The 288,358-nt window shown below is 40.7% G+C and overlaps 5 protein-coding genes across 8 annotated transcripts; 4 read left to right on the forward strand and 1 right to left on the reverse strand.

Annotated features, from left to right (window-relative positions):
• The first annotated feature begins 17,129 nt into the window (after positions 1 to 17,129).
• TTC39C (tetratricopeptide repeat domain 39C) lies at positions 17,130 to 54,310 on the forward strand. The gene is made up of 14 exons (XM_030971357.1): positions 17,130 to 17,462; positions 28,212 to 28,260; positions 29,757 to 29,885; positions 30,835 to 30,949; positions 34,428 to 34,782; positions 36,188 to 36,356; positions 42,814 to 42,907; positions 43,749 to 43,856; positions 44,361 to 44,470; positions 45,142 to 45,265; positions 48,254 to 48,351; positions 49,244 to 49,348; positions 51,069 to 51,107; positions 51,737 to 54,310. Exons 1-14 carry the CDS (start codon positions 17,329 to 17,331, stop codon positions 51,824 to 51,826), a joined length of 1,719 nt encoding a protein of 572 aa, XP_030827217.1. The 5' UTR covers positions 17,130 to 17,328; the 3' UTR covers positions 51,827 to 54,310.
• A 7,586-nt stretch (positions 54,311 to 61,896) lies between these two features.
• Positions 61,897 to 139,159, reverse strand: OSBPL1A (oxysterol binding protein like 1A). 4 transcript variants are annotated; one of them, XM_030970451.1, is made up of 29 exons: positions 138,839 to 139,159; positions 138,560 to 138,716; positions 133,171 to 133,293; positions 128,364 to 128,449; positions 126,407 to 126,481; positions 125,526 to 125,637; positions 124,354 to 124,439; positions 121,009 to 121,153; positions 120,208 to 120,275; positions 120,083 to 120,127; positions 118,672 to 118,745; positions 118,532 to 118,595; positions 117,516 to 117,617; positions 115,950 to 116,072; positions 114,089 to 114,170; positions 111,381 to 111,487; positions 91,553 to 91,715; positions 84,607 to 84,763; positions 79,452 to 79,527; positions 77,719 to 77,853; positions 74,814 to 74,911; positions 73,945 to 74,127; positions 73,352 to 73,459; positions 73,171 to 73,260; positions 72,796 to 72,922; positions 69,435 to 69,551; positions 68,531 to 68,654; positions 66,745 to 66,835; positions 61,897 to 63,058 (listed from the first exon to the last, which is right to left on the reverse strand). In XM_030970451.1, exons 3-29 carry the CDS (start codon positions 133,289 to 133,291, stop codon positions 62,956 to 62,958), a joined length of 2,862 nt encoding a protein of 953 aa, XP_030826311.1. In that variant the 5' UTR covers positions 133,292 to 133,293; positions 138,560 to 138,716; positions 138,839 to 139,159; the 3' UTR covers positions 61,897 to 62,955. The 4 variants fall into 4 exon arrangements, with proteins under 4 accessions (XP_030826311.1, XP_030826292.1, XP_030826302.1 ...); XM_030970432.1 differs by having other exon boundaries at positions 138,537 to 138,716; XM_030970442.1 differs by lacking the exon at positions 138,839 to 139,159 and having other exon boundaries at positions 138,537 to 138,814.
• Positions 139,160 to 145,578: 6,419 nt separating this feature from the next.
• Positions 145,579 to 158,666, forward strand: IMPACT (impact RWD domain protein). Its single transcript, XM_030971674.1, has 11 exons — positions 145,579 to 145,693; positions 146,514 to 146,642; positions 147,378 to 147,430; positions 147,716 to 147,778; positions 149,840 to 149,925; positions 151,540 to 151,668; positions 151,959 to 152,053; positions 154,296 to 154,369; positions 155,911 to 156,001; positions 158,081 to 158,215; positions 158,462 to 158,666. Exons 1-11 carry the CDS (start codon positions 145,658 to 145,660, stop codon positions 158,531 to 158,533), a joined length of 963 nt encoding a protein of 320 aa, XP_030827534.1. The 5' UTR covers positions 145,579 to 145,657; the 3' UTR covers positions 158,534 to 158,666.
• Positions 158,667 to 161,867: 3,201 nt separating this feature from the next.
• LOC115917658 (histamine H3 receptor-like) lies at positions 161,868 to 168,239 on the forward strand. Its single transcript, XM_030971868.1, has 3 exons — positions 161,868 to 162,147; positions 164,693 to 164,859; positions 167,445 to 168,239. Exons 1-3 carry the CDS (start codon positions 161,901 to 161,903, stop codon positions 168,237 to 168,239), a joined length of 1,209 nt encoding a protein of 402 aa, XP_030827728.1. The 5' UTR covers positions 161,868 to 161,900.
• Positions 168,240 to 173,345: 5,106 nt separating this feature from the next.
• Positions 173,346 to 178,907, forward strand: LOC115917681 (histamine H3 receptor-like). The gene is made up of 3 exons (XM_030971909.1): positions 173,346 to 173,592; positions 176,227 to 176,393; positions 178,122 to 178,907. The coding sequence occupies exons 1-3, from the start codon at positions 173,346 to 173,348 to the stop codon at positions 178,905 to 178,907; spliced, it is 1,200 nt and encodes a 399-aa protein (XP_030827769.1).
• Positions 178,908 to 288,358: the final 109,451 nt, after the last annotated feature.

Here is a 288,358-nt window from a genome sequence, read left to right on the forward strand (position 1 = left end):
ATACTCAGTTGACCAGAACTGTGAAAATACTCAATTCATTTACTGGCTTAATTGACACTAAAAGTTTCCAGAAGGAGGAAGGAGGAACAATTAAATTTTATCATGCAATTCTCTAGTAACCTTCCCTATCTCATGCTCATCAGACGGCTCTGTGAGGTAGATTTTCCCAAACCACAAAAAAAGGCCTTTTCATTCTTCTCTTACTGCCCTCAGTAAAATAAAGACAAAAACCATGGCAAAGATTTTTGCATCACAACCTGGAACCAGTCCTGGATTTCAATTCCCCTCCATTTGAATTGATTTTATCAGAAGTAGTTTTAATGCTGACAAAAAGAAATTAAAAATATATAAAGACTTGAGTAAATATAAGATAGATCGATCAGGAAGTATTAATTCCAATACAATACTACTTTTGCACAACAAAAAAAAAAATAGGAAAGTCTCTTTGGTTTTAAGGTTCTTTGTGGTTGTTTGGTTTTTTCCCCACCCACAATTTTTTTCAGTTGTATTGCTTCCACAGAGTCAGGCTGTCATACATTGTTGGGACAGTGAATAAAAGCCAACTAGAGTTTCAGGTTCTGTACTTTCAGAGGTAAATCTATATCAAGCTGAGGAATATTTAGTAAAAAGCTTTTTCACAGAATATTTTGAGTTGGAAGGAACCCTCAAGGATCATCAAGTCCAGTGGATGATCTTAACATGAGGAAAGAAGTTGTTCTGTTTCAATCAATGAAGAATTTTTATTATTGAAAAAATATGTTATGGGGTTTTTTAATTGTTAGAAGTAGTAGTTCCAAGACTTTCATCATCAGTGTTGCCATTTGACAATAACTTGAATGAATTATTTGCCTGTTTTGGCTGTAGCATTTCAGGTGTGCCCCCAAAACTAGCAATTCCCATGTTAGAATAGAATACACAGCAGAGGCTTTCCCTATAACATTTTATTCTGTAGTCATTTTGCTAATCAAATACCATGTTCAGTACACTGAGAGCACATGGCTAAAACATACACACTCTTTAACAATGTGTTTGAGTTCTTCTGAATCCCAAATCAATTACAGAAGGAGAGCAGATTTCCACTCTACACTAAACCACATTGGTATTGTTAGCATCAAATCCCTCTCTTGTCCATATAAGTATCAAGGGCAAAGGGTTCTCATCCAGTTAATTTGGATTAGATTTAATAGGATCATGTTATCTGAGGTGGATGACACCCAGGTCTGTGAGTTTCCATTTATTATAACTACAAACCGCAGCTAGATTATTGGCAGCTGAAAGACAGAAAGCCTAACACTGAGAACTGAGAGCAAATAAAATGAAATAGATCACAGGGCACTGTAGAAGGAAATACACATTCATTGTAGAAAAAAAAAGCAGATATATATATAAAAAAAGAAAACATACTGCCTTTTCACTCCTTGTAAATGACTGTAACTTTTCTAATAGCAAAAGCTTTCAACTAGGACTTTTAGCATTCTTTCTGTACCTGAGCTAAGGTTTTGTGCTTTTGTTTCTGTGGAGCTTTCATTTAAAACACAGAGCCATTGACCTTTCACACTGTCACCAGCAACATGAATTGTGCAAGCTAGCTTTCTATGGTTTTGTAACCACTTCTTTGAGTCACTTGTGAGCCAATTCATTTTAGCTTTCCATCCTCTTTGCCTCTTCATAAGTCCTCCATGGATATTTTTCATATAAGGGGTTTTTTTATTATTATTTGGGATATTTTCTCCCTTCTCCTTCCTTTCTGCCCTTCATAAAATAGCCTTGGAAATGCAGTCATAGTGAAAACACTATAAATGTGTTATGGTTTTGTAATGGACTCTTCCCATGCTTTTTGCCTATTACCATTCTCTTTGTGGTTTCCTCATTTAAAAAAACCAAAAACCTCCTGCATCTTTCTCTAATGATGTAAGGAAGTTTAGGACACAACCTTCTGTAAATCTGTCTGCATTTTCTAAAAATACATTAAATGGACATCGCTGGCAAAAGGGATGTTAAAGGGGATGGTGCTATAATACAATATTATAGCTTCACTGGAGACATTATGGCTGCAAGGCAGAAACATAAACATCCTTTGTGCAGCTGGCCCAGACATCTTAAAATTGCAAGAGGCTGGCCATTGCCTGAGCTGCAATGAAGCACCCTCTGAGTATAAAGAATTGCAAGCAAAATAACCAATGATTTTTTATGTTCTGTCAGTTTAGGGGATCCTCTGTAGCAGTAAAACCAAACTGTGACCTGTTGGTCATATTGTACTGTGTATCCTGCTTTGCAGCTGATAGCAGAAGATCTTTTTTAAACACACTCCTACCCTTACTTTACACCTCAGCCAGTTACTATGTTTCCTGCAGGTTGTTCCAAATGTGAAGCACATGTGAAATGTTCTGTGAGAAACAGTTTCTTTGTTAAGGTGTCACTCACTCGTTGAGGAAGATGGAACACTGCTGCATTGTCACACACAATAAAAAGAAAGGTAGTTGGCATCGTGGCCTTTTGTCTCTGTTCAGTTATATTTAAATTGGGAGCAACAACAGATTTCTCCATTGTGTGGGAGCCTGTGTCTACGAGTTCTGTCACAGGAGGATTATGCACTGGTAAGAATGAATATATGCATTCATATTTGTGTCAGTAATTTATAAAATAATATGTATCATGGTTTAGGAAAGGTGCTTCACAGTTCAGTGCACCCACTGAGACTCTCCCAAGCCACATTGATGCTTGCCCCTTCCTGGTCCAGCAGAGGAAATTGAGAATTAGGGCACAAAAGGTGAAGATCAAAGGTTGAGAAAAGAACAATTTACTGGAAACAGCAATGAGATAAGAAAATGAACAGTAATAGCAACAATATGAATAATGGCAGTATTATTCAAATAATACAAAGAGAGGGTGATTCATGTGCAGAGATGCTCACCAGGGACCCCCAAGACAATGAACCATGTTTTTTTTTTTTAACCAGAAGCCCTGTCCTCTCCCACAGAAGCCAGTCCCTTACCGCTGCTCCTGGCAATGACCTGAGGTGGTATGGAATATATGGAATAACTTCCTGCCATGCCCCTTGAGCCATGCTCCCTCAGTTACTGCAAAAAATTAATTCTGTCCTGGCCAACACTAAGGCAATATAGAAAACAACTATTAGAATTTCAATCCGGAAAGAATTGTTCAGATCGTTTTTTGATGCCTGAAGACATAACAAAGAAAAACATTTTAAAGGATAGAGAAATAAATGGTTTTGTGGCCAGCCAGCTCTTGCTGACACAGTTTTAATTAGCGAGGTTAATTATTAGTATAATAAACCAAAATCTATCAGCATGAGATATTACTTAATAGAGGAGTTGTACAGTTGGGTAACAGCACCTACCATAAATCTTAATTCTAGATCCTGATTACTTTCTGATCAGAATTGCTGTCCTAATACTACAAACCTAGAGAACCAGTAATATGCCCAGGCACTGACTCCTGCGGTGAGGTCAAGGGCTTCAGCTAATAAAATTTACCTGAGGACAAGGTGTCAGATCAGTAGTAAAGTCCTAACTTTCCCTTTTCTGTGCTCATTTAAATCAAAGGTAATGACATGTCCCCAGGGCCATTAACCTAAGCAGTAAAGAAGCTAAAAACACTCTGAGCAATTCTCCAGGGAAACACATAGGCATAATCCAAAGTTCAGGGGCTTAGTGGAAAGATTGAACCAGTTCACAGGACTTTGGTTCATACACCTTATTAAAACATGCAGTAAATCTTACCTACTGGTTATAAAAAAATGTATTCTAAAATATTGCCAAGGTTTATAGAGAATTGTTACTGCAGATTAAATCTGTTTGTTATGTAATAAAGGGCAGGACACAGTCTCCATAAAACCTAAGATAATCCATCTAATGCAAATATACATAAATGGAAACTTTACACAAACACAAAGGGTATTTTCATCAGCAAGAAGAGTGGAAGCAAGGACACCAGGCAGATAAACCGTGCTCCCTGAGGAGTGTCACTGGTGAAGGCAGTGCTAGGAGGAGGTCTCAGAATGCCTGCTGTGAGCCATTCAACCTGGATGCCAAAGACCCCACTGTGGCTCAGCTGTTTCCTATGCTGCTCAAAATCAAAAGTAGCTGCAGTCATCCCACTATGCCTTTACCAGGGCAAAAGGAAAGAAAACTCCTCCAGCAATTTCATTATTCCTGCGTGCAGAAGAGTAGTACCAAATTTTGGACTGATCATTGTATTCAGTCAGATTCTTGTAACTTGATATTGGCATGGTAGAGGAAGGTAATGTTTCCAAATCAGAGAAACTTAAGAGGACATTTGATCCCTGAATCTATGTATATTGCATTTATCATAAAAGATGAAACTAATCAACATGACATGTATGCTCAGCACAAATTTAATTTGAAACAGACACCACAAAACCACTACTGGTCATTTCCATTATTTAATTAAAATGGAATGAAAAGGTTAAATATTTCAAAGAGACACCGCATGCCATCAAACAGAATAAAGGCCAGGTGCCTGATCAGAATAAATCAACATTGCTCTATTGTTCCTTGATTTAGGCAGATAGGAGAAGAGGATCTAGTTGTGTTTGTGTAGTTTTGTGTGTTTTAAATGTTAAGGACACAACTGAGAGACCCTATAAAAACGACTTTGCTGCAAAGAGTTAAAACTAGGAATACTACAGTTCACTTTCTGTGAAAAAATATAAGGGTTGGTTTTATCGGTGCAAAAAAATGCTTAAAAATGAGATACAAGCCTAGAGGATGGATAGAAAGATCTTATAGTTGAAGAAGAAAAGTAATGCAGGAAAAAGCAAGCCTTGGTACTGCTTAGAGAGTACTCACCCCTGCCAAGGGAAGTGCTACAGCAGAGAAGCTGTTAGAAACTGTTGTTAATTTGACTGGACAATTTTATTGTGGTTTAGTGTGGACAATTTATGTGGTTACAACAAGGAACACAGGCCCTGACCCCTTGAACCCCAGACTCAGTACTGCCCTCCTGGGCTGCTGCTGTGTGGCATCCAGGATGTCCCAACCTCTTCTCAGCCCAGGGGAGGGCTGTGGGGCTGAGTGGCTGCCTGCACCCCTTCCCCAGTGCTGAGGGGAAAGGTTTTTCTCGGGCTTCCCTCTTTCCTGACCAGATATAAGTCTGTGAGTTTACAAATCTCTCTCTTTGATGGGGAGTTCAGGAAAATGGTCAGCCAGGCTGAGTATATGCCAAGAGGGAAAACATCACGAAGCTGCCACTCCTGGCCCTTTTTATTTTGCTCTCTGACCCTTTTTCTTTTGTTTGTTGTACTCAGTATAATGGAAGGGAACATCTGGACGCTAGTGACAGCAACCAAATTTGCATGCATATAGCAGATAATTAAGCACGTGTCTATCTGCAGCTGCAAACAGCAATTAGTCTTAAGATAGCTTTGCACACCCCTTCCTGCCTATTCTTCTGTTCCCTCAGAGGGCCCTCTCACGTGTGCATCTCTGAGAGGCACTGAGTGCTGGCCTCCTTTTTATTTGTGAAGACAGTCATGCAGCTGAGCTTAAACCCTTCAGTGTAACTTTGAATAGGATGAACTTCCTCTGATCTATCAATTTCCAGCAGAAACGGCTTTCTGCATAAGACATGATGCGGTGACCCAAATCAAAACATCCGTGCTTACATCCCAGCATTGCTGAGACTATAAGCAGATTTCATTCCTAGTTCCTCCTCTTAGATCTGAGGAAACTGAGCTCTAGAGGGTCACTTCTGATGTTTTGTGTGGCTGACTCTTGCCTCTCTACACTTTCCCAAGGCAAATACTGCCTTCCCTGCTTCCTGCAGCTAGGAAATTTACATTTGCTCTATAGCTTCCACCCCAGGGCCATGAAGGGCATTTTATAACATCTCATCCTACCAAATAAATACATTTATCCTATGCCTGTCTTTTCAGTTATAGAGTCCCCTGGCAATGCGACCATAGATAGCATTTTGTTGCCTAGAACAGTTGTCCTCATTTCTCCTGTGATAGAGTCAAATTTCCTAGACATGTACAATAGAAGCTGCTCAGTGCTGCAACTAAGAGACACAGTTTAGAGTAATTTACAAAGCAGAGAAATTTTCTAGTTTTTTGAAAACCAAAGACTGCATTGCAAATTCCCAAATGTCAGGCTCTGGCATCATATATTTTAATTTATCTGTATGCTAAAATGGAGTGTAGTGATAGGGTGGGCTTCAGCTGGGGCAGGCTCAATTTGGAGAAGAAACGGCTGGAGTGTGATCAAAGAGACCCCTGTGCCTCAAGCAGGGATTAGATTCAATGGAATGGCTTCACAATCTGGACAACAGTGGTTATTCCATGTGTCTCTTTGCTCATTGTATGACCCAGCTGCCTGATCAAGGCTTTTGTTGAGGTAAGAGTCTATGTCATTTTCTCTGCTGGGGAGTTCCTGTGCATGTTTGAATTCTTGGGTATAATGTGCCATGTTTCCACTGGATTTACTTCTGTGTAAATAAAATGTAGGCATTCCCAGCTATAACAAATTCACAAAAATTGCAGGAAGTGTTTGCATCAAGTAGTAATTTGAAAACAAAACTGCAGTTTCAGAAACGTATTAAGGCATAGAGATCAGTTGGAAAACAAAATTTTGCTTCTATAAGGAGAACATGAATCTCCTGTGTTTCAGTGGGCAACACCAATGAGGTTTTTTGTGAATGCCCTGTAACAGCAATGAACAAAACAATCCTGGTTTGCACCAACAAGCACTGTAACATTGTCACATGCATCTGCATTTCATGCATAGCTGTGCTTACAGGAGCACATTCCACCACCAAATCCAGACAAAAATGTTAAGGCTTTTCCTATTAGGATAGGTGAACTCATTATTTTTCATTTGGGAACCCACAGAAAGTTACAAAATACGTGGACCTATTTGATTTTAAGCAAATGGAATGGCTAGACAGACTTGGGTGCATATGAAATCAGCCAGTAGCAATGGTAACACCCACTTGACTCGAGTAAGACCCATAGTATTTGTGGAGCAGTGTGGTTACTCATCTCATAACTTCAGGTAGACAAAAATCGGTTGTCTACTCTAGGCTATCTTTCTGTAATCAGTGGAGGAGGGTTAGTTATCCTCAAACAAAAACACACCCAGACACCATCTCAAACATGTATTGTAGGGGCACATGGCAGCAGCCAACCTAGCTCTGGGCTCCAAGCAAGAAACCCCTGAAGATGGATACAGCACTTTATTATACTTTAGTCCTCAGGAATACTCAGCCCACCTTATGACCCAACTATAAAAATATCATTGTGTGGTATTGTCAGCAGGCCACAGAGAAGAAAAGAACAAGCCACAGGAAATTATCTACTGCTTCCAGTTACAGGGAAGATTTGACATTATAAATGCTTTTGTCACTCATCCTTTTCAATACTGAGTCACCCAGACATAGCATGGTTAGCTTCTGGCATCTCCATATGATGAACTACTTTTTTTCTGTGCTTTGTATGATTTGGAGCTTGAGAATCTAAGAAGAAAACGTAGGTTGAACCCAAATGAAAGGCACATAAAGAGATGTGAGATAGAAGGCGTATTTATGTGTGCTTGTATACGTACAACCCCTCTAAAAATAGGTGAGTGCAAGAGCTATCAAAATGAAAGGAATGGAAAGGAAAGCAGAGGAATGCTTGCTGGATGAATTGCAGTAGAAAATAGCATTTGAGAAGAAATGCTAATGAACTGAAAAATGGGGAAGTGTACTGAAAAAATAGAAGACTGTTTCTCCTTTTGCTGTGCCTGGTAAATGAGCTCTGAAGAAATGGCCTGCAGTAAAAGCACAGCTTTTCACACTGTATTATCCTGGTTATTGCCATGCATTACTCATTATGGCAAAAATTCTGCAACTCAGTTTAAGGTACTTGCCTTGTACGTAGCTCTCAGCCTCACAAAACATGTTTGTAGAACAATTAACTATGAGTCAGTACAGGATAAGTCACCCAATGTATGGTTTTAAAAGGCACTGTATTTTCAGAAAGGCAGGAGTGCTTTCAGAATCCAAATACACTTTTAAAAAGAGGAGGGTTATTAAATTTGATATTAAGCTGTTACTTCAATAAAAATGTTGTTGCAAGTTAAGATTTGTAAGTTACTCCTGTGATTACCATTATATACACTCAGAATCTTGACTTTGATGTCTCCCTTTATCTGAAATGCAGTGTTTTGCTTGCAGAGCTGCCACTTCCTGTAGTGGGAACTGATTCTGGTTGTCACTACTTTGAGGAATCTATAATTGTCAAGAATGTTTTCCAGCTCACATACCTTTATTAACAAGTGCCCAAATAGGAACATATTATAAATTAATTTGTAAAGAATATGTATACCAAATAAATGGCCCAAGTTTCCAGAAGTGGAAGAATGGAAAACCTAATGGTAAGCAATAAGAGAAAAGTAACTCAGCTGCATGCTGCTTATTTCCTTAAGTACCAGGAGGTAATACATACATTCCTGGGTTGCTCATTTCATTACAGCACAAAGTCTAGTTGGTCAACAGCTCCTAGTCTCTTAAATTCTCTTTAAATGTTGGCTACAGAAAATAATCTCACCAAATGACAAGAGTATACTTTTTATGTCTGCTTTACAGTTTTACACATCAAAATGTGAAGAATAGTCCATTCATATCAACTGGCATCCCATTCACTTAAATTAATGTCCATGACTATAGAACAGCAAATTAAGGCAAAGACTAGAATGAAGATTATTTAAGCATGTGGCTTTATTTAGCTGTTGTCTCCAGATAATTCTGGAACCTGAGTGTATCTAAATAAACATACTGCCTGAGTACACCCTTAAAAGAAGATGAACCCTTCACTTCAGGTTTATACAAATAGACACAATGGCTTTTCTTGCAAATTAAATTCTCTAAAGTAAATTGTACAGCTAGTTATTTTCTTGAGTGAGCAGCAAAAGTTGTCAGACCAAAACACATTTCACAGATGAAAAGCTAGTATCCAGAAATAAAAACTTTGATATCTGAGGTAGCATCTGTCTCTCAATATGGTTTCTAGGTTTTTTTTGACTTTTGATATATGCTGCAGATCATACTGTTTCTTTTAAAAGCCATTTGCCACCTCTATGTGTGCAAGCCTCAGAGAAGAGTTTTGTAAAGAACAGAGCACTGTGCTCCAGAAGACATGATTAAACTCCCAAAACATAAGGAAGTGAAATAATTTGGGACAAAGGTATCAGTAGCTAAGTTGGTGTAAATGCAAAGGAAGGAGCTCACCATCTTTGTAGGTATGGTTTGTATGTACACTGCTGACAGAGCTGCTCCAATGAACACGTCCTGTTTGGTCTATTCCAGTGACAGAAAGTCAAAATGCTTTGGTGTAAGGCAGTTATAGGTCACCAGACATCTTCATGTAGCACAGCCACTAATGTTAATGCACAAAATTATTGGGTATTACAATCCCATCAACAGATATGAGAACCAATACATGGACAATTTAAGCAGCTTGCTGGAAGGCACTCGTGAAGCAAATTCCTTCATATGTGACTGACATATGGCTGTCAGGAGACAGTGGTTTTTTAGACCATTAAGTAGTTCTCCCATCTAAAAGTATACAGAAAATGTGAAAACAGGCCAAAAGGGAAATCTGCACAGGAGTTCATTGTTTACAGTTTTACTAATGCCACTGGGAGATTCACAACTCTGCTGTGGATTCTTCATAACCTCCTGCTGAGTTCTCATCTGCCCTCATGGGTTGTACCCAACCATCAGCCCACCAGGCCTTTATTTCTCATGCCCTCCTTTGTGTTTACCTCAACTACTGGGCATTGCAGTTGTGATAATTTTTCAAAGCAAGGAGTGTAAAGCTAGGTTTTAGTCTCCTCTAAATGATTACCTGGACATTCTGGCTACATAAACTCTTGTTTCATGTCAGGAAAAAAAACCTGTCACCAGTGGGGTCTGCTGATATTTTTGTCACTAGAATTTTAAACAAAACACTCCCCACTCTAAGTCTAGGAACAAAAAGAGGGGCAAGAAATGTAAATTTCAAAACTGAAACACAAACGTGATGCCTAACAGCCAAAATAAAGCTGCTGCAGCTCAATTCTGCTGAATGACCTTTCCATTTCTGTAGCAAAGGACTACAGAAAGGAAAAAAGTGAAAATTGTTGAAATGCTACCTATAGAACACATATAATGCCAAAAGTCCCAAATGGAAGTAGAAAAGTACAAAATGTTGCTGACAAGCGTTCTTTAAATAGTCTCACTTCAAATCACATTATGTATCAAGCTGCTTGACACCTGTGGGAAAATATTTACCGCTAAAATAGTGAAAGAAAAATATGCCTTAGAAACATATTATCTTTATTACGTCCCAAACAATTCAAAATATGTTTTACAAGGGGTTTTGATTAGTATAAGTCCTTGTAAGTGACAAGGACAAGGGAGAGCAGTAACACAAAGGGTGTTTATTGAGGCTGATATGTTTGCCACAGGTTATCTATGGCCTTGCTGATTCTCATCACAAGCTCGAAAGTACAAAGGCACTTCATCACTATCTGGGCAAATGATTTGCTGACAAATGCTGTACATATAGTTAGATACATGTGCATGTATATAGAGGAACATAGAAAAAAAATCCTTCACAAATGCAATTGGTCTGTAAAGTGGCTTCATGCAGAAATGAACAATGCAGGAAAACTGGAGGGTCCCTCCAAAGCAGATCAGCAAAAATGATTAGAGGTTTAAAATCTATGACCTGTGAAAGGTCAAAGTTGCTATTTGTTGTAAAAATTGAAAGACTAACAGGGCCTCAATCAAGAGCCCATAATGTAGAAACAAGGGACAAATAATGTTCATATGCTCCAGTTTAGGCAAGACATCCTACCTCACCTTCCATACACAAAACCATTAAGTTCACCCATTTTAATTTGCCACTAACCCCCTGCTTCTATAAGAAAGGTGCATATAATTGTTTTCCTTGTACACTGGAGCAAGAATATGAGGGAAATAATCTACAGGCTCTCCATACTCAAAGTATTTCAAGGACATTCAGAAAAAGATTTTTTTTTTACCATGTAGATGAATTTGTTCTGACTCTGCAGAAAGGATTAGGCTAGAACTGGTGGGTTTCTGGTGATCCCTTCGGCCTTCGAATTTCCTGCTGTGTGGCAATATAGAGAGTACGTATTTTTATAACCAAATATAGATCTGAACTCTGTAGGAAGTCATTCCTCTGAAAGTAAAACATTTTGAATTGGCTCTTAAAAATTCAAGTGGCATGATTATTTTGAGTGGAAGTCTTTCCAATTAATTTTTATAAAATAGGACAGCATGTGTCTGCTGCCTGAACAGAGCAGCTGTTAGTATTTAATTCTTGTGTATTCCTTTGTTTTCTCCGGAACTGTGTGCATATGTTTGGCCATTAGCACATTCTGAGAAAAAAAATTCCAACACTAAAAAGCTCTGTTATTTAGCATTCTTTATATAGCAAAAATTACACACCTTTATATGCTTCAGTAAAAATAACTCTGTGTGACTGAACATCAGTTTATCCCAACATATGACTGATTATACATTGGGTCCAGAACAACAATGTGTGGATAAAAATAAACATTATCCAATACAAACAAATATGAAAAAAAAATTGCCCTTACTTGCTCTGTCTCATCTTTCATTCTCCTTTTTGAACTTCCGAGAACTTTACCTGCTCTGACCCAGCCATCTCTGTCATTGCTCTGTGTAGAAGTGACACAGCACAGTCTGTGTTACAGACTAAATGAGAGCAGTCACAAATCATTGCTCAAGAGACCAGGACTAAAGGATCAGTCACCTTCTATCTGATAGCTCACCCTATACAAAAGGCTTCCTGAAAAAAAAAAAAAGGTAGAGACAACAGAAAGCTTGTGAGAGAAGGAGTAGTTGATTCTGAAGAAAGGTTCACTGCAGAGAAATAGTGGTTATTCTTATTGTTATTACAGTAACTCTCTTTAATTAAAAGAAAGGGTCAAAGGACTAATTTTCAGTACCCCTGGAGTACTTTGGATGAAGAGACTCATTGAGCCTGTTCTGTTTCAGCAGGGTATGTATGCATATTCCTTGTCTATTGACAGAACAGACAAATCGTTTCATGTGTGTGTCCTCAGGCAGGGTTTAGCCCTCAGAAGGACAATGCATATTAATCAGGAAATGTCAAGAGCCAGCTCTGAAGATTAGCTTGGCTTTGTAGTATTGCTTAGTTGCTGTGCTGTATGGAAAATGCATGATGATAACCGATGCAGAGCTCACCACTCATAAATATTTAAGTGACTAGACACAATAGACAGGCATCTTTATTGTTCAAGATCAGAGGTACAGTGTGAGGCACAAAGCACAAGAGTAAGTGACTTTAGCCACTTTAAAAGTACACTTCCTTAGAAATGTACTTGTGAACTTAATTTTTTTTCCTTCCCATATTCAAAAAAGGAAGATCCCCCCATTTATATATTCACTAGCCATTACTGGCAGTCACTGACACAGATAAGCCCCCTCTGATGGTTTGGAGAAGATGGCTGTACTCTGGATTGTGACACCCCTTCATAGCCACCAATGGGACTGCATCTGATATTGCACTAGAATAGCAAATCCTCAAAAAGGAGTTCAGAATTACAGAAGCAGATTCTGCAGTTTTGTGTCTGAGATTCAAAAAGTGTGGGAGATGTCTTTATGATTTTAATAATTATTTCCAGCATGTTACATTCATACACAGTCACATTTTCTGGAAAAAAAAAAAAAAGTTAATTCCATTGTGAAGGACTTTACTGAAATGAGCAGTGATTCAAACTTAAATGCTTATTGTCAATATTCTAAATGAACTGCTGAAATTTCATCGCCATCTTAATAACTGCAAATTGTACCAGGCTTACTGAGGTATTCCAGGACAGAGATAGAGTTTTGGAACAATATAGGGAAAGGGAAACCCAGCAAAATCAGATTTAGGGCACTCTGAGACAGAAACAAGGGGTTAGGTTGCTGCATCCAGACACAGTGGAGAAGAGCCCTGAGACAAGTGGGACCTAAATTACAGACTAGGAAAAAGATATTAAAGAAAATACAAATATAGGCCTGCCCTTGGTTTTAACTCTTTTCTCTCTGATGCTTTAGATAAATCAATATGTTTTTCTGTAATAATTTTTTCCTGCTACTTTAACTTCTGCTATTCTCTGTTGTTTATGAGTAGGGCTAAATGCCAGTTAGACTGTGGAGGAAAAACATCAATATTTTTTACTCAGGGACCAGTGTGTGATGACTAACCGGACTTCTCCCAGTCAGAAGCTCAAAGACAGGGCAGAAACTTGGAAAGGTTGTCAAAGGGAAGAGCAGTTGAGTATTCAAAGGTACAGGCTATCTTGAACTACAACAGCAGTGTTGTGCAAAGTGGCTGTAACCCCACCACAGTTCTGCATTCTGTAGGGGTTGTGAGTATTGTAACCACTTCCACTAACAGCTTCTGGGAAGCTAGAGTAAAGGTCTTGGAAATTTCAGGCCAGTTAATTTATTGAAAGTACAATTCTTGCTCATCAGTAACTTCACTGTCCTTGAATATTTACAAATCAGTTGCCTCAACCTTTTTTCATGAGAGGTACCAGGCCACAGCAGCACAGGTTATTCAACAATGCCCTGCAGGGAGCTGTGAGGTGAGGGGAAAGCTAGCCACCCACTGACCCCTCTGCTGAAACTGTTGGCTGATGACTGCCTGTTTTGCTGATGGTAGCATGCTACCAGGAATTTAAAAAACAAACAAACACAAAAAACCTCAAGAAATATGCTTAGAGTGTTGTTAGACTACAAAGTCAATGCAAGCTTTGATTGGCACATACAAATCATCCACGTAGTCCTGTTCTCTGTGGTTTTCTTGCTCCCTTGGCCATTTTTAGCAGGATGAATCAGTCGTATCACATCCTCCATGTGAATCAAACTAATTGTAACCCATCACAAGACCTCGTCTGCTGTTACACGGCAGGGAGACCTACATCTCTGCTGACTTCCAATCCAAGTCGGCAGGAAAATAAAGTTACAGTGCAGATCACAACAACATGGGCACTATAAAACTGCTGCTGCTCAGCTGATGAAGTCAAACTGCATGTGTCAACTTCATTAAGGACGGTGTGTTCAACGTGTTACTTGTCTACTTGAACAGCTAAAGGGCGGTTTCATTCTGCCATTTTTTTTCTGTACACTTATAACTGTGTTTCTGTAGAGTTGATTCAGCTATTCACATCTTGAGTTTGAAAATTAATAGCTAGCCACTGGGTAGTTATAAAAGCATTTGTTACGGATGAGAAATTATCAGTGCCAGCCCTCATCAAGGTCTGGAGCAACTGGGTACTAGAAAGAAGATCTCAGAAGGATCCTAGCTTCTTGTGCATGGGACCCAAACCTGCAGGAAGCACACAGTCTGCTACACTCTTACTCAAACACAGAGGCAAGGAAATAGGAGTGCAGCATTGGAGAAATGGAGTAGGTGTTGCACAAATGACTTGGCTCTCTGCTGCTCCTCAGAAAGAGTACTTGGAGGTAGGAGATAGCCTATGACACGCTTTCAGGGAATCCACAAGAAGATTCATTGCCTCTTGATTGATTACATCTGACAAAGGGAAAGGATATAATAAAGTGCTTCACCATGAATCCTGCCTGGCAGATATTGCAGGAGTAATTGTTTTCATTTGGAATGCAGTGTCTTTTAACACTGCAACCTGTGAGAATAAGGAATAAGGGCAGTGCAACTGCAACCTGAAATTTCCTTTTAGTGAGGCTGCTTGCATTTCTGGAGTCCAAATTTCACAAATAACCTGCAAACACACTGGAGAGCACGCTGATTCCCTAGTCGTGGTGTGCTGACTTTCTAGAAGCCCTTTAGGATTTCTAGGCTGTGTAGATCATGCTGTTTTGGAGATGTGCACTCTAACTAAAGATGTGTCCTCTTTAAACACCCCCTGAATGTCCAGCCCTGCTGGACAGAGAGGAGTGTTTAACAGAGAGGCTGGCAATCAGCCAAAGGATGCGATTCACACCTGACAGATTGCAGAAGCCTCCTGGCATTAGGCAATCCACACCTTCCAAGAACTGTTATTTCAAGAAGTTATTGGTACAAAGTATTTCCTGAGGGGGTGGCAGCAATTCCCACAAGGCATGTATGGAAATATGGCAACTTGATTCACAGGAAGACAGACGTTTTGCTTGACAGGGAAAAGGGATTGCTAAAAGTAGTGTTTGGTCCCATTCTTTTGTGTGCTACCAAGAGGAGGTGGGGGAAGGCTAAGTCCTAAATTTTTCTCAAGAGCAGCTGTAGCACTCTTCTAGCCATCAGGAAACAAGACCAGGTTGTTGGTATTAGCCTTCTATGCACCTAAATTTAAGCACAGCAAAGAAAGCCTCTTCTTGTAAAGAAGGATGGAAACAACGTCCAGGTACTTGGCCATTTTGGGTTGGAATGGATACATTTACACAAGTGTACTTTCTCACCCATACTGTGCATGGAAATGCCTGCCAGACTAGCTTGTATCTGAACCAAACTTGCAAATACTGATTTTTGCTGTCAGCATCACAGGTAAGTTCACATTGCTAATCATGAAGGTATGTGTCAAGAGACAGGGAGCAAATTCCTTGAAACCCTTGTTCCCTAGACTTGCACTGGGGAGGTCACAAAGTCACAATTCTATGAAAGAGGAACTTTTCCTCTCTGTTCTAGTGACTGCAGTCACTGAATAAAACCACTAATAAAAGAAAAAAGAAAAATCAATTCTCTGGAAATGGAAAGCCACGTTATTTGTCAGAAGAGGACTCTGGACTTCTCTTCTTCACACTCTAGGGTTGGCTGCAGCCCCAGCTGCTACAATCCATCTATTAAAAACCACAGTGGATTTTGCAAGAAGCCACAGGATTGTGGAGGGCAGGAGGATGGGGGGCAGCCACTGTTGCCTGTGTGGTGCCTGACAGCAAAGCAAGGTGAGGTGTGAGGATGGGGAGGGAAGGGTGGCACATGGAGGCAGGGGCATCTCCCCACATGGGCACACCTAAGCCAGGCATGGTGCGTGCCTCTCTCCCGCTGGTGCTCACTGCGCTGTCCCCAGAGCTGGGGGTACAGCAGCCACAGGCAGAATCAGCAGTGCCCTGGCAGCCAGGAGGGCCAGCCGTGTCCTGGGGGCATTGGGCACAGCATTGCCAGCCGGGCAAGGGAGGGGATTGTCCTGCTCTGCTCGGCTCTGCACTGGGACAGCCTCACCTCAAGTGCTGGGGGCAGTTTTGGGTGCCACAATGTAAGAAAGACATTAAGCTCTTAGAGAGTGTTGGAAGGAGGGCAGTGAAGATGGTGAAGGGTCTGAAGGAGAAGCCATATGAGGAGCAGCTGAAGTCACTTCTCTTGTCCAGCCTGGAGGAGACTGAGGGGTGGCCTCATTGCAGTCTTCAACATCCTTGTGAAGGGAAGCAGAGGGGCAAATACTGATATTGATCTCTTCTCTGTGGTGACCAGTGACAGGACTCGAAGGAATGAACCTGTGTGAGGGGAGGTTTAGGTTGGATATTATAATAAAAAATTCTTCACTGAAAGAGTGATTGGGCACTGGAACCCTCTGCCCAGGGAAGTGGTGGAGTCACCACCGTCCTTGGATTTGTTTGAAAAAAGACTGGACACAGTGCTATGGTTTAGTTCATGAGGAGGTGTTGGGTCATAGGTTGGACTTGATGATCTTAAAGGTCTTTTCCAACCTAGCTCATTCTGTGATTTTGTGAAAAGGCTCTTCACCCAGAGGGTGTTTGAGTATTGGAACAGGTTCTCCAGGGAAGCGGTCACAGCACCAAGCCTGCCAGAGTTCAAGAAGCCTTTGGACAATGCCCTCAAGCGCAAAGTGAGATTTCTGGGGTGTCTATGCAGGGACGGGAGTCGAGCTCGAAGACCCCGTGGATCCCTTCCAAACCAAGACAGGCTGTGATTCCGCGAAATGCGGCTGAAGGCTCAGCGGGCAGGGCCGCCAGCTCAGCCCCGCCACAGGACGAGCCGCCAGCGGCCGCGCCGCCCCCAGCCCCTCACCCGGCGCCGGTCCCGCGCCTGCGCGGTCTCGTGGCGGCGCCTGCGCGCTGGGGCGCGGGGCGGGCGCCCCTGCTTTCGGCGCGGTTGCGGGTGCGGAGCGGCTGCGGCACCGCCGAGTTCGCGCCTCCGCGAGCACCGGGCGCTCCCGGCTCGTCCCGCAGGCACGCCGAGGCGGCACCGGGCTGCCCGGGAACGGGTGGGCGGGTAGGCGCTTGGGTGCGTAGGTAGGTACGTAGGTAGTCAGGTAGAGGAGAGTCGGCTGGTCCCACTGCCTCCTCATCGTCATGGCCGGCTCGGAGCAGCGGGAGGACGGGGAAGCGCCGTTGCCCATCGAGGATTCGGAGCTGGCGCTGGCCGGCATCAACATGCTGCTGAACAACGGCTTCCGCGAGTCCGACCAGCTCTTCAAGAAATACAGGTCAGTCCCGGCCGCCCCTCGGCCGCCCGTTCCCCGGGCCCCTTGCCGCGGCGCGGCCCCTCCGCCCCCGCGGGCGGGCGGCGAGCGGGCGGTGGGGCCGAGGGGCGCGCAGGGGGCGCGGGCAGCCTCGCCCTGCCCGGCCCCTCAGAGAGGGAAGGGTCGGTGCTGCCGGTCACTGCCTCGGGATGGGACACGCGTGTTTCACAGAATCACAGGGTGGGTCAGGTTGGAAGGGGCCGCAGTGGGTCCAACCACCCAGCTCAAGTAGGGTTATCCTAGAGCACATGGCACAAGATTGTCCCCACACCGTTGTTGAATATCTCCAATGAGGGAGACTCTACAAGCTCTCTGAGCAGTCTGTTCCCATGCAGGGTCACCCACCCACGCAGTAAAGAAGCTTCTCTTCATGTTATGATGGAACTTTTTGTGCATCAGTTTCTGCCCATTGCCTCATGTCCTACTGCTTAGGGCCACCGAGGAGAGCCTGGCTCCATCCTCTTTGACACCCTCCCTTTGGATATTTATACACATTGACGAGGTCCTCTCTCAGTCATCTCAAGGCTGAAGAGGCGCAGCTCCCTCAGCCTTTGCTCGTAAGGGAGGTGTTCCAGTCCTCAGTCTTCCTCGTTGCCTTCTGTTGGACCCCCTTTAGGAGCTCCATAGCTCCTTTGTACTCAGGGAGCTAGAACAGGGCACTTCAGATATGCCCCGACTTCACCAGGGCTGAGTAGAGGGGCAGGATCACATCCCTCAACCTCTGGCACTGCTCTCCCTAATGCATCCCAGGATTCTTGGCCACAAGGGCTTGGGGGTGATGTGTGGTGTGCTGTGGTGGGGGGTGTCTGGCGCCTTGTTGGAGGGATGGAGAAGGGCTGAGCAGGGGTCCCTCGGTAGCGCTGTCTGCATGTGGCTGTCGTGTATGTGTAAACACACACATCGTGTGGCTGGAGATGTGTCCTGGGGGGTTTTTGCTCTGGTGCTCGTGTGTGGTCTGACGCGGTCTTCAGCGTGCAACATAGATAGCAACAAAAGGTCTGTGAGTGCTGCTGTGATTATCTTTGGGCTGTAAGATTACATTCATAATCCCCACATACATCATGTCTATGTTTCTGCGTTAAGTAGGCATCTGGCAGGAGCTGCATTAGTGCAGCTGTGTAAGTCAGGCTTAAAGAAAAGGTTGCCCCTACCTGTCCTTGCTTCTTTTCTTAGGAGTAATGTCTTCCACTTGAGCTTGAGCTGCTGTAATTGCACATACATTCTAAATAATTGATGTGCACTATTGTGCTGTTGTCTGTATGATTAAAAAAGACTTTGGTTGACTTAAAATAGAACTTCATAGTGATGATGTACTTATGTATTTAAATCTTGTTTACAGAAAGGATGGTTGGAAGTGGAGTGCAGGGATTGAGACACATTAAGAACATTTTGCTTAATAAGAGCAGCAAAGGAATAACGCTTTGTGTACCTGCAACAGGTTAATATTAAATGTGTCATTTTTGTCTCTCATACCAGTATACACAAAATGTGTCATTTTGTATATACTGGTATGTTACACAAAATACTGTTGTGTAGAACTAACTGGAATATTGCAGGTGACAAGCAAGGTCCAATTCTACATTCCTCATAAGCATGAAGTCCGCCTCTTAGCCCAGCACTGCCAAGACCACCACTAAACCCTGTCTGTAATTGCCATGTCTACGTCATGTGAAGTTGCACCCTATGAGTTACTTCTTAACTATTTCTTTCTTTTGAAGCCCTCAGTTGTTCTGTGTGTCTAAGGAACCTGTTGGTTTTGGTTGCGTGCTTTTGTGTTGTGTAATTTTTTTAAGGTGCCAGTTAAGGAATACTCAGTGTGGTTTCCTCTCCTCCACTTTCGCTTGTGCTCTGCCATTGCTTTCTCTCACTAGTGTGAATCTGGAAGTAGTCTAGGAATTCTAAATACGTGATGCTTCTTACATTTTAAAGTAGTACTAGGGAGTAAAATTGTTAAGATTCCTGTTCTCAAAATGCAGTTTAATCCTCTCTTGAAAGGGTGAATAATGATTTCTTCTGCAAATTTATCTTGGTTATCTGGAATATTTTATTACTAAAGATATCTTAAATGCAGAAACTTGCCAATCTTTTTTGCCAGGTGCAGGCTTTTCTTTGTTTGATTTTATCAAGAAATGCCTCTTGAGTTCAGTGTACTTTCTGATTGTGGCTTTTAAAAACCCCCTGCAAGGAGTAGGTAGGAATCCCTTCATAAGAGTAATAGTTCATGATTCATAAATTGATAATTGCTCTCTTGGGCGTGAGATTTTCAGAGTAATTTAAAAACCTTGTCCTTCATCCCAAAATTTGTAGCAGGTTTCCTCTTGCTTTGAACTAATAAACCCCTACTGAATTGGAGAGAGGATGCAGCAAATTAAGCTCAACTTCTATAAACCTGAATTCTGGAGACATTTGCAGCGAGGGCCACTTGTTTTTCCCAAGAGTTTTTGGTTCTGTGCTTGTCTTGAATGTGTTCTTTTTGCAAGGACTTCAGCTATTGTATGTTTGCTTGCATGCAGTCTTAATGATTGTGTTTTTGTAGGTGTGTGCTTGAAATTATGCAGTAGGATGGGTTTATCCTAAATGGGGCTGATAAGCCAAACAAGGAGCATTTAGAAGCTCTCCATAATGTAGTATCAGTGTTTGTAATTAATGGTACTAGATGTCAAAGATGTCTGATGGCATGCAGCTTTTTTAACTTGACATGAGTGTGTGTTGTCTGTATTTCAGGTGACCTTTCTCGTAGAAAGTGTTAATTTTAAACTCCTGCCTATGCAGGTAGTTTAGCTCTGTTTCAGAAGCTTAGCAGTTATTAATGAATTGTAGAAGTGAAGAATGGAGATACTCAGCAGAACTTCCATTTCAGTAGCCACATCACTTAAACTACCTAAGACCATTTCTTAGAAACTGGTGGTTTTGATTCTGTTCTTTGTTACTTCAGTTTTAAATTCATTTGCCACCTGAAAGTTCTTGTGAAGAATTCAAATTAATGCTTCTGTCTTTATGGGACAACAGGCAACCTTGTCTCTAAAACACGCAGTATGTGTTTTTCTTTGCTCTTCTGCATTTTTGCATCTTCCAGAAAGTATTGAATGTTGAACCACAGTGTTCCTTTTCCTCTTGTAGCTTTGAGGATTTCTAAGCATATAAGAAAGAAACTGTCAAAAGAAAGCTGACTGCTGAGCCTAAAGTCAATTACATTTGAAAGCTGGTCGTAATGCAGTCCTTGAGGAAACCAGGTTTGAAATTGCAGCTATGCTTCATACACATATCCACACCAGTACAATCTTGCCTATTAAGAGTTACGGTACTTTGAAGTTATGTGCCACGGAATCATGATTTCTGTATTGGACATAGGAGAGTGGTGTTTTGTCCTCTGGTGGTTACAGCTCATATACACATCTATAGAGGGTCTGAAGAAGATGAATATTCAGTTATGTGCCAGATACAACATGTAGTTGGAATTTCATTGACTATCACACTAAAGCACTTAATGGTTCATCAGGTATTGTTTGGGAGTATTGTTGTTTTAAACTATGCTTGAGGGAAGATAGTAAGGTTTGAAAAATCATCTACATGTAGCATGTATATGCATATGCTTTTTCATGAGTTTATTTTTTTTTCTAAGTCCAGATCCTTTACCTGCTGGTGGTGATGACATTCTGATCATGAATCACATACCAGTGGATGTGGTATTTTTGTAGATCTTTACTAGACAGCACCACTGTCCTTAGTGCTTGTAGCCATGCTGGGTTCCTTCCGTGCTAACTCATATTTGAAACTGTCAGATATCAATCTTTGTATTCAGCTTGAACAGTGCTGACTCTGTCCTAGTTCTCATCAGTTTAAACTTTTGAGTGTCTATGGAAGCTGCAAGAGGTATGGAGGTTAACCAAGGACATAGTGAAGATGGAGCCATCAAGCATCAGGATGGTACTGGTTTGGTGAGCCACCCTGACACTAGAAGGAATGCTGAACTGGAATATTCTTTTTCCTGTTGTAGCTTTGTGGATTTCTAGACATATAAGAAGGAAAGAAACTGTCAAAATAACTTATTTTTTGCTGATTCTTCGTTTCTTAAGAGCATTTGCAATTCAAAAATCGCAATTTAAAAACTTCCTCCAGCTAAGAGAAGACTGTGTTAAATAAAGCCAGGAGTTTTTCACTGAATGTTGACTCACAACATACAACAACGTAACAACATGTAACAAATGTAACCATTTACATTTTGATAATGTAAATTGTCAAATTAGAGTATCCTGAGTTAGAAGGGGCTCATTATGATCAATTTATTGAACACCTGGCCCTGCACAGGACAACTCCAAGAGTTACCCTATATGCCTGTGACCATTGTCTAAAACACTTTTTGAGCTCTGTCAGGCTTGATGCTATGACCACTTCCCTGAGGAGCCTGTTCCAGAGCTCAAGCACCCTCTGGGTGAAAAACCTTTTCCTATACCTAACCTAAACCTCCCCTGATGCACCTTCATGCCATTCCCTTGAATCCTGTCGCTGGTCTTGAGTGAGAAGAGATCAGTGTCTGCCTCTCCTCTTCCCCTCAAGTTGTAGGCTGCAGTGAGAACTCCTCTCTGTCTCCTCCAGTCTGCAGAAGCCAAGTGACCTCAGCTGCTCTTCATACAACTTCCCCTCAACGCCCTTCACCACCACCTTTGTGGCCCTCCTTTGGATGCTGTTTGATGGCCTTGTGTCTTTCTTACATTGTGGCATCTAAAACACAAGCCGAGGCTGCCCCAGTGCAGAGCAGACAATTGCATCCTTTGACTGGATGACAACTCTGTGCCTGATGCACCCCAGAACACATGGTTGGCCCTCTTGGCTGCCAGGGCATAATCATAAGATCAGGGCTATTATCTCACAAGAAATCCAGCAATCTTCTGTCTCCTACCCAAGAGACATTTGACTCTGCGTGAATGATTTTAACATTGAGAAGGCTGGAAAAATTTCCAACTTCCATCTTAATGGAAAGATAAATGGTACAAAATGACAAGTAAAATGTATACAGTAAGGTCATATCCACAGAAGAAATTGAAGATTATATAGAGAAATGTGATTATAAGACAAAATGTGTAAAGGTTTAAAGAATGGGGCTAGCATAGAAAAACATGATGCTCAGCCTGCCAGGGTAAAGCAGAATGTGGAGAACTGGAAACTGGTGCAAATGGGAAAAAGCTTACTATGGTTGCTTAAAAACCCTGAAATTAATTTAAAGGTAACATGCTACATCATGTGTTTTAACAGTCACACAAAGTTAGTGATGGACCAGAAGTCCATTATGAATAGGCATTTGAACCTCATATTACCAACTTAAAAAGCTCTGTGGCCCAAAATACTTTTGATCCAAATGCAAGTTGAGGCAAGGTGACATTAAGCCAGCATTGATCAATAGGTGGATTATGACCTATGTATGGGCTGTCTAACCACTGCTGAAATTCTTGCTTATATACCTCAGCAAAGGAACCTTAAGAGCAAAACAAGTGATTTAGTAGATGCTGCAGCATCTACTAAATCAAGATAAGGCCAGCAGAGCGGAAGCTGATGTCAGTTGGTTGGGCACAGGATGATAGCATCTGGATTGGCAGCGTGAGAATAAATTGTGAGTGCCCTGCTAGCAACCCGGTGTGCTTTTGTTTGTTGCAGCCATGGGCAGAGGAGCAGCTGCTAGATGGATGTATAGAAAAGGGAGTTATTTGTAAGGGAAGTGATTTTTTTAGTAGCAGTATTCTAAATGTGTACTCCAGTGAGGTGAGATTTCATTGCTCAGTGCCAGGCAGAGTAGTAGTAATAACGATGCACATCAAACCAGCATCAGTTTTCTGGCTATTTGGATAGATTAGAAATAATTTAAGCATTCTGCAGTTTAAATCTTCCAGGAGCTGGGTATGCAGAGATGATCACTTTTGTGGTCTTCTTGACAGAGACAGAGGGGATGTTGCCAGAGGAAGTGGTAGAAAGAGTAGTGGGAGGCTGAGAGATCTGTTTGTCATATGGAGCAGTAGCTGATGGCTAGAAGTCCAAGAGAAGATGACAGAAAACTAAACTAAAATCTGGGTTTATAACTCAGAGGTTAGAAGTCAGGTTTGGAGATGGCAGAAGAGGTGTGATAATAAGCAGATCTTACTAATTAATTCTGTGAAAGATGCAAATGCTTTAAAGACCTTTTACTCACGTTAGTGCACCCACTCATTGATCTGCTGCTTCTAGTAAAATATTTCAGGCTGTTGTAATAGGATAGATACGTTTGTGTTTTAATCTACGTCAGGATTTTTGAGGTATTAAAGAAGTTACATGATGTCATTTAAGCTGCTGTAGTTGGTCGTGGAAAGTGATTTTGGTCAGATTGGAAAAAAAAGGTTTTGCTTAAGTCCCCAATTCTGACAGATTTAGAGAGTGCTAGTGGAGAGTTAGTACAAATCTGCTGATATAACTAGCTTGTCTCTCACCTTTGTAACTAGTTTTCAAATTAAACATACAATTGAAAATTCTTCTCCTAATCTCCAGTGTTTTGATGTTGTGTGTCTAAAGTTCACAGCCTGAAGTTAGAGCAAAACAATCTCCTGTTAATTTGCAGGAGGACAAAAGATATTGGATAAAAACAGTATAGAGCAGGGCCATAGAATTATTTTTATGTTCCTGAATTTCTCTTCTGGTTGTGTGTTCCTAGTAAAAATATAAATGTATGCTGAGGGTTCATTTAACAAAACAAATTTGGGCTGATTATGAAATGTAAACTAAACCTAGATCTGATATTTGCAGTTCTCAATGTGACATAATGCTGTAGTGCTTCCATGACACTTTTATTACCATGGGTTTTAATTTACCAGTATTGGATGAGAGGTGTACATACATGACTCTGTCATGTTTGTAGTCTCACAAACAATTTCTAGAACACATTTTAAAATAATCTGTGATGGAATAATGACCAAAGGATTTGTATGTTGTTGCAGTAAATTCCTTACCTTTCTATTTACATATTTTATGCCTTGTTTTAAAATATTCAGTTCCTGCTTCTATATTTATCTGTGAACTTAGATGAATTATGCCATTTTGCTTTATTCTTTCACTTTGTGGACAGAATTAATTAGTTTTGTTTCAACCTGAGCATCACTCTCAGCATGATGGCTGGAATTCTTGATGGACTGTGGTTGAAGTAGCAATGACTAGAAAAACACTGATGAAGTGTTGGCAAGTTAATTACATTACTCTAAATTTAAACCTGAGCTACAATGTAGTAGCTTTAGAAGCTGATGTGAAGAAGTGAAATACTGTCTTGGAAATAGCTGTAGAAAAAAAAAGAAGAAAATATTGAGAAGTAATTGATTTTTTGTTTGTTTGTTTTTATGTGCTTCAGTTCTGATGTATTTTTTAATTGTGAAACTGGGCCGTATTATCTCAGCATTATTAAACCAAAGCTTAAACCCCCTGAATGTTATCATCATGTGTGAAAATGGGGCATAATGGACACCTTTCTTCTGAAAGTGAGTTAATACCTTAAATATATGCTATGAAATGAGGCAAATCAATCAGGGTTTTTTGGGAGAAGCAATGTCTTGTGTAATGCTAGTTTATATGTCTGGAAGAAAGTTCTACTTCAGTGCTCTTAAGTTTTTGACTTAAGTTTAGTTACAGATGCCAACTTTATTGATATGTAGGACCTTTTACTGTGGTATCTTGCAGTAATGGTGTTAATAACATAGTTTCTTATTAAAAAAAATACCTTATGAGTCCTAGTTTCCCAGGTGAAGTGCAAACTGTGTTTTACAAAATATGTCTGGAGACTGATTCTTTTAATCCCCTTTCATCTTTGAGCTAATTATAAGTCTTGAGATTTTTCTCTACCTAATGGAGGTTTTTGCTTTCAAAGTCATGAGGACAACTTGGGTAGTGCAGTGTCCCAGTGTTAATTTGTATGCGGTTCCATAGCTCCTGTCAGCATTGATGCAGCCCTTGGTTTGCTGTTAATATCTTCTCAAGTGCTGCCTCATTTTTTTGTTTCTTAACAACTTTAGAGTTGTCTGTCAAATAGGATGAAACTTCATGTCTGAAGGTCACTTACAAGGAGCTTGAGCTTTCTGTGGGATTGTGTTTTTCCCAGAAACCTACTGTCATCATTAGTCACACCTCAGTTTTTACTGGGACAGTACTGTGCCATTTGAAACTTTCCTAGCTCTCAAGGAAAAGATGACTTTAAACTGTTGAAGAGTTTATCAGTCAACATAATACTCACAAAGACTGAGCACATAACATGGTTGTTGTTTAAAATTGTATTTTAAATACTGAAATTACCTCACTAAATGATCTTCCATAAAGCTGCAATTATTGTTTCTACCCAGTGACTATGTAGGAATGTGCTAGAAGTGTTCCTTATTTTCCTTAGTGATGACACAAACTCTGTGTGGGGGACTCCTACAGTAAAGTTTTGATGTTTTGATTGCCAAACTCCATGGTCTCAACAGAACCATCTCCCAGACACAGGATAATATTATGCATCGTGTTTCCTTGCTTCAGGGTCCTTTTGTGCTGCAGCCCATATGTGCTGTAATGGCAATGCTTTTTATAGATTGAGTGAGTGAAAGTTAAAAAGAACTGATCTGTGGCATTTACCTCATGTATTATAGCTACTGATAATTTCAGAATGGAATAATAAGGTGACTCTTGATTTTTTTGTTGTTTCATCTTTGATCATGGGGGATGAATTGGGAACAGAAGTAGCAGTGAGTGTCAAGAGTGCCAGTGTGGAAGCAGTTTTGAAAGGTCAGATGAAAAAGCTAAGTATGTACTTGGGGGAAAAACTCAACTGTACTCAGACAAATATACATTGGAATACTTGGGCAAATTTTCATTGCTTCAGTCTGTTTTGTACTCTTTAAAGAACAGTTGGCTCTCCACTGTAGTTAACTGTCTCAGTTTTTAACATTAATGTTTTTTAACCCCCCAGAACTGTTTATCTTCTGTGTAAGTGGGTCTGAGGAAACACAAAAACAAAACATTTGCTTTATTTCTGAGCTTCTTTGAAATGTGATGTAAATGCAGCTTCGTGCTTACAGACATAAAAACGATCTGTGGTGTTGTGCTGATCTGTTCTGCAGTTTTAGATCAGTTGGGTGTTGACAATGCAGGTGTGACCTTGGAATGTGTGGTGAAGGTTGTGCTGGGAGTATGGTGGTAGGACTGGCTGCTGGGTGGTCCCACATACCTCGTGAGTTGAGAAAGGGATTGCTCCATGTGCCCTTTGGAGCAGGGGTTCATGCTGGAAGTGCCAGCTGCAGCAAGTGCAGTTTGTGTGGCTGATTGCTGCTGCCCTGTGGAACACAGCTGCTGGGAGAACACAGTCCAGGTACTGAGAAGCAGAGACATTTGCTGGCAGCTGTTCTCTGTTGCCTGCTATCAAAGGGGGAGGTACTCAACCTATTTTTCCTTTGGAAAAAATAATGGGAAAATGTGACAAGTTGTATTGATCTTACATTTAGGTGTATATACAGAATTGAGCAGTGTGTATAAAAAGGGAAGGTTTTTCCTGTTGCACCATACTTTGTTTGTCTTCCCTGTTTTTCTTTCTCATTATTCTTGTTCATGGTCTTGCTTTTAGATATTTATGCTAAATCAAAAGTGAGAAAAGATGTGTGTGGGGGAAACATTGCTGACTGCTTCTTTAAAAAATGCAAAACACCAAACAGCCAAACTACTCTTGTATTGTATAATATGGGTTCACTACAGGAAATTTGTGTTTTAGCAATATACTTCTTTGTGTTTTTCAAGTACCTCTGCTATTTTAAAACTCTGCTTTAATATAATGCTTGTAAAATAAAGTTGAAAACAAATTGGGTGCTTTACTGTAGCAATATATGTTTCTGTAGCCCAAATTACGCTTCTTAAATCCTGGAAGTCTGTGTTTTTATATAACCTGGCATGGCAGCCCACCACTGAACAATGTGAATCACTGGTACCACTGAGGTCCTGATGTTTTTTTGTGTTTTTTTTTTAAAGTGCCTTCTGTGTAGCATTACTGTAGCCTCATGAAACCTGTCTGATATATCACCAGGGTTTTGGTTGCCTGAATTTTTTGATCTAGCTGTGATTTCACCCTTGGAAATAGGCCTGTGAACAGAATAGATTGAAGCATCTTAAAGCTGATCCACGCAGGGTAGAAAGATAAGGATTCTGAGCTTGAAACAAAACAGCTGCAAAACTATAAGCCTTTTAAGAACCTTGTATTACAACAACTTCATTATGTAGTAGATGCAATTTTTTAATGGGTAGGTTAACTTAAATTCATAGAAACAGTTGGAAATGGGACTCTCTTGATAGAACCAGTTAACATTTGTCTTGTAGGACAAAATCGTAGTGGTGAATTACAAGAGGAGAGTAGGATTGGCAGATTTTTAATGTTTTGTAGCTTTTTCTTTTGACCTGAACTGAATGTATTTTGATGGCAGTGGCTTCTCTTAAAATATGTAATTAAAATATGCTGCATTGTAATACCGAAAAGTTACTTTTGTAAGATATATTCAGTATAGTAAAATATATGGAGCTTTTGGTTTTCTGTTTCCATTATGTTTTACAGATATCTTTGTAACTTGATACAAAACACCCACCAAGACTTATTTGCAAACATACAAGCTAAACTCAAGGAATTCAATATGGATCCTTCTTACAGGAAATAGGTACAAATATAGTAACTATTTTTTGTTTTCTTTACAGAAACCATAGCCCATTAATGAGTTTTGGAGCCAGTTTTGTCAGTTTTTTGGTGAGTAGATAAGAGCAGAGAGTATACATCTCTTGGGGTTCATGGCTGTATGGGCATATATGTGTTCATAATACTCTTAATTTTTTTCCCTTTTTCTGTGACTATTTTTTTCAAAGTTTATAGATTAAACATAGCTGGAGAATGAGGCATTATGCTATGTAAAGCTTGTTTACCCATATGGTTTAAATAGAAAGTAAAGGTTCTGCTATTCAGCTTAAATGTATTAAATATTTATGTGTTCCATTAACAGAGCCATAATAAAAAGTTCTCTTAAGTGAACAGTGGAGTTATTTATTTATTTGATTAAAATAGAACTCATGAATGCCTGTTTTTCTGGTAATTTTTGCTATTGAAGATTTCTCTATCCATACTTCTGGGTGAAAGTTGTTAATTCAGTCCATTCACATTGCGTCCATTTTGGATAGATGAGAACTGAGAAGATGGATTTACTAAAAAGTCATAGTGAACAAATTAGGTTTGTTAAATGCTTTTTTTTATATAACATATTAGGAATTATAATGCCATGTATAAAAACTGAGCAGGTGTATTAGAAAGTGTTTGGATCTTGTTTTTTAGACTGTCTTTATTCTGACTTTGCTGCTTCATCTTAGATCTCATGAGAAATTACCTATGGTAATATTCTTGTGAAAGACAGAATTTACTATAATATGCCAGAAATACATGATGTGTGAATGAAATAAATATGAATTCTCTCTAGTATGCAATATGGAAAAATACACTGGTTAGCAAACCTCCTGGGGCATATGCTTCCTTTTAAGTCTGTGTAGAAGAGAAAGGAAAGAGAGAATCTCTCAGGCTTGCTTATCTGAATTGATGTGCTGAACCAGTGCAGCATCAGAGGATCTTGAAAGTATCTTGCTTAGCTGCTGTTCTAAATATAGCAGCAGCACTTGGTGTGCCTGTGTCATTCAGAGTTTTTGTTTAATAAGCTCCAAGAAAAGAAGTTACTTGTCCTGAATTTTTTTTCAGTTGGTTCAGCAGTAGTCGGAGTCAGATGTGGTTTCTTTTTCTTCTTGCCTGTGGAGGGACTGTGGCTATTATTTTGAAGAATTTAATAGCTGCTTGTTGTTACTGACTTTGAAGGCCTGTTATTTATATAAATGAATAAAAATGGATACCTGCACAGATGCAAATCATGCCTTACATAACAAAAATTTAAAATGAATGTATAGGAATTTTTCTTCGGCTTAAAGTAACCTGATGGTCCATTCAGTTCAACTGTATATTAAGATCTAAGATGGAGGTTTGCCCTTAGTGTGTTCTGAGTTGATTGTCTTGAAATCTTGGTAAAGATCTCAATCTTCTAGTTTGGTGTTTCTGTGTTAGAAGTATTTGCACTGGTGTATGCATATTACTACTTCAGGTTAAAAAGTTTTATTGTCTGGTTTTTATGAAAATTTTTTCTATCCTACAGCTTTTGTTGAAATAAAAATATTTGTGGTTTTTCTCATTCAAATGTGCTTGGTTTTTAATAGAATGCCATGATGACATTTGAAGAAGAGAAAATGCAACTGGCATGTGATGACTTAAAGGCTACAGAGAAACTTTGTGAAAGCGAAGAAGCTGGAGTTATAGAAACAATCAAGAATAAAATTAAAAAGAATGTAAGAACATAATTTATGTATTGAGTAAATTTTTTTGGAAACTTCCTTTCTGTCCTCTTTGTATCTTGAAAAGGTGATTTTTGGTATGTGAAGAGCCATTGAGATTAATAATAAATTTGGAAATTCAGTCAAATATTTTACTTGTATTTTCTAATTGTTCTAAAATACTTAGTCTCAGGTGAGTGAAGTGTCTTCTATAGTGTCAGGTTTTGTTGATGTTAGTAATTGCTTCCTGAACATGCAAATTTATGACCTACTAAAATTATTTCAGGAAGCTGGTAGCCTGTCTAATTCAGGCTAACTTTAATTCATCCATGCTCTAGTAATGTTCAAAAGTTGTGATGTTGAGGCTGCAGATTGCTGTGAGCGAGGCATATTCCTAGGGAATTTTCCTTCCCTTTTTAGATTTATCATTCTAAATAATAAAGGAAGAATAAAGCATGGAGATTCAGAACAAGTTAAAGTAGTTGTATAGAAGCATCCAGTGAGCAGCCTGCCAAGTGTGACACATCAGAAAGCCATTTCTCTTCAGTGTTTAGTTTGCTAGGTGAAAAATGTTGAACCTGTCATACTTTACTCTCTGCTCATAAGAGGCACTGTATTTACCCTGCCACTTGTGTGCTCTTCCTGTCTAATATCTCTTAATTGCATGTCTTATGCATTTTAGTAATAAGTAAATAAAATTTAAATCTGTTCTGACAATTTGTAGAACCTTGGGGAAAATAGCTGGTAGTGTATGTGTAACACTTCTCTATTAAGTAGGATTTTGCTTGATAATCTGTCTGAGAAATTTTAGTGTAGTTTTGAACTTCAAAATGCTGAGTTATTTTATACCAATACTACCACTTGCAGTTAATTTTGGATTTTTTAATTTCTCAGATTTAAACAAATCTTGTGTATTATCTTCATTAATATTTTACTGTGCTTTGTGTTTGTATATTCCAAACAGGTTGATGGACGAAAATCTACTCTATCCATGATAGATCGTCTACAGAGACAAATAATTGTAGCAGACTGTCAAGTCTACTTGGCTGTGCTCTCGTTTGTAAAACAAGAGTTATCAGGTGTGCTGTGGCTTTCATGTTTAAATATATTTTAGCATGTCTTTTTTATAAAACTTGATCATAAAATAAGCATATGACTTGCAGTAAAAGTAATTGTTTTGTAAGCACAGTTCCATTTGAAATATTCCAAGGCTGGTACACCTACAGATGTATTCCGCCTTTGTGCAGGTAGTGGTGAAAAATGAGATGGATTGCTGCAAATTAGGGCTTTTTTTCTTTTTTCATACCATTAATTATATTCAATTGGTTCTCCTTAGACAAGTTTACTTGTTATCATAAAGGTGTTGGAGAAGTTGGGATGGAGATGGCTACATCTCTGTGCTTTGTGGCCTGCAAGATAAAAGAGGCTGTTAAATCCAGGCCACTGGGAAAATCCTGATGTTCCATATGTATTCTGTTCATGACAATTCAGGGACGTGACAAAGTGCCAATGAAAGCAATTTTAAATGAATGTGCTGAACATGGAACTGCTGAATCAGTTCTTACTCTCTGGTCACCAGAGTGTGTCCTTGCATGCCAAAGAGGGTAGTCCTGTCATGTTGGATACAAACCCTTCCTTTCAACTGCAGAGCTGTTTCTGATGTTTTCTTACATTCCTGCATCTCTTGCACAATCTTAAAACATGCTTTTATCTGTAAGTTTATAGAAACTGTGGTCAAGGTCATATAGGAAGTGGAAGCGTATCTCAGGTTTTTGCCAAATTAATGAAGACCAAGAGATGGCAGACATACCAAACTCTGCTGATCAGCTGCAAGGAAATGGGGAAATAACATTCAGATCATTTAAATAACACTTAAAATTTTCAGTCAAGGATATAATGCATTCTGTGATGTGCAGACTTGTTTTATTCCAAGCTATGGCATCAAGAATATGTTTGGTTCTTGTCAGCAGAAATTCAGGAGATATTTCTGTCCACTTTATGTGTTGTGCTGCAGAAGAGTTTTCTTGCTATTTTTGATGCAGTTCTGGGTTTTTGTTTGTGGTGGTTATTTTTTCCCTCCCTCTTGAAGCTTTTTTCCCTTGTTTCAGTATGTATTCTGCAGCTGCATAACTGGGTTGGATGCTGTAACTGGAGGTGGTGTCTGTTCCCTTTCTCTCCTGCCTGCAGCTCAGAGAACTGAAGTGGGTAGTAGAGAATTGCAGAACATGCTGTATATTTGGGTTATTCTGCTGAGCAAAAAATACACCTGAAGTCTTTAGTTAAAATTCCAAGCAGCTAAATACTACCTCAGTGACTGCTAGTTACTGGCATTACTGAGCTATTGGATCCATTATTTTGTGTTTTAAAGTATATTATCTTTCTGTTTATGTATATACATTCTTTGTTTGTGTCGTATTTCTGCACAGAAATAGCAACCAGATTATTGAAATGAGTGTAATTTCACAAAAAAACAACCCAGGAGACAAATATTTCTGATCAGTGGATGAGAGAAAAATTCCTTGTGTTTTTCTTCCTGGAACAGTTTGACAAGAAGCATATGATGCCACGCAAGTTGGTTTCTCACATGCTTCACACATTTTTTATTTTCTTTTCCACCCTCATGGATGTATTAGAAATAGTTTCATCATAAAGTTGTTGGCAGACCAAATGACATTAGCTTCTCCTGGCAATACTGAACTACCTTCTCTTAGTATATTTACCACAGCTGTCATGGGTCTGACTACTTTCATGTTGATAAATCAACTCAGTGATTGGCTGGATTTAACTTTTATATCTAAAACGTCAGAAATTTCTTGTTTTAATTTGTTAGATTATTTTATATTGGTATATCAATATCATATAAATTATAGTTATGCTGTGTTAGGGAACTGTTAATGACAGCACACCAATGGATGCAAAGTGTAAAACTGTACTTTTTTTTCCACCATACCACATCTTTTCCATTTCATGCTTGCATTGGAACACAGTGGTTAGCTCTGGGCAGAATCATTATCTGTAGGATAGGTAAAATGTGGGTTTTTCTTATTACCTGTGTGCTACACTGCTGTGCATAGTTGTGTGAGCATTCATCTTGTGGTGAACCACATAACTTTTAAGGTACTCTGTGCAGCCAAATAGTGACCCAATTGCTTAAAATTGGAGTCGTGTTTGTCTTGTAATGCAACTGAATCAAGGTTGGGGGGTTTATTTTTATTCTAATGCTTTAATACTCATCTCAAGAGAGAGGATTAATTGTTTTTTTTTAATACTTCCAAGTTCATGTTGAGAGAACCCTTCTGTCATAACTGAGAATTCAAATTTTACAGTTTTTTTCAGTACAGTTTTTTAAGACTATCAAATTAGCTTCATGCCCTCTTTGTATAACAAGAATCCAAAAAGAGGCAGTCTAGTCTGTGATGTTACTTTCTCTAGAAATGTTGGGCTTTTTTTGTGATTTGGGAGGGGTTTTGTCAAAGGCATCAAAGGCTTTTATAGAGTTGTTTGGTATTAATAGCATCTTGCTTTTCTTTGACACACCCCACCTGTTATGGTCTAATTCTGGCATTAGTTCTAGCACTGATCTTTGCAAATCTGGCTATATTTGTTTAGAACACTGCAGCTTAAAACATGTTTTTCTTATATTTTTAGTTAGTCTTTGTCACTGCAGTTCCTCACTCTCAGGGCCCTGTCACAGCCAAAATGCTGGTGTCTGTTTTTACAGCTGATGTGTGCAAGGATATTCCCCATTTGTTTCATGTTTAACACTTAGCATTATTAGAGGGTGTGCTTATAACAAAGATGATTGCTGTGTAAATACACAAATTGAACATCTTCCTCTTTTGATGTCAGGCCTTTCTTTACCCTACTGTAAAGATCACAGGCTGAGAATGCTGTCATTCTCAAACAAGAGTGCTCAAGACCAGATTTCTAGGGAAATTCAAGTACCCACATTCCTTTTGAAATTGAGGAAGTTAGGCAACTGAAAAATAATTGAAAACTATGTAATTTTTGTGTGGGTTTTCTTTTCCTTAATTGTAGGACACTGTGTTCATGTGAAGGGCAGGGAAGTGACAATATTGAAAATCTTACTGTCTAACCCAAAGGAAAAGGCTTTTCTTTGTATTTTCCCATCAACTGTGTTTTAACACAATTTGGGCTTAAGAGAGGAGGTGTAATCTCTTATGAGTTGTGCTTCTCTCTGTTTGCTAGGCAGCTGTTTCATCTGCACCCTGTAGTGGAGCAAAATCTAGCACGAAGTTCTTTGATTGCTTTCTTTCTCTCTGACAGCTGTATTGCCACGTCACTGACTGGAGCTGCCTCTGTGTTGTGTGCTGCTGTAAAGTCTGTGGTTGTACACACTGAAATTCATAGTGGCCCACTGTGCAAGACCTCTCTGAGGGAGCAGTAGCTATTACAAAATCCTTTATACACTAAGTTGTTGCAAATAGAGAGAGCATCTTGGACTTGGAAAATAGCATTTACTACTTAGGATGTTCTGCTTCTGAAATATGTCCTTGAAGTATTTCTTTCTTTCTTTCTTCCTTGATTTTTTTTTAGCATACATAAAAGGTGGGTGGATACTCCGAAAAGCCTGGAAAATTTACAATAAGTGCTATACGGACATTAATACACTTCAGGAAATATATCAGAAGAAAACAACTCAGGAATCCTTGACTTCTGATGCTGCAAATGATAATCATATTGCTGCAGAAGGTGTAACGGAGGATTCGCTAAACAGACTGAAAGGTGCTGTTAGCTTTGGATATGGACTTTTTCATCTTTGCATATCCATGGTGCCCCCAAACCTGCTCAAAATCATCAACCTGCTGGGTTTTCCTGGAGACCGCCTACAGGGGCTTTCCTCACTGATGTATGCAAGTGAAAGTAAGGACATGAAGGCCCCTTTAGCTACGTGAGTAGCTATATTGAAATGCTTTGGTAGATAATTTAGTACTAAAAGTAAGTAACTGGGAAAAAGTCAAAACCAAAAAGTCATGTTGCTTTAAAGGAAACAACAGCAGGTAAAATAAACTCGTAGTTCGTTGTTTAACATAGCATGGTTTAGTAAATTCACCACTCACTAATGTATGAGATCTCTGCTGTTTATTATTTACATGTATTTGGGGTTTGGGTCAGTATTGTGCTGTATTCTTCAGTACCTGCAGTTCTAATGTCCTGTAATTTAAATGCCAGCCGGGTAAACAAAAGCTCCCCCTGAAGGCTGTGTGAATTTACCTGAGTTACATTCTCTGCTGTGGAGAGCATACTACTTAGTATGAGTTACTGGTCTCATTTAGCCATTTTTTCTTACTACTAACACTAAACATTTTCATTTGTTTTAAATTTTTTTTGTTTGTTTTAGCATCTCAGTAAAATGAGATGTTCATTATAGTATTTTTAAGGGAGTATTTTTTGTGTACTCTTTTTTTCCTGAGACTTCATACTGTGCTCAGGTCTTTTCAAGAGCTGAAGGATTGGCCAGACCTAATTTAAACTGCCCTCATAAATGGCTTTATTATTCCATGATCTAAAAATTAATGCTTTTATTACTGGACCTACGGCAGGTACCATCAGGTGTCAATTTTGAAACATGACAGTAGAGCTGAAATCTCTTCTGCTTGAGGAGAAGAACTGGATTCTGTTTATTTCAGAAAGCTTAGGATTAAATATTCCTGTTGATCTTTCTCCTTTCTGGGGGAGAAAAATGGTATATTTGGGGGATGTTTCCTCCTTCGGATAGTCTTGGAAATCTTTGTGCTCTGCCTTTGTTTCCAGGAGTGATGTGTTTCCAGGAGTGATGTAGGTCAGGTAAATATCTACCCTTCTGAACACAGGATGTATTTCTTTTCACATTGATTTCAGGAGTATCTGCTGGTGTTTGTTCAGGGTTTTTTGTTGATTACTTTCAGGCCTTTTTATTGTTGTTTGGTTTTGGGGTTTTTGTTTGCTTTGGGGTTTTTTTGTTTGCCTTTTTTTGTTTCCCTCTCTAGTAAAGAGTTAGTTTTCAAAGTATTAATGTGGGTTTTTCTTTTCTAAAATCTACTGAGATCTAAAGGCTCAGCTGCTTTCATGCTATGAGCTCAATTGTTTCTTTGCCTTTGTATAGTGTGCTCTGAATTGTATGTTCAGGTGCAGTTTAGGAGTACGTTGATGTATGGCAGTAGTATTGTGTTTAAAGTATAAAGCCAGATTGTATAATACAAGATTCACATCTATCTTTGTCTTCCAGAATAATTTAAAAGTTTGTCTGTGTAGAATGTTATCCTTAAATTTCTGTTTACTGGCTGTAATCCTTTTTACTCTTACATTTGTTTTAGATTAGCTCTGTTGTGGTACCACACAGTTGTTCGTCCCTTTTTTGCCCTTGATGGCAGCGACAACAAGGCAGGATTGAAGGAGGCAAAAGAAATTCTTGCCAAAAAAGAATCTGCATATCCAAATTCTTCTCTGTTCATGTTCTTCAAGGGAAGGATACAGCGATTAGAGGTACTGCACATTTTCATCCTTTAGACTGATTTTTCCTCCTGATTGATCCTTACGTTTTTCTGATGTGAATGAACTGTGCAAGCTTCAGCAGATTGTGTCTAAAGATGCAGGTACATGGAAAGATAAGAAAGATTGGATTAAGTCCTTCCTAGTTTCAAGTTTGCAGGCAGACCTTGCTCTTCCACTGCATCTGTCTAAATTAATGAAATTTTGAAATTATTTTTCAGCTACTTGATACTTCTGCAACTCTGTGCTAAAGGAAGTGCATTTGGCCACTCAGATTTCTTGAGCTATTTCAGTTTTGCTTGTCATGCTAAAATTGAGTATTATCTGCTGAGTACATAGTATTTATCTTCCTCTCTGTTTTATGCATTGTTCCTATACAGCTAATTCTCTGCAGTAGTTTCCCTTAAATAACTATTTTGCTTTTCAGAGGTCACAACAGGATGTTTTCTGTTACTAAGGGTGAGCTCTGACCTGAGCAGAAATGTATTCACTGAAAATGTGTTTGTGAATAATGAAAGCATTATTCAAACACTGCAGCAGCCTTGTGGATTTTGGCTGAATTATTCTCTAAGAATCTGTTTGAAGTGCTACTCAACTCCTAGCTGCTGCTTTTATCAGACCAGAATATTTTCTGACCAACTACATGAACCAGAAAGCCTAACACAAAAGCAGAAGCCCAGAATGTTCAAACCCTTCATGTCAACATTATAATTACAAGAGCTAATTGAGATGTTGATATTGGTGGTTGTTCCTTGCTAGATTTGCAGCTAAGTCTTTCAGATGTAGCTCAGTATTTTCAGAGAGGTAGTAACAGAGCAGAGGAACAGGCTTCAGTGCCCTTTCAGAGTTGCAGGCATATTCCTATATGGGATTTGAATGTTTTTTTTTTTGTTGTTTTTTTTTTTTTTTTTTTTTTTTTTTTCTGTCTTTTGAAAGCAGTGGTGCATTTTGGGAATTATATTCTCACAGGCAAGTTGTTGCTCTTGGGAAAGTATTGCTGTTGCCTGAGAGACCTTAGTGGGTTTTATTCATTTATGTGCCTATTCCATTCTTATGGTAAAAATCAAATTTTTTGGGAATAACTACACTGTGAATGCAGCATATAACTTGGTATTTTAATGTAATGAGGAATAAAATTCAGACGATTCTTCTGATTTTCAGGGCAAATTACAGCAAAAGTTTAAACATAAGTTGTTAATAAATTGAATGTATGTGTAAAGATAGAGGATATGTTTGGGATAAGTGTTCGTTTTGTGTGGTCAGTCCCTTTCTGGAGAACTGCAATATTTTAAGTTGAGAGTTGTTTAAATGTAATCTTACTGCATTGTTTAATGCACGGTTACTGTATGGAGATAGTGAAGTTTAGCTCCAATGAATGGAGACAGTGTGACCATGTTAACTAAGTTAGTTAACTCAGGCAGGCAGAATGCTGTGCATTATGCTATGTAGCCATGCCCTTAGTCAGCAAAAAGCCTTTTGGTTGCTGACAGGAATTAAAATGTCCCTTTGCTATTCATGTGTGTGTTTTCATGAGAGCTTTTCCATTCAGCAGCCTCTTCCCCCTTCCCCCATCATTTCTTTGCTCCAAGTGGTGCTCAGTCACAGAGGTTTTGTGATGTCTGAATGTTCCAGTTTAAGTGTCTTGGGCTCTTCTGGATTTTGGTCGGCCTTTTCCAGCTTAATTTGCTTAAGTGCTGTTGGCATAATAGTGAAGGAAGGAATGTGACTGATGGCTATGTCATGGGGAGCTGCACTGGGTTTCTGCACAACACACTTGTGGTTACATGTGTCCTGAATCTGGGCATTGGTCTTACAGCATTCATTGCATATTAGTGTGTCCAGCAGGGCCAGTGACTGTGTCCCCTGTGAGGGGGCACTGGTGAGCCCTCACCTCAAGTACTGTCCAGTCCTGGACCCCTCAATTCAAGGCAGACATTGAGGTTGTTGGTGTGTACAAAGATGGGCAACACAACTGGTGAAGGTCTAGAGCATGAGTATTTGGGGAGCAGCTGAGGGAGCTGGGATTGTTTAGTCTGGAGTAGGGGAGGCTCAGGGGTGACCTTATCACTCTACAACTAGGCAGTTGGAGGCTGTAGCCAGCTGGGGATCAATTCCTTCTCCCAGGCAGTGAGTGATAGGACAAAGGACACATGGCCTCAAGCTGAGCTAGGGAAGTTTCAAGTGGGAGATCAGGAGTAATTTATTCACAGAAGGGGTTGTTAAGCTTTGGAACAAAATGTGCAGGGATGTGGTGGGATCACTGTCCCTGAAGGTATTCAAGAAATGACTGGATGTGGTCCTTAGTGCTGTGGTTTAGTTGACAAGGTGGTGATTGGTCAGAGGTTGGACTGGTCTGGGAGGTCTCTTTCAACCTAAACAGTTCTGTGATTCTGAACCAGAATGCACAGACAGTCTCACGTTACAGGCTAATATGCTGAGTTGTAATTTCCTCATTTCTAAGGTGGGTGAGGAGAGCTCCTGCAAAGCCTAGGAAGTGCTAATTTGGCCTTCCTTGAAACTTCCTTAGTGCACGGTTAGGTTTTAAAATTTTTCCAGCAGGCATGGGATATTATTCTTGGTGGCTTACCAGAATTGTATTTTAACCTATAGACACTTAAAAGTATACCTTGAGCTGAAGCTTATATACTTTATCGAGTCCTTCTTTTACATCTTTTAACAGTTCTGTGACACAATATTATAGTACAGATGGATAAAAGGCACCTTAGATGTTACTCAGAAGACCTTGTGTGTTCCATTTGTGGTTGTAGGCTTTGTATTAGGGCCTGCTAGCACTCAGTCCATTGAATTTTTTTCTTGTGATCCTGCATACGTTTTTGTAGCCTTCAGCTGATGGTATATTCAGCTTCCATTAGGAAGCCTTCATACTGTATGTATGTGTCTTTTCTTTTCTATGGAGAGAAAAACCAGTAAGGAGCACAGTTCAGCCCACGGACCCTTGGAGACAGGGAAACTGTTCAAAAGGCAGGAGCAGTAATTCAGGACTGGACAGTGAGACACAAATCTGACAAAGGAGAAAATTGCCAAGGAAGGCAGTCAAGGAGAAAGCACTGTCTCTGTGAAACCTTCCTGTCTATAAAAGACAAATGAACAGCGTGGGACTGAATAATGCTTTGTGCCCCAAAAAGCATGAATGGATATTAGTCAGTAAAACCCATAGCAGACTTCAGTTTTTGAAGAAGTAGCCTTACAGGTGTGATAAATATGGAGCAGATTATCTATCAGCTTTTTTTCCCAGATTCACATTTTAAAGAGAAAAGTCTGAAAGCATTTGGAGATTTTGAATTAGGCAAGTTAAGGGAAAGGGAGGGAAGATCCTGGAAAGACTGGAATGAAAGTGCACCAGAAAGTTAAAGGTTGCATTCCTAGGTTGATCAAATGCCTTTTTTCTTTCCAAAGAGTAGGTTAAGAGACTGTGTATTAAAAATAACATTTTTACTGACTTTTGCATAATTCACTAAGGCTGCTTTTATGGACTTTTCTGTGCTTGATTTGTGATTATATGGTACATATTCCAGCCTCAAAATATATATTATATATAAACAACAGGAAATCTCTGGCTGCAAAACTGCAAGAAAACCCCTCAGGTTCTGAGGCTTGACTCATATTTTCCATTGGTGTAGGTGCATGTAAATAGTCTCAAGGAAGAAGTACCAAATACTCCAGCTGACAGGCAGAGCACCAGTGGTACTTTCAGGTGTGCTAAAGTTTGGTTGATGAGCAGGCTGCAGAAAATGTGCAGAGGTAACATGTGCTTAAATGTAATGCCTACAAACACCTCTTGTTTTTTAGTTACCTTTTGGAGATGTTATGGTATCAACACCATCATTCTTATTTAGGGGTGAGAGGGTATGGTACAGAAAAGCAGTCTGAGGACAAGAGTAATAACAAGTATTGAGAAGTCTTAAATGAATTTTCTGGAAGAAAATCACAGTAGTGTCTAAAATAAAAAAAATGGCAAAGCATGCGTAATACCAAGGTTTATTTTCAGAATTGTGCTGACTTTTCTAGTTACTTATTCCTATAAAGTACAAATATCCTAGTTTTATTCTAGTTTGATTTTATGACTTGTCTAAGGAAAAAATAGGTTTAAATGTGTTAAGGGATAGAAAATACAGGCTTTGAAACATCCATATAATGTCCTCTGGTGTAAATTGTTAGCTTTTGGAAGTTGATTTTTGGTTTTTCCTTATTTCTGAGCATGACTTCTTAAAAACTTCATGAATTCAGAGTGGTGATTGAGAATAGAGAAAGAAAGTGTCCTGAGATTTCAGAACAGCTCTGGGAAATGCATGCTGTCTTGGTAAGCTCTGTAGATGCTTAGTAGTTGGGTTGAGGTGCTTTTAGTTTTAATCTGAAGTCCAGAAATGTAAGACTAGGCTTCTTCTCACATTAGATTTATTAATCCTCTTTATGGTCTTGTAGTTCTGTATACTATGTATTTTATGGGTTGGTCTTTTTTTGTCTTTGTATTCTGTCCAAAAGAGATGTCAGTGATACCTACTGAAGGAATTACAAGTGTGTGTATATATACTTATAAATCTCAAGAGCATCAAATTCAGGTGCAGCCAGGATGTTACACTTGCAGACTCTTAGGATGTTGTAATTATTTTTGTTTGTTCTTTTAAGCAGTAAACAGAAAGTAATTAATTTAAGAATTAACACCAAGAGTAGTAATTCATATTCCAGGATGTTGCTGCAATCCCTGGAGATGATTGAAACTTTAATTATTAATGAATGTCTCTGAAAAATACTTAAATGAGCTTGATGCTGAAGGAGAACTTAGGCAGATGTCAAAACACGTGAGAGGTCTAGAGAGCTAGAGAGGTGGGTTATAGAAGATTTGAATATTCAACAAACTGGAGTTGTATATTGAAAGGTGGTTGGTATTTCCTGTGCTGCCCTAGGCAGGGGTACAGCATTGCCAGTACTCATTGTATGGAATAAGTGATTTCCATTTCAGAATGGTTAGGGGTTTAGAAGGCAGTGTATCTTTGAAGAGAACTAAATATTTAGATTTTTTTTTCCTTTTTTGTCATTTTCCTCAGAAGTGTTGAAGACATAGATTCAAAAGCAGAGCTTTTGAATTCCTAGCACAGAAATAAAGTTCTAAACTGATGTTCTTTTACTTTATATTTTCTCTAAGACTGGGCCCATAGCAGTTACTTTCTGGCAAGGTGTGTTGGGGCGATGCAGTGTCAGCGGAGTCATGTGTAGTGGAGAGAATGTGCTGGTACAGGAGCGAACAAAGTGCACCTGGCTCAGGCTCCCTAACAATTCTGAGGGCACATATAACTCACCTGTCTTTCTGTGTTGTATATTCTTCTGCCTTGTTGTATATTCTTCTGCCAACAAGCACCTTATTTCAATCGCTGTTGTACTTTCCAATTGTACAGTGTTTATATTGATGCAGGCTCCCTGTGCAGGCAGTTGTGTTGTCTTGATGCAATGTGTATTATTTACAGTTAAATCATTCCTTAGCAACTAAACCAATTTTCCCTGATGAAATAAAGGAGAAAACCTAATACAATAATTTCAGAACTCTGTGTATGCCTGGACTTAAACTACAATGCTGCAGATTTTTGTAGGAGTTTTTGAATTCAGTTATGTTGGCATAGATGGTGAGTTTGCATTTTCAAGGGTTTCTTTTGCTCACTTGCTTAGTCAGCAGAGAGGGGCTTAAAAATTCTTCTATTGTATAAATTATAATAAATGTATGTGATAAATATAGGAACACTATTAAAGCTGGTATAGGCTGTATTGGAATATATAGTATGTTTAATTAAATAGTGATTTTCATTCCCCCCCCATAATGATTGATAGGGAGAAGTCCCATCCCAGACTAGGAAAATCAGGTAGTCAAAAGAACTATCATACTAGTTCTTAGAAAAATGTCCGTTCTTTTTGCTAAGCTGTTGTTAGACAATGATTTTATCAAAATGCTTTTTCTCTCATATGCTTTTTTACCTTCTTAGGTGTCATGCAGCATTTATGAATTCTCTATTAATTGTTGCTTGAAGGGGTTTCTGAAGCATATGGGAAGAGGTGAAAAGTTCAAAATAAATTAAATCAAACACTAAAGGTATCTTCTTGTGCAGAAAGCTAAACTTTATTAGCAAATGTTAAAAATATGATTTTTAAAGGTGGAATGACTAGTAAAAGTAGAAGTGAGATAACTTAAAAACTTACTGCACAAACCCAATGAATTTTGGACTTAATAGCACATAGGAGGAATATAGTCACTGATTTTTAAGGTTGAATGTGGAGACATGATCTGACCTGGCTGCCATTACACTATTAAACTTCTCTACTCTAGTTTTTATTAGCTACCTATTAAAAGAAATACAAATTTTTTCTTTATCAATATTAAATTATCCAACAAATTTTAAATCTCAGGTGTCTGAATTTTTTCTTTTTCTTTCACCTTTGTTAGTGTCAAATTAATAGTGCCTTGACCTCATTTCATACTGCTTTGGAACTTGCAACAGACCAAAGGGAGATTCAACATGTCTGCTTATATGAAATAGGTATGTTGGATGTGCTTACACCATAAATAGCTTACTTTCAAGTTTAGACTGGCAGCTTCAGTAAACAAACTGGAGATTTCTTACTAGGATTTTAAAAAAGGTTTTAGATTACTGGCCCTTGTCTTGGGTAAATTATGGTAATAATCTTCTTGTTTGGACAAGTAGCATTCAGCACTTTTTCATAATAAAATTATCTCCAAGTACAAGGTGATGCAAAATCCGAGAGTAGATTGTGGAATCAAGGGCAAACTGTTAGCCTACTGAGTACGATTTAAAATTAGAAATAAATTCATCTGACTTGTCTATGGATTCATAATTTCTGTGCCAAAAACTAATCCTTTTTGAGGCTTCAGAGTTCACAGTGTCTGTATTTCTTGTTCATTTCCTTCTGTCAATAGCAGGATATGATATATGGTCTTAATTTGCATAAAAGTCTTTATAGTAGAGAAGATAGGTTTCTTCAAGCTTTAAATGGGATCTTGTCACAGTAAAAAATAATAATGGAAAATGCAGTAGCTGTCTAAGTTTCAACATTCTACAAAATGTAGTATTTAAATTTTAAAAATGAGAGCTTTTGGTATATATTTTTGTTCTTGCTCTAAAATGTGGATTCATTATTTCCTATGGAATCTTCTAATTCAAAATGTCCCAGTAAGTTTAAACCAGACTTTAAATGTATGTCATTTGTTTTGTTTTTAATTTTCCAGTTACTTTTATAGTTGTTAAACATGCTCCAGCTCTCATAACAAAACAGACACAACAGAACTGTGTGTTTCAATCATGTTGACACCGAGTTTGAATTACTGTACTTGCCCTGAAGTTAAATCAGTGTTGCTTTTAGGTTGGTGCAGCATGATAGAGATGAACTTCAAAGACGCCTTTGAATCCTTCGAAAGGCTTAAAAATGAATCCAGGTGGTCCCAGTGCTACTATGCTTATTTAACAGCAGGTGAGTAAATCCAGGCTGTTGAGGAAATGGTAAGTCAGTGATGTGGTAAGGTTTTGGCACTGTTTTCTCTTGGGAAATTTGCTGGTGCATGTAGTGCCTTCCACACTGCCTGCTGCACATGCAGCTTTGTGCCAGGCTTGACTTGGACAATTGTGTTTGTTTCCATAATGAACACTTGTGTGCTCATACGTGTACCTGCATGTCTGTACACCCCTCTCCATGTAGGTAGAGTTATTAACACTTCACAAGCTTGGTGGTATTACTTCCTTTAATGGATGTAAAAAGTAGTACTGAATTTTAATGAGCACAGAGGGTACCTGGGGGAGTTGAGATTACCATGTTGGTCAAATCTTCAGTCTAGATAACTTTCTGGAAGTGAGTGTGTGGACATTTTTCTCTGTGACCATATGATATCTCATCTTAATTTTTCCTGTTTCATATCCTGGTACTGTAAATGTATTTTTGTTTCTGTTAATGTATTTTTGTTTCTGACACTCCTTGCAGTATGTCAAGGAGCCACTGGTGATGTCAATGGTGCTCAGAATGTGTTCAAGGAAGTTCAGAAGCTTTTCAAGAGAAAAAACAATCAGATTGAACAATTTTCAGTGAAAAAGGTTAGTTTTTGCATAGGCTGACTTGTTTTGATACACTGATGACAGTTCAGTTTTTAGTTCAGTATTTTCTTTAGCAGGATGTATCTCTTTTCTGCTGTCCTGCTTCTGTAGAATTTGTGGGAAGGAATAGAGTGGAAAAATAATAGTGTCATATGAAGGACCTAACAAAGGAAATGTGAATTAGCTATTCACTCTACAACCAAAGTAATTATTAAAGATAAAAATACATTATACTGTAGTTGCTTTGGTAATTTTCCTTCTAGCTTTGCCTTCCTTACTCCTTTTTATCTTGTCTTGTTTGTGAAAGCCTTAGTTGTTTTTGAGAGCTAGGAGTTGTCTAGGAAATAGCTCTCAGCTGGTGATCTTGCAGATGGTACTGTCTCAGCGTCCAGTCAGTTTGTATTGGGACTGTGCAATACAGTGAAACCCAGTCAGGCTGCATACAGGGAGGTTTTAATTTTAATCAATATGTAACCTCTTAAATTAGTTGCAAGATTTTGATTTTTATTCATAAAATCTTTAGGCAAAATTACCACTGACTTTATTTTTGTAAAATTGTTGGGTATAAAACGGTTAAAATTAGTGTTTGTGATACATTGTTTGTAAATATCATGTTCCCTCTGAAGGAAAAAAATTACATATCTCACTTCCTTCTTTCTTGCACTTTGCAGGCAGATAGATTTAGGAAACAAATACCAACCAAAGAGCTCTGTGTCCTGGCATCCATTGAAGTGTTATACTTATGGAAAGCCCTTCCAAACTGTTCCCTCTCGAACTTACAGCATATGAGTCAAGGTATATATGGCTCCTTGATTTATTTATTTACATTTTAAAATGAGATGTATGATTTTATGCTGTTGTGTGGAGTAGCTAATTGGAGTAGCATGAACATTTTAACCAATTGTGCATGTGTCATAGCAAAATACAGGTGAGTAACAAAAGAACAGTGACCCATTATGATTCAGCCTAATGCTTCATTTTTACAAGTTTTTGGGAGAAGTTGTAACTGCCTGCTGCATATAGCTGTTTGTTAATCATTGTTTAAAATGAAACAGTAGCATGATAGTTACTGTTCCAAGTCACTAAGCAAAATGTAACTCATTTAAACCTAGCAACAAAATAGAAAAAAAATTAAAACAGTGTATTCATTCCTGCATGTCAGTTTTCTTCTAAGAGGAAATAGTTAGCTTGTGAGGTTATCTATGACATGATAGGTGTTCTGTTTGTCCTGGGACCTTCTTAGAGGTGAGTGGTTGCCTCTGCCTTAGTCTCCAGCTGACTTTGGGTGTCTGCCATGTGAAGCTTATTGTAGCAGTGTGTATCATGAAGTGTTCAGTGCTTCTTACTCCATCCAGCCATCATTCTTGTTTGCATTCTGCAAACAGTTTCAAGCTGTTTGAGGAGAAGCTCAACATGACCTGAATTGGCAGCCCATTGGCTGCATCCTGGGCTGCATCAAAAGGAGTGTGGCTAGCGGGTCCAGGAAGGTGATTCTGCTCCTCTGCTCTGCTGAGATCCCACCTGGAGTGCTGTGTCCAGGTCTGGGGTGCTCAGCACCAGAAAGACATGGACTTGTTGGAGTGGGTCCAGAGGAGGGACACACAGTTTATCAGAGGGCTGGAGTACCTCTCCTATGAGGTCAGGCTGAGAGGATTTGGGATGTTCAGCCTGGAGAAGAGAAGCCTTCAGGCAGTCCTTAGAGAACCTTTCAGTTCTTAAAGGAGATTTGCAAGAGCTGGGGAGGGACTTTTTGCAAGGGCAGGGGGTGACAGGACATGAGGGAATGGATTTAAACAGAAAGAATGCAGATTTAGATTAGATATTAAGAAGAAATTACTGTGAGGGTGGTGAGGCACTGGAGCAGATTGTCCAGGGAAGCTGTGGATGTCCCATCCCTGTGAGTGTTCCAGGCTGGACAAGGCTCTGTGTAACCTGGTCCAGTGAAAGGTGTCCCTGCCTGTGGCAGGGGGCTGGAACTAGATGGTCTTTAAGTTACCTTCCCATCCAAACTGTTCTAAAATCCTCTGATTATTACTTGCTCATTTAGAAAATAAAACAAAAATTGTCTGCCACGGTGGTTGCTTTTTTTTTTGTAATTGTGGAATTTTGGAGAGTGTACACAATTTTCATGTTATGCTAGAAAACTCCAGTCTTGAAGTCAAGAGTCAGGACTAGTTGTGGTGTTCTTTCCAGTTTTAATTTGAGATAACTTGTCCATTAAATACTGAGATTCCTAGTTTTCTAGTCACAAAGGTGATTGTAGACTTTAAAATCAGATTTACTTATATCAAAATAAATTTGAGTATATTTTTTAGCTGTCATTTGCCTTCAGAATGGTCAGCTTTAGAGGGTGTAAGGAGTTTGTATTCTCTCCTGCACACTCAGAGGCAGTGTAGGTCTCCCTTGTGTAAGCTTCCAGTCAGTGGTTCACATTTTAATGTGAAATAGCAGTATGGCTTCAAATTCAGCTTGTGAGTTTGACACTGACAAATATGTCTGCATCAGCCATGCCTGGTTGAAAGTTTTCTGTACAATGAGTGTTATTTCTGCACCTTATATGTATTTCAAAAACATGAATAATAGGTTTTTTCCCCACATTTGTTTCCTCTTGTCATGAACAATTGAATTGTAATTTGTTGGGGTGGATTTCCATCCAGGCTTTTCCTCAGGGCTAGAACTCAACTTAAATGGATTAATTTGTATCCACTTGTATCTCTGTAAGTAAAATGCCAAATAACTTTAGACTGGTAATCCACACAAGAACTGACAATGCAGATACTTCATGAAGCCACCTTATAGTTATCCATAGGTGGCTTCTTTGGGTTGTGGATTGTCTGTGTTGTGAATGCAGAGCTGGTTAAGATCTGGCAGGGTTTATGCTGTGAGGCAAAATGTTTAAGGAGCTGCACTGCTCCAGACACAGCAGTTACGAGATGAAAAGCCCTGTACTCTCTCCTTCCTGGAGGTGCTGGTGTGGGCAAGTGCAAATAGCTCCTCATGGAACTTGCCTTGATTTAGCAGAGCTGGCACTGATAAGCTTGACCAAAATGGAGTCTGATTCGTTTAGATTGGGTTCCATGCATTGTGATTCAGTTTTTCCTGGAAACAGAGCACTAGTCAGCTGAGGCACAGTCTGTCCCCAGATTGTGGACCAGCTAAGGTCTGGCAAATTAACCTTATCCTCCCATCATCACTGAGATTTGTGATGCCAAAACACTCTAGACTGGGTTATTGAGTCCAGTACAAATTTTTGTGCATCTGTCACTTGGCTTCAGTTTAGAAAAACTCAGGTTTGTTTGAATTGCTTGCCCTGTGCTCCTTCTAACTTGAACTGTGTATTTTTCTTTCAATATGTGGGACTAAACAGTGTCCTGTAACACCAGAATGAGATGATTGTTTTTTAAGTTTACTTTTTAGTGGATATTTCAAGGACCAGTAGAGATCCGTCCTCCTCTTGAGAAGAACACACCAACTGCCTTTGACTTCAGCCCATTCATTCCTGTTAGGAGCTGCTCTCATGAGTGACAGATTTCTTGATGAGGTTCATACAGAATGGGTTGTATTTAAAAGAAAACAACTTAGTTTTCTTTCTATTAGAAAGAAATATTCTTTCTTATTTCTTTCTGTTGTCTATTGGACAACTTAGTTGTCTTTCTATTAATGTTACTAGCATCTGCTTTTTCTGGCAAAATTTAAATATCAGACTAAAAGGCAATGTAAATCACAGTTATTGTCTAAGAAAGTATTTCGATTCACCTTGTTTACTGGAATCTTTTCATTAAGCTTGTCATGATGTGGATGATTCATCAGCTGCTGGTTTGAGGAATTTGCTTCTTGGTGCCATACACAAATGTTTAGGAAATTCTGAAGATGCTGTTCAGGTAAGTAGTTAAATGATAATTTCCTCCGTTATTCCTATAATTTATAAACTATCCTCTTAAAAACAGTGAATACTTTTGAGTAAGAGCGTTAAGCAAGTCATTAGTTTTTCAGTGCCTTTGATCATTCTGGTTTGTGAATTCTAACAGAGTTTCTTTTAAAATCTTCTGATTAACATGTCTTCATTATATTCTGTGCTGTGAAAGTAATTGCCTTTGGTGAAAGAACATGGCAGTAAAGTGGTTTGTAGTAACAAGAGTTAAGGGAAAGCTAGGAAGAATTAAAGTTTTTGCTCTGCTAGATGTACTTTGTCCATCAAAGAAAATGATTTTTTTTTAAAGTATCTTGGGGATTGACCTTTTGAAGGCACAGGTTTGCTGCTTCTTCTCTGGACATGTTAGAGAGAGGAGTTTGATTATTAGCACATACCAAAGAATAATTTTGCCACCACTCCATGTTTTGATCTGTAGGTACAAGTCTCCTTTTTGCTTCCCAATATAGAATGCTATTCATATAAGCAGCAAGATGCTGGCTTTAAACCCTTCTTCCCCCTGCCCCATTTCTCTCTCACATACCTTAAATAATATGGGTACTTCATCTTTGATGTCACAGTTTCTTGTTAGAGCTAGGATTTTTTTCACTATGAAATTGGAGAACTCTTGAATCAGTCACTATAATACTTGATAAAAATCCAAACTAATAATTTTGTCTTGATACAGTAGTGCTGTAAGAATCTAAACCATTGTACATTTTAAATATATTCTCATTTTATCTTTGGCTAATTTCTACAGATTAAAGTTGAATGGTGGTACTGCATTGTTTAAAAGTAACAACCAGTCAATTTTAATGTACCTCTGCAGTCTTTGGTTTCTTTTTTTCCTTTCATTTTTACAGTACTTTCAGCGAGCTGCTAAAGATGAACTCTGCCGTCAAAGCAACTTGTATGTCCAGCCATATGCTTGCTATGAACTTGGCTGTATCCTGTTGGACAATCCAGAGGTAATAGCATGACCTATTTTTACACTTAGAAAAGCAGTGGAAGGAGTCAACATATCAGTATGCAAAGAATGAAATAAAGTTTGTAGGTGACTGTGCATATGATGTTTTAAAAATTTGTTTTATACCTACCGTAAAGAAACCTACAACTTTGTGGAGGATGGGGATTCAATCCAAGAAATGGAATGTGTTTTAGGTCACAATGTCTTAGTTTTTTAATATTGAGAATGTTCCTGGTGCTGGTGGCAACAAAGGCCTCACCAGAAGGCCTTGGGTAGGCAGGGATTTCTTGTCTGCAGGTGGTATTTAGTGTGGTAGATGCCTAGGGTCCTTTTCTTGCCTATTTAATATCCTGTGGGATGCCATTCAAAGTTCACCTGTACTTATCCTCTCCAAATAGAATTCGATACCTCCCTAAAATAGCAAGTGGTTTTTTAAGTCATTTAAATTCCATTAAAGCTGTTTGTGTGGGCATTTTGACTTCCACCCTGAGTGGTGAGGGTTTTGTTCTTCAGGATGTGGAAGAAAATAATCCACCTGGCTTTCAGATTGCCCAAATGGCTTGGCTGACAGTACATTTAATTGTTCAGGTCTTTACACATACCCTACCTCAAAGAATCTTGAACCAGAGCAGCTTGTGCAGCACTCTTGGTGCCATTTCTCTCTTTAAGTGTGTGACACCAGTCCTTGGAGTTTATGCCACCTTGTGTTGTTAATCAGATGGCAGGTTAGTGGGGAGGTGGTCACAGAGTAATCACTTGAACCCCCCCTTCACTGTATGTGGTGTATGAAGTAGTGAGCTGATAGTATCTCATATTCTTCAGATTCTGTTTTCAGTTGGTTTTGCTGTTGTCACATTTAGTTAGAGTTGAGCCTTCCCCTTAAAGGGGGAAGGAGAGGAAAATCTTTCAACAAAGACAATTATCATAACAAAGGACAGAACTAGAAACTAGAAAATGCTTTTAAAACTAATTTTCTTTTTGAAAACCATGCTGCCCTAAGACTTAGAGCTGGGCTTCAAAGCCTGGAAGGAAGGTCTGAGTCCCAGTTCCTGCTGGCTTTCTTTCCACGTTCATGTTTAAATTTGATATCATGTCAAGTGTCTGTAAAAAAAACCCTAAAAAATGTGGGTAGTGAAGGCATGTTAAGATTTGAAGAACAGGAGAGCAGTCCTTCCTTCCTCCTGCTTTACGCACAGTGTGTGCACACAGTAGCTGAATGTGCCCCATGCAGGGTGTTTGAGGGCTGAACCAGCCTCAGCTGGAGGAGCTGCGGTAGCATTTAGTGTATGAAGGATGTGGAGGAGACTCCCTCTCGTGGCACTCAGAAAATGAGGAAGTAAATGATGCTTGACTTCAACAAAATGGGATGGGGTAAGGGAAAGCAAGAGTTAGAACTAGAGGTGAGTGGTTCCTGTTTATACAAAATTTGATTTAGTAGCTGGGGTGTTGTGCTAGAGCTCCATAATGGTTAAGAAAGAGAAGGGAATAGGATTTTGTAATTTCTGTAATTTCACCTTTTCTGTAGAAGACTAGAAATACATAATAGTGGTTCTCCTGGGTATCTCATTAGTATTTCCAGTTTCCTAATTTGAAAGGGTTTTGTCTGCTCCGTACCTTTTTCAAAAGTAAAGATGCTACTCCAGTCTCACCAGCTCATTTACTCAAAGTATTTTCTGTAACATTTGTGATGTGTTTCCAATACAATGTTTGTCTTTTTGTAGACTGTGCCAAGAGGCAAAACCTTACTGCTCCAAGCCAAGGTAAAAACTAAGGCATTTTCTGGTTTAATTGTCTAAAATGAAAGGGCATTCGGGAGGTTGTGTTTTCAGGGGTTTGGGGAAGGGGGAGTGGGTGTTAAGTGGTGGTGTCCCTCACCTGTAATCGACTCCTGTCATGTAGATGTGCATTAACGTGCATGATACACATTTATGTGTGCTCCATAGGTATGTGCTGCCAGGTCAGCCATCACACAGAGCCCACATCACTGACAGCTCCTGCAAGTGTTAATCTTGATCAGTTTTTCAAGCAACATTTGGCTACAAAAGTTTTAAAAATGACAATTCTCCATTCCTTGTCTCTTCCACCTGGTTCCTGCTATGGGCCTGCTGGGATTTTCTGGAGCTTTTTGATTAGTAGAACCCCTCAGGTGCTCTTCAACTATATGGGCTTCAATCTGCCATCTTTACCAACTTGGAATTTCTGTAATAATTCCTTTGCTGTGGGTAATATGGGGGTATTGCAACATGCAGTAGCCAGTTCACCTCTTTTCTTTGGACTCTTTTGTAACATGATTTTTTAAGCATTAATGGAAAATTATCTGCATATCCTCAAGTGAAGGAGGCTAATAGGTATATGTTTGGGATTTTTTCCTTGTTTTTTTTTCCCTCAGGAGGAATTTACTGGCTATGACTTTGAGAACAGATTGCACGTCCGCATACACGCAGCCTTAGCCTCTCTAAGGGAAGTGGTTCCACAGTGACCATCAGGAAGGCTTGCTATCCTTTCCCACAGTTCCTGCACTTTAGGATGAAGCAGAAGAAAGAGCTGTTGGGAAGTCCAGCTTTTCTTCTGAAAACCACTTGTGCCAGAGACACTTTCCTAGTATGGCTGAGTAAAAACATTACAATTTTAACTAAACATAAATCAACCAGGAAGAAGGTTAAGTGACCTTGTGTTTTTAACTTTTCATTTTTTATTTTGTTCAAACCAAGCTGAACACAATTACTTGTAACTCTGTGGGTGAGCCTAATAAGCACATTATTTACTTCAACAACATTGGCAAGGTTGATTTTTACCTTTAAAAACAGGTCTACACCTAAAATTTGCCAGGAGGAACACTTTTGGTTTGATTAAAATAATGCAATATAAGTAATTGGTTTAAATGTTGAAGTTGGAAGTGGTCAGAATACTCCTTTTTCTCCATGTATTAGCCAGCACACAGGAGGAGGAGAAAAACTGTTCAGCCACAAAAATCAGATATATTAAATTTTTGTGGCTTTTGCCAGTTACCTCATGATGGCTAATGGTAAATTTTAAATCTCTCACCCCTCTTTGTTCTTTATCCCTTTCCTCCCAACCTAGCTCATATGTATGATATCAGTGATGTCAATATTTAAGTTCTTTGCTTCTGGTGCATTCCAGACAAATCCTTTGACATGCAGCTACTGCTTGGGCAGTTCTTATTTTGGCTCTTACATTCTGAATACCATATTAAGATTTTGCATGTTTTTCATTTGAGCTGCTGGATCCTTACAGCAATGACCTTTAAAGGTATTTTAAAAACCCACAACCAAAAAACTGACAACCCACAAAACTGCTTTGGTAGTTACACCAATATTACAATATCTTCAGTCTCTGTATAGTATTTCAAGCCTGTGATGTCAAGTTATTGAAATACCTCAGAGAGCCTAAAACTTTTGTCATGACCATATAATTTTTAATACTTGGCCATCAGTGTGCTTATCTGTAGCTTTTTTTTTTACTTTTGTCCTTAATGTGTAGTATTTCCTTATGTTTTATATTCAGCTAATATTATATTCTAGGAAGGTAAATATTTTTTAAAGAAGCTTATGAATGGAAATCTGACCATAAAGTTAGTTGAATTGTGTTGCTTTGCAAAGCTAAGAAAACTGGATATCCTTGGAAATAGTTATCCAAAAGCCTTATTTTTACTTTGGTCAGGTTGCCTTAAACAGTTCCTTAGCTTAAGCTTTTTTTGTTTCTTCTTACCTTTTTGTAGAGCATGTTGCCAAAGTTCTAGATTTTGCCCGCACCTAACCTTCATTGATTTGCTTTTGAGGTTACATCTAAAGCAAGACTGATATGGAGGAGAGAAGTAATGTCCTGTTTGGTAGGCAAAATGAAATGGTTGAGACACTTTTATTTCTCTCTAGAAAGACACAGTTCTGCTATGAAAGGCATTCCTAGAGCAGTTTAACACTTCTGTTGCAGTTCCTGAAGGAGAGGAGGAACTCTTTATAAAGCAGTTTTATTTTTGTATAATCTAGGTGTGTTACAGGTAGTACACTGGGATTTTTTTATTCCACTTTGACAGTAATACTGAGTCATAAATGGGTGTTCAACCTTATTTGGTCAATCCAAATAAATATTGACTAGAAAATGATATATTGTATATGTATATAGTGACTGCTTAGAGTTCAAATAATTATTTTAAAAATGGGCTTTAATGTACTTGAAATCTTATTTTGTCCTATCTGACTTTTAATGTTTTTCAATCAGACAGTCTGTTCTGGGTAAATAACTGGGAATGGTGCAGCTACTGGCAAAATTCTTTTTAAATACACTCCTTAAATATGATATGAGACTTGGCTGTTCAGGACACAAAGCACCTGCATGCAATTTGTGTTGGGATATTTAGAGTCTGCATACTTGGAGGTAGTTAGAAAATTGTAATAAATTTACTAAAAGACCTGTTCTCACCAGGCCAGGAGTGGGTACAGAAAGACATTATATGTTCATGTAACAGTTCAATAACTCTGTGCAAAGTGCAGCTTTCCTGTGGGCTTAGCAAATCATCACAACTGTATGTTTCTGTATTAGTTACTTTTTCCCTCCCCCCTCTCTGTAGGAGACCCTCCTACACTGTATATGGCAAAATTATTTTTTATGTTAGATTGTGCCTGTGATGAGAAAAAAAAAAATCAATGGTCTTTTGTGTAAACTAGTAAGTTTTTATACTGTGGAACTCGGAGGCATGGTCTAATAGCAATAATGGAATATGCATCTTGCTAAGTAATATATTAAGGCCATCTTTACTGGGACAGGTATTTTTTGTTGATGTTGATGCAGTTTTTATCTCAGTACAACTCATTTCAGATAAATAACTAGAATTTTTAGATGTCACCAGGTGGCATATTTATTGTGATGTACTGTAAATGTTGTTAATTTACAGAACTTGCACTTTTATATTTCTGAGTAAAATTAAAAGAAATGTGGACATGAATTTTGTTCCTTTGCTTCTTGAGTTTGACTTCTAATTAGTGGCCTCCTGAACAAGGTGATACCAAGTACTGGGAAAACTTTTGGGATGTTAAGTGACTCTGTAACAAAGTTTTCTAGTTAGCAATTGCCTCCAGCCTTTTTTTCTTCCAGTATAATTACAGTCTCCTAGATTAGCAAGTGAGTTACTTCGTGTTGAGCTCAACCATAGAGTGAATGAGCTTTAAGGTACATTTTTAAGATCTCAAATTCACTTGTTCATCACTGAAGAAAAAGAACCACATACAATTGTATTTGTTGCATTCCTACATCTTTGAAAAGTGCTTCTAATTTACTCTAAACCAAGCACTTTAATTTCTTCTCTGACTTTGAATGCTTGTTTCACACTCTAGTTATGCTTTTATTCCTAAATAATCCCCAAATCCTGTACTGAATTGCTTTTCAGTTCGCAACAATGTGATTGCCTTTCTAACAATTGATTGCGCTTGTGTTTAAGAACTGCTCTGTACCTGCTGAAGTCTGAGCAGGTGTTAGGTTGATGTAGGCCTGATCAAACCTTGCAGTGGGGTGGAAACAGAGTAGCCTGTACAGCACTCAACTTCCCTTTCCAGCAGTCATTATGAAACACCAACAGTGGTAGGAAGCACTTTCATTAGAATTTATGCAACCCCAAACAAATATTGTTAAGCTAATCTTAAGTAAATTTATGCTTATATTTTATTTTAAGGCAATTGAGAAGCCAGTGGCATCTGTCAGAAACTTTTCAGGCAGCCTAGAGCACAAAGAAAAAGTGAAATTTAGGAGTAATAGACTTGTTCAAATCACAAAAGTGTGCCATTGTTAGGAGATGGTGAAAAGTGTTCCTGCTCACCTGGCCTCTTCCCCACCCATATCCTACCACACAGAAATTCAAATTGAGGCAGCCTTTCCAGAATTAAATGCTGAATTTTTTCTATATCTGATTACTTTTTTGATGTGTGTTTGGACCTCACAGCTGGACTCGCCACAGGTTATCAGGGTAGGTGCATATTAGTTGCACCTACTGTAATTCTTCCCTGCCTCTGTCCAGAACCCCTTTGCACAATAGCCCAAGATCTTGACAATCTACTGAACCCCCTGTGTGTTAACCACCAGTGAGAGTCAGCTGTGGGGACTTCATGTGCAGCTGTCTTACTGCTAGCCCTAATTTTTCCATTGCTGGTTTTTCCAAAATGCTGCTTGTCTTTTGATGTGACCTATTCCATGATGGTGTTCCAGTCAAGTAATCTGTTAAGCTCAGCAGGACTGGCTGTTGGTCAGTGTTCTTCAGGCATTTCTGGCAAGCTGTGCTTACCTAGAGGAGAAACCCAGGTGGGAGAGGGGAAGAGATTAAAAGGTGAAAAATTACTTGTTTGACTTGAGGATTTGAGAAGGAAGGGAGAAAGAGATTGTCAGAATTTGCTTAGCAAAATAATTTTTGTAATAACGACCTCCCAGTCGTTCACTAAAAGCAGTATGTTTATTATATTGAGAAAAGATAGTTGTACTGCTGGGACATAGACTTCTTCCCAGTTAATGAATGACCTGATCCCTTTCCTGGTAGAAAAATAAAGCTTATCTGGGACCTTGATTTGCTGAACTTCTGCCCAGGCTCTTAGATTTCAACATTGTCTGGAAGCTGTTAATTTTGCAAAGGGGCAAAATGTACAAGGCAATGACCTCAGTTGGGCAGACTGCTCATGGGCTGACAGGCCCTTCCCTATGAGGCCAAAGGGTGATGTGTGTTAGTAAAGTACCTGGTAGGTTGCTCTTGGTGGCTTCCAAAACCAGCATTTAAGTCCCAGCACAGTGAATTAGTTTCCAGACATATTTTTTCCTATAGCTGCTCTTTCGTTTCAGACACACACAATTTTATGTTAGGTCCTGCAGCCTTTTCAAATATTTTTGGAGGTTTATGTTTCAGTTCTGTCACCTCTGGTAATAAATTTTTCTGTGGTTTAAGACATCTGTACTTAAGCATCTTTGAAGCTTTTGCTGTGCAGAGCTTTGCAGACCTAGAGTTCTGAAAGTTTTCCAGAGAAGCAAATGTGCAAATTCTCCTCTGCTCGGTATTCACTGGGGATGATTTCGAAGTAATCATGGCTACCTTTGCATTCAGGTATGTGTAATACCTTTATCAAGGCATGTTGTTTCCATGTGCTCTCAGTACAGAAATCTAGACTTTGGATTGCTCTCCCTACTCCAAAAATTATGCATATTCTACTTCTCATACATAAATTCTTGAAAGATTCTTTCTATAGGAAGCTCTTCTTCCTAGTTTCACAAGTCATAAAATACGAATATTTAACATTTTAAATATTCTCATCTGTGTTGTCACTCTCCAGGACTGAAAAGATAATGTGAGAAGTTTTCTTGAGAAATTACTAAGGATTCAAGAAGCATTTTGTGGTGAGTATACATTAGCATACTTTCCTGTGAATGAACTGGAAAATCATTCAAAATTAGCAGAGAGTTCTGCTGCAAGTATGTTACTTTTAAAAAGAAGCTGTTAAAGATTTTCTAAATGCTTTAGCCCCAGTGAGTTTTAAATCTTCAGTACTGCTGGAGGTCCCCTCCAGTTTGTGTAGAGATGCAGACATCCAAGAATGCAAGAGCAGGTAGGTAGATGATGGTTTTCCACCTATAATGAAGGCTGATCTAAAGCAATGTTTGTGGTTAAAGTTTTTATCCCTCAGCAAACTCCTGATCATGCCTTGCCCCTGTGATCTTTCTGTCTTCACGATCCTCCAAAACACAGTGGTAACCTTGAAAATACAGCACTACATGGTAACCTTTTTTGTGCTTGTTGTATTGGAACAGAAAATGATCTTTTGTGTACCTACTAATAATGTGTGCTGGGACGCAAATGTCACCTGCCCTGATCACCTGGTACAAACAAAGCCTTTATGAAGGAATAACCTGGTTCCTCTTGGGGTGTGGCTGAAGAAGTTACAGTCTCCAGCTGTGTCCTCTGAGCCCCTGCCAGAGGCCACCAAGGCCACCAACATTGCTTCTCAGGTGCTGTATTTTGTAGTTTGTTCAAATCCCTTGGGTTTTGTATGTCACCTGTGTTAAAAGACCAGGCAGGAAGCAGGGGGTGGTCTGTGCACCACAGGGGTGGGATGTGGCTGCAGCCTTTCTGCTTTCCACAAGTTGCAGCATTTGATTGTGTGATGGCATCATAGCCTGAGGCTGAGGGGACGAATTGCCCTGGAAGAAATGTCTAGTAAGGAAAACAGGTTTTGGCAAAGGCACTTGCTTAGAAGGGTGCTGCCTGTGCTGGGCATTAGGCAGGTCAGTGGCAGAAAGCAGGAGCAGGTTTCATGGTACTGTGGGGAGGGGGAAAAGGCAGCAGCTCATGGGAATGTGTGAATGCTGTGGGCAGATTCAAGATCCTGCACTTGGCCTTGGTTGAACTTCCTGAAGCTTGTTTGGGCCCAGTCCTCAAGCCTGTCCATCCCTTTGGATGGCATCTCTTCCCTTTGGTAAATCAACTGCACCACACTCAGCTTGGTGTCATGTGCAAAAGTGCTGAGGGCACACTTGATCCTGCTGTCATTGAAGAGACAGTAACAAGTCTGCTACAGCCTTGCTACCAATAGTTTTTGTCCCAGTACAGACCCTTGAGGGTCCACTTAGTGCTGGTTTGTTTCCACCCTTCTAGCCACTTCCTTATCCATCAGACCCATGTATCTCCAATTTAGCAGCCAGAATGTTGGGAGGGGCTGTTAAAGGCCTTCCAGAAGTCCAGGTAGATGACAGCTGTAGCTCATCCCTTGTCCACTAATGCAGTCACTCCATCATCCAAGGCCACTAGATTAGTCTGGTACTGTTTGCCCTTGGAGAAGCTGCAGCTTGTGTTGGCTGTCCATAACCACCTCTCCATCTTCCATATGTTTTGATGTATCTTCTGGGATGATCTGTACCACGGCCTTACCAGGCACAGAGGTAAGGCTGGCTGGCTGGTTGGTGGCTCCTACAGTCCTCATCACCTTTTTTTAAAAACAGATGTGATACTCCATTTTCTCCAGTCACTGGGGGCTTTGCCTGACTGCTGTGACTTTTCAAAGATGATGAGAGAGTGGCTGCATAATTGAGAATTGTCACCTGAATGCCTGTGTTAAGGAAACATCCCTGTCCAACCATCCAGGAGGCACCCAGGCAGTGACACTCACAGCACCTGGGCTGGGAGCAAGATTTCCTCTGGAGTCTCCCACCCACAGTGCCAGTATAGGATCTGGGACTCGTGCACCAGTAGGGAGCTAACTGGATTGCACAGCTGCAAGGCAGCCATTCCTTTCTCTGGCATTGCCCAACAGTGACAGGTTATAAATGGGCCTGACTTGGCTTGGGCTGGCAGGGAGAATAATGTTTTTTCAGAGAGCATTTAGCTCTAATGCTTTGAATAATGTCTCATAATTTCTGATGTCATTCAGAAAGCAGCTCAGGGCTGAGCTGTGATGATGAATTGAAAGACTTGCCTTCTCCTCTGCTACTGTGCTGTTTTTACAGAGAATGATCTCCTTTCACCTCCACCATCACCTGCTCCTAAGGATCCATTACAGGTTGTACCTTTCTGCAGAGAAACCAAGGTTACCTCAACCGGTGAGGTTGTAGCATTGTGTTGGGATGATGATTATGGATGCAGAGGTTCCATCTTTTATAGAGCAGGTTTCAGAGTAATTCCCTTTAGTAGACCAAACAAATTATCTGTTGAAGCAGCCATTAAATGCAGGCCAGGCCTCAAGTACTACAACCATAGGTCCATCTGATGATGATTTATTTGGCGGCCTGAGAGAGCAGAATCTACAGCACAACTGAAATCAAACTGAGCAAGTTTGTCTTGTCAGGTAAGAAAGTTTGGGCATTCATGTCATCTTCCCATTTCCAGCTCCCAGCTCCAAAGCTTAGTGGTAAATAAATGGAAGATCAGCTCTTGTCAGTGCAATGCAGGGTTAGAGGTGACTTCTAAGAAACTACTGAACCAACACTGTCTGCCTGGCCCCAATACTTGTGTTATATTTCACTGCTATTTGGTCCATGAAATGTGGCTCTGCCCGGGACTCTGTACTCCTGAGGGCAAAGAGGCAGGTAAGAGTGATGGCAAAGTGCCCATTGATGCAAAATAATCTTGCTGAAAACCTGTATTTTTTGAAGCAGGTGTTAGGGACCTAAGATGTAATCCATGTGCCCTGTGGCTAAGGAGAGGAGCTAGTGACTAGTTGGAGCCTTAGTTTTGATTTTCCTTGACTGAAAGATCATTTATTCCAGCAGTGACCTAAGTTTTTTCACTTAGAAAAAAATGGTGGTGGTTGCCTGTGGTGGCTGGACTTGGTGAGTTTCTGCAGCCATCCTTCCAAAAGAGCAGGAGAGCTGGTGCCCATCTTTCTAGGTGAGGCCTTCACCAGCATCTCTTCCCTGTGGTGGCATATACCCAGCTCAGCCCTTGCCCAGCTGGAGAAATCCTCCAGCCTGCAGCTGTCCTTCCTCCCCTCTCCCTGGAACAACAGAGCCTTTTGTAAAGGAGAGTTGAGCTTAGGTAGATTTCTAGTTTAACAGTGGCTTTTCGTAAAAAAACTCAAACTTTTAGGCAACTTTGTCAAACTTCAGTTTCAGAAATACTGGACAAAATAGCCTCTGCTGTGACAACATTTTATTTTTTCATTTTTACTTTCTGGGCTGCAAGTGTTTGTCACCTACATAACAAATGGTGTTTGCTGTCCCAGATCCCTTCTGTATCATGCTTGCTTTCCCTAGGTCTAGGTGTGTTTGTTTAAGACGTAAAGATTTACAATATGACTGAAACTAACTGCTCCTGATTCCCACAATTGTGTCTTTTTTGCCTCAGGTGACTGGGATATCCACCACACTCTAATGTATGGACCTTCTGTTGTCTAACTTAGTTGAGACAAGGTAAAAGTTACCGTGAAGCCTTTGTCCTGCTGGAGGTGGGGGTCCTTATTCCTGGGCAATGCTCAGCTTTTCCAGGGGAAAAGATTAACAACATGGTCAGCTGTCACAAATACCTGCTCCAAATTATGTGATGCCAGAAAAATTAAGTCAGTAAATTCTCCACTTTTTGTTCTAGTGGGCTCTGATGTTCCAAACACACAGGACTGGAAACCTGTTTTTACCGATGCCATGTTTGGAACAGCCAGTTGCTGGTTCAAAGAGGAGGAGATCTACTACATTGCCTGATGAGAAATCAGCAAGCCCTGGTTCTGATTCTGCAGCTGGAAGCGCAGCTAAGCCATGCACAGCCAGTGTTTTCCCAGTGGCCATCCCTCTGGCTGATGGGATGTCTGCAAAGACCAGCTGGTAGTAGTACACACTACGTGCTCCTGCAGAAAGTTACAGTACTGCAAGGACAGGCTACCATTAATTACATCAGACCCCATACTCAGAGCAGGGTACTGAAGAACAATGCTTGCTTCCCACATAGGAACATGCTACTGTTCGGATTTTACTACTAGAAACTTAATTTATGCCTTTTCAAAATAAAATAGAGATGATTGGTTAAACTAGTTGTCCTATATAACACACTCACATTGCTTTTCTCTGCTTGTTATTGTTTGCAAGTCCTGCTCTGATTTTAGTCTGAAAGAACTGCATTTTTAACCTCACATTTATACATGTCTTTTTGCCTGTAGCCTGAACTTTTAGTGTTTGTGTAATATTCAGAGTGGGGCAGAATATCCTCCCCTTGGAGTGCATTTAGGTAGCACCTAAAGAAATTCTTCCACACTTAACTACTGAGTTCATGTTAATTTTTAAACAGGTAGAGAAGAGAGGCCATTTGCACTTCAGGAAGTGGTCAGGATGGATGGAGTTTACATTGCAATAAATCAAATAATGTTAAGCAAATGTACAAAAAAAAGCACGAGCAATTAGAACTGCATTCCCATGTTGAACGTCCCCAATGTTAGCTTTGTGTGAACTATGCCCACTGCCACATCTGCTGGAATTGTTCCAGTGAGGAGCCACCCAGCCTCTCAGTGTGTTGACATGGTATAGTCATGGGGAGCAGGCAGGAACTAAATGCTTTCCTTTCCTTGGCACTCAGCGTTCAGTGCTGTGTGACCTGCACTGGCCCAACAGCCAGGCTGCTTCTGCAGATCTCTGACTCACAACTGGAAGCTGCATAGCAGTCCAGACAGATTTCAAGAAGCTCTGGCCAGAGTAGAGGCTTCTGCAGATAGAACAGGTACTAAAATCCTGCATCTACAGGTCACTGTGAGAGCTGGCCCCTCACAGGAAAAGCTGCCAAGGAAAAAGCTTTCCCTTATCTATGCAAATATGTCTCAGCATCAGGACCTGGGTAATGTGAGAAGTGCCTAGAATAAAAATAGAAAGCATCTCATTGCCTTATTAACAGTTTCAGTAGTCCACTCAAAGCTCAGTTCCCCAGCCCTCCTCAGCCCCTAGAAAGAGACTGTTCCTTGTTTATGGAGAAGAGAGGTCCATGGAGCACAGGGAAACACAGTACCTGTCCTCACTGCAGCAGGTTTTGGATGAGGCTTGCTCAGAAGGGGTCAGCACTGTTGAACACCACTCACTTTAGACTAGATGCAAGAAGTTTTGAAGCCTTTATTTAGTAGCAATTAAATTATTCAATTAACACTAACCTCCGGACAGCAGTTAAAATACTGTACAAAGAGCAGCTTGCCCTCTAGAAGCTCTGTACACAGTTCAGTATAAACAGACTAAGATTGAATGCACCCCACTGAAAAGGGGTAAAGCAGCTGTGCACAGGAGGCCTCACTGAGGTGCTGTACTACCTTTGAAATGCACAAGACTTCCTTGCAGGGAGTTTGCACAGTACAGACACAGTCCTGTCCCCCTGCCATGTTCCACCAGGTCATTCCTGGACTGATTAGGTTCTTGCAGTGGTGCTGGGCACCGGAACTTCTAGTGCATGAAACAGATTCTTTTAAAACCTGTTACTAGTGTGCAGTTCAAATCAAATCTGTAGATATTTAAATGGCTCTTAATTCCTTAAATCATAAGGTTGGTAGCAAAACAGGAGAGCAAAATTCAAAACACACTGCACAAAACATTGAATAAATAACCTCTGAGTAATGTTAACAGCTTAAACAACTGCATTACTGCTCCAGAGATGGGAACACTTCTGGAATCCCCTGAGCAGAGCTCAGGCTTCAAGGGAATTACTTTAGTAAAAGAAAAGTCACTTTATGAAAAATTACATCTTTACAGAAGTGACACCCTTTTCTTCATTTAAGAATAGAATATTGCAATTACTTTGTGTGCTTTTTAAACATTCCCATGTCACAATAAATAAAACCAGTTTTACTTGTGCCAATGTTATCTACAAAATAAAGTATTCACAGAACAGCTGAAGGTGTTCTATTCCTCAGACACCACAACCTAATATAGGTGTACTCAGGGCAGCTTGAAAGCACAGCAACTTTGTCCATGCAGGACCCACCATCAGCCAGAAAAGTTATTCCCCTACCGTTAGGACTGCAGATCATGTACCACCAGATTTATTGCAGAGATGCTTAATATTCTGTTTGATAACATGTCAGTATTTTCAGGAGATAAGTAGAACAAGGGAAAACATTAAAACAGATGAAGACTTATTTGTATCAGTCAGAGGCTCCTTACTGCATTTTAATAAATATCAGGCAAATTAAAGTAGTTTCTGTCCCAGTAGTTGCCAGAGTAAAGCCAGTCCTGTGTACCAGTGTGGGGATTGGGGCCTTGGTGGAACCATCTGCAAGGAAACACACAGCATGTTAGTGAAGCTATTAAGACTCACTTGTACAGGTTTAGAACTGCTTTGCTGCATCTTCAGCAGATGGTATAAAATACACAGCACAAAATAATTGTTGCAGGAGTCCTCTTGGTTTTACATTTGTGAGTTTAAAGTCATCTTCAGTGATTACATTTCCCCATTTGCAACACTGCTTAAACATCTCTGAGATGGAATTACTGACACCAGTGTTTTGCCATTTGAAGCTGCCAAGATTACTGCATAAAAAAAGGACAGATACAGCTTTATTTCAAAGCAGTTTTGAAAAACCATTCTGGCATGCACAAGCAGTAACAGTTTTTGCAAGACATGTAAACACCACAAGCACTGCAGTCCTGAAAACAAATATATCCCTGGATCTAAATTACCCCTTGTTTTTTTAAAGCCTTGTTTTGCAATGCACTTCATCATAGAATTGTAGAGTGACCTGGGCTGGAAAGCACCTTAAAAACCATCCCCTTCTTTGACCTTTCTTTTCTGGTTAACATATGTGTAGAAGCCCTTTGTGTTATTTTTTTTTCATGCTTTGCCAAGTTCCAGCTTCGCCTTGGCCTTCCTTGCCCCATCCCTGTATAACTCATCTCTCTGTTCTTCACAGGTGACTCGTCCTTGTTCCCACTGCCTGTGCATTAGCTTCCTTCCCTTTGGTTTGAGCAGCAGGAAACTCGGAACAAGTGTGCCAGCTACCCTCAGTGAGGATGCAACATCACCCACAGGCTGCAGGAGGAGTTCTGGATTATTACAAGTTAATTCTGTTGTGTTACACTGTTGGCAGCAGGAGACTCAATGTGAATGCCCAGAAAACTGATTCCATCTGCACAGAACTACTTGCAAGCTTTTACTAAGCTTGTTATTAATAGAAACACTGATGTTGAGCACCTGCTTTCTTTCCTTTCTTCTCTCTTCCTGCTTAATCTGGAGGCACCATGTAGCACACAGTGAATGCCACCTTCTGTTTGGCCCAGTTACTCAATCTTGTGCCTCAACAGTGCACAGTACCAGACCTCAAGCATTTTAACTTCCTTCTGTATTTTGCCAAGCCACATTTATGGCACGAGCCAGCTTGGTAGAAGCTGTTTCTGTGGTAATGTGCTCCACAGCTTCCTTTCACTTCTCACTGACCGCAGAAGCCAGTTGTCTCTTTCTGTGACTCGCTGTAGTGACCACTGTCACTTAAGTAAATGATCTGTGTGCAAGGCAGCCTGCTTAACTCTGCTCTTCCCTTCTCCAGCACCATAATGTTTCAGAAAAAGCACATTTGAACCAAATCTGACTTGATCTCTTTAAAAGGCAAAACCCAAAGGCCGCCAGTACTGCAGGGTTGTGTTACAAAGCAGGGTAGCTAACAGGCAAGTCTTGCTTGGCTCAAAGGAATTAAAGCTGTGCTGGAAGAAATGCCTTGTGCTGCCTTTCTGGGAGTTACTGACCAGGTGAACACTCCAGTGGTTCTCCTGCTGCCCTGGTTAGGTTAACTGAAGTCAACAGAAGTCATTCACCCCTAGTACTGTACACAGCTCACTCCTGCTTCTCCTCCCACAGGAGGAGTCAGCTATTCCCAAATAAGAGGTGTCTGGATTGGCTTAGGTGTCCAGTTCACTGGTGACAGCAGCTCATTCCAGAGCTAAAGCCAAACACTTGCTGTGAGACAGGGCTATAAGCAGTGACCTCACCTCTCAGATTAAGAAATTCTACCACCCCACTGCTCATTAGTGTGTCCTCAACACTTGTACAGGTCAGGACAGAGTGCCCCTCCTCCAGTGTCCACCTTCTCCAATAGGAAGGGGAAAGGCAGTGAGAAGTACTGAGAGACATGTAAGACCTAAACCAGTCAGTGATGTGGGGAAGATGGGACAGACTTCATCAAAATCAACAGACCACTGCTGTATTTCAGAACTGAATTAAATATTTTTATCCAAGACTTAAGATTACTGGTCAGCATCTAAAATAGTAAGTGTTCAACATTAATCACCTCTTGAGAAACACCAAGACCTCACTTGTAAAGTGGACTCAGAATAATAAAATTATATATATTAAAAAAAAAATCACTGGACACTTTGGAGAATTGTCTTAGGAAGGAGGAATTCTACCAGACAAAGCAAGAAACCTGTTTTTCTGTGGCAAAGAAATGGCAGCAGTTTAGATCTGAGCTCATAATGCACTGCAGAATAAGACCTACAGATGACCTGGAATGGGTAGGACAGTTCTTCACACCATGCACTTTTTCCCCCAGAGCACAACTCTCCTTAAACTTAACGTTCATCCTTTATAGGCAGCCACACCTGGCATTCCTACTAAAGAGATCAGACACCAGGAATTTTCTGCCAAAGCTTTAGAAACATCCTGGAAAGCAAAGAGTTCTTAAAGGATATCCCAGATTCGTGCTGAACAGTTTTACACAATCTGCACAACAGCAGTTGCAGAACCTTGTGAATGGCATCTGTGCTAATTATATAACCCAAAAACCACAGCTCCATGGGAATTCCCCAATTTCCAGCCTCAGGTGCTTTGAGCTATATTTAAGCTACTTCAGGCACCTGGAAGAATACTGTGTAACTATCCCAGGTTTGAAAACACCTGGTGAGAGCTAAAAGCACTCTGAATTCAGGAAAGGAAATGAAAGGTGCAAGGCTGTCCAGCACTTAGAAGATTTACAAAGATGTTATTCTCCATCAGTCTCTATGCAAACAAACCCAAACACTTCAGGAGAGCAGGCATAGGAAAAAGACAAAGGCAGACATGTCCAAACCTGGGATTTTGGGATGATGGGTGACTTCATTTAAAAAAAAAAAGGAAAAAAGAAAAACGTGATTTATTTTTACAAACACTTTAAAGATATTTAATCCAGAGTGTCTGGCTGTATTAATTAATAATACAGAAGAGAGGAACCTTGCTTACTTAAAGTTTAGCACTATTGTTGTTTCTTCTGAGAAGATAATGCCAACTCACTACTATGCTTTTAAACAGACTTTGTCTGGTCAAACTTGATTCATCTGGTCAGGTTTTCACAGTTTCTTAGCTTGTGTGTAAGAGCTCCCAGCTGACTCCTCATAGTTTAAAGAAAACCCCCCAAAAATCCCTAAAACATCCTGGCAGGTCCCTTGTATGCTAACTTCTCCCTTAGCTCCTCTTTTGTAGTTAGGGGCCCGCTCCATAAGAAGGCAGGGTCTTGGATAACTGGGTGATAAACTTTGAGAACATTGTCAGCACAGAGCCACAGGGCTGAGAAGTCATGGGCAAGCTCACAAGGAGGGAGCATCTCCTCTTCTCTTTGGCCAGGCATGCAAATTTGAGGCAATTATAAAGTAACCAGCAACAACAGTCCTTACCAGCAGCTGTCAGAGGTAACATCTTTGTCGTGTCAGAAGCGAGAAGTGCTCAGAGAAGGCAACAGTTTGTGTTTGCATATGGATGTGCAAGCAGTGAGAGAAGGAACCAGAGCAAGCCTGGCACTTCCCTCTGGAAGCGCTACATCCCGCTGGGACCAAGTCTGCAAACACAACGGCAGCACTGCAGACCTGATGCTGTCTCTCTGCTCTTCATGCTGACACAACATTCACTGCATGTCACCAGTGGAGACTGTCACCTAGCTTGAATGTTCAAAGCCTTTATGTAACTACACACACACACACAGAGGCAAGGGCACCAACCTCGTCTTCCAGTCTTCCTCTGACTTGGAACGATTTTTGCGGGCGGTCCTCTGTTTTTCTTCTAGCCTCTTCTTTTCTTCACTAGCCAGATCTTGAAGGAATACAAATACACAAAAATACATAATATATAAGACAGGGACATTACTTCATCTGACCCAGAAAATAAATAAGGGCAGTAGTAGAAAATGTCCATTTAAAAAGCCTTCTATGGAACACTGAAGGTTACTGGTTTAGTCTAAGAGCAAAGCCAGGCCAGCTGTGGCACAGGATCAGTCAGTGGCATCCTAGTCTTTAAGACTGCTAAATATATATTTATCCATGGCCTGAGGACTCTGGAAATATATCTACATGATAGCAAATGTGAGCTAAGGGAGGTGGCATATGTAGAATTTATTTCACTAGGAAAACTGAAGATATGATCAATTTATTTCAGAAATCTGGCCACCTGCTTCTTGTTGAGTTTTGAGTTAAGTTGCTACTAGCGTCTAGTTCCTCATCACCAGAGGTTTGGAATGCTTATTTCCAGATTACAAAGAATTGTCTCTGCAGCATCCCTTCATTTTTTTTGTAATGCACTAATGCTGCATCCCAAACAAGCAGAGCAGTTGCTTCTCTTTGCCAAGAAAGGATGATCGGAAGGTCTGAGGAGTAAGTCAGACTCAGAAGCAGATTAGATGAAAGTCAATCTCACTTTTCCTGAATCCTCTAAAAGCATTTCATACACAAGTTTTCCAATAATGATTTTTTAAACTATTTCTATCAGCCATTCCCTGTCAGCTACTAAACCACTGAGTATTACTAGCTGCTATACAAACTTCACACTGCTAGTGTATCATGAAGGAATATGGTCCGTTGCTAACAGCATAGTTATTTGCTCTTTAAATTTACACAGACAAATTACTGGGGATGCTCTGAACCAAATATATCCATCATTCTGGCCACAAAACAGTTGTACAGGCAGGAGAGAGTGGTTGTGGGAATTCACTGATCTGTTTTAAAAGCCTCAAAGAAATGGTTATCAGCTTCTGAGTAAAAAGAAATGAAACTGCACAACTGCACTGTGTTACACCACAACACTGATTTTTATTGCTAGATCTCAGACTACTTACCAGAAGTCTCATAGTTTTTGCCCTGTTATACAGCTGAAACCAAATCAGGGTTTCATGACTTACCCGAATCAGTTAGCAAGCCAGAGAAAACAAGAGCCCCCATACTGTTGGTCTACAAAGCTTGCCATCCTGCTTTAATGTTAGTCTAAAAGCACACTACTCTATTCACTGGAAGTCTCCTCATGTATCTAATTCACTATTCTAGGACAGCAGAAGTGTTCAACTCCCAGTGAAGTATAATTTTGCATCAAGTGTATTTTTTGACATGGCAGTTTCACTTTAATAGTTTTAACTGCATTTCTCAGAACTGGCACAACAAAACACTTCCTCTGCATCAGGCTGATGGAAACAGACAAACTGAAAAGTTCATGAGTATTTCCTTAACACTATGCAGATATTGTTTATCAACACTGCTTTGGTCACCAGTCTAAACCACAGCAGCAGATATGGGTGACTATGAAGAAGATCACCTCCATCCCAACCATCCTCTGTACAGATGGGTGACACCAGAAGCTCAACACAGCCTGCAGAAGGTTGTGTTAAAGACTTACTGCCTGGCATCATGGAGGAATGCATGGGGAGCTACTTCCTCTAGCTATTCATCTAACAATGTTTTTCCCAGTCCCTCATTTTTAAGAAAAAACAAAACCCCCTTAGCCCATAACTGAAGTTGTTACCTATTTCTCCATTTTCCATAGCTCTGATATCTGGTCGTAGCCGGCAGTCAGTTTTGGGAATGACACTCTCCATTTCTTTGTCCAACTCATTCAAAGCCATAGCAAAGCTTGTAAAATTATACATCTGAAATTCAGAGACAAAGATGAAAGGTGACTTTACAACACCTCTAGCTACTGTGTTAATACAAAAGGAAACTGCTGCCTAAAAACAAACATCCAAGTGCTTTTGTATTACTTAATCAGTCAATATACGGTTGCTCAAGATACCAGCAAAACTGCACTGTCAGGCAGTGTAGGTGATCCTTGCTGTTTCTGCTTAAGGAGGCCAGCATCCAATTACTCAGTGCACTATTTCTCCCTTATCTTCTTTTTCCAGTCCTACTGGTATTTTCTCTATCTCTGTGGAGAGATTTCCCCCTTGATTAATGCAGTGGGGGCATCTTTTCTGTACCAATTCTTTGTCTTCTTAGTTGCACATAATACTCTTGTATTCTGCCTAGTGGTTCTCCAGCTTCACAGCCCTTCCCACACCAACTTGTGCCATGCAGGTCTGTCCTTGGAAATGTCTGGCCTCTAATAAAGCCTGTCAGTGTGATTTCTTATAAGGCTGGTGCCTCAGTGGGGGAAGCAGGGTGGAGAGAAGAGGTGGGGAAAGGCCCCATGCCCCTATCTACATGAAGCATCCCATTTTCCAGAGAAATTCCACGAATCCTAGATTGATCCCTGTGGCAGTTATCCTTCCAACCCCAAATTAGAGAGTTACAGTTGTGGTGGGGAGGCTTGTTGCAATACACAGGCAAACCCAGACTTGCTAATGACAAAGACAATAAATGGATGTGCTTTGTGTAAACCATACAGAGTAACAAGATAGCACACACTTTCAATAAGGAGAAGCATAGCTGACCTGTGCTGAATTTGGGGGTCTTGGAGTTATCTTCCATAGCAAAACACTTCCAGGAATAACATACACACTCTCAGAGTCAGGCAATGGCATCTCATCTGATTCCTCGGTATTGCCCACCTAAAGGCAGCACACAAAGAAAAGAGCAGTTCTTTGAAATCATGAACCATTTACACCCAATCATTCCAATATTGGAACTTACAGAAAATTATTTCCTTGACTGAAGGTGAGTAATGTCAGCAAAGAAACTTTTCTTGCCAAGGATTGAGGCATTTACATAGCACACATACTCCCAATTCCCTCCCAGTGGAACTCTACCAACAGTTTCTTGCATCAACATCTTTGTAGATGTAAGCTGGATGTTCAAGCACTAAGAAATGTCAATTTTTCCACCTCAGAGATGTCCTCTTTTCTCAAGTACAAGCATTTTCATGCATGATACTTAACTTCACTACTGCTTCATTAAAGGTGAAGAATGGAAGCCACATTCCTCATCCTTCCACCACAAAGAAACGCCAGCACATAATGCAGATGCTGCCCAGTTTGTACACAACAAAAAGCCCTTCCTACTGCTCTGTGCCCAGAGGAACCTTTCTTTGCATTAACCACTGCACCACTGAAATGGCAAACTGCAAATGTGAAATTAATATCCTAAATTAGCTACAGCTTCTGGAAAGGGGATGAAGGGTGACATATACAACCTTGAGGCTGCTGTAGCCACAGCACTTTTCTCAGAAAGTAAAAAACCCCACAGAGGGTTACTGGGGCAGGAGAGTAACTGGTGATCACAGTGCAGGTATGACCTCAGCTAAATCTAAACCATTTCCCATTTTACACACAGCTTTAAAGCAGCTGGGCTCTGATGCTGCTGACATTAATTCCACCACAAAAGTGGATGCTGGAAGATCAAACTAAAGCCATGCCGGACAATGAGTAAGGCTCTCCCAGGAAAACCTGGTGTCACAATCACAGCTAAAAACAGCAGCATGTTTCAGAGATCACCAGAGATTAACACCAAACTTAAAGGCAACTAATGCTTTAAATACTTTGGCTACAGGCCAACAGCTTTAATCCTTCTGCTAATAAGCTTTGCTCTGCCATGGTTGCATCAGATAATACTGAAAACATCCAGTACTCAACATGCACTCCAGTTGTCCTCTGAGATTATTCATGTGTTGCACTTCCAAGAAAATCAGAAGTAGTAGAAAGGATTCTGCTTCACTGAGAAGCCCTTCACCGTGCTTCTTATAATAAGTCAGCAGAACAATGTGCAGACCAGGTTCAGCCCCTCAGCTCTTAGGAAGACAAACAGGGCTTTTAGTTGACTATATCTGAACTGGCAACCCATCATTCTGTTCTTTAAATGATGCTGATCGATCCTTCAGAAATTGAGAATTTGAGGCAGAACCCATCTGAAAATTATCCTTGTATCAAAACAAAGACAATTCAATATCAGACTGTCAAACTCCAAGGCTTTTATAGAAAAGGTACAATACACAATGCAATTTCTGCCTTGTTGGAGAAGACTTTAAAATAGCATAAGAATTACAGAGAAATAGGTAATGTGGATTTTCATGTGCTTTTGACACAATGATCCACATTTTATGCTCAATGCTACTCAAGTATTCAGTATATTGCTGTGAGGATAGTTAACACACCTGCCAAAGCAAGACCTCTATAAATGAGGTGTCTCTAAATGTGGCACATGTGACGGCAATTGCTATTGCCTACATTATTCTCTTCCATATATTTGCATTGAAAATTCTGCACAAAATGCTTCATCTTGATTAAAAAAAAAGACTCCAGTTCATTCAGAGCAGAACCATCCTGGTCTAACTGTAGGTCTACTATAACTCTTCTGATGTTAGTAAAATATCACCTTTGCATACATGAAGGCTTGTCTAGTTCCCTGAAAAAATTATTTTCCCCTAAGTTTTATTCCTATAAAAATGAAAGGGATTCAGGGGAAAATCTGGGGTAAGTTGCAAAAGGACTCTCATCTGAGCAGGTTCCCTTAAGGAAGGCAGAAGCATTTCTTCATTGGTAGCAGTGTAGCACTAAGTAGTAGAAGTAATATCTGGAAAACAACTACATAAACCTGGAAATTCTAATGAGAAGTTTAAAAAGCCATGTACTTTCATGCCTGAATGAATCCTTCCCTACCATGAAGGGACAAACCACATCCACACATGAGACTTGGCTCACCTAAATGCCCCAAAACCATAGAATATACCAGCTCCTCAGACACAAGGGGCAGTGGGAGTATATACTCAGCACAGACTACCTGGTTCATACCTAGCCTAGTTCATACAAAGCCTTCAATTTTCTACATAGAAAGAGTTCTGCTAATTAAGTAGGAAAAGCATTTTCCTAGAGCCAGAGCAGCACTGCAGCTTGAGCTTTATGCAACAGGATGCTGCATTTCAAAGTGAAAAGTAACGATCATCTTGAACATTGTTGGAAAATGCAAACAGGCAGCTGAACAAAGACACAGGGTGTGTTTTCCTTTATTCCTTCTCCCTAGAGTTCTCCAGACCAGACTCCCAGAGAAGCAGCAATCCCCAGTGCTTTACCACTCTCCTGATGACAAGCACTGGAGCAAGCTCAGATACAGCAACAACCTGAACCTGCAGAGGCACAAGTGCTGTCGGAGTTCTCCATCTCTTTTCTTCATAAGTTTTTTCAAAAACTATCAACACCCAAACAAACAAACAAAAAAAACCCTGGTTGCAGCCACCAAAGGGGAACAATCCCTGTTTAAACTACTGTCCAAGTGACTGCTCTTCACCAAGTTGTGTGTTGTCACCATCACCGTTCATCCTAAACAAAAAGCTTACTGTTAACCAGAAGTTTGGAAGAATTATGAATGAGGTTTTTTCCCAAGAGAAAAAAAAAATCAATTGTGAAGAAAAATAAAAAATTTCCAGCATTTCTACAGTTGTGAAAATTTAATAGAAAGCAATTAAAAAATCCTTGTAAAAGCTGGAAAATATGATCTTCTATGAAGTTAAGAAACGAATCTGTCCTGCTTCTAAGAATCAAAATCCTCCCACTAGAATATGTTATTATACATGATCAGAAATGGCCCAACTAATGCATGTTATTTCCTCCATGTAACTTTGGAGGAAGAAGCAGGTAAAGAACTAGACAGTATTTCAATCACACCAAGTTTTGGCAAGTTTGAATACGAATTCAGGAGAAAAAAAGTATTTTATCCCTTAATATGGGTACTCATCCAATCTATTTTGTACCCTGCCAGGAAAGAGAAGATTAGTGAAGGAAATCGTAATGCTCTTAAATACTACTAGAATATTTAGCTGTCTCATCATGGTTTTGAGATCCCAACTCTTTACATGATTAATACCTGTTTACTGCTTTTCTTCTCTTCTGTATTTTTCTTGTCGTTTTTCTTGTAAGCTTCGAATGTAGCTGGGTCAACACTGTACAAACACTCAGTCCACTTCCCATACAATGCACAGAGTTTCTTTTTGCTGTCAAAAAAAGCAGACTAAGTTTACAAAAGGAGCTTAAAGACATTTATTTCCCATTTCAGACAAGAATATGCGAAAGAAGAACTTTTGAGGGCAACTTTAAAACTCCATTACTGGTACTGCAGAATTCATAACCCTGCTGCTGCAGGTTCTTGCCTTTGACAGACTCTGTTAAAGGCAATCAGGTCTACAGCTCCCCTCAGAACCAAGGGCAGTCATTTGTTTCCCATTTGGAATTAAGCTGTTACCTTTTGTCCTGAATGTAGCCTTCAACTTTGTGCAGCTCCTTCCCAAAGAGGCCACAGGGCTTGAAGCTTAGTACACATTTCTCCCCAGTTCTAAAGGCAGAACAAGAGAGCACTAGTTACTTCCAAATGCTTTTCCTTTTCAAACCCTCAGGAAGTGAAAGTGCTCACACTCTTAACTTACTTATGGTTAGTTATTTCCACATTTCCATACTGCTCAATCCAAAGTTTGCCCACAATAATATTATGCACACAGCATGTAGGGTTTGTCCACGTGTAGGCTTCGTTGTGCCTAAGGGAAGGGAATAAAAATTAAAATACTGTATCTGTGTATAGGATGTCTGTCCTTCAATATGCCATCATCATTCCAAGTCTTGAAATGGGCATGGCAATAAGTCAGTAAACCCAAGAAGTTTATTAACCCATTGCTACTGATTTTATCAGTTCCTTTAAACAGTCATTTTGATGCAGTCACTGTTAGCATGGAAAGGTATGAGGAAAGCCAACAGGACTCTGGCATGCTGGCTTTAGCAGAACTGATGTCCAGGCACTTGGAGAACATCCAGGCCCAGGTCCCCACTGGTGCTATTAGCAGCACGCATGGGGAAATGATGGTAGTTCTTTTCATCTTCCCATCCCCTCCTCCCCACAAAGTGATCTGCCTTCAGGCTTTGGGATGTGGGTAATGGATACCTCCATTCCTAAGCCTAAGACTAATTCACTCTAATCATCAAGGATGAGGCACTGTACCCCTTCTATTATTACCAATCCACTTACTCAAGAAGCTCCAAAGTCATTGTGCCTTTTGGTTCTGCTTCCACACTCTTGCCCCAGAATTTGAGTTTAGGATAAATTGATCCATGAAACACAAAATCATTATTTAAGCCTTCAGCATAGAAAGCACTGATTGGTGGATGATGGCTGACTTGCTCTGAGAGAAGTCTAAATCCAAGATCATCTCTGCAAAATAAAGATAACCAAACTCTGTACCTACGTATCAAGTGTAGTGAAGTTGCAGTTGTTTTTCCTGAGGTGAAAGGGACAGTTGGACCCATGCATAGTTGCTGTACTCAGTGCAAGACATAATTAAAAGCCTAGGCTAAACTGAAAAGATCAACTAAAACATAGAACATCCTCATCCTAAATAACTAAGGACTTAAGATAAAAAAGGAACAAGAACTACCAGATCTGATGGGTCAATATAGTTACTTTTGATACTGATCTCTTTCTTAAATCCTCACCTAAACGTGGGTCAAAATATTAACTGAAAGAAAAATCTGCCTTAGGTAAAACTACACAAATAGACTCACACTGCTTATTAGGTACTCTGAACACTCCTGTACACTCTCCTTATGTACCATTCACATTTTTCATTCATAAGGTTTCAGGGCGAAAAAATTGTACCTAAAACTTGCTTTTGAACCTGGAAAATTTCATTTTCCTGCTCTGAATTGAAAAGTTAAGTACTTTCTCTTCACTGAAAGGTGAACTGGTGAACATCAACACACAGTGCATGTACCTGCAGCATCTGCTGGGAGAATGGCTGGAAGCTCATGAGCTGAAGTGCAGTCTGCAAGCCAGCTAACAAATCTAATGATACATCTCTGCCATGGAATACCACCCTGCAGTGCACCTCTGTTCATTACCTGATCAGTTCATAGGTCTCTCCAAGCAATGGGTTGAATGGCTTCCCAGTACGTTCCCACTGCGAGGCTACAGCCGACACAGCAAATGCAGCCACACACTGCTCAGAAGAGTAAGGTCACACAGTTAACCAACAGCAGCCACGGTGTTACAGAATATCAAAATACTCTCCTAGACAGGTGTCCTGGTTTCTGCTGGGATAGAGCTGATTTTTTCCCTAGTAGCTGTTTTGGATTTAGAATGAGAATAATGCTGATAACTCACTGATGTTTTAGTTGTTGCTAAGCAATGTCTAGCAACAAAGTCAAGGACTTTTCAACTTATTATACCACCCCACCAAGCTGGGGGGAACAAGAAATTGTGAGGGGACACAGCTGGGAGAGCTGACACATTGACCAAGGGGATACTCCATGCCATATGACATCATGTTTGGTGTATAAATAACCTAGAGGGGAAAGAAACCTGGTCAGTGGGCAGTGCATGACAGCACCCTGCATCACTTGTTTTGTATATTCAAATTATTATTTCTTCTCCTCCCGCTCCTTCCCAGTTCTATCCCCCATCCCATGGAGGAGGTGGGGGGAATTAGGGTGAGCGAATGGCTGTCTGGTATTGAAGCTGCCTGCTGGCTTAAACTGTGACAGTTCTGGTTCTGTACAAACTTCCACCACATGGGTCCCATGCACCTGACTTACTGTGCACCTCTGGATAGCTGCTTCTTGTCCAGGTCATCATAAATCACCTCCAGCAGGGCTACTTCCCTCAGGTACTGATACCTTTCTCCAAGGTGCTCCTCTTGTCTGGGTGACGTATAACATCACCCTCTAAGGAATATCTTTCCTTCACACTGGACATGAGTCACTTCCACAGTGACTTGCGTCACTTTTCCAATCCCTCTGTCACTGCCTCAGTTCCTAAAAAGGGATCCTACCCGATTGGCTTCCTTATCCTCCAATTCCAGACTACTGGCTCTGTCATTACCCCAACACCGGACCAGGCTGGTGACAATGTGTTCACCTGGACAACAGCGGAAATCTTTTTTTGTATCTCACAGCTCACTCAGGGACAGGGATTGGGTGGGTACAGCCTCATGAATGGATTCTTCACCTTCCTCCTTCTCAGTCAGCAGCTACCTCTCCTCTTTCTCCTGTTCTCTCATGACAGCCCTGCTTCAAAGTAGCCTGTCTAGTCTACATCTTTCTCCTGCTCCCTCTTGGAAGAAACTCCTTCATCCCTTACTAAATGAGCTGATTTTTGCTTCCAACACTTCCTCTTATTTATAGGGGTGACTGACACCAGCACAGGTTGGTTCTTAGGTTCAGCAGTGGTGCCAGACACAGGAGTTGGAGGAGCTCCAGTGCCTCTTGTTTTATTGTCAGATCTGGAGGCCTTCTCTTCCCCTTGAGGGAACTGAACAGTGTTGAACGAAGCTCATTAGGCCTGGGCCAGGCCCCAGCACCTGGCACTGAGTTCTGTCATTCTAGAATTACCAGGGTGACAGCATACTTTTTCCAAACATTTTATTCATTTCTCAGGATTCTGCACTTGCTTAGGAGTGGAATTTCAAGATGCTGGAGATGCTCACTATCCTAGTGCTTGCCCAGACTATCCCACACACCCTGCCACTCACAGCTTTCCAGCCCTGAGGCAGATCTCTGGGTGGTATCCCCAGATAGTTGTTTTACTGTAAACAAGACCAGAAACACATTCATGAGATCCAGCAAAGGAACAAGTGGATTTGATGTCCTGATGATATTCAAAATTCTCAAGAGCTAATTAGCCTGGAGGAGAAGGGAATAATGGAAGAAGCTATCTCCTACATGGATTGGCTCTCTGATGAGAAAAGGCAAAAGGTGTAACTATGAATGGTTTCCTACAGATGGCTCCCAAGGTGTGGAAATGCTGGCAGTACTGAGTACATGTACCAGCTCAGACACACCACCAGGAATCACAAGACTGTTACGAAGTACAACAAAACGTTAACCTTAACCCAGCCCCCAGAGGTGATAAACAGCACAGCAGGGAACACATACACCAAGTCAGATGTTGCATAACCCAGATTCAAGAACAGTCACAGCAGCAAATAAATCAACATTGCAACCAGAGACTATCAAACTAACATCATAAATGCTTATAATGAATTTGCTTTATTGTGCTCTGATCAGATTCATTGTTATCTCAACACTTCAAGCTCTGCTCCTTGTGGGGTGCCATTGTTGCAGTTTAACCCAGCAGGATAAACACCACACATTTGCTCACTCAGCCCCTCTCCCAACACAAATGGGATGGGGGATAGACTTGAGGGAGGGAAAAAAAAAGGTGAAATTAGTGGGTTGAGATAAAGGCAGCTTAATAGGGCAGAAAAGCAAGGGAAAATAATAATGATTAGAGAATCACAATCATCACCAGTAATGCACAGCACAAAGGCTCACCACCCAGGGACTGATGGCCCATCAGATCCTGAGCAGTAGCCCCCAGATAGATTTCCCTTAGGTTATGTACTGAGCTTGACACCAGATGGTATGGAATATCCCACTGGACAGTTAGGGACAGCTGTCCCAGCTCTGCCCCCATCCCTGCTTCTTGTGTCCTTACTGGTGGGGTGGCACATAAGGAGCAGAAAGTCTTTAAATGACTGTAAACACAGCTTAGGCACAACTAAAACATCAGTGTGTTACCAGCATTATTCTCATTCTAAATCCAAAATACAGCACCATACCAGCTTCTAGGAAGAAACTGAACTCTGTTCCTGTGAAAACCAGGACAATTAACAAAACTAGTAAATGAATAAGAGAACTCAACATGCAGCAAGTTACAGGAGTTCCTCCTACAATGAGACCATGTACAAGGAAGAAAGATCCCACAACACTGAGCAAGAGCTCAGATGAACTAGCAAAGCCAACACACCTGCATCCTCTCGGTGGTGCTGGAAAGTGAGCTGGCTTTGTGGATGAGATACGTATGCTCCATGTACTCCGTGAGGCGCTGCAGGAAGCTCAGGGGCTCGTTGAATATAACCGGCATTGTGATCTTCGACAGCTCCTGATGCACAAATGAAATTCCTGTTACAGGCTGAATGATTAGATACCCTGACCTGCAGTAACCCAAGTTTAATTGGCTTATTACAAAAATAAATGATGCTCTTAGTGCTAATGCAATGTGCTTGACCCGGCTCTGCTAATACTGAAAGGACAAAACCCTTATGAGCTCGATAAGCAGAGCTGTGCTGGTGCTAAGGCTACTTTTAAAACAAAAAGTAAACCAAGCATCAAACTTCCTATCAATGAAAGAATTAGGAAGGTGAGATGAAACAATGGAAAGAGGTATTAAGGACCCTTTTAAAGACTAAGTTATTTATTATTCCATAAATAGATATAGACCATAGGCCATCTATTCACTTAAACATATTATCTTTTTTTGGAGGCAGGGGGGCAACTGGGGGAGGAGAATAAGAAAGGGCAGGGAAACATGGTGGTACAAGAGTAAAAAGAGGGATTTTGTATTCTGACGAAAAAAGGGAGTTTGCAACAGGAATAAGAATTTAAAGGAAGCCCTACAGTTTGGATGCTGTCTATTCTCTCTCTCCATTTTTAAAAAGCATGCCCTCTGAATGCATAACACAGGAATGGTTTAAACTGCCTGCAGCAGCAAATTAAAAGGCTGTAAGTGTGACTGCTGGCCAAGGGTGAGACAAACAGCACCATCCTGAGCCATAACAGCAGCACCTGGCACCAGCAGCCTTGGCAGGTGCTTTGGTACAAGCCACTACAAGTTCTGCTGCCCCCCACAACTACAACTTCGCTGCAGAATTAAGACCCTTTTTTCCTGCACATACCTTATGCAAGGCAGGCTTTCAATCTGTTCTTTGTATTTTGTAACACTTTTCCACTAAAGACACTGGGAGAAGCCTCAGACACTTCACATCAACTCGGGAGACTTGGAGCTGCTGATTCAGGCATTCCCCAGCATTTCCACCTCATTGCTTGATGCTGCTCCTAACTACACCAAGGGGAGGAGGAGAAAACAACAGCAACTAAACCCACAAACTTTCCCTTCTGTAGACTACTGTTAGAGACTGACAGAGGTTTATCAGCAGCAAATATTTCCAGCCTATTGCAGGATCTAATGGAGAGAAGAGCTCTTCTCAATTCACACCTAGCTGGAAGCAGATTAGGTGCCAACGAGCTAACTCTGATCTGGCCACCATCTGGTCAGTAACACCATGGAAGGGGGAAGACTCAGATACTAAGGGGAAGGGACAAAAGCAAAATGAAAGTGGTTGTTTTTCTGGGGTTGTTTTGTGTTTTCCACAGTCAAAATAAATTTTAAAAAATCCCCACAAAGTACTTAAAAGGCTCAAGTCAAGACACTTTTACTGAAAGAATATTGCTCTGACTAGTTCCTACCTTCTTAAGTTAAGAAGGTAAAGCATAAAGCAAATTAAGCATAAATAAAGCAGCAAATTAATAAAGCATAAGTAGCAAATTGAAAAGAAAAAAACCAACCTAAAACAAACCAACCCCATAAACAAAAAAAAAAAAAACACATACAAAAGACCTCTTCTCCCAAAAAAGTTTTCATTTGGGCCTCAAATAAAACAATCACTCCCCATTTTTTATCATAGCTTTCTGATTACCTACCATGCCAATGCATTTCCTTAAGATACTCCAGATACTGAAGTCATTTCTGGAAAACATTGGAGATGGTAAGCTTGTTCTGTGGAAAGAAAGAACGGAAAAAAGCAGAAGTAAGAAAAGTTTTCCAATACTAACCGTGACTAAGAAATGCAAATGCTCATTTATGAAAGGAACAGTTTCCCAATTTTTAAATTAAAATCCCTGGGGCAATGACAGTGCTACTTTGAAGCACTAAAACTGTTTTACCTACAAAGAAACACGAATTGCTCGAAAACCAGAACCATTAATTTTGCATAACACCAACGGAAGAGAATGTCTACAGCAGTCATCAGAACAGTTTTCACAATGGCACTACTAAGATACTTAGCTGTGTCTTTGTGAGAAACTGGAAGCTAACTGAATAGGTACAAAAGTACATTCACTGTGTCTGAACAGATCTGAGGGTTAAAACAGAGTGTTTGTTTTGGGGTTTTTCTCCTAGTCACCTTTACACCGACACTGAAGGGCCACAATATTTATGGCCTATATTAAAACCAGCCCTCAGGAGCAACAGAAAAAAGCAGCATCATTAAAGAAGGGCAAATGGAACAGCCTCTTCTACAGGGGGCTGACATATCCCAAAACAAGTCATGAGCATACTTTCAGGGACCAGCATTTAAGCTGAGAACACAGCGTGCATTTCTCAGCCTCATGGGAAATCAAGCACACAGTTTGTTCAGGTTTCTTACTGCTACTGAGCAGCTCAACTGTTAATCCAATTTACTTCTAGAAAGCCAGAAGTATTGGTCAAAGTCCTTTGTCCTTTGACAACACAAATCCATTTTTGGATCATGATGCTATTGCCAACAAGCAAAATCCACAATTTTTCTGTTCTTATCAATAGATAAAAATTACCTAGAGCTTACTCAAACTGCATGAGCTATTAAAGTTTCAAAGTTTAGTTAACTCCAAATTATTGTGTTGCTATCCTAACCAAGGTTGTCTTGTCTCTGCTCAAGGTAGCTAAAGTAATCTTTTTCAGAGAGTGTGAACAGGCTGTACCTTCCTTCTCCACCCCACCTTTCTGATAAACAGAAACACTGCCGTTAGAAAAAAAATGCTCAGGCTATATCGTTTGTTTCAGTAGCCCTACTTGCTGTTCTACCTCCCCTACTTATCTGCCACTGGAACTTTACCAGGGCTGATGCTTCAGTTTTCAGAAAGAACAAAACCAAGAAATGCTCCTTAAAATCAAACAAGCCCCATCCCATCAAAAACCCAGTCATATGTCTGATCTCCTCATGGTAGCAAACCATAGTGTTAGCAAGTAGCTACAAGCCCAACACTGACTAGTTTTACTCAGCTCCTCTGCAGAGGATGAGTGGGTAGGAGGATTTATTTTAATTGACCAACATACCACCACTCACTCCCCATTCTGACTTTTCACTGAGACAAAAATATTTTGTGAAAAAGATCACCCTGAATAATATTAAGTATAAAATACTTCTGTGGATGTTTTGATACATATGTCCAGGAGAGGACAGTGTCCACCAACTACTCAGTCTTATCTTCACTTGTAATGTTAACTTGTTTTTCCTGTGTATCTTTTAATGCAGGCAGTCAGCAAAGTGGGTATTTGTGTTTTAACAAGTCCTTCTGCATGTTAAACAGATTAACCCTTAGTTTGCTGAAGTATACAAAGAAATTGCTTTCCTTACATACTAAAACTTACATTTTCCTTAAAGTTAACCTGCCCTTTTGTTCAGTTTGAAGGTTGGCATTCAGTTTCAGCCACTCATCCGTATTTGTTGCCTATATCAGTCAAATCTGCTGTGGGAGTCAGTTCTCTCCTCCCTCTAGAACACACACACTGAAAGAACAAAGCAGTTTTAAGCCACCAAGGAAGATCCCAGGGACAAGTAAGGACATGTGGACAATGACAGGCAGCCAAGACTTGAGGCCTACTAACCTTGACATACTCCCTGTGATTAAACAAATTATTTTTGAATACAAAAATTCCTCTCCAGATGTCAGTTTCAAAAACAACTCGGGAAGTTAATTTTAGCTTTAAGTGACAAAAACATCTGCTGGAATTTCTGTGCAGTAGAACAGATGAGATTTATTTAGGATCCTTTACTTAAACAAAAAAACACTTGCCCAAAGCATTAGCTATTACACATCAACTGCTACAGGAATCTTGTGGGGAAGGAAACATATGGAGTGAAAAAGGCACCTTTAGCTTGCTTTTCATGCCAACCTGAACAAACAGTCTCCTGGCTCCCATGAAACTGAACACCAACATGTTTGCATTCTGAAAGGCCCCCAGTGCAGGGACCAAAGGGAAAGCTGACAACAAAATTTAGCAACAAGAGGAAAACAGCAGTGACAAGTGGATATAAAATGTTGGCACTTCATACAGAACATTTTTATGCACTGGAGTTTTTGGGGGTTTGCTTGGACTTTTCTGAGGGGTGGAGGTTTTTTGCCTTTTTTTTTTTTTAAGTTTGGCTCAGATTAAAAAATTCCCCTTTTAAAAAGAAGTTATTTGCTTCCTGATTATTTACTGTACTACTCTGTCTCTCAAATCCTCTCCCAAGAAGTGTAACAAAAATTAGGTCTACTCTCAACTCTGTGAACAATCAGCAGGATGCACACTACATAAAAAACCCAAACCAAACCAACAAACAAATAAAAAATCCCCACCAAAACAAAAAAAAAAAATCCAAAACAAAAAAATCCCAGAACAAAAAACCAAAACAAAACAAAACAAAAAAAACCAAAAACCAAACACCAAAAAAAACCAAAACAACCCTAGAATAAACATGCAGATTATATGTGGTACTGGCTTCACCTATTTGTAGATGTACTTCCCAACACTTTTAATTCTTTGGAACCAACAGATTTACTCCTACATTTCCAAACCCAAAGCATGTATGCTCCCCCTGACAAGCAAAACCCAACCTCCACTTCTGCGTGGAAAACTCTCAACCACTCAGATAATATTTGAGGTGCAGTTTAGAGCTCAGGTTGTCTAGATGAAGACAGAATATAATCTTATTTAAACTGTGGGCTGAATAGTGTTAGGTAATTTCATGTGCAACCTAAAGGCACAGATCCCTCTACTCATCTGAGGATACCAGGATTTTAAGCAAAAGAAATTAATATGGTCTATTTTCTAAGGGACTTGTTTCCATGTGGTTAACACAAATAGAAGTTAAAAAAAGTAAAAGTTATAAGCAAACACAAAGGTGTAAGGTTGGAATTAAGTGATGTCAAAACATTCTGAATCCCTCATTTTTCCTAGCACCAAGAGGTTACGGCTTTTGCTCTGAAAAGGCCCAAAGCAGGCAGTGCCTATTTGACCCCATGCACACAGTTACAACCAGCCCCCTGACAAAACAGGCACAAATTGGAGCCAGCAGCTCCAGGCAGGTAACACAGTTCTGAAGTCACACGAAACAGATGCTGTACCAGGCCAAACGTGGCTACTACCAACAGCCTCAGAAAAGAGGCTAAAAATACCACACATCTCACATCCCCTGAGAAGGTTCTCCTGGAGGTGAAGTTTAAATTGTCTGAGATTCTGGGGAGAAAGAGTTTGCATCAATATATTTGGGGACAACTCCCAGTGTGCCAGGTAAAAAAGCCTAACATTACAGCTCAATCTCTAATGTTGTTATAGTCATTTAATCCCATAAAAAACAGCCATATATTCTACAGCCATTTAGTCACATAAAATAAGGCCATACATTCTTATCTAAATGCAAAATAGATTCAAAGAAGTTTCCACTTTTCTTTAGCAGTAAATTATTAGCAAATTTATGCACCCATTTTACTCCAACATCCTAGGCTCTCTTTACTACTAGAAGACAGGCAGCTCAGACAAACAACTGAGGCAGATGTACTTGTTTATTACTTTTCATTACTCTTCATAAAATCAGGAGCTCTGAAATGCTCCTCCAGTCACCTGCTCCCTGCAGTTCTGACAGCACTGTGCAACATCACAAGAAGATGGAAAGTAATTTTTTTATAGTAGATGGAAAAGTAATTCCTGTTTGAACTCCTCAATACAGTGCAAGTCAACATGCACCACCATTTTCATGTTCATTATGTACTGCATCCTCTCTCCTCACTGTTTCCAAGGCAGTGAAGGCAATTCAGATGTCCACCTTCACCTACTGCTTCCTCCCCCACTCCCAAACTTCCTGCTCTGATTAGGAAGGCACTTAGCCAAGGCCATAAATACCACATTGCTAACAGCACAAGAGCAAAACAACATGCTTAGTCGGCTGGTTTATGTTATCTCTCCAAAACACTCACTCCACCCAAGCCCTCATTTGCTTCAGTCTCTGTCTAGTATGAGATGCACAGGTCGACCCTTGAAATATCAGGTCTGATGCTACCAACTCACTTCAACAGCAAGTTGAAGTGAAGTCTTAACTACCAAGAAACTAAAGCCTATCTAGCTTTCTTCTGTAAAACTAAATATTATTTTCCTGGTTTTACAGAAATGTGGTGTCCACATCATCATCCTGTACATCCAAAACACTTCCAGAATAGTCTCTCTGAAACATGCTGAAGTCTGGCTTTATTTGTAGCACAAATGTTATATTGCCCTTTCACTGAAACTGGAGAATAGTGGTGTCTGTTACATCTCATTAACTCCAGACCTATTGTCCTCCTTTATCGGCAAGGAAACAAACAAAAATGGATCATTTGACAACACAAAATAAGCACATAAAACATGGATGAGACTTTTAGAATAAGACTCCCTTTGTTCACATTTGAGTTTCTGATGCCAGGCTAGCAATATTTTTCATTCATTCTTGATACCAACAGAAGGATCAAATAACTCGAAATTAAAGAGGCAATAGGAGGTACAGGTCATTAAAGATAAATGAAGGAATTAAAATCCACATAGATTTCAATAAGATCTAATAAAAAACAAGTGTGTCCATTTTTAAACAGCACATTATATTTTCTTTTTACTTATTTAGATTGGATCATCAAGATGCAAAGAGCACAAGTTGGAAAAACAGTCTTTATAAAATCATAGCACGACCAATTACTTGTCAATCATCCCTAGCAAAGTTTTAAAGTTTGTTAGCTTTTCAGAGATTCCTGTGGTCTATTACCATTAATGAATATTATAGAACTTGAAGAATGGACAACATCCTACCTGTGTTTTTTGATTCCGTTTGAGAGCGACTCCCCACTGCCACACACCTTTTCTTCAGACATGCTTGAAGTTATTGTATCTTTTGAATCCATGCTGTCCTCTAAGGAGTAGGCTGCTGCTGTTTCAAACCCACTTAATGATTTTTCAGATTCCGAATCTGCAAAAGAGCAGGTGCATGTTAATGAATCTACCGCCTGTGCTAGGCTTCAGTCACTAACAGATCTCCCTGCCTTGTACAAAACTGAAACCTAAGTAGCCCACTGTGTCCTGATGACAGCATCTATTTGGTAAGTAACTAGTACTGCCAGAGACTGCTGCAGCCCAGCATCTAGACATAAAGAAATTGCACAATAAGCAACACCACAGTACATTAAAAATCCTCTACCAAACTGAGCCAAAATCTGGCATATTTATTAAATTGAAGTTACTAGACCTTGCCTAGGACAAGTGCCAGTGCCATACAGATGCCAGTACCCTACCACACAAACAGGTACCTTGAGTAGGGACCCCTTCTTCAGTTAGGTGTAAGTTCTTAAGACTCTCAGTGCTGTTCACCAACCTTCACTTCCCAACTCACTGAACAGGTATCAAAGAACAGAAGGATGTATCATGTAGATAACACCAACTACGTAGGTCCCAGCAAAGTCTAAGTGATAAGCTCACCAATCAACAAGATAAACTTCGTTCTGTGGAAGGCAGGTTAATAGTACAACCCACATCACATCTCAAACTAAACCAAATATGAACAACAAAACCTTCTTTCCAACCAGTGTAGTGTTTGTGCAGTTCTGGAGAATAGACAGTCTTGCCCCAAATCAGAAGGTACAAATTTCCTGGCAATGGCTGTATTTTTGGGTTAGGTTTTCTTTCAAACCTGACAAGATTATCTAAGGATTATCCAACTGCAAGTTCCAGGAAGCGAGGGAACTCAAGACATCAACTTCTACCTCATTTGAAAAATTCTTTAGCAGAAACCAGGTACCACAACGAATGGCAAACAGCTTAATGCAAGCCTCACTGTTCCTGAAAAACGTACACCCGAACTACAGTAGATGCTATTCCTGCTATGTACTGCTTCCAGCATATGCTGTTGCTCTTGGCTGCAAAACCCCACAGAAATAATTGCAAAATTAGCCATTCTCTCACACACTCGTTCTAATTCAAAACCAGTAATCAAAATCTGCTGAAGTAGCACAGAGTCCAAAAGAATATCTCGCTCACAGCTGTCTACTGCCAGGTGCTTTCTTGTTTTGTCTTAAAAAAGCTATGCCAGTAGCTTCTCCAGAACATGTAAATTGTATATTGCTTTGCTGAAGGGTGTGCGTATATACATATGTATAGACAGGAGGACTTTCTACCATATCCAGATCACATAAGGGTCAGGAACAGGACAGAATCCTGATAAATGGATGGGCTGTGTCACAACGTCTCCATCCCTTCTAGAGAGAGAGATCTAGAAGCATAAATGAGATTTTTCATTTTAAACATCCATGCCTATCCTCATCAAGACTGTTCTGAAATTAAGCCAGTTGCTAGGGAATGAAAAGAACTGCCAGCTGGTGCTCAGGATATGTTAAAGAAGTGGACTGGCACTCCAGAGAATCTGCTCACAATTTTCCCCAAATTTGTCAGTCTAGTTCTGTGCCAAGTTATGACATAACATATCAAAGCATTAGTTTGGTGGGTACTATATTTAACAAGTAGGGTAAGGAAAAGCATTTTTACTTGTGACAAGTTTGTTATATAAAATACAGATTTGTCCAGAGATCCTAAACCCAGGTAGCCAGGAAGACAGAGTTTTCCTGCACATCCAAATAGAGGAAGAGACACACTAGGAGTGTGATCCAACAGGGGCCTCAGCTTCCTGACCACACAACAAGCTATAAAGTTCCTTGAAGTATGTACTCTACCTCTTTTCTAAGAGCTGCTCAACTGTGCCAACACTTATCATGACAAGAAGAGCATGAAGCCAACGCAGTAACATAAAGGAAAGTCTGGCTCCTGTAGGGTCCTTTCTTCTCTTGTACCATCCAGGACTGTCTTGCTTTCAGACAAGAGTCATAGTGTGCAAATTCCTTCAATCTGAGTCTCTGCAACAGACCCAGGACTCCGGAGCAGAAAGACAAGAGCAGATAAGCTTCACCAGAACTGCCTGTCACTCTTGGATACGATTCTCAGCATAACAAAGATTTTTAAATACCACACACATTCAGTTCTCCTCATGCTGGCCTTATAGTGCCAAGAGAGGATTCTGCTGGACTGAACTCTGCACCTGCAAATCTCTCCAGAGCTGTAGACACTGACCAGACAGCCTTCTCCAGGGCATGAGCCTTACCTAATGCAAGAATACCATGCTATACAAGAAGAAACAGTAGAAGAATGAAACACAACTGTTATAAGAAACTGCTCCCTAAAGAAACCTCACCCATTTTCCTGAGAAACAGAGAAAGTACATCTACAACAGCTTCTGCCATCAAAGATCTCAGTCTCCAATCCTTTAACCTCAGCCACCTCCTTTAACCCAACGAATTTAGCAAGCCTTGAGAGACTGTTAGGGTGTCAGAGTGAACAAGCCTAGTACTGTACTGTGAGCACAGATCAACAGGCAACTCAAACTGAGCTTTTCCCTGTGCACTTGCAGCGAACTCTTTTCTGAATTAAGATTTGCATACTCCCCCGTCACTGCAAAAAAAGATTTATATTCACAAGTTTCTACAGAGCAGCTGTCAAACAGATGACTAGGAGAAAATGAAGGGTTTTTTTTTAATTGAACTTAAGGGGTTGTGGGCTGAGGAGGGGGGAGAAGGAATAAGAGTCCCTGTACAGAAGCCAAAATTTTAAAGTGATCTCTGAGACAAGACCAGGCTGACTAGGAAGCTCTCCAGCTCACAAAACCTGAAAGAGTAACAGTACAAACACCAGCTACATTTGCAAAAGTGGGAGAGGAAAACAGCAGAAGCAATGACAGAAATCTAACTCAAGGGACTTCATTTCCTATTGCTACAACTGGTAAGTTTTCAGATCCAGATAGGAAAGTCTGGCCAATATTTTTGATTAATAAATAAACCTGAGAAATATAGTGTTTAACCATTGGCACTGTTGGGTTTCAGTTCTGACCAGGTGTTTCCCATCCCTCTGAGACACCCAAGTTCATTCTTTTAATTCTATTCAAGGCAAGAAGTGACAGGCAGCAGTGTTCTCACAGAGGCTGTGAAGTATTTTTGGTACATGTTCAAAAAAAGCCACCTGACAAACTACTCTAAACATGGAAGGAAGGGCAAGAGGTTTGTTTGCTTTTTGTATCATTTTTACTTTTAAGTGATCTGATTACTGTAGACAAACTAGGAAACAACAAGGGATGTAGTCTGCTACTTATTGTACCATTTAGGAGAGTTAGTTATAAACACAGCACCCAGTAGTGCTAGATACCAGCAGAAGCTATACTATGACAGGTTAGCTTCAGTGTACTTAAATATTCCTGTAGCTAAATAACTGCTTTTATTGCAAGATTGCATCTATGCAAAACCATCAATAACCCTCTCAACACACACAAAAATCCTGTTTGCAGAACAAACCCCACTTCTCAGACAAAACCTATTTAAAAGAGAAAAACAGAGGAAGATCTAAATTTTTCCCAAACTGGGTGCACAATTTGCAAATGAGAAGGGAATCTTATCTGAAAGGCAAAAATGAAGTACCTTTACCCTTTAATTCTTGACCTGCTTAGCCATTTTTCAGCCTCTGCATTCCTATACCATTTTCATATGCTCCTGGTCTGTATTAATCAAAGCTAATAACTTCTCCACCTCTCTAGGAGACAGCATTGGTCTTCTTGAATTTTGCTACTTATTCAATGCTCCTTCCCTTCCCCAGAGCCCTCCCGTCCCACCCCACCCCGCTTTAAACATAGAAGAGTTTGACACATGTTAAGCATTCAATCCTGAAAGTGAGAGCCGCAGCACTCTGTGTGGTATCGAGTTTAATTACACATTTCCACCACGCCCATGATGAGCAGATCAGCCCACTGGGAAGTGCTGTTAAATGACCTATGGTTATCAGAGTTCAGATTAATAACACCCTTAACTTTGCTCTTCTTAACACTGTATACTGTGCTTTGGTAAGACAAGTAACTGTCATTTTCTCTAGGTTCTTCCTTTAATTTCTCTCTCTTTGCAGGGATTTAAGAATTACTGCAACAGTCAAAAAGTACTGACAACAGCATATCACTTAAAGATACAAAGAAAGGAGATTTCAGAAAATAACCTCCAACTCCAGTAAGTAATCTTACCACATTGCAAACATTTTCCTCACTCCAGTTTTGGAAAAGGAAGAGGATATTTCTGTAATTCTGGCCACAATTTCTACAAACAGAACCACACACCACAGACTTTAACAGTGAACAATTCAGTCTATGCCAACACTAGCAGGTAGCATGGCTCAGGCTGAAGCAGATCTGCAATAGGAACAGATGGTGCTGAGGACTTGACATCAAACCAGATACGTTTCTAGTGCTGTTCTCTTCAGATCTGCTCTTACTCTGCTGCCGTGGACTGAGTGTCCAATAGGAGCTGGACTGTATCTTGATTCAGCTTCATTCAGGAGCAATTGGAATTTTCTACAATGTGAACCAGAGCATGGCAAATAGCGACAAGCAGTTGCTGCACTGACTACATCCTTTTTGATAGACCTCTTCCTCAAAAACTTGCTTGAAAATCGCTCTGAATTGCCCCATTAGTGATACTTCTGTTGAGACTAAACAAAAAAATTATTTTTAAAACATTAAATAAATAAATAAATAAATAAATAAAGCAGCAGTGGCATCTTTTTTCAACCTGTCAAGTCAAAACTAACAATTCTTCAGCTCAAAGTGCAAGCCTACTTATGCAACACTCTCACTTCTAAACTCACTCCTACAGCAGGGATTTAAAAATTCATAGAACTGCAAGCAGAAAAAGATGGCATCCTGATAGAAAAAATACTCTTAAGTAGTGGCATTTTCCCACTGACAGACATTATAACTTGTTATATCACCCTGTTAAAATACATTGGTGTTTGCTCAATCTCCTACACAACTTGGAAAGGTAATTCATGAATATGGTTATTTTTCCAAAATCAATATAATTTGACACTATCAGTTTGCAAATCAGGTAAAGCAAAAGCTTTGCAGACAGTTGTAGCAATTTAGATTTCCAGAAACAAAAAAAACCTCTCCTCAAACCATACCAACAAAAAACTAATTCCATTCATGCTTAAAGTGAAAGCGGTAACATGTATTCAGCAGTCAGGAAAATACATCACATTTCCCTTTTTCTAGCCACCTCCCCATCCCCGCCCCCTTCAGAGACAGAAAGGACCTTCATCTCTGCAAAGCACTAAATGTGAACAACCTAGAGAAGAGAATCTAACACCAGTCTGATTAAATTGACAGACAGCCAAGAAAGTAAGTCTGTCCCAGAAAATTATTTAAAATGCAATTAAAATGAATTATGTCAAGTAACTTCTCCCAAAGGAGAAAGAAATAATGTTTGGGTTTTTTTAGGTATGTTTGTATACATATGCACTCAGCAAGTTTCACAATTTTACAAATCCACTTAACACAATTTGTTTGTAGCTTGCAAGGACAAAACAAACGACCACCTCTGACAACAGGAGAGATGGCTTTGGACACTTTCATCCAACAGTATTTAGAGATTAGGTCAGTTATGAGATGTGTCAACTAGCAGCTCTTTAAAGCTTAATATTCTCTCATATGCACAAGGCAAGCCCAGCTGGAGAGACTACATTCCAACAGCATCAGATAAAGAACTATTCTCTGCTTTGTTGACAATCAAAAGAGCCTGAGGCCTTTCAGCAGAATTGTTCCTTTGGTTCCAGAGGAAGAACCTGTTCTAGTGTTCCTCAGTCTCTTCTACTTGAAGGCCTGATAAATCTGCTGCTGTGCCAAACAGCAAAGTCTCCTTCACAAAGTTGATTCACTGTGTTCCTGTGCACAGACTTCCTTTGCCTGTTTTTTCACGGCTTAAGTTTCTCACTGCAGAACACCTACCAAGGAGTCTGGGAACACTGCTTTTCTCATCTGTCAGAAGCATCAGACAGTTCGGTTCACTGAAAAAGTAACCCCATCCTCGCTAGTGAAGTTTGCCATCTTAACCCAACTGGCTGCTACAGTTAGATTGTGTTCACCCTCAAGCTTTTTCAGATCCTTTGTAGTTGTAGACAGGTGTGTGCTGCTGGATCACCCAGTTAGAGCTACTGCTGAGCTGCATGCACTATGTACAGCCTCTCTACACAAATGCATGTTGCAATCATTTCAGGCAGTTCAGAATCTTACAAAACTACTATTGGCATGTTCTGCATATGAAATTATGAAAGATACTAAACTGAAGAACAAATAAGGAAAGAAAAGACATTTAAGAAATGCATGCAGGATTTTGATTCATCCTTTTCCTTCACATTAACACTTCAGATATACAAAACTGAAATAGAACAAGCCTTTCTTAATGTCATTATCCCTAAAAATTAGGGATTTTTATAGTCTGATCTTATCAACACAACAAAGGAAAAAGCACACACCACCACGGACAAAGCAAGTCAGAAGGCTACAAGATACAGTTACCTCTCCCAAAATAGGAGCCTTATGTTTTGCTATTAAAAAAAAAAGGGTGTAGACTCCCAAGCAATCAGATCTTTCATTTCTGTCCTGTGGTTTTCTAACCTTTGGTCACACTAAGGTGAAGCAACACAATTCTGCAGGTGAGCTCTGGCAAATTTTTACAGCCCTACTCATAAAACACACCAAGTTTACTCCTAAAATTAGGTCTATGTTAGAAAGGCAGAGATTTCACTTGAAGTTAGACTGCTTCCACCTTCTTCCCTCACCCCACCTGGTCCCAAGGCATTCACTACACACATGTTGCCTACACACATTCAGGACATCGACACTTACCTGAAACAGCATCATAGAACTGCTCTTCACTGAGGATGCTGAGAGGCGGAGATCCCTTAACCAGAGACTGCTCTAGTTCATGGTGCTCAGTAGCGAGTGTCTCTAATGCTTCTGACAAGATCTTGTTTTTCTCCTGCTCATGCTCCAGTTTCAAATTCCTCACCTATAAGTAGATACATGTATGAATAAAATCTCATCTCTCTGAAGAATGTGTAGCTGGAAGCTATTCAGAAAATAGACTCTAATGAATAAATAACTAGCAAACAGCTGGAACTGAAACCACATGGATTAATGAGAATATTACAGTACTTGTATGATGACAATAAGGGTGTTAGTCAGCATTTTTAGTAGCTGAAAAATCTGACACGTAAGATCTGACAGTATCAATCACAATTCTGTAAGTGAATTCAAGCCAGATAACTATACCCTAAAACTGAGGGGAAATGTTTACAGCTCTACTTGGATGACCTTAACTAAGGAGTCAGTGATCGGTTTCTACACGCACCAAGCTCCTTCTACTAGTCTGCTCCAATTTAGGCCAAGCAGCATCATCTAAATTGAATTACAGAGCAAATGTGAATGCCAGCTACAAATAACTACAACTGAACTACGAGCTGAAAACATTTAACCCTGAAGATTACAGAAGCAGGTTAAGAAAGAGATTCCTCTGATAACTGACTTAACATTGATATAAACGGCCCTCCCTTTGAGCTCCCCGAACAGTTTACCAAGGAGCCAGAAGTTTACAAAAAGAGAAACCCAGCCACCAGACAGTGGACCTTTTGTAAAACCCACACATGCAATGGGCTCCAGGGCAGATGATGTTATCCATGTTTTGAGTTCAGTACTAGTAATGGGAAAGCAACATGTCCTTCCTATTTCCTTTTTTTTTTTTTTTTTTTTTGCTGGTGCCTCCCTGCCTTTTGTGTCTGCCAGCAGAGGTGAAAGGGCTGTGACTGAAGGCTCAGAAATGGCCACTTCTCCCAGCCCAACAAGGCTTCAGTGTGCTACCTCTCCTTCAGTCCCTAAACCATCGAGTCTTTCCCTTTCTCCCTTCCAGTGCCTTTTTCAAAGCATCCCCAACCCCTGCCTTGTCCTCTAGTTTACTCTCAAAGGTCAGTTTACAACACTAATTCCCCCTCCACTAAGAACATGCAAGGACATGACAATTAATCTCTTGGAACAGTTACAGGGACAACTTACACATATACCAACATTACCTTTTTGAATCTAATTTAAGAACTGTTCGTATGTCCTCTCTGGTTACACTTTACATTAAAGCTTTACTTTGGAGGCTTCAGCCCCCGCAGTTAAAACCACTTCTCAAACAGTGGATTCAGAGCTGAGCACAAAAGGAGTTAGTAAGGAGATATTAAAAGAGATTTGCCACTTCCAGAAAAGAGCTTCTATGCTGGTGGAAACATATCCTCTAGAGAAAGATTTATAGAAGAAATTTTCACCCTCTCAGTTGTGCCAAATACGAAATCAGCTGTTTTGGCTGCCAGGCTCTGAGTATAAGGGGGGAATCCAATTAAATGATAATTAAAAGAGTATAAAATTGGGTTGCTAATTGAAAGCAGAAAAACCAGTAAGTCACTTACTGTCTAATAGTTTTACTCTGAACAAAATGAAAAAAGTCTGGACTAGTTACTGTCACTTTCATTTAAAGTTCACTCTGACAGTACCAATGAAGCCAATTACTGCAATGTTTCATACAAATCAGACATGCCATTGCAAAAGATCTGTTATTAGGCAGTTTCTGCTAAATACATTTGGTATGCTGTCAAACAGTTATGGAACCACCAGCTTAGGGAAACAGCATCAGTATTTTGCTCTCCTGATACAGGGAGGATAGAGGACTGAAAATAAAATGGTACTTTTCATTCTTATTAAATAGCAAAGTAAAATCAGTTATGAAAATGCTATTTGCAATAATACTGTATTTGTAGGATTGAATTAGATGCCATTATGCTATAATGCTTTGGTAAGTGATTTAAATCTTTATCCAAAACTTACAGCAAATTGAAGGAAAATTGAAATAATCTAAAAACCTGGACCCTTTCAGCATCCTTTAGTCACAGTTGTGTGACTAAAGAAGCAACAACACACACAGGCCTAAGACCACACCTGCTCCAAAAAAGTATTTTCTTGACCTTAAGGTTCCTCTGTCCTATCATAATGTAGGGCTATTTAGAATTGCAGAAGGTGTACTACAAATAAATTCCCCTTTTTTAACATCAATTTCCAGCTTTACAGTAAGGCTCACTTTTCTGTGTGCTCCCAGACCTCCTCGTTGCCAGGCACTTACTAGTACAGCAATTATACATCAGTAGGCAACAAAAACCCAAACTTTTCATATGTTCCATAAGCAATAGGGTGCTAGCCAGAAGCCAAGGAATAAAGAAAACCCACCTAATTTTATTGCTTGCAATTGTTGGGATGTTCATTCATAACTGAATAAACTGGATTTAAAGCAACCTTAATCAATATCTAGGGGCTTGAGATGGAAAGTTATAGCATAGCATTTTTTCACCAGTATGGAGGTTATGGCATGGACACACACATTCAGACAGAGTGCAGAGATTGCCCTACCAATCTCTACAGCCTGGCACCTCTACATTAGTCATTCCTTGAGGGCCGTTGTCAGGAAACACTGCAACAACACCACATCCTTAAGCACCAAAACAGTTTCACAGCATCAACATGAGAATGAAAAAAGATTTAAAAAATGGTTCTACTACCCTTATTTTATTGATTGTGCCTGTAGAGAAGCAATGCTGGGAGAGATAAAACTGGCACAACCCTGATGTACTCAACAACACAGGAGAAAGAACCTTGCTTGAAGTGAGCAGGTTTTTTTTTAAACACCAAGCAGCTTTAAGAGACACTTCCATTTTGTCAATAATAAAAGTCAAAGTGATGAAGTTCACCTCCTAAAACCTATTTGCAGTAAATTGAATGTAAAGGGATGATGCTGTTTTGTTTTCTCAGAATCACACACACTCTCTTCCCAGTTTAACCTGAAACACTGCAGGCAGATTGGTGCTGCTTTCAGAGCATAAGTTTATTGAATAATGTAATTGACCAACTGAGCGATAGGTTTTCCCAAAATGTAAGCAGCAGATTGCCATTCTGCATAATTTTGCCATGCTCTATTTCTCATTCACAAGACATGGTCAATGAACAGGATTCTGATGTGAATTAGTCCCTCTACCTTGCTACTCCACCAACCACTTTTGGAGATGGCATTTCAGCTTTATCCCTTTTGCAGAAGCTGTTTCTTTCCCATTGTGTCTTTCTTCAGCGGCCCAAGACAAAAACATCTGCAAGATTACAGAAGGAACTTCCAGACTAGTTTTAAAATTTGTTATTAACACAAAAAGTGTAGGATTCATGTAATAAGAAGGAAGAAGAGCATAAAACAAAGTTGAGAAGCATTTCAGTCTATTAAACCGGATGCAGAGAGGCCAGTATTCTTCAGCGAAGTATCACCTGATTTTGTGAAGTTGCATCAGCTGAATACTAAATCATTTTATGAACTGACAGAAATATTCATGTAATGCAGTAAATATCACACCAAAATGATGCAGATACCTGTGTACACACAGTTCTGGAAATCCAGTCTGAGCAAGAGGAAGTATTGGAATAATCATTTTAATGACAGCCTGAGTAAGGCACAGCTTGTAATACAGCCATGGTTTCCGTACCTTTCATGGTGGTGCCTGAGCTGAGAGACAGATGGCAAATCTTACTGGGTTCAGCTCCTCATCTTCCAACCATAGAATGGCTGCCACCATTAGACCCCTGTCACTGGTGCCCACAATGCCTGTGCCACCAGCAGCATTATCAGCTTTCCCCTGAGCCTTACACAGAAAGTGGCACTGAGTGCTCAAGTGAACCCAGCATGAGGCCAGCTGAGTTCCGAACGCCCAACTGGCCAGGCCTCCTACCTTACCCCTGTCAGGAGCTGTTCTGAACAACAGCAAATAGTTATCAATAAAGCTGGGCTTGTGCTCACACTGTTAGACAAGGACACTTTAGATCAGTCCTGCTTCCATCTCCAAAGAGAATGGTATTACAGTCAAACTTCAGATTTCCTGTTTCTGATGAAAGCTATCTACCCTTGTCTCACAGAAGCAAACAATCACTCCATCATTATCCTTACAGCTATAGACACAGCTATAACCTCAGACTGAAGTCTTGGTGGTTCTCTGTCAGTGTATCTAGGTCAGTGCAACAATCCACTCTTCAAAACATACTTCTCCAGCTGAAGATGTTTGATATCCACGGTCTGGTAACTAGTTTCACTTTTGGTTTAATTGAATAGAAATCTGCTTCCAACAGCTTCTTATATAACGTTCCTGTAAACACTACAGTAAAATTTGCTGCTGTAAACTCCACATTGTAAGTTTAAATGGTAGAAGTGAGTTATTTTAGCAATCAAACTGCTCTTTCTTTTGTTAAAGGAAAGTAACAAACTATTTGCAGATACTCCTATTGCCGTTCCATGTTATCTGAAATCCTGCTAAGCACAAGAGCATGGTTTAAAAGTTAATTTCTTCATTGCATACTACTGGCAGAAACTTCATGTGCTTATTCCAAAATATCAAAAAGCTTATCTGTGTGTAACATACACCAGTCTCACTCTGCTCTGTACCCTCAGTCTTACTTAGGTAGGTGGGAGACCAGTAACAAGCACCCAACCACTCTTTTTTTATTCCTTTTTTTTTTTTAAAGGGTAAAGTCTTGAACTATATCAGCACAGCCTGTGACCAAGGCCTCTCTGTCCATCCTGAAGACATCTTAGTACAATACACAAAATACTTGCTTTGTTTGGCGCTGGATGCCTTTAATTTAAATTAATGCACAACAACAGTGGCACTTCTGTGGGGTAGGAAAGGATCACACCACTCTATGCTCAGCTAATAAATGATCATCTCAGCAACATGCTACTGCAGCTGCAAAAAAGCACTAAACCAAACATACAGCGAGCAAGGCATAAAACAAATACAGACACCTCAATAATATGCAGTGCTACATGCTTTCAACATTAGAACAGTAAATTAAAAGACAGCATACCTTAGATCCTACTTCTCCTGGACTGAGAGAGAAAAGACAGACTTCACAACACCGCAGTGTAATTTGGCTGAATTTTATTTTCAGGCACTCAACTTCAGTGCTAGGAGCAACTGCCCAAAACACACAGACTTCAGAGTTGTGCTGAAAGGAAGTACCTCCTCTTTCACACAGAAACCATGAGGGGATCTGAAGGCGGACTCTGCTGGAATGTCAGAACACTGTGTACCAACCCTGCTCTGCAGTAAGCTGAGCACGGGAGAGCTGCCCGTGACACCGCCTCACCAACGGCTCTGATGCCTCAGAAGGGAGGGTTTGCTTTTCAAAATGAATGGCCTTGTCCGACTGCCACAGAAATTCCATCCCCCCCAAAATGTCATTTCTAATGGGATATTTTCCACAAAGCACAGAAATGAGGTGCAAGTTCTCAGCTGGAAGGCAGGGGCTAGTCTAACACCTGGTTGGAAATTAACACATAACCAAGGAATTAGAAAAACACTGCTATAGTAGAACCGGCATTTTTATGTGAACATCTTCTGATGCTTTCTGTAATAAAGTAAAGCAAATCAAACCTGCCATTTGTTTCGCACTACATCTATTCATCTGAAGCTGATAGTTTCCAGGGCCAGCTACTCCAACAGGACATACTATACTGAAAGACAGAACTTACAGAGCACTGCAGTGTAACACATTACACTACAGAAAACTCGTCACAGAAAGCACTGAGAATCCAAAATGAGAACTCTGTCCCTTCTGTGATTTTCATAACAAATGAAAACCCCTACCAAAAATATGAGGCAAAGAGTGGAAACCTCAACCTCGATGCAGAGTTTGATATTTACAGTTTGTCTATTCTAACAAGCACAGCTGTAATTTTGCTGTTGGTACAATATAGTCCCTATTGCTAGTGCCTTCTTGCATAAGCCAGTCTTTTGTGATGTCCAGTTTGAACTAGTGCTGAGTAAATCTATTAATGTAGAATGAGAAATAAAAAGTTTTATAAAGAGCCAGGCCCGCCTCCATGTCTTGAACAAAGGTAGAAACATAAAGACTGAGTATTTTCCTTGAGGTGTATCTGTTTAGAAATGGAACAGTTCTATATATTTTGCTAGCTAACTTCAAAGTATGCTACTGCAGCACTAGTTCTACAGGACAGACTTCTAAGAAAAGTGCTATTAAGACTTTCTGCTGCCTGGAATAGTACCAAATTGCTGCTTAAGCTGCTACTGAAGTGAAAACTGAAACCAGTTGTTCTCAAGGAGAACTCACTCCAAAAGTTCTCATAGTTTTAATTATAATTGAACTTCAGTACAGGATGCTTCCCAGAAAGAAAACAAATTTTAGAAAAGGATTGATTTTTACCTCTTCTCATGGGACTTAACTCCCACTAAGCACACATTAGTATATGATACGAATATGTATAATTATGCTTTTCTCTTAATCTTCCACCCCAAAAAGCAGGAACAGTTCTAGTTTCAGAACGTTGCTTTGCAAGTATGCCTCAGGTGTTTGAGGCACTAGATAAAAGAATGAGTGACTTACGAATACTCCTATGGCACATCAAAAAACTGCAAGTGTGACAGCACACATTAAAGTAACAACAAAGTGTTCCCAAACAGATGCAATCAATTTCATGAAGACATCCCCAGATTCCTAAAGCATGTAAATATTTTACACAAACCTTTCAGAGTTCTGATCTGTTTATACACAAGCCCTTCTACAAAGAACCTCTTGCTGACTCACTACTCCCCAGCACCATCAAGCACAAGGGACTTGTGACAAATGTCTGCTATGCAAACATATGTTAAAGTCTTGCATCCTAACTCTTCATTTGCTGGAGTAAACCAGCTCCTGTAAACTTCATCACAGCCTCTTTTTTTCCCCCCTGGCTTTTACCAGGGAACAGAGGACTGATCCGAAATAGGTCATGATTTACTTCAGCCATTACTTCTTGCTCAGGTTTTCCCCCTCTCCGTGCCATAAGCCTGTCAGTTACCCAGCTTCAGAGATCTATCTCACCTAAACCCAGCATAGTTAGAAAGTGAAAGTGACTTAAACTACCGCTACTGCAACTACTGAAAAGCAAAACAAGATGTGATCACTTAATCGAGGAGGTAAGCTGAGCTCACTGGCGATAGGCAAATGGTTATTTACTGTATCACAAGACAGCATCAGTCTTCATCTCCAAAGTCCAGCCAGCTGACTCTACAGCATCAGAGTACCACATCTTACTGAGATCATCATATTCAAAAGAGAAAACACACTTGGAGGCAAACATAACAGCTGGCTTGCTTTCAGACCCATATACAGAAAACATCACCAATACAGTTTCTTTTTGTACAAAGGCTGAAAGACCCACATACACACAACCAAACCCCATACATACCAATTTAAAGTCCTGGTAATCTGTTCTCTTACATCCCAACCCAAAGTCTATAGAGGAAAGCAAAGACTTTGTAGAACAAGTCATACGACTGCCTCAGTCATTCCCCAGATGAACACAAGAGTTCATTGTTAATCAACCACGAACATTCGCATCAAAGTTCAAGAAGACGAGTTTAGCAGGGCTGATTTGGAACTGTTACATTTCATTCTTCTGAGCACAGAATTGTAGTATCTCCCTATATTTGATTTATTAATATAATTAAATTCTGCTAATGAAGGAAAGGATAAGATATGATCATAAAACTTAGAAAAATACAGCAGAAGCAGCAGTAGAATCAAAAGCCATTCTATCCCCACAGAAGGAACTCTTACTTTGGCAGGATCACGTCAACTCAGGCAGACATCTAGGTTGTAAGAGAACTGATATTCAAGAGAAAAGCCGGAGATGCTGAGAGCACGCAGCAGCCTTCTCCCAGCGTACATGTCTAATATAAAAATTCATCATTCAAGACTGCTGGGAATAACAGTTTCTGAACTAGCCACATGCTAGGGACAAGGACTGTTTGCCTCCCACCTTTCCCTCCTAAGACACTAACACTTCCTCCTCAACACGGACCTTGCTGCCTTCCTTCCCCTCTCCCGTTTCCACATTTGGCTATGTCAAAGTCTGTTTATTCAGAGGCTGCTGAAGCACTGCAATTTTAACCAGTGGAGAATGTCGCAGTTCCCAGCCAGGAACCTGTCTAAGAGCACATGAGCAAACTGCAGAGACTAATTGCTGATTGCAGATTAGAAGGCTGGTTTTGGCTTAAAATCTTGGATTTGAGCTTTTCTATCAGAGAAACTGTTTCTTCAAAGTGTTTCTGCACAGTCAAGACCTAAAAAAGCTCTTTCTGGCTTGTTTCTAAAGTGAGAATCAATGGCAATTCCAAGTCTTCCTCTCAAATGTATTTGTTTTTCCCATTTTACTTGAACAATTTAACTGTAATCTGATAAATGTCATGAGGTCTACTTAGGTTTGAGAGCTGCAGAAGTTGCCAGTCTCCAGAGCCCATTCTGTTCCTACTTGAGTTCCAGTACTATAATACTGATTAGTCAAATATCAGGACTTCAAAGAAAAAGCCTTCTGATTCTGTCATTTTCTGTGAAGTATTGTTTCTATTCTGAGTAATGCTGAAATTAAATATTGCTGCTATTCACTCTTGCCGATACTAATGCCAAAACAAGCTGGGAGTCAATGACATCTGCAGCAATGCACGCATTTGGGAAGCACTCTTTGAGCTGCAGACCTACAGGATTACCAGAGAAAAACCACACCCCAAGGATATTTCGCTGCCCCAGTGAGTTTATGTTCTCAGAGGCATATGCCACAAGTAACTTTCCTCAAACTAAAGGCCCCATTGAAGCTGATCTATCATCCTGATGCCAACAGAACCAGAACACCACACTGCTGTGTGCTTTCAATCCGGTAGAGACAATCTTTTGTCTTCTCCTTTTGAGGGAGTGGACATCTTTGAAGTTTGCTAGTCTCACAGAGAGACCAGATTTTAAGATGTAAGGGCTCTTAAGAATGCATACAGGAAACATTTTCTTTTTATTCTTAAGGACTGTTTTGAAAATAGATCTTAAGGCAGTTTTGATCTAACTACTTCCCTTAAGCATTCTTCCGTATACACCACTGATTACTTTGATCAACCCCTTTGTAATCTCTCCCCCACACTTCTTCCCAACTGGATTATGGCAAATGCATGTAATGTTTTCTCTTTTGAAGCAAATGTCATGTTTTTGCCATGTTTTTGTTGGCTCTTACTAGCTTACTAGTGCCGCTGGACTCAGTTGTTGACTCAGTGAAAACAGCTTCCTATTAAAAAAAATTAACACTTCTGAAGCTGGCTGTCTGTTGTACAAGCTCTGCATTGGGAATCTTGTTAATTATTCATCATTCATTAAGTCCAACGGACAGGTTTTTTAAGAAGAAATTCCAAAACAAACAGGCATGCCTGTACAGTTGTTCTGCATTTCTGAAAAACTCAGATGTCTCACTTGCCAGTTTTTATTTCATTTTGGATACCAACCAACTTGAAGTGAAAAAATGTTACATAGGCCACAAATCAACAGTGAGTTTTACAATGCAATGCTGGAGTTCTTATCTCCAAATAAAATCCACCTTGGAAAGCATTCTTTGCTGTTTCTGCTATAGTCCAGAAGATGTTCTTCCCACATTTCCAATATTAAAGAATCAGACTTCAAAGACCAATACAGATGCAAAAATCCCACTTCTATTTCAGATTTTAGAAGACTTGGAGCATTAAGAAGATTGCCCCTTCTTAGGGACGATTTTTGTCTGAGACACTGTTTTTGTCCTTACTCCTAAGCAGGCAACAGCCAGCAGACTTCAGCCAGGCCCTGAGTAGGTTAATAAGACATTTCCTGAAATTAGAGTAAGTCATGCAGACATTTGTCCAGCAGTTACAGCAGACAGATAAATATGATCTGGAGTACGGAAATTCAGCGCAGAACTAGATAATCCAAATGTTCTCATTAGTGGAACAGATCCTTTCTACTTATGAATGATCTCAAACACTTTTGCCCTTATGTGATCGAGACTTTATACTGTTGTTGTGTTTGAGTTTTTAAAAATTTTTTCAAGAACATTGCAGCAAAGTTATTTACTGTTAAGTCTTCTATTTACTACTCTCCTATATGGAATCCAGAAGCATCTATAGTTCAGAGGAAGAAGTGACCCCAGATTAAACTTCTAAATTCTCCCCACTACAAGCTGAAACAGAATCTGACAGTCTAGAATGACATATAATTTTTTAGATTCATTAAATTGCATGTGTAAACAAAGACAATAGTAGAAAAGCACTGACCACATATCATCAGCTGATCTTGGGCACATGGTTCCTTGAAATTTTCTAACACTACTGTACTGGACTGCCCCTTAAGTATTAGTACGTCGAATGATTGTTCAAACTAGAGAAGAGGGGGCTCAGGGCAAATCTCATCTATATACATACCTGAAGGGAGGATGAGAAAACAGCTGAAGCCTGGCTCCTTCTCAGTAGTGCCCAGTGGCAGGAGATTAAAAAAAGGAGCACAAATTGAAAGGCAGGAAATCCTCTCTGATTATCAAAATGTCTTCTTTTCACTGTGGTGGTGACAGAGCACTGACACAGGCTGCCCACAGAGGTTATAGTGCCTTTATCCATCTGGACATGGTCCTAAGCAAGCAGCTCCAAGTGGCCTTGACTGAGCAGCAAGGGTGGACCAGAGGACCTCCAGAGGTCCCTTCCAACCTCAACCACTTCCACTTTGTTCTTCTGTGAAATCAGGGTTTAGGCCTTAGTCCAAAATGTCGCTTCAGAGGTGGAGGAGATTCAGGTCAGACAAAACTAGATTTCTGCTATCCATAGGCACAGATGCCTGCTGTCTAAGGTTTCCAGCTGTCTGAAACAGCCAACTCATTTTAACCTCAATTTGATTTGTCTGACCTTGCAGCAAGGTGTTTCACTGGAAAACCACACGATCCAATTTGGATGCATAGCACAGGACACATCCACAATTAATAATCTTGGCATTTCCAGAAAGGTACAAATTACTGACAAACATGGATTACCACATTACCTAGAGGAGGTATACTACTGTCTTGACAACTCAAGATTTGCCCTCACCACAACGATCAGAGCCTTGTTTATGGGTGTCCCATTAGTTTATGTCTAATAAACTTGGGGAAAACCATCAAGTTCCTGCAGATGCTTTTCTGCTGCTGTAGCCCTGCACTAGACCTGGAGGCTGATACTCTGACCATTTACACTGAATATTTCCAGACAAGATTAGAGTACTTTTGTTCTCTCTACCCCTTCTCTCACCATAGTTTTTGACTCAAAAAAAAGGGATGTGCAATAGCATCACTATTATATTTCAAGACTAACAAGAGAGCTGTACTTCTGTTTAAAGGTCATATAAAGGTTAAACATATTTGAACAAGATTTTGTTGTGGAAGCTGTGTAGGTTTGGCGACATAAAGCTCTTTGAAGCAGATGAAAAAGTTTGCAGTCTACTTCTATGTTGAAAAGTACCCCTACATTATGAAGGTACACTGCAGACCCCCTTCAAATAGGCATGCTCTAAAGCCACTCTCAAGGTCTCCTAGCACACCTACGGATCCAAGAGTTATTGCATTAATGTCCACATTTTAACATTAATAATGTAACCCTGACAAGCACGAGAGGAGGGAAAACAAATCTGTTCAAAAACACTGAATCCATTTACCTTACAAACAGCTTAACATGAAACTATGCAAGCAAGGTAAGCACATCGCAGGTGTCACTCCCAAAGACAAGATGTTCAGATGAGGGCTGTGCTTAGAAAGCCAGGCATCATCTTTATACAGGACTCATCAGGATGTTCACAACAAATGGATACATTCTATTTGTAAGAGGAGCTCTACCTTACCATTTATTTGCAGTAACATCCAGTTCACTATAAATGGAGCATAATTTGTTTTGTGTGTGCTAATCAACCAACCTGGAGGGCATAGGCCTGTATTTCCCATTTATACATAACACTGAAAGCATTTATTATTAAAGTGTATTATTGCTGCATTTCAAGGAGAGTGACATTAAGAACAACACAAGCAATGTAGAGAAGGAGTTTACTAACATTCCTTGATGAACAGGCACGGCATGTACCTTCAAGGAAAACTTCAACACCAGTGATTTATTTTCAGGGTGTAAATGCTTTCTAAACACAGTCCATTTACCAATTCTAGTGATATTGACAGTGACTCAGCAGCTAGCATTATACTAAGGCATTTCATCAGTGGACAGCAGAGCAAGCAGAGATAACACACTTCTGAACACTAATATTAAAACAAATAAAGCTTTTAAAGTCACTGGCTTTCTAGGGGGGTGGGGAGAGGGAGGCCAACAAGTACACATTTGGACACAAGATAAAAAAAAACAGACAAGAGGTCAAATTCCACAATTGCTTACCCTGATTATAAAAATGGTATCAGCTCTAATAAGTCAGAATTAAAAAAAAAAAGTGCAAAAAGCAGTTCTGGTTGAAATACCAGAACCGTGACCTGGTGAAGTTTAGGTTAAAAACAAAAAACACAATGGACAACACACCCCCCTCCCCCATAAACACTAATACTGTCTAAATGAAAATCATCCCTTTTTTTTTACTTCATAGCTGGAAGACCCCTGTATTTCATGGAACCAAAGTGACTAAAATAAGCCAACTAAAAAAAAATGAGAAAGAACATCAGAAAAGTAAGTTCAGACTCAGTCAATCTCCTTTATTCAAGGAAAGGCTACACATAGACAGCTTATTAGCCCAGAAGGCAAGAGATCTGGCATCGCTGATATTTAAGGAAACCAATAAAACTAAAATATACTAAAATCTCACTACATGACAAATTTAAGATGATGGAACAACTGTTAAGTGACACAAAGCCTTAAGTTACTTACGCTGCCCAGAAACACTGCTTTTAAAACAGCTTCACACAAAATACGTGCATAATAGAGTAAAATGTTCTGTCTCCCCCAAAAGCATATGTTAATAACCAGTACTAGATAGACTACATGAAATTTGTTTTTCATATGTGTAGAAATCATTTTTTTTAATTATTACTCTCATAAAATAGCTTTTATTTGACTTACATAGAACAAGAGGCCTTATTTTCTTATATATTAATTTTTCATAAATCAAGTTTCAAGAAAGAGAGGTCAAGAAGAAAGATACATCTTCAGAGAATTACTAAATGCCTGTCACCACAGTTATCCAGTTTGGTGTTCTGATGTTTTATGCAGATGAGACACAAAACCAGACCACTCAGCCAGATTGTGACTGCAGTCAATTAACTAACACACTTTCAAGTAAAATCCCAGCAAAGTTAACAGGTATGGTTCAGCCTTTTGGGTTTTTTTTGGGCTTAATTTTTTTCCTGAACTGTTACCAGTCCTTAGCTGATAATACACTGGCTGGCTGGGAGCAAACAAGTTTTAGAACTCTGCACTTCAACCATTCTTCCCAAACACATCAGGTACAAATTAAACCAGAACATGGAAAACAAGCTGATCAGTTTTACATGTCATGATACATCACAATGACATCAGAAGAATGGAAGTGTACACCCTTCTCACTCCAGTTTGTTTTCTAAGCAGGAGAAGAAAACAAACAATATTTTCATAGCATTAAGTAGTGAAAACACTTAGAGAAAATATCCATCTTATACATTTCTTTTTCTGTTTGTCTCCATTAGCTGGGAGACAAGGGCATAGAGACAAGACATTAATAGATAACAGAATTCCTAATTCATATTTGAGAAGCTTACTCTATCAAGAACTATTCCATTAAACTTGATTGCTGCTCAGTTTTTTCCCCCGGCAGCCTCAGCTAAGACTGTTTTCTCAGCATTAAAAATTAAGTACTCAAACAAGTGGTACACAAGACCTTAGAAGTAAACCTCGGGGCAGGAGCTGCAGAAGCACATTAAGGAGGAGTCTCATTTCAAACCAGTATGTTTTTACACTGTGTTTCCCCAGAGGCCCATGAATGGATTCCAAGTTAGTTTACACAAGGCTGCTTAACAACAACCGCCAACAAAAAACACATATACGGGCCAAGCATTAACCCACTGTGGAAAGTGCAAGAACAGCTTAGCAGTGGGCTTCCAGCTGGGCTACAAAGTGAGTAGCAGGGAATGCCTTCAGACAAGCTGTCTGACCAGCTACCACGCAGGCTCTTTGAGCTACAGGTCAGCAAGAGCCTCTGTGTCACTACAAGTCAGTGTGTCACTTTGTACACTTCAAAGTAACCTCCTTCCTTGGAGGTGGTGATATGTTGTATCGGCAATCTTGAAGAAAACAAACAAATAAGAAAACAAAAAACCCCTCAAAACCACCAAAAATATCTCCAGAGTTGGGACCCTGCAGTACTAGAAAGACCAGAAGCACCTGTCTTTTACCCTATAGAAACATCTGTGCATCCTTCTGTGAGCCAGAACCATCTTTCACCCAGAAGCCTTTCCAATACAGCACTTGCCCAAGGATCTTACCAACTGCTTCAAAACCTATCAAATGCTTCAAAAAAAGCACTCTGTCAACACACATAATACTCTTTCATAAAAGAACAGCAGTAATATTTACTTATCTTTCCCCTGAATGGAGACTCAGTATTTCTTATTTTAAAAAGCTTCTGTCTAAGGCTGCTGCTTAGCTTCACTTCCCACTCTGGTGACCTATTGAATCTTGGCTGCTCTAGGGAAATCTCAGAAAAAAAGAAGTTGTGCTCTTTAACTCCACTACCTCTGAAATACTTTGGACTTGCTAAACTCCGGGCTCTACTGGTAAGGACATTGTCTTCACAGATCTGTAGGTGGCTTTATACCTGCAAGACTGCAGTACAGTCTTTCTTTAGTGGTAGAAAATAATGCTTTCAGAGGAAGAACACTATGCCATCCACAAATATCTCACTATCAGGTTACTCGAACTTTAATACCTTCACTACAGAGCTTTAGCCCAGATGAAAGATGTGCATATACAGAACACAAAGATTAGTATAGCACAAATCATCAAAGAACTGTCAACATTCTAGCAGGTGAAAAAACCAAATGACTTTCCTGTCAGTAGCTCTGTTCTCTTATACACCCTGCCTATACAGCATTCCCCAACATTTTATATCCTATGCTCCTTGCATAAGGGAAAAATAAAATTCTTTACTAGGGAGCCGATCTGAGCATAGAGAACCTTCCAGTGAACTTGTAACCTTCAAACAAGATTCAAGCTGCACTAGGTGTTCCTAGTACACTTCCACTCATTTGGAGGAGAAGGGAAGAAACAGGATCAAGTCAGTTACTGACCAAGAGCCAATCAAGGTTTTCTTTATGTAGGTACACTTCGATTCTCCCAACACCAAACAGCTCTTGCTGTGTTCAGTCCAATCATCAACTGTCTGAAAACTGTTCTCCTTTCCACAAGCACACAACCTGAACAGCATTCCAGTTGTTCAGGGCATTGCCTACAGGCCTTGACACACTGAGGTTTTCCCTCGATCTCTGCTACTTTCAGCAAGAGCTGAACAGAATGGACAACATTAGCTCCTCTGTGCTCCAGTGACTGAAAAGAATAAAAATTTAAAAATAGGGCTGCTACTTGTTTCTAAATACAAAGAGAAAAGACGAGAAAAAGGCACTGGTTTTATCACCTGAGGGAGTATGGACACTATAGTTCTAGGTCTAGTTCAGTAGCCAGACAATACATGATCCCCTTACTAGACCTAACTCAGAAATCTTATCATTAACCTTTTTCTTAGCTTCTCTGATTTTATTTCAGTCCCTCACCCCTCTTCCTCTCTCCCTCCCACACACACCAGAGACTCCCAAGACCTTATAGAGGTTAACGTAGCTGATGATATTGCCAGATGGAAGAAAAGGACTGCTGATGGATGCCAGGACTTCTCTAGCAGATTTGCACAGGGTGCCTTTATCAGCATTTCTCCCTTGACTGCAGATTCTCATCACTGCTCTCCTCACCTGCACCCCCACAAAGAAACAGATAATAAAATTTCTCATTAAGGAGTCATCTGGACATAGCCTACAGGCACCTTCTTCATTCACAATACAGTAAGGTAGGAAGGGGGTTTAAGTGATAACAGCCGTGCTCATACCTGTCTCCCAGAAGGCAAACCAGAAATATATTAAAGACAACTATTTGTATGCCAAAGAGCATGCAAGCATTCACTCACAAGAACACACACAGACACATCTAACATTCAATTACGTTTCCAAGAAATCTGAAATAAACTAAGTCAGTGCACTGAACTTGCAGAGATTGGTATTTACCAGTTGAACTGTGTGCACATTTTTTATTTACAGGATGTACATACAAGAGATAGCACATTACGCCATGGTAAAGATAACTAAGTTCAAGGACTATGACCCACAGTATATTGACATTAAAAAGTTTTTGTAGAAGTGACAAGCTTAATTTGTTATGACAAATTCTTTATAGCTGAAATATACAACTCAGTATTCCTTATCTCATCAGCTAAGGCTTTTCACCAGCTTGTAAACAAGTCCCCTTTTAAAGACAAAAACAAACTGGAAAGAATGACAACAACTGCAAAGGCTGAAGATCAAAGCCACAAACAGACTACAAATGAAACCAGCTTACAACTGCTACACATTCTACACTCATGCAATACGAGCTCTTAATTTACTGTTACATATAACCCTTGATGGTAAAAGCGAAACTTAAGAGTCAAGATACTCATCTACACACTTTACCTAAGCACTGGTTAGTGAAGAAGCAAGGCAAAAAAAGGAAACGCTAATTTCTTTAAATAAATAGGGTTTTTTTATCAATTTCACACCGCTTCAGTACAGGTAGTTCAAGTACTAGAGATGAATTTTAAACTCATTCAGAAAATCTAGCAAACAGAATAGCATGAAAAGAACCTTAAGTTCAACTCCTCCTCCAACTACATAAAATAACTCAGGATGCAAAAACTACTAGAATCAAACCGCTTTGGGAATGTAGGTTCTGATATTTGCTAGAAATAGTCCAAGGCAAATCCTGCTTTGAAACACTACTTACTAACCTTGTGCCAAAGTCACTGCAGAAAACGTTTCAAGTTGTGCAGGCTGGCTCCGACACCAACGCTCCAGTATGTACTCAGATTAAAGCAACCAAGTTACAGTCCCTTTTCCCCTCACATGTTTTAACTATTCGGCAAAAAGTATCTGTGCTCGCATCAGCTTGACAGTGACGGGTTCATCCCAATGTCAAGACGGAAGCAGAGCCACAGAGAGCAGCCCCCAGCCCATCACGAACGCTACATACCGCGGGACGATTCCGGGCAGCACCGTTCCGAGGGAAGCGGCCCCGGCTGCAGCAGCAGCAGCAGCGGCGGCAGCACCTGCCGGGCCGGCACACGCAGCGGGCGGCCCCTTCACCTTGCACCACACGCCGCGGGCTCCGCGGCCGCCCCGGCGCGGCGCAGGGCGGGGCGGGGCGGGGAAGTCGCGGCCGCCCCGCGCAGCCGGGGGCGCGGCTCCGCTCAACGCCGCTCCCGCCGGGCTCCGCCGGGCGCGGGGCGGCGGCGCAGGAGGAGAAGGAGGAGGAGGAAACCAGCCCAGAACGGCGGGGCGGCCACGCCGGCTCCCAGCCCGGCTAAAAATGGCCTGACAGAGCGAGCGCGCCCGCCCCTGCCGCGCCCCCGCCCCGCCGCCGGGCACGGGCGCTGCCCGGCGCTCACCGCCGCGGCGCCCGGGGCGGCCCGCGGGCTGTGCGGGCTCCCGAGCCGTGCGGGGCCGCCCCGCACGGAGTCCCGCCGCAGTGGGTTATTTTTGGAAGCTCCCCCCGCCCCCCGCTCTGCGGCGTCACAGCCGCTCCCGCCGTGCGGAGCGGGGAGGTCACGCCTTTCCCGGCGCGGGGCCCCGCGGCCGCTCGGAGCGTCCCCGCCCCGCCGAGCCCCGCACGGCGGCACCGCGGGGAAGGAGAAGCAGCGGGCAGATGGAGCGATCGGAGATTCATGCACCATTTCTAGCGCAAGTGGAAGACGGCTGAAGCTGGCTGGTTTACTGCTGCGTTAGCAGTTTCATCTGCAGACTGCGCGATTGTGCTACAATTGCCAAAGCACAGTGATAAGTAACAATAAATAAAGTTTCCTCCAGAGAGCCAAAAGTGCATTCACTGTGGTTATCCTTACTGAAGTGAGGAACCTCTCCTCGTAAGTCAAGCAGTAGCTTCTGGTATGCTGACAATTTAAATTAGAGGGAAAAAGAATTCTCCTTAAAGAGGTAAGATAGAAAAGCACCAGGCTTGAGAAAACATTAATTCTAGAGATAACTGGATTTCATGGGACATGCACAATACGACTGCAAGGTTACATACATATATTGCTTTTCAAATACCAACAAAACGACAGTCTTGAAATCAACCCTGAGCAGCAAAAAACCAGGGCCCTGGCTTATAAAGGACAACAAAGCCAAATGGTGTGGCTTTAAGAACAGTAATGGCCAATGAATGTAGCTTCTTGGAAAGCTGCAAGTCTTAGGAAGAGATTATGGCATTTTAAAAAGCCTGCACTATATTTCTGAACTCAGTAGTTTGAAGTTTAAAAATACCAAGAAAAAAAATTCTCCAGGATCACATCTTCTCCCTGTCATGACCGACTGATATCACTAGCTATGGTGGAAAAACAAGTTCACACCTCAGCCTATCCCTCTGTGCCCAAATCTATGTGCTTCCAGATTAAAATAAGGCCCCTATTACACCTACAGAGACTATTCAAGTTCAAGTAAGGTGACATTACAATTTCACCATATGTTTTGCCATACTCCACTCTGGAAAGCTATTTTAGTCTGGCTTGAAGCAAGATGCCAGCACAATTAAGGAATACTAACTAACACTATACACCCACTGTTGTAACAATTTCCCCCTCATCTGCAAATGAAGCTGGCAACTTTAATACCAGACTTTCTTAAGGAAAAAACTCAATGTGAAAAAAAAGCAATGCTTGTTCCACTCTGCTAGAACTTAAGTAAGTCTAAAAGACTCGTGACTGGAAACAAAGGACTTGGAAAGGAATGAAAAAAAACCAAACCTAGACAATGGACCCAGTGTTTGTAGCTCACTGTTAAATAACTGGAAGACAAGCAGCACCAACACAAACCTCATTCTGAAACACAGCTTACTGAGGACAGTAGAGTAAGAGCCTAAGCCAGGGATTATAGTTACCAAAGTATAGGAAGACAAGTTTATTCCATGGTACTAGGGCACTGTCAAGAAGGAAGAAAAATACCACCTCTCCTACTCTAGGAACTAGTGAATTTGACATATATTCCCAAATTGAAGTGTTTGCATTATGTTTAACACTATACAAGATATTTGTTACTGGGAAAGCCAGAAGTTCAACAAATAGCATTTGCACACCCACCAAGCATATGGTCTGAAAAACCAATTCAGAAGCAATATTGTTCAACACTTCAGTTAGCTAGTAAAAACTAAAAAAAAAATCCAAAACCTAATTTTCTCAATATTTTGACCTTCAAATCAGCAAAGTGACAGCTTTATTGAATTCAAGCATTGAGTTTGAACATTGCAAGCAATAGCTTGTAACCAAAATGACTCTTTTCTGAACACCCAAATACTAAGACATCCTTTTACAAATGCATATACCTAGTCTTTCTCTAGAAGAATAAATTTTTGTCCCATTCAGTATGCAAAAGGACAGCTTACCACCAACATTGAGTGGTATGGGTTCGTGTATTTATTTTTGTAACAGGTAAACAGGGAACTAGACAAATATGCTAAGCTGTTAAACCCTTTATAGACCCAAGCAGCACAATACATACCCCTTCTTGCTTTGTGAACAGGTTAAGGCACTCAGCCAGAGCCTCACATGTTTCCTGGGATACTTCAGAGACCACATCAACTTTCTGCAGGAGGGGAGAAGATATTCCTGAAAGCACAAAAATATTAGTAATGTTAGAAGGACATTGTAAATGTCAGGATTCTTGTAATTATTTTTTCCTCTAAGTAATATAGACATAGCGTTCACATGTTACAGGAAGGCTGGTGCATTGCAAGATCTGTGGGAGGGTTTTTTTGCATCCTTTCCCTAGTACTGGCATAAGAGGCACATGAACAGACTGAGTTTCTCTTTCAGCATGGTTTAGAAAGCAGAGGCAGTAAGCCATGGCAGCAGGACACTGGGAAAGGAACTAGCAACAATCTCATTTTAACCACTTTCTAGATTTTAAAGCTTCAGGTGACAGAATTTAAATAAAAAGGATTCTGCACTGGTTTACTATAAATAGAAGTGTAAAATGTAGATGTTTTTTGCCTTCTGCCATGTATTACACAGAAGAGAAAGAGCTTACCACAGTGCTCAGTGCAGGTGAAAATTTAGGTTTGAGAAAAATAGATTGAATTGTAACTACGAGCACACTGGACAATTAAAGGGGAAGGCTTTATTTTCATGGACTCATGCGTAAGTAGTACAGCTTGTCATGTCACATCCTGACCTCTATGACCATCTACAGAAGGAACTGCACGTCTAGAACCAGCAGGAAATCATAACTCAATCAGCTGGTAGAAATGATTGGAGTCAATCTGTGAAGTTTTCTGATGTGCAGCAATTCCTTGGAAATCAAGTAAGTAATTTTCTCAGGAAGCATAGTTGTTGCAATTAAAATAATTGCAACATTTAGTGCCTGCAGACTCCAGGATCAGTTGACACCATTTAGTAACCCAGCTGCTTTGAGCTGATGTCACACCACTGAAGATTAAGAGGTCCATCAGTGATAGTACCTGAGTTTATGTTTCAACTTATACTGCTTATGCAGGACAAGAGACAGTACATTTCCACACACTAATTGTGGTCTCTGAAACCAGAGCTCACCACTGACTCAAACTGGCTCTTCCAGCAGCTGCTAAGAACAGCTAGTGCCTCTAGAAGGAGGGGCAGCACACTGAGTGCAGGAGACATCTTTATTTGTAATATACAAGATGCATAAGTCTCAAATATTCAAATGGCATGCCAAGTCTCTGGACTCAGAATAGCATGTTGAAACAGGGAGAGAATTTTAAATACCAGGTGCCAACATAGCCATTTTTATATTATTCAAACGATTTTAGGGAAAACTCCACACAGAAGGGTTTCCAAGCCAGAAATTTGCATTCTTCTGGAGCCAGAGAATTCAAAAGCTTTAAAAATACCACAACAATGGGAGAACTAGAGCAGTTGTCTCTGCAGCAACCTACAGAAGTTGCACATGATTCCAGACACAGTTCACTGACCTAGCAAGTTACAAACATCCCTTGGAAGGAAAACAGGAACTTATTACTGCTATTGGCCAAGACTAGCAGTTTCTAGGAATGAGACAGTATCTGCTTTTGCTTTACTATGGGTATTGGTTGTTTAAGTTGTGTATTTCCTTTCAAAAAATGTTTTTCTTCTTTAAAAAAGAACCTCACTTGTTCTACAGAGTCAGGGAAACTGCCTCTATAGCTACCAAAAGGAATTTATCCACCATATACTAATTTTCAAACTGGGGGTTTTTGTGAAAAATTCTGTTTTACTGTAACAGCAATTAAAAAGCTTCACCATAAGACATTATGAAATGTCCCTTTGCCTTGTGAAATAAAAATCTGGTAAAAATTCAGTTTATGAAAAAGAGTGTAACATCACAGAGTAACTTACCCCATTAGCATGTGGAGAAAAAGCTGTATTTTTAGCCTTCTTTTGGAAAGGCACAGGGATGAAAGAAGAGCTTTTTTCTTCTCAAAACTACAGACTAGGGATCTGCATAGACAAACAACTTGTTCTCTAATCTGAGCTACAAAATTTTAGCCACAATATATAACTAGGACTCAGGTCCAAAGGACCAACACTTAGATGTTCTTACAGAATTCCTTTGTGTGTTTAATACATGAACAATTTCTCTACATGTTTAAGGCATTTAGTAAAACAAGTACAAATCTCTAGCATCTTGATGCCCGTGATATATTTTAGCAGTTATGCTGCAAAAATCTAAGTACGTGTTAAGAATTATAACTTGAAATGAAACCTGAGAAGTTCAAATCTGGCATAAAAGTCATAGCAAAATCTGTGGAATATGTCCCATCATATCATGCCTCCAGTTCTCTGTATAGTTTTGTGATTTCACTGCTCTTTGTACCTGTGAAGAGACACTTATGCACTACAACAAGCTACCGACCACAGATTTTTTTAAAAAAAAACCCTTGAAAGCAGACAACTGTGTTATATTTTTATGATACTATTCAATAAGGACTATAGCTAGAGGCAGTTTCACTGCATTTACAGCTGCTAACAATATTTCTTTCAATCAGCATACTTCTTAGTTGTTTCTCCAAATCTGAAATCTTAATTGTTAGCAATTACTGTAATGCTACTTTATTTGAATCTTTTTTCATGGGGAAAATTGTCCTCCATTTTCAAGCTCCTGAAAATTTGATTTTGGGGAAATAAAAGCATCCTGTTAAAAAGAAAAAATTAGTTGCTTGGTAACAAACTACATTTTAAATTAATCAGCTTTACCTTTTGTAGCATCCAAAGATTTAACCATTGCAAGGAAGTCTGAAACCTCTTTACTGAGTCTTTGTTGGCATGCTTGTGCTTTCTGAAAAAAACAAGGATAGCTAGTTCAGAAGTGCCTTGTTCTAAGGAAAGTGTATGTTTACTTTCTTTACTATAGTGAAATTTTAAAATTTGGACAGCATTAAATCTTAACAAAGATTCCCAGTCCAGAGACTGATACATTAAAACTGAAACAAATTACTGAAACTACCTTCAAAGACACAAAAGCGAACAGAGTATTTATGAACATTTTATCACTGACCAGATTTTGTTTAATTTAATGTAGCAAATCAACCTGTCAAATTTGCCACTTTTGATTTTTCCCTCGTTCTTTATTGAGCAGTTTAAAAACCTGGGAAGAGCAAGTGCTTGCTCTTTGAGAAACTTAAGGACAAAATAAGCACATTCATAGGTTAACTGATAAATAGCAAGTATAATGACATGCAGAAACCAGCCCCAAGATCATATTTCAAGCCCACATTCAAACCTGGAGACAGTTATCATAAAACCATAGAATGGCTTGGGTTGGAAAGGACCTTAAAGATCACCTAGTTCCAGCCCCTGGCCATCCACACCTTCCACTAGCCCAGGTGGCTCAGAGCCCCATCCCACCTGGCCTTGACCACTTCCAGGGATGAGGCATCCACAGCTTCTCTGGGCAAGCTGTTCCAGCACCTCACCATCCTCACAGTAAAGAATTTCTTCCCAATATCTACATGAAATCTCTCCTCTTCCCACTTTTCCTATACAACTACATCTAGTGTGTAATCACTACTACACAGTTGGCCTGTGTAAAAAGTCACTCCCCCTCTTTTTCATAAGCCACCCTTAAGGCCACAGTGAGGTCTCCCTGAAGCCTTTGCTTCTCTAGCTCTCTCAGCCTGTCTTCAAAGGAGAGGTGTTCATTCATCTCTGGTGGTCACCTTTGTGTCCCTCCTCTGGACCTGCTCTAACATGTTCACATCTTTCTTGCGCTGAGTACCCAGAGCTGGATGTAGCACTCCAGGTGGGGATCTCATGAAGGCAGAAAAGGGGGGCAGAATGGCCTCCCTTGCCCTACTGGCAACTCTGCTTTTGATGTGGCCCAGGATGCAGCTGGTCTTCTGGGCTTCAAGTGCACTGTTATCTATTAAATAATACCATCTTCTGTAGGCTGCTGGGGACTGCCAGGGCCAGTTATCCTCCCACCTCTGCTGTGCCATGAGCTACTTTATGTTCTTGTACTAAAAGGAATGGTACAAGCTGCTTGGAGTTTAGCCACATGAAGATTTTTGCACTGCAGCATCAACTTTCCCTTAAAATAGAAGGTTTTAGCAGTACATGTATAGCAAAAAGCAAGAATCACAGGCTGAATGCTACAATTACCAAAGACTACTCAATTCCATTGCAGATACAAGCAGTCACTATACAATGCATCTGATGTGATCTGAGGTAGTAAAAGATCATTTCCAAAACACTTCATTGCCTGTTCTGTAGAGACAGAACTCGATGTGGGTTAGCTTTGGTGACACTGGGACTGGAGGATAACAAGTAGAGTACACAAGGCTCCCTCTCCTGGCTGAAACTCTCAAGCAGCTTTCTATCTTATAGTAGTGCTAGCAAAAGTGAAATCACAGCCCTGTAGCTACGATAAACATGTCATTTTAGCCACATAGTCTGAGCAGGAATACATGACAGCAAGCAGTGCAAACACAAGCAGCATTTATGCATCCATGGGAGGAATCATCACTTTTAGTCAAAGGTACGTTGAAGTATTTTAATACAAAACAAGGCTAATCTGCAACTGGCAGATGCATGAGCCAAGTAAATATTCAGTACGTACTTTTAGAGTGTCCTGTAGGTCTGTAACAGATACTGCATCATCTTCATCATCACTACTCAGCTGTTCCTGCGTGCAGTAGTGAGTGCTATATGCAGAGTGGTCCTCTATTGCTTCTAGCCAACTCTGGAGAGGAAAAAACAGAGCTAATAAACTTTTCAAAGGTCATCCCCAAAACCAAAGGATCATGTAAGCAGAACAAGAAAATTTTCTCTGGATATAAATAAGATAGTCATTAGTAAAATGAGACATCTCAATGGACAAGAAACAGATTGCTGAAAAATGTAACACGTATTGCAGATGAAATACTCTGTGGGCAGAGTACCACAGACTTATTATTTAACCTTAAGCAAAAATGTAACCCACCCCTCAGCCCTAAGGTCACATTAAAGAAATCTTATTAATTAAAATACTGTAGAGAATATATTTTGCATCTTTGGGTTTCTTTTCAGACAGCAAGGTCCCTGAGACAAAGCTTGCTTTCTTATGCATGACAAACTTTGTGCACAAAACCTCAAGCACTATCATAATTAAGAGGTGGATTCTTTTCCTGTTCATTGGATCACAGAGTGGCTGAGGCTGGCAGGGACGTCTGAAGGCCATCTAGTCCAACTCCTCTGCTCAAGAAGGCCCACCTAGAGCTGGTTGGCCAGGACACCAAGATGGCTTTTGAAAATCTTCAAGAATGGAGATTCCACAACTGTTGTGGGCCTCCTGTGCCAGGGCATAGCCACCCTCACACTTTTTTCTTATGTCCAGAGAGAAATCCCTGTGCTTCAGTTTGTGCCCATTGCCTCTGGTCCTGTCACCAGGCACCACTGAAAAGAGCCTGGCTCTGTCCCTCTTAGCACCTCTCCTCAGGCATTTACAAACATAGGCAAGTTTCCCTGGGCCTCCCCTTCTCCAGACTGAGCAGTCCCAGCTCTCTCAGCTTTTCCTAGTAAAAGTGATGCTCTTATCCCTTCAATCACCTCCATGGCCCTTTGTTAGGCTCTCTTTAGTATGTTTGTATCTCTCTTGTTGTGAGAAGCCCAAAACTGGACACAGAACTCCAATTGCCTCCACCCAAACTCCATCTCTAGTTAGTACACCTGCAGAAGCAAAACAGTGAATGTACTACAAATAGCCCTAAAACTGTTTCAGAGCCACCTTTTGAGAAAACACAGTTTATCAGATCATCTGGGAGTATGGTTAAGAGTAGACTGTACCATTAAGCATTCTTTTGTTTGGGATAATGAACTATGAATGTGCAACAGAAGGAGGTTCCAATAGAAATTTACCACATGGAGAAGCGAATGAAGAACAGGAAGTTAGATAACAGGGCATAATGCAGGCACAGAGCTCGAAAACAAGGTAGCACTTATTTTAAAGAAGAAGTAATTACAATGGGCCAATTTTTTGCTGTTTAATCTGTAACCATGCTAAAAGATGTAATATCTGCAGCAATGCTACCAAGTCCTGATGATCAAAATATGAGATACGCTGCTACTAATGCATCCAAGTAGTATGCAAATTATTCATTATGGAAGTTACTGTATTTTAATGCCTTTGATAAAGAGTCATTATTACCTCTCTTGTTTGAGAGGAAAGGTTATTTTTAGGAATCTTGAAACGATGAACAGTGTCATCAAAACATCTGACAGAAAAGAAGCAACTGTCTGTTGATTTTACCTAGAGCAAAGTGAAGAAAAAACAAAATTAGTATAATGAATCAGTCAGAAAAAAAAGAAGTGTATGCAAAGTATAAAATTATGCTTAACTCAGTAGTTTTTGCCTCAGCTTTGATCCAAGTAATTGTAATTTATAAAAACCTTGGTCAGAACAGTTTTCCAAAGTGTATCATTATGTTATTAATAGCAATATAGAGGTTCTTATGTTTAAATATTATATTTGTATTTATTTGCACCACTTGATTCAGACAAAACCTCAGCAATGGTTCAAGATCGCCAATATTAAGGAATTTGTAGATACTGAAAAGCAAGTCACTTTTCCATACAATATGAGTGCATATATAAGTGCAGTTTAACTGAACTTGTGGTGCCAAACTAGGATAGGGCAGTTATAGAAATTATCTTAAATGCATTTTTCTTAAACACTTCATCTTGCTGGGCATTATAAATGACACCTGGCCTTTGTTTTCTCTGTTCAGCCCCTTCCAAGATGGATTCCCACAAGCATAACAGAAATCAGGGAAGTTTTCCAAACATCACCTTCAAAATTTTTTAGTCTTTCAACTAAGATCAGCTTAAGTTATGCAATCAGTCACAAGCAGCCAGGGACAGCTAAAGAGGAACTGGAGCTTTGGCTATTCCAGATCACATGTTTCAAACTGACCCGGTCTGCTTTCAGGATACCTTGTGTGTCTAAATCTTCAATGCTTTAGAAAGCAGTGAGGGAGCTTTATGGCTACTTTACATAAAAGAACACTTTGCTGGACAGAAACAAGCATTTCTTTCAACAGCACAAGCTTTCTCCCTATTTTATAACAAAGATCAGGTTACCAATCCAGCGGAAGTTTTCATTAACCAGGAATGGAATACAATGGAACATAAAAAAACAACTCAGTAGTTACAACACATTCCTACCGTGCAGACAGCTTGTGTTAGATGCTTGCACCCCTGACGATGATCATTATTCACTGCATCAGCTCTTTGAAAGAAGAAGAGATTTAGTGAAGACAGGAATTATTTAAACTGCTTTTCAGAAATTTAAACACAGAACTTACTGTCTCCGATACCAGGAAAGCACTCCATGTTCTAGAACTATCCAGTAGAGTTTCCAACCAAAAAATCGTGAGCTCTAAAAGGAAAAAAAAAAGGCTAGGTAAACTCAACAGAATACTTTTAGTATAGAGAGCTCAGTGTGCAGCTGCAGTGTGAGCTGCAGAACTGAGTTCTGGGTGGTAGGAGCCTGAGGCAAGAGACCATGAAGTGGCAATGACCTTTTGCTTAACCAAGGGCACAGGGACTTTGTGGTGTCAGGAGCTGAGGACTCAGCAGGAAGACTGCAGACTTTCACACACTTAGACTGCAAGGGCTGAAAACCCACGGGTTCCTTCGTTTGGGTACCTCCTCAGAGGCAGCAGCTCAAGCTACTATCTTGTTATTGCACAATGATTAAAGTAAGGACCCAGACATCTGACACTCAGCTATGGGAAACCAAGGGTCAAGCTGGTAAGGAAACCTTGTCTGACTGAGTGTGGTGAGTTCAGGCAGCCAAGCTGGGCACTTGTCAACTCCCTGGAACCACCAACTGCAAAGGGGCTTCAGACCCAGCAGTGTGATGGACAAAGTGACTCCTGCATGGTCAGGCAGAGAAGCTTCCTTAACACTTAAATCTAGTAAACATTACAAAAAGCTTTTAGGTTCGGCATATCCTGATGATCACAGCAATATGAGAGTATTTTACAAGTGCAGCACTACTCTTGTTTTTGGAACCACCTAAAGATAAAAGTTGAGCCTGCTATTCAGTAAGAACTGAAGTATGAAAATGTTGTATTTTTTAATATTACAGGAATTGGTGGTCGCCACACAATTCTATTTTATAAAATCAAATGAGAAACAAAACATACTGACATCTCCAGCTACAGCATTTTATCTTTCTCAAGCTTTAGCACACAGTTATTTTTTAAGAACAGCTCCTTATATTACAATTGTGATATAGGAAAATTTATACTGAAGAAAACTTTGAAGATTTAGATTCACTTGAGTAACACAGCAAAATGAGCTTTAAACTCTTTGAATGCCATCTTCCCACTAAGTTTTAAAATTTTCAGAAGATGATGGCAAAATATTAGTCACAGTTTCTTAAAGACAATGTATCAGTCAGAGATTATCAAAGTCACCTATTGAGGAAAGAAAAAGCATTTTGCCCACACAAAAGGAACAAAGCCTTATCACAGTGTAGCTTTGCCACAAAAATTACAAAGAAATAAAGATCTTAATGACTGAGGTTAAGAGCAGGGTACCACGAATCTGGTAACTGCTCCACTCAGCCAGTCCATCTATACATATTAGACAAAATTACTATTAAGTACCATTCAAAAATTCTTTAATTCATCAGTTATCACTAAAATATAGAAAAAGGACATACTTTGAAATCTTACAAGCTATTTTAGAAAGGGAAATAAGCCATACCTTCCACAGGAGACCTTCATATCGCCTCAGGGGTTTGTTGATAACCTGCATAGAAATTAAAGCTCATCTAGGAATAGCTTCAACTAGACAGCCTCGGCATTTTAAATTGATACAAAAGTTCCTACCTTTCCAGTTTTACCTGCCAGTATCAGTTTCATTTCTGCACCTTGGGCTAGATCAAGGGGTGTCTGATCTGTTTAGTAACAAGACAAGGCATGAGAATTTGATGCAAATAAACTTAGATGTACTTTAAAATAATTTGACACTCATTACCCATCAGCTTGGCCTTCAAGCATCTACACTTATAATTGGGAACATCAACTCCTCAAGGGCAGAAGACTAAAAAAGGTATAGAGCTTCAAGGCACTGCACTGCTTGTCAGAGTTCTACTAACCACAGAGAGCCCTGTGCCCTTACTAATTTAAATTTGGTTTTAGCTTCCAGCTATAAAAACCAGTTTAGGACACTCACAAATACCAAGACAGAGGCATCTTTAAACAGAGGACAAGAACACAGTTTGCATAACATCTGCATAAAGTTTTCCTCCTTGTGGTTTCATTAGAGGCCTTCTTCTGAGGAGTCACTTTGTCTCAGGCACATTTTCAGTCTTGATTTTTTTGTTACCTGTGTTCAGTGTTTAGCATCAAGAAAGCAAAAGCCAGGCACATTTTACTGTTAAGACAGTCAGTAAATTTTCCAGAAATGGGTAAGCTTGGAAAATAAAAGCACATACAATAAGTATTTTGCTACAGTTGTCCAGCCTCTTGCAATGTAGCCACTGTTGGCCTTCCTCTATTAGTGACACAAAGCTTGTAAAGCACTTTAGGATTTTGCCTGAACGCTGTGTAATAAGTAACACAGCTTGCAGAAGATATTGAATTCGTGTTTCCACTTAACATTTAACATACTTTTCATTTGGTACTCACCATTTTTATTTCTTATTTTAGGATCTGCTCCATTTTTTAGAAGTTTCAATGCACAGTGCTTATGAGCACGGTATGCTGCACAGTGCAAGGGTGTGTTCCCCATCTGATCTGTGCAGTTGATATCAGGTGGCTTGCGCTTGTTTAACTGGAAAAAAAACCAAAGTTTTGCTTACTTATCAGTTTTCCCCCCTCTCCAGATGCCATATTCTCTCTTTTGAAAATTAGTTGTTCCTAACTAGGATGCTTCAGCGTAGATCTGGCAAAAAAGAGGGCATTTAGCAAGTGTTACGACAAGGGCAAGGAGTGCAACAATCAAACAAGACATTCAGCTAAAGAACTTCAGTGTTTTGCTTGCTATACCCCTTCCACCTCTGCTGCACAATATGGACACATTTTTCTGCTCAACTGCAGTGCCAGGGAAAATTGCACAGTACAGCAGTTCAGTCATTTACCTGCTAGAAGGGCCCTACCCAGCTCTACTGTCAAAAGTCTGCTGTTCTTCATAGAAGACTCCCAGGCACAGTGCAGAAGATACCACAGGCCAGTGTTAATCCAGAAAAAAATTGTACAGCCACCCTGTTTCAGAGAGTAAGAACTTTGTACTGAAGGGTGGCAGACCTGCCAGTCCCGATGCCAGATATCCTAGGCCATTTACAGCTCCTAGGATAGGCAATCTGTTATACAAACAGTTTTGCTGCATTCTTAAGTCTATTAAGATAAAAGTAGCTATGTAACCAAGGGAAAAAAAAACCCCAACCCAAACTGAGTTTTACTTGCACACAATATAAACGCTTTGAGAAAATGACCCCTTCAAAGAGAAGGGTCATGAAGCATGACACTGCTAACTACCCTAAAACACCACTACACTTCTACTCAGACATGTGGCTACTGGATGCATACATGGGCGTTGGACGGAATGATCTACAGAGGTCCCTTCCAACACAAAACATTTCATGCACTACCAGCCACTTAAGCTCACAAGCCAGATGGGAGTGCCTTACTAGAAAGGCTAAGTTACTGATAAGCAGCCTTAGGAGACCAGAGTCACCAGTGCATGACAACTTTTGAGAAACTCAGTTTAAGTACTCATATTACGCATATGCTATCTTAGACAAAATTACAAAATAATAACAGAATTCCCATGGCCACAATTCAACATCAACAGCAACTACTTTATATGTACCTCAGAAGTAGTCCTAGAAAGGATAAACTACTTATCCCTTATACAAGCTGTTTACAGATCAACTGGTAAGAGAACAAAAGTCAAAAAGAGGGAGTTTGTGGAAGTATACCCTCATTAACACTGTAGTCAAATACTTGCATTTCTGAGGATTCCTAAGCTTTAGCTCTTCCCAACCAGTTGTTTTACATTTACTTCCTCTTCTGACTTCTTGCCTCCATACCTTTTAAGCCACATGCCTGTGCTTTCAGCACCTTATGTCATGTTACAAGGCAATATTTGAAGGAAGCTTCATGCATCAACTTATTCAGATAAAAATCTGTCCAGTCACTTCAGGAAATGTACAGTACACATTTTTGAGAACTCACAGGAAGAACACACTGGCTTTGCCTCAAGTAGACTAAGGAGCTTGGGTTAAGATTCAGCTGCTGAAGATCTAACTTCTAGTAAATAACATATTCTGGTGTTAGGTGTCATAGTAAAAGTAGATATAAGCAGCTAAAGTTCCATGAGCATCATAGTCTGCTAATAAAAAAATTTAAGTAGAAGCAAAAATGCCTGAACAATCAGTAGGAAAAGTATGGTGAATTTTGGAGCTAAAGGGCAGTTCTGAAGAGCTACACAAATTCTGCCCAGAGGTGTTAACCTAAGGGTAGGAAAGTCAAAGGGGTTTACAACATAGAGCTGTAAGTGCACTCCAAGGAACACCTGTTAAGGACTGACTTAAAACCGACTCCAGCTCAAAAACATGACAATACTATGAAAAGTTTTAGAAGTCAATATATAGCTGTCTTCACATATACAGAGCTCAAAGATAGCAAATATAAAAAATAAAAGAAATATTAAAGATATAAAAATATTTTTAAAAAAGAAAATAACTTAAAAATTACAACGTTCACAGGGAGAATTACATGCTCATGCATAGTAACATGCCACATGAAAGAAAGAGTTTTTCATGACAGATTTCTAGAAGGAGTCACTTTTTTCCTGATTTTATTTTCACATCAGCTTAAGGATTAGTCAAGCAGACATGTAACAAGTATTAAAATTATCAGAATCAAGAATAGATCACTTATGCCAGTGTATTAATTACAATTAGTAAAATTGTGCAGTGTATTAATGCATTTTTTTTAATGCATATTTTTCTACATCTTAGGTGCTGTGTACAGCTCTGATTCTCTCTCCATTTCCAAGAGGACAATACAAAATCTCCAAAAAAGAATCACAAGGATGACCAAAGATTTAACAAGAGTTTCCATGAAAGGAGTTAGAAAGACAAAGCGCTTTCGGCTATAAGAAAAAAAAATTAGAGTGGGGGAAGTAAATTGCAAAGAGATGTTCACTTTTGGCTTCCAGGAAGAAAAATAAAGAACATCAAATATCTCAATATACAAATCTCACATTTGTGAATTTTGATGCCTGAAAAGGCATTACTAAAGGTGCAAAGTAGGTAAAAACCATTCCATACTGCATGTCTTACTTCCAAGGACACTCTTCAGGACTTTCAAAAGTGTGAGTTCAAGCACTGGGACTCTGCTTCAAAACCCAGCTGGATTTGGTCCTGAGCAACCTATTCTAGTTCATTCTGCTCTGCAAACAGGAGCTGGACTGGATCACATCCAGAAGCACCTTCCAGTCTTTCTGTGATCTGCTTCTGCCACAGCCTTACCGTGCCACCGCACTGTGCATCTGGGATTACTATGAGTGTGCACGCACACAAATACAGCGTTTCCAATTTCTGCTCAGCATGAAACTGTGCTGTGCAGACAACTGTCCATTAAAAACTACAATGGATGCTAATGAGAAAGAGCTTACTTTCAAGATTAAAGACAGGCCACACTGTGGTGAAAATCTAGACATCCATGACATTAAAGTATCCACAATAACATAATAAGCTTATCTCAGCAGACCATGAACCATTACACTGCTGTTTACAACCAACTAGCTAACTCTAGCTAAAGGATTTAAAAACATGAAAGAAGGTGAAAACTGCCAGTTTTGCAACCTCCAACAAAGAGGAAAATCCTTGAGGGTTCAGCACCTTACCAATATAACACAGGGCACAGCACTAATATTCCAAAGTCACAGCCTTTGAAATGCAAAGCACAAAGTCATATTTTGTTACATTAGCATAATGGATTGAATGACTTAACTTGAATTCTTACCAAGGCAGTCAGTTTCCCTGTTTCTCCCTCTCTTGCTGCTCCTAAGAGGAGTTCTTCCAGTTTCCTTTCTTGTGTCCTTTCCACTGCTAAATAAAAAAAAAAAAAGGTAATTCTCAGTAAAGTACATATGAAGTACAGCATTCAAACAAGTACAGCAAAACAAGCCTAGAGAAGCAAATGTTTCCAGTATTATTTAAATGGGACAGGTATAAATAGAATATTTACTCAGAAAAGTCTGTGACAGAGCAAAAATATGTTCAAAGCACATAAAATCTGGTAAGATGTGCAAATTTGTATACGCATACAAATATTATTATTATTTCAACACTTAGAACCAAGCCAACTTCCTGCAGAAGGGAAAATGGGAACTATGCAACACCCTCATCTCAGATCTTCCCTATGTTTTTTTCAGCTTCTCCTACACTCTTATCATCCTACCAAAATCTTATTCTTCTCTAACGTTTCAGCAGATGAGCAGTAGAAATGAGTTACTTGTGCATTTGCATGTAGAATCAGAAGAGAGATCACTTCTTATTTGCAGTCTGTGGTAGTGGACACAGAGCTCCATCAGTATTTAAGAGTATTACATAGTAATATCAGGAAGCAACAGTTTTTGAACCCTCCGAAACTATAATCAGTGAACTAGATTATTATTTGGACACCATCTGCCTCATCTCCGACTCCTGTGAGGCCATGGAGGAAACAAGGGGAAGTGTTTTTATTTTTTATGCCTTTTGAAACAATGTCTAAGACTGCAATAACAAGTCCTAAATCTGATCCATAACTGGGTCACCTTTGCAAACTGTTCAGAATTTTGCTCTCTAATGATTTGGTTGACACAAAGCCACTTACTGTTCTTGACTTGAGTTTTGTCTCTTCCAGTGAGCCAAGGCTTTGACTGCCCACGTACCATTCAAATCTGTAGCAAGGACTACCCCAGCAGGACTGAAATAGTGCTATTTGTATTCATAATATTTAACTCTCAAGTCACAAAAAAACCCACTTGTCAGTACTGCAGACAAGAACCAGAAATTATGACTATTTTCTTTCTAATAACCAAATTTAAAAAGAAAATTCAACTGAGCTTCTGTAACTTGCAGGAAAAAAAAGCAGTTTTTAGAATGTACACGTTAAAAAAAAACCCAAACCAAACTTTGACCAATTAAAGTTACCTTCCAACATATTCCTTATGTCTTTGTCATAGGTAACTTCTTTTGCAGTCTCTCCACTGCCATTAACAATAGAAGGATCAGCATTATGCTGCAAGAGTAACATCACCACCTCCTGAAAAACAATTTGAAAAACACTGCTTATCTGTCTGTGTAACTGCAAGGCCACAATCAGGCTTTCCAACTATTGACATCCTGTAAAATGAGCTTTGCAACCAACGGTTTCTCACCACTGCTGGTTTCTTATGAAAACAGGAAGGGATGTTTTAGAGAGATTGAAGAGTGAGACTGACTGAAACATTTTCTCTCCCATCAGTCAGCTGAAGGAATCAACAGGAGGTAAAGCTGAACAGACTGACTCTGAAAAGCTGGTCTACCTGGCGTGAATGCTGACTTGGACAGATAAAAATTGTACAAATGGCTCTTCTGACAAAACAGTGAGTAGTCACTCCTTCTGAAGGGCCAAGATGTTACTCATAGAGGTAGTACTAGTTTTGGAATGATGGTGGCAATGGTGGTTGGGGAGGGAGGGGAATCAAACTAGTGTCACATTACACAGGCCTTTAAGAAGCTCTTTAGTTCTAATTAACTATGAAGAAACAGCACTTCCAGACACCAAATGGGCCTGTGTGTCCTAATTTAAGAGATTTCTTTCCCCTCCAGAAGCTACTAAGATTAAAACAATGTGGTTTCTCTCTGTGTTTTTTTTTTTTTGGACAGTTATGCAAGCTAGGCAATGTGCCTAATCCTTCTGAACACGCTGTACCAAAACAGACAATAAGTCATTTTTAGACCCTGTAAAAACATCTTTTTGAAGTGATCTTATTGCTAGTACTTTCTTAATAATTCTACAAGTGAGGCTTAGAAAAGGCACCATACTTTACCTTACGGCCTGTGAAAGCTGCACGATGGAGCGGAGTGTCCCCCATGTCATTCAGCACATTCACATCTGCACCTGCCTAAACAGCAAGACCAACAGACATCTGAATACCCTTCCAACAAGAGCTACCTGGCTATTCCTCTGCTTGGGGGGAAGGGGAGACAGGACACTAATGTAGACTTCGTGATAAATCAGATCAGAACTGTAATACAGTTATTCTGGAAACATGTATGTATCTAAGATTCATAGCCAACATTCCCTCAACTGCTTCAAAAAGGAAAAGCCCCCTGCATTTTTCCAGGCATATCTAACACTTTTAAGAAGAGAGTATATGGAAAGTAAGTTTAAAACAAGGAGTGGGGGCTGTTAATTGTCTTGGTTTTGGTTTGGCTTGGGTTGTTTGGGGTTTTGTAGGTCTTCCTGTTAAATCTCCCTTCCTTTTGTCACACACTTTCTCCATCCCATGCCTTTTATCTGAAAGGATGAGTGTTTGCCACACTGCGCAGGCACTCTTCCAAGAAACCAAGAAATCCTATCCTTCTTTCATTAAGTATTTCTTCTCACCACTCTACCTAACCTATCAAAGGGTCAAAGAGAGGGTAGGGCATACTTAACTTCATCACATATGTTTAGATCACAGGATTTAGCCAGGTCATTGTTGCCTGCCTCAAGTTAACTGATGAACCTGACTATAGTTCCAGAGCTCTATTTCTGATAATGCCTCCTTCACTTGCTCTTTGCACAAGTACATACACACTTATACATGCCTAGCTTTTAGAAGTGCACAGCCTCACTTATTTCTCACCTTGTTCTTTAAATAATACCCTTTCAAGAGCCCTATCAAAAGAGCCAAAAGTATTTGTACTTTATACTCTTCGAACTCTTCAAGCTGGATACTTGATGAATGCATTAAGTGACAAAACTTTACCTTCTGCTTTAAATAGCCCATTTGAATTGAAAATGGCATTATTCACTGAGCAAGTGTATAGGCTAGAGAAGAATTTCTCAAAGAAGTCTCAAATTTGTTTTCTGCTTTAAAGTCTAGATTATGCTGGCAGCTTTTATTCTTAATGAAAATCAAGTTGAGATTAGCTTTGCACTTGAGCCTGTTTATCACACTGCTGCCATCCAGCAAAATCTTTCAAATACGAAAGAGGGTCTAATATAGCTAAGGTTGGTTGAAGCTACCCTGAGAGCAAAAACAAAAAAAAAATTCAGTCAGAAACTACAGAAACAACTGCATTTGCAGTTGTTATGCAAATTCAAACACATAAATTTTGATAACAGAAGTCCATAGTTTCATAATTCGCCATGCAGTTCATTACTTCAAAGACATTAGAAAGAAATAATGAGTCCAACTGTATTAGCCTGTGCCTGAAAGAAAGACATACAGGCTACTTTGCACAAAATTCTGTGCATGCTTCTATGCACAATATAGAATTAAATAATGCAGCATTTTTTGTATTTGAGACACTTTGGACTTTTCTACAGCTTGGTAACTGAAATTGCCTAAACTTAAGCACTTTATGTACAACAGCAAACTAATTAAACCGTTGAAGTCATTGCAGTACTAGTATCACATGCTGGCTTATTATACACAGATACCCACTAAGATTCAAAAAACCTGAGCTTTCATGAATGCATACCTATATATTGCACGTCCTTAGCTCCTACATGCAGATAGTTACACTCCAAGAGAAAACCAGCTAAGCACCAATAATTGTAAAAACTGCTCAGAGTAAGGGCAGTATGCTACTGTATAGACTTCCACTGTCACTGTTTTGGGTACTTCTAAACCAGGCCTATCTTAATGTCACAACAATCAGTTATGTCTATGCTACATGCAGATAAACTGTAGGGGTGCCTCTGCCTCTCTGCAAAGCCTTCTCTCTTCTATCACAAAAACCTGAACAAACACCAATTGCTTCTAGCCTTACACAGAGCGGATAACAGATATATACCTTCAGCAAATCCTCTACCACAACAGCATGTCCAAAGTAGCAAGCAAGGTGAAGAGGTGTCCAACCCATATTAGACTTACTTCTGCCTAAAAGACAAAACAGGTAAATTAAGTTTTGATCACACAGTACAAAAGAGATATTGTTGTGTGCTTGGAGGTTGTCATGGATGACCATTCTTCACAGCAGCAGAGGACCAAAGAGGTTGGACGCACCAATACTAATCATTATTTAAGTTACTAAACCAGGAGGCAGTTTGAGAAAGCTGGATTCAAATCTAAAAAAAAAAAAAACCAAAACAAAACACCAAAAAAACCTAACAAACCCAAAAAAATCAACCCCAAAACCCCCCACAACCTTCTGAAAGGGAAAAGCTGTGTCACCTGACTGAGAAAAAAGCTTTTCTTTGCATTAAGACGTTTCAATACTAGAAAGTAGCTTCAGTTACTTTCATTCTTCATGCACTATGAAAATGGCACATGCAAGCACATTTCTCTCTCGTTTCTCAAAAAACTCTTTGGTTTACACAACTTTATTTTCTTCACACGAATGAGAGGTAAGGCAACCCATCTTTCAAACAAAGGATTCAAAATATAATAGGTGGTTGAGGGTTTTGTTGTCAGTTTTTTTGTTGCCTAATGCTTTACTCAGTTCTAATAAACACAGCCTCACTACGTAAAGTGCTTTGAAATCTTTATGCACAGTAGAACTCATTTATTATCTACAACTCTAAGTTGCAGAATGATAAAGCACAGACAAGAAGCAGGCACAGAAATGAACATATAAAGGAAAATATGATTTATGCTTTAAAAAGCATTTAAAACATGACCTGGAAGACTGGCTGCATGAAATTCAACAATCCTCCTACAATCATTTCTCTAAAAGCAAGATATTAAAGCATTTAAGATTACTAAAGTTAACAACTCACTTTACTTTCCAACTGCAACACTCAACTATGTTAAGCAAAAGAAACCTGTACCTTGTTTTTAACTAAGCAATACACCCACAGCATTACAGTGTCACCTAAAAGCTATCATTTTGTACTTGGAAGAAAAATGAAAACAAGGCAGTAGAAATTGTTTTGAAATCACTGCCACCATTAAGTTTTCCCTTGTCACATAAGCTTAAGTACTGAGGCATGGAACACGCACAACATAAGTTTGCCCTGAGAAAACAAGCCACAGGCACAAGGAAAATAAACTGTTCATCTTGAAAGTTCATCATCTTTTCTGCCCTCATATTAAAAATTAACATTAGAACATGGTTCAGAGCTGAAATATTTTCCCATTTCTTATAACTGTTTCCAGCTAATGTTCATGCCTTTTATTGACAATTTCTTTTGTAATTTGATTCTCTTTCTTCTCAACTCTTGTTGTTTCCAATCCCAGATTTAGATCTTTCCCTCATTACAGTCTGGCCTACAACAGAGCTCCTACCCTACATTACTGATGGGCCAAAGTATCACAGAAGATAAATCCTCTGTGAACCACTGACTCTGGGGCTAGTAATGTTGGATAACATACTAAAGGGACATCATTCATCCCTCAGTCCAGCAGGGAGTAATGCTCTTTCAAAGAACGCAAAAGAGATATGAGTTGCACTGAATTCATACAATTAGGTCAAAATATTCATTAGTTAATAGCACTGACAAGACAGTGATGCTGCCAAGGAATTCAGTCATGAGAATAAAAAACCAAAACAACCAAACCAGGAACCTGTCCAGATTTCTAGTTTTTACTGAATAAAGTAAGAACAGGCTCCTGTTCTACATCTACTCTGAAAGTCTGCATTTCTGATGTTAGCTGAACATTTATTTCTCAAGCTTTTGAGGTGTTACTTCTCTTCAAAGTGACAAACAAGTGTTTGTACTTTATTATTATTTTAAACCATGACAGCATTACATTAGGGAGAATGCAAGGATAGGAAAGGAGAAATAATGTAATTCCAACAAAAAACATAACTCATTTCCCTCTTACACAGCTCTTTGGTTTAATGCCAGTTAACTCTAAGTCCCAAGTGTTACCATTTGCTTAGAGAATGGAGACAGGGTAGGCAGCCATTTTCCAGCTGTGGGCTGCTAGGCCACTGTGCAGTGATTCAAATGTTAATTTTGCCATAACACACTACTGATCATTACCCTTACCTTATGGAGTTGTTACATTGCAAATTCCTAGATACCCTATTTTCTTCTATTTAAGAAGAATAATCCAACAAGAGATGGCCTTAGAAAATACAATTATTTTGATGAAACCTGGGTTTGGTACTGTTTTAATGTAGATTCCTTCTTTCCAAACCAGTGAACTGAGGAATCCAAAAAGAGAAGTTCAGATAATTTGGCTGGATTTTCCTCAAGCAAATCCTGCTTATCTGCAAGCACTGACTGGGTAGAATACAGTCACAACTGAGCAAGTACAGGAAGCCTGAATTTAATTTCTCATCCTTCACTTTGGTAGAAATTGTGATGTTTAGGATCACTGTTGTCAGACTTGACACTTATGAACATACAGCACACACAGCCTCACATGTAGCTCCCCTCTGAAAAGACAAGGAGAAGATGTCAAACATAGGCTTTTACACCCAGACACATCAAATTGTCACACTTAGGGCTACCAAGGCACATCCTGCAGGAAGTTTACACCACCGGCAGTACAGCCTCCCACCTGCTCCAGAAGCACTTTATTCCAAGCCAAGTGGCACTGCTTTATCAGAAATCCTGAAGGAACTGCTACTACAGCACTGAAGACATTCCCTATACCCTGACTTTCTAGGGACATCTATTATCCAAGGTAATGACAAAAGCTCAAGAGGCTGTCAGGAAGAGAAGGAAGATAGTTAGAGTCTAGAGTGTGTACTTTAGTTAATCATCAGGTTGTTATGCAATTACTATCTGGTGATACCCAACAGATCAGAACTTGTAGCAAGACACAGTGGTTTAGCTAGTGAGGAGGCAGAATGCCAGGGACAGTTATACAGCAGAGCCTGTTCGGCCTAAATTTGTTCTAGACTGTTTCCAATGGAACACTCTATGGGAGCAAAGTCAGTCTCTGAATAATGACTGCAGAAGAACGGAGATTTAACTCTGAAGTTTCACACAAATAGAGCAGTTCCCCCAGATAACACTAATTACACTTCTGTGTCCACAGACATCTAGAAGAATTGAAACTTCAAAAGAAGAGATTTCACAGTGAACAAAATCCATATTTGGAACTAGTTTAGGTTAAATATAATATCACAAGCACATTTCCTCTAGCTTCCTAGACCTCCCATTAGCAAGCAAGTATTAACCAGTTGGCATGTACTTCTAAACTAGAAAAACAGCTAAGCACCTTCTTTCACTTCATTACCTGAGTCTCTCCTATGCTGCAGACTTTCTGACCAGAGACCCACTTGCTTGATATAATAGACAGCAGAGTATGCCATTTCATTAAGCTTTCTTGACTTCAGATTATGTGAAGAACATATCAGAGACACGCTGAAACCTCTTCTAAGCACAGGAGACTTCAGAGCTTATTTATGGGCACTGTTGCATAAATCTTAAGGTACTTTTATTCCAATTGTTTAGGCACTACACATACTGAATATTTACCAAGGATATACTTCTGAGGGTGGAAGACTTCAGCTTCATCAAAGTATGTTTGGTTGCCCTTTAAATTATGAACTAGCTCCCCAAAGATGAAGTAGAAAAGAGCTTGGGTTTCACAACTTCTTTTTCTGAGGTGAGCACATTAACCATTGAGAAAACACAAACATGGCTGAGTAGTCAAACAAAACGATAAGTAAGCTAATGATTAAGAATGAGACTTGGGAAAGGGATAGAGCTTGTTCAAGTAATAGGAATCCCTGCCCTTTATGGCAAGGTGTTCCCTTCTGTTATGGTTGAGAGGAAGCACAGTGGATCTCTTCCCACTCCCTCTGCAGCAATTTCTTCTCAGTGCTGCTAAACAGTTAAATGACAAACAATGGAATACCAGCCTGCGTAGAAAGAGTGACATTCACACCCACATCTTGGAAGCAACCAGAACCATACTCATGTAAATAAAAAGAAATATAAATACTAAAATTACAAAGAATACTAAAATAACAAAGAAGTAAGGTAGTCTGCAATTGCTAGCAAGCTTGCAAATCTAGTCCCAGTTTGAAGTTTTAATGCACAGCAAGCAAGCTGCTCAGCCACACCTCTGTTGGCTGCACATAAGCAAAACTCTGGTGATGGCCAAAGACCCAGACAAAGAGCAGTCTTAGTTTCTTTTCCCAAGTAACCTAGTATTCTGCCAGAAGTAAAAAGTAAACATTTGTTCCAAACATTTTTGCAAGTGGCAAGAAACGCAACGCTTCTACTGTGTGATAACAAAATATGGGCCTAAAAAAACCCCAAAATAATAAACCCTTACACTGAGCAGAGCACAAATGACTGACCTGATCTAATATTCTCTGCAGCTCTGATGAAAGCTATTTACCTCCCTGAACAATCCCCAGGCACCACAATCTGTTTTGTTTAGTATTCTAAAGCTTCAAAGTTGGCACAGGCATGAACACAGGCAAAAAGAGGTACTGATTCTTTGTCTTGTTGACACTTCCAGTGTCTATGAATTTGCTGAGTTTTTCTGTACACTGCAAGTATCTGTACTCTTTTATTATTATCTCTCCCCTATGCAAATATGCCCTGAAGTCACAGTGTAAAAGTTGTTTAAATGGGTTTTTTATTACTCTACTGGGCACTCCAAAGAAAGCAAGATTATACTACCCCTATCAGTTTCACTACATGTGACTTCAAGAGCAAGATTACAAACATTTGAGGAAGGCTACTAACCTTTACAGTTGATATCAAAGCTTATTTCTCCTTTGTCCAAGGTATCCAACAGCCGTTTAACTTCTTCAGCATTTCCATTTCTAGCATCATGGAGAAGCTGCTGTTCTGCTTCTGTAGTCATCTCTGATAAAATACACAAAAGAAGAGATTTTGCAATTGGTTATACTCCTGTAAGTTATGGCTCAAAATTATGTCACTTTTAGCTGTTATTTAATACTAACCCTGGTATGAGAAAGATAAGTATGTGCCACAGAGAGAATAGTTAATGCCCAAGCTGTTGCAACAGCCCAGCACTCAGGCTACTAAGAAGCATTAAAATTCCACATACAAAGCAGTTAAATAACCAAATACCCATGTTTTGTTGCTTCTCTTGTTTTCTAGGTTCTAAGAGTGGCTTGGGAGTTGAAACTCTATGCCACAAACAAGGTAAGCTTTGCTACAAGCATAACCAGTAAGCATTTGCTTTTTCCTTACAGGGCTTTCACCCTTATCCCTTCAGGTTTCCAAAGGCAACAGGAATGAAAAAAAAAAAAAGAAAGTAACTATGTACATCCACTAACCCAAGTATTACTTGAGAATTAATTGACAGTTATTTTGGCTGCCAGCCCTGGGGAACAGAATGTCTTTGCATGCAGATGTCAGATACCCATCAGTGATTAGTACTAACATCTCTTGAGCCTGGGTATCTGAGGCCCTGCAACCTCCACTTGAAGGGGAATGGGGGACTCAGACAACTTTGTAAATTTGACTTTATCTTTAAGAAACACAATGGTACAATATAAGGAAGTTAACACACAACTCTAAAAGATCACAAATTAATTCTAATCCTGCCATTGTGCTTAAACTGGAAAGGAAAAAAAAAGGTATTTATGTCTTTCAAAGAACGGAGAAAACAAAACCTTTTAATATAACTATTTTACAGCTCTCTACTAGATGGGGAGCCTTAGGTCTTTGTGCAAGCAATATTGCTACTTACCAGGCGTCTTAACTAATCTTTTTCCACACTGAAATCACAATCTGAAGTTGGTTTGCCTCTTTTTTTTTAATGCTATTATAACAGCTACCAACTGTATGAAGCTTAACAAGTGCAAGTGCTGGACTCTGCATCTGAGACAGGGCAACCCTGGATGTGGACAGGGGAGTGAGATGCTGGAGAGTAGCAGTGCAGAAAGGGATCTGGGGGTGGGTCCTGGTCGATGGCAAGTTGAACACAAGTCAGCAGTGCCCTGGCAGCCAGGAGGGCCAACTGTGCGCTGGGGAGCATCAGCCACAGCATCACCAACCAGGCAATGGAGACGATCATCCTGCTCTGCACTGGGACAGTCTCACTTCAAGTGCTGGGTGCAGTTTTGGGCACCACAATATAAAAAAGGTATTAAGCTATTAGAGAGTGTCCAAAGGAGAGCAATGAAGATGCTGAAATACCTGGAGAGAAAGCTTTATGAAGGGAGGCTGTGGTCATTTGGTTTGTTCAGCCTGGAGAAGAGAGTGAAGGGAGACCTTATGGGGGAAAGCAGAGGGGCAGGTACCAATCTTTGCACTCTTGTGTCCAGTGACAAGACTTGAGGAAAAAACATGAAGCTGACTCAGGGGAAGTTTAGACTGGGTATCAAGAAAAACCTTTTCACCCAGAGGGTGGCTGAGCACTGGAACTGGTTCCCCAGAAAAGCAGACACAGCACTAAACCTGACAGTTCAAGAAGTCAAGAAGACAATGCTCTCAGCACATGGTGTGACTCATGGGGCATCCAGCAAAGCGCCAAGACCTGGACTCAGTGATCCTGATGGGTCCCTTCCAACTCAGCTTATTCTATGATTCAACTAGACCTAGATACAGCATTTCCCTATTTAAATACACTGCTTTTAAGTGGTGTCAAGAAACTATGTTAAAAACAGCTTCAAAAGACTGTGATGCTATAGACAATTTATTGCTGTTGATACAATAGGAAAACAAGAGACCTTGTCCAAATTTAGTGTCTCCAGTTTAGTATATTCACCCAACACACTAGGTTTACCAGGTCCTGCAGTCAGTTAATGATTACTGGCCTCACATAGGTAGCTTTCCTATACTAGCAGAGGTTTTGAATGGTCCTACAAACTGTTTACACTCTGCTGTTCTGGACAGGCAGCTTGATTGCACCACACACACTCACAGCTCAAATAGATGCAGGGAGCTCTTTGACTATGGTAAGATAAGAAGCCACTCAGCAAGAGACGAGACAGTGAGAACACTGGGTAAGGAACAAAAAGCCTGTAACAGTGGCAGATCCTGCAATATTCAAGACTGAGGCAGAAATTAGAACAGGACAGACTGCCAAAGAGCTAACAACACAGCAAAAAGAGGTTTCCCTACCTTTTCCTCAATCAGCAAAGGCAGAGAGAAAATCTGTTTTCAAAGAATTTGACAAAGACTAAGCAAACCCTTTCCAGCATATTTCAGAAGAAGACTGGACCAGTCATCTGCAGTCTACCACAGACACAGGATACAAATGCCTTCTCCAAAAGCAGTTAGTCAGCACTCCTGTTCATGCATGCTTTTCAGTTCTACCAGAAAACAAAACAAAACAGTACTAGATCTTCTAGCAGCCCTTCGAGCCCTGAAGCTACTTTCTCCTTTAAAGAGCAATCCATCCACTTGGGGAGGCAACACAGCACAGTTAATTGTTACTGGGGCAGGTATAATTTTCCTCAGCGAATCAGTTCTAGCAGTGTTTAGAGAATGATCAAAATCATGTATGTTAATGCATTATCAGCCTGTAATACTATCTCTGAAGTTGAGTGATACAGTTTCAGCGGGACACAGAATGCAGCACTGAGAATCACACAAACCAAAGGTAAGAGGACAGACTCATTTTGCTAGCTTAGCCATCACTGGGGGGAAGGGGCAAAGAAAAAAAGCAAAGCTCACAGTTCATTTTCACCCCCTCCCACACAGTATTGCTTTAGCCATGTCTCAGATGAGAAGCACTCTCCTATCATTACCCTGTATCGTTTGTCAACATCCCACATACTCAGCAGGTATGAATAGCAATGCATTTTCAAGGCATTAGCAACCTGCTGTTTCCATTCGATATTGACGAGAAGGAAGAAAAGACTGTCTGGGAAAGAACCAAGACGCTGATTCAAACAAACAACTCTTGCATGCACAGCAAGGCCTGTTATGTGCATGAGCAGAATCTTAAACAGCTCAAAATACACAGAAAGTTCAACCACTATATAAAATAACTTGCATAGTTCTTCTACCACCGAATAGTTGTAAGGTTAAAATCACTGATTTGTTTGTACTCTTAACGTAAACATTAGCAATAGAGTAACATGCATAGTAACATGGTCAGCCTGCTTCACTGATTTCGTCCTCAAAGACCTTGCTGTTCAGGCCAAGCCTCCAATTTCAAATACACTTTGTAAGCCTGCAGCACGCAATGACGCAGAATAATTACTGTCTGGCTACTAATCACAGAAAGATCACTCACGTGAAAGTGTTTCTACAACTGGGGCTGGAAAGTGCATCTGCATGCAGTTACCCATCAGACAAATGACAAAGAACATATAGCTTCAGCTAACAAGCTAAATGACATGCCTAAATAAAGCAGGCAGCAAAAAGACTCTTAACTTTATACTGTTGTAAATACTGTTTTAAGCAATAGGATTTGCTCTGTAATGGAGATGAGAAACCACCAACAGAAGTCTGAGTGACAAGTTTAGAGTATGGAAACAAATCAATGCACAGGCACTCAAGTGGTGTGCACTTGCAGCTGTACTTTGTACACCTGTGCAGACAGGAGTTTATTTGGTCCCGTGACCCATCACAAAAAGCTCTAAAATCCCCATCCACCAGTTTTGAGGCACCAATCCAAGCCATCAGCAATGATGGAGAAATTTAATAGTTTAGTTTGGAATTATTAGCCTTAAGATACTGCTGGCAGGTTCATCTATATGGATTGTGCTGCCTCTATGCAAATCTACTAGCCACTTAAAAGAGAACACATCTTTCATTCAGCTGTGCTGCCATCGTTACCTTATTCCATCAATCAGCTGATACAGGTAAACTGCCTTTTATGGCCCCTATTTAAGCCTTGTGCCCTTGAAAGGCTTGCATGGCAGTCTCCACAGTCACTGGTACATCATGACAAAACAACACCACAGAACATTATTTACTATCCCCTCTGCAGCTGAGATGTGACTGCAAGGCACTTCTGTTGAACTCATTAGGACTACCACAGCAGTACTTGACTGCTAATTGAATCTTATCCTTTAAGAAGGTATAAAAAATAGCATTGAGATGCTCCGCTTTTATCTTCTTCTCTGAGATCTGCGCCAGGGCAATTCTGTCACGCTACTAGAGGATCTATCTTCACACAGGGGCTGCTTCCAACACAGAGAACACAGGTTACCATTCTGACTGTACACCTGCTTAAGGGAGCTTTGCAGAATACTTCAACACAAAAGGCCAACCAACTATATACAAACTACCAAGTTTACCCAACAGCTAGGATAAAATCCAAGCAAAAAAAAAGCTGCTTTTCTCAAAGTGACCTACGAAGATCTGAAGTGCTGCTTACGACTATGAGGCAGCACTACTTGTAAGACCCATTTGCTTTTGCTTTGGTTTCTTCTCCTGCTGAATCCTCTAGCTATGTACATAGCCCAGAACAATGACAATATATACTAAGAAGAATATGAGTGGGTTTCACTCACATACAGCTAGAAAAGCAGGAGAAACAGCACTAGCACTGGCCAACTTAACATAAAGGCTCCAAGGCAGCCACGGGTTGCATAGGAAGTTTTCCCATAACAAACAGTAAGGCTGGCAAAAAGCACAACATCGTCTAGTTTTCCAATAAATCTTCCTCTAGCAATGAAAATTAGATTCCTGTAGGAGAAACTGATACGTGCTCAGGAAGATTTCTTACATGTCCCAGCACGCACACGTTATGATGTGATGCTTGTAAAGAAGGCGGGCAAAATGCACCAAACTGCACAAACAGACAGAACCTGTCCACAAACCCACACAACACACTGTACTGACGGGAGCTGCTCCAAGAAGAGTGGCTGTACTAGAAGCATGAGCGATGTTATCTAAAAGTACTTGTTTCAGTCTTTGGGTAAAGGGTTGTAGAAGTTAGAAGCTGGTCATGCTTCTATGACACAGCCTCCCTGTGAAAGCAGCACCGCTCTAAAATCAAGATACTGTTTGTTTAATAGCAATTAACACATCTGCAACAACACATCTATTCAGCACCACTCCCAAGTAGCACCACTACTTAAACTAATTCTCGTTCTTGGGCATCTCCTGGATGTTTTCCGCACATATTTCATTTCCATTACATCAAAGGCTTTCAGCCCAGGCGCTCCGAACAAGCTTACCCACAGTTCGTGCGAGATCTCACCCGGATCAGCAGGCAGGCACAGTCCCAAGCAGTGAGAACTTCAGCAGGACGGCCGGAGTTCCCCACGCCCGCCTGGAATCGAGCGGCTCGTTCCGGTCCCGGTAATTAAACACTTTTTAAGGCGAGCCAGGCGCGTCGTAGCAGCTGCGCCCCTTGCCTGCGGGGAAAGGTGCGCTCAGACCTGCGGGCACCGGCCAGAGCCGCGCCTCTTCCAGGGAGGGGAAGAAGAAGAGGAGGAGGAGGAGGAGGAGGAGGAGGAGGGAAGGAACACCCACGCACAGCAGCAAGCGAGGACACCGTTTCCCAAGGGCGAGAGACCACCCCGGCCCCCGCCTCCAAGGCCGCCTCCGCTTCGTGCCTCGAGCCGAGCCTGGCTTGGGGCCGCCCCCTCAGCCCGCACAACGGACTCCTGAGGGGGCAACCAGCGACACCCCCGCCGCGAACACGCTCCCGCCGGCTGCGAGGGAGAGGCGGCCACGACAGCAACAAAGCCAACGCCGCCGCGGGAGAGCGGCGCATCCCCCGCCGGCCCCGCCGCGGAAGGAAACCCGCCCCGGGCGGGCGGGCGGGCTGGCCCACTGCCGGCCTCGCCTCGCCTCGCCCCGCGAGCTGCTGCCGCCGCCGCCGCCCCGCGCCGCGCTACGCGCACCGGGCGCGGTTACATGTGACCGGCAGCGGCGCCCCGGCAGCCCCCCGCCGCGCAGGGCGGGCGGCGCGGGCTCCCGGCGGGGCGGGACGGGACACGGCTCCGCCCGCCTGGCCGCCGCACCGCCCCCGTGACCGAGAGCGGCGCCAGCGCAGGGGCCGGCGCCGGGGGCCGGTATCTCGCCGCAGCCCGCCCGAAAAGCCGAGAGGGTGAAGCAGGGTCCCGTCCAGGGTGCTGCGCTCGGCCCCCCGGCCCTCTGAGAGAAAGGGGCCTGCACCGGTCGGAGCCGGCGGCGGCCGCTTTTACCAGGCAGGGACAGTGACACCCTGCGACCCCGGGGCTGCCCCGCAGGTACCGCCCTGTGCTCGCTGCGGTTTGGTGTCACACTCGTTTCAGCAGTGCCCAGCGACAGGACGAGAAGCAATGGCCAGAAACTAAAACACGCCAAGTTCCACCTCAACATTAGGAAGAACTTTACGTTGAGGAGGTCGGAGCACTGGAACAGATGCCCGGGGAAGTCATGAAGTCTTCCTCTCTGGAGACATTCCAAACTCACCTGGACGCGTTGCTGTGTCGCCTGCCCTGGGTGACTCAGACTTGTTAGGGGGTTGGACCAGAAGATCTGCAGAGGTCCCTTCCAACCCTTTCAGTCCTGCGAGTGCCACTATCCTGCGAGCGCCTTCGCCGCCGCTCGGCTGCGCGGGCTGGGCTCCGCTCTGCCCGGGGAGCGCCCCCGGCTGGGGCGGGACGCGGCGGGGACAGACACCGAGAGGCGCTCAGAGACACGGGGGGCAAACCGGCCTCACAGAGGACTGTAACACTACGAGAATGGTGCATCGACAGAGGGGCAAATAGGGTCTCTTTGGAAATCGCTTTGGTAGCGTGTACAACCGTGGTGCAGGTGAAAGAAGACTGTCAGCACACACTGCTTCTAAGAGCAGCACAGCCAAAAGTAACTTAAAAGAGAAATTGGGTGCTACCAGCGACAGCAAGTGAAGTACTCGCTTTTGTCAAGGCCCTTTCGTCCACCTCTCCTTCCCCTCTGTTTGTCCTACCCTTATTTATTCTCCACTACACCTTTCATCCGAAGAGCTGGCACCTTGTTTTTCTGCCTTTAGCACATGAGAGGGGTTTTGCATTTTGAAAACTCCTCTGAAATCCTGCAACAATTTATTAAGGGAGCAGAGAAGCTTTGCAGTGTTGTAGGATGACCAAGTCTGTGTCATATGCAGAAGGAGCACTGAAGGGGCAGGGCGGGAGCCACAGGTGCCGTGACAAACTATCACAAAAGATTAGGATGAAACTTCTGTTCCAAAAGGGGGCAAGTTTAGACCTGAACAATTTTTCTGAAACTCTTCATGCATAAATAATGAGGCAAGCTTCATTTCTCTATGTCTACAGCTACATGTATTTTTAATCTTTAAAGAATGACATAGAAAAACGAAGAAAATGAACAGTTTCACACCTGCAGATAACACAAATGTATCATATTTGAACTTCTACTGCCTTTTGTTAATTTTAATTAGTTTATCTTACTTAAGAGATCTGCTTCCAGGGGTGCTTTAGTAATAATTATATAACATCTGAGAGGCTTCAGGGAAGGATCACATTGGCTTTCTTTTCTTAGGAGCAGAGCTTCAAGTTGCTGCCCTTACTTTCAAAGCAGTAGCTGTGTCATCCTTATACCTTTTTCTTTATTTCTTCCTTCTGCTTCTGACTTTGACCCATCTTTTACAATGCCATAAATGCTTTAAGTAACCTCACAATAAAACCTTTTCCTATTTTTTATTTATTTTGCATACATTAATACAAAATTAAAATATGTATATTATCCCCACATAGTTCTTACAAGTTTAATAGTGAAATTGAGGTATTGTCACCCACCTACTCTATAACCCATTGCAATGCAACACAGAGTTTACAGTTCAGTTTCACTCTTCAGCCAGTTAGTGCAGGGTTTTTCTCTGAATCTGAGTAAGAAAGGCCTGAAAACAAATAACTTAATAAATTTAATTATTTAAAAAGACAAAGTAAAGGCCAACAGAGATAGCAAGTAAATCAGAAGCCATGGTGTCCACGATTAATCCTGGATGGACTTCTTTGACAGGCTGCCATTCCATCTCTGGAGAAAGGCTCCTCTTTGGCTGCAGTATTTTAGTTTTCTTACAAGAAAACAGCTATTTCATAAAGGATGTTCACGAGAGGGCTTTTCTCCTTGTATGCTTCTAGATAAGGGCAAGGCCATGCAGTTGCTCTAATCACCTGCACCCGGTGCCAAGGAGGTAGTGAAGTTGGTCCTGCTTCCAAGGGTTTTGTGCACCACAACCCAGGCCCAGAGGCAGCACAGCACAGATCGGGACCTGCTCCACTTAACTGTACTGTGAATCACTGACTTCTGGATGTACAGGGCTCTCCTGGCCAGGATCGCTACACTTCCCCTGCTTCCATCCTCTCCAAAGAGTGTCTATTTTTCACCCATGTTTTGCCTCCTTGCACATCCCAGAGTAATAATGTCGCAGTGAATTTTGGACTTTGAAGTGTGGAAATGAAAAAGAGAGTGTTGCTGATATTGAGGTTTGGTTTTGTTTTGTTTTGGTTTCCATGTCATTCCTTTGTCAGATAACCTGCTGAAATTAGTGAATTAGAAAACATGAAACGTGTCCCATTTTAGGGCTGAACACACTGGCAAACAGCCTTGCACAGAACTCACTGAACTGCTTTGTCTGTGATTTTCACAGTATAGTATTTTTTATATCCTCTCTGTGATGGGACAACCTTTATGCACTGACACTTTGTGTTCTTCCTCTTCAGACTAGAGCATACTAGTCATATATGAGATGTATGACTGGGGAACAGAGTGCACACAGAGAAATGAGAAGTGGAAATAGTAAACTACACATGATGGTTTGTTTTCACACAGTAACATGTTAAATAACTCTGTTAGCTCACCAGCATCCGTAAAAATTTGTTCCTTAGCAGCTTTCTTGCAGCCCTGGCACACTTGAGGAAACTGCTCCCCAACTCTGAAAAACCATGCAGCAAGCACAGGTCCTTGCTGCATTTCCATACAGATTTTATTTACTAGGTTGGCAAAACACAGACACGGGAGAATTAATTAATGTGCTGACACTCTCAGATGTGATTCTTGTGGATCTCTCTGGATTACCATGAGCAACTGCCAGTGAGTGATCAAAGCAAATGTTCATGTTGTTCTGAAATGCCTGTAATAGGAATTCTTGCAGATGCTAGTCTGTTGCTGAAGTTTCTTTCATACTTTGCAGGTAATAACCATATAGTGTAGTGAATTTGTGGATGGTGTGAGTTGGATTGCCTCCTGAGCTGAGAAATGCTTTTTGCTGCTCAAAGCAGCACTGAAGCAAGCTCAGGTGGTTTCTTGAGGTATCCTGTAGCAGGGAAAAAATCCTATGGCAGAGAAAAGTTCCAAAGTTCCTTTTGACAGACCCATTTTTATCTGAATGCAGGTATGGCAGGAGAAAAAGTGAGAATTCTCTGCTGGTCCTCTTCTCTCAGGAGGCTCCTAAAACCTGCTAGTAGTTACTTAATAGAAAAGCTTCTGGATTTCTGTAGCTCTACAGAAGGCAATTGTACCCTGCTCTAGCCAGCACAAAAACTGGGTTGTGGCTCAATGAGAAGAAACATTTCTAACCAAGGTGTTAAATCACCTGTACATATGCTTCTCCTTAGTCTTACCAGACATGTAGTTTTAGAACAAGAACTAGGCTTGTTTAATGCACTTTGTTTTTCTTGTGACTGAACCAGTTTGATTTGGTTTTAGTTCCAAAATGATAAGTCAGCTGCACGTGGAGAGTTTGTATCTACAAACCATACAGCTAATTTATGTCACTAGTTTAGACCACAATCTAGCAAAATGCATCACTGTGGAACTGAAATCAGCTGAACTACTTTGTTCTCAAATGGACAAATGCTCATTATTGGATGGCCCAATTAAGATTTCTATTACAGAATGAGATTTTTATTGAATGTAGAGTGGAATTGGAGCATTAGAGAAAAAATTAGTGTTTTTTTGGTAAGTAACTATAGCAAAATGCTCTCCTTGAGCTATTCTTAAGACACTACTGGAATAGTCTCAACAGAAGAAAATCCTGCCCAAAATCAGGGTCCAGAACTGAGGGGATTAATCATTAGTATATGACATCACATTGTTCTTATTTCTTCTCAATCTTCCTTTTTTTAATTGTAAAAGAGGAGTTGAAAATGCATCATGTTGTTTGAACTGTTGTATGCAAAATAAAGCGGGATTATGGATATTTTACTCAAACTTTAATTCTTCTGTATTTCTTAGTTCTGTGTTTTTCACTTATTTGTGATTCACTCCTGATTGAATGAATATTATTTGTATCTTGTTTAAGCTTTTCATGCTTTAGTATTAGAATTCAGTTGCAGAATGAAATGAGTAATTATTCAGTGCCCTGACAAGACAGAACAAATAATTTGAATTCAAGGTAGCAATTTGGGTTGCTCCCTGACCTCAGGGTTTTCTTTGGCTTGATTGATTTGATTTGAGCTTTAAATGTTTTTCTTTGCTATCTATGGTTCAAAAAGCAGTATTTGTGTAGACTTTATAAACATTTTAAATATCAAAATTAATGCATTGCTGTGAAAAATATAATTTTGGGAGATGCATCACCACAAAGAACAGTGAGGTTCAGTTATATTCTTTTAGAATACCCCAAATAGTTTGGAAAACTCCACGGTGTTGTTATCCTTTGTTTGAAAGTTGTGGATATGTATTTCATATCTACTTCAATAGAATGTTTCAGACGGACAAAGACAGGAATTATCTGGTAAATAGTCCTGTGCACCATATCAGTTCAGCTACTCTGTTATTAATTTAGTATCTCTAAACATGCTGGAGATTCATTAGCCACATTTATCTCCATTTCTATTTACTAAGACTTTTCACAAATATAAATGACAATGAAAGGAAATTAGCGAGTCCTCTGAAATCTGTCAGAGATGTCTACAGTCCATACAGTTTTTGTGATTTATTCTCTGTGCCTCCTTGTCTGGTACATTTTCTTCCTGGCCCAATAGCAGATTGCTAAAGTCTTTAATATCAATGCTTTTATATTTAGATTTAGAGAAACACTCATAAAAAGTGGCAATAACAGTTTAGAGTTATTTAATAATAAAAAATGTGTACAGTAATGTAAAGTCACTTGTTCAGCTAAGTCAAAACTAGCAACTTGTAAAGCACAAGCATCACAAAGAGATTGTTGTCAGAAAGTTTAGGTCTTGTCATAGTTCCCTATCTAGATTTATAAGGCAATTTACTATTAGGATGAACAGATGCAGCAGCATCTTTTCTAGGTCTTTATGGATTAAAGCTTTCAGTTATGCTTTGGTCAGAAGTTAATTGATTAAACAATAAGCTCACTGTCTGTTTATTCTTTCTCTCTCTCTTTTAAAATTAACTGGAATATGTGATTTTGTCTGATAAAATATGCGTTTTTGTCATTTCTGAGACTAGGTATATATTCTTTTTATTATCTTCTCAAAAATAATTAAACCAACTCTGTTTGTGACACCGAAGACAAAGATGGTCTTGGATTCACTCTAACTCTGAAATAATTTCTGCAGAACTGCTGTGCAACCAGTAGCTCTCCATCCAGAATGTACGTAGTTGATAATACAGTGCTAGATTTATCCCTACTCAGTACCATCCTGGGTCGGTTTTTTTTCCTTTTTTTCTTTTCTGTAGGTTGTTAGTTTGTTTTAGTTTTTGTTTTGCCAGTTTCGCCTGATTGTCACAATCATTCTGAACCCTAATCCTGTTCTCTGGAATGGGTAGAAATTCTCCAAGCTTTCGAGAACGACAAAGCAAAGTTTACCTTGAATTCTTCCCAACTGTGTCAGTATAAAATCACACTGGAAAAAAACATAAATTACAAAAACTGCAAAAACGGTGAAACCTATGCTTTGCACGCAAGGAGATCTTTACTGATCAGTGCCGTCTCTAAAAGAGATGCCTTAAACTTCCCGAGGTTAAATAAAAGAAATGGATTTCTAGAACGGTAACGAAAACTGCTTGAAACACCTGTTAATCTTTTAAATAATTTTAAAGGAAATGTTGTAGTTATGTCAATCGTTGCATCCCGAGTGCCATAAATGCAAGGCGAAAACGGCTGCATCAGTAAAATCCTCAGTGAAACAGAATCGCTTACACACTTTTGTTTAAAAACAGGATGCAGGGAATACGGGAAAAGTTCCAAGACGGATATAAAGCACGCGCGGCAACGCGAGGCAGGAGCGCACGGTCCGCCCGCTCCCGCTGTCCCTGCAGCGGAAGGAAGGGCCGCCAGCGTCACTGCCACGGCTGCGCACACGGCACGGCTGCCCTGGGCTTTTCCCTGCTTCTCCTTCACTTTCTCCCGCTCCTTCCCTTCTTCCCGCTCCTTCCCTCGGCTGCGATGGCGGCGAGTGACACGGAAAGGGCCCAGCAGCAGGTGAGCGGCGGAGGGAGCCGCGGGGAGAGCGGTGACTTCAGGGGGCTCCTGGTGAGCCCCGGCCCCCGGGCGGCTCCGTGCCCGCTGTGGCGCCTGCACCGCCGCACTTCAGGTGTTTCTTTGCTAGGTGGAGGGCACTTCCCCGGTTTTCCTTTATGGGAATTTGCTGAGTATCCGCTCCTCCTCAGGACGAGCTTAGTGCTGAACCCTCGGGGTCGTTCCCCTGTCGGGGTCCGACCCGTCCAGCCAGGAGCAGCGCCCGACTGGGAGCTGCAGGGAACGTGTTGGCACCTGCTCCCTGTCACTTTGCTCGCCTTGTCGCTGCTGAGATTACATGATTATCCAGAGAAATTCAAAAGCTGTTGTATGCGTGTGAACTGAGCAAAGGTTACTTACAAAATCACAGGGTCAGTTAGGTTGGAAAATACCTCTGAGATCATCGAGTCCAACCTGTGACCAAACACCGCTGTGTCAGCCAGAGCAGGGCGCTGAGTGCCACATCCAGTCATTCCTTAAACACCTCCGGGCACAGTGACTCCACTGCCTCCCTGGGCAGCCCATTCTAATGTCTAATTGCCCCTTCTGTGAAGAAATTCTTCCAGATGTCCAACTTAAACCTCCCCTGGTGCACCTGAAGTCCTGTGAATCAGGACTGGATCCCCAATACTTAAGGCCTTCCTGTGCAGTGAATCTTTTCACATCTGTCAATGAGTTGTAGAAGAGAAAGACTTTTAAAAGATGAAAATATGTTTGGCACACAAAGTTATGTGGGTTTTATGGGGGAGGTATTTAGTTTTACTTTTTTTCATTTTTTTTTTAGATTGATGAAATTGAAGCCCTTTCATCGATCTATGGTGATGATTGGTGTGTTGTTGATGAAGATGAAAAAATCTATTGCATTAAGATTAGTGACTGCCTGGATCAACCAAAATGGACCCTCTGTTTGCAGGTATAGTGGTGGTAAGAAGTTTAGCATGAATTTTGCAGTTAGACTGATGCAGGTGAAACCCTTTAAATAAGGTTTATTATCTACTCAGATGATTAGGAAGCTTTTGGATTGGAGTCTGTGATAAGACTTTTCAGTGATTCTTCGTGTAACACACTGATGTGCTTGTGATATATTCAGTAACTGCATAACCTAATTCCACACCTAACCAAAGCATTTCAGTGTATTTCACCAAAGACTAATTTCTGAAATACTTTTACACTGAGGACTTTGTGCCTCAGTGAATCTACTGCAGTTGCATCTAGACTTGCTTTCTGGAAAGTGTTGACACAAAAGGAAATTTGGATCAACTTAATTGATCCAATTCCTTACTTTATGTTTTCAGAACTGAAAGCAATAAGTTTACTTACATGTAAGAAACATGGAAGTATCTACTTAGGGAAATGTGGTACCACTTTTTTAAGTCCAGTAACCACGTGTGCAGCTTCTTTCAGTTTTTTTCTGTACTTTATTTTGCATCCTTATAAATTGCCCCATAAAATATAATTGTATGCATTATGACTATTGGAGTTTTAAATGCAGATATTAAGTGTTTCTTGTAATTCTGTAACAACATACCCAACTGCTTTCTTAATTTGTAACACTAATTGTAGTCTTGGTGCTTGACATCAGAGTCCTTCAGTAAAGCTCATCTAGCTGAGGGTAGTGCAATGAATACATATCCTGAATTTCTTTCAGGTGATTTTGCCACCAGGATATCCAACTGCAGAGCCACCTATTTATCAACTAAAGTAGGTGATGTTTTCTTGCATCATTTGTGTTTGATGAATTGCCACTGTGAATTGTTTACCTGTAAGTGGAAGTTTAGTTAAAATACTCCTTGAATTAAAGTAAACCAGCAGTGGAGGATGTTTCCAGCAAGGATATTCTATTCTTTATCCTGCTTTTTCCAAGATGTTTGCAGCTGGAATCTTGATGGTTGGCAAAGTTATATTTTCAAGGTGTTCATCACATTTATTTGGGAATGTTGGAAGCAGCATATAGCACAATTTTCATTGCATTTCTTTTCATTCTAGTGCCCCTTGGCTTCGAGGACAAGATTATACAGAACTAGCAAATAGCTTGGAAGAAATATATTTGTAAGTTTGAGATGGTGGAATATAGTAAAAGGAGACAATGTATTTTCAGTTTCTATCTGTTCAGCACTTGAATGTTAAAACACAGGATGTGAAAACATTTGGTTGTCTGAGAGCCTAAGGGGCATACCAGTTTTTCTTAAAAGCTAAGAGATATGAAGGTTTTAAAATAAACACATGCAGAATCTCTTAACTGGAATCTGGAACATCGTGGACTGTTTATTATCACAGTGTGCAGCTAACACATAATACAGGGCATAATGGATGCATGAGAATCAACAGCATTTAGAAATACTCAAATTACATGATTTTGAATTGCTGTGAAAGTGGGGTGGAAAATGTAGTAATTTTATATGGTTTATTTATGTCTTTTAGATCCTAGAGATTATATAAAATAAATGAAATAAAAACATAAGAAAGCACAATCATGCCCCAGACAGTGAAATCTGAGCATCTTGCATAAGAAATGTTATTTTAATGCCATAAGGAAGAGACCACTTAGCTTGCATAAGAGTTTTTTATTTTTATTAACTGGGTTTCTTAGTTAATTAAGCAACAGATCATTTAAGCAAGTTAAATTTAATTTGAAGTGTTAAAAATGCACAAGGATTTTAAGTGGAAAGTTCTGTGTGATCATATTCACCACAGTAGTTCAGTGGAGCAAAAAGGACAGAGGTTGTCCTTAATGCTTCTCCTTAATGCTGTCCAGACTCAAAGGATTTGATGGAGTCTCTATCACAGGTAGAGCTGCTGGTTCTCTTTTTGTTCCCCCTGTGCAGTCCTGTAGGCTGTCAAATTGTGCTGGTTCAGCTCCCTTCTCTCTATAGCAGCTGCTGGTCAGAGTCCTTGCTGGTCTGCTCTCACTTCTGTTTGTTCAGCAGGAAGTGAATGTGTTTGTACTTTAGGCCATATATGTACTTTAGATCATTTTAATCAGTTTGAAAACCTGGAGTAATCACTGATGTGCACAGTATTTGTGAAAACCTTTTATCTGTTCAATGTCTAAATAATTGTCAGATGAGCAGAGATACTCTGCATCATTTACATTGTGTTGACCAGGTTTCTAGTCCCTAGGGATCTAAGTTGTGTAGTTCTGCAGTCTAAACCAACATGAACTATACTGTCAGTTGCTGTGGAAAAAATGGATATTTATAGATCACAAGTCTGTTTTAGGAGACACAAAGTAATTTACAATTATTCAGAAACTGTAATTGGATGATAGTTGGACAAATTGCTGTTTACTTTTGTAAAATGGGGAAATTTTATTCTTCTTCTAGTCTCTCTCCATAACTAAAAAAATTGTCTTCAGATGTTAAAGCGGTGCTTCTGTACAATAAGCTGTATGAAATTAGGATGTTGTTCTGGAGTCAGTCTGGATTTTGAAGTGAGAGCGACAAGTTCATAAAATCCTTATTTTTGCTTGAATATTTTTTCTTAAAATATGTATGCTTATTTGAATTTGATTGTTTCCAGCAGTAGTGCTGTATACATTATACAGGGTTTAAATATGTAATGCTGTTACTTATCTGGTGCCCAGATGGTGGCAGTAAGAATAAAATTAATCAGAAGCCATGAGATATCTACAGCCCTAAATCTTTAGTTTTGTTTCTTAGATAAACATGCACAGTTCATAACCATTTTAACAATTTGAAATGTGTTTTGAGTTGTTTGGGTCCTGCTGCACATAAAGGAAGCATTTATTAACTCCTAACATGTATATAAAATATGTTCATCCCATCCTCCCTCAGTACCTCAATACACACCTGTGCCCGCTGAGTGAAGCCTCCTAGGCCTAAATCTTTATCTCCTGTCCCATAGCACTGCCTGTTACCCAGACTGAAATGTTTCATTCCAATGCTCCACCGACCTACTATCACAGTCCACTGATAAGTTTTTCACCCAGTGAGCTGCTGAGACAGAACTTTACACAAGCCTGCTTAAGCTCTTTATCTCACTAGCTTCTGTTCAATTTCTGTGTGTCTGAAATCTGTATGTTATTTTAGGTACTGTCCAAGTGAAATTTGCAAATGTGATTCTTCATTTACCATGGCCTTTTACTTCCAGACAGAACCTTGGTGAAAGTATACTGTATTTGTGGGTGGAGAAGATACGAGAAGTTCTGGTAGAAAAAGCACAGTCTTCAGATCCAGGTACTTTAGAAATACATGGGGCTTTTATTTTCCTTCTTCTTCTACTGCAAAGTAAGATTTCAGTACAAGTTAGTTTATGCCCACTTTTGTATTAGATCTAAATATCAGAGCACAGACTCCTGTGTCAGGGGTTGCTGTTTTACAGTGACAGTGTCCTTTTTTAAAAAGCGGTAGGGAAAAGAAGGTAGGGGTGGCCCCTGAACTGGAACAAGGTCCACAGTTCTCTCAGGAATGAAATTATTTGTTTGAAAAGACAGTGCTGCCCACAGGTACATTATGTTTTGCCCTCCATTCTGCAAAGGATTATTCATACCAGTAATTAATTTCTGGTGTTGAGTGCACTGTTGCAGGATTGGGATTCAAGAGAAGATAAACTTCAGTGGACTATGCATACAAATGAGCAAGTGTTCCATAATTTTACTTTTCTGTCCTTCCATTTACTTTACTGTATTGGGATGAGAAGTACATCATCAGTAGAGGTGCAGTGATTCTTCTGCTGTTATTCTTACAGAGTTTGTGTAAATTCACAGTTGTTTTAAAAAATGATGGGAGGTTTTGTGCATTAAAATGCTAAACTGCTCTGAAATGTGTGAGTGATGTGTGCATGCACAGTGGCAAAAGGAAACAGAACTATTTTTCTCAGTCAGGGGTGTTACCTTTGTCCTATGAGAAATAAAAGTCTGGAGAAAAAAAAATTTCATTTTCGGTGTGGTTTCATAGTAAGGTCTAGTATTAGTTTTTTGATAAACTGCACATTTTGTTGCTGCATCACAGATGTTGGGAAAGTCATTCTTCATTGATGTGACTAAAAGTGGACACTGAGAAGTGAAAATTTTACTGACAGTATTGGAAGTTTGGGTATTTTGGCCACAACCTTATGGCTTCCATTTTTGAACATGCTTTATTACCCCTCTGTTTTTTTTTAATGGAAAATACATATATTATAAAAACTGTGTCATAAGCCCTCTAAACAGGAATGAAACTGTGATATATTAATTTGGCTCTAAATACAGATGTCAGAACCCTGTATATTTCCTCCTTTGTTATTGACTGTTACTTTTTGGATGTTCTGTGAATGAAGGAAAATGGGAATTTTGGAATCCCAGAATACATGAAGCATGTTGAGAGAGATGCTTCAAATCAAATAATTTTTTATCTAATAATTTTATACTCTAATGAAGTAGCACTGAGCAACAGCTCTACATTTTGCCCCAAATGACCAATAAATGCCTGGAGTTCTTGTGAAACATCAGCTTAATTTGATCCCTAAATTCAGATTAAAGGTAGCATTTTGAATGTTTAATGGAAATAGTAAACATTATTGTCCTTTTTTTCTTAGAAATACTGTTACTTAGTATTGAAACACAAGGTCTTATTGAAGGATCCCGTAGTATGAGTATTTTATTTTTAGTTCTCAGGAATTTTTAACTTAATACTGGGCTGAGTACTTTTGGGTTTTGTTGTAATTAATGTTGCTATTCTGCATTTAATTATTTTTCATGTCAAACTGTATGGAACTGAGAAGAAGAGACTTTTGAGAAGAAGAGTTTGAAATTTTGTTTTGCTTGTCCTGCAAAAAATGTGTAATAAATTCTACTACTTGTGTCTTAATAGAACCAGATATTAAGAAAACCACTGAAGAAGTTGATGAAGATGATGGAGATGGTTTTCTCCTGGACTATCAGCCCACTCAGGAGGATCAAACTAAAATGTTAAATTACATGACATCTGAAAATCAGGAAGGTAAAGAACACACTCTTGTTAATACTGTTGAAATAATTTAAATGAGACCTGAAGATTCTGGTTTTCTACTCAGCTTTAGAATAAAATTAGTGACAATAGAATTACAATAACATTTTAAAACAGTGATTAAAAAATGCAATATATTTTTGATTGGTTTGTGCATAATTCTCTGCGCTTCACTTTAATAAGTCCCTTTTCTTAAAGTTGAGACATTCTTTACTTTTGTAGCCCCATGCATTGTTTCTGTCCTCTTAAAAGAAAAGAAATGCTTCCTTGTTTGTAACCCATAGATGAAGAACTGCCCCCCATACATCATGGAAACCCAATCACAGATCGAAGGAGCACTTTCCAGGCACATTTGGCTCCAGTGGTGACAACCAGACAAGTTAGTAGAGATCAGTTCTTCTCTTTTTGCCTGTATTTTGAGTTTGGCAAAGTATTACTGGAATATTTGGGATTTGCCAGATGTGTTGGTCTGTCTGTGCATCTTTCTGTGCTAGTACTGTCTGAGTAGTCATTGGTTTCTCACTTTTACTTCTATTCCTTCTATTCTTTACCACTATGGACATTAGATGGAAGAGAATAAGAACACTGTAATTTGATTTCTGGATGTTATCAAGTTTATCATAAGATGTTTGGAAGTTACTGAGTCTATCATGTTTTAGCTGGAAAAGCTAACACATAAAATGGATTTATATATGTTTTCCCTCCTTCAGAAAGGAATTTTGTTGAAAAACAAACTTAGATTGTGCATAAGTAAATCTTTATCATGACCTAATTGAGAGGGCTTTGGAGCTTCTTTTGTACATTACTTTCCATCTGTTACCATCAGCCTCCTTTGATCATCCCTTTTTAGTGGGGAAACTACTGTTCTTTTCTTTTATTAACTCAGAGTTAAATCTTGAGAGGATTTTTCTCTTTCTTTTTATGCAATTTTAGGGTTTTTTGAAAGAGTTTTTGGTAAGGGATCTTGTCAAGTGCTTATTGAAGTTCCATATAAGCTAGGTCGACTACATACTCAGTGGCTATGAATAAACAGTGACAGGTTGACAGTGTTTTTAGGCTGATTTCTCTATACAAAAGCTGCAATGTTTGAAGCCATCTGTGTTTTGTTTTGTTTTGTTTTTTCTTCCCTTTCAATAATTTGCCCAATATGGACATAAGAATTGGTCTCTAAATACCAGCATCCCTTCTGTGGAGCATTTTGACCTTTCAAGTTCACATACTCTGTACATTCATGTGGGGCTTTGTGTATGTAGAACAATCTTACTCACAAATCATGATAAAAGGGTGAGAGTATTTTAAAATGAAAAAGAATACTTTAAGCCAATGATTCCCATTTCTTCCCTTTCTAAAGTAACAGAATTCATTTATTTTTTATATATATATATATATATATCTATCTTAAAGACTCACTTAAAGAAGATACAGCTGTAGCACAAAAATTAATCTTTGAAGTACGTTTCCAGGAACCAGGTAGCTGGGAAATAAGTAATGTCAAAGGTGATGATCATTTAATATGAATTGTCCTTTAAGTGCCTGGATTGAAACTTATTGTTTTAACATACTGTCCATGTTTATGAAAGTGTATGAACTAATACAAGTTATCTTCCTTCAGTGTTTAAAGTAAGGAGAAGATAAATGTCTGAAGCAATATTCTCCATTAATAACAGGATTTTTTCATTGAGATATCTTTTATTTGAGGTGATTTTTGTCAGTTGGATTTCTTCAAGAAAAATTGGAAATAGCACAGTATAGCTAGGGCAGATATTAAATATGTCTGTTGATTACTCCTCTGAGACATTTGTTTTTGTATGGAAGGCAGTTTACTTGCCAGGCATGTTTTCCCAAGCTTTCTCAACTTCAGTAAATGTTTTGTATTATGCACTAAAATGATGTCTTAACCAAAAGCTCTTCTTTTTGCTAGACCATTGGAAAGGGTTGAACAATTGCCAGCTTGTTTACTTAGAAACATATGATGAGCTGATATTGGTAGATGCTTTGAATTTGGTACTTTTTAAGAGCAAAGAGATCATACACATGATGGGAATATCTGTTTTCTGGGAAATACTGACACTTTCAGACTCCTAATAGGATGTTTTTTGTTTTTACTTTCTTTCTGTGAAGTGGAAACTGAAAAAAAAACATGTTTGAGGGAAAAGGAAAAACTTGGAATGTAGTAGGGCTTTCTAAACATCATATTTTTGTGAAATAAGTAAAAGCAGTGTGTAGTGGGAATATGTATGTTGTGTTCTTTTCCAGCTTAACTTTATTGTTAAAAAAAGTAAGCAGGTGCAGTTGATACTGAATACTGACTAAAAATATTTTCTGGATCTTACGTCTCTTGTTTAATAAAGCAATTTGACACTTCTACATCTTGAGCAATAATATGAATGTACACAATGTAGAAATTCAAGGGACAAGCTGTTTTCAGTATCCCAGGAAAATTGTTTAAAACAAGTGTGGGAATACTGAGAAGCTGCTTCTTGGGTTACCGAACATTTTATGTCAAAACATAAAATTGTTTCATTGTAGTATTAGAGAGATGTTTGTTTAGCAGTGATATTCAGAGGGATGTATGAAAGCCCTGTTATAAAAGGAAGGTTTTTTTCTGTTGTTTTTTATAGGTTAAAAGAGTTCTTGAAAAATTATATGAGAACAAGAAAATTGCAAGTGCTACCCACAACATATATGCATACAGGTGAGATACAAATAGTGATTTTCCTTTTTCTTTTTAGTGTTCTTTCACAAATGAGTGCAGGACATGAGAAAGAAATTCCTTCCTATTAAAAGAAATTTCTTGCTTTAGGCAGTAGGTTTCTTATTTGTATGGTTGGTGTTTCAGGTGTTGCTTTGAATTTGAGGTCAAGAAAGTAGAACATACTGTAGGAAATAGGATAGCAAAGCAGCATTAGGAATAGAAAAAAAAGTGGATTTGAACATGTGTTGGTATACTTTTGTAGTATGTGTGAGCATGGAAATGCTACATCATCCTGAACTAAATGTGTTTTTATTTGGGTGAAGTAACTTCTTTCTCCCCCCAACCTTATATTTAGAAATAGCTGAAAATGTTCAGTTGAAATAAGAGTCGAATCAGAAAGCCCGATGCAGACATCTGGCATAAGAAGTTTCAGCTGAAATACAAGAAACTTCAGGGATTATGAGAAACAGGTAAAAATGAGTTTGGCAGTCACCTGCCTCTGGCAACTTTTGTGGACATAGTTTATGTGAAATGAATTGGTCTCAGTCCAATGTAGGTTTTTTCCAACCAGTGTAGGTTTTCTGAGGAATGTAAGTGACAATAAAAGGGAGGAAGTGTAGGAACCAGACATCTAAAAAAAGCATGCACAGATGCTTATCCACTTATGCCCATCCTGCTGTGATCCTAAGAAAACATGAAATGAGAGCAAGTGAAAGCTTATTTTACCAAAAAGTAACAGCTTCTACCTAAGTAAAAAGTTTCTGTAAAGAGGGTGTTTCTGTCTGTTCTCACAGATGATGATCCGGCTTCCTTCACTCATATTACCCAAATCCGCTTTAAAAATAAAAAGAAACAGGCACATACTGCTTCCTCTTTGTCATCTAGTACTAGAAGCGTCTTTCTCATTGTGTCACCTGTAATTAAGTTCAGAAGTTGGGAAGTAAGTTGGTAACAAACCAACTTACTGGTTAGTAGACCTCTGAGCATGACTTACGGAAAATTAGGCCTGGGCACCTGTCTTCTTTATGAAACAATACACCCAAAAGTTTACTGTAGTGCTGTCTGAGGAGGGAGATGACATGGAGAATCCAAGGGCAAATTTCAGTCACAGTTTCATGTTGCTGCTGAAATACAGACTTAATTAATTATTAATAATATTTTTGTCCAAGTTTTTCTTCTAAGGGTATACCATTATTTGAATCTGTATCTGGTAGAGTTGGTTTCAGCTAGATGCAATTATTAGGCTAAAAACCTGGGTATTTTTCTGTTTAGGAACTTTAAACTGGTAATGACTGGAGTTTACCAGAAATAGCTAAAGTCTGTATAAAAGCTTCTCAAGACTTGTTCTACTGTACAGATAAACACTTGTGGTTTACCCTATGCCTCATCCTGTTTTCATGTAAATATGTGTAAGAGAGAATTGGAATTGACGCACATGTGTATGAAAGATGTGAGACTTTATTAATCATGTAGAAATATTCATTGAAAATTAATAAGTTGATTTTTTAATCTATTTTTTGGTTTCTTTTTTTCTTTTATAGAATATACTGTGAAGATAAGCAGACGTTCCTGCAGGATTGTGAAGATGATGGAGAGACAGCAGCAGGTGGACGTCTTCTCCATCTTATGCAGGTTGTAGAAATTAATCTTTGGCTTTTGGAAATCTTGAATTTATATTGATTTTAAAAATCACTACAATGTAAAAAGCTTGTAGAAGACTGTTTTGGTTTTTGCTCTGCTAGCAGCCAGCCAGATGATTGCTTTCTCAAGGTGAAAGGAGAAACACAGACTGTAGTTCTTTCAAGTCTTGGATCATAGAAACAAGTGATGTTTCATAGGTGGCAGTAATAGTTTGAATGGGTTAAAAGATAACTAAGTTTTAAATACTGTGCTTCCTGTGTGGTGTAAGGTACACAGAAAATGAATACTGGGAGAAGCTGACTGTCACAATATAACAGCTGACCTGTGCACAACGTTTCATGTGGTTCCCTTGAGTAGGCATAATAAACAGACACCAATATATGAACTGGCAGAGTAGAACTTCAAATACAAAAGGAGTGAAGGAGCTAAGTTGTTTTGATAATTTAGTCTGTTTTGTTGTGCTGTTTTCTGTTCTGGGTCCATAGCCCTCATATTCACATATATTTTAGTCTCCAAGTTTTGAAATAAGATTTGGCAAAGGTGCTACTAAATGTGAGTGAGTTGAGATTGATAAATTTTGGTTCATTATGCTAGCCCTAGTAAAACCATAATTAAAGTAGCACAACTACATGAGACAGCTGTGTGCATCTTAATGCTGTGCCTCAAGTCACTTAGCTGTGTGAGCAGACAAAATATTTATTTTTCTTTTAGATTGATGTTCCCTTCACAACAGGAGTTTTATTCTCCTGTCCTTCTCTTGTTTGAATATTCTTTTGCTTAATGTGTTGCACTCTTATTCCTGGAAACTTTTCTTCCCCCACCCATGTTTCCTTTTTTATTTTCTGAAAAAAAATATAGTTGATGGAAACATTTGACATTTTTAATTTTGAACTTTTTCAAACTTCTAAAATAACTCAAACCAAGAGAAGGTTAAATAAATAAACAAATTTAGGTTATGTAATATATGCAAGTATATGTCCTAAGTGTGAAGAGATTATTGTTATGAAAATAATGTAAAGATACAATTTGGCAGTTTCCTCAGTTTGTTTTGAGATTATCAGCTTTATGTCAGCATGTTAGTACACACTTTTAAAAGTTATCTAGGCTCTTAATATTCCATAAAAATCCACTTTAGAACATGACGTGAATGTCACTTTCAAATGTGAATGTGTGTAAATTATGGGGATCATTATTCTCCATCTGTAATCCTAGTTACTGGGATTATTTCTGTTCTGGAAGAATAGTAAGATAAGGATAAGAAAAGTTCAATTTTCAGCCATAGGAAAATATTAAAGTAGTTTAAAAGGGCTGATTTCTGGATGTTCATGGATCTTGTAGTTTTTTTTGTTTTGAGCTCTTATGACATATGGGTATGAAAATTAGGTAATTTAAAACATTTATTGTTGCTGAATTTACAGGGTTGGTTGTTGTTGTTTTGGGTTTTTTGTTGTTGTTGTTTTTTGTTTTTTGTTTTTTTAATAGAAATTAATCTTGTTTCAGATCAGACCAGCATTTCAAAATAGCACTTTCTGGTTACAAGAAACTGCATTTTGGATTAGCACCATCCTGTTTACTGCCAGGAGTTGTTATACATATACTTTATGGCAAATACATAAATGCAGAGTAGAAAATTCCTGTCACAGAACATGGCCCTAGTCCTTTTCATTTTAAAATTTTAGGAATATTTCTGTTTTCACAAACAATGATCGACTCTTCTGAAAGTATTGTTCAAATTAGTCAGATATCTGTTTTTTTCTCCTCAACAGAGATGATTAATGGTTGTTAACATGCAGATATTAACAGCACTAGCTTGAGGCATTTTATGTATCCATATTTGTAATGCCTGTGGCCTGGCTGTTTTTAGCCTCATCCACCACCACTTCCAAAAATGTGGATAGACAATCAGCTTAGTGACAGAGTAATAATTGATCATACCAAAGAATAAGAAATGTAACTCAGTAATTTTTAAAATAAAAGATAGTAGACCATTTCTATCTTTCAAATTGGTGTCAGCAGTAAACCAGGTTCAACTAAAAGATAACAACTTTTATTGCTTTCTATTATTCACAGATTTTGAACGTGCACAATGTGTTAGTTGTGGTGTCCCGATGGTATGGAGGTATTCTCTTGGGACCAGATCGTTTCAAGCATATAAACAATTGTGCAAGAAATGTACTTGTAGAGTACGACTATGTACCATCAACGGTATGTCTCATCCCTCCAGAATGGAGGCATTTGCATGTGAACTTGTGGGACTTTCCATTGTTAGATGAAGCCAGAATAAAAGTAATACAACCTGTGTGATTGGATAAACATGTCCGAATTTTCATAAATCTCTGTGAATTATGAATACTGTTCAATTAAAAATAATTCTTATGGGTAACCTTGGGATAATACTTGTGGTTTACAAGAATATTTTTTAAATTTTGCAATGCATGTTTTTAATTTCAGGAAGAATCATCTAGACAAGCTGGAAAGAGCAAAAAGATAAGGAAGGACAACAAAAAGAAAACAGAACACTAATTTATTTTTTAAAAACTTTAAAATATTATTTTGCACATATTTATACAAAAAAACCCTGGACCTTATTGCTTTATCTTATAAAATGGACATGTTGTATTTAGAAGAGGATTCAGTAAAGCCATAGATACATTTTCACCTTGTTTTGTGATTTCTTCTTCTGTTCTGAAATAGAGCTAAGACACAAATTTTCTGTTTCTTACACACATGAGCTCCTTGTTGTGAGGGCAGTGCAGCATCTGGAACCATTGCTCCATCCCACCCCTTCCCACCAAACAACAGCTGACTAATTGAAAACATGGATTTCTCATCTTCTCCATTCCTGGAGTCAAATATATGTCTTGTATTAATTGAATTTTGTAGTTTGTTGTACTGAGAATGGGACTAGAGTAATTAATATACCAGGTCACTTACAGAATTTTAGATTCTCTTTTGTGAAAGGAAAGTATGGGGTCGAGCGTGGTGTTTGGAGAGCCCGGTCCTGCCTGTGCAGTCCCTGATCAGATGCTAGATAGGGGTTGCTTGGTGAAATATGGAAGACTGAACATGGGCAATGAGCTAAGAAATGTGATGAAACTACTACAGAATTTCTTTGAGGATTGTTCTGTGATGGTTGGCACACCAGGAGCCTGTAGAAAAGATGAGAATTTTGTATTGCATAATTAAAGGAACCAGTGAAATAGACCATACAGTCAGTGAGCAACATGAATCCCCTGTCCTTTGAAATGTCTGAAAATGGACCATCAGAGTAGAAATGCATTTTTATTTTCACACAATTTCTTTCAGAGAGAGCATGAAGTACTGTCTAACTGTCTTGTGGACACTTTTGGTTAGAGAAGTTACAGTTCCTTCCTGTTTTTGTTTGCAAGCATTTCCTAAGTTTAAACTTCCTTTATTCTAAGAAGTAGATACAAGAGAAAGAGATTACAAAAATGTATGACAATAACTCTTTAACTTTAAAAATTCTTTTGGGACATTATTTTTAATGCTAAACTGAAGCAGCAGTTTTAACTGTTTTTGTTATCAAGTACTGTAAGGTGACATACTGCTCACTTGTGGAAGAGTTACAAATTTCATTACCTGGCAAAAAAAGAAAAGAAGGATGATAGAATTAATTTATACCCAAATTACAATTGCCTGTCATAAAAATATGTCAACAAAAACCAAAACATTACCAGGAAAGGGTGGATAGTGGCTTTTATCTTTTTGGCCACTCTGTTTTAATATTTTTTACTTTCCTGGTTTTGCTTTGTTATTCTGAAAATGAATCAAGAGTACAGCTGAGCACAGGTTAGTCATTACAGCATTAGAGTTTCCCACAAGGTAGTATCAGAATGATTTTTTTTTCTTTGTGTCTCAAACCTAAACAAGCAGACTAAGATATCTACTCTCTGATTGGAGTACTTCATTAGCTGAGTATCTTCTGAAGAACTGCTTGGTGGTTTCAGTGTCAGTCATTTCCTCTAAATGTCCTGCATGCATCTGGAAACCTTTCATGCTTAAATATGAAAAGTCACGTTCTTAAAATCTTAACTTTTAAAAGTGAAAATAATTATCTTTCTTACAGCAGAATACCAATTCTGGACTGTTAGTAATTTCTTCATATTGCAGGTAATTCAGGGTGGTGGTTCTACTGTTTGGTATGTGTTTAATGTGGGGGAAAGAAGGATGATAAAGATGAGACATTTACTTGTGAATCCTTTTGGAGTGTTCATCTTTGCTATGCATTTATTGCCTAGCATGTCTATTTCAGAAAAAATGGAACAGTTTAGTAGCTACTTCAATTTTTCTAGCTAGACATGTTCTAGGCTGATTTAATCCTTGTCATAGCCGCACACACAGGAAAATTCTGCTAAAAGCTCATGAGGTGGATCTCCTATTGAACTTCACTTCATATGTGTAGATGCCTTGCAACACACAGGCTTTCCAAGCATGGTGTGGAGGAATTGGGTATTTAAGATTTCAAGAAATCAAGTTAGATCTGAGATCCAATAAGAAATGTTGAGGGAGGGAGGGGGAATACAATTAGGCAGCTATATACTCCAGGAAAGCACTCTGAGATTTAAGCCATGTGGCAAGGTCAGCTGGCTCTCATGAACAACAGTGAAACTGCTGAATTTTGTTTTGGGGCTTCAGTATGGCTAGCAGAAGAAAGGCTACTGGTATTACTTAGTAATAGTGCCACAGTGTATTTTCTGCAGTACCTGGACACGAAGTAAAGCTAAACCAGTGGTGGATGCACATGCTGTGAAGATAATTTTGCATGGATAATAAAGTTTTGCATTTTTGTATTACTGCCATTCAAACATTCAGTAAAAGCACTTGGCAAATGCTAATGAATTTCTTCCCACAACAGAAGTGAAGACATGACAGCCAACGTTTTTCAAATTTAAGTATTTAAAATTAGACACCAAAGTGTTTTTAGAACCCATGATAAAAATGATCGAATTTTTACAACTCTAGAATACTTACAGCTCTCTGCAAGTGGCTTCATTACCCATACAAAATGTAAGCATTTGTGGAAGACACACAGTTTTTCCCACCAGTGTGGAAAGAAAAGCCTCATCCTGTTAATTGCCAAACTCTCATTCTCATTCAGGGAGTCCATATTTAGTTCCTGGGTTCTGGGGAAACAGCAGCTGGTGATGTGTTCCTGAAGCTGCTGCTAAGATTTTTGAAACTGATTTCAGTGAGAGTTTTGAACTTATCTCTGAGGGTTGGATCATTACAGGTAACTGCTCTGGTAAGCAACTGTATGTATACTTATTTACATCGAATCAGTTTTCAGCCGCAGAGTGCACAAAAAGGAGAACAGCAACAACAACAAAGTCAACCATGCCTTTCCTCAGCAGAAGGTATCAATATATAAATAGGGAGGGACCAGTGGCTTGCTGAATTGCAACAATGTCAGATAAACAAAGATGAAATTAAAAAGTAGTTTAAATTCTCATGATATGTATACAGGTTGAAGAAAAAAAATTAGAAAGAGTCGTATTTAATGCTAGCAAGCAAAACACATCAGGAAGGGAGGGAGGGAAGAAAGAGGGAACCTCAAATCAGCCCTCCTGACCTCCACAGATAAGGATCATGTTGCTTAAAGAAGAACTTGCATTTTAAAATACGAGCTTGAAAAAACTGTATACTTTCTTAACCAGAACTCTGCTAGAGTTCTGCTTTAAGAAAATCTTAGGAAAACTAGATTTATCTAGTATCAAAAGCTTTTTATGTTTTCCCCTCCTGAGAATTTTTTTTTTGGATGCCCATTGGATTTTTGACACATCCTATTTTAACTCCTTATGAATCTCAACCTTTTGGATAACTTTGGCAGACACAACTTCCTTCCCAGACTGACCTGACCTGGACTCTCACCATGCAAAACAGCACCACTGAAATTCCTCACGCGGCTGAGACGCGTAACGAGACGTGGCCCAGCCAGTCGCTGAGCTCCGAGTTCTCCCTGGCTGTGTTGGTGCTGCTGGCTTTCCTCATGGTGTTGCTGTGTCTGGTGACCATCCTTGGCAACATGCTGGTGATTCTTGCTTTCATTATGGACAGGAACCTCAGGCATCGCAGTAACTATTTCTTTCTGAATCTTGCTGTTTCTGACTTTGCAGTGGGTAAGTGAGAGCTGTGGAGCCATGTGCTAATTGTGTTGTAGGACTCTTAGGAGAAGCACTGGTGTTTCTTTTCTATGTGTTTTCTTCTGAGAGAACTATTTCCCAGCTCTGTTTGGGGGAAGGTTGGGGAATGGTTGAAGCTGCATGAAGTGTTTTTGCAGCCTATTTTTTAGAAAATAAAGGATGCTTTGTTAGGTAAGCAGGTACTGTTTAATGTTTCAGGATAAAATACTACTGCAGGAATTTTATGGACTTACAAAGAATGAGTGCTGTTTGTGAAGAGTTTTGGCTGAAATATAGATAGTCTAATCAAATACAGCCTATATTGTCTGACAGCTCTTGCATACATGATCAATATCTTCTCTTTCAGTCTGCTATCACACAATACAGATCATTACCTGACATTTGTTACTAAATAGCAATGAATGCTATTTTTAAGCATTTTGCTGTACATGCTCTATATAGAGAAATACCTTAGGAATATGTGTTTGTATAGGCAAATAAAAAATTACAAATAAAGTACTTTCTAGTAAGTTTGATGCTACATGTATATTTATACATAGGGACACATTCAGTTTTGAAACTTGTGCTGAGGAAAAGTACAATTAAAACAGGAGTGTGATGTTCAGTTGGAGACTGAACTATTGCAATATTCTGTGAATTGCTGGGTGTCTTTGCAAAAAGCCTTGGTTAAATTACTGAGTGTGTAGAATGATGGCTTTAAATAGTTTTGGCTATTTAATGAAATCTATATTCTGACTTGTCGTATCACAAGAATTTTTTTAAGTACACTTTTAAGAAGTATACTGAAAGAGCAGAAGAAACTTTTTTTAACATTTTTTTGCCAGTGCCAGAAGTTCTGTCAGGGGCACAGTTTCTGATAGTTCTATCTTTGTGATGGCTATATCTCCTTGTATAATGTTTTGATACCTCCCCGCATATGCTTGATGTCTTCTTCCGGCTTATTTCTGCCTTGCTGTGCTGCAGAGCTCTTGCTGCCTGCTCTCCACTTACAGTGCACTGGAAAAAAATAGAGCAGTAAGCAGAAAACCAGTGGACAAGCTGATGTTCTCTCATCTGACTCACCATCTAGCATCATACTGAACAAACAGAAGCTCTAGCTGAGAACTACAGAGTAAATAATTTCTCTGCCAAACAAGGAAGTACAGCTTACTTGGCATTACCTACATTCCATAATTTTTTGTTTTGTGATATTATGTTTACCTGAATGTTTAGTATTTAATTATAAATTTTGTTAAAAGCTTTGCCTTTGTCTTAGTTTGACTTTAGAGTCAAACTGATTTGTATTTTTGTAGCTATATAATTTAGATTCGGGGAATGCCTAAATTATCGTTACTTTCTTCTTGATCAAAATTGCTAAAAGCTTGCAGAATCGTTTACTTATTCTTTTAACATATCTAATCTAGCTGCTTTTGGCATTCAAGAATTTTTGCTTTGTCTCTGTGCTTCAGTACCTATAGCTGGGTTTGAATAGAGATCTCGTGATTCTTAGTACAGGGAGAATAACAGGAATTGTAACATTTTTATGGAAATAGAAACTCTCAAGATACTCTGTTACAGGAGTACACACTATTAGGTAGTAAATCTAAAGTTGAAACCAAGTTTTTTTCCTGATTTGAATGTTAAAATATATAATGCTTTACTCAAATGATGATGTGCTAATTGCTCTGTAAATGCAGTGATTCCATTTTGTTGCAGCCTTGATGCTGTTCACTGCATTTCTGCATCCCAGTTGACTGCACTGTTAGTTCTTCTTCAGCCTCCCAAGGCTGTGTTGTGGTTCTGTGTAGGGTGAGCACCTCAAAATCCATTGAAATGAGGTCATATTGGCACTTTCACAACATTTGGATTTAGCAGCCTAAATTTAGGTAGCAATGGGTGTGGGTGGGTCACTCGTGTGTTCCCACAGTCTGGTGAGTTCCTATAGATAATATCCTATCAGCTCGCCCCTGAAAAGTGGTTATTATCAAGATTTAAGATGAGGCGAAAGGTTAGGCTGGGTGCATTTAATTAACTATGCTGTTCTTGTCAGCCTTTTGATCATATAGTTTTTAAAATTAGTCCAAAACTCCTATTTCTGTAATAAGTTAACTTCTGGAGCATTTTCTAACACCTATGCTTCTAAGAGGATGGAAGCATGGCAATTGGATAATTTGTTATAGGAAACAGTGGATTACATTGGGGGAAAGATGTTTTTGTTTATTTTCAGCAGATAACACAGAAGAGTGTTTAGTTCAGCAGGTAGAGCAGTCAGCTGCTCCTTCTTTTAGCATGTGGTGTTAATTGGAGAGGTAACAATGATACATAATAAACATGATACATCTTTCAGAGGGGTATTACTTATAAGAACGTGACTAGTACCTAGTTTGTAGTAAAGGTTCTTCGGTTGCAGGATAATACAAAACCATCTATGTGGCAATTCCAGCCAGTATTGATCAATCTTTTACCTGATACTGCAGAAATGCTTCTCTGCTCTCATGCAGTGCAGCGCTGACTGACGTGTGCATTTGGTTTCTTTTCACAGGTGTGTTCTGTATGCCGTTGTACATCCCTTACGCCCTGACAGGGACATGGCACTTGGGAAGGAGCCTGTGCAAGCTCTGGCTGGTCATGGACTATCTTGTGTGCGCAGCTTCAGTGTTTAACATCGTCCTTATCAGCTATGACCGGTTCCTGTCAGTTACAAAAGCTGTAAGACTAACATTTCTATTTATTGCTTTATATATATTGGGATTTCTATAAAACTCAGAGCCTTTCACAATTGACACTTTGAGCTAAATGGTGCTTTGTTATAGGTACCATTTTTTGATAGAGAAATTATGATGCTTCAGTGTTGTGTTGGGACTTAGGACATTGCCTTGCTGTTATTTCAATGTTACCCTCATGCCATCTGCACTAGAAGTTATTTAATTACACTACACAGGACATGGGAAGGTCCAGGTGGGAAAGAGACAGCAGGCCTGTGGACATCTTGGGCTTTGGCCATTAGAAGAGTTGGTGGTGATGAAAACTAGGTTGAGTCAAAGATGTGCTTAGGCTTGGATAGATTTTGTAAGAAGAGCATTTGGAGAGACAATGAGATGGACTGAGTGAAGATCAGATGGGGATCTGCATTACTGCAGGGGGTGATTGACATATGCTGACAATGAGGAGTTTAGTGGAAACTGATCCCTTGAAGCAGAAAGAAGAATGAATCAAAATATATGGAGAGGTAAGAGAAGTTTCTTGAACGTTGTCATTCTTCTGTTTCAGAAGATATCCAAGGAATCAAGTAAGAAATATTATCATTCACCATTTCTAAGCTCTGCTTGGTGTTTGGTCATTGAATCTGAGAATGGTTTGGAAGAGACCTTAAAGATTAATCTGGCTCCAACTCCCTGCCACGGGCAAGGACACCTTCCACTAGACCATGTTGCTCAGAGCCCCATCCAGCCTGGCCTTGGACACTTCTAGGGATGGGGCATCCACAACATTTCTGCTCAGCCTGTTCCAGTGCCTCACCATCCTCATAGCAAAGAATTTCTTTCTAATATCTGACCTAAACCTACTCTCTTTTGGTTTAAAGCCATTGCCCCTTGTCCTATCTCTGCTTGCCCTTTGGATCCTGGAAAGCTGCCGTCAGGTCACCCCAAAGCCTTCTCTTCTCCTGGCTCATGATCCTGCTTGCTTCAATGACATGTTTCATATTAGACGGGGAGGTTCTCATTTGGGAGGGGCTGATACAATACCTAATCACTTTCTCTTCTTCCCTAGTGGTGTGGTTTTTACAGTTGGTTTTTGCCAATTTGTTGGTTTTGTTTTTTGGCTTTTTGGGTTTTTTTAAGCTGAAGAGTAAAGTATAAGAATCCCTGTATTTAAGACATTAACGAAGCTGCAGAGCTCAGAATAAGAATAATGTAAATTAAAAGGGCCTCTGTAACCTAGTTGAGATCCATGATCTTGTGCCATTGCTGATGGTCTTCATTTATATGATCACATTCTGGTTTTCTTCTTTAGGGTATTAGGATGGAGTGAGTCTAGGAATGTGTAACAGGGCTGTTATCCAAAGAAAAGACGCCATGCTTCCTCATAGACCTGGAATCTACCTCTGCCTCTACCTGTGGCCAGGTTCCAGTTACCCCAGACTTATTAATTTGTGAAGGTGTGCCCAGCTTCCTGTTTTCTGCCTCTAAATTGAGGCACCCTCTTGCGCAGGGTGGCAAATTCATTACTGCAGACCTGGAGCTATGCACGGAGCTAATATGATGCTTTAAGATGTAGAGGAGTCTGAATCTTCAGGCTACACAAATTTAAAACAGAGAATCCAAACCAATGTGCATAACCCTGAACTATTGCTGTGATACTTGCTGGTGAAATAAAGACAGTGCCCTTTGTGTGCAGTGTGTGTGTGAAGGCGCCATTCATAATTACTTGTCTATCATGCAGGTGCTCTTCTAATGAACAGTATAGGAAGCTGATGAGAAAGGCAGCAGTTCTGAGGAAAGCCTGAGATGCCAAATGTTGAACAGTATAGAGGAAATAAAATTGTCCAACTCTTCATTAATTTATCTTCTTGTGCTTTGAAAGATGGAGGGGATCAAGAGTATGGATGGGCTATTACAGGATGGGCTTAGCTCTTGTATTTCCTAACCCTGGATGATTTTATTTTAATTCTTAATATGCTGTCTGGGTAGACATAAAAGCATCAAGATTTTCAGTAGTGGAATGAACTGTTTACAAGGTAAGGCTAACATTAAAATAGAGTGATTCAATAAGGCAGAGGGTGTTACAGTGTATGTCTGGGATAGATTTTTCTGCTGTGGCAAGAGGAAACAGTATGAAAAATTATATTGTCTGGTGTTTGCAGTCTCACATGGCAACCTGTCTAATATAGAAGGCTCCTTCTTTTGCTGGGCATGTAGGAACTCCCACAGCTGCTTTCACTCTCTGCTGAGCCTGGGCTGATGAATCATAAACCTATTTCTTACCAATTCCTTATTGCTGCTTTACTGTGTGGTGGAAAAAAGCTATGTCCTTTCATACCTAGAAGCCAAATGATAATTTAGCCATCATAATTTCTGCTCCTCTCCTATGTCCAGTATTAAAATAAATCACAGGGCTGCAATGTAAGGAGAACAAGACTAGCAGTTTTTCAGAACCTTGCATGGTGAAGACGTTCCAGGTGTCTGGGGAAATACAGAACAAATACTATATTTGGCTTGATTACGTATGGTTTTTTGACATAATTTCTCCCAAAATGTTGTCTGAATATGTGACATGTCCTTTTTTCCTCACAGGTATCTTACAGAGCCCAGCAGGGAATAATGTCCAGCTCTGCCATCAAGATGGTGGCCATCTGGGTCTTAGCATTACTCCTGTACTGCCCAGCCATCCTGTTTTGGGAGCACGTGGCCGGACACAGCGTGGTACCGGTGGATCAGTGCTACGCCGAGTTCTTCCACAACTGGTACTTCCTCCTGTGTGCATCCACACTGGAGTTCTTTGTGCCCCTGCTCCTGGTGACCTACTTCAACGCGCACATCTTCCACAACATCCAGCGGCGCCAGCGGCGCGGAAGCGTGCAGGACTGTGAGCCTCCCAGGAGCAGCAGCCTGTCCTGGAGGTTCTGTGGCTTGCCAAGGCCAGGGGCATCATCTCCTTCATCAGAAGCAGAGGAAAGTGTTTCATCACTAACAAGATCATGGAGACCAGCAGTGGTGGCTAATGGTCCATCTCGGACAGAAACCAGTTCTATGGCCCTCAAAAGGAACTTTTCTGCTTCTTTCTCTTCAAAGTCTGGATCAAAACTGCAACGGGACAAGAAAATAGCGAAGTCTCTTGCCATAATTGTCTGTGTGTTTGCCATTTGCTGGGCCCCATACTCTTTGTTAATGATTATCCGTGGGGTCTGCCAAAGAAAGTGCATCCCTAAGTCCCTCTATGAAGCAACCTTTTGGCTTTTGTGGATCAATTCCTCTTTGAACCCATTTCTTTACCCTCTCTGCCATATGAGGTTTCGAATGGCTTTTCTGAAGATATTATGTCCCAAAAATTTTGCAGCATTGAGATCTGGTAACACACCTTCTATTTAGAGAGGTAAAAGGAATGTCTTACAGATAAGGCTCCTCTGTCATTTAGTGATACCTTTTCATATGTGTCATCGGCACGGATAGAGAAAAAACCCATTTGTTTACTAATGACATTGTTTAAGAGTGCAGCAGAGTTATGTAGTTGCCCCAGTATTGCTAATTTTCAGGATCTCATCTTTGGTTTTGCTGGTATGATGCTAGATTAATTACCATCTAGTAGATTGAAAAGAATAATGAACTTTGCTGGATGTTCTCTTGGTTTGTGAGTGTGAGGTATATTTTTTTCTTTCTCTTTTTTTTTCTTTCCTTTGTTTAATACATAGAGCTGGCACTGTGAAAGAGCTCTGCTCTTGCTATCTCCATAGAGAGTCACTGGAGGGAGATACTTGTTCATGTATGTGTTGATTCATGTTCTATTTATGAATCTAAAGCTATCAGTGAAGAAGCAATACTACTACATTTTTAAAATATTGTAAAAATACTCACAGAAGCAGTATATTTTCATTTCATAAACTCTTATGGTTGTTAGTCTTTTCACCCATACTGTTTTTCACCTGACAGTGGCTGCCCATTTGGTCATGCTTAAATGATATTTAGTGCCAGATCTATGCACTATGTGATTGCCTAAAAGATAGGCCAGGCTTGGGCACGTGATCACATTCCTGTTGAATTAGCAGAGCAAGCAATGCTAAGTTCATAGTGGATTTTTGATTTTGGTTGGCTGTGCAAAAATAGACAATAGCCTCTCCGGTGTAAAGCTTTGCAAGTGCAAAGATATTCCATCAAAATGTCTGGAACAAATTTGATCTGACAGAGTGATTTTTATTCTAGATCAGTGCTTTGTGTCCTGTTACTGTGACATTATATGGATTTTCTCTGCCACGGAACAAATATCAAACTCGATTTTTTCAATTAGGGAGCAAGGGCCATATTCACTGCTTGAGAATGAGGTTTGCAGAGGTCTGGAAGCTTATACAGAGATGTCTTAAGCAGCTCTTAACAAACAAAGCAGTTGAATGTCCAGTGCTGAAAGGAGTGAGTAGATGTCTTGGAGGAAGCAATGGAGCTTGATTGCACCCCATTCCATGTGCCAAACTTTCTTACCTTGTGTTGAGTGTTGCAACTCACCCAGAAGGCTTTCATGAATGGGTAAGTGAGAGTCACTGGCTACATTTTTTCTCTCTTTTTGTATAATTTTATTCCTCTTTGTTTATAAATATAATAATGTATGAAATATGGAAAGAGAAATCTGATGCACAAAACAATGAAGAGCAGTAGTAAATTTAAATGGTTTTTAATTTAATTTGAAATTGGCTGTAGGAGTGTTGCCATAACAGAGTACTTCTTTGCAAACACAATTCAAGTGCATGGAAGCAACCTGATTATAGGACAAAAGTTGATGGCTTAGAACAGCTAGAATGTCTTTCTGTTCAGAGGTCTGGAACTGAAAACTTCTCTTGCCAGTTTTCACACTGCTGGAAGATTATCTTTCACCATTCATTCTTGCTATGCTTCCTTGCCTCACGTGGATAGTGTTATGGATTGTGAGCCTAGCTGCTAAGAGAGATGCATCTTCAGGAGAAGGTCGTTGATTCAGCACAGCTGTTTTTACTGTCATAAGCTGTGGTGCTGGCATAGATTTTGTGGGATTTGTTTTTCTATGATGCTTAAAAAAATCTTAAACACACGCACAGAGTTAAAACATTTATAGAAGAGCTGGTGTACTAAACATCTGTTAAATAGAGAAACTGAAGATGGGCCCAAGATAGAAATGTATTTGGGTTGTCTGCTTTCTATTCCTATGCTTTTAGTATAAAAATTCAGTTTGCATTTTGTGCTTAAATAATGTATTGTTCATTTTGGAAAAACAACTTGCAAATTATTGACTAGATAAACCAGAAAATCCACATTTTGCAGTGCTAGAAAACTAGTTAGGGAATTTTCCAGGCAGCAGAATCTGCAGCAAACTCGAAACAACATAGCATGGTGAAGCTACAAGAGGTAATTATTTTTTAGAGTCTGTTTTACGCACACACTGTTCAAACTGTTTTCTCATGCTACTCCTGTGTATTAGATGAATTTGTTGTATTTTTCTAATTTTTGAAAATTTTGCTAAGTTCTCCCAGGGTAAGTCAAGCACTAGGTTGCTGTGCCCACAGCTTTGGGTCAGGGTGGCATCATAAATATTCTCCCTTGTAAATCACAAATCAGACATTTTTCAGGGTTATTGTATGATACTTATTCAGCATGATACTTGTTCTTATGCCCCCATTCAAGTGGATGTTTCTTGACAAAAGGTTTTCTAACCCAGGTCTCTCTAACCAGTCACTCTATCCATTTCACCATTTTATGTCCTTGAATTTTCTTCTGTCTTTGCAGATTTTCAGTAGGCCTTCTAAATACATGGTGACAGTAGCTATATGACTTTGTGGGCTTCAACTCAAACTACACCAGTTTTTTTCTAGTCTGACCCTCTCATATTTAAAAGAAAAAAAATCACTCAACAAATAAAAATACATGTTGGAAGAAATTGTGTTATCTTTTTTTTGTTTATTTCTGAAACAAATATTGAATGATAATGATTCTCCTAACATCCATGTCCTTTGTTTTCCAGAGGAAATACCACATAGATTTCCCCCTGAGTGCCACACAGAACTATGATTAAAACTTCAACATTTGATTTATTCCCTAATTATAAAGGCAAATGACTACATTCCCCTTGTCCACTAATCCAGTAATTTTATCAAAGAAGACAACCAAGTTGCTCAGGCATGACTTACCCTTGGTAAGTCCATGCCAACTGTTCCCAGTCACCTTCTCCTCCCCCAGGTCCTCAGAAACACCTTTCAAGGGGACTCACTCCCTTTATTATATTCCCAAGGACTAAAGACAATCTGAGCTTTTATCCTTGTGGCAACATTTGAAAATCAGTTTTCTGATTTTCTTCTTTCTTCAGTTGTTGGGAATCTTCCTTTATCTCCATGACCATTCTAAGAGGATAGAAAGTGGCCTTGCAAAGGTGGTAGCTGGTTCTCTTGATAGCACAGTGGGTTCCATGGACTTTTATGGGTCAAGTCCCCTCAAGTAATCCTGTTTTATTCTCACCTGCTTATGACAGTTCTCATCCTTGAACTCATTCACTAAGCATGGAGGAAAGGGAGACCTAGATAGTGAGGGATGAAGCTAAGAAAGCATTGGGTACCTCAGCCTTATCTGCACCTGCTGTCGCCAGATTACTGGTCCCATCCAGCAATCTACCCATATTTTTATTATTCACCATATGCTCCTAATGGGGTGGCTGAAGTTCTTCATGTTGTCCTTGATGTCCTTTACAAACATCAACTATAGGTGAGCTTTTGTTTTCCTAATATCATTCTTATGTTGCCAGACAACATTTCTAAATATCTCCTTTGTATTCTGTCCCTCCTTCAAACTCCTTCATGTTGTCTTTTCATATTGTAGTCTCCAGGGTTAGCTACTGTCATGATACATCTGCTTGTTTTCTTGAGAGCAGGGATGGACTATTCCTGGGCATGGAGGTTGCTGTCCTTAGAGGCCTGCAGCTTCCTTTTGAATCTGCTCCCATGGGATTCCCACTACCACTTTCCTAAATGGAAATCTGCTCGCCTGAAGCCCATGGTCTGCACTGCTGCTCTCCTTCCTCATCCCCTTTAGGATCTTGAGTTCCACTACCTCATCATCACTACATCTGAGTCTGGCACTGACAGCACATCCCCACACAGCCCCTCTTTACCACTGAGCAGGTGTTTCAGCTGTGCATCACCCCCATTAGCCCATGCAGGATTTGTGTCTGAAAGTTCCCCCTGACAGCCTCCAGGAACCTTGTTCACTGCTAGCACCTGTTGTGTTGCACTTCCAGCAGATGCCATGAACGCTAAAGTCCTACATAAGAAGTGGGTTCTGTGGTCCAGAACCTTCCTTGAATTGCTTAAAGAAGACTTCATCACTTCCCTCACCCTGAGCTCTGCGATGTGCTCTCACCATAATGTCACCCATTTCAAATGTGGCTTGGTGGCTGCACAGGAAGCTCTCGTACTTCCCCTTTGCTTCCCAGGCTGCAGCTGGGCACACACACCTAAGGAAGCTGCGTCTCATTGCCACATTTTGCCATTCCTGAGGTCTCTTCTGTTTCTGTCATCCTACACCTTTTGCTTTAATGACTCTTTACAACATAATTCCCTTTGTTCCTCAGTATGGTAGCAGAGCACTGCATCTTTCCTCCCCACATCCTCTCTTTCCTTTTTCCTTGCTCTGTATCTTCCCAAGTACCTGGCATTATGGCTGCAGCTTGAAATGCTGGTCACTCAAGAGTGCTATGGTGCTACAGAGTCCCTGAGTGTCAGCCGCAGCCATGGCCTACCAAATTCTGTGCACTTCCACCAAAATAAACGGAGTTGGGATGAGGAAAGGGTGTCTTTTCTCACACTTGAAAAAGGTGGAAGGCTTGGTAATTCATGGAATAAAAGCTTATGTAGGATTACTTGTCAGGTGCTGGATTTGATGGCCCACGCCATAAAGAGCTCCAAAGTGCAAGTATTTGTTCTGCCCAGAACTTCTGGTTAGGGTGAGCTGAAGAGGTATTGGTGATGCTTCTGCTGCATGGAACTGTATTATAAATGCTCTGTAAACAGCAACACTAAGAAATATCTCTCTGTTATTAACTGTAAAATTTTAAAAGTGGTATAGCAGCAAGTGCAAAAGTGTCTACATTTTACTGTAAGGTAAATAGAATTATAATAATTTTAATCCTGCTCACCACTGTGGAGATGAAAATGAGATATGGCTTCAGCACAATTTGATGTGCAAAACCACTCATACATTGCACATATGGGAACTCTTTGACTGTGAGAAGAGTTGTTCCATGTCCAGGAAAGAAACTGATTGTGAGGTGTCTTTTCTAAGGCCAATAGGTGCTTTCAGATCAAGAAATATCAGAGAGCCCAGCTCTTGAATTCTTGTGTTCCATTTTTTGATATTGTGAATCTTTTCTTTTTATGTTTCAGTATTCAGCCCAGCCTGTTAATAGACTTGTCTCAACCTTTTGGATAACTTTGGCAGACACAACTTCCTTCCCAGACTAGACAGACCATGCACAACAGCACTGCCGAAATTCCTCACGCGGCTGAGACGCGTAACGAGACTTGGCCCAGCCAGTCGCTGAGCTCCGAGTTCTCCCTGGCTGTGTTGGTGCTGCTGGCTTTCCTCATGGTGTTGCTGTGTCTGGTGACCATCCTTGGCAACATGCTGGTGATTCTTGCTTTCATTATGGACAGGAACCTCAGGCATCGCAGTAACTATTTCTTTCTGAATCTTGCTGTTTCTGACTTTGCAGTGGGTAAGTGAGAGCTGTGGAGCCATGTGCTAATTGTGTTGTAGGACTCTTAGGAGAAGCACTGGTGTTTCTTTTCTGTGTGTTTTCTTCTGAGAGAACTATTTCCCAGCTCTGTTTGGGGGAAGGATGGGGAATGATGGAAGCTGCATGAAGTGTTTTAATAGCCCAGTATGTCTCAAAATATGTTGTAATGAGAAATGCATTCTTTTTCATACAAATACTTTTAATGTTGCTTCAAAAATGAGTGACTATTATATGTGAATACTACTTGACAAGGTTGTTTGCTGCAGTTTATGATTTACCCTTGTTTTTCCAAATATAAGGTGTTCATCACACACTTCAGAACAGCTGACACATATTTGGCAGCTATGTGTGATACATCCACGTAAATGAATTACTTCTCTACATAGTACTAATGGTTTATGGATGTTATTACACTACAGCAAGACACTTTATCACCAGGACTTTTTACTGGCTTCAGCTCAACACAGGCTATTGATCTGATGGTTTGTTTGATACCCTGCTGGCATCCCTCATCTATATTCCTAATTGATCCCCTCTTCCCATAGCATCACTGCAGAACTCCAGGAGAGTTTGTTGCTGGAGCTGCCATGGATCCAGTCCTGGCTGGTGATGCCAAGTGAGGTGATGGTGGAGTGAATGCCTTTTGCAGCACTCCTCCATGGCTGAAGCCAGGAAAGCAGCCCATGCAACAGAGAAATCGTGACAAAACCATAGTTCTGTGGGAGATGTGCCAGCAAATGTCTTGACTTGAGGCTGGCAAGGAGGTACTTCTGCACACAAAGGCTTTTTCTTCAGGATGGTCACAGAGATCAGTATGCACTGAACTATGAGAAAGGAAATCGTGGCCACAGACCTACTGCACTTCTGACAATACCATCCCCCCAAAATACTGTTCCTTTGTGAGTGCTGTGTAGCAAAGTGTATAAGTTTAGCCTTTAAGGTTTCCCTTCATTTACACCATGCATAACATGTGTTGCCTTATTCTGGGACTTGCTCCATGGGGCAGAAAATGATGCATATGATGAAACCTTTTTTTCCTGCTAAGGTAGACAATTTGCTGGAGCTGCTATTTCATTGCTCAGGTCTTCTGCAAAAGTCTGTTTCTCCTCATATCTCATAGTTTAATAAGAGAGTTAAATATCTACCTTCAACATTTCTTCTTTGTGGCTGGTGCCTCATACATTCTTAAATCAGTCAAGAAGAAATGATTGCCATCAGTATTAGATTGGCCTATACAGACTGTAAATTTAAGATTTTTGTCTCTGATATTGGTCAGGAAATGCTTTATTTTCTGAAATTACTGTGGGGCTGTTTTTTTTTTTTTAAATTTACGAAAAGTCTGAGATATTTATGGGGATGTGACTCATGTCTTTTGCATCCACCAATTAGTAAAAGTAAGAAGAGTTTCAAATATCAATGCTTAAAACCTGGGGTTTGCCTCTATATTTATACGTATAGCTAAAAGTAGTCATTACTTTTTGACATGGTGCCAAACATTGATCCCATTGAAGTTCATGAGGACATTAGCTGTTATCAGCAACCATGAAAAATGAGTATTTAGTACCAAAGTGATGCTGCTTGTATTTAAGGAATATGTTAAAATAAGCCATCAGTATGGAAAGTGCTGTGAGCATTTCCCTGTTGATAACTGTCAGCTCATTGCCCAGAGATTTATCGTCAGTGGACCACATCACCCTGGATATGTTTAGTAACTCCTAAGATCTTGATGGACTTGTCAAGAGAGGAGTAATCTGGAGAGTTTTAAATGGATCTTGATGCAACATATAGTTTTCTATTTGCCTCTGCTAGATCAGCATTTTCAGGAATGTAGAATCAGCTATTGCATCACATTTTGAAAGAATGTTACTGTTAAAATGAAGAAGTTGCTGGCTTAAAAATAAAACACAAACATGGTTTTCTTAATCAAGAACTTCAGTGGAAGGTCTTTTGGACAAAACACAAATCTAACAAACCAAAATAGTTCTGGAGTTATTCTCAGGTAGAGAAGAAGCATGAGATTAAAACACTCCTTAAAAATTAGTGTTTCATACTTCTGCTGTGTCTGCTTTATGTCTGGTAGAACACCACAGAGACTGCCCAATATATTGTCTTCAGTTTACAAATGCTGACCAATTTTACAGGAATAACTGCCACTGGCAACATCTGCAGATGTGTTTGAGGGAAAATTCTAATACAGATGAAAGAATAGAGGAAATGAAATGATGAGGTTACCTATCAGAATGCAAACACAGTGCATATATATATATATATAATTTTATACCTTTATTATACCTTTTTTATACCTAATTTTATACCTTTAGAGATTCGAAGTTGCTTAAACTTGGATTTTCTTCCTCAGTAAATCCTTCTTTGCTGAATTGTTTTCAGCTTATTCTCAACAATCAGCATACATAAATCACACTAAGATCTAAGACATAGAAAGTCACCATCAGATTTAATGAGAATTTAAGAACTTATCTATATAAATTACATATTCACCTTAATAGATTTGTTGATTTTTTTAACGCAGATACCAAAACAGTGTGTCTCTCTGCTTCCAGGAGTTTGCAGTCCCTATGAACCTCATGGTGTTTTTGTGGTTGCTGTCTGTAGGTGTGTTCTGCATACCCCTCTACATCCCTTACAGCCTGACAGGGAAATGGCACTTGGGAAGAGGCATCTGCAAGCTCTGGCTGGTCATGGACTATCTCCTCTGCACAGCTTCAGTGTTTAACATTGTTCTTATCAGCTACGACCGTTTCCTGTCAGTTACTAAAGCTGTAAGTAACCTGTTTAGAGCTTCTCTGATTTTTTGCCTTGGATGATTATATTCACCAAACTTTGCCATGCTGATGAGTATAACCCCAAATTTAATGAAGATAATACCTCTCAAAAATATACTGGCATTTGGCGATTATTAGATATTTTGCAGCCAGATGGGGTGAATATTCTACATTGGGCATGCTTCACTGCAGAACCAGTCAACCAGGAGTTTTCTCACTATTTCTGCTGCAAGCTCCTGTCATGTTACTGCCTGAGGAAAAGCAGTCTAGGGGGTAAAAAGGGTAAGAAAGCAGACTGGTAAAAAAGGGGTAGGGAAAGAGAAAATTCAGAGTAAACTGGATTTGGGTTTGGACCTAAAATCAGGCATGAAAGTAAAATGCAGTGGAGCTAAGACAGTAAAATAAAGGACACTGGGGAGGGTGTCTAGACCTGACATGTGGTCAAAACTGATTCTGGATAAGACCGGGAGCAAGAGCAAACAGGCAGAAAGTGGAACATAGGGCAGACTGCAACCACTGGCTGTAGATATGCAGCAATAAACTCCTCTTTGTGTCTGGAGCAGAAACCCAAATTTCAGACGCATTCTGTCTCTGCTTTCTGCAGAGAATCCTACGCACCTGGTGTGAGCTTTATGTCTTGGGCCATGCTAGGGGTGGAGGCCAGCATTTCTCACCAGCCACACCGTTAGCTCAGGTGGCAGGGAGTGTCACAGAGAACTAGAGGTTCCAGCTCTTTTGTGTGTATGAGACTATCAACATAACTTCATGCAATAGAATTTCAGTTTTATTTGTGGTAATTAGTTTAACTTCCTCTAACTGCCTTCTCATTTTATTTTGTTATTTTATTTTATTTAAGGAAAATATCTTGGAAATCAAACATCAAAGTTTTTGGTGTGTAAGATACCTTATGCTGGAAAGCCAAAGACTCAGCATTTACAACTTGCAAAATTCAGAGCACCTCTACAAATGCAATTAAGACCTATGGACATTTGTATGATAGTTCTAGTGACATTAACTCAAGGTTTTGTTATCAATTGGATGTCTAATCTTGCAGAATTACACATTTGTCCTGTGAAAGGGATGAGGCAATATGTGAGCCACATTGTACCTATATATTCTGCAACATATAGTGAAAACTATGTACTGGCCCTGGAGTGGATGTAGAAGGAAGAAAATGAGTGATTTTTTAGTTTCATCAGCTAAGGGCTGTGGTGCAGGTGTAGTATCTATTCCTTTATGAATTGTCTAGCAAGTTATTTTCTTATAGGTTTAATCTGTGTGCCACCTTTTCTGTTGAGCACCATGATACATACCGATATTTGTTTGTAAAATGCTGTAAAAAGCAGTGCAGTTTCCTGTGAGTGGGATTCATGCTCCCAACAGCTATAAAGTGCTAATTCCTCTGGCACTTCAGACCATAGGTATCTCAAACAAGGCATACCAAATTACTAGGTACTGATGGATGATCATGTTTCATCCCCTGGACCTGGGCCCTGACATTAACAGTGTCAGGACCCTAATATTACAGTGACATTAGCTTGTAGAGAGACAACCCTATGCTCTGTCAGCATCAATGAAATGAACGTGCTTGGGGGAGCTTCAGCTGACCAGCACACCCACATCTCTGTATTACCAAGCACCTCCTGAGTTCGTCTCCGTCTGCTTCTCTTAGTCCCAAAATGGGTCTCAACAAGTCTGAACTTTTTATGTTTTTTCCCCTCACAGGTATCTTACAGAGCCCAGCAGGGAATAACATCCAACCCAGCCATCGAGATGGTGGCCATCTGGCTACTTGCCTTCCTCCTGTACTGCCCAGCCATCCTGTTTTGGGAGCACGTGGCCGGACACAGCGTGGTACCGGTGGATCAGTGCTATGCTGAGTTCTTCCACAACTGGTACTTCCTCCTGTGTGCATCCACACTGGAGTTCTTTGTGCCCCTGCTCCTGGTGACCTACTTCAACGTGCACATCTTCCACAACATCCAGCGGCGCCAGCGGCGTGGCAGCGTGCAGGACTGTGAGCCTCCCAGGAGCAGCAGCCTGTCCTGGAGGTTCTGTGGCTTGCCAAGGCCAGGGGCATCATCTCCTTCATCAGAAGCAGAGGAAAGTGTTTCTTCTTCCATGAAACCAAAGAAAGTATCTTTGGGAACTGGCTGCTCGTCTCCATCCACAGACAATTCTGTAACCTCAGGAAATGACTTTTCTGTTTCTTTCTGGGCAAAGATCAGATCAAAATTGCAACAGGACAAGAAAATAGCAAAGTCCCTTGCCGTAATTGTCTGTGTGTTTGCCATTTGCTGGGCCCCGTACTCTTTATTAATGATTATCCGTGGGCCCTGCCAGGGAACTTGTGTCCATAATTTCTTCTATGAAGCAACCTTTTGGCTTTTGTGGATCAATTCCTCTTTGAACCCATTTCTTTATGCTCTCTGTCATGTTAAATTTCGAATGGCTTTTCTGAAAATACTATGTCACAAAAAATTTGCAACATTGAGATCAGGTTCTTTTTAGAAAGAAGAAGAAAAACAAGGTCCAAGAGGAGACGGATGAGGGACATAAGTAGCCACTTATAAAATTAGATTTAGTCTTTTCCAGGAGATTAAACTAGTTGGAGAATCTAAATAAGCCTTCTGTGAAATATCCTCCTGCAGACAAATGTGCATGACCAAGGTTTGTGTACTTTTCCCAGCTATTTGAATTGGTCAGGTAAAAGCTATTGCCTCTGTCTGACTTTCCCAAGTAGTCTATGCACATTATCTTAATTCTGATTGCTGAAACTGTTGTCTTCAATTGCAGTACCTCTTATATTTGTGTCCACAGGTGATATTAGTTAAAAATACAAGAAAGTCATATATTACCCTTAGTGTCAATAGTATTCTAAAGTTGCTATCTTCTCTGTTCTACTTCTTTTGAACAATTTGCATTCAGAACCCAATTTTTGCCTATATGAAACATCCAATGAAGTTATGATTTTTGTTGCCAGGCACATAGCAGGATTACTTGCTTTCACTAATGGTTTTTGGCCATCAGAAGCAAAGAGGAACTACTTTCAAAAACTTGGATGTATGTGTTCTCGGCAGAAGGGCGTTGCTCACTATATTTGTTCAGATGCAGCAGTAGAGAATTCAGGAGTGTAGAGCATTTATGTGGATGTCCAACTATTCTGCAAGAAACCAGCCTTCTTCAGATGTAGTTTTGAGAGATCATAGAAAGAGAAGCGTTTGTTCTTACTCCTTGGGGGAAAAAAATCCAATTCTGTTTCTGTTACAAGCCTTCAGCTGGAGGCTGTGATAAATGGTATATTTTTTACACACTGTGTAAGTCTGTGTTTGTTTTTCTGCATGAGCCAGGAAAATGGCTGGCCTGGATGCCTGCCTGTAGTATGTGTGGTGAGAGCTGAGACAGCTTGGAGGTGATCTTCTTTCAATACACACTTTCCATACTGTTAAGGACTATTTACTTGCATGGCTCTGGAATTACCAGGTGTTAACTTCCTTACTAAATAAACAGGTGCAACTTTAAAATGTAAATAATTTCTTTTCATCACACTGTCAGTAAGTATAATGCTAGAAAATAAATGGAAGAATGAAAACTAAAGGAGTGTTAGAGGTATTTGGTGTCCATTTTATATTCTGGGGTTTTTTTGGTGTATATTCATATAGTATGTTATTATATTTTACTTAACAGTCTTCTGAATGTTCTTCTAGCTGAACTACCATTTAATCACCGTTATATGTTTTGTTATACTATATGGTAATTTATATTCTTCTACTTATACAAATTACACATGTATTCAGCAATATACATGTTAGAGATAGATATTGAGAATATTAGAGATGAGAACTCTAATATTCAATACAAACTACTTTGAAGAGATGCTTTTTGCATTTGTTATAAGATTTTGGCCAGTGAGTTGGGCTTGTAATTACTGCTAGAAGTCAGAATTTGTGTATCTCCAAGGCATGTCAGAACACAAAACACAAGAGCCACTACACCCACCTATTTTCTTTAAGTGCAGCATGTAGCAGTATTTCACCTGCAAAGTTTTTGTCATTCTTTTAAAATACAACTTGTAAAGTCAGTAGCATTGAGCACATGCAAACAGATCCTTCTGTGTCAGCTTTTAGAGCAAATCCTCCTTAAACTTTACAAGACATACTTTTTGACTGTGTCAGCAGTACAGAGTTAAAGATTTCATTCTGGTTAGCTAATCAAAAAGATATTTTTGAAATTTAGCTATTTCCAAATGTAGATAAGAACACATAATCTTATATCTATGATGTGTTATATTTTTTTCTGTTCTTGCTTTTCCTTGCTCACATATTTTGCTTTCTTGTCATACCAGCCTGGTCTCTGCCTCAGCTCTTTGGTACAAGAGCTGAGTGCTGGCATCAACAGAGATTTATTTATAAGCTGACTAAGGCCTTATGAATTCTGCAGCAGTGCCCTGTGCAAAGCCAAGGAAAGGAAAGGTTAGTTGATACAAGATATGGAGAACAGGCTTAGGTGCTCTGAGGGGCAGTGAAACACCTGATTCTGCCTCCATCTGGGCTGAGCTGACATGTTAGAAGTTGTCAGAATAAACACACTAATGGGACTGTGCAAACTTGGTGCAAACTTCTAGGTGCAAACTTGGTTTTAGAGGTGTCGGCATACATTTCAGTAGTACCTCTGGCTTACTTTAGTCAGTTTTTGCAACTGTACTGGGAAATAAGTTGTGAATGTAGTTGGTCTTATCTTCCTCACTTTTCCTGAGCTACTGTTAGTAGGATAGAGTAGTCAGAAAGAAGCTGGTGGGAAAGCAAAACGGACTTTGTTTAGGTGAGGGGCTAGATTAGTCTCTTTATTCTTCTGACGTAGATTTTATTTCCAGCAGAGAAAGGCACAGAATCATAGCATTGATGCTATGGTTTGGATTGGAAGGGGCCTTTAAGATCATCTGTACTGGGCAAGGACACCTTCCGCTAGACTGGGTTGCTCAAAGCATCATCCAACCTGGCCTTGAACACTCCCAGAGATGGGGATGGGGCATCCAAAACTTCTCCGGGCAACCCATGTCAGTGCCTCACCACCCCTTGAATTTATTCCTAATATCTAATCTGAACCTGCCCTCTTTCAGTTTAAAGCCATTGCTTCTTGTCCTATCACCACATGCCCTTATAGAAAGTCCCTCTCCAGCTCTCTTGTAGCCCCCTTTAGGTACTGGCAGACTGTTTCAAGGTCTCTCTGGAGCTGAACAACCTTCTCCAGGCTGAACAACCCCAACTCACTCATCCTGTCTTCATAGGAAATGTGTTCCAGTCCTCTGATCATCTTTGTATCCCTCCTCTAGACCTGCTCCAGCAGGTCAATATCCTTCTTATGTTGGGGACCCCAGAGCTGGATACTGAACTCCAGGTGGGGTCACACCAGATCTCTGTACATTGTACCCCTTACCTTTCATCCAGGCTGTGTAAACACTTGGAATTGCCAGGGGAAGGGTTTAGACCAAGAAGACTCTTGTGAGCAGTGAGTCCTTGTGGGGGTCGTGCAAGTAAGCTGCATTACTGACCTAAGTGATGCTTTCATGCTCATGGCATGAGGTTCTTCCTACGCCTGCTCTGAGCCCACGGTCAGCGCAGGTCCTGCAAGCCATGGCTGGGATCCATGCTGATGAAAGGCATCAGTAAGGCTGATGGTTAGAGGGAAAATCTGATACCACTGTCAGATGCAGGTTTCATTCCTCCCTTGGACTGAAAAACCCATAAAACAACCCAAAATTCAGATGTACACCCAAGACCAAAATCTAAAGTTGGATGAAATACAGTGCCATGCTTTTTAGGAGGAATTTGTCTGGACCTTGGAGAGGTGGCTTTTTAGTTTCATTAGTGAACAACACCTTAGTCCTTCATGAAAAAAAATCTTATTTGGGCTCTAACAAAAAGAACTCATTCAGGACTTGTTGCTGAGAAAGCTAAGTCAAGAGCAATTAAGTCTTACTCTGTGTGAGGGCCTTCTGGGCACCCAATAGGACTTATCTGCCATGACTTGACCTCCTCTGGACCTCCACTCCTTACATCAGCCTTGGGCCTAAGAGCATCATTAAACTGGGGTGGTCCTTTCCTGAGATACATGAGTGCTTGTAGGCTGCTCTGAGCACTGTCTTCTGCATTTTTCTTGAGGCATTAACTGAGATTGGCCTTGGACCCAGTTTGAGATTGCTGAGATTGGCCTTGGACCCAGCTTGTCACCTCGTGTTTTCTCATGTTCTGCCCCAGTCACACCTGAACTGAAGCCATCCACAACAGCATAGTGTGTGATATCACCCATCTCTCAGAAATAAATCACACTGGTGCGTCAAAACCCATCTGATCAAGGACTCCTCAGGAGGTTCTCAGTACTGCCTGCAAAGGATCTCTTGCTTTCTTCCCTCCAAAAAATTCCAGATCCCACTCTTTACCTTTTTCTTTTTACCAGTCCTATCCTAATACTTTATATCAATCTTCCCTTCACTTGTATCATTCAATGCTGCATTCCTTTTCCTTGCAGACTCACCGCATTTTTTGTATTTCCTGTATTACCAGGCTCCCCATTTTGCAACAGGTAGGTCATGTTCCTCCATGTTGTAGTGTTGATAGATCTGCTCTGGCACATATTTCTCTGTGCCTTGCTCAACAGCTCCTCAGTCATATTGACACAGCTTTTTCACAAAACATAAAAGACATATAAAGCCAAAAACCACAAAAAATTAATCCAGAGCAGAGAAATAAATTCTTTTCCTTTGGTCTTGTTTTCAACTTGCATGCATTTATTTTAAACACAATGTTTTAGCAGCAGTGTTAATGAAGCACATTAGAAACAGCTTTCCTAGTGTAAATAAGATAAACTGGCATAAAGTGGAGAGGCTGGATTTTTGTGTGGTGAAAGTGGAACAGCATCATGCAATGAGAGAAGATTAAGATGAAATTAAATTTTTTACTGTGGAAATGGGGAACTGGAAAAAGCAGACAATTTTGTATAGCACTGGTAATCACTAGGTATTTTTCTCTGAAGACTTTCCCCATCTAGCCCCCTTTTTTTTGTGATCTGGCTACTATACTTCAAGCTGGATCAAACTTTCTTGCCTTTAAATGTTGGCACAGTGCTCTGATCTTTGTAAATTGTTTACTGATCTGAGTAAATTTTTCATTTACTTTCTCTCCTTGCTAAACAACTCTGGCCAAAATTTTTATCTTAAATATGCCCTGGTAGGCTTAAATATGCCAGGAAGGCAGGCACTGTGGGTACATCCTTACAATAGCTTCTCAGAGAAGCCTCATTTTGGCATTTTTTTCCTGTTGCTGTTCCAACCAGCATGTTCCTGCAGGTGTCACTGGTGCTACACGGTTTTTAAACCTTGCAAATCCGTGGGTTTTTCAAAAGGTGCCATTTATGTGCACAATCCTACATGATATGACACCATCACCTTTCTGCTAAAACTGCCACCAGATCTGCTGTATTACATCTAATATTTACTCTGCTGCAGGAAAGATTAGGGGAAGGGCTTATTACCTTGGCAAAGAAAGGAAGACTTTAGTCACACAGATAATCATAAGTCAGCACAGAACTTCTTCCTAAGTTGCTCTGCATAGAAATCATCCTGTGCTCAGAATTTGAATCACAGCCTTATGTCACCCATGGAAAAGGAGGGAGAGTCACAGTGAGCTGAGAACAGGTCCTCAGCATTGGCTTGTCAGAAAGAAAAGTCCCCTCTCTTCTGACGTATGAAGGGTTTTTTTCTTGTTAAGCTATTTAAGCTATTCTACTCGTGGGCTGCTGCTAAAGTCCATCTCTCATACCCTTCTTGCTGCCCTTTGTCAGCAGCTTACTTTTGGGTTATCTTCAACTACCAATAAAACTGCAGCTTTGGATATGAGTACTTGGTTATGTTTCTCAGCCATTTCCTATGGATCAGAGCTTTAGCTTTGCTAAAGTCATTGGGGACTTACCAAGACAACCAAGTTGTGGCAAACAAGAACAAGGGGAAGGCCTTTGCTGGATCTGTACCGTGGAGAACTTCAAGGGGATCAGCTAAGCAGAGTTTTTGAGGATGGAAAACTTCCCCAGTAAGACAGATCTTGGTTCTAATCCTTTCCCTGACATTCTAAACTTCTGAGCAACTTGAACTCTGTCTTGAACCTTTTGTACATGGGAAACTGTTTGTAACTGTTGAAATTTGTGGAGTTCCCTGCTGGGACATTTACATTCAGCTGGTTCTGCTGCTTTTGACAAATGACTATAAGCAGAGCCAATCCTCAAGTATAAACAAAGACAGTATGTCAGTACAAATGCCTTCTTTACAGGACATGAGCCAAATTAGTTTCTGGAATAAAGCCAAGGAAGTTAATGGATATAGCCTCTGAAGTTTAAGGGTTTATATTATTTGTATTTTATTTCTGTAATAATTTCTGGTGTGTATACATCAATCAGTTTTCAGCTTGTTCTACTAATGCCATCTCAGGTTAACTCACCACCTGACTTTTGTGGTATCATACTGATGCACTGTTTCTCTCTGTGCTCTGTTGCTGGGTTGTCCATACTATTTAATGTCACAATATAATGTTTTCATTATTATATGTCAGGTATAATGAGAGCAAATTGCACTGGCCTCTGACTCACCTCTCTTACAGCCTTGCACCTGCTGTTGTATCCCTCCTCTTTACCATGCTGGAGGTACTGGAATTAGAGTGCTTTAAGAACCTGTATGTGAATGCTTGTAAGTTTTTTTCATGGTAAGGAATGGCAGTGTTATTTTTAAAAATATTTTTCCCATCTAGCATTCAGATTTATATCTTCCTTGCTAATTGAATCTGAGCATACAAGAGACTGAAGAAAGAAGACCTTATGCCAAAATTGAAGCAAAGTGGTGATTTCATATCTTTCCAATATTCTTCCATTGCCCAGAGCTTAGGCCATGGCCTTTGTGCAAGTTATTTCTTGTGAAGCCAGAGTCTTGTTTCTCCTTGGTAACATGGGATGGCATATCTGCACAGGTAGGAAATTTGAACCAAATGGGGAATGTGAGGAGGAGTAGTTGCCTACTAAAACAACAAACAGACAAAATACACCTCTGATTTTGGTAAAGAACTTGAGCTATATTTGGGTGTCTCATTTCACACAGTTTCTTAGATGTTATAAAGGATCTGAGTGAATCAATTACCATGGAGAGGTGTAGCAGATTTCTTTGGATGTATTTCTAATGAGGAAGGGAATCAGCAGAGGGACAGGTGGAATTCAGTGCTATGCTATATCCATTTCTGGGCTGGAAAAGCTCTGAGAGTTTAAATAGAGTCTTTTTTTTCTTTTACCCTCCAAATTTGCTAGATCCTTAAAAAAAGGATGCTAGTAACATGGGTGTAGTTTACTAGATTGCCCATTTAAAAAATGGGGTTTTTTCCCCTCATTTTTGACATGTCAGCTTCACAGAGAGGGAAAACTGTGAACTGAACTTTTGTGCTGCTGATAATGTTACAGATTTCTGGCCAGGTTGTGGAGAGGGTACTACCTCACTCACAGTAGAGCAACATGAAGTCTCTCTGTAGTGATTAGTATTCCTAGAGTGTGTTTGTTTATTTCTTGGACTTGAAGCCTTTGCATCCTCTCCTTCCTTCCCCTGATCCTCCCAAAGTAAAAATAACCATTCTAAGAGTTCTTGTGAGTGCTTCCTAGCAGACCTTGCTGCTTAGATCTTTTCATCTTGGATTGTCTTTCTTTCTTGCTTCAGGCCATTAGCCTTTGCCTTGTCCCCTTTGACTGCCCTGCATAATTCCTGCCTCTCCATGGCTCTTCCCAGTTCAGATTTATTAATTGAAAGGGAAGCTGCCTCTGTGGCACCTGAAGGGCTTCCGGCTGAGCCTGAGGTGGGGCAGCAGCCTGCAAAGAGAAGTGGCTGCCTGGTGGCTCTTGCTATCAGCTGTGCTTTGCTGACAGTCAGGGCACTTAGCCTCCAATTTAGCTTTTCTTAGAGGCAACAAGCTCCACAGCTCCACAGCTGTGAGGTGAATTTGAAAGCCGTGCCCTGCCCCGGAGAGAGGAGGGAAGAGGTGTGAGGTGGGCAACAGAGAACCAAAGGAAGCAATTTTCCAGAGCTGGCTACCCTGAGCACAGGCACCTGGGTGACCCAGCTTGCAGGGTCTCCAATTCTAAATTATCTTTGCATATAATGACAAACATTGAGGGCAGGTTTATCTAACTTATGATCTTCCTTGGCCTTGTGTGTTCCAGGCTGGGCAATGTCTTCTGATTTTTTTTTTAATCTCTAAATGTCAGGCTTTGAAAAAAGAATTCACTCAAAAACTTTTGCTTAATTCCTGCTCCAATTTATGGCCAAAAGGTGTTTACTCCTCTTTAATACCTCAAATCAAGCTATGGCTCTTGTCACAGGTACTTTCCAGACTATAATTTGCTTATTTATGGATCAAGGGTGAATGTGGTTGAGTTGCTCACTGGAAGGGGGGAAGCAGAGATGAGGGCCAACATGGAAGACCTTTGTCTGAGCACACACTTTGGCTGGCTCCTTAGGCTGCCCCATCACCCCTACAGTTTTGGGGGTATATGAAGGTGCTGCAGCTCATTTTCTCTTCTGAGCCATTAACTGCCTCTCCACTGTAATGTTCACAGCTCCAGTAACATGAGCTGCTAGTCATTTGAAGCCTCTTTTCTTTCCTTTTTATTTATTACTCCCATCTTTAACAGCTCTGGGTGTGTCCTCAGTGCTGGAGAAAGCAAAGTTACCTTTCCATCTTTGTGGTTTCTTTAAGGGAACAGAAAGAAAAAGCAAAACTACCCTTAATTTACAACAAAGGATGTGATAGAAGGAAGTGAAAGACTACATAACACTGAGTAGGGAAAGTTAAGTTTCTCTGGAAATGAGGGAAGAGAAAAGAAGGCTGAGAGGAGACCTCATTGCTACCTGAAAGGAGGAAGTGGCAATGCGGGTGTTGGCCTCTTTTTCCAGGCAACAAAAGATGGAATGAAGGGAAATGTCCTCAATTTGCACCAGGGGAGGTTCAGGCTGGATATTAGGAAAAAATTCTTCACTGAAAGAGAGATTAAGCATGGTAAGAGGCTCACCATGGAAGTGGTGGAGTCACCATCCCTAGAAGTGTTAAAAAAAAAAGGGCAGATGTGGCACTTTGTGGTATGCTTTAGTGGACATGATAGTTTTTGGTCAAAGGTTGGACTTAATGATCTTGGAGGTCTGTTCCAACCTTACTGATTCTCTAAGATCTGAAAAATAAATCAAAATACTAGCTGAAAGCCTATTTATGTTTCACATGTGTGGCTATTGTGCAACGTGCCACTAAAACTCCACTGAAGGACAACAAAATGATGGAGTGCAGTTATCCATAGAAATTTCAAATATTGTGGGATGCATTCCTCAGTCATACACACAAAACTGGTATGGTATTGTTTGATTATTCTTTATTATAGTGGCCCCCTACCTCATAAATGATCAAGAGGAGTCCCCAAATTGAAGAGGTGTCTGCAATACAGAGAATAAACTGTCTCTGAAGCGTGAATGTTCATATGAATACACACTGCCTTTGCAAAGTTGGCTGAGAGCCACATTTAGTCATGTCTGTTCTAAAGCCTCACAACTTTTTAATAATATAAAGCCTAGACTTTTATCTGCATAAGTTTAATAAATATTGATCAGATTAATGCTTGATACAGTGACACAGGGAGCTTAAGTTCTTCTATTTTAGGATCTTAGGTGAGCTAAGAGTTTAAGGTGATTTAAGGATTTTAGATCAGTAGAAAATAATAAATGGTCTTTAAACCCTTAACGCAGCTTAGCTGCAGATTTGCAGGCCATCCTTCAGACATTAAAAAAATATTAAGCCTTCCTCATGCAGCAGAGTTTGTGTCAAATCCAGCAGGTTTCAAAGCTGACTCGGTTACACATTATTATGTCCCTCTCAAAGTTTTCAACGCCACTGAAATTACTGTTACCCAAAGTTTAGTGTTTTCCCCCTTAAACATTCATGAGTTTGAGGATGCTGTGGGCAGTTTTCTCATGGCTTGCTCTTGCAGTGCCATCCTTGTAGGCAGACTGTACCTGGCATTGAATGGAGCCTTTCTGCTCCAAACTGTTTCCAGCTTCCATGGGAGGGGTCAGCTGGGAAAAGAGGCTGACGAGGCCTGTAGCACCACTTCACAGAACTGCAGAATAATTTTGGTTGGAGGTGACCTGTGAAGGTCATTTAGCTCAAGAGAGAACACTTTATATGTATAAACAAGTTAACAAGTTTTACTTTTTTTTTTAGTAGTTTCTTTCTGTGTATCAGTTCTGATTCTCTGAGGAAGTGAAAGCAGAGTGCGACAATCCACAGTTGCTTTCCTGTGTGGAAGGCTTCTAAAGCAAGACAGATTTCAAATGGAGGGGAATGTTTCTGAGGTAGCAAAATGGGATCCACCATAGCGTGCCACTTACCTCCTCATCACACCCTGCCCTATCAAAACAAGACAAGGACTTTTCAATGGCCAAGGGGATCCTGTCAGCACCCAGCAGCAGCTCCTGCCACTAGCAAAATTAATACCAATGCTAGTCTTATGCTAGTTTCTTAACATGAACTATTTTGAATAATTTGGTTTGAAAGTTAGTTCAGAGCATGTGTTTTATGTAAAACCATAGCAATTGCCTGAAATAATTGAGTGGAAACTGAGAAAATCTTTATTGAGAGTCTTCAAAGTAACACTGGTCACTTTGTTGGGCCATCCTTTCTCATATACCTGCAGCTCAGCCTGAGTTGTAGTTAGCTTTCTGTGTCTCCACTCTTGTTGGAAACCTTTGCTTGAGCTGCAGACTTTTGCAGCTTGTTTTCCTTCCAGCCTGAATTTACTTCTGACCACTTTGTAGTACACATTATGTCCCAGTGCTTTTCATTTTAGCTAGGTCTCTTTTCGCAGACACATCCCCAGTCAGCCACCCTTTGTTAAGCTGAACAGCCAGACATCTCACATCCATTTTCCTAACCTTCCCACTGACCTCTCTGTGCCTCTTCCAGCTGGAAGGTATCTCCCTGAAACATGGGTGACCATGTTTCAGGGAGATTGTAGCAGTTTTCCATATGGTATCACCTGGGCCTCATACAAAGACATGAATGCTTCCCTATTTTTGCTGGAAATACCTCCCCTGCTGCCCTCATAGTTCTCTTTTCAAAAAACGAAATTGAGTGAGTCTGGCAAGGTCTACCTTTAGTAAACCCATGTTGCATTTTATCCCATATTGCTTTTACCTCTGCATCATTAATTAGACTCCCCACAGAACACTATTTTAAAGCCTAGCAAGCTATTCAAGTGGTTCTAATAGACTTGTAAATATGGGTCAATTTTTTCACCTTCTTAATTGGAGGTCATACCCTTGTTCCCCAGTCCTTTGGCACTGTCCACAACGTTATTACTTTACCAGAGACTTGCTAACAGACTTGAAAAATCTTGTGGTAAAGCTTTTCTAATTTAAGGCGGGATATTATCTCATCCTTCCTATTCTAACATGCTGGTCACCTTTGTCTTAGGGAAGGAGAACACTTTCTTTATATTTAATATTTAGTTTGGCTGCCTTACCTGCACTTTTGTTCTTTCAAGTTAATGACTTTACTTATAAAACTTCTTTTCCTGTGTTTCCCATTTAATTTGAGACTGTTTGTAATAATGCCTTAAAAGATATTTTATTTAATCACCTGTGTTTTACACTGCCTCAGATATGAACCAAATCAAGTCCAAACTGTGATCTTCTGAATGAGGGTTGCTGAGGATGAGGACCATCATGAGGACTTGTTGATCATCTCAGTTAATGATATTGTCAGACCATATTACCATTAAAAGCATTTGTTTGCTAACCCACATCTCGGAAGTCATTGTTTGCCATAATCCCATTTCTGACAGTACTTAGCCCTTAGATTGTAGGGTAGAACCAAATCTGGTGGTGAAATTTAGTGTGTGATCATTAGAAAATGCTTCTGCCTCCCAAAAATGTTGTTTCATTTCTTTTTTTTTTTTTTTTGTTGTTCTCAAGCACTTCTTGTATATTGGTGCCATCAATTTTTATTATTATGACTTTCATTCTTCTCATATTACTGCTTCATAAAGTCCAGGGTATTTTTTTAGATTTCATGGTGAAATTCAGTGGTCTCAAGAACAAAAAGTAAAAAAATTAAACTGTATTCATCTCAGAAATAATACTGCACTCTTTAAAATACGCCCCTGCTGTGGATTTTGGAAAAATCAGTGACGCTCAATGTATTGTATAAACTTAGTTAGAAATGTTCTCAGTTGTCAAAGTGGGTTTCTTTTATTTATGGCTTTGATTAGCTATTTTTCAGTTTGGGGACATAGGGAAAATTTGGGAAGAGTGTGAGCCCATAATGAATGGCCAGGAGAACACATTTTTCTAAAACAAAAAGCCTCTAACCAGACTATTCTACAAGCAAATGTGCCCAGTGGAGATAGTCCAGACAACTGCACCTGGACACCACCTGGATATAATTAAGGTCCCAGAATGGAAGATGTGTTAAAATAGATGCCAGGAAATTTAACACTCTCCCTTCTTTATTCATCTGCTGCAAAGGGATGGCATAGATAGTACAGATAGTACAGAACAATGGGCCCATAGGACTCTGTATATCTCCAAGGAAGACTTTTTTCTTCTTTTAGATTCTGCCAGTGTCTGTATACATTGGATTTTTGCTGCTTCTTGACCCTACAAGGTGCAACCACACATCAAGGGTATTTCTATGGCTTAGGGTATTTCTTATTGGCTGTGCAAGAAGGAATTGCTTTGATTCTCTCCCTTGCTCACATCCACAGGCCACACTCAGCCCCTGTGGGTTTCCTGTTATCCTCATAAGTGTAATTCTTCTTAAAATAGCACTCACCATGTAATTTCTTTCACCCATTACTGACCACGTTATTTTTTTCCAGTGTGTTGTTCAGCACTGAACTTCAGAAGCATGGCTTTCATGTGCTGCTTTATTATCCCTAGGTGAAGAAAATGCAAGCAAGTTTGCAGATATTTAAATCTGGTCTCTTCAGAAACCAACTTAGTTGAAATGAAATTTAATGCTTTGCCTGAAAAAAAGTGAAGGGGAAAAATAAAGTTCAGCTATGCAGAATACAACAACCAGTTGGTTAAATTCTAACATTGTGCCTTCATTAATGTTAAAAATCTCTGTTGAAACAGTATTAACACAGCAGGATTGTGAAGAGCCAGAGATAAATAATGACTCAGAGCAAATAGCCTCAGCAGGAGAAAAGAGGCGTTTCACCTTATTGTGATCAGAAGCTGTCCTTATATATGTTCAAAATTACCCTTAATCCCATTATTATTACCATTACATGTGACCTTGCTAGGTTTCTATTGTAAGAATAAATGGTAAAAAAAAGGAAGCCTGAGCGAAGACTTTCTACATATTATCATGATATATTAATTTTGTAGAGGAACTTGGGGCAGGAATCTGTTGCAATAGACAATGCACAGGGTAACTTGGTGCCTGATTGACTTTCTCATATTGGAAGACCCAAGAGAGGGACAAATGGAGAGGCATGCAATCAGATATTATCATGATTTACATAACTGGAGGCTGACAGACAAGCTGGACTGAGATTTAGCTGTGCTAGGTGCTTTATAACCACAGAAGGATCTGGTCCTTGCCTGAAAAGGAGTTACCAGCCTTGATAGGCAACAGAATGAAATAAAAGTAGTACATTAAAAGCATCTCGGCCATCTGCGACTCCTAATCAGCCTTCAGATATTCTGGAAGAAATGAGACTTGAAGAGGGATCTAGGATGGTGGATCACACCTATTTTGTCTGTCTGTTGTTGGGCTCAGTATTGCTCCTCATTCACAGAATTTACAGTGATAAATAATTATGTGGTGATTTATAAATAAGGGCAATAGCAACGCTGAAATCCCGGCCAGCATACAGGGCCTTCCAGTACTTTGCTCACCTCTGGGGCTTGGATCTCCATGATGCCATGATTTTGGTGATTCATCCTTGCTGGAGGAGCTGGGAACAGCTTGGGGACACGGTGAGTGACCAGTGTTGTGATGAGGAGATCGTGCTCCAGGAGGAGGGATCAGCACAGAAGAAGTTGTGAAAAGGAAAGAGGAGGGAGTAGTAGGTTCATCCGCTTCTTGTAGCTTGAGTGGGAAGTAAAGTAGACAGAGAAGCAGGGCCCTTAGGAAAATAAGAGCAGGCAGAAGGGGTCTGCAGTTTGGGGAGCCTGGACCCGGTACAGCAAAGAACTTTAGGGGAGAAGGTGAATTTGAAATGGAGATCAGTGTAAGTGAAAAGGTAGGCGGCTAGAAAGATGTCATGAAATCTGTTTTGAATATGCACAAGAAATAACATGTATCTTGGATTTTATCTCAGAGAAAAACTACTGTAATGTATGTAAATGGTGATTAATTCACACGTATAGAGTTGTTTCTGGTTTAAAATTTTTTTTAGACTTGAAGTGACTTTAGATATAGACAATGACAATAGCACAGGAAAGAGGGTGTTTCCCCTCACAAGTGATAAATGTTGAACATCTTCACATGTAAAATGCCTGTGTGAAAAAGGGAATCTGTCTTATTTCTTTGTGTGGAAGTATGGCTCTATTCCCAGCCAAATGTGCATGGTACAGTTGAAGTTAGACTAAAAGAATATCAAGAACACAGGCAAAAATAAGTCTTGAAATGTATATATTTGGGCAGAGTATGAATGTTTAAAGGATATTAATATACCCTCTGAGAGATGAGGAAAGGTTCTGCCATCTCCTATTATCTGGCTTAGTAGGCTGAATAAGTGAATAATTCAGAGAGCAAAGTTTCTCCAATGAATGAGTCACCTAGACTCCAAACTATTAGCATGCAGCCAAGGCACATTGAAAAAGCAGAGTTCATCCACACTGGTTTTAGTAACTGCTCCACTCAGTGGGGAAATAAATCAGTTTTTCCTCAGTTAACATAAGATCTGAATAACCATCAATTCCCCCCACAGTATCTGCAGCACAAATGGTATCACAGATGCTTGATTGTAAGTATAAATTAGCATATTATGCCCATAGGGGGAGGCTGGATGATGATGGCTTGGTAGCTGAAGCCTGCTGGCCTCTGGGAAAGTGCAAATGTAATGTCAGATGACTCAGTTTGCCAGGTGAGCAAGAAAAGCTGTGCCTCCACAAAACAAAAAAGGTGAAAAATGAAGACAAATTGTAGAGTAGTGCCTGTGGTCATAGATATGGTGCTACCTGACATCCCCACTGACTGGCATTTATAGGCAAGGAAAAGCACCTTTGGAACTTATGCTGATACAAAAGGAAGTACTGGGAAAATACTGGCATACACACAATTATAGAATCAAAACCCCTGAGGCTACAAAAACAGGGGAAAACACACGACAGTCTACTTTTTCCTGTAAGTTTACTCCTCTTACAGCAGGTTTTCCTCCCTGTCTTTTTTTTTAATTTTATTTTTGATTCTCATCCTTTTTGTTCTTGCCACCCACATTTTTTCTCTTTAACAGAGAAGAATTCAATTCCTATAAATCTTCCAATGCTCAACACCTCTCTCCTGGTGGCCTGTTGTTCATGAGGCAGCATCTGCACAAGTGTCAGGTGGGATCCTTTGTCAGCAAGTGACAGGAGATGCTGCTGGTAGCTATTACACACACGAAAAGGAGGACGATGCTGAAATGGGGTTGTTAGAGAACCACGCGGCTCTTTCCTCATGTTGGGAGGACAAGTACACAGATTTCTCCTTCACTGCTGCCTGCCAGCATGTAGCTGTCAATTACTGCCAGTGCTTTGACACCCGAGCAGCAGCCTGGCCTCCTCCTCCTCAGCCACGCCTGCCTCCTGTGCTGCACAGAGCTGCCTCTGCAGGTTAATGAGGTGCTGGTGTGATTTTGGCACCCAGATCTTTGCTGACAGCTGTACCCCGGCTCCAGGAGCCCTGGCGCGTTACCACCACTGCGGCTGGCCGGGCCCCACGCTGGAGCTGCTGCACATCTCACAGCAGCTGGTCTCCCATGGGCTTCTCCCTTTAGGCTTGGGGGAAGCCTACTACAGCAGCAGCAGCCAACACAGTTACACAAGCAAATTGTGTGACAAAGTTTTTTCTTACAGACTGAGTTGCTCCAGCTTTTACTGCAGCTCCTAAGTGGCTGGGGGAAAAGCAGAGTCTGTTCTCCTCTTCAGCTTCCACACAGGGAACAGCTGTGGGTGCTCTGCAATGGGAGTGGCTCCATGATGAGGTCAGGGGCACATCTCTCTGCCTGCCCTCATTTTATCATCATGAGATCAGTGGCATGTATTCCCTGAGATTTGCCTCTGGTGCTGTCTCATCCAGGATGGGTTCAGCTCTGCCCACGTGCCCATGGCATCCCCAAAATGTTCACTGCCACTGAGGAAACATCTTCCAGTATTTCTAGAAAGATTCGCAGGGCTGGATCACTGTTGTGAGGAGCTCTAGCAGGAGGTCTGCAGAGTTTCTATCCTCTCTGAAATCCACCATGTATAAGGTGGAGGTGGTCTACTAAAGTCCTGTCAATGCCTTAAACCAGCCTGAGACACTGAAAATTTAAAGAGGGTTCCCCTTCTATGGCTTGAGGTTTCAGGGCTTGACCTGTAACAGCAAATGTTTACTTCTTAATTAGTTATTGATTTGTTTTCCAGTTCACTGACAGTCCTGAATGTCCCTGGAGCAACTGGGAAAGCTAGAAATAAAGCTACTATTTACCTTAATTAATTATCTGGGTTTTTTTTCCTGTCAGAGACCAAGAAACCACTTCTCAACATTCATGGGTCATGGATTCCTCCCTGAGCATCCATGTAACTTATTTAAATGTTAGAGCTATGATATCTACAGTACAGCCAAGGATAATGAAATTGGGAAGTGGCTTCTCATGTAGTTACTCCAGTCCTTCATCTTTAATGCACAAGGAATGACTCAGGTGCACAGAGCCCTTCTCCCGTCTTTATGATGGCATTTTTTCCACCTACTGAGTATTTTTTACTATTGTAGATCTTGTGAGAGGAAAGATGGTGTAGGAGTCATGGCAAATTACCTTGCAGAACTTACAACCAGTTCTATTGCCAGTAAATGCATATTCCTGGAAATACTGGGCTGCTGCTGTATGAGGGATCTTGCAGGCAAGGGTGATGATGAAGGGTCTCTTTGCAGCAGGAGAGCTGAGCTGGCGCAGCTGCAGAGCCCAGCAGCACAGCCACAGCTCACAGGCTGAGCTTCAGAGGGAGGAGGGTCAGGAGGAAAGGCCACCGAGGCTGAGCTGGGGCTGCCCCAGGCACTGCTCGTGAGCTGAGACTGCTGCCTGTTAACTCGCCTGCCATCACTCCTTCACAGGAACTTTTGCTAGTACAGCTAATCCTGCTCTAGGGATTTACCAGGAATAAAAAACAGCAATAAAAATGTCACTGCTTAAACCAATGTGGTTCCAGAGATAGAGGTTTCCAGTGCAGACTTAGCCTCAGGTTGGATTTTTAAGGGTAGGTCTTGTCATCATTTACACTAAAGCTGGACTGTTGGGAGAAAAAAAGTCAGAGAGGTTGCAGCATCACTGACCCTTTGATTTTGCCTGTTTCCCTGTACTCACTATTTTGGAGCCAAGGCTCCAGTGATGGGCAGATATCAGGAGAATCACAGCATTTGCCTGTTTTTTTTTTTTTCAGTCCCTTGACTGTAGCTGGACGATTTACAGGCACAATTGTGAGGTTTGAAGCAAGGAGATGGAGAAACACCACCAGGACAGTTTCACTCATGTGAGGCTGCTCCCCATCTCTTTTGTGGTTTTGGGGGCTAGTGGTCAGAGGCATAGAGATGACTTTCCCCTTCGGAAATACTGTCTTCCCCTCACAAAGGCGTTTCTGCCCTCATTCTTCGGGCACTTTCTGATTTGCCCTGACTGACCTGTGACTCTCCAGCCGCCTTCAGGAGCGCAGGCTGGAAAGAGAGCCCCGCGCGTCCCTTAGGGCTGCGCTCTCCCCAGCCCGGCAGGTTTCTCTCTGCGCGCTGTTTCATTCTCCGTAATGAGGGCAGAGCATCTGTAACGCTCCCGAGTCGCTCCTGCAGCAGGAATCCCACGGTTCTGTCGGGTGGATGCAGCCGCTGGATGTCACTGTTGTTCCGCGGAAACCCTCGGAAGCCACGGGCTGAGGAGCGATGGTAGCTATGGGGTGGCAGAACACGGATTTTCACACCCACTGCGGGATCTGCTGCTTTGAGCGGCTCTGAGCAGTCCCGTGTCAGGCAAAAGGTCCGTATGGATTCTGGGAGGATGAGGTATGGATGCTCTGGATGTTGGTGTTGCTCATTGTTTGTGATAGCTACTTCTTGATGACGGAAGGAAATAGTGATTAAATAAGCAGGATCCCCCAGCAGTAGTTTTAGAGTATCTTTGACGTTTCCTGTGGCTGTTCACTTCATGGACTCATAGAATCCTGGAATGGTGGTTGGAAGGATCTTTAGGATCATCCAATTCCAACACTCTGCCATGAGCAGGGACACCTTCCACTAGCCCAGGTTGCTCAAAGCCCCATTCAACCTGGTCTTGAACACTTCTAAGGATGGAGCATCCACAAGTTCTCCGGGCAATCTGTTCCACTGCCTCAGTCTCCTGACAGTAAAGAGTTAATCTCTTCTCTGCATACAAAGGTCTGAGGGCAGTGGGAGTCCAGCCAGGACGAGAAGGCTGCATCTTGTGGACCTGCAGAGCATCAGGGCTGAGCTGCAGGATGCCAGGAAGGGAGCCAGGAAAAGCACACCGTCCCCAGGCTGCACTCACTTCCCGGGGCAGGCAGGGCGTGCGGAAAGCAGTGTGTGACTGCTCTTGCCCAGATGAGCAGCTGGGTGCAACTGGGCTGCCCAGCCAGGGAGCTGGGAAGTGTCCTCAGGTGCTCCCAATGCAAACAACATTTGACAAACACCAGTGAGCCCAGAGCAGTGAGTTTGTCCAGAGAGGATGATTGCAGACAGTACAATGTTAGGGAAACCTGTGAATGCTGCTTTGTTCAGAGCATTTAGGCCAGAGCAGACTGTAAGGCTGGGTAAGCTGAGAGACAAAGGCAAAGGAATTTTACTCCTCTTCTCCTCCTCTCCAATAATTGTGTTGAACAGAAGCTCCTCATGGATGAAGACTGGTTCCTAGATTTGAGAGTCCAAAAGAGAGCTGTTGAGCATTTGTGTTTTAGGGAAGGATTTTTCTCCTAGTTGCCAGTCTGGCTTTAGGTTAGCTCTGCAGGGATGCCAAGATTTTTATTCTGTGAATTGTCCTACCTTTCTTAAGATAAGAAGGAGGCAACTGTTGTTTTCCTACTAAGTCTTCATTGATTAAACTTCCAAAAGTGTTTCTAGCAAGAGAATTTAGTTAAATGGAAAGAAAATACATCTGTATAATTAATTACTTAAATAAAATTTCAGAAAGTCATAGGCTTGCCCAGAAAAAAATGTTCTGGTAAACAAGGTAAGAAGTTGCAAATCAGCCTTGTTCCTTAGGAGATATTTATTTTTATCATAGTCCTTTTCACTGAAGCCTTGACTCAATAAGATATTTGCATATGTGACTAAGTCATTTGGATCTAATTCTCTTGGGTATCTGCAAACAAAGGACAGTCCCAGGAGTGACCCTCTGAAGTGACCTTGATTGCACTTTAATAGTAGCAGTATTGAAAGAAGTGAGGGTGATGCCAAGGAAAAATGAGCAGACAAAACTTACTATTAAAAATTGAAGCTGGCAACAAGAAAATGAATGACAACATCCAGCACCAAGCAGGTGACCTAATATATTTGGTTAAGTGGTCATCTATGCACAGTGCAGGCATCCCCCAGTTAGTGTTAATCTCCCAGAGAAGCTCTATGGCATAATGAGGCAGTCATGATATCCCAGGTCAAGTCCAGAAACAGCAAAGCCATGCCTCAGCGTACACCCCAAATGCCTTTGGAGGAACAGTGACCTTCATGGATCCCATGTCTCTGTGCTCAGCCAAAACCCTGGCTGTGAGGTGCCCAGAAGCTTGTGGCAGTGCTGCACTGCCCACAGGCCCTGCTGAGAATTGGGAAATAATTGGTACTCATCTTGCTACTTGGCCTCTGGGTGAGGTCTGACTCCCTTCTAGACGGCTGTGAGAAAAGTGAGTCCTGCCTGTGTGGATTTGCCCTACAGATGCTCTCTCTCACCTGGGGGCCTCTGTCCCCAGAGAAACATGCTTTGCCCCATAATTTTGTAACCCAGGAGACTGCTTGAATCATGATGGGCCACTCTAATAGAAGGAAATACCCAGACTAGTGACTTCTTAAGCTTTTTTCTCCTTTGATCTTTTCTTCCTGGAGGCATTTATTTGATCTTGGAAGGACCTTAGGGCTACAGTCTGCCCTAGCAAAGATATGACAGAGAGCAGAGGAAAGATTTGGAGTCTTTTCTTCTGACTATTCCTCTACATAACACAGGCAAAATATTGACATGTTTCTCCCAGGAGCATAGGGGCAAGATGTAGCAAATCAGAGTGGAGATAAACTAAGTGAAATTTCCAGGATAAAAACAATCATAAAAGGTTATGGCTCTGAGAAGCAGGATAGTCTTCTAGAAAGTACTGTATGGTCTCAGGAGGCTTGGATCCAGGAGACCTGACAGCCAGTGTGAAACTATGTAAAGGCCAACTGATTGCTTTGTTTCTCAGGTCTCCACCTGTGAAATATCCCCTGCCCCTTCTCTGTTTGGCCTTAGTGGGACTGTGGCTTTTCCAGTTAAATACAGCAACAGAGTGAAGGTCTCTCACTTTCTGTTGGAGCCACTAGATGGGACCCGAGTAAAACAATGAACGTAATTTTGACATACAGGCCAATAAAGACATGTTATCTTTGACCTTTAAATCTAGTCTCAGGATTCAATCCAAATACCAGCTTAGGCTTTCGGAGTTCCCTGCTAAAAATTAATCATCTTCTCTGCTTCTTCTTTTTTCCTTCTTTGAAGTAAGCTTCATGTACATAGCTGGTATTTGCATTGCCTTGTTATAGGAACCAAATGCTGTCCATCTGTGGGCATGAAATATGGAGGGGCCATTTGGGCTGGTGAAGTGCTTCCCTTCCCTCACCACACTCATTCCTGAAAGCGCTGAGAGAAGCATTAAATACCGGAGGGAGATCAGATGTGGACACAAATGGAGAAAAGCTGGGGAAAGCAAAATGAAGCACATCTTCATGTTTCCATCCCCACAAGCTATGGCTAGGGAAATAAAGCAAAGCCAAGAGCTGAAAGAAAGGCAGGAGCAAGGTTTGCAGTCTTTTCCACGTTACTTTGCCCATCCTGGCACTCCATTCCTCTCTGCACACCTATTTGCCATAGCTTCATGAGTGAAGCTGGACAGAGCCCCTTTCCCCCATCTCTCTGTGGAGGGAAGTGCACTGGCAGTGCTGTGGGTGTACCAGCACCTTCTAACTCACAATTAAAGTAAACAATCTATTTACAGGTTTTTTAAACACAGCTCGGTGCCTGGCAGTCTGATTATTTTGAGGAAGAGGTTAAAACAGACACTGTAAGGCAAGGACCTTACACACCAAGCTCCAGCCCTCGGTGCATTAATATGGCTGAGTGGAGATACTAACATAACCTTACCTGTAATGGCATGAACACACCACTGTAATAATTCATTTGGAATGATGACACCTGAGACCTAATTTAAAACTCCTAGATGAATACTGTTCTCACATTCAAACCCCAAGGCTGCTGCAAACATACCTAAGAAATCCTAAGAACTATAGTGAGCCTAATTGAATTGGACTTAAATGGACCATTGAGGTGGCCTCACAGAGCTCTGGGGAATTTATATTGTCTATACTGTATCAGAATCACAGCTTGAACTGAATAACGGGTTACATCCAATCATGTTACTGTAACTCATGCTTGAGGAAAGGGGGAAACCTTTTGCTATCAGCAAGGCTGTATGGAAAACAATTTCAAATCACTTTAAACCCGGTTGGCAACTACTTTGCCAATTATGGACTCCTTTGGGAAAGGTGTGTGCTAGGGCTCGGGACTAAATGATTTATGTCAAGCGCCCCAGTCCCCGGAGGCACATACAGGAGGCTGGAGAGGAGGTGCTTGTGGCTAATTATTTCTCCTAAGAATACTTTAGCAAGGTAATTTGTGCTTGCAGATGAGTCACTCTGCTCGCTGAATATAACACAGGGAAAGCAGAGACTTCAGCGCTATGGCACAGAGACAGATAAAAGCGAAATGAACGGGATCTTCATTCCTTAATCTCATATGCAAAACCCCAGCCCTCCGGCCCCCTGCCTGCCCCCTCTCCCCCAAGGGCCCCTCACCACTCATGCTCAGGGGGGACCACAGAGGAAGGCCAAGCAGAGCCTCATCCCCACACCTAATTACAGAAAGGAGCCCGGCGTTTAAAAGGCTGATAAAAGTGGGCACTCTCTGTGACTCTTGGTGGTGCAAACCTGCTGGCGGCTGGGCACGCAGGAGGGAAAAGCTCCGGCAAGCTGAAGGAGGCAGCAGCCAAATGCCTTCCCAGCGTTCCTGCCTGTGCATCCCCTTGGTGCACTGGCAGTTTCTTTGCCCCTGTTGTCTAAAATCTCCTCACAGGTGCACTGTTGACACTGCATTATAATTTATGAAGCTGCAGATGCCTGGAACATGCAATTCATTTTGCAGATGGCAAGTGTAAATTCTGCTGTTCCTCACATGGCACAGACTTGCCTATTAATAAAAAGGCTGACCTCCCAGATCCTGGCTACTCTGAGAGGTAGCTGCCATCAAGTAAGGTGTAAATAGCATTGATCTTGCTGATGATTCAAGCCTGATTCCAAGATCCCTACTGCCCCAAAGCTCTGGGGTGTGAGCTTTGGGACTGACTCCAAGCAAGGTTAATTTTGGTCAGAAATTTGGGATTGATTTGCAGCTGAAGCACACATTAGAACGTTGTGCATATTCTGAACACTGCCTTCCAGATTTTCATCTGATTTTAACCCATATTGTATAGTTGACTTTTATTCGGGTCCTATCATTCACACTGGCTTTGGGATTTCAGGAGCAGTGAGAACATGAATTTGTGGCAAACACAGAGCAGCTGCTCTTGATCAAGAGTTAGTAGAGGTGCAGACACATTCTCCTTTTGAAAAATGCATTTGTGGTTATCTGCTGCTTTACAACAGCTGAGGAGAAGAAAGAATGCTGAAAGTCCCTGTGGAAATGCCACTCAAGCCTTCCAAGCCCAGATGAGCCTGGGGCCCTGCAGAGCAGATGCACCAGCCACACTGGTGCCTAGAGTGCGGGTGGGTAGTGAGCCACCAGGACTGCAACCTGCAGCTGCAGCACTCTGCATGGATCAATCTGCAGTAACAACCAGGGAAAGACCTGGTTGCACCTTTCTTTCCTGCAGCAGTACAGGCAATAAAAGAGCTGCCACAGATGGAGGAGAGGGGCCAAAGGATTTGCTAACTCACAGCAAAGAGATAAGTTGTGAAAGATGGTGTAGCTGAATTGACTGGCTTTGAAACAGCAATCTGAAAAACCAATGGCTTTTGGGTGAGTCTAGTTTGTCCAAAAGATCTGTGGTCTTCCAGTCCATTCTCATGTGACAGCCTTCCATTGGGAGTGTGGGGCAAAATCCATTCTTGTTGACATGACTAAGTGTTAGCAGGCTTTGTAAACCCATGGCTGGCAATAAAAGGGTCTGTAGTTGGTAGCATTATGGACTATATAAGCTGAAGGGAGCAAACTCCAGGAAAACCTTAGCTGAGGCTGGTTTGGCTTTTTTGCTTCTCTTTGGGCATAGTTGAGTGTGGGTTCAAAACATTCACCCTGTGCTGACGGAGATTCTGTCTCATGGTGTCTGTTAGAGAGTAGAGGAGAGGAAGGGAGGAAGCTGAGGCAAACAGACAATCCCATTTTCCCTGCTCCTGATCAACCTGTCCCCTCTGTCTGCCAAGGAGACACTCCAGAGTGCTGTAGTAAAGCCTTTATTATGTTGGTCTCATAGAGGAGGCAGCACATGTACTGCTCATCCCTTGTGGATTTAAGCCACAGCAAAAATTGTGTTGAAAGCTGCCACCCAGCAAAGCATCAGTGTTCTGTCCTCTGCCTGATTGCCCCAATCTCCTGGTTTATTGGACAAAATCCTGCCTCAAAAATTTGCATGCAAGAGAGAAGCTGGAACACATTCACTGGGAAATGTGCATGAAATAGAGCACTGGTTCAACAGAAAGTCTTTCACTTGCTCTTTTTCTTCTTTTTGATCCACTTCACTAGAGTCTTTTCATGCCCATTCACCAACAGGCGCACAAACGCCTGCCACAACAGCTTAAGAGTCATTCTTTCTGTCCCAGCTGATGAGAAGAAACATTGTTCTGCAATATGGTCAAGATCTTCCAGGTCCTATATCACCCAGAGCAGGATCACAACTCCTCACAACTTTTCCTCTTTTAGTATGGAGAGTTTACAACTATATTATGCAGATCTTTTATACATTTCTTTGTATTTTACTTTTTTATTCTTCCCGATCTCTTTTAAGCTTCTTCCCCTTTGCACATCTGAGCTTTGCTGATCACAGAGGTCAAATAGATTGAAAACATGTGTGCAAGTAAAGTGGCTTCACCTTTGACCTCAAACTATTCCTTCTTGGGAACATTTAATTTGCTCTAACCAAATGTATTTTTATTTTAATGGAATGCTCTTTGCCTGAGGCAAACTGTGTGGAAGTCCATCAGATGTGTTTTCATTTTACCACTTTGTAGAAAAGTGTATTAATCCATTTTGCTTTACATCTGGAGATTTTTTAACACAGCCCTGGGACTTTCCCCCTCTATCTGCAGCACTACCCATGGCTCCTGTGCAGAAAACAAAACAGAGCAATATGAAATTAAATGGACCAAAGAGGTGTGTTAAGAATGAAAGTCGATCCTGATTGCAAAGGGAAAATTCTTTTGGCACTCTGGGTCTATATATTTCTATTTCTGCTAGGTTATATATTTTCCAAGGATGATGCTCTGTGCTATGCCAGATGGCAGAGGATGTGAAAATTTGGTTTATAACACTATCCTGGATCATTCTGGTGAGGTGAAGTAAACTTTACATTAGGATCAAGCTGTGGCTACAGGTGCTCACTTTCAGCTTGTGTCTCTGTGATTTAATTCAAGGCTCGTAGCACTTTGTGGCAGAACACAATGTAGGAGGTGCAACCATTTCAGACCATGCTATGGTTCTGATTGCTTTAGAAGTCTTACACAATAGTTTCTCCTCAGCAGCTCCTAAGCTGTTTGGGGCAGTTTTCAAGCTGCTATGCATTCATGCGTATTCTGTGAGTATCTGCTCAGCCTACCTGTTATAAAAATCAAGAGATATCGCTAGTTTTATTTTTTAAATTTTTTTTTGTCTTCATAAGAGATAATTTCCAGCTCATGTAATCTTCGTTGTTAGTTGTCTCACCATTCTGATTCTGCCACTACTCATTTTGGGGTCAAGTACTGAATTCAACGTGATATGACAACATAACATGAGAAAGCCAGAGTAAATGTCATCCCCTAATAGACTTGAATGATGGAACAAGTCTATGCCCAGGAGTCTTCATTCATTTTGCATAGTCCCTGCATCCTACTTGAGCAGCTTGCTACTGGGAGGAACTTCCCTCCCTTTGAAACCTGAAAAGGTGAATGAGCCCCTGTGTGGCTGCAATGTTGTCCTACTTTTCTGCTGTGCCTCCAGTTAACAGTCTGCTGTCAGAGGAAATTATTTCAGTACTACCACTGTCTAGAATACTACAAAAAGCCATAACAGCAACAAAAAAGAATAGTGTGTAGAAATATAAAGCTGTATTTCCTTCTCTTGTGGATCCAAGGGAGGATTCCCATAGTTGAAGGAAAGTAGAGCCTACTGAGATTATTCACAGTGAGTAAATTGAGTAAATTGCAGGGCAGGTGGTGTGTGTTTTTTTCTTCTGTGAATGCATCAGTTATTCCTTGACAAGGTCCAATTTCTGCCAATGGAAATATTTGTTAATAAGTATTTGTAATAAGTATTTGTTATAAGTATTTGTTAAACGGCTCGTACAAAACATTTTCAGTCCAGTGAGAGGTTCACTTAGGATATCCACTATTCATTATTCACCGTGTGTGTGTTCACACAAGTCATATGGTATTGTCACTACTCCTTACTTGAATAACTCTAGTTAAACAGGAGACTAATGAATGTTGGAGCACACATGGTGAATAACTAATAACAAGGAACATGTTCTCTCACTCGCATCTGTACTTAGTTATAACCAGGGCCGTCTGACAGCATGGGGGGGTAAGGCCTGTAATCTGGGCCTCCCAGCTCCAAGGGCCTCCTACTCCCACTGTGGCACTGTGTTGTGCATGTGCCATACAAGTCACTCTGGATGTGCAGCTTGTTGCTGTGTCCCATGAGACACTTCTTATCTGGACTTGGGGCCTTGAGTACCCATACATGGGCTCTACCAGTAGACACTGCTGTGCAAACCTGATAACTCCTCAATATGGGGGTAAGGAAATGGGAATCTGGCTATTTAAATGTTAGGAAACAGAAAGAAACATGGGGCAAGTGCATAGTCAACCTGGCTCCTTAAACTTTCCCCTAGCAGGAAATCCAGCTCCCTCGTGTTGCGCTTCTGGTGCAAAGGAACCAAGTGCTCCCATGGATGTACCTCCACAGCAAGGTGTGATTTTAACACAAGATGAGGAACCAGTGCCAGGTGCCAGTTAACCAGCAGGCCTATCAGCATCTTTGAAGGTGCACTGCAGAGGCCTCAAGCCCCTCTGGCAACCAGGAATCCCGGTATGTGCCCAGTGACCAGTTTGGAGCTTGGACAGCTGCAGTCAGATGAGAGAGGCTGTGCTATCACATGGCTGTGACCCCCACCTTTAATGTGAGAGGCAAAAGCATCCCAGATCATGCACCATTTTCTTTCTTACCACCCTTATTAATTTTTTTTACTCAAGTTCCCTTGTGTCTTCCATGATCTTATGCTTGCCATTACTAGGATAAAGGTGGTATGCTCATGGTATTTATCACCTTCCTGAACTTGTTTTTTGCCTTTTCCACTGCTGCTCATACCCAAAGGTTTCTGAAACCCCAGAAAGTGTGGTTAAATATACTTCACAGACACCATCACAGTTACTGATGAAAGAGTGTGGAAGAAGATGTTTCATCCAACAGTGATGGTTTTGCCATCACAACTGCCTTCATATTTTTAGGGTTTGCATCACCACACAAGAGGGTTTTGTGCCTCCTTGCTCCTCAGAACCTGTTCCTCATGACTACAGTGTTATGCTGCTTTTGGCTCTTCATAGATTTGTGCTTTCCCACCTTCTGATTGCTTCTGCCCTTCTCATTTCTCACTGGGGAGACTCCAAGGACTTTGGGTGCTGGAATGCTTTTCCTCATGTGTTTGCAGTGTCCAGCACAACATAGCCCTGATCTCTGCTGGTGGAAACTAGGCACTCATGGAATAAAAACAATAAATAATCCTCATTCCTGCTGCATTGCTCTACTTGTGCTATATATCAGATGAGAGAGGGTGGCTCTTAATCTTCTTAGTGTCAAGATTATACAGGTATATTTCTGATAGAGAACTTTTAAACTACCATACAGTGAAAAGTTGGAAGGTGTCTTGTAAATCACACTTTTCTCACATATAAACATGACTTAAATCAAGTTGATGAGCAATACCCTCCACAGGATAAATGTCTGATACTGGATTTATTTCAGATCTGTTTACACAAAGGATTGATGACAATCAATACCTGCCCTCGGGATGAGCAGGGAAACAAAAATGCTGGCGATCAGGCCACTTGATGTCACTATTGCTTGACAATGTGCACAGGCAACTGAGAGTATAAATGGGGTTAGTTCAAAGGGAGAGCAGGACGGGGGGTTTAAGGAAGGCCTCTGGACTATCTATTTAAAAAGAATGAGAAATCCTAAATACACTATTTAGGATTGTGCATAAACTGCCTCTGTCCATTTAGCAGCGTTAGCGAAGAACTCCCTTCCCTTGTGCACTCATGGCTGGAAGTGCTCTGACTGAGTTTGGAGCAGGATTTACACATTTTTCACTTGCTCAGTGTAAGAACAAGACACCTCTCTGACACCTCTGTGTGGGGAGCATTGTGGTACTGAGCAGAGGGCCCGTCTGATCCAGTGGTCCGGGCTTATGTTAATAATTCTTGTATTTTACCATACACCAGGTAAGACTGGGTCCATAAAAATTATGCAGTAGAATACTTTTGTCCCCTGACATAGTTTTCTGGCTACCTGGCTGATTTTTACAAAATGCAGTTTCCTTTGAAGAGTTTGGATCCCCACCTGGGCAGTTGACAGAGTTTCTGGTTCTATTTGCTTACTGAAGAGCTTTCACCATTTAACAAACTTATTAGTTGCAGTTGAACTGTAAATTATTTATCAAAGTCCATGGTGAATAAATATCTAATACTCCTACCCACACAACTTCATCTAAGTCCCATGAAACCAGGCAATGGGTTTTTTCTCCTTTTGGAAGGCCTAAGGTTACTAAATAATACAGAAGCATCTCTCCTGGCTGTGGTAGGATGTGTGGCTTTAAACTACCTCAAAGTGCTTTTTGTTAGGAATTGAGCCATACTGGTCACTCCTTTGTCTTCTGGTAAAGTGAGTATTTACTTGGATGAAAAGTGGGTGAATGCCTTTGTGTGTGAAACTGTGACAGGAATTAAAACCCAAATTCCTTGTTCTCAGAATGAGTAAGACCACGGGCAGTTTGGGTATCTCTTTCTTGGATCATTGTCATTTACAGAGAGCTCTTGAAATTGTCCTGTTTGGGAGGAGTTGCAGGTGTGCTGTGCTTGCTCAGAATATTTATATTTTATCTGTTTGGAGCAATTAACTTCTTTTTGGTTTACATTTTCAATAATCAGTTCACTTTCCCCCTGCTGTTAGTTCTCTCCCTTGAGCAGTAGTGTTAGTTGTAGCTGCTTACATGGCTTTGACTACAGGTGAGCAACAAGACAGGCAATATCAAAATTATTTGCATGCACAGGATACCCATGAGTGGAATTTAACCCACATCTCCTAAGCCAAGAGCCAAACTCTTTTACCAAGGGACAAGCTTCCCTTATTGTTGTAAAGCTTGAATCTCACCAGGTTTCCAACAGGCCCCATTTCTTTGTGAAGGATGTTCAGCATCACAAGTGGTTTGTAGGAACCTGGCTTTATTTCTTAATTTTCCCTATAGATGACCCTATGTGGATGACTAAAGTAACAGGTGCTGTCTTTCTCCTTCCCAGGGAAAAGGAAGATGAGCTGTTCCAAGGTAAGAGATCATCTATCACTGCAGCAGCTTGAGGACTCCCGTTCCTAAAACCTGAGGAGCTGGCTCAGGTGTGTCTTGGCCCTTCTTAACAGAAGATCAAGATACAACATTAAGTTTTAAAGCTGAGGTAATTTGTAGTGACTCCTCTGATCTATGGTTGGAAGGTCACTGAAAAGAGGCAATTAAAAATAATGGTGCACTGAATCAAAAATCTGCTGGTTTATTTCCAAATCTTTCAGTCTGAGCATCACCCCGTGTATGAGCTGAAGAGCTGAGGTGAGATCCCAGCTGGCACCTCCAACAGAAGTGTTGAGGACAAGCCTGTGCACCCTCGTGGCATGGTGTGCTCTCCTTTGCTGTTAGTCTAGCTGGCTCAATGGATTGCTCACGCCAGTGTAATCATGATTTAATCATATTAATAGTGCTGTGCAATTGATGGAAGTGTGCTACAAAAGAAAAAAATGGACAAAAAATTACCCTTTCTGACAAGCACTTTATTTTCTGTACAAAAAATTGCAACCTCTTGTGAATTTTAAACTACCCTAAAGAATTTCATGTTGAGGCAACTGTTCTTTACAGAGTTCTGCAGCTTATTTTAAAAATACCAGTAGAAAGGTTTTTTTTCTCTATTAAACTGCATATGTTTTAAGAGTAATTTCCATGGAGTCCTTATTAATTTCTACAGCTCTCTGTTTAATTTTCTTTTTTTCATAAAGAACATTGTAAAACTGGAACTAGTATGGTTGGTGACCACGTTTCAGGGATGTGTCATGGCATCTCTAAAAGAGTTGGCTTTCGTTTCATTTCCTTCAATCCATTCTTTGGCAACCTCCAACCAGCTCTACTAGCATGGAAGAAAGATCTGAGCATTAATGATGGATTGTGAGTGGGAAGGAATTGGAATTGTCTTTAATGAGCTGTAGCCATTTGGTTTCGCTTCTCCGACAGTCCTTAAGGACTTTGTGTGCTTTAAGTAAAAGACAGAATCAAGCGCTTTAAGATGTCTCAGAGACACCCCATAATTTCAGCATTATCTGGGCATTCTGGTGTGCTCTCCCATTACAAGACCATTCTGGAATTGAATGGTCAGTGATGATAAACAGTGATAATGGATTACTGAGTAGGGGGAAGGTAGGAGATATTAATAAGGTAAGATTTTTAATTAATTTTTCAAGTTAATTAAAATGTCCAAAAGCACAATAAAACTGCAGAAAATCTGGCAAGGGAATGGCAGCCTGTCTGATTAATGCAAGTCAACTGTCTTCTGAGGGTAATAGTAATAATGATGAGATTATGGATATGGAAGAACCTGCTAAAGAGATATGAGATGCATGTGGAATACAAACTGTGTCCTAGTTACTATTTTATGGTGCACAATGGATCTTATTAAGGAGGAATAGCAGTAAGAATTACCAGTGAATTGCTCAATAAAAGTATTGTGTAATTAACACTGCTGCACCATCAGCTTGAGTGCTACCTCCCATTGATACTCCATATCCTCCATTTACTTTTAGTTTTTAACTAAAGTATGGGAGTTTCAATGGCAGATGCAGGCAGCTTGAAAAACATGTTGCCTTATGCATGATGATACTTGGAGAAAGACAAGCAAGCACTGAAGGGCTGGAGTGGAATCTGATATTCAGAAGAGACTGGCAGGAACTTCCACAAGTGAGAGTCTGGTACTCCATTCCCTCAGCAAAACTAACACTGAAAGAAAATAACAATAATAACCATGATAGAAAGAGTAAAAATACTTTTTTTCTGGCATCCCCAGTCTCGTCCCTAATGAGGTTTTGAAAGCATGTGTTCCCCATCCGAGCAGAAAACAAGTCCCACTGAGGCTTGTGATGAATGGGATTTGCTGATGGATATTTTTTCACAGCATTAAGTTTCTTATTACATATATATGCCATGTGCCTGCTGCAGTGGTGCTCTGCTCTTGGCTGAGTACTCCAGGCAGTCTCCAATAGAATATTGTAACATCTTAATTAGAGACATCAGTATCATACAGGAGATGACACTTGCTGTAGTTCCGTCCTGATGGAAAAAGAAGTAGTCAACATCACCACGAAAAATACGGTATTGCAGGTCTTATGGCAGCTCACTTAACTCTCAAAGAAATATCCTTGCTGTTGAGGAGCAGATGTAAACCAAAGCTCATACACTGTCAGCAATGCCCATCATTGTTCTCTACAGAAAAACAAAATCTGCTGGCTGCAAAGCCAAACTCCTCAAAATTAATATTGAAAGACCACTTCAACCACAGATTTGGCCAGACCAGAAATGAGATTTGAACTGACCATGTGTTTCAGGATGTTTGGAGCCTGCGTTATGAAGTTATGACAGACCAAGCCTATGCTCATAATGAATCACTAGGGTTTTTTCAGTTCCTGGCTAGGTTATGCTATATCCCATGCTCATTTTATTCAAACTCCTTTCTGTCAAGAGCAAAATTCTTAATTCCATCTTCAGTGTTTACCCGGGCTGCTCTTAAAAATGAAAATAGTATCTGGAGGATTTTAGTCTTGGTGAAATAATAAAGGAAAGTAAAAGCCTCCTGTCTTGAATTCTGAGTAGGCTGCATCACCACATGCAAGAGAAATGGTTGCTATAGATTGCCTTGTTATTAAAAGGGGAGGGTGAAAAATGGCAAGGAAGGTTTGAAGCTGGCTGATGTAAAACAGAACCAGTTTATAGGGAGCTGGCTGAAGACTGCAGTTTTATAAGGTGCACTTTAAACAACCATTGCAGTGTACTAAAAATATCATAAAAACTATAGCTTCTAGCCACAAGTTTCAGAAAATGCTTAGTGGCAAAAAGAGAAAAAGCTGGAAGATATAGGGCATAAAGAAAATCTCATACACAGAATGGAGGAACATTTAGGTCTAGGCTTTTGCTTCAGGCTCCAGCTCAGTGCAAGAACAAGATACCACATGCTGTTCAGTAGGATTAATCTTCATAGTGTTAAAAGTACATAAATGCCACAAGAGAGGAGCCACAAAACATTCAGTGTCTGAGACTGACTTAGATCTTTCACTCCACTCTCTGCAGATCCCATTGACACCCACAGAAGTGCTGCCACCCACCCGGCTATTTTTCTCCTGGGACCTCACCAGATTCATCAAAGAAGCCTAACTGCTCATCACTTGTCAAATCCCACTGCTCCTTTGCTCCCATTTTAACAGGAAAACACTACCTGCAGAGGCTGGGCTGAGTAGTTCCCTTCATAAAACCATGCTCCCTGAATGAGCTGCCCTGCTGCTGGAATAGCAATGGTCCAAAGAGATCATCTGCCATGTTGCAGGCTTGGAAATCAGTTCAGAAAAGCATCAGCAGAAACTAGCCATTGGTTCTGCTCACACCAGAGATTTTTTCAAGGCTTCTCTTTGTGCCTATTTGCCCCCAGCATTGCCCAAAAGGAGAGGTCCTGCTTGGCTGTTTTTTTTTTGTTTACCTGTGGCTTGCTGTCTTGAGCTGACTGCTCTTGAAAACAAAAGAAAAGGACAGGAAGGTTGCTGTGAAACAGAAAAACTTGCATGGATGTCATGAACATTTGTCATGCTTCCTGGGATCTTTAAATGTTTCACTAGAAGTGTATGGCATGGCCCTGTCAGTCACAGGATTTTAGGAGACCCATCTCTCCGAGGCAGAGTACCTGCCTCACCCCCTCCTGGCTCTGTGCCATGTCAGGAAGGTTTTAACTTGCCACTGATCTATGAGGGCAGCAAACTGAAATATCCCAGTGTCAGTGCAGCCATGCTGCCTGGGACAGATGGGATCAAACTAGGGATCCTTCCCTTCCACCCCACTCTTGGAGCCAGCTGCTCCATCTGATTTCAGGAGAGGAAATGGTACCTTGGTCTGCAGTTTCAGTAGCAAATATCACAAGGTGGTTGCAAGACAAGGGGGAGGAAATAATTGTTCTGAAAACCATCACAATTTTTTTTTTAACAGGATGTTAAAAGCAGGCTTTTAAATACTCTTCTCCCAGTCCCCACCTGCAATAGCAGGAGCTGGGGTCAGACATCTTATTTTTTGCAGTGATTAATACCTTCCTACAGGAGGACTGCCATTAAAGGGAATGAGGCCGCCTGCAGAGCAAGGCTTTCCTCTGCAGGAGAAAGAGTGGCAGACTCTGAACTTCCCAGTTTTCTCCTCTGCTCAGGCAGTCAAGTCTCCGACTGCCACCTCTTGCATCCTCGGTTTATGGCAAACATAAAACAGGAGGCCATTTAAAAAAATAAGATAAATCAGACCCTAAATTTAAATTGTGTTGATATAAATCATTCATGCAACAGATTGCATTTATTTATTGCCTTTGTTTGCAGAGCAAGAAATCTGTTAGATGCGCCTCGCAGAATTCATAGATTAAAAAATAAAAATCCTTATGAGATACAGGCTTTGTGCCCAAAATGCAGCACTTTCCTATTAAAACCTTTATTTGTCTTCAGAGGGAATACTTTGGCACTGTTTTCCCCCATCATCTACTTCCTCCTTCTCACCTCTGAAGCTGCTTCCCAGCCACAGGGATGCGTTTCATGCTCCAGCTCCAGCGGCTCATGGTCTTTCTGAACTTAGCTCCAGTCTGTCTCCGGATGGACAAGCTGGCAGCTCTTCCCCCAGCCTGGAGAACACCTGGCAGCAGCCTCATGGGTAGAAGAGCACTGGGGAGGAGAAAGTGACCTTGTATCTACTCTTGGGACCAGAAAGAGAGGAGAAAATTTCATTCTAAAAAAAAATCTTAAGTGGGGCAGTCTTTCAAAGACCAAGAGTCACCTCTCAATAGTGGGACATCTGGTGACATTAGCTGAAGTTTCATAAAAGCTCCCTATGTCCTTTTCAGAAATAGAGCAGGTTTCTAAAAGAAAGAAAGAAAGAAAGAAAATACAGAGCCCTATGTATTGGTGTTGATTTATCTCCATCTTCTATGCTAAGGTACTGCTAAAGCCAGCAAAGGACCCTAACTTGATTTTCTTCATCTCTGAAATGGGAGAAATGGCTAGTCATGAATGTATGTTATTTACAAAGACGTGGTTTTGTCCTGCTTTCTTCCTTTATTTCATTATTTATTAAGTAAGATAATAGCTTATGGTACTTACACAGAGCCAGCTGTTTGCAGGATGCCAAGAGCAGGTGGTCTGGGAGGCCTCTGATGAATTGCAAAAGACACTTACCAGCTGCTATCGCTGTGTGAAATGAGCAAACCTGCAAAATCTTTATTTTCAATTGGATTGTACTTTTAAGTAAGCAAGGGAGACAGCCAGTATAACTACAGACCATGACCAACAACCCACATAAAACGTGTGCAAACACAAGTGATTAATGTACCAGGATTTCAAAACATCCAAAATGAGTGAGTCTGGTTTAACAGGGTGCGTGAGAGGGAAGGGGAGCAGGAAGGGATGGGTGGGAGCTGGGGTATGCATGGAGGGACTGCAGGAGAAGGGGCTGCTTACATGACATGAGGAATAAGGCAAAAAGGAACTCTTTGAAGAATCTGAATAATCTATATTGTGTTCTTAGCATCTGCCATATTTTTATACTCCCTTGTAAACAATATTGTTGCTTGAAAGTTTTTGTGGTCCTTTTCCTTCTTTCTCTCGTCACTTCCACTCCTTTTCTTTTTTTTTTTTTTTTTTTTTTTTTTTTCTTTTTCAATTATGTAGGGCACTCTCGTGTGCTGCCTCACCAGGGCACAATCCTTTGGTGGTAACCACATCCTCAAATGGTCACTGAAGAGATGCAGGGATAATGGGTTACAAAGACAGACATTAATAAGGTAAGATAAGAGAGGGGAGGTTTATTAATTTTTCAAGTAAAGTTAGGATGCCCAAGGGCACAGTAAAACTGTAAAGAATCTAGTGAGGGATGAGAGGCCTAGCTGATTAATGCAAGTCAGCTGTCCTCAGAGGGTGATTGCAATAATGATGAGATTATGGAAGAACCTGCTGAAGACAAATGAGATGCATGTGGAATAAAAACTAAGTGTCCTAGTTACTCTTTTGGAGTGCACGATGGATTTTATTAAGGAGGAACAGCAATATAAATTACTGCTGACTGAGATGCCAAAGTGAGGAGCTGGGCTTGCTTTGCTGGAGTTTCCTTGCTTGAGAGGTAGCAAGCAACCCAGGGTGCCTTGCTTGAAAACAATCAAAAGAAAACCTGAAAAAGTGAAATGGGGGCTTTGTCCTATACTGCAAAAGAAAATAATATTTCTGCTTGGTGTCTTTATTGTGCCTTTCCCTCCACTCCCCTGTCTCCCTCTTCAGCTCCATTACCTCATTGCTTCTCTATGCTGGGGTGGATAATTCAAGGCTTCCCAGTTTGTCCCAGGAGCCCTTACCCTGTCCAGAGGTTGCTCTTCTCCAGACAGACCCATTGTGCAGTGCATGAATAAGGCAATGTTTCAGAGGGCAGCAGTTTTCCAGACTGCCTTCCTTTTCTGACCAACCTTTCCATTCCTGTTCCTTGACACTTGCCCCCAAGATTTTGCTGCCCCAGCCTCCTTGTCCTTGGTGTCCTCAGGTTCTCTTATCACCTGTTTTGGCTTTTCCCTCTCTACCCTGGGTTGGTGGGGTGGACTTTCCCACCAGCACTCCAACCCTCACCATGGCCTCCCTGCCCCTCACTTCTCTACAATAACATGAAGACCAGAGGCACAATGATTACTGCTTTCGTGGAGGTCCATCAGCACACAGAAGGCTTGGTAGCATGTCCTCTGCAGCACCTAAAAGGTGTAGGAATAACTTCCTGAAGTGGGAGGGCAAGGAATGACTTCCAGATGCAGGGGGCTGGCAAACCTGCGCCAAGTCGCGCAGCGGGAACCAAACTGTAATTAACAGCACTGTAAGAAGTGGCATGACATGATTTCTTGTATAAATTTTCCAGGTCCTCTGTTTCTTTCCAGTGTACAAAATGTCCATGGTAACAGGAAATAAGAAATTATAATAACGACTGCTCGTGTTACAGTGCAAAGTCAGCATTTCCATTAGAAAGTCTGTTTCTAATGGCTTTGAGTAATATGATAATGAACTTTCATTCAGGATTAATCCTGGTATTTAGAGGTCCCAGTCAGATGGTGGGTTTTTTCCCTACAAAATTTAGTAGATAAATCTGGGCATTATAAGGCTTCACCGCCTTCCCACAGCTCAGAATTTGCTTTCTCCTGAAGGCTTTAATCTTCCCTTTATTGTCTTTGTAAAGTCATGGTATGGGCTTCTCATCTCTTTTGCCTTGATGATTTTTTTTTAATGGATTTAAGTAACTACTGGATGTCAAAACAGCATTTTCTCCCACAGCCTAAGTATGCAATTACCTGATAGATGGACATTTCTGTATTATTAAGATGGTCTAGATACATATTTATGCAGCAGACAGTAATGATTTCATTTTAGCAGCTCCCTACATACATATTTACATGACAGACCATAGTGTTCTGCAGCTTCAGCCCCCATAAACCTCATTTGTGACATGTGAATCTCCTGCTTTTCGTGCACAATGCTGCAGATATATAGGATGGGGGGATACCCTCACGGGGGGAGTGGTCACTACTGGACGAACAGAAAGTGATGTTACATAAATAGAATGTATTTTCCAAAGGAAGGGAAAAAACAAAACTGCAAACATACAAAAATAACAGCCCTAAAAGATCATGTAAGTATCGTGCCTCTGATTCCCAATAGCAGATGTTTCGGGTGTTGGAACTCCCACCAGAACAGCTGCAGGAATGTAGAATCACATCTGGGCTTGCGACGGGGCTGCATCATTACCCACCAACAGCAAAACAGCCAGATGCTCCCAATTCATTTTAGGGACAGAACTTAAAGTTTGAGTCCGTGAACATCCCTGCTTTACAGCCGCTATTTACCACTGGCTGCGGCTGTTCCTGGATGCACGGCTGAGGCGGTGGCGGGAGCCAGGACATGGCCGAGATACTGGGTGGCATTGCAGCGTGGGGGGGTCATCTGACATGAGGGGCAGAGGTGGGGCAGGGGTCTGGGCTGTCTCACTGCCAGCTTTGGGAGCTGAGGATGATCTCTTCAGCCCCGTGGAAGGGCAGTGGACGTATCGCTGCTGTCACTTAGCTCACACCCTGCTCCCTCTTTGCAATGCCTGCAGTACCATCCCTCTCTGCAATGCCTGCAGTACCTTCCCTCTCTGCAATACCTGCAGTACCTTCCCTCTTTGCAATACCTGCAGTACCTTCCCTCTCCTGCCACTTTCTGCCTCTGGCAATTGTGTTCAGTGCACCTGCATGTTTTGGGATGGTGTTTTGGCTTCATGTGCTACTGAAGGGTGTGTAATAGGAGAGTGCCTCAAATCTAGGGATGAAGGCAAGTGAGGGCAGCTGGTTTGACACTTGAGCCCTGGTGCTCACCTCTCTTGCCATCCTCCTTCCCTGCACCAGCTCTGCCAGACAGAGTGAGATGCATACTGAAGGTGTCCCAGTCCAGCAGCACTCACATTTACATGTCAAAGCTGCTTGGAAGGAAGAAGTTTTGCTTTTGCTTTGGCTCCCTGCATGTTCAGAACTCTAGTTCCCATTGCACAAGTATATCAACTGGAGATGATTCCCCCAAGTGACGGTTACTTGGTGTGCCAAGTACCTAAAGCATGGCTTACTTGGTTCCTCTCTACCAGTGTTTTTCCATCTCTCTAATGGGACTTGCAAACTCTGTGGTGGCAGCTGTATTGTGCTATTTCATCATTCTAGAGAGGGTTGCTCTTACTTGCCTGTTGTACCACATTTCAGCGCTGGCTGATGCCTGGCAGTGGTTATCCTATCTGTCAGGAGGAAAGGGCACCCTTGGCTCTCTCCTTCTACCTTGGCTCTCTCCTTCTACTTTGTCTCAGTGGGAGTGCAGGTGTAGGCACGGACATCCACTTTCTCCAGCCTCATATTCAAAACAGAAACAGTCTTGAGGCTTACATGACACAGGTATTAATGCCTGTACAAAATCTACATCTGAACCTGATCAGAGATGGATACTGAACCCTGGGCCACTAGGACAACTCAGATAGTCTCACCACACTATTAGTATAGTAATTCATTATTTTGCACGTAACCATACATAAATAACTGGAGAAGATTAGTTACACGATTTGCAATAAAATTATCAACTTAATCAAAGGTTGTTACTGCACAACCAAGGATTGTACAAAAGCTTCTTAATAAAAGAAGCTGTACACAAAATAAAATTACAGTACCAACATTTACAAGCATGTGCTTGTCCATCACCTTGTTGTCACTTGTCCGTAGCCTGGACCACAGGAGGGGTAGAAGAAGGTTTTAATATGGCTCCTGATATGCCTACAAGAATCACACAAAGGCTCCAATTGACAAATGGGACTGAGGTGGTTTAGAAAAATATTCAGTGTCAGATGGTTTAAAGGACAGACAAAGAAGCAGATGGACTTCTTCTAGGATGGGGGCCCAATTGTTATGGATGGGGCAAATGGCATCCTTTCTCTTGCCTGAGGAGGAGACTATTTTCTACTTTCGTGCTGTCAAACAAGATAATTTTTAGAGAAATTGATGACAATTTGTCTTAAAAAAAAATCTAATCTACAAATCAGAACATTCCTCTCCCTAGGGAGGGGATGTTGTGTGTTTTTGTATTGTTTAGATTATTGCTGGTGAACATCTGTTATGACAGTAGCAGCGAGGTTTGATAGGATTAGATAAACTTCCAGTACTGCTGAGAATGCGAATTTCTCTCTCAAATTGAACATTTTAAGTAAGATCTACCCCCCTTACCACCATCATGTGAGGATCAGGAAGGGGAGGAACAGAACTGTGCCTGAGTCAGACAGAAGGAAGATGCAGGCAAACCCTCCCTGGCACAGGAAGCCCCATTTTCTGTCTGTGGTCTTCAGGACTGTGGCTTGCCATATTGGAGAAGCCCCATGGAGAAAGGTCTCCAGTCCTTGTTGTCTGTACCCCTCTTTCACTCTGAATTTCCATGACAATCGCTTCATCTCTGTCTTTTTGGGGTTTTCAGAAGCCTCTACCTTCATATCTTTACTGAATGGAAGAAAATGTTCAGAGGGATGTTCCTCTTGAGTGCTGTGAACCCCCAGAAGCGGGGTGAGTGGGGTGAGAGCAGGGTATCCCTGAGCCCTGGGAGGGCTGTGCTGACCCTCCATCATGCAGCTGCTGCTCTTCAACTTCTGAAGGAAAACTGGGAGGCACAAAAATCCAAAAGGGTCACAAGTGCCTCTGAAATAAATTAGAATGTAAGCTCCCCGTGGACCCAAGCTGCTGTTGTGGAGTAACCACTGCCAAAGCAGAGCTTGCTTAAAAATACTTGCAGTGTTTCTTATGAGTTCATCAATGAGTGCAAATCCTTTCACTGCCTGCAAGGTTCATTTATGTCATTGCAGTGTTGTGTGCAAGCAAAATGGAAATATATGGCAACTAATGAAAACAAAGGTTAAATACAATTTCCCAGCTTCCCAAGGGAACAGTTTTTTTTTCAGGAAACAAATTTCTGTCTATATGTGAGAAATTGTGCAGCTTCCTTATTTTACCATTTTCATAAAATTGTATACAAAACTTGATCATAAAGAGGAAGGACATAGTAAAATAGTCTGCACTTGGAGCATAATATGGTATTATAGACTAGAGTACATGAGAAAAATCAATAGCTTTGTGTAAGTGTGAAGTCCATAATCACTCTGCAGACATACCTTGGAGAATTTATGCATTTTAACTGTCTTTGTATAAGACCTTCCAGGGAACTGCACAAAATAATAATTAATCATGTAATTAATACTTAATTTACAAAGGAAACAGTATGCTTCACTGTCCTGCAGAGGCACTTGGGGTGATAAGCAACAGAAAAATAGAATTCAAATGAAAATAACTCATTAAAAGGAAGTCAAGAAAGATAATAAATGAAGGAGGAAAGATGTGCCACTGCAGATGCATAAACAGAACAGAAAATGCTGAAAAACTGCCAGCCTCATCCTGCTTTTAACAAAACTCCCATTTGCTTTGGTGGAGACAGGGATAGCATTGAGAGCCTTCGGAAATCCTCATGTAATGCCTTATGAAAGCAGAAAACACATCCATCTTCCATCAAAGCCTAGTGGGTTTGTGAGCTGGAAGTCTGAGAACGCTTTGTAGTCATGAATAAACCCTACTGAGTGAACTGAACTCCACTTACTGGTGAGCTTACTGCCTTCTCCAAAATAGATTCAGGAAGACTAAGCAGGTGCTGACTTTCCCCAAAATTGGCTTAGCCTCATGTCTGTCAAGTCCACTCTTTACTATGGCATTTTTCTAATGCCAGAGTAAGGCTTACTGCTCTGTAGTTTTTGAAAACCACCCTTGCTAAGCTTTCCTAAAGACTGTGTCATGGCTGCCATTTTTCAGTCCTGAGTTACGAAACAGGACCATCAGATAAACTAAGATCCAAGCTAACTTTTGTGGTGATCGACTTCATATTTGACTTCTTTCAGAGCTTTCGGGTTAAAAAAAAATCCTACCTCCTGATTTCTTATGATTTGAATTACTAATTTTCCCTGAAACATCATCACTGATACTCTTCTTGTAAGACATTTTTCAAGCTCATTTCCCATGTGTGAGGTGTGAAAACTTCCTAGCTTCTGATGTGCATGCTAATACAAATAAGTTGGGTAGATTTTGCAATGTGTTTCCCTTTGATGAGTTTTGATCCCACTAACTGTCTTGTAGGTCTTTTTTCTTCTTTCCTCTTTCTTTCTTTTTACCTCTTTGTAGAGGCAGATGCTTCTCAGTCTTTCTTGCTCTCATTAGTATATCTTAGCATGCATAGATATATAAAATTTAGATGAATATTATAAATTTAAATGTTCATATTCTTATCAGTTTCTTCACCTATGCATGAATTCCCCTTTTTTTTGAAAAATGCATTTTTTTTACTTTTAATAGCCTCCTTTATTCTAACATTTATCCATACTGGCATGTTTGAATCTTTTGGAGCAATGTATCTTTAACCTGAGCCTCTGATGTGTAGTCCTTAGGTACCTCCCACAACAGCAAAAGCACATTTTACATAATAGAAGCCCTCTTTATTTTGCTTTAAATTATTTGCTGATGTTTCTGTAGCTCTACTTTTAAAAATCAAGTATTACTTAGTGTGATCTTTAGAAATTTTTCCCTCTGAAAGGAAAAGACACTAAATCTGAATGCAATATAGTCACTATTATATGGTCACAGCTGCATCTTGAACCTTTTTTAAAAATCCTACTTAAAGCTAAGTAAAACTACAGTTTGCACCTCTTCTTGCAAATGGTCAGACTAGCTAATCCAAGGAGTTGTTTCCCTATGTCTGAAAAACAGCCCTTGTGTTACAGCTGACACAGAGATGCAGCACGTGGGAGCATGGGATCACTGTGTGCTTTCCCAGATTTATCTCCCTTCCTCAGTGGGATGTGGAAGACTAAAGATCTGCACAGTTTAATGTGTGTGGAATTCCAAGCCACATCACAAATTATTTCTATGGTGATTATTTAATCCTATATTCCCTAGTACTTTAAAAATTGAATGAAGTTGTTGGCTGAGTTCCCTTTGTATCATAGCATTACAATGGGTCACTGATCATCTTTGTTCTCCTAAATAGGTGTGACTCTAGGCATACTTCCATTTCAAACCTGGCATTCCAGCTCGTCCATCTTAGCTGTAAGACTCCTGATGTTTGTGTACAGTCACCAATATACTTACAGTGGTCTGGTGATCACTATGTCTGTAGTGATCTAGTAAGTCTCACATGAACTTGTTAGATTGTGCTTAATTGTGGATTTTTGTCTTTACTGCTTTCCTAAATTGTGGAGTTGCTCTGACTCCAGCACTCCAGCACTATAAAACATCTTTCCCCACATCGTGCCCATCCACCTCATGTTTTTTTCCCTGTGCTGGCAAAAAAAAAAAAGAAATCTCACTTTTGAGCTCTTTCATATAGCAAATGTTTGAGAGCCTTTCCCAAGTCTTTTTTCTCAGAGCTTGATTGGGCAGAGAGACTTCTGTGTGCAGCAGCCAACACAAAACCCACAAAATGCCAAATGAGCTCCATCTCCCAGTGGAGCTGACTTCAGGGAACTCAGCAAAACTAACCTTCCAACAGCAGGTCATGGTTTTGGGAGAAGTTAGCACCTACAAGACCATCTGAAATCCCAGAATTTGCAGGATATATAAGACAACTGTGGTTTTATGCTTTACATCATCTTTTGGAAAGCCACAAAGTAGTACACACCAATGATGAAATACAACAGACTTTTTTTTATTTAATGGGTTGTTTTTCCTTGTATTTCTGTACTTCCTCCACAAGCAAATAATACCCTAGTGGGGCACAAGAATGAAGTCAGAATTTGCAACTGTGGCAGAGAAACTATTAGAAGTCTATAAATAAATATTTTTATTGCAACAGTGCTGCATGAGCCAGTACTTTCTGTAAACCATATTCACATTGAGATGGGCTGGGGAACTATGTTGGGTTACCAGTGGTGGTTACTTGGAAGTGTTTGTCTGGGAGATGTATGCAGCCTTCTCAATATTCTCCTTCAGTTGTGTGATTCCAGGCCCTGCGGTGTTGTTATCCCTTAAGAAAACTTCTTTCTATTTCAGAAGCACCAACTCTGAATGTTAAATTGAAAGGAGATAAAAGAATCACAGTGGTAAAAGCTGTACAATTTCTGCCCTCTTCATTATGCAACAAGCTGGTTCAGTATTTGCTTCTTTACATTTTCATGCAGATATAAAAGGCTACTTTGGGAAATCTGTAACACTATTATTAAATGTCACTGAGCAGAGCTGAGTATAGTGATGACTCATCCTCAAAAGATTTGATTTAGCACACATTAACATCCCAAGTGTTGAGTTCTCGTTTTGAACTACACCAAGCAGTGTGCCAACATCTAAAGTAAGGACCATTCACATCAGCAGAAGTGCTTCCTCTAGCTTCAGTGGTCTTTGGATTGAGAGCTTAGTAAGAAAGAATGTCCTGGAAATTTCAATATGCTTAATTATGAGCAATCATTATCTATAATCACAAGGAGCAACTTTAAAATCAGGCCTTATTGTGCTACACTGCCCAGACAGTGGAATAGAGTCTATGCCATAAATCTATAAAAAAAATCCAGATACAGTATTGGGAAGGGATGTGGACCACTATGAAGATACACGCCATGGCAGAGGTAAATCTCATGTTAGTTAAATTTCTGTTTCAATAGGTTAAGAAAGAAAAGACTAAGGGAAGGAAAAAGAATTTTGAAGGAAAACAGGTGGAAATTCTAGAGAATGGGAAGGGTGTGGGTGTTGAAAGCATCAGCATGGAGTCTGGTATATGACTGATCAGAATATTCCTACCAATGAATTAGCAGAGAGTTCTTAATTTGAACAGTATAAATTTGGAATGGCCTTGCAAAGCCTCAGGTGTCAATGGACTTCAAGTATAATAGATAATGCTCTCTGCAACCCTGATGCAATGGCTTACCACTCAAATATTTCTGTATATTAGATAGCACTCAAGCAGCCACCAGACTTAGGGAGTGACATGAGAAGAACTCCACTTTTAACCAATAATGTGGCTGCATTTAAGCTTCTTGGAACTATGAGTTTGAATCTAGACTTTCAGGCAGCCTGTAGTCCTGAGAAGGAAAGCTTGTTTTTTTTGATATTCCAGTGCTATTTAAATTATGGACTTAGTCTGGAGAAGTTTAGCTATGAAACCCCAGTACACAGCTAGTGAAATGGGAATTGTTTACAACATTCTAATCTTCCTCTGTGTTTCAGACAAGCATAAGAGATCTGAATGAATAGCCAAACCATTGTTCAATAAGGAAAGGAATTTTCCATCTTACCCTTTCAGAATTGAACATCAACATTTACTCACACTTTCCTGTGCTGATTAAACAATTATTTCTATGAAGAAAATGGACTTGAGACTCTGTTACTCTAGGGAATCTTTGTATTAACTTGCTTAGGTTGAGGGACTTTATTGGCAGTGGATCTTCACAGTAGGATGTGGCTGTTGCACTCAGACTCCCTGCTTTTGGTAGATGCTCATCCTTATGACTTCTATTTCCCTTGTAAAGTCCAAGAGACATCAGGAAAGAAACAGGGAGGAGAAACGGGACAATGCTGGAGAGCTGCTCCCTCAGAGGCAGTGGGAAGCACAGAAGAAATCAGAACAGCTCTGAGTTTCTGTAATTTTCACAGCAGGTTGGACATGCAGAGTTGCTGAGAATTAACACCTGTGTTTCTGCAGAAGCAAATCCTCAGGAGAACTGTCACAGACTTTGATAGAGATGGAAGCAGCAGGATTCTGCAGAAACTGAAAGGCATCCCCTGGAAATGTTCTCAATGCCTCAAGGATTTAAGGTGAATGCTATTATCCTTGCAGCAAAGATAATAATTTTAGGTATCATGGATGCATGAAGATGCTATGACACTAGCATATAAATATGGATGTGGGTGTTAACGTCTATAAAATACTCCAGGAAAGTTGAAAAATTAGACTTTAAAAACAGAATTAATTGCTAATTTACAAAATTAATTTAAATTAAATACCTTTTTTGAGAAGGAATCTGTAACAGAGAATGGAATTGCACATGACAGCACTCATTGATCGCCTCCCTATGGATCTGTGAAGGTTTAAATCTGTGGGTAAATTCTTCAAGGTCAGAGTATGTCACAGGAAAGGTTATTTCAATGTCTAACAGGAAGATGGATATAAATCAGAAACATTTGATGGCCTGAAGGTGCCTGGGGGGTTTTGAGACCTGTGGTAGTGTTGAGAGCTCCTTCCTGCCTTGTCCACTCCAGCATGCTGCTTGGTGTGAAAAGTAACCACCAAACTGGACGACAGTGTGCTTGAACCTGGTGTCTGCTCCCTTCAACAGGTATTCTTAACTGCTTGCAGGATTCCTTCCATTTTCTCTTGTGCACTGAAGACATTTAGTGATTTTGTCCTGCAGTTGACTTGTGATGCCCAGGGCTGCGCTACTGTTTGAGGATTTGGCAAGTTACTGCTGGTGGAGAGGCCAAGAACAGGACAACTTGCAGATGAAGTCTGCTTGAGATGAACAAGAGGTGCAAGTGTTGAGAGAGGGGTGGGAAAAGATGAGGAGACAAAGAAGCATTCGTGAGATGAGATACAAATACAGCACATGATAGCAGTAGAGGCTACAGAGGACGTGGTGGAACTTCCAAGACTAAAAAAGGGGCAGAACCAAATGTGGGAATAAACAAGGAAACAGGGAAGGCATAGTACACATCAGGCCTTAAAATGCATTTTTTATCATTTAATTTCATCACTGAATCCATTTCAGCACATTTAATAATACAATGGTTGAATTAGAACACTCTAATTGCATTCACTGTAAGACCTTGTGGAAAGATTATTAAATTTCCCTAGTTTTGAGCAATTCAGTTACATCATGCCAAATGTGGGCAGAAAGGAAAAAAAAATCACTTCCCCTGTACAGTGTTAGTGATATATAAAGCAAAGGAGAATCAATTTAATACATCACCATTGCAATGTGAATTTCTAGAATCATTGAGCTGAAAAGTACAATCCCACCAGTCTGGTACCATGAAAATGAAAGTTGATGTCTGCCTGGATCAGTTTTATCATGAAAATAATGGCATCACTCTGGGCACAAGATTTAAAGCCTTCAAGGCTTTGAGAAAGACACACTCAGTAACCTACATACGAAAGTAGATTGATTGAGAGTGGCTGGAACACACATAAAGCTGACATTTTTACCCATCGTGGCCTTTATCAAGACGGATAGGCTGAAACATTGTCTTTCTGAATGTTCCCACTGCTTTCATGTGTAAGCTCCTGGGTTTGCATTAACTCTTGAGGCTTTCACAAGGTGTGTGTATGGCACATCTGATATACCACTGCATAAGTCTTGGTGATGTAAAGAAAATGACCTCAATTCATCCTACATTTAGATGCCTCAGAAGAAACAGGTTATTCTCACTCTTTAGTTTTCTTTTTATAAACAACAAAGTCTAGACATGATCAGGTACATCTTCTGAGACCAAACAGCATTTTGTGCAGGCATAAACTTTGGACATGCAGGAACATGTACAGGAACTTTTACCTGTTGCTGGGTGCCTGACCCTGGCAAATGACACACATACTTTACAACCTCTGAACCTCTGGCCCCTCTAGATTCACAGAGAGGTGGTACCACTCAGCCAAGAATTTGGATCATAGAATAATTTAGGTTGGGAAAAGACCTCTAAGATAATCAAGTCCTACTGTTAATCAAGCACTGCCAAGTCCACCTCTGAACCATGTTCCCAAGTGCTACATGTATTTTAAGTACATCCAGGGGTGATGATTCAACCACCTCCCTGGACAACCTGTTCCAATGCTCAACAAGCCTTCCTGAGAAGAAATTTTTGCTAATATCCCATCCAAACCTACCTGGCAGAGCCTGAGACCATTCCTTCTTCCCTTGTGACTTGGGAGAAGAGACCTCTCCCAGCTGGCTGCAGTCTCCTTTCAGGTGGTTTTAGAGAGTGATAAGGTCCTCACTCACAAACCCAGCTCCCTCAGCCTCTCCTCATGAGACTTGTACATCAAACTCTCCACCAGCTCCACTGCCTTCTCTGGACACACTCCAGCATCTCAAGACCTTTCTTGTAGTTAGGGGTCCAAAACTGAACACAGGATTTGAAGTGGCCTCACCTGTGATGAGCACAGAGAGACAATCCCTGCCCTGGTCCTGCTGGCCACAATATTGCTGATCCAGGCCAGGATACCACTGGCCTTCTTGGCCACCTGGGCACACACTGGCTCATGTTCAGCCAGCTGTTGACCAGCACTCCCAGGTCCTTTTTGTCTGCCAGCTTTCCAGCCACTCTTCCCCCAGCTTGTAGCAATGTGTCATGCGGCTGTTGAGAGTCAAGTGCAGGACCTGCTCAAACACTTTCCAGCCCTAAAGAGAACTTAGCTCAAGGCTGTTAACATTCCAGCCTAAAATAAAGCAACTTCTTGGTAATTACTAGTATGAGAAAAAGTTAAGAAAGCAAGGAAACAAACTAAATGAACTTGGGTTCATTCTAGGAAGTAAACAAAGGCTAATGAAAATGCTAATAAAGAAGAAAAAAACTTAATATGCTATTATGAAAACATATAGTAATTATGAACATTAACAGCATCAGAGGCTGGTGCAAAGAGAGTTGCTTGGTATTTCCCTGAAGATAAAAAGCATCTGTGTGCATCAGGAATCATCTTTTTTTGTTTCTCTGGGGTAGAGGATGATATGCAATTCCTAGGCCTCCATTTACTGTATACAAATGTTACTCTGTGTGACAGTGACTGTCAAAAGGTATTCCATACCTAATGGCAATAAGAAAATGTCTAATAAGATAGATTCACATGTTACCAATTAGGTGAACAAATCCATGGGAAGACTTCAAGTAAATTAAGTAAAATCTGTGGAATGAGCTACTGTTGCTCAATACTTTTTTCTACTTTGCTCCAAAATGCCAACAAGCTTCCACAGTATTTCAAGAAGGAAGAAGGAGAAGACCAATGTGCCCCAAATTATTTGCTCATGAAAAACCACAATCCAAAATAACAAAAAGTTTGGCAGAAAATTATAAAAATATCCAGCTGCATATTTTTAGAGAAAAAGGTACTTGTTGCTGATTGAAAAGGGTAAATTGTGGCTTATACCAGATCTTAGTGGTTTTGTGCTTTGAATCAGACTAAACCAAAATGCAAACAGAACAAAATATGCTACATAAAATGAGAGATGAATAGTGTGGCTCTTGCATCCCCATATTGACAGTTTTGCTCTACAGTTAAACAGCTGTTGGGCCAAATTACTCGCTGATGCCATTTGTTGTGCCCAATGCATCTCAAAATGCAAGGAGAGAAAGCAAGGATGGAATACACATGAAAAAGCAACTGAAGGGTAAAATCATCATTTATATAATACACAAACAAGCTTGGAATAGTTTGTTGTTTGGTTCCCTGCTTAGAGACCACATACTAGATGGACAGCATTTCTGTGTTATCACTTGTAAGTTAATACTACCTTTGAGACAGTGCCACTGTGGCACTACTGGACAGGAGGTCTTGATTTACCATGAAGGCTAATTAATGTTATCCTAAAAAATATGGTCATAATTAATAGTTTTTCATGGTCAGCATACTGTTGAATCAAATCAGTATCAAATGCATATATTGACAGATAATCAAACGTGATCGTAATAGAAAACTAATCTGTTTACGGGTTAAACTAAAAAGAGATCAAGGGAATGTGTCCATGAGTTCAGAACTGTCATTGAATGCATTACCTCTCCAGAAATAAGCCCATATATTCCCTTTTCAATGAGCAATCAGCCTAACCAAAAATGCAAACTCAAAGGCTCAGCAGTGAGGGTGTTGTAATTATTTACACACCAATGGTCTTGCCACATATTCTTGGTTGTGTTTTTTAGAGCAAGAAATGACTTAAGAGCCTTTGGGAGCTGACAGCATATCTTGTCTTCCCTGTCAAATCATCTGTTGGGTAAACTGCTATTTATTAACAAGTTCTTATAAATAGTGAAAAGGTTTTAAACTTCAATGTTGCACACATTTTGGGTCATCCCAATTCAAGAAGGATGAACTTAGCTTAAAAAACATCTTGTGAACTGATGCTATGATGGCATGAAGAGTGTGGGAGCTCTTTGCAATAGAAAATACTGGAAGATTTTGACTTTCTCATGCTCAGAAAATGAAAGCTGGGAGGGAGTTAAGCATATACATATACAAAAAAGGGTTTTAGGAAAAATAGGTCCTGGATCAGCTCTTTAACAATGAAGCAAAAAATCCTATCAGACTGGAAGATGACACTTGATGAGCTTCTGGAAGGGCTTTTCAGGCAGTAGTATCTGAGAGAGCTGTGGACTAGAGCTAATGAACCGAGAGACATGATCTACTTTCAGCTTCCTAAAACTGTTATTTGATTTCATACACAAGGTCTGTTTAAACTGTCTGCCCTGGGGAGCCGACTGGGGAACTGGCTCTGGCTTCCAGTCACACACGTCCTGCTCCAGGGAAGAAGCACTCTGCAAGAGACTCTGCCTGCTACTCCACCTCAGCATCACTTCTTGGAGCAGTCATGAAGTGAAAATTGTAGATCAAAGAGTAAATTATGGTACTATTCTGATAATAGTAACAGTGGAACTGGTTTATGCATTTTTAGACATTATGAGGCCAAATAGCAAAGAAAAAGGAGTCTCAAACCCAGCTGGTCAGTGTAAGCTCTTCCATGTAGGACCTATCTTCTCCATTCCACTGTGCCTCGCCTGGGCTGGGCCTGCCACAGTGTCCTACAAAACTTACAAATCTCCATACTGACACCCCCAGAACTTATTTTCAGACTCTCTTCCAAATATTTATAGGCAATCTTGCGCCACTCCACTTCTCCCTTTTGGTCAGACAAGCAAATACTTGTTGCTGAAATAAAATATTTAAATTTTAGAAATGCTCCAATTCTTTGTTTCCAGCTGACTTCTGTGTACAATCAAATTTAGAGGCATTTTGAAATCTACATTTATCACATGTTCCTTACAGGCAATCATGCAATCTTCTGACCCCGCCTCCACCTGCTCCCCGCAAAACCCCAAAAGCTTTTAACCACTTTATACATTCCCTCTGGATATTCAGCTCTATCAGTTGCTATTGATGGAGTTGTTTGGGTTTCTTTCAAACTGTAGTTTTTGTCACGGAAATCTTGCATTCTAGACCTGTATGTGATTTATCTGAAAAGCTGTCAAATCAATAAAATTTCACTTCAGCTGTCAGAAAAAAAAATCTATGTGTTCATTTCCCCCATGAGGATTTAACTAGTCATTATGTAGCTGGTGATAAGTGAATATAAAAGGGGGCCTCTCACACCACATGGCTTTTAGTCATGTTCTTTTTTCCAAACTGGCCTAGACCATGGACCATGGCCTCTTCATTTCAGTTTGCTTCAGTTAAGGGTTCCTCTTTTCTTTCGTGTCCGGAGGAAAAAAATCTCCACAATGTAAGTCCATATGTCAAGCTGGTCACCTTTGTAGCAATCACTTTTTAATGCCATTCTGGTACCAAAGCCAAGCTCTGCTGGATGCTGTCACAGCACAAGCTGGTACCAAAGGGGGAGAGGGAGCTTTTCCAACCAATTCAGTATTTCTCAGCCATTTTAAAATGTTTCACACTCTCTTGCTCTTTCCTCAGGCAATGGGACTGTGAACTTCAGAAATATGCAAGTGTATTTCAGCTACTAATACTGAGTTCTGCTGCTTCTGAGATTATTCATTTATGTATTTAAAAATGAATGTATGTGAAAAGTTCCTGAATAAATGCCCTGGCTGTAAGTTGGTCATTGACAGAGGAATTATGGCATGCCTGGGATGGAGCCCGCATAATCCATTTAAAATCACTTTAAAAATCAAGAAGGAAAACTTAACAGATAAAAATTGACCTTTTTTTTTTTGCTCCTAAAGAATGGAAAAAAACAAATTCTTTTTTTTTTTGTATAAAAACGTGAATAAAGGGCAGCTACCTTCCCTCAGTAGCCCTGGATGTTTGATGCAATTTATTCTGTGGACTATCAGTGTACCTGAATTAAATCTATGACAACTCAGGGGCTGCCTGAGCACTAAATGACAAGTCTGAAAGTCATTTGACAATGACAAGAGTCTGAAACACTTAAATGACAAGAGTCTGAAACTCTTGTCTCCAGTGAGTTGAGAAAGAAGAAAAGTGGTTCAGTCATTCCAGCTTGAGATTCAGGATCCAGCTCCACCCCAGAGCTTCTACATGTCCAGGACATGGGAAGCTCCTCAGGATTCATGCACACAGCTTTCAGCCCAAACACCAATTTTCAGAACCTGTGATGGTAAGTCTTTTTACTATCCAAATATCTCCCAGGGAGGGTCCAAAGCAGCTGAGCTCCTGGTGGGCCAGCACAGCAGGGCTCTCTCTCCAGTAACATGCTTTTCCTTGGCACCCCCAGTCCTTAGGTCTGGATTAGGTGTGCAGCCCTGGGTTTGGTGTCCTGCGCTTCCCCAGGGGCAGAATGGGGTTAGCAGTGGCCCAGCAGAGCTGTTCACTGTTCAAGAGGTGCCAGGGTGGTGTCCAACCCCCTCCAGGATGTAGGAACTCTACTTTGTGCCACAAAAACCAATTCACACAGTAACAGGTCCAAACCCTCAACCTTTCCCCTGCAATGGAGCACTGGAACCTCTCTACAGACCAGTGAGAACCTCCTCCCTCTTGTGCAGCACAGACACTGTCCTGCTCAGATCCCTGGGGACAATCTGCCTGCTATTTCCTTGGCTGCCTTAGATGGTTTGAATGGTGATTTTTACCACCTGGTGCAGTACCCTCTGCATGGTGGTGTGCATATCTGTTCCTTCCCCATCCTGCAGTGAATGTTGCCTTTTGCACAGGATGCATCTTATCCAAACATTCAACAGGTGAGGTTTTTTGCTGGAAGAATGTCCTGAATTCGAAGCAATCCCTCACTGAATGATACCTAAAATTATGATTTTTCTGTCTCTCTGAGACCTCTTTCATACATAGTTACCCCACACTGAGACAATTTTCCCAGGAGGAAAAGAGTTCTCCTATCCTCCATCCCTCGGCCATCACATAGTTGTTTCCAGGCTGCTTCCCAGGTTTCTTCAGCAGAGGAAGGGATATATTATTCCTCTATCTCCCTCTGATAACATCTTGGAAAAGTAGCACAGGGTAGCACTGGTACCCTTACTAACCATACTCCTCTTCCAGTGGCCTTTATGAAGTGTTCACTTCGCTGACTGGCACTCAGACCTCTTTTTAAGTTGAGTCACACAAAAAGGTGAGGTGGGGATGGGTGTCTGCTCCATGAGAAATAGCCAGGTGGATGTATGAAATTGGTGCCAAGCTGCTCAGCTCTGTCAGGAGTACAGAGCTCAAGGGCAGCCCTTCCAGGCTCTTAATGAAATTAAAACTGAAGATGTAGACAATTCTAATGAAAACTACTGAAAGGTTTGAAGGCTGTGACTGGATGATCCAAATGTGGGATTTTGGCACAAATAGCTGCAGCACAAAAACCCTGCATGGATTTTTGGACAACTTTGGTTAATAAATCTTGCTGTAATTGATTGAATCAAGGTGCTTGCCCATGCTGAGGGACCTTCACTACAGGGCAGCACCTCCTCACCTGTAGCATGGGAATGTATATAACAAGGTGCTCTATGGAGTAGCACTTCCACACTTTGGTGGGAACAGGAAGTGAGGAAAGAATGTGAAGAGAAACAGACAAGCAGGGAATGTGAGGAACCGCTGGAGGCAGAAGATGTGAGTGCTGAAACCAGAGATACCCCAACAGCAGATTTCTAATTTGATTTGGGCCATGAGTAAATCTCACCCAGATTGCCCCAAGACATGAGATGTCCTGAAGAAGTCCTGTATCTTCTCACATTATCCCAGTCTCCTGGGGAACTGCTGCTGGTCACTATCAGAGTTATCGGCCCTGAAGTCAACATATAGTAGCTGCCAGAGTGCTTCCTGCAGAGCACTCCTCAGCACATTACCCAGTAGACTTCAACAGAAATTAATTAAATAGCTGTGGCTTAGCCTATAATGTAATCAATGAGTCACATCACTGTGTTATGTGAATGTAACTGCCTGGTTGCAGAAAGATTATTCAGCACAATGTGGTTTGGGTTTATATGTCATTATTTAATGATCATTAGCCCCCCAAGGATCAAAAGCTACCTTAAAAATCCTCTTGCCCGTGATGCTGGAATGTTCACCCTTCATACTATATGAACAACTGGTGAAAGCTTCTATATCTAAGGACTAGGGTAGAAACTAGTTTCTTTCAAGCTTTCATGTTGCAGGAAAATATTTTGTAAATTATTTTTATTAAATGAAACTCACCTTCTGCTTATGGAGCTAACAACTGTCTGAATGTAAAGTGTTTAAGAGAGCGCAAATCAAATTGAATTTCAAGTTGACTGACCTGCCTTACCAATAAACTATCCTGACCCAGTTTGAAGGCCTCATAGATCTCAGCTCATCTGCCCTGGGGATTTGCTTTTGCCCCACTGCGTGGATCACTAATCCAAGCCACTGGTTGCATTCCACCTTTGGCAATTTACTCTGCTGGGAGGATGTTCCTGCGCAGTCCTGCTAACATAGCAGCACTGGGCTGGAAGGTCACACGAGGAAGGGTCTTCTGTCTTAGAAAGGCGAACATTTTTGTTGGTGTTGGTTCTGCTGGGTGTGACCAATGGCATCCACTGAGCATGGGGATGCAGCTGTCCACCCTGCACTGCTGCTACTGCTGCTCCTACTTATCAGGGTTGGCCTTGCTGACCCTTCTACAGTATTTTGGATTAAATAAGATATAAATTTAAAGAACAGGTTCTACTCCTAAGGACCTTCTTAGGCAAATAGGTCTTGAACTATTTGCAGCTTGTTCTATAGCCACTGTAACTGTCAAGAGAAAATGTTTCCTTTGAAATGGCATTCTCTCTCCAGACTTTGATAAGTGTTGCCATGTTAAGTGGGAACTGTGACCTTCATGTATAGTGCAGAGAAGCAGATAAACATGAAATACAGATGTCATTTGTGAATGCTTATTTCTGCAACATATATTCTCTTTTTGACACGGCAATGCTTTTTAACAGATACATTCAAGTTCATTCTAGCTATAAAATCCAGATTCAGATCAGGAGCTGGACTTTCTGAAGCATGTTCTTTTGGATCATACTAGGGCTTAAGATTGACATTATCTGATACAACAAGACTAGTTGTAGGGTATGTAGAAGGGATTTACTGTTACCAGGCTTTCAGAATAATTTAATGTAGTCTGTGATAACTATGAGCATCTCATTTTCCTACTTTATAACACACTAAGTACAGCAGTTCGCCTGTTCCTATTCATCCCTCTGTGCTAAATTGTCCCATTCTCTTTGGTTCCTTTCATACCAAAATGATATCAGGCTCCTATTCATCTTGTTTCCTGCCTCTGCTGTATCCTTTCCAAAACTGGGTGTGTAAAATGCTGTAGCTGCAGCATGAGCATTATTGATGTTTATTGTGGGACTATGTAATATCTACTTTCTTTTTCTCTCTTTAAAAATCAGGATAGTGCTCACCTATTTTTCGTTTAATGGCAATTAAATTCTGAGCAGTTCTTTACATTAAATGATCAACAGTGCTGCCTGGGGACTTCTCCTTAAACATCAGCGTGTTTGCACTCTTCCTGTGCCAGTACAAAATGCCTGAAATCACACTACACAGCCCTCCATTTTTTTGTGTCAGATATTAGCACTTAAAATTTAACAACTGATGAGCACATTTTGCAATTGGCTGCATTTCCCCGTTTTATTTTCTTCTGGGATTTTGATATGTCTGGCAGGGGATGTAGGATATGAAGGAGACAGTCCTCCAGACTGTGAATTATCTAGCAATAGCAATAAGGCCTGCATCAGAGGAGAAGAACGAGGCATCTTTTTAGTCTGGTAGGGTGAGCCACTATAATAATCCCAAATGTAGAGGTATGTGGAGGGTTTTTTTATGTGATGAAGAAATAAATGCATTTTGTTTATGCAGCAAGGTTTTGGTAGCAGGGCAGCTGCAGGATTGGTTTCTGTGAGATGAGACCAGGAGCTGCTGCCATGAGGGGCAGACCCAGTTCCAGCCAGCTCCAACATAGACCCAGGGCTGCCCAAAGCTGAGCCTCTCAGCAATGCTTGTGGCTCCTCTGTGATAATGGATTGAAAATAGGCTGAAAAATGCCATGTGCTTCTGGTCAGCTTCCTTTCTACCTGGTCTTGACTGAATGACCAAGCACAAATGTAAGTCAGCGGAGACTTTCCTTTTAATATTTCCTCCCTTTTCCTTCAGACCACATTATATGAACTCATGGTACATGAACCAAGCAGGAAAAGTACCGTAGTAAGAACTCTGAAGGGCTTTAGTATTGCATTAGTGAGCTTCACTCCCCTTGGTATAATATAAAAATGGCAAAGATGGTATGGAATGAGCATTTTTAATAACTCTCCTAAGTGTTCTATTAACTGCCGTGTATCATACAAATGAGATGCAGAAACTAGGGAAGCATTTTCAGTTGCTGAGTAAAAACAATTTAGGGTGTAAATGTACTTCCAGATCTGCACACAGGAATCCTACCAACCAGGCTTGTGTTGATTTTATTATTTTTTTAAAAAGTTTTAGTAGAGAAGTTCACAACACAAAAGCACTGGAAATATCCTTGTATCGAGTCAGGGTGTTTTTGAGGCTAAGAATAGCCTGCAATCTGTGCCACACTGCAATGGTTGATGGTCACCTCCCTGTGCTGGACAGAAGTCAGGGCTCACGCTGGCTCTCTGAGATGTCTCCTGTCCCAGGTTTTCACCTGAATGCCTTCAACCTCAGCCTCTGAGTCTGTCAACTGCCTTGGTGAGTGCTGATCTTCAGACACATCTGGAGTCCCTTACAGGGGCTGGTGAAACCAGCTTGGAGTAGAATTGCTGGAAATATATTTATATTTATAAGTATATATAGTATATATGTGTATATGTATATGAGCATAAAATGCTTATGCAGCTAATTAAAGGCAAGTGTGACATTTTGTGGCATGTTGATATAATGCCATTAAAGTGAAATATCTGTCAAACACCTGCTGCTCTCTGTGCCCTCCTACCTGGCAGCACTGCGAGGATTGAGATTAGAGGCATGCACAGCAGAAAAGCTGCTGTGTGGCATGCTTTTATTTCAACCAGTTTATGCCACACACAGCACAAAACACTGTAATTTTTGTTTTCAATTCTCCTTTAAAGTCCTCAGTGATTGTATTTATCTTTGTTGGTACACAGATACCATTGTGAAGAGGGATGATACTTCATAATAATGTATGTTTCTCCCTTTCTCTCTCTCCTTTCTTATATGTATTAGGCAAAAAATAGATCAAAGAAATGTGTTTTGCTTAGGAGGCACAAAAATTCATGATTATCCTGATCTTTTTCAGGAAGGTTCAGAGGAAGACTTATACATTGACCCACTATTGATTACCTCCTTCCAAAATGTTATGCAGAAAAACCTCTTTGACTGTCTGTACAGAATCTGACCTTTAGTAAAAGGCTAATCATGCCATAGATAAGCCTTTTTAAGATTAGAAAATATAATAATTTTAGGTGCCAGTGTAAGCAGGAACACCATTTTTGACCAATGTGAATGTCTGCTCAGAATTTGAAATAATAAAAATGTAACTGCAGATGCCAGGATCATGTAGTTTTATACTGCTTAGATACTTCTTGAGAGTCACTAAAACCTGCACCAGATCTGAACTGGGACTGTGGGCAAATGCATTTCTGAGAAGGAAGAATTTGTATGAGGTGCATTTCCCTGCTCATGTGCTGTGTTCCACTGGGCAAGTATCTTCTTGAGAGCAGGAATATACACAATGAGATTTCTTGAGATGGAATGGATCATTGGTCATTGTATAAAATGTCTTTATGGAATTAGGAAATGGCAAGGATAAGGATAGGCTACCATCTAGTGGATGCATCGTAAAATTATTACATTTGAATTTAACCCATTTTGTGATTTGAATGGCTAAACTAAATAAAATCAATTCAACTCTGACATGCTGAAGTGCCACCCGAAAGCACTCTAACCATTTGTGCATTCAGCCTGATTTAAAAAAACCTTGCTGTGCTTTCTTCTGGTACCTCAAAGCAGCTCTGCTTGTCCCAAAGCCAAAAAAGACAGGACAGAGAGTACCATATTTGTCAGGTGTCCTTATTCCTTATTGACCTCTAGGATGCAAACAAACAAATGCACATTAATATCTGTATGGCAGTTTGAAGGTGTAAAACACAGAGAGAGGTCTAAAATAGACAAAATAGAAGAAAGAAGACATTTAACTCAAATATTATGGCACGTGTCTAAAGGCACAACATAAAATACCTAGTGTACATCAGCAATTACTGCAGAAGGAATACAAGTCTAATTTTCTTTATAGCTCTGCTCTACCCAGCTGGCTTCAGTGCAGTGATTTCTGAACTGCCATGCTTGCCTCTGGAGGAATAAGGCCTCAGAAGCAACTTGATATGCTGATGTACGCTGAGATCTTTGTGTGATGTAGGTAGGAATAACAAAAGTAAGTAATGCAAATTATGACTTCTGAGTCTGATCCAGGTTGGCAGAATCATCAGTGCAACTGGACAGACAGAAAGGGCATGGAGTTGTTGGATGCATCCACTTGTCTTTGTTGCTCTGAGAGCTGCAACTCTGTTACAAGGGACGTGGCATTAAATGCAAAACATAGATAAAGAGCTGGGTATCACGTATCTTAGATGAGCATCCTTGTTACAGGAAGTACTTGCATCAGATAATGAGAGATAAACACAAAACTGGGCTTGTGTATTACACCGATGGTGCTCTGATCTGATCAGGTGATGTAACTCCTCACCCCATGATAGCAGCTTCAGAATAATTTATTACTGTCTGATAACAATGAGACATGACATAGATCTGCCTTACTACCTGAATCACAGGTATGTCTACAACTAATTTTCTTAAACAGTGGAAATACGAGCTAGCCTGTGTCCCAAATGGCTTTGTGCTGCCTGCCTTGACCTTCCATATCTGCACAGAGAATGTGTGCTGTGGGATGAGCACATGCTGTGTGCCTACCTCCCTGTAGGGACGTGCCATCAGCTGAAGGGAGGGCTGGAAAAAATGCTGTGGAAGCTGGAACCCTCCTGCTGTCAGCACTAAACTGGTACTAGAGCAGGGGGTACTGAAACTACCATTTGTATGGACCTGTAGCACTGCATCCTCTGGGGAGCGAGGACAAGGTATGCTGAGGACATGAAAAGACAGATCATGAGACATATTCCATTTGGCTTTAAGCTGTCTGTCCCCAGTGGTGTTAGTAATGCAGCCATGGCAGTTCAGCACAGGTATTTGGCAGCTAGTTTTTTACCCAGCTCTAAGGGCAAGGTATGCCACTTCTGCTGTTTCTGTGCAAATGAAACTAACCAGGCAGCCAGTTCTTTTTTACGAATTCTTTTCTAGACTTAATAACATGAAAAATACAAAGCTCTTATCTACCTTGTTAAATGCATCAACAGCTGCTTTCATCAACTCATTAACTGTGTACCTTTGGACCAACCTAGCTAGAGGTTTCTCACCTGCTGTAGCTGTTTTGATAACTCAACTTCTGTGCCTAAGCAGACACAGAAAGCAACACAGAGAGGGGAGGTTAAAACAGAAGCTTGCTCACACTCAACTTCAGGTGGACAGCTGTAATTCTGCCAGTAGCAGTTCTTCCCTAGAGGCAGCAGTCACCTTTCTGGTCCATTGGTTTTTTGCTGGAAGCTGGAATTGGAAGGGAAGTCTTCTAGTTGAACGATGTTTCCTTCTATCTTTTGGTGGCAGGAGACAGCACAAGAAGCACCAGATAACCAAGCAAAGTCCCAGTCTAGAGTATTTCAAGTTAAACAGTGAGATGGAGCAAATGCCAAGGCCTGAGGTTTATTGTTAAAGCCCATGGGACTTGGTGAGGGGGCATTAAGACTACAGAAAAAGACAAACACAAAATAAGACATGGAAACTCTTCACCTCTGATAAGGTAGAAACTCTCCAATTTTATAGGTTTTTATATTTCTGTTCCACAGAACCTGAAGAAATCCTCTACCAGATTTTTCTAATAGTTTTTGTCCAACTTATCTTAGCCCACTGTGGTCAAACCAGTGACGTTTGGTTCCCAAAATAATGTGCCTAACCTTCATGAAATTTGCCCTGGTAGGATATGTTAAGACAGGTCTGTCTAAAATGATCTTCTGTTGAGGTCTCTCTTCCACCTGAGTCACCTGCTGCCTATTACCCGTCATGGCACTAGCCCTGCAAAACAGGCATTCCCGAACCAATACTGAGAAAAACAATCCTGTTTTATATAGGAATAGGATATGACTACCCCTGGTATTTCACCTACCTCATTATCCAAAGGGTAAAAATTAAGCCCACTGCTACCAAAAAGGTAGCAAATAAAAGGCACAAATTAAGAACATAATAGCATTTGTACATACATATGGGGTTTTTTTGCAAATAATAAAATGCTTCCCCAGAAAAAAAAAATGGTACCACTAACCACAAACCACTCAAATTCAATATAGTGAGGTGTAAACATGGAATAAGTTCTCAGAACCCAACCAATCAAGGATAATACATAATCAGAAGACATATTTTTGTGAACTGGGGTGCTTTGTGAGCAAGATGTGAATAGAAAATTTACTGGCCTGGGAGGGATTTGGCTGGAGATTCCCCAAGACATCAGATCTGAGGTACAGCAGCTCATACATTTCAAGGAGTAAGAAAGAAAGGACAAGGTGTTGAAGAGGTAAGAGTCCTTATGCCGACACACTGATAGTCAGCTTCCAGGATAGGGATGTTTTCTTTTGACCATTTTACTTAGTCTGGTTTCTGCCTCTACTTCTCAAGGTTTACTTCTCCTGAATGGACATTTCTATCTACTGCTGCATTTTAATTTTCACCCCATGGTTGCACCAGCTCACAGCCATGTGTTTATCTCTGTTTTGGAGAATGGAAACATTTAAAAAGCCATTCCCCCACCCTGTGCCTGTGACCTTGCATTGAGCAGAGCTACACAAACATTCAGAGCAAAATCCAAATGCAAACCTGAAACCTGCCTTTGGGTTTTGTTATGAACTTGAAACTGAATTTTACCCCAAGTTTTACGAGCCTTGTCTGAGTTGGAGGGGACCTGGTCTGATTTAAGGTTTTACAGGGAACCATTTGATACTCAGAGGCTTAATGTGATTTTGGCTTGAAACAGGCAGTTCTTGGCTCACTTCAGGCTTTTGAATCCCATATCCAAGGTGAAATCCAAGGGCTGTGTAAAGTTAAGACAAACTGAACCTGATGTGTGCACATGCTCATGCACAAGCAAGTTGTGTCTTAATGCACCTCGCCAAATTCTGCACGGGATTGTGGCTCTGTTGAGGAGCATCGGGATGTGTCTCCTCAAGTTCCAACCCAGAGCTGAGCAGGCTGGTGAAATCTGAGCTGCAGACAGCTGAAGCTCAGACCCTGGCCTTCTGTAAACAAACACCTCACTCTCCATATGTTTGTGGAGTAATAGTGACATCCTGTGGCCAGTCCCGATTAGTCCCAAGCACGGACAGGCTGTTTATTCCTATGAGTGGAAGAAGTGTCCTCTATTCCTAGACATGAGGACCTGCCGGGAGAAAGGATGAAGGCTGAGCTGGAGAGGGAAAAATTTCAACCTTCCTTAATCTAGATGTTAAATTTCAGTGGAGAGGAAAGGGTTACAACCCACTTGCTCTTTAGTCATAATCCAAACATTAAGGCCCTTAGCTAATTTAAATGTAAAGTGATTTTAAACATGCTTTCAGAAGCTGAGCCTAGAAACGAATACCCATGGGAGGCACTGGGCACAGCAACTGAAAGGGGGAATAGGGAAACTAAGCTCTGAGCCTAGAGCAAGGAGAGGTGAGGTGGGAGTCAGGGATGTTTGAGACCATCCTCCAGAGCCTTCTGAGATGATCCAAATAAACCAAGTATAAAGGTACAAGCAGGAGGCAGCGCTGAAATGGAAGAGCAGCTTCATTTCCCAAGCACGCTGTATTTTGATGTTAACAGGCACGGCTGTGGCAGGTTCAGGGAGGGACATCTCTTCTTTCCCCTCGCAGCCGACACGCTCTCACTCAAGTACCGAGGAAATATACTGCCAGCTGAGTCAAGTACAAGGATTGCCCAGAAAAGAGAAAATTTAAGAGGAAAAAAAAAAGCAGGTGTAGGCCAGCCAATAAATTGTCAATGAAGAGAGAAGGCAGGCAAAGAGAGCAGCTGGCTAGAGCCCAGCAGAAGAAACTCAGTGCCTGGGAGACCGGCTTTCTGTGCTACATTATTTCAAAAGCCAAGAAGCCACTGGAGTTCAAGGAGAGAAGGAGCTGGACAGCCAAGGTGACTTTTCTTACGGGTATTCTCATTTTTATTGCCTAAATTACAGTAACTCCTGTGATGTGACAGAGATGCTGTTCCTGCCCTGAGGTGTCCAGCGATGTTGTTTTAAGCCTTGGACAGTGTGATCCAAGGCCAGCCAGACTCAAGGAAGCCAACTAGACACGAGGAACACAGTGTGCTGTGGGATTGTGGCTGATCTGAGTGACAGAAGGGAGATATAAAAAGGCAGAGAGTGTCAGAGAGAGAAAGCGGTGTCCCCATCGTGCAGAGGAAGGAAGCAGTGGGGAAGAGGTGAAGCTGTGATGTTTTCCGGTGACCACGACTACCTTGTAGAATTTGATTGTCCTGAGATATTTTCTGAATTGCACAGGCTGGTTCTATGGGACAGAGGTCGCACTGTATCTGGTGTTTCAGAGGGAACATTCACTCTTGCAAACATTTGATTTGCGTTTGGAGCCTGCAAGGTAGGGGTGGATATAATGTCATCCCTTGACACTGGCTTGAGGCTCAAGTACTTTTTCCTGCAGGGCGAGGGTGTTTCACTGGACATCTGGCAAAAACAAATGTTTTAGTGAACATGCAGACTTTTAGACTATTCTCACAAGATGGGCTGAATTTCAGGTGATGAGAGAAGTCTTTCACCTTCTTCTCAGATGGCTGTAGAAAACCACAAATATACTTTTGTTGTGTTGGGAAACTGATCAAAAAGGAACCATTTCCCAACACAAAAAGTAAGTAGAACTTGCACAAACCCCACATTAGCTACAAAACAATCTATGTCCCTGGTGGCTGGCACAGCAAACCATGGGCTGATACACTGGTCTGTAATTCAGTGTCTCCAAGAAATAGCAGAAAGACCAGAGCGACTGAGGGAAGAGTCAGTGAGGTAAAACAAGACAGATGCAAGAGTACTACTAATGTGGCCCTGAAACAAAACAGCTACCTGGAGAGAGAGTTTGGGGACTGAATGCTGACTGGAAGAAGCCAGAAGCCATAAAAAGTGAAACAGGCTCCTGTTGTCTGGTTCTCTGCCCATGCTCTGGGAAGCAAGGCTTCATGTATTTCTGTAAAATAAAAAGAACTATATCCAAAATAGTAGATCATCATGATTTTCTCACTCTACTGGGGACAACCCACAGGGCTTTGGATTGGATCTAGCTGCTTGGCCAACAGCAGCTCTGGTCTGATAGATTAGCAAAGTCTCTGTGGTGAGTTTGTCATCGCTGCTGATTCAGTGCCCTCCAAATACCTGCCTCTCATCACTGCTCTGCACAATTCCCAAATTAGGCTGTGGTGCCAGGTAGAGAACTCTCCCACTTGCTATGCTCTGATTGAGTTTGTAGGTCCTACAAACACAGAGGTAATGCTATTAGTTTTCAAGAGTGGGATTCTTCGATCTGATAATTAACTTTCTCCATTGCTCCCTGCCCCCTTTGCTGTAACTCTTTCCTGCCACATCTACAAACTGCTGTGTCTGCTGGCATGGTAAGAGACTCTTAACCAGTCACTGGAGCTCCCTGCACCTTCCCAAAACCTGAGGTTTACAAAAGCAGCTTTCCGGATCTGTCATGTTAGAGAAAGAAATATGCTAAGGTTTAGCCCTCCTCTTGCTGAAAAAATACTTTTGCTAAATGGGAATATAGAGTTAAAATCAAACATTTGCTTACAAGGGTCAAGTGTCTGCAGCTGGACCATGCCTGATCCTAAATCTGACCTGCAATAAATATTGCTGCTAAACAGAGCACATAACAATAAAATTCTATGTATCTCTTCAAAATTTATAAGCACAGCTAGCCACTAACATAGGAAAGATGTTTCACAGGGAACAAGAGTTCAGGAGAAGTCCTAGAGAATCAGCTCTTCCATCCCTTGAGATCCTTACACTGGTGAAATTGATTGAAGGTCCTTTTTTCATATTTATTTCCCTCTGCTTTTCTTTCTCCCCCTCTCTTTCCTTGTTTTGCAGCTACTCTTCACTGTAGCTTTGAGTCCTCAGTGCACAGCTGTCTCCCTGCCAATGACCTCTACTCCTGGAGCAATGCTGGGTAAGTGTGTGGTGACCCGGTTCATGTGCACCATGGCCCAGCCTGCTTATGGACCATGCTGGTCCGATCCATTTACAGCCTGTCTGTGTCTCAGGCTGCAGTGGTGCACCCCTGATGGGCCACGCTGGAATCATTGCAAGTCCATAGCTGTGGAGTCCTCTGCTGTGGAAGAACCTTTTCCCTCAAAGTGTCTCATTCCTTTTATCCTGCTCAGTGCTCCCAAAATGTTCTCTGCCCGTTGTAGATTGGGGGATTATGATATCTAGGATCCTCACTGTTTTGGCAATGGGCATGCCTAGGGGTGGCCCTGGGGGAGGCTGGGTATGGAAAGGCTGGAAGTGCCCTCAGTATGCTGAGGATCAACACCAAACAAACACATCAGTGCCTATTAAATAAAATAAGCAATTAATTCAAGTAGTCATAAGTTTATGCCAGTACTTTCTTGAAATAACTAGTTGCCAGCATGGCCCCAAATCGGCTTAACTAATATAAGGTGCTGCTATCTCCACCTAGTTTTCTTTGTGTGGAAGTTGGTTGAGCTATATGAGAAGGAGCTTGTTCCCGGGCACAGTGCATGTCTGGGCTTCACAAAAGGCAGAGGAAGAGCACCAAGAGCAGCTTGGTGCATGTCTTCATTAGGGAGGTTTCACAGAGCACAGTCACGGCGCTAGTAACACACATCTGACATCGCTTTCTGCCTCAGACAATTCTTTGCTTCCTGTGCCATAACAGGAGCACTGGAAAAGAACATTTTAGAGCAAGATGTGAAATCTAGCAATTCTGTTAAGGTTAGAAAAATTCTAGCTGAGCTGTAGCAAGAAAACAAGTTTTAAAATGCCAGATGAGGCAGAAGGTTTTGTCTCATTGGAACTCTACTTATTCCATGCTTGAGCAGCTCTTGCAGCAGCAGGAACCTCAGTAAACCTACGTGTACATAAGACAGGCTTAGAAGATATGAAGCTGGTATTTTTTATTGAAATGAATTTTGGCTACTTTTCCTATTTCACTCCAGGATGCCTTGTTGGTGGCAGGTGGGAATAAAGAGCTGTATTTCTGGTACCTGTACAATTTGTCTATAGTCTAAGCTGAAAAATTAATAGGCACACTTATTGACTAACACTAAAAATATGGGGGGTTTTGAAGAACTTTGAGCTACTTTTTATTATTTTATTTTGATACCCTGAAATAATGCTGTGTTTGATTCCTATTTCACAGAGGAAAATGAAACCCTGGGATGAATATATTGGTCCCTGGAAGGCAATTCCTGTAAACAAATTAATACAACTCAGGCCTACCTCCCCTACATTTTGTTCCTTTTCTTGTGCAGCCTATTGATTGATTTACCTGAGGGAAGAGATTCCTCTGACTCAGATACTAAGCAAGTTCTTAAGGAAAATATCAGCTTTAAAAAGGGAGCAGAAGAAAGAGCAGCAGTTGCAAAAATTGCTAATCTTTCATTTGCAGGAGCCACTGAACATCTGGATAGTATGAAGCTCCTTTAACCCCCTGAGTGCAGAAAGAATTAGCACCAAAGGGCAGCCCATGCTAATTCAGTGCCATTAAACTTGTATAAGCTAGAAGAATGTGATGTTATACTTCCATAGGGCCATACAGATACCACTTTGCACTTTGTATCCATCAGAGGGACTAGCAAAACTAGTTCAGTATTGTACAGTATGGTTCTTAGAAAGATAAAATAGCCCCTGTGCAATATTATACAGTATTACACGTGTCTATCATATCACACCTTGGAACCAACCTACCCTTTTAATTGTAGGTGGAGAGATTGTCCACTGACATGCAACTTTTGCGCTTCAATATTTAGGAGAGTGAAAGACTAAATGTTGCAATAAAAACAGAGATTTATTTTTTTTTTAAATTAGCAACTCTTTCTTATTTTTAAGGAACCTGGCATTTTATTAGTACTGCTGACTAGAGACTTGGTTTTCAGACAAATTTTATCTTTTGTCTCCAGCTTTAAATATGACTTCCTGCTAATCTTGGTGCTCCCTTCATTCCCCTTTGTCCATAACAGAGGGGAAAATGTAGCACTTCCCTTGGAGCCCCCTTCATAGCTTCCATGTAACCTTCAGTTAAGCCCTATTTCAGTTCTCTCTGAGTATCATTTTTCTCAACAGTGAAAAGTGAATAGGTTTAGCATTCAAAGTCAACATTATCTGTGCTCAACAGTATCAATATACTATCGATTTTATAGTGATTTTCATATTTAGATTTGAAACTGCTTTGGCACAAAGAGCAGCCAGCACAGAAGTTAGGACTAAGATTTTCTAATTTAACCTCACCCCCAGCCTGTCAGGGCCTGACAGCCAGGAGGCACAACCCTGACTGGTTCCTTTGCTGTGAGTCAGCATCAATGACTTCCACTGGAGCTATTTTGCTCTGTTGTAGGTCTGACTTAGATATGGATGATTCCTAGCAAGATCAGTCATCATACACGTTACATCCTTCAATATATGCTTTCATGAGTTAGGAAAATTAAAAAGGATTACAAACCAGAACTGTATTTTAAACACAATAAACAAGAAGAGGAACAGAGTGGTTTACAAAAAAAGCACCTTACTTCAAACTAGGTAGAATTATGCAAAATCACAGTGATTCTTACCATCCCCTATTGCTACAGGAAGCCTCCTCACTGAAAATGTGACTGCATGGGAACAAGTCTCTGGATAAAGCTTTAGAGACTCAAGGATTGCCAAACTCCAGCTCTTGGAGTTCCCTGGGGCTGGGGGTTTAGGTAAGGACTCTGCATTTGGATGGAGGCTCAGGATGTGCTTGTTTTCTCTCCTACAGTGGTGAGTCAGATCAGATCTGATTCGCAGGCTCAGCCTCCCGCTGGGCAGTAAAAACACCGTTCTCCTTTTGGGTATAGTTCCCAGCTCCAAAATAAACACTGAGAGCAGCCAAACTATGGTCAAAAAACATCTAGAATGAGCACACTGGGTTGCAGGGGGGATGTCAAGAGGCTGTCGCTTCAGACAGTGCACCCTGCCGAAACTTCTCACATGACCTTGAGCACACAGACAGGTCTCTGCTCCCGTCAAACCCAGGAGAAATGTTTGTACATTCCAGTTAATTGTGGAGCTAGGCAGCAGAGCAGCAGAAAATGACTGCAAAGCACAAAAACATCAGGGAGCTGTAGAGTGGCCTGCAAACTGAACAAGTTCAGGGAGTCTGAATTCAACACGTACAGGCCCAATTCAGAAGAAACCCTGCTAATTAAGCTAACCTAATGCCCTGAATTATAGCCCCCAAAAAATCCCAAAGTTGGATGCCAATGGTTTTTTGTTTGTTTTTCTAGGGAAGATAAGCCTGAAGAATACAGCCTTATTATTTCCTCTGGATTATTTGTGTGCTTTGTCAGACTTGCCATGCAGTCCTGCCCTCTAAAGCTTTTTAAAATAACACGCCTTATTGTGGTAACTTGAAAGGTAATACACAGATCCCTGGGGAAACACTCCTCCTTTGGCACAGGGGCTCTCAAAAATCATCTGTCACTTGGAGCTTCCAGGCTACACCTCCCATCCTGTAAGGCCCCTAGAGCAGACTCTGCTGTGTTAATGAGAATATCAAGGTAATTGCATTGCAAAAGCCAAATGTCTTGTTTTGAGCTGTGTTTTCTCTCAGGTGAGTATCCAGATGAGATACTCAGTCCTATGAGAGTTTGTTCCCAGCACGGCTCGCAGGCTTCGCTGGAAGCGCAGTCTTTGGTCCTGGTACACAGAGTAGACACCTTTTTTGTGTCCACAGACCACAGAGAACTTAGTGATTTCTTTAACAGTGAAGGAGAGTTGACATGCAAACCACAATGGGCTGCTTTTTTTTGAGTGAATGCTCCATGGACTTAATCAGACTCTGGGTTTGTCCGTAACAGGTTCAATAGTTGCTATTTGCTCTTAGATCTTCAGCTTCATTAAATGTAAAAGTTTCAGCTTTTGCCAGCAGTTAGTTGCATCTAGATCTATAAAGGCTGCTCTGTCTCTCTAAGATGAGACATAAAGCTGAGGCCTTGACCATCTGTGGTCATTAAGGATCCCATGGCATGCTTCAAAAGGTGAAGATGGTAGGTTTTGTCTCAGGACCAAATTTTATTCTATTCTATTCTGAGTAACTGAATTCCTTCAAACCTAAAATTCACCTTCATTGTTTAATATAAAGTACTGTGTTTTCTTAAGTGTTCATAACAGAGCGATGGGCTGCTAGCTGATGGCCACATTCTATCCCAGGAATTATAGTATTATAACAGTGGATTAAATGAAGTGTGCAGGTACACATGTTCATCCTGTTGGTCACAACATGGCACAGATCAAGCCTGTCTCAGCACAATAACATACACACACACATGGAAGCACATAGACCAGAATTACAAGGTTTTAATTTTTACTTACAAAATTAAAAATCTGGTATCTTACCAGATAGATCCTGAGCCCTTGCTGATCAATAGAGAAGTGAATCCCAATGGAAAAGAGATAAGGTTGGCTGCAAAGGGAGAGTCATTCCTCCCATGTCTGGAAGCTAAAAACAATGTGTAAAACCAGAATAAATTATCTATCATTACCTCGGTGAAGTGTTTTTAATTTACTGCCCTGCTGGATGCATGTGGTGGAACAGATACATGAGAAAAATAAGAAGGACTGTACTTATCTTGAATGTGCTTTGTGTCCCATAATGCAATACATTGTACATTCAACATTCTGCCGTAATGGGTTGGCTGACTTTTTTCGGGATTCTGCTAGGAAGGGAATACATTTAACCCCAAGATTCCTGCAATTCCAAGTGAGTGAACCCACCTGCCTGGTTTATGTGTCACTGCTGAGGTCCTGTTCTTAGCAGAGCTGAAAGATTGTACTAGCTGTTTATTTCAGAACATGTTGCTCAGGACTTCATGCATTTTAGCTCTACAGATCCTTTATCTGTGGGTGGAGCACCCCTGAAAGAGAAGGTAAGCCCATGAAAAAATGGAGAGTCCACTTGATTAAATATGACATAATTATTTGCGTTTACATTTCTTTTAAACTCAGAAAGGTAGAACGGAAGATGGACTAATTATAGCAGTGCATGTTGAACATTGCTTAGAGTACAATAAAAGAAACCTACTAAAGCTGAGAAGTTACTGAGTTACTGCCTGCTCTTCTGTCTGGTTTTGTGGAACGTGGAACTGTAGTCTAACCATTGGAAATAATTTTTCTATAAACTTCTACTCGTAATACAATAATCCTTCATATGGGCTATAAACTTTTGGTTCCCTTCTCTTCCAAGCTGCAAGATTGAAGTGAAACTTGGCCATGTTCTGTTTGTTGAAATGAAAGGCCCAAGGTCAGATTCTGATCTCTCATTGGCCTTACACCTGTCAACTCACTTTGATGGTGTAAATTTTTACTTACTCCAGCATAAGCAATGACAGAATCAGACCCTGCATATGCTTTTTATCTAAAGCTGTGTTCCAGATGTGTTTATGTAGCCTGGTTTCAATAAAATGTGTGCATTTTAAGATGTAAATGGATTTTTCTTATAATTATAACCATATGAACTGTTATTAAATTTTCATTTTAAAAGTGCAGATACAGCTAGCTCAGCCATATTGAAGCATCACAATGGGTTCACTTGACCAGCGCAGCTTTCACATGGCACCCAAGCAAATGTGAGACTCTTAAAGCTGGGAAAAACAGAGGAAAACACAAGATGACATCAAAGTGTGTGCGGAAAACTGTGACTTCTTGGTTTTCCTGATATTAGGGTGCCACACCTTATTGGGTTATTTACCTCTCCTCTATTCAAGATGAGGCAAAATTAAGTGCAAAGCTGGTTCAGCATATTCCTTCAAACTGAGATATCGCTACCACTGTGTTCAATTTTGTCTGTCTTTGCTGCAAGTCAGCAGCCCTGCTCAGCACTCAGCTTCTCTCCAGGCCCAGGCTGTGACTGGATGCCTTGAATCCAATATGCCCTCAAATCCAGAGTTACACGGTTGGATTGGTGTGTTAGGAGAATCTGTGCCTATCTGGGGGGAGCGGGGGGGCAGGGGCAGTCCTGGAATGAGCATATTCCTTCCCCCCACTTCCAGCCTCTGTGCTACCACATGCTGAGGCTCCAGGAAGGAAAGGTCAGCCCGCTGCTGCCCCCAGCCCAGCTTTGTGCTCAAATCAGCAGTGGTGCCTGAGGGGACAAGACCTCCCTGATTCTCAGGCTTGATGGTGCCAGTTCCTGAGGGTCCCAGTGCCCCCCACAGCCTTTTGTGCATCTCCACACATAAGGGCTGCTTCCAACAACAGAAAGGTAGGGGCAAGTAAAAAAAGTTTTGATTGATGGATTTTCCATGAAAAAAGTCAACATATTTGTTAATGAATAAATGTTTAAGAGAAAGATGTCAGTGTTGATGGAGTTTTTCATTTAATCTTCCTGAAATTAAGTATTTCAGTAAGGTAAAAGAAAATTCACTTGAAAAACTTCTTTTAATTACACATCCACAGCTCCATGTAATAGATGGCTGGTATAGTCATTGTGTTTTTCCTTAGCATATTTTGACATTATTAAATGGAAGGTTTTCCACTACTTTTCCACAAGAATGTTTTTATTTATTATATTTATGTGTGTGGTTTGTTTGTCTTTGTGGAATCACTATTTTCAAATGAAATTGATTCTGAAAGGGAATTTTGTCTGCCAAGCCTGATAATGATTTGAAGTTGTCATGCTTCTGTGCTATAAGGATGCTTTCTTCCTTGGACAGCTGGGGAACACAAACTGTGCTTCTCTCCTACTGCCATTATTATTTCTACACCCTTTAATTTCCTTCTGGGTATGTTGGATAGTTGTATTTGACTCGTGTCTTCTTTGGAATACAGCTGCCAATTGGTGGGGAAGTTCAGTCATCTTGGACAAGTTAAGAATGTTTTTTCTCCTGGATTCAACTGTTGAGGACTCCTGGGTCATGTTCAGCTGTGTCCCAGTAATGCATGGTAAAAGGAGGATGTTTGCACAGAACAACCACAACAGTCAGAGTGTTCCTGTGCTCTCTTGAGGAGGGAAGAGTTTGATAAATGGAAAAAAATGTCTGTTCCTGGAAGTGGAGGATGGACTCCTTCACTGCAGGGCTCAGGCTTTCCCCAGACCTTCCCAGGCCTGCAGTCATGAATGCTTGGTTTGGCTGCACTGTGGTGTGTTATGAAGATGTGAAAAGTGAGCTAGATGGCTGAGCTGCCCCATCTGCATTTTTTTTTTCATTTTAAAATTTAATAAAACCCCATGTGGTTACAATTGAAAAAAAATCCATTAATGTTCCCAAAATGCTTCATATCTAAAGCAAAATGTATATTAACTTCTCATCCCCCATCTCTAGTGAACAATAAGATATACTTTTTCATTGAATCAGTAAAAATCATTAAATAACTCATTACATCATCAACCCAAACCATGTATTTTTACTTACTTTTCTAATGACTAACAAATTATGTTAACATATCAATGTCTTTATATACATCAGGGAAGAAAGGGTGGGACATGTAAATGTGGAATCTAAACAGAGATTCTTTCATATTTTTATATATTTTAAATAGGGGTAGGTGTTTCTATCTGGAGACCATATGTTTGGGGTTATTTTTAAAACAATCTGTATGTGTGTAAAAAAAAATAAATTAAGTGGTGTGGACAGCTACAGTGTGGGCTCTGGAGTTCTGGTGAGGTGATTTAGATATGAAGAGATGTCCAGATGAAAAATCCTTTTCCTTCAGGCACATTTTCCATTGTTTGGATCTTAACTGAACAGCACCAGTTCGCAAAGCCCTGGATGTGCTTTCTGTGGAACAGCAGCAGAGAGGAGTTACCATCAAGGGGCTTGTCAGTGTCAGTGTGGCTGATGGTGGAAAGGGGGAAAGCTCATGGGCAGTTTAATGGCACCAGTGCTCTGCATGCAGGGACATTGAGGCTTTGCAGAAGTGCAAGGGATGAGTCCTTCAGCCCCAGAAACTGAAGGGCTGAGTGCAGGAGAGGCTCTCTGGATCCTCTGCACTATCAGGGTGTAACACATAGAGCAGGGCAGTTTTAATTTCACCCAGTCTAACCAGCGACCAGTTTGCACAGATACAACGCTCCTAGAACAAAATGGCGCTCCCAGCTGCAGAAAAAAACCCCAGGCAGTCACCTTTGAAGTCATTCTAAGCCTGGCCCATGAGCAGGATGCCTGGATGCACAGGTTCATCTTCCAGCCTGGGGGAGCTGTGTGTCATCACCTCTGCAGTGCTCCTGAGCCTGTGTGTGCCACGGTGCAATGTGCAGCGCTGCTGCCAAGGCACAGGACCAGCTGGGTTATTCATTTTGCACTGTGCAAAAATGTTATTAAACTGCACCATACAGATAAGTACTAGAAAAATTGCTAGGTTGTTTTTTTCACATAAAATTAGCCAATTTGCTGGTGTATGTAATTGTAAAGAATGCAAAGCATCCCATTCAAGTGATTAACCTCTTAGTTAATAAAAGCAACAATTGCATGTGTATAAATAATATAGTAAAAGGAACATTCATATCAAAGTAATATAGCTCATACTATCCTGTTTCTCTCCCTAATTAGTAAATAATTCATCAAATTCTGCAATGAATTGTGCTCCCACCCACATTTCTTCATCCAATTATCGTGAAATAGGAAAGCAGGAGCCTTCCTTCTTTGAAAAGGATGTGATAATGAAATTGTTCAATAGCTCTTCTCAGCTCTCTGCTAGTCTGAATTAGTACTTTCTTGGGCATACTGTTTCTTTTGTTCATTTCTTCCCTTATTCACTACTGTTTTTTCTTTTTAATTGAAGATACCTTCTATGTTAAATGTCATTTTACACTGACACACTTTAAAAGAAGTATGTTCACCATGCTTTATTTTCAGCAGACACAAATGAAATTAATTCTACAGTACAGATGGATGGTAGTGTTTGCCTGCCAAAGTGAACCTTTCATACTTCAGATTGTATCACACAAACAAAATTAAAAGAATGTTATAGAATACAAGATAAAAAAGAGGATGCATAAGCAAGCATGTATTGAGATCTCAAACCCAGAATTCAGACTGTCCTTGAATGAATGTCGTGTTTAAGTAAGAGTCTCTGTTACCTGACCAAATTCCGTTTCTTCCATTGGATCTTTGCAGGACTCAATGTTTGAAAGAGTGAACAACTCAGCTGTTCAGTGTGTGGTCATGTGTTTTATGTATTTCACAACATTCAAATGCTGCTCAGAAGACAGAATTTCTCATCTCTTTGTGGACATGTTTATGATACACCTCACTGTAGAACTGGATGGCCTCAAAGAGTAAGGAAGAATAATTTCACAACACTGATATAAAATAAAGAAAGACCGTTGTCTTTATTAATGGTGAACTAAGGCCCACAGAAATAAAGATCCAAAGTGTTCAAGAATTTCAAGTCCTGAATTTGAGGCATGAAGAATCTGAACTTTCAGAACAACCCATGTTCATCTGTGCATATCGGTACATATGACTCTTGTATAAGGTGTGTGCATAGGAGAGTAAGTATTATGTTTGTATTATACAAAGCACAGAATTTATTTAAAAGACTGCCATTATTAGGGTTCTCAACAGCTCTGAGTGTTCTGATATTTCCAATGAGACAGCAAAACAAAGGACCCCTGAGAAGGACTATCACTGAGCCTGGCTGCTGGTGCTTTGCTGGGAGTCCACTGAGAGCATGAAAGAGCTCCCACGAGCTTGTGCTGAGTCTCTACCCAGCTCCAACCTATCCATGCCAGGAATCTGAAAACTTTGAGAAAATGCTGTTTGATCTTTGTCTGGACCATGCCTAATGGGAACCAGAGCTTGAGAGATGAAGCTCTTAAAATCTAACACTTCAGAATCTTGATGCTTCATGTTTTGAAGGGTTTGCATGGTAAATCACCTCCTTTTGGAAAGGTCACACTGTGCCAAATATCAGATCCCTGTTTTTGAAGGCCCATAAGGCCTTCAAAAGCCTCAAAATTAATACTACCAGAATTTTAAATTTGAGAAGAACAATACCCTTGCTGGTTTTCTAAAGTAGATTGGAAAATAGCTGAAAAAAAATTGACAAAAAAGCTTTTTAAAACCAGTCAGTGTGGGTAGACACCTGGTATCAAGAACTTCAGCAAAAATGTCTGGGTAGGGGAAGTTAATAAGCAGGCACTTTTGTTTTAATAGAACTATATAACATGTGAGGCCACCAGCTTTGCTTATTATAAGGTCATTATGAAAAGTACATTTAGGGAGCCATATTACTATTTGCTTTATTTTTCCATGTGGGAAAGTAAATTTCACTATAGAAATAAAATGATGAAAAAGCGTGAGCTAGTCTGTGTTGTTGTTGCTTTTTTACCTTTATGTGTAAGCATCTTAGTACTTACTGCGTTTTAAGTAGTACTTGGAGCATTATGAAACAGATTTTTTTTTCAGAAAAAAAAAGCAGAAATCTGCTTCAATTTACCTAGTAGGGATACCCTTACTACTGAATATTGATACTCAAACCTCTTCTTGAGGATTCTGAGACTACCATGTTGTATGATTTAAACACAAAAGCCCCTGCAAGAATTAGAAGTGATAGATTGTCCTCTTCACTCTCTCTATGGCATCAGCTGTATTTTTTCTTGTTTTAAAAAGAAATGTCCTAGTGTTATGATGGGAAATAAAATCTGAAAAATATGACCCCCAAGTGTCAGTGGTATCCACCTGAACAAATAGCCATGAACCCTGAACCTCCACACTCAGGCTGCTGAGTTCAAAGGCTGCTAAATCAGATGCCACTTGTGTGGTTTTTTTAAAACAAAGTTTTTATGGCTCCTTAAAGCAAAGATCTCCTTTTACAAAGATCTGTGTTATCCACTTTGATTGACTATTCTTGTGGATAAACTTTAATTGTAGCACAGAGGTGCTGAAGTGAGGAATTAAAAAGAGTCAGATGTCCGTGCCTGATGACATGAGTCCAGAAGCAGGCACTCCAAGAAGAGCACACAAGTGCACTTTGAGAAAATCAAATGTGTGTTTGATACTGAGGTGTCATTGTGAGGAAAACCAGACCTAGTTTTCTTCTAGCTATGGAAGTGTGGAGGTCTGTTTTGAAGGCATCAGCTTCTAATATATTCATTTTGTAAAGGCTGTGAGTAACTTTTCCAGTATGGAAGGCTGTGTCTCCAGTTCTTCAGCAATTCTTGTGACAGAGGCTGTGGTAGATGGTAGAGGATTTTATCCTGTCTTGTTTTTTTTTCTGTTGGCTTCAGGCAAAGATCATTTTCATCACAAAGCAGTGCTCAGTCTCCTGGGACAAAGGCAATGCCAGTTTTCATGGTGCTGTGTATTTCTTGTAAGCAGAATCAGGCGTGAATTGGAGTGAAGGTGTAGTCCTCTGAACCATCAACTCTGAAAAAATCAGTTACCCTGGCTTCCTCACATAAAGTGAAATGGCACCATTAAAACGAAAGCACACATAAAACAGAAGCTTTCACAATACCAAAGGATGTAGCACAAGAAAATTTGCTACATTGTCTTACTATGAGAAGACAGAATATTAAAGACTGTTTTTAATAAGTATGACTCCTCCCCCAAACAGTTGGATCTAAAGCCTGATAAATTAAATATCACTCACCAGACAACGAAAAGCTTTAGTCAAAGGAATTTAAAGATGTGTTAATTAGTCAAATGAGAGAGTCCATACAGTCTTGTAAATATTATAGGAGAAATCTATTAACTCGAGTGAGCAGAAATTAATTGAAAATGTATAAGAGCTACAAAGTTCACAGAAAGTGCCTTTCACTTGCTACTGAAGCCTGTGTATATGCAAAGTCAGTAGCTAGCAGATTAGCTTGCACTCTGCTATGATGACTAGTTGTGGATAACTGGAAAACATCCTCACAAGTTGGCTGCATATCTAGGAGCAAAGCTGTAACCTGCTGCCTGGGTATGAAGTGTAAAATAACAGGTGAGGGGCTGCTGGGCTTCAGTGGAAGTGTAGAAAGGCTCCACTAAACACTGAGGGAAAGTCCTCTGAGACAGATTTCCGTCCCTCTGTCTTCTTCAGGAAAGAGGTTATGTCAAGATGCTGAGGCCTTGTGCCAGAGTTTGGCTCCTTTCTAAAGTCTGGTTCACACATGCCCAGGTTCCTTTCCTGTAGGACCTGGAGCATCAGGGCTCATCTGGGGTGGGCACCTGCCTGTGGGAGCTCACTAGCCCTCCTAGATTACACTTAGGTGGCTACCAAGGAAAGCGGCCTCTAACCATGCTCATTTCACCAATGGCATCTCTAGGGAGCTGAAGGTGTCCCTCAGACATCTTCTTTTCCCCACTCACAAAGAACCTGCTGCCTTGCTTCTGTTTGTTCTGAATGACAGTCAGAACAGCCTTTGCCAGCTAGGGTGAGGAATAAACAAATAGTCAATCACAATCATTAATTCTAAACCTTCCTCTGGCTCACCCTGTGGCCCTGTGCCACCCTTACCTCCCACTGCCTCTGTTTCCTTGCCCCTGAACAGCAGGCACCAGCCTTTGCTGTCTTTCATTGGACTCCCAGGGGCTGGCAGACAGCAGGCAGCTCCACAAGAGACAAGCCCAAGCAGTACACAGGGAGATGTCTGGATGCCTTTCTGCAGCAAAATTCACTGAGTTTATTTCCTAATAGTCCCTTGTAGCCCTGCAGTAACTTGTGAGGGTGTCTGAGCCTGAAGGGCTGGATTCACCTAAACTGCAATGATCAAGTCACCAGGGTGGTGCCTATGAGGTCTGCATGAAGCCAGGGCAGGGAGAAAAGCTTTATGCAGCCATTCAGATCTCAGTGGACTTGAAACGGCTCCTGAAGGGGCCCCTCTCTGACTCTTATTTCTTGCCTGTACAGAGCCCAAGATACCTGCACTCCTAAATTTGTGGCCTCATGTTAACAAGGCTTAATAACAATTCCACCTTCTCCCCATTCACCTGAGCCCTCCAGTGGCAACCATGAAGCTCAGGAGTGACCAAACAGTAGCTTCCCTATCTTTTTATAGGAGCAATATCAGTCCTAATTGATAGGGCTTTTTTAAACCTCCCACTCTTCCTGCAAAGGCAGAAGCTCCTGCTCCCATTGTGCCCACCAGAATGGGCCTCTGCAGCACAGGGGGTTTGTTGGTGGCTGGGAACACACAGCTCTGGCTGCACCAGTGGCTATGCTGTGATCATCACATCTGTGTGTGCACACATGCTCCTGGAAGCACTTTGGATGCTCCTTGCTTATCAGACTAAACCGAGCGGGCAAATAGGGAGGGCAACAGCACATCTTTTCCACTCCAGTGGCTTCAGTATTAAATTGTGTTTCCTCTACATTCCCCGGCACTGAGACACGCATACCAGGTCTCCAGACAAATCAAATGGCTGAACAGGCAGTTAAAATCCTGGTTTTACTGCCGGGGCAGCATCAAATTTCCCCATCTTTACTGGGCCAATCAGTGAGTATGAAGGCTGTGGTCCTCCCTGATCCTGGCCTGGATAGGAGCCAGCATCATCTGTGGTATAAATTATAGCAATCCCAAACCAGACTGCAGCTGCTCAAATGCCACATTTATGTGAAGCCATTACCAGCCAAAGACCAGGTCATACACCAATGAATGATCTTAACCCCAAAGCCTCAGAAGAGGTCTGCCTGGGTTGTTGTATAGGACTTATTCCACTCGTGGATGTAGCCAGTATGGGGTGGTAGGAAGGTACTCATTTTTGATGATGACATATGGCAAGTAAGATCTTCCATAGCCTAAGAGGAAAGCCATAGTGTTTCTAATTCAGAACCAACCTGAGATATGCTCTTGAGCTTGAAGTACCTTTTGTGGTGTGCACAGCTTCCTCCTCCAAGGATTCTCTCTTGGGAATCTGTACCATCAATCTCCTTCAAACAGCAGCCCTTTGATCTCCATCAGACATGCGGCAGGTATGGGTATATTACAATGTACTTGATGTATTTCTTTCAAATTTCCCAAATTTGGAACAGGAACTACTTGATCAGATGAATCCAGGGAATGTTGAGAACACATCTTACTTATCCTGGAACTGATTCAAACTTCTGAAGAAGCACTACGCTGGGTTACCTCAGATCCAGACCTGGTTTCACAATCACCAACCTTCTTACTATATTCATCCCCCAGAAAACAGAGAGTGTTACAGTTTGGTACAGTCATAAACACATCATTGCCAATGGAAAATTGTGTTGGCAGATTCTTTCATATCCAGCCAAATCTACAGAAATGGAAAGGTCAGCTATGCAGGCACTGGTTTTACATATGTGCATTAATTACAGCACAGTTGCCTTTTGTTATTCATTTCATCTGCTCAATATATATCAAATTGAATGAGAAGAAAGAGGACCCACAGAAAGGCAGAAAAGGGAAGCAAGGACAAACTATGAATGGGACTAGTCCTCCCTTTCTGGATCACACACTGGAAAAGATTCAAAACTAGCCAATTGCAGGGAATGGGAAAAGCAAAGAGAAATGTATCCCATGTCAGCTACAGCTTTTTCTATGATGCTTTCAAAGCTCTGCTGCAGAGACACTAGAATAGTTCAGTGGGTTTGACTTCTTGATGAACCCCTACAAAGGAGATTTTCCCAAGCAAGGTCTGTGTGTTCAGGCATTCTGGTATGTTAGCTTCCTCTTAAGTATACAGCATTGGTCCTGATTTTAATTAGTCAAAAACCTTTTTCATTAAGCACCATGACAGACATGTACTTTTTGGGGATACCTGCCCTCAGGCAACACTGTAAACTGTGAGAAAGAGAATACTCAACAATGTCATCAGAAAATTCAGAACATCAATTTGCTTTTGTATGTGAATTGAACACTTTTGGTTATGATAGTGTCTGAAAAACAGACAGCATCCTGTAAAATGTGGTTAAGAGGCTGAGTGCAACTTTCATGATTCTAGCCTGTGTACTATTCCCCTCAAAGATATATTGTAACTCTGTATTTACCTGACAGTGCAGTGCCCAGATACCTTAGGCAAAAGGATTTCAACTGTCAAAGAAGCACCACAGAAGTTGTCAGAACCTGGTTATTCTCTTCCCAGAACAAGAAAGATGAATGCTGTGAAATAATCACAGAATAGGATGCAACTTCCCCAGGGAACACACAGTAATGAGCATGAGCTCTGCAATTAGACTCGCTGAGACTGAGTTACCAAAGCCTCCCAGCCAGGCCATCCTCCTTCTGCAGCTTCATGTAGTATCTCATGGTCTTGAGTTGTGGGAGTCCCCATTGCATGCACCTAGCTGAACCCTTTTAGTCTCAGGAGCTTTGTTCAAGTGAGGAGAGCTTTCTGCTGTGCTGTGGCTCCCTAATGCCCCTGAGCCAGGGGCTACCAGGATTGTCCAAAAAATCACAGTACCGCAAAAGAGAAAAAAGTTGCAATTAATAATTGTAACTAAAAAACTTACATCCTCAGATGATTAGTACAAAGTGAATTCTCCATTATTTAAAAAATATATTTCATTAGATACATATGAAATAAGCTCTATATAATCCCTGTACCAGGACTTCCCCTTTCTGGTCTTTTAGGATTACCCAATGAACTGGCTTTGCTGACTGCTGAGGTAGGCATTTCATAGGAAGACTCAGTCATTTGGTATATAATACTGGATATGGTATTGACTTGTAGGAACATGAAAGAAAAGTGACAATGAGCTAGAACCTTTTTGGCAAGTAGTTCAATAGACCTTTTTCCTGAAATTGTTCCTGTCTCTTCCAACCTATCCTGCAAGAACTCCAGATAAAACATCAAGTCCAGGGTAAATACAAATTGGGCTGCACATTTGTAGCAGTCTGGTTGAGATCAAATTAGTAGGGATTTTCTTTAATCCTTTGATCTATGTTGCCATGCAGGGGGGCAGGCATTTACCATAAGAATGATGGACTATCATATTAAAGTTTTCCTTGTGCTCTTCATTGGTGTAGTAGCTTCAATTCATTGCAGAGCCCCACAAGAGCTGCACTGATATCAGCCTAACAGGAGGTGCTTAGTCAGTGAGCTACATTTTAGACTTTCCCCGTGGTGGGATTCCTGCAGCCCCCAAAACAATATTAACTCTATGCACACAAGCAATAACATAATGCCTCTGCCCTGTTCTCTGTAGGTTGCAATTGTCTATATGCTCTACACTTTGCTAGCCTACTTCTAGTTAGCATACTTTGTATGCTTTTAAGGGATGGGCTGAATCCTGATTAGATACTTCCTTGTGTGTTATCACAAGCAGATGTGGGGTAGTTAAAGGTTTCTTGGAGTAACTGTTTACTAATTTGGTGCAAAATTAAGTAACCATACAAGAAACTACTGTTTAGCTGCAAAAGCACAACTAAATAACAAGGAAGGATTTGGACCTTGCATGCCTTCCCTCACCTGCTGCTAACCGAGTGATGTGTCAGAAGCCGGTAGCAGCTCTGTGGTGCCAGTACATCTTTATATGCTGCTCACATTCCATTGCAACATGTCACATTTGATATGGCATAATGCAATGTGATTAATTTAATCAGATGTGAAGTGCACTACAGCAAGTCTGAAAATTTGGAAAAAAAAAAAAAGTTGGAGGAAAAAAATAAAGCTTCCTCCAGTCTATGGTTGGATTATTTTTCTCAGCTGGAGGGCTTCATTTTCTGAGCTTGGCCTTTTCTATTCTGACCTTCCAGCCAAGGGCATGTGTCAGGAGGCTTGTATTTCCCAAAGGCAGTGACACAGTCTATTAGGTCATATGAGCTGGATCATCAAGCCTTTGTCCACCTCAACTTCTGGGCCACCATTCCTCATCCACCCCCACATCCCCCAACACTAACTCATGATACCATGCCCTTGCCTTTGACAGGTCGGGAGGGGAAAAAGCATTTTATTGCTGAACACGTACATAGCAGAGCCCAGAATGAAGCGAGTTTGCTGTGGTCTGGTGCTACTCTCTTAGTAAGTCTGCATTTAATTAACTACTTCTGAAATATGGCAAGGAGAAAACACAGGATTTACCAGTCCAGTTGCATTTCTAACTCAGGGCTCAGCATTGTTTTGTTTTAAGGTGATGATTATAATCATAAATACCAAAACAGCCCATGTCCACAGGAAGTTCATCAAGCTTTCAGTGCTTTTGGGAAGCATATCCACCCTCATCCATTCTGGACAATCTCCTAGCCTGGGGGTGTGCAGATGAACAGGCTGCCATGCACAGACACTAGCAACTTTGCCCTTTCAAACACTGAGTGACAAGTGATACGGAGATGATTCTTTCTTTGGTTTAGTCCGTTATTTTAGATCTGCCTCTTCTCTTTGTACATCACCAAGTGTATGGAAGGCAGTGCAAATAATTGCTTCTTCACTATAGACCTGAGGGTTTGTTGTTTTTTTTTTCTTCTTCACTATACGCCTTTGGTTTTTTTTGTGGTCCTCAAAGAGTTGTGAAAAGGTCTCAGAGGAACACATATAGTTCTAGAAGAAGCCTAAGAAACACTTAAGCTAGTGAAAATCTATGAGGTAGTCAAACCTAAGGGGGGGTGGGGCTGTACGAGGGTCACATGGTCCAGAAAGAAGACTGTATTTTCACAAGATCTTGGAAATAGTGCCGCTAGAAGAGAGGAAGAAGCACCTACTCCAGCTACTGTGGCAGACAATTCCATAGAATAAAACTGAAAGAAAATCTTACAAAACAGTATGATAAAATATGCTTATATGTTACAAAGAAGTAAAAACTATTTATTCTACTCTTGTCCCTGGGCCAGGCATACCTCATCCAAAAGAGAGGTTCACCCTTCCTTTTTGCCTCCTTGAGGACCAAGGAAACTTTGTCATGGTGTGCTCCTTTAAGACTCAAACATCATAGGCAGGTTTTGTCATCTCTCTTCTCATTTCATCAGGCCTGGAAAAGCTTTGCTGATTACAAATGAGAAGATGCTGTGTTAGCTCCTCCTCCACTGGTTTGTTTGCTTCTTATAGCCCTAGTCCTCTCCACCTCCCCTACCAGTGGACTTACTACTGTGTTCCTACCAAGGAAGAAGGAAAGAGGGCCCTTTCAAAAAGAAGTAGAGCTAAACTTCAAGGTAAGGTCTGGTCATGCTACAAAGGGCTGTTGGTGTTGAATTAGCCCTAAGACTACTTTGTAATGTATGAGGTAAACATGAGCTTTTACAGCTCTTGGACTCTGTTTCCCATTTTCTTGTGAAACCAGTAACTTCAAGAGAGGTCCCCTGTTCATTGACCTTTACCCTTAGCTTTAGGTGGACCCTATTCAAATGGCTCAACAGAGCAGCCTGAGAGCCCTGGGTCTCCCTGGGGAAGAGGATGTTGCAGCAGACAGCCAAACCCAGCAGCCTGCCAGACCTCGGCCAGTTAGATCCAGGAGAAGAAGGCGTAGAAAGGCAGCTCCTGCATCCCGAGGAGAAGATGAACCTAGGACCTTTCAAGGTGATCTGTGAGGAAGGGATAGTAGTGCTGGCTGAGGGGGGGGGATGAGTGCTGCTTAATTTCAATTCCTATTCCTCGTTTGTCTTGTGTGTATTCACATAGGAAGCTCCTTCAAAATAAGGGTTCAAAAGTAAAAGCCCTAGGTGACACCACTATGGTTGTCTTGTTAGCATTTTCAGAGCTGCTGTTTATTGACCTGCACAAAATTTTCTTTTGTGTCCTTGCTCTGGCTCTCTTCTCCAAGAGCTAAAACCTCCTGTTTACTTACAAACAAAACAGAGAAATATCATCTTAGAGGGCTTACTTTAGAACTCCTTCTTTTATGTGACAAATGTCTGGCTTTGAAACTTAAGGCATCTTTATATGGTGCTTGGAGTTCAGGCTGGTTCACTATGGTTTGAGTGGAGTTACTTGCCAGTCTCAGCAGTGTTACCCTCCCAATGTGTAGATTGACTCTGCAGCTCCCCAAGAGCAAATGTCATGAGGGCTCTGCTGGGTTTGTCCCCACCCAGTGTGGCTTGGTGTTAGAGAAGGAGCAGCACAGTAATTTCCTACTGGCTCTTGTCCTGAGGAACCCAAAGGCTTCCTTGGAGCAGAACTGCAAGGCAAGGATGCTGCCAGGTGCCTTTGTTATAGGCAAAGGCATAGGTGGGCAGCTAGCTTCCAGACCTTACAGCCAGCTTACATGTACAGGAAGCCTCCCTCTAAATTGCAGAGATTTTTTTATATACATAGATCTCCTCTCATGAGAAGCAATCTTCCTGGCCAGTTCATGGAGAACTCCAAACTCCCTTCTGTGCTTGCAGCTCAGAGTGGTGGGAGTTCCTGTAGCCTGGGAGCAGGTTTGATGGTATAACACAAACCCTTTTTAAAGGCCACAGCTGGGCCGTGATAAAGATTTTCTGGGAAGGTTGTGTAGCAATATTTCAAGGTCAAAACTCCCTTTTTTTAGTACTTCTGAGATGATAGAAAGACCACAAAGAAAGAGAAACCAAGAACAGGTATATTGGAGGGGTGAGGGTGTGGGAGAGGCAGAGGTGATAAAAGAAGTTAGGAGTAAATCAAATGAGTTAAGCTCTTGAATGAAAGGCAAAATAAAGTATTGAAGCTCAAGAAAGGTTTGTAGCTAGGTTTTTACCTTCCTTCAAATTTGTTTTTCTTGCTCTAGTCGTCTGTTAAAGTAAGCACGTTAGATGGATTGCAGGACTGTTGCAGTGGTTTGTATGGAGCTGGGAGAACACTGAAATCCAAGAGCATTGTGGTCATTTTCCTTGGCTTGAGTTCCAGCCTTAGTTAACCATAGCATGAGGTTTCTCTGCCCTTACTGGGAAGACAGGAAGGGCTGTTTTCGCAACAGTAGAGGCCAGCAAAATGGAGTGCAGTTAATTCTTAATTCTGACCTTGGAAAAATGATGCTGAGTCTTGTGATACACAATTTATTTTCTCAAAGGCTTAGGGTGCGGCTGGGGGGAAGTGGTATGAGACATCTTTAAAATATTTAGTGACTAGGTAATATAAGGCCAATCAGACACGAGCTTTTTCTTGGCTTTGGATCTTTTTGTTCTGCTTGATCTAATCTTGTTACTTTCCCCTGCAGTCTACAAATTTAGCAATCAAGCCCCACCTGTGAGCGGGCACTGCAGTGGTGGCAGCTCTCGGAGACCTGCACTGCCTGATGATGGAGATGTGATGGGAATGATGGCTAGAGCTGCTGGATACTGGGTGAGGCCAGAAACTCCTCGGTGCTGGGTCAGAGGGTGCGGTTGCGCTTGTGTTTGTTCAGAGGCTGAGCGAGAAAAAGGCCACCCTTCCAGGAGCCGTGTGCTGCCATGTGAGCTAGATGAAGACGACAGCTCCACCTCCATGATAAGAGAGGAATTATTTTCAGTGGATGAAGACCATGATGGCAGCACTGGGGACACTGGGGCAGCCAGCTCTCGGGCTGGTGTTAGAAGTGATGATGGTCCCAGGAGTTTGGCAGAAGAATATTCCCTGGCTCCCTTAAGCAGACGAAAGCAATATTCTGCCCAGACTTTTCATGATGCGGTAGAAAGATTTTTGAGAGGGTTCTGAGCTTTGGTGCATCCATTTTGAATTTGGGAGCCAAATCTGTGGAGATGCAAATGCCTGTCATCATATGCAGAGTTTATTGTAATACAGGCTGAAGCCTGCAGAGAAGCCATGAAGGTTCAAGCAGAGTAAAGCTCAGTATATTGCTCTTAGATTGATAGACAGCTAGAAAGTTATTTGCATTCCAGTTTTGTCTCCTTGATATGTGTTGCTGCCTTCTTCAAGAGCTTAAAAACCTTTAGTAATCATAAGGCATTAAAAATGGAAAAATTACTTTGAGTCTAAGCTAATGTAATGACTATTTCTTTTGCAATTTTGAGAGATAGAGGCAAAATGCAGCTTTTTTTTTTATTTCTCAGCAGTAGAGTCTCTATTTAATAGCTTCTTGAAGGATATTTGAAATTCAAAGTCTTTGTTTATGCCAGTATTTCCTTTCACTAAATGCTTTAATTTACCCTATAGAGGCCTAGAGGGTTTGGTATTTTTTTTTGTGTGTGTTTTTTCTTTAACTTGATCTAAATCTAAAAATTGTATTCTGCTGCATATATTTGATTATTCATATATAAGCAGTTATGTATGATAATGTGAGATAGCTAGAGCACAACCTGCTTAAAAAGTCACACACCCTTTAGCTGTTAACTTGTCACATGAATTAAAAAAATTAAAAAAATAAAAAATATGTTCTGAGGACCTTATTTAATTTTTCAGGTTTTTTTTTGAGATGGTGTGTAGCTGAAAATAATGATTGGATTTCTCAGCTGAGAAATTTTGGCTTCGACATTTTTCCTTTATTTAGTTAAGGGCTAGATTTTTGGAGTATATACCTTAGCCTAACAGTAAAATGCTAGTGCATGGTTACTGGAAAATGGCTATACTTCAGGAATGATCCATGGGGATCATTGAAGTCTAGGTCCTGGCAGAGATGGGCCCCAAAAGTCATACTAGGTGCCAGAGAATATTGTCCAAATGCTTCTTGAACTCTGTCAGGCTAGTGCTGTGACTGCTTCCCTCGGGAGACTGTTCCAGTGCTCAACCACTCTCTGGGCGGAGAACCTTTTCCTATCTATAACCTAAATGTCCCCTGACATAAGTGCATGCTGTTCCCTCAGCTCCTGTTGCTGGTGACCAGAAAGAAAGGCAGTGGACTGCTTTGAGGTTTGCCCTCAGTCAAAGGGAAAAAAAGACAGACCATGTTATGGAGATTCTGCAGACATTTGTGTTCTTATGAAATGTACTGACAAATGAAACACCTGGCCTCTAAAGGATTCTTGACTTTACCTAATATGCCTACCCTTGAGTCAGTCTCCTCCTTTCACACTGGAGACTGTATATATATGAGATAAACATCACATGTGTGTAAAGTTGCACTAAAGAGAATCAGGCAACTCTTGCTTTATGCAACTGTTCAAACTGGGAAAGGGCTGCTGCTTTAGTCAGAGCAATTTGCAGAGTCTGCAAATTTGAGGTGTTTGGTTGTTTTGGTTTTGGGGTTTTGTTTGTTTGTTTTTTTCCCCTTCTCTAGCCATCGATTAGAATACTGAAAGATCAATGGCAATCCCATTTGTTTTTGGGAAAGGTTAATGTGGCTCGCTCTTTCTTCCCTCTTCATTTGAGCCCCAAATTAAGTCTCACTCCTTTGAGTTATAACTGAGCAGCTTTGTAGAGTAAATCACATAAAATTTTAAGTTTTGTGGGGTTTTTTTCCTGCATGTGTGGTTTGTTGGTTTGGGTTTTTGTTTGTTTTTAAGACTATGCTTAATTACAGTGGGATTTTTTTCTTTACCTGTTAGTAAGGCATTTGGAAATCTTTGGGACCGCCTGGTGCAGCAGTGGTCAAGCATGCGATAAAAAAACATTGGGGCTATGCAGCATAGTAGTAGTTGCTTATTCCTTCTTGATATGAGTGTTATTTTCTACTTGGATGTTTCCAGAAATACTTGGAGCTTTTGCACTCAGGACTTTTAAGGCCTCTAGACCAAAAAACGGGAAATTTTCCCCAAATGAAGCTAATAGTGTTTTTTATTGGGTCCATATTACACTAAAACAGTACTGGAAGTATGCATAGCTTAGTTCACCTGACAAACCTGCTCTGTGAAGGTACTGCGGGGCACAATGCAGAATTGAAACTATTATCTTGTTGTTATAGCTGAAATACTGTAAGGCATCTACAGACACCTCTAAAATTATGCCCTTGATTATATAAATTTCAGAAAGTGATATGCTCATGAAAGTCAGCCTGGCAATGTTTCATGTAGTCTTTCAAGAGCTTTAGTTCTCAGGCTTGTGAAACGTTTTATTTTTTTTTAATAAAACAAAACCCCCTCATAAATGTCACCAGTAGGTAGTAAGATACCAAGCATTGTAGAGGTGTCAGCTTTTTGACAGCATGATTCAGTATTGTGCATTTTCAATTTGACAACTATTTAGTTTTGCCTTGTGGATCTGAGATCCTGTAAGCATTTTTGTGCATACTTGTCTGTTTTTCACAAATGATTCTGCAACTGGGATTTTTATTACATGTTGAGTTAAACACAGGTAGAAAGGTCTGAAAGATCAAGACCTCTGTGGAAAAATCCTCTTGTGGTAACTTCTGAGGAAAGAAAAGCCTGTGAGGCAATAACTTGAGATATCTTCTAAGAAAAATAGAACAAGCAAAGCTGAGGAACAGTTTGGAAAAAAAATCTGTTTCTTGAAAAAATGGATCAGAGGGGATAATATGTTTTTTCTTTGTGAACTTGAATTCCTGTACTCATTTTGCATTTGGCTCACACTTATCTGCCTGTTTGTATATATGAGTGAAGTCAAGGAGTTCAGAACCAAAGTCCAGTGCTGAGCAGCAGCTCCCATGAGTCCAGAGTTTCCCATGTTGCTGAGCTTTAAATCATCATTTTCTTCCAGCATGGTGGTTATAATGTCTCATCAGCTCATTACATGGGTGCAGTAATAAAATGGCAAGATTTATTTTTCTAATTATTCATCCTAGATAGATTAATAGATAAAGCAAAGTAGCACTAAGCTGGCTAGCCCTTAGAATATGAATGCATCAGGGTTCTATGTGTATGCTCTGTCTACATTTTAACTTTTACATCACTGCAGCATCACTATGGCTGGCACCCTTCCTTGATCCAGCCAAGAGAACTTGAGTATCTGGATGCCAGAAGACTGTTTGCTCTCTCCAAATATTTGCTTTTTCTTTTCTCCATTTGGCTTCCTTTTCTGGGTCTGACAACGGATCTGTGGAAACAGGTGTTCCAGTGGTGCTCTTTTATACCTTGCCTACATCTGTAGAGGTATCTGTATTTTCTTCAACTAAGAGCTGGTAGGAATTGAAAGGTCTGAGAGAGGAGAACAATCTCAGTGAACCTGGAGACCAGACTAAAGTCTCTTGAGTGCAGAGGCTGTCTTTTTACTGCCTTTCTATCATAATTAATTCAGTGGGGCCCTGATCCATGACTGGGGCTCTAAAATAATATAAATTATTGTGACCTGTTGGAGTGAGTTCAGAGGAGACCATGAATATGATCAGAGGGCTGGAGCACCTCTCCTATGAGGACAGGCAGAGAATTGGGGTTATTCAGCCAGTAAAAGAGAAAGTTCTGGGGAGACCTTAAAGCAGGCCTGCAAGAGAACTGGAACAACTTTTTACAAGGGAAATTGGTGAGGAGAGGGTGGAGTGGTTTTAAACTGAAAGAAGGCACATTTAGATTAGATACTAGGAACAAATTCTTGGCTTAGTGAGGGCGCAGAGGTGCTGGAACATGTTTCCCAGAGAAGTTGTGGATGCCCCACAACTGAAGGGTTAGAGGTCAGGTTGGATGGGGCTTTGAGCAGCTTGGTCTAGTAGGAGGTGTTCCTGCCCATTGCCATGGGAGTTGGAACTGAACGATCTCTGAGGCTGTTTCCAACCCAAACCATATTATGATTAATTATTTCATTACAGTAGTGTCCTTTCCCTTCCCCACATTCAGCTGTCATGTAGAAAGATAGTTCACAATATTCAAAACTAGTGATGTTTTTCTGAGCCTTTCTCCACAGTCAGTAGACTTTTTTATCACTGCTCTGAGCAAAAAACCAAGACAATCTTCAGTAAAGGATCAGGAGCTATGGTGTTTTGAGGGTTTTGTCTATTTAAACCAGTCTGACCATGCCTACTTAGAAAGATCCAAAGAGCGTGTGTCAAAGTGTTAGCTGAAGAGCTACAAATAGCATTTTATTCCTTTCTCCCTACCTCCTCCCCCCAATAACTCTATTGTTCTTATAAATCCACAGCATTCCAGCTGTGCCTTGACAAGAGCCCTGACAGCCGCAAAAGCCAAATCACAGGAGCAGCGTTCTTGTTCCCTGAATTATTTTACACAGCTAAATTTAACACTTCCCCCCACTCCTCCACCTTTCACTCTGGCAGATACTTAAGCTGCAAATTAGAGATGCGCCGAATTAGCCTTCAAACCTCGCAAACGCTGTCAGAAAGCTGACTCCGTAACGACGTGGCTTTGATACCGGGCAGATTACTGCTTATGTACAGCAGCGCTTACAAACATGTGTGTGCTTGTAACTCCTGGCCCCGGTGCTCCCCGTGAGGCAGCCGCGGGTCGTTAACGCGGGACAGAGCCGCGCGCGCCCCGCCATCGGCACGCCGGAGAGGAAGAGTCAGACTTTCCAGCAACCAGTTGGCAGGGCTGTGGTTGGAACCATGTGACATATTGAGGCAACGTACCACAGGCAGCCAATTTGTTACATATGGCAATATGATTAATGGTATCAAATGTTTTTAGAAAAATTAAAAAAAAAAAAAAAAAGTCCAAGGATATCACAGAGGCCAATTGCACAGAGTCCAAGGCAGTACAAATCTGTTCCATGAATTTAAAGGCAGGCAGATGAGGTTAAATGAGAGGGAAAGAGCGAAAATAATGATTATAAAGTAAGTTTCAAAAAGAAAACTCTCTAGAATGTGCTTATGAGCAACAGGCCCTTTTCTCTCCTGTCCTATGTCCTTAATGGATATAGGATGGAATAGGTCTCTGAAACTAAACTGCCTCCTGCTCTCTTCCTGTAATCCGAAGACTCATTAATGGTATCCAACAACACTTTACAGGGCAAACATAGCGGCAAAAAGGACTGTCTTTTTGGTGAAGACTGTTTGCTTTGATAATGATTTTGTCTTTTTTTTAAATCAAATGTTCTGGTTTAACACACAGATGGTTTGTTTCTATTAAAACAAGCAAAAGTGTTAAAGGTACTATTATTGAGGGGGAAAAAAATCAGGAAATGCAAGTGTGGAGGTGATGTCTGTGCATTGCAAGATCTTTCTTCCCTGTCTCCTGCTGTCCATCCTGCTGAGTCAAGAAGTTGTGGCACAATTTTGGTCTGTGTCGGGTGCCCGCCCAGACAGGAGTTGGGTGCAGTCTGCACAGCATGGAGGCAGTTCCTCAGAGTCAGTCTGCAGAAGGCTGTGTTGCTCTGGAGGGTAGGAAGGATGCAGGTTAGGTTATGCTGGAGTGCCTCCATGCCACACAGTAGTCCTAAACACCTCTCAGTTGCTGGTGGTGGCACAGCTAAAGTTGTTATGAATTATGCCTACCTAAATGGTTTCACACATGCCACTTTTCATGTGCTTCTCTGGCTAGCTCCTGGGGCTTCATGTTTGTATGTAGGGCTATGTCCCCTCCCAATCTCCTTGAGTGCAGCTGGGCATCCTGCACATGATCTTTACCCCTTACATGGGCTGAAGAGCAAGGGAGGAATGGAGGAACTCACCTGGATGTAGAGGTGTAAGGTGGGAGCTGCTCCTGCCCAGCAACAGCTCATATGTACCAGAGCAGCACTGGAGGAGACCTACAGGGCTATCATCTTGTGTTCTTGCCTAACCAGGGCTGTGCTGACCCCATTTTAATTTGATCTCTAGAAAGATTGCCTGACCATTCCTGGCAGTGCTTAGGCAGTGCCCCCTTCACTTCCACACAACTGCATGATGACAATATGTCTTAAGACTCGTGTGTTGGATGGGTGGCTGATGGGATCACTGCTAAAAACTGCACATGCATTAGACTTAAATCTCAGTGTGCCATGGAAGAGAAACCCAATGCCCAATGCCTTTTGCCTGATAACTACAGCAGTTGCAAACTGCTGCCTTCCCCAGGGTAGCTTTGAAGGCACATAGCTGCTAGTCCTGAGTGAGCACAGCTACAAATATTTGGCACTGAAGCATGATTTCTTTTGTCTACTCCTGTTCCTCTTTTCTCACTCTGCTGCTATTATCGATGGTAGCACAGCCCTTTTGTTAATACCCAAGACTCCTTTGCCAGAGTGCTGTAATACAGTGCATGAAGAGCAAGGTATTTATACCTCTCCTGCCTCAGCACAGAGCATACAGCAGGAGGTCTGATATGGCCTGCTGCTGCATTCCGTATGGCTTGTGGCCACATGGTTCCTCTTCTCTGTGTGTGTGTTTATTATTGTTGGATAATGCTAAGGCTTGTAGTCATGCTGCCTGCCAAGGGGATTTTGAAAGGCTTTTTTGGTCTTCAGTCAAGGAAAAGATTTCCTATACTTTGTGCTAAAGGAATGGTATTTGATGTAGATGCTGAGACTTGCCCTTCAGAGGTGCCCAGCTTTCTCTGCTGAACACGGAGGGAGCTGACTGCCCTGACCACAGGATCTGCAGCCACCCTAAATTCCAAAAGCGGGTGATGTGAATTCCCCCTTCCCACAGGTGCCCCAGTGTGCACCTCATGGCCCTCTGAGCTCCTGCTTATGAAAAACAGGCTGGCTGTACGTGCCTGAGCATTTTAACAAGACATGGAAACCTTTGAACAAATTGCCAGAAAAGTTTTAGCAGGGCGAGCGTGCGTGAGCGCTGCCTGCACCAAGTGACCCTCTTAATGCCAGAGAGGGAGAGACAAAGTGTGGCACAAAGAACGAGCAAATGAAAGAGCTGGCTTGCAACTCTGATCCTTGTGGACTTTTCTTGAGCTCTAGCAACAGAAAGTGTAACTCTTGTGATGAATACAGTCCTACTGTTGTATTCCTACCTTCCAACAATAATTTCAATTGAACCCTACAGCATGTGGAGTCCCTTTGCTTTTTAGGTCATAAAAGCAGTATGTGGAGTAGAGACTTAAAAAATGGACTTTTAAAAGACTCCAATGCCTCAATCTCTCCAAGAATTCGACTGATAAATCTCCTGTGTAAAATGATCACATTTTATAGAGAAGAATCTTTGTTAGACATTCATTAGCAATAACATGTGAGCCAATTTAGGGAATGAAACCTTTCTTCTATATAAAACCCACTGTGGTCACTAAAACTAATGACTTTTTTCGGCCTACCACCCTTTAATTCAGTGGTGAAGCACGTGAATTTCCTGTATTGCTTAGCTCTCCAACAATTTGTTTATCTTTGAAGAGCAGGTCCCTGACTGTGTGAACTCAGGCACATCCAAAAGGTTAAGTAATAATAAAAAAAGTAGATCAGGGCCATAAATGTGGTATTTAAAATCATGACAAAGTTCTGACTGTATTGAGGAGGTCTGGAAGCAGAATGGTTAATGGGCTTACTTCTATTTCAGCTCATCTCCACATGAGAAACAGCCTGAGCAGGAGAGAATTGAAAATATGACATGAATTTAAGTGCTCTGAGGCTGATCTGAACCCATCAAAGCTGGTGCAAAAAATTCCACTGGCTTCAGTAGCCTTTGGAATACTTGATGCTCATTACCAAAAATAAAAAGAAAGAAGAGGAAGAAGAAAAAAAAGGAAAATTAATTTTTTTTTAGCCACCATGCAAGAAGGAACACTTCAGCTTCAGATGGGGGTTTTTGTGTGTTTTTCTTTAGATACTAAATTTTTGAACAACGAGATACAAAGATGGTAGAATTAACAAAAAACTCAAACAGGCTGAAAAACATAGAAGGGCATTTTTAAAACAGCTGACAATGGGAAGATTTACTCTTATGTTCAACTAAGGCAAGTTATAAAGAGGGGAAAGAGAAGAGGCAATTGGCCCAATAATTGTAAAACAAATTCTGTCCTGCTTTTGCCAAAGCTTTATCTGTGTTTCTGAGGGGATGTTAGCTGTAATGTGCCTTGCCTGAAGGGAAGACCAGAGTGTTTCAGGGCTGCCTTTCAGCTGGAGTGCCAGGCTTTCCTTACTGTTTAAAGGAAGAATTGGAAACTGCCTCTGTACATCTTGTGCAGATGTGGAGCCAAGGCATGAACTACTGCCTAGCAAGTGCTCTTGGGTCTTAGAGCTTGGGAAAAGACAATGAGTTTCTTAGAGGTCTCACAGATTTATTTTTCCTTGAGGAATACAGAACTCAAAGCCTGTTTTGTTTTTACATAGTCTGCATAAGAATACAAGCATCTCTATAAGGCACAATTCCTTGGTGCCTAATTTGCTTCTATTATATTCTAGACAAATTAAGAACAAAACCATGTGGGAATGCATGCAAAAGTGTCAGTGACTGAGAGTCAATTTCCTGGGATTTTAGCTGAAATTTTAGTTCCCAAGTTGCTTCTAAAACATGAATTAGGTTCCTGAATCACCCAGGAACTAATGAAAATGTTCCTTTGAAATGTGACAGGGAGCTCAGACAGAGCAAGAGTGACACACAATCCTTGGGGCATGACTGCCCAGAGGGAGTGATGTAAAATGCCTTTCATGTTAGCTGTAACATTTTTAATGCAACTTATTAAAAAATAACATTAATGGCACTGTGCAAAGAGGCAATAGACCTGGCTGGATGAAAAGGTTTTAATGGTGCTAAAGAGTGCACCATAGCAGTGCTTGGAGTGGTGCTGGAGTGCGCTTTGGTCCCTTATAAAGGTCTGGTCCAACCTCTCCAGAGCAGTGGCACATTGTAACAAGCACAATTGTCTGTGCTGATACCCACTGGATGCTCTCCAGGCTGCCCTGGTATGAGGAATCCCTTTTGTTGATTTTGGGAAGCTTGGGTAGAATTTCATGGTCCCTTGATGTCAAGGTATTGTCAATGTGTAGGCTTCCAGTAGAAGTCTCCTTCTTGGCTGTGTGCTCCTGTGGCCTCCTGTGTGCTGACAGGAGAAGGGCGATGGAATTGACTGGCTCCAAGTCAATCCACCAAGAGGAGACCAGGGGTGAAAATTGATTTTTGTCTAGAACAGTTTCCCTATCTGGCTCATGTTACGTCTGTGTGGGGCTAATGCTGGCAGGAAGGAAGGAGCCAACCTTTACACTGGGAACCTCCACCTCCACCAGCTCAAATCTGTTGCAGAACTGCAGTGCAGCTAAGACCCAGCAGATGAATTTTGGAATATTTTTCTCTGTTACAGCAGAAAGACTTTTAATTTACCCACATATTATGACTTCTTCATTAATAAGGAGGAAAGTAAGTAACGAGACAATGTGTACAAAATGAACAGCTTCGTACTATAGCAAGTTGACTGGCGAATTCTTTCATGAATGCTCTCTGTGTGATATTTCTATAGTATAATAGATTCTGGCTGTTCACTCTAATAATTCTGAGCTTCAGGGTAAGATTTTATTTCTCTTTTGAAAGTAATATAATCAGTGGTGCTAGCACAAAATTCCCTGTGTGTTTTTGTGCATCCTTAACACTTCTTGGGATGAAAGTGAAACTTATATTATTTAGAGCAGTTCAAAGAACTAAGTTCCTTCTGTAATGGTGGTTCCTGCTAGAATTCCTTATGAAAAAACATTAACCAAGCTAACTGTACTACAAAGCATCGTAGGTATTCTATGTTTGCAGAAGGAATGGGTCCAAAAAGCTTTAAAAAATGTTAGATTCTTTGTACAAAACGCGTATTTTAAAAGTCACCTGAGGATAATGTGGATATTTGTCTATCCAGGAATTTTATTTATACTCTATCTGTGTGAACGAAGCTCCTGGAGATGAGGGCAAAGGGTTTTTGGCAAAGCATGAGGTAGCTTAGGACAATAATGATGCAGGCACTAGCATGTGTTTTGATTGAATTTTTTCTTTGCTTGTTAGTTTAGATTCACTGCGCTGCTGAGAGGATCACAGAGCTTCCCTGCCCTCCCTTCCTCTCCTGTGCTTGCCAGGGCGAGAGGACCACTCCTGCTGCATCCATTCAACTCCCAAGCTCCCGATCATTTTCTTGGTTTCCTGTGAAGCTCCCTATTTTTTTCAAGGGAAAGTTTATCGAATCCTCTCCCTGCAGAGCTAGAGCCGTGTCTGTGGCAAGCCAGACTGCACAGTTGGAGAACTTGCTCATGCAGTTCTTCCCAAGGCACAGGGAGGAATGAGTTTCTCATCTGCTGGCACAAGTGTGTAGCTACTAAGTGGTTCTCAATATTATAGGGTCTGAGTTTTCCCTTGAAATTGCACAAAGTTTCCCATGCAAGAAGAATAACTTCAAAACCAGAATGTAGTCATCTATGCCAGACACATCCTTCCACTGTCTTCCCACAGTTGTCTCAATCTCTCTAGTGGCAACTATGCTATTTGCTTCAAGACTGAGAAGAGCTTTCCTGCTGCCTCCTGGGCAGCAAGGACCTTTCCTTATGCTTGAGCAGGCAGATCTCCTTCTCTTGCTCTCCTCAGTACTGTGCTCAGTTATTCATGCACGTGTCCCCGAGGCCTTCACAGGACTTAGCTGGGGAAAACTAAGGTCAGCCTGGAATCACTGTTGTGTTTTGGATTGTGGTTGCTGTCCTGTGAGCTGGATTTCTTTGTAAGAATATTCACAAACCAGAGTAACTGCTGTGTTTATTTTTTTTCTTCTAACTAATTTTATCAAGGTTGGTAAGATATTATTAACTGGTTCACAGGACTGAGATTTCATCAATATGTACTAACTCATCACCTTATGATTTTTATCCATTACTATAAACTTTATCTTGCATGGTTGCAGCAATTAAATTAGACCTTGCTATGTCTGGAAAAAGAAAAATACGAGCATCAAGCCCTGCTATTATGAGGAATCACTAGTAAACAAAACAATCTTTTTTGATAAATCATGCCTGGGGTTTTAAGGAAAATATGTTTATCTGTTTCAACAGTAATAAAACTCCTGGTAGAAATTCTCCCATCACCTACACATATACACATGATCCCCTAAAACAAACATATGCAAGTACTTAACAGATGGACAAATGAACCTTGGGATGAATGTATTACAAAAACAGAGCAATCACTGTGTTTTTCAGCAGGAATTATATTAACATCTAAGGACCAGCTTAGAAATACTTCGATTAGCTGGAAACATAGGCTCAGTTTGTATAAAATCAGATTAGGTCTTTATTCTTGTTATACAGATAATATATGATTTGTGCTGTAAGATTTTTAGATGGCATGGATCTGATGTTGGATAAATTTTTCTTTGTCTTAAACCAGTAGCAGCTTTGCTATAATTTTTTTTCACCCTCTGTGCACACTGAGGTCCTACAGTAGTTTGAAAGCTGAGGTTGCCTTGATGCCCTTGAGGAGTACTTTTTGCTACTCAGCTGTGCAAAATGCCATGTGTTGCTTCTCTTCACTGCTCTGCAGAGATGACTGCATTGCAGTGGACTCCTATCAGTTCACTGTGAAGCCTGTTCTAAGTGTCTTTTTGATGGCCTAAAAGAGTCCACAGAACATTTTTAAAAGCTGAAGAGACCTACAATGAAAGCTAAATTAATGGCCAAAACATATCTCTAATCTAACTAAGTATTTCAGATGAGGGACTTTGGCTTTGGAGGCTGCCTTAGCAAATTTTGTATTGTACTGTGGGATGAATTGCATTACAGGAAAAGGTGATAAGATTGATAAACATAAAATCTCCTCTGCCGTTTAACTTGTCTTTGGATCTGTGCCTTTGGACCCTTCTCATATGAAGAAATGCAATGAGATCCTCTTCATCAGTGTTTTGTGTAGCATTATAAATTATAAAAGGAACAGCAATTGAGACATTAAACCTTCACCATAGGAACAAGATGTGATACAGGGTCTTTTCACTATCAAGGTTTTGTTGAACATCCATCAGGAGGAAAAGTGCTCTGCTCATCCTGCCCCCAGTGTCTCAGCTTTCCAGTGGGTAAGCTTTCCAGTTTGGTGTTTTTGCATTGCATTTCAGGGGCAGCAGCAGGCACCATGGTTTGTAAGGGGTTGTGGTGGTGATGTGTCAGTATATTTCCCCATTTGGTGGTGATGTGTCAGTATATTTCCCCATTTTGTTTGGACTAAGAAGCTACCAAAACTGGTAACTTTTGATTCTACTCATCAGGTGCAAGTAGATACAGATTCCCAGAAGTCAGTCTTTGCCTAATTCCTAAATAATAAGATAGATAAGGTTAATCTTGTCCTCTACAGATCAGGATTTTTCCTTCAAGTAACTAAGACAAACAAATATTTTGAGGTTTGGAAAATTTCTATGCCAAATCCACTTGTAAGTTAGGAAGATATGCGGGGTTTTTGCCAGTAGGCTTTTCTAACTAATTGATAAATAACCCAAACTGGATATCAGTTACTATATCAAAATTATTCATTTGTTTATGGGAGCCTCTTTGTTTTCCCTGACTGAAATTTTCCTTGTGAGGTGATTTTATGCTATGAAAATGCAGTTGTTATTATTGGGAATATCCTTTAGTCTAGATTGAGATAGTAAGATTTGGATAAACTCTCTCAGCCTTACATCCATTTACATTTCTGTGACTGAAATAATAATTTTGAAACATTAATAAAGTCCTGTAAACTTGATTCAGAGGCCATTAAGGTCAAGGGTGAGACCACCTGTGCCAGTTTCTGAGTCCTCTGGGAAGTATCCCATGTCTTAATTGACTTCACCAATATCAGAATCACAAGGTGAGGCTATGAATGGTGCTCTACATCGCTGAGGAGCTCTTTGCTGCTATTCCAGAGGCTCAAGTTTCCTCACACTGATGCCCTGGCATATGGACCTTTGGAGGTCACCTTGCTGTTATATTATGACTACATTTCCAGATCATTCCCTTTCCAAAAGACTTTTGTTCCCTGGAACATGCCACGTGAATAAAGTCATATTAAAAGACAAGTAAAGCCACCAGCAACAAAAATTATTCTCTGCAGATTTAGTAACTGCTACAGCATCTTCTTTCCTCTCTATTCTGTTTCATTGACATTGGCAATAAAAAATAATCACTTAGAGACAATGTCCTTGCAGGCTGGCAGTAAGTCTAAATGGCAACAGCTAAAAAGACCCAGAGAAGAACATTTAAGTTACATCTATTATTGCTTTGGCTTTTCAAAAAATGTCAGAAATAAAGTGTCTTTTGCTCAGCATTTGTGTATGCTTGGTGGGATGAGAGGAGGCAGAAGATATTAGGATATTCTTTCTGCTATTATTACTAGCTGCTAGATGGGGTGATGACTATATAAAGAAGGTGGCAGACACTGAATTTGTACTTAGAACAAAAGAAAGCTCTAAAATAAGACAAAGCTTTATTTTGGCACAACCACAGCATTTTTGGTGAAGACCTTGCTGTGCCCTTCCCAAAGTTAATGCTCTATTCCCCATTGTGAAAGCTGAAGAGGAGTACTGAGAGGTCCCACCACATTTTCTCCCCTCTGTCCAAGAACTGGTTTCTTATTTTCCTTTCCTTCATGTTTCAAGCACTTTTCTTTATGAACAGAGACGCAGCACAATAAATAGTCTATCTGTTAAGACGACACATTGTGACAGATCCCTTAGGAAAGCTGCAGCTGGGTTGACATTTTTGTCTCATCACTGCTCTGAAGAATGGTTTTGTTTGTGAATTCAGAGAATGACTTACATAATGACCAAATAGAAGTGCATTTCGTAAACATCATAGGATAGCAGTAGCTGCATGGTTGGCTCATATTCCTCTTCCTGTCCATATCTGTGTAGACTTAATGATAGATATCCTTCTGTAAGGAAGGATAAAAATCTCCAGAAAAATCTGGGCATTAGGATCGTTCATCCAGTCAGATTTGCCAGATGAGCGCCTTTATGGTGAAGATGTTTGTGTGTGTGTGTGTGTGTGTGTGTGTGTATGTATATGTGTGTGTGCATATAGATATATATCAACATACACACATATATATATATGTATGCATGTATATGTATGTATGTATGTATGTATGTATATAACAGATTCTGATTCTGGCATCTGAGTTGCGTCTCTAACACCTGGCTGGAGCATGTGAGGACCAGGTGTTTTTAGGACAGATGAAGCTGCTGTGTGGTGGGAAGACCAAGACTGCCTGGATCCTGCCTGGCCTCCCACTCTTACACACCTGATCTGTGGGCACAGGGGTTTCCCTGAGCAGCTCTGGCTGTGGGGCTGGAGCCAAGACAACCAAGAAGGGGAGTCAGCCTGCTGGATGCCAGACATATTTCTATACACACACACACACACACACACGTATTCTGTACAGCTCAAACTCCTTTTTGATTGCCTATCTGTAAATAATGAGGGACGAACTTGTCCTGTGTCCCTCCCTCCATCTACAAAGCCCTCTTCTTCCATCTTCTGTGTTAGAAACACAGAATACTAAATTCAGTGCAGCTCTGTGCATCTGACTTTCAACGCTGCTCAGAAAACCCTAAGGCCAGGACTGAAATAAGAGCTGAAATCCAAACAATGTGTGACTGAACACAAAACAAATCATGGCTTAGCAGGAATATGTTGTGACAGCTCTGCCTTCTCCCATAACTGCTAGTCAATTTTCCCCCTTACATTTAAATAACATAGTATACATATTGAACCAATAATAGGGTACAATGGAAATGCATAGTGAAGCTAAAAAATGCTGAGATGTAAAATCTTCTAAAACCTTTCTGCAGGGGCCGCCTGATATTTTCTCTTTCTCTCTCACTCTCCCTCCCCCCTCTTCTCTCTTTCTCTCTTTAAAAGCAAGGGTGGGACAGGGCTTGCTTCTATAAAGATAAGTAAGAAAGACCCGTTCAAATCACAATAAAGAAAAAAAAGGGTGGAATTTGTAGTAAAATTAGGAATGTCCATCACATCTGGGCAATGTTTGTATGTACGTCAGGTAAAACTTTGACCTGCTAAGGACCCTTGGAAACAAAGTTAAAAGCCAGTCCCTCTCACACAGAGAAAATGTCTAATAAAACAGCAGGATCCCACAGCATTGTCCCCTCTCCTGGTCTGCTGCACTCCCCCATCTCTGCCTGTGTGCACCACCCTGGGGTGGTGAAGGCCAGATTCAAGGCAGATCCCCCACCTCTTCCTAAGTGAGATGGTGCTCAGAGAACTTCCCTGTGTGAGCTACAGGTTGAGCGACTCTGGCCTGAGCCTGCCTCTTTTCCCAACCGGTGGCTGCTGAGAGCAACTACTGGTGTTGGGAGTGGGAGTGTGGGTTGAGCCTTTGCTCTGCTCTGGCTTGTGCTCCTCCTCCATGTTCTATCAGGGAAGAGAGAGGTTGAGCTGAAGTGACAGCACCATGAGGGTGCAGCTCTCATCTTCTGGTGAAGGCAATGCTGGTTAAGCAGCTCCAATCTTGAGCTGGATTTTGACCTGAAAGCTTCAACTATGTCACACAATGAGAGTCAGAATGAGGCCTTTCCCCTTTCAGTCATTTCTCCTTTTTCATAACAACTTGCTGGCAGAGAGCCTTCCCTCCTGTGGGTCATCACAGGGCTTTTTTGGGGTCAGGTGTCTATGGTGGGCACCTTGAGCTGATGGACATTTGTCACTCCTCCACGGAAGCACCACTGTTACTGGTTTCTATAAGCAGCTACAGAGGAGGAAGATGAAGAAAGAACATGATGAAGAGGTAGTGAGCAGCTCCAATTTGCCTTGTTTTTCCCCTTTGAAAACATTCTCTCTTTTCCAATTTTGAGTGGTTTTTAGGGTATTCATTAATCTGGAAAACAAGAACAACTTCCAGATCATTAGTGCCATGGTGAATTGAAACAGTAGCCAGGCTGGACTAATAGTGCCAGGGTCATACAAAATACCAGTTGGTGCAGGCTGTAAAGTGCCAGGGTGATTTGAGAGAACGGCTTGTCCAAGATATGAATGCCAAAATAATTGGAAATTTCTCCTCACAAGTTGGTGCATAAATCAGCAAACCATTTCAGTTTAACAAAGTTAAAGGCGAAGGAGCAGTGCAGGCACCGAGCAGGGAACTGCTGATAGTTTTAGCGTCTCCAAGTGCTCTATTTCCCTATTCTTATGGCATTGTGGGTAAAATTTCATTACAGGAGATCATAAATGCGAGGTTGCCAATCCCTGAAAGCTGCATACTGTGCACTCTGATATCCTTTGAGGAGTAGGGAATTCCTGCAGATTCCAGAGACCTGTCAGTATGGGAAGTGGAAACATAATTTAGTGCTTATGTCCTAGAGATGATTTTGGCTTGAAGAATATTATTCAGCACTCTCCCCTGGAGCTCTATAAAGCCTGTGCTAACTTCCCTAAGTATCTTATTGTCCAGCCACTGTTCTGGCCTGTCACCTTGCTCTGGAGTGTCATCCTGTCTGAAAAATCAATTTATGTAACTCTACATTAATGGGAGATGGGATTCAGACTGGATGTCCATCTCAGAAAACATGGCATCCTCTCCCCTACCCCAACCCCACATGCTCACAAAGTTTTTACTTTCCCAAGGGAAGCTATGTTATCATCCACAGCCTCTGTGCTGCACAGTTGATACACCTGAGCTGGATCAATGGTGATGAGCAGCCACATTACTGTGCTTGGTAGTAAAATGGAGGGAAAGATGGCTGAATATGGAGAATATTGGTTACTGGGTGGGACCATGTTTCTGAGATAATGTAAGAATGAATCTGAAGCCTTCTTTGAAATGTCAGTCACACATTCTTGTAATTAGATCTGAGAATATAGTGTGAATTTTCATAGTGTTTCTAAGACTCTTGTGAGCTTTGCAGTTCAGTAACAAATAGCCATGAGAGTTACATAACTCAAAAAGGCCTTGTTAGCTAATTTTTCTAGGAGGCTTGCTCAAAGAAAGCAACACAACTGCACTAAGATTTGTTCTCTTTGGATTTCAGGCTTTCTTTTTGCAGGTTGTAAGAGTATAGAGGAGGTTTGGCTACAAGTACTCTAAACTTCTGACACACCTGAGGTTAGGTCATCTTAATCTTTGAAAAGCTTTGCAAAAGGGAGCCTGAAGTCATCCCAGAGGTTCTTGAAAGGTCTTCATGCTGTATAAAAAGTCTAGAACTCTATAAATGGGGAAAAGGGGAACGGTAGACACATCAAAAATGTGATACAAATGGGATCTGTAATTGAGGAGGATGTGACTGGGATGAATGGATCATGAAACATGCTTTCAGCAGTAGCAATGAGGATAACTCCTCTCTTGCACAACTGATTGGGATGTCTCAGAGGTGTTCATAACATGGTCATGTAACTGACTCTGGTACCCAGGCTGTATAAATCCCATCACACAGACATATCAGGCAGCTCCCTCACATCAAAGGAAGCCTCACCAATCAACAGCTGAGCAACCTGTGTGTCCTGTGCAGCAGAAACTTCCCCTCTCCTCAGCTTCTGTCAGTGGTGTAGTGTGAGACAGAGTTGCTGGGCAGCTTTGGGTGACTATGGATTCATGGTTTGCAGAAGAGATCCTGAGGTGTTTCAGGTATATCAAACTGCTAGTATCTTACTGAAGTGTGCATGCTGTATTTTGCCAGGCATTTTTCTTGCTAGTGTCTTGGTGCCCTAATCTACCAAGGTCATTTTGTTGCTCCTTGCATTTCTTACCATGAGACTCTGCTTGCCAAAACCACCTTTCCACGAACTTGATCTAATAAACAGAGGTTCCCTGAAATTTAAACTCCCCACTGGAAAAATAACAGCAGAGAAGAATATCTCCAGCAGTGCCTTTCAGGAAAAAATAAACCCAGAATCCCACGTGTCTGCCCAGAGAGCACAAACTGCTCCCTACAAGAAATGCCATCCCCACTCTAGCACTCTGGGGATCCCCCACACATGTGGATCCACATATGTGTAAACCTCACATCCACTTCCTCTCAAAAACTCACTTGAAAAGTTTGTGATTTTGTGGTTCTCTTTCACAGTTGCAAACCTTCCTGACAGGACAAACGTGCACAGCATGTGCCACACACAGCTGACACCCCGTGCAAGCTGAGGTAGAGGTGAGTACTGAGAATACCGAAAGACAGAAAATTATGATAACATTAAAATCCTCTTCCAGTGCCCTTTGCAGGACATAAACCAGAAGTTTTCTAAGTATTGTCTAAGATGAAGCTCAGAGAAGCCAGTGCATTTCTTGTAGGATTCATGGGAATTTTCTAGGACTACAGGGTCAATTACCAGCCGGTGATTGAATGAAGATGGAAGAAAGAAATCATTAGAAAACAAAACTATCAGTGTACTTGTTTTGTGTTTCATACAGTTATTTTCCTGAGCCTTTTCTGGGAAATAAAACTAGCTGCATTATTTAGGGTAAAGCAGAGAGATCTTGCCCAGGTTGAACCTTATAGATGCTTACAAATGTTAACAAACCTGGATTGTATTTTTACATCTCCTGAGACACCTTCTATTCTATAGTTAGATACCTACCAATTGTTGACACAAGTGAAAACAACACAAAGTATTCTGTGTGCTGTGAAAAAAAAAATCAATAGACAACATTTTAGTCTACACTACTAGAAATAAAATATATATTTCAAGGAATAAATTCCACACATGTACTAAAGGGTAGAATCTGGCCCTCAGATTGAAGAGAATTTCTGACCTAACTAAGACAAATCCCTGCAGCAAAGAGCAGAATAGCAAGCAGGGTCTGTACAAAAAAAAAAAAGGAGATATTTTTCCTTACCTTTCTATGTGTAGAATAGGCTCCTTACAGCTTCTTTGGAATTATAACTCCTATCCACAAAGGACCAAAATTTCTGCAGTCCTCAACTGTGTCTTTATTCAGGACTCATTACACAACACCTACCAAAGCCTCCCAAAAGTGCAGGTTAAATCACGTCTGAAGGATTTGGCTCTCTACAAGCAAGCTCATCTTGTTAAGAACATAATGGAGTCAGAGAGAACATTCATTTCAGAAGTGAATGTGTCTGACTATCTGATTTATTTTTGAGTGAGAAAAACAGATTTTGCTTTTGCAAAAACCTTTAATTTCATATGGGAAGCCACCTTTAAGACTCATCATTTGGCAACATGCTCTATCATTCCCCTGGCTCTTTTTCCACATCCATTGCTAGTGGCTTGGTGTGTTCTTTATCCCTTGGGCCAGCTCATTAGCTGGATGCATGGCTGCTCACGTCTATCATCAGAGCCTGCTAACAAATCCTGTAGGACTACTCCAGGCCCAATAAGAGATATATTTGTTTTGTGGTTTGCGTTTTGCAGAAAACACTATGTACTTCTCAAAGCCTAAAGTATAGGAGATTAAAAAAAAAAAAGAAAAATAAAAGAAGCAACAGTTTTCATACAGTGCTAAATAAAATAAATTACAGGCCCCAAATGATCTAATAATTCCTAAGGCAGAGTTCAGATGCGGTAATTAATTATCCCAACATGGAATTCATAATGATCAACTATTAATATGTGCATGGGGGACTGGATGTCTCAGGATTTGGTAATGGGATACAGAGACTTTCACCTCTAGGTTGCTGATTTGAATCTGACCCAGATCTCTAGTGACTTCTGAAAGCTGCAAGCATGTGCTGTTTGTTCTGTAGTGTATATAAAATGAAATTATCTAGGCTGCTTCCTAGCATTCTTGTGTCCATACCAGTGGTGCCAGTGTACAAATAACGTCCCATTGGATGGCTTTAGCTGGGAGGTCAGGGGCTCTGTAGGTATCAGTAATGCCAGTTTAGCCTCAGGAGTGGCTTCCAGAAAATATGTGCTACAGGGGAAATTCACAGTGGGAAGCATTACTCCCATGCACCATGGAGACAGTAAAACATGGAAGTCTGTGCCATGGCTCTTTTTGGCTACATGAGCCCTTTGCTGTTCTGGGTTTTGCTCTGGGTTTTTCTCTTTGCTCCCCAGCTGCAAGGGGCAGCTTTCTTCGCATCCTCATACCTCAGGTGCGAAGGGGCCTCAATCTCTTGGCCTGTACTCCTGGGCTTACCTCAAGGCACCAAGCTAAAAAGGGAAGGAATAAACGTCTCCTAGAAAGAGGGAAGCTGAAGAGGGGTGGCAGTTCAGGTTTGTAGGCTTCTGAATCACATCTTTATGCATTAAAACCTTATCAAACTTTAGTCAAGGCTGATTTGCCCAGATCTGAACATTAGCAGGTTTGCTCAGCCCTCAGCAGTTTAAAATCTGGAAAGCTGGGCAGCTGTAGCATTACAGGCAGGACAGTTGTCCTCAGGTAATACTAGGGCAGAACACAGGAGTGTGACTGCTTGGGAAAGTGGCTAGCGCTGTCACAATGAGGTAAGGAAGGTCTTTTCCATTTCGACCTTATTTGATTTTATGAATTCTATTCTATGGTACCTGTTTCTGTTTTGTCGAGGAGTGGAGTCCTTGTGGCTGCCAAATAACTCAATATTTTCTTCCATTTCCTTGAGTGCTTGTAAATAAGTTGAGATACTGTGTGACTGATAGAAGGAGCTTTGCAGGAAAACAGAGCTGCAATCTGCGGAACACGTGAAAATCCGCACCCTCCTGAAGCTGCCGTATCAAAGAACATCTGTTTTAAAAACAAACAGTGAAAAGTATTTAAAACAATTGCAGCAGAAAGTTTAATCCAAGTCCCATGCTTGGAAGAAACAACCTAATTTCTGAGAAATAGGAACTCTGGGCCAGTTGGGTAACGGATATTGGTCTTTTCCAGATTTTAGTAGAGTTTGTAACTGCCATTAATTCCATCTGTGCACTGTACTGAGAATTTAGCTCTTCTTTCTGAATTTTGCTGAATGTTTCTGAAACAAAAATATGCACCATATCTTCTATCTATCTATCTGGGCAAGAATTTTAGCCACAGTTTAGCACTTTTTATGCTGGTGGGTTATTCTTTTTTAAAGGTATTTCCAAGTTGCGTGCAAGCATTCTTAGAGAAGAAAAGAAAAATTAGTGGTAGGTGGTAGCTTAGAGGAAAAAAATACAGGAAATAGTAAAAATGGGCAAGACTGCAAGTATTTCCAATTACTTTTCAAAACATTCTGGATCACAAAACCACTATGCTAAAAATTACACAGAAAAAAATATGGTTTTTTATGCAAGTATGTTAAGAACAGAAAATATTTTTAAATTTAATTTTCATTTAAATTGTAAATAAAATTAGCTGGGCAGTAATTACTAATAATTAGATCTTTCTGTCCAGTCATGAGAGAATAAAACATTTTTAGAAATCCACATGATTTCTACTTTTCTACCAATAAAAGCGCCAGAGGACATGTCGCTCTGTGCACTAATACAGGCCTCTGGATTCCTGCTGAAATTAATTTGGATCCATCTTCACTGGATCCAGTACAAAAGTATGCTCATGTTACATGTCAACTTTTAGAATTCCTTTGCCTTTTTTCAACTGTATTTTGAATGGATAGCAGTAAAATATGCCTCTTGTATAGTATTTTTTATTGGTAAGGACCTCACATGTGAGACACTTTTCTAAATGTTGCCATGCCTTTGGTGGAACAAGACAGATTTTTAGCTCAGTGTTGCACTGTCTGGCATTATATCACTGAAAGTGAAGAGGAGGATAGGAAAGTGGAAAATTAGCTTTGGAAAGAATCACAATAATCAGAATGCTATTTACTCAGTTGGAAGGAGAAGTAAGGCCAACAGCTTGTCCTTGGAGAAAAGATAATGGGATCCTTAACAGATACTTGGTTTCAGGAGAGTCTTGTACTCCATTGGAAGCCTCTTTCCTTAGGACCTTTAGAAAAGCAATCATGCTGATGGAGCACATGACAGATATGTCTAAGACAACACCAATAGTGCGGTAGAGAAGAAAACAGAGTAGGTCTTGCCCTCTTCTATTTTCTGTGACTCAGGAATCCTGGCTTTTTATTTTTCTGAAAGATCTCACCCACAATAGTGTGGTACCTCTTGTGGTTTTATATTGATCATGATTTCCACTTCTGGAAGCAGCTGCTTTGCTTGGCAGGCTGCAGCAGGGATCAGACAAGACTTGGCTTACTTTTTCAGCCTTAATAAGGCCATACACCTACAGACAATAAGAATTGAGTTCGGTGCCACTTTGTCAGATTACATCTCAAGATTTCTTGGGCTTTGCTTGATGCTCTCACATCTATTCCTTTTCCCTTTTGTGTAAAGAAAACACATTACTTCCTCCACATCTTTCTCTTGTGTTGCTATAATGAATTCCTTGCTATTCCCTCAGGGGGCTGACTCACACTCTTGCATTTGAAGTGAAGTAAACTGGAATTTGTATCTTTGTGAAGGTCAGTCACAGTGCATAAGAACAGGAAAGAGGGGTCAGAATGGTAATGCAGATCAGAGATATGCTGGCAGTACAAATGCAAATGCTGACCATAGGAATATTTCAAGGTTGTCAGTGTGCCACAGCATTTGTTGAGCTGGGCAATGTGGTGTTAGCTGATGCCCATTTAAAAGCTTCCAATCAGCCAGTGGGAAGCTTGCCCATATAGCAGAAAACTCCTCACATCTTTCAGAGAAGGAGGAGGATAGCTATTAAAAAATAACCAAGCAAAGCACCCAAACAAGAGCAGCAACAAAAAAGCCCTAAAAAACCAACCAACCAAACCTCCAATAACCCCACAAACCAAACCAAACCAAACCAGACCAGACCAAACCAAACCAAACCAAACCAAATTAAAAACAAAGCAACTTTGCTTCCTATATCCTAGAAAATTCCTTCTTGTCCATCAGGGTGCATAGTCCACAGCAGAAATGGCTGCTGTTTACAGTGGTCCTGGAGCTGGAGAAGTGATTAGCCTAGTTTTGCAGTAATTTTTCATGTAACCATGGGGTGGCTTGGGTTGGAAGGCACCTTAAAGATCATCTAGTTCCATCACCCTGCCAGGGACAGAGAACCTTCCATGACAACAAAGCCCTATCCAATCTGGTCTTGAACACTCACAAGGATGGGGCATCCAGAGGTTCTCTGGGCAATCTGTTCCAGTGCCTCACCACCCTCACAGTAAAGAATTTCATCTTAATATCAAATCTAAACCTGTCCTCTTTCAGTTTAAACCCATTTTGTCTTGCACATGGCCAGTGTAGGATACTCTCTGCAAATGCTTTCCCCAGTGCTTGGGTGGATTCAGAAACATGGAAAGTTTCTGCCCCATCTTCCTTTTTTTGGCTTAGCAAGAGCAATCTGGTGACCCTGGTCCTATCATTCAGCTTTGTTCTGGATCCTCAACAAAAGTCTGGAGAGATGAGGAGTTGGTGACAGGTTCCAGTTTCAATAATTAATTTGCAAGCCATGAAAAATGGCTTAGTGCCTAATTGAATAGTCTGGCCTTGTGTTTTGAGTAACTGTGAAAGATCAAATCTTTAAAATAATCATCTAAATACCATCTCTCTTTCCTCTCTGCTTGAGTTCTCAGTGTTGTTTAGCAAGTGGTCTTTGAAAAGGGAGTTGTAGAAAACAATGCCTTTTACACTCCAAAACAATATCCTCTGTTGTGGCATTTCAACAGCTAAAAGAAAAAATTGGAAGGAAAAAGAGAGAGTCAGATAATGATCAAAGTGAACATGTAGCAGCTTTTCAGAATTAGTTGGCCAGAACAAACTATTTGAAGTTCAAGATAAAATAGTGAAAATAAATGAAAGGAAAACCAGCAGAACTTAGCCAACAAATAAACAAAATGAAACAAAAAGATCAGCAGCAAAAGACAGGAGGAGAAGGAAAAAATCCCCAACCCTAATCTTCACTAACTTCAGGTTGACAGCTATGTGTTTTCCCTTTGCTCTGGTGCACCGCATCACCTGGTAACTCCTTCCCCATTGCCATTAATTTTAGATAAGTTTGGGTGGATGTCATTACTCTGTTTACTAATGAACACCTCCTATGTTTCTTCAATTTTTGGTAAAGAGATGTTTTCACACACCATATACATCAACTCAGTTGTTTTTCTTTAACCCTTCCTCATTTAGAGGTGGAAAAAGTGGTCATGATGGCACTCACCCAGCAGTAAGGCCAGCTCATAGCGCAGGCAAAGTTGTCCTGCTTTTCCTTGGCTCACCAAGCTCACTAAAGGAAACTAAAGATCTCTTCAGAACTTTCTGGCAAGCAGTCATAAAGGCTGATCCTGCAGATCAATCTACTCCCACCAGCAGGGGTGGGTGCTTGAGCCTCTGAGGAGCAGCACACAGCTTCTGCAGCCCCTGACTGTGTTTGAATTTAGTTATTGCTGCAAAATTGGAAGTGATTCCCACTGTGCTGACCTGCACAGAGCCAGTGTGAGTTGGTGCAGTGAATCAGGGAGTGTTAACTTCTGGGTGTCTTTTACACTGCCTGAATACAGATTTGTTTTTTTAAATGCTATTTTAACCAGAGAGAAAACCACAAGTTATGTGGGTTCTAACTTCTTCCAGAGCATAACAAATTCAGTGTATCCAGAGGCTGCCCATCCTCTTCTGTCTCTTGATGTCTGTGCTTCTTCACTTGCATAGGCATCTTCTGAAACTGAAGGAGAATTATTCCACTCATGTAAAAAGGAGAAGTATAAACAGACCACTACATGTTATATAAAACTATGGGAAGAAAAGAGCATCTTAGGTAAATACCAAGCTACTTATTTTATGATTTTAAAATGTCATTCTTTTGTCCAATATTGACTTGTTTTATATGGAAGTTGAATTATAGATCTTAGAGCACAGGGGAGCCTATGGCATCCTTGCTTTGACACAGCTGGTCAAGGCAAGAATTGAAGCCCCAGTAATTAGTTATGAATGTCTCTGTACCAGGGAAGCCAGGCCAGGATGAGAAAACTTAATGAGGTTACTCTTTCCCTGAAATAAAGCCAAAGCCGCTGGGAGAGAGTGGGACTGTCCTCAGAAGGAGTGCACTATGGCATTCCCATGTCATTGCTGCACAGGTTTTTCTTTGGGCAGTGAATCTGTACACAGAGATGTGTTGTGCAGCCTTTTGCTGCTCTGACTTTTCTCTCCAAGAACATCTCTTGGAGCATCTTATGCATAATGGAAGTCACAGAGTGTTGAAAGCTAAAGGTAGAGCCTGAATCTTAACTTCAGAAATTGTTTATTGAGGCAAAACCCCTGGGTGACAAGGGAGAATTCACTGCTGAAATTTGAACAAAAGAAAAAAAAATTAAAATGAGAAGGGGGGGAGGGAGGGAGGGAGGGAGGGAGGGAGGGAGAGGAAGGAAGGAAGGAAGGAAGGAAGGAAGGAAGAGGCAGGCAAGAAGGCTGGCTGTTTGGAAAACCAATTTCACGGTGGACATGCAGATCAGTAACAGTGTAATGATCTGATTGCTCTGAGAATAGAGAATTGCCACCCAGCATGGCAATTCCTGGGACACATGCCTCTCTAATCTTCTTCTTTAAATGCCTTTAATTGCAGTTTTAATATTATCCTGTATGTGGAAGCAGGAAATCAACATTTCACAAATAATTAAAAGAGACAGTGTGGTCTCTCTGAATACTGTACAAGAACTCAGAAGATCTGGGATTTCAGAGCCGTCACTGTATTAGAGAAATCCTTCTCTCTTTCTCTGTCACCAGGGGGTCATTAGGAGCTCTCACAACACAAATAAATCATGGAAAAACAATACATTATGCTGGTCTTGGAGAGGAAGGGTCTGGAATCCAGATCTTCTGCCTCTTGCTCTGATATGCTTAGCTCAGGACTACACTGGCTGTTTTATTTTAATTAACCTTTAACAAAGAATGAAGGTTCATTTCTGACAGGTTCGAAGAGGCACCCAGACTTTAGCTTGTTTTTCAGATATAATCTGCAATATTAATGTGTTGTGAGCATTCAATATCATGCAGGAATTCTTGCAATGAATTAATTGTTTCTATTTGTTTTTCATCATCAAATAATATTTAATTAACAATGAATTTTCGTAATGTTTTAAAATATTTTCAAAAATACGGGAAACAATTTATCAGTATTTCTCTATGAAAAAATAGAAAAAAGCAGAAAGCATGATAATTATTTCATAAATTTCCCATTTGTTTTAACATGCAATTGCAATACTGTCTTTCTCATAATGTCC

The sequence above is a fragment of the Camarhynchus parvulus genome, chromosome 2 (assembly GCF_901933205.1).
Source record: "Camarhynchus parvulus chromosome 2, STF_HiC, whole genome shotgun sequence".
In the NCBI taxonomy this organism is placed as follows: domain Eukaryota; kingdom Metazoa; phylum Chordata; class Aves; order Passeriformes; family Thraupidae; genus Camarhynchus; species Camarhynchus parvulus.

Coding starts and splice junctions, on each gene's coding strand:
- IMPACT (XM_030971674.1), top strand. CDS start 145,658: ATGGCGGCGAGTGACACGGAAAGGGCCCAGCAGCAG. Junction 156,002..158,080: donor GTCTTCTCCATCTTATGCAG/GTTGTAGAAATT, acceptor TATTATTCACAG/ATTTTGAACGTGCACAATGT. Junction 158,216..158,461: donor ACGACTATGTACCATCAACG/GTATGTCTCATC, acceptor TTTTAATTTCAG/GAAGAATCATCTAGACAAGC.
- LOC115917681 (XM_030971909.1), top strand. CDS start 173,346: ATGCACAACAGCACTGCCGAAATTCCTCACGCGGCTGAGACGCGTAAC. Junction 173,593..176,226: donor TGTTTCTGACTTTGCAGTGG/GTAAGTGAGAGC, acceptor TGCTGTCTGTAG/GTGTGTTCTGCATACCCCTC. Junction 176,394..178,121: donor TCCTGTCAGTTACTAAAGCT/GTAAGTAACCTG, acceptor TTCCCCTCACAG/GTATCTTACAGAGCCCAGCA.
- TTC39C (XM_030971357.1), top strand. CDS start 17,329: ATGGCCGGCTCGGAGCAGCGGGAGGACGGGGAAGCGCCGTTGCCCATC. Junction 45,266..48,253: donor CTTACAGCATATGAGTCAAG/GTATATATGGCT, acceptor CTTTTCATTAAG/CTTGTCATGATGTGGATGAT. Junction 51,108..51,736: donor CCTTACTGCTCCAAGCCAAG/GTAAAAACTAAG, acceptor TTTTTCCCTCAG/GAGGAATTTACTGGCTATGA.
- OSBPL1A (XM_030970451.1), bottom strand. CDS start 133,291: ATGACTACAGAAGCAGAACAGCAGCTTCTCCATGATGCTAGAAATGGA. Junction 91,716..111,380: donor TGTTCACAAAGCAAGAAGGG/GTATGTATTGTG, acceptor ATCTACTTATAG/GTGAGGAATTTGAAACTGGA. Junction 74,912..77,718: donor GCACCACCGAGAGGATGCAG/GTGTGTTGGCTT, acceptor TCTTCTGAGCAG/TGTGTGGCTGCATTTGCTGT.
- LOC115917658 (XM_030971868.1), top strand. CDS start 161,901: ATGCAAAACAGCACCACTGAAATTCCTCACGCGGCTGAGACGCGTAAC. Junction 162,148..164,692: donor TGTTTCTGACTTTGCAGTGG/GTAAGTGAGAGC, acceptor TTCTTTTCACAG/GTGTGTTCTGTATGCCGTTG. Junction 164,860..167,444: donor TCCTGTCAGTTACAAAAGCT/GTAAGACTAACA, acceptor TTTTCCTCACAG/GTATCTTACAGAGCCCAGCA.